The following is a 277,023-nucleotide window of genomic DNA, read 5'->3' on the forward strand; positions in this document are numbered from 1 at the left end:
ATGCAGCCTCCTCAGGGTGGTGCTCGCTCATGCCTGCGCCCCCAATGACAGAATCCCCCAATGTAACCCTTGGTGGCCTGGAATTTGCTATGTAGACGGCTGGCATATGTAGATCTACCAATCTCTGGCTACACAGAGAAACCTGTCTCAAAAAACCAAAGCAAACAAAACAAAAACTCGGGTATCACATGCCAAGCCTTCATCTTTTGTTGTTGTTTTTTGTTGTTGTTGTTGTTGTTGTTGTTGTTTTCAAGACAGGGTCTCTCTCTGTGTAGCCCTTGGCTATCCTGGACTCACTTTGTAGACCAGGCTGGCCTCAAACTCACAGTGATCCACCTGCCTCTGCCTCCCGAGTGCTGGGAGTAAAAGCGTGCGCCACTGCGCCCGGCTGCCGAGCCTTTATCTTAACCTAACCCTGACCCTGAGTCTCCCGCAGTCTCTCTCAGCCGCTCTCTCGCTAACTCCTCCCCTCCCCCCTCCTGGATCGTCCCCTGAGCCCCTTCCTACGTGTGCTCTATCTTCTCTCTCTCCCGGGGTCTGCGTGTTTCCTGTATGTATGTATGTATGTATGTATGTATGTATGTATGTATGTCACCATTTGGGTGCCTGGTGCTCATAGAGGCCAGAAGAGGATGTTACATGTGGGTGCTGGGAATCGAACCCACGGCTTCCAGAAGAGCAGCAAGACCTCCTGACCACTGAGCCATCTCTTTAGCCCCCTTCTATTTTTTAATAACCTGTGACCTTGTGACCTCTATTTTGTGTTGCCCAGTGATGCCTGGGTGTGTGCTCATCCACAGACACACAGTCACACCCATAGAGAGAACTGGCTCTCCCCACCCCACCCCCCATCCAATGTCCTGGCTCTCCCCACCCCACCCCCCATCCAATGTCCAGGCAGCTTGTCATTTAGGGGCTTGGTTTATAAATCCTACTCCATTCTAGATTATTTTAGCAACTTTTTGGTTGTTTCTCTGAGTGGCCTTGGCTGTCCTGGACTCTTGTAGACCTGCCTGCCTCTGCCTCCCTGAGTGCTGGGATTACAGGTGTGCGCCACCATGCCTGGTAAATAACTGTTTCTTGTTTTGCAAACAGTAGCCTTCCAGGAGGGCCCAGGGTCTAAACAAGTGCCACTCATGTGGACATGCCACATGTTTCTTCCTCCTCTTTGAAAACCTCCAGTGACAAGTGTGAGCTCTCTGAGAAGGATGCTGGCTGCCAAACATGGTGCTGCTGCACTTCCCTTCCAAGTGAGACCAGCTGCCAGGGTGTCTTCTGGGAGCAGAAAGTGGGAAGGGGATGAACTGTCCATAGGAGTGAGTGAATGTGTCCAGGTGCATGGCCCTGAGCACCCACAGACACCTGCTCAGCCAGCTTCGTGGCCATGAGCACCCACAGACACCTGCTAAGCCAGCCACATGGTCCTGAGCACCCACAGACACCTGCTCAGCCAGCCTCGTGGCCATGAGCACCCACAGACACCTGCTCAGCCACACACTGCTGCTCGAGTCACAACAGCCCAGGTGAATACATAAAGAAAATGGAAACCAGGTATGGCGGCACACGCCTGTAATCCCAGCACTCATGGAGGCAGAAGCAGGCAGATCTCTGTGAGTTCGAGGTCAGCCTGGTCTACAAAGTGAGTCCAGGACAGCCAAGGCTACACAGAGAAACCCTGTCTAGAAAATAAGAAAAAAAGCAAAAGAAAAAAAAATCGAGCATACCAGGACAGGTGGGCTACAACAGAGGAAATCCTGTCTCAAAAAAACCATATATATATTAGTTTTTCTCATAAGCAGAATCTAGACTGCACACACACACACAACGTGAAAGCAGGAAAGGATGGGGAAGTATGTGTGAAATACATGTGTAATATACATATACGAAATCTCATAAAACCCACTGTTTTGTGCAATGAATATATGCTAATAATTTTTTTTCTCTCTTTCATTTTCAAGGCAGGGTTTCTTGCCAGGCATGGGAGCACACCAGAGTAATCCCAGCACTCGGGAGGCAGAGGCAGGTGGATCGCTGTGAGTTTGAGGCCAGCCTGGTCTACAAAGTGAGTCCAGGACAGCCAAGGCTACACAGAGAAACCCTGTCTCGAAAAACCAAAAAAAAAAAGAAAGAAAGAAAAAGAAGACAGGGTTTCTCTGTGCAGCCCTGGCTGTTGTGAATTTGCTCTGAGGACCAGGCTGGCCTCAAACTCGCAGAGCTCCGCCTGCCTCTGCCTCCTGAGTGTTGGGACTACAGGCTTGCGCCGCCACGCCTGGCCCTGTGTTTCGTTTTTAAACTGCAGTTAAAACTCGGCTAACAGGATTTCAAACCGCAAAGCAGGACGTGGAGCAGCGCACCTGGGAGCCCAGCACTGGGGAGGTGTGAGCAGGAAGCTCAGCAAGGCCACAGGAAACCCGAGGGAAAGTCAACCGTCAACACACCTAGCAGGGAGGGTGTTTTTGGTTTTGGTTTGGTGTTTTTGGCAGAGACAACTTACTGTGACTAAAGCTGCCCCATGTGAATCCTAAGGCAGCTGCATGAAGGCACGTCCTGGCCTCATTAAGTTGTCGTGAGCCCTGCTTTGACATGTAGGGCCCTTTCAAAATGCTTTTCATGATTAGGAAAGTCTGAGTCATTCGCCATCTTCCTCTGTTGGACTTGTGCATCGCTTCCTCTTCTATGGAGGAGAAATACCCATGACGGGTGTGGTAGAACATGCTTGCAGGCCTAGCTACTGAGAAGCTGGAGGCCGGGGAGTGACTCGAACCCAAGAACTTGAGGTCGGCCCGGGCAGCACAGTGAGAGCTGGGAACAGGGAAGTAGAGCTCGGAGACGCGGGGTTTGCCTGGCTTGACTCCCAATACCACAGAGGGGAGAGCTGTGGATGCGGCTCTCGGCTGCTGCAGTGTTTAACCTGCGCACAGAAAGCCCTAGAGCCAGCCTCCTGCGCGTGCGCACTAGAGGCGGCAGTGCACAGCCGTGGTCTCAGCACTCAGTTGGGCCAGCTGAGCCCAGACGCTTGGCTACATAGAGTTCTAGGCCACCTTGAACTGTGGAGACTCCCCTTCAGTCAAAACAAAATGAGGGAAGGAAAGGAATATTCAAAAGTACAGGTTTCTAGCCGGGCGTGGTGGCGCACGCCTTTAATCCCAGCACTCGGGAGGCAGAGGCAGGCAGATCGCTGTGAGTTCGAGGCCAGCCTGGTCTACAAAGTGAGTCCAGGACAGCCAAGGCTACACAGAGAAACCCTGTCTCGGAAAAAAAAAAAAAAAGTACAGGTTTCTGAGAATTTAGGAAATAGGGAGGCGTTGAGTTCTGTATCGTTGTAAACAAGGTTGAGAAACCAAGCCTCCTCCTACCTGCATGGCCTCTGTCACGTAGTTTTCCTAAACACACATCTTCTCTAGGGCAGCTGACTTTTAAAAAGATGTTTATTGTTTTATGTGTTTATGGTTTTGGGGGGTTTTGGTTGGTTGTTTTTTGTTTTGTTTTTTTCCCAGACAGAGTCTCTGTGTAGCCTTGGCTGTCCTGGACTCTCTTTGTAGACCAGGCTGGCCTCGAACTCACAGAGATCCGTCTGCCTCTGTCTCCCGGGTGCTGGAATTAAAGGTGTGTGCCACCACTGCCCGCGCAGGAAGAGCTCTTAACCACGGAGGTCTCACTCCATTTCCTGACTGACTGACTTGTTTTTTGAGACAAGGTCTTGCCATACAGTCCTGGCCTTGAAACAGGCTTCCTGCCTTGGCCTCGGGGTGCTGGAGTCAAAGGTATCCGCCATTGTACCCCAACTCTGACTGAGCTGACTCAAGGCAAGGGTATACCCCGATTCAATTGCTTTGGGTGGGAACTGACTCCAGGGGTTCCTCACGTGACCTCGAGCTGTACCCAGGGTCCAGGGTGGACTCTTTTTGTTCGAAGCAAAATACAGGGGCTGGAGAGGTGGCTCAGCAGTTAAGAGCTGGCTGCTCTCCCAGAGGACGTGGGTTCACTGCCCAGCACCCACGCGATGTAACTCTACTTCTGTGGAATCTGACACCCTTACACAGTCATTCCATGGAGGCAAAATACCAATGCTCATAAAATTAAAAATTAAAAAAAAGAAGAAGCAAACTACACACTACTCAACATATTGAGGCAGGAGGATGGAAAGCTCGAGGTCAGCCTGGGCCTGAGGCCCTATCTCAAAAAAAGAAAGAAAAAGAAAAAAACAGGGAAAAAAGAAACCCCATAGACCAGCCCTTTTACTTAGCTCAGCTGGCCAGGTGTGGTGGCGCACGCCTTTAATCCCAGCACTCGGGAGGCAGAGGTGAGTTTGAGGCCAGCCTGGTCTACAAAGCGAGTCCAGGACAGCCAAGGCTACATAGAGAAACCCTGTCTGGAAAAAAACAAACAAACAAACAAAAAAACAAACTTAGCTCAGCTGGGGTTTGCTTGGGGTTTTTTGAGCAACTGAAAGAGGGCCGCCCTATGCCTTTCAAGATGTTTACTAACGTCACTAGCCAAGCCTGACGGCTCACACCTGTAACCCCAGTACCAGAAGAGGCAGGAGGATTGCTGAGCTTGAGGCTAGCCTGGACTACGTACTCCCAAGCCAGTCAGGGCTACGGGACAATAGCCCATCTAGGGAAAAGCATGCTATCAAGCATTGCCAAATGCCCCCTGGAGTTTCCTGGTGAGAACTGACTTGTGGAGGGACGGCCTGGCTTCCCTTCCCACTTCCTCAGGGGCTACCACTCACCTTGTGGGACCCTCCCGGGAAATGCTGCAGGAAATGGACTGCTCTGCTCTGATGGGGGTGGGGACCGTGGGGAGAGGAAGGTGGCTGCGAGGGATGGGGGTTAATCACACCCAGCACCCACCCACAGGCAGCTTGTGTGCCTCAGTCCCAGGGACCGGATGCCCCTTTCTGGCCACTGAACCAGGCATTCCCAGATAAACACGCTTACACAGGGAGGGGGACAAGGGGAGTCTCTCCTCTTTCTCCCCTCGGTGGGTGGCCTCGAAAGTGGCAGCTGGGGTGAAAATGGGAAGCCACAGCCTCTGCCCTTCCTCTTGCTCACGAAGGGGATCCCCCACCTGGATAAAAGTTTACATAATTGGTAAAAATAACACAAAACATTTGCAAAACTTATTTTACCTGTGAGTGGTATAAATCAAGGTCGGGATCTTGCGCCCCTTTGTGGCTGGGGTAGGAAGGTCAGAGGTCAGCTGACAGTGCTAGCCTAAGTCTGGAACCAGAGGCTGATCCCAGCTGGAAGGCCCTGGGTTTGATCCTCACAAGCAGCAAATTAAAAACAAAGCCTTTTCTGCCAGGCGGTGGTGATACACTCCTTTGATCCCAACACTTAGAAGGCAGAGGCAGGGGGATCTCTGTGAGTTCCAGGCCAGCCTGGTCTACAGAGCAACTTCTAGGACAGCCAAGTATACACAGAGAAACCCTGTCTCAACAAAAACAAACAAAAATCTCTTTTTTACCATGAGAGGGAGTAAGGATAGACCAAGGAAACTACCTTTGATTGGGAGGTTTTATGGAGAGATATATTTGTTTTTTCTTTTCTTTAGCCAGGTACGGTGGCGTACACCTTTAATCCCAGCACTCAGGAAGCAGAAGCAGGCAGATCGCTGTGAGTTCGAGGCCAGCCTGGTCTACAAAGTGAGTCCAGGACAGCCAAGGCTACACAGAGAAAACCTGTCTCAAAACCCCAAAAATATAAAGAAAGAAAAAGAAAGATGGGTTACTATGCCCAGCAAGATTTTTGCTGTTGAGCTACTATGAGATAGTTTTTCACTGTGTTGCCTTGCCTAGCCTAGGGCATCAAGCTCACAAATATCTGTCTGCCCCTGTATTAGGGTTAAAGGTGTGCACCACAGTGCAGGGCTCCTGCAAGGTATGTTCTTTTTGGTTTTTGGGTTCTTGTTTGTTTGTTTTTCCAGACTGTTTCTCTGATATACAGAGCCCTGGCTGTCCTGGACTCTCTCTGTAGACTCCTGCCTCTGCCTCCCCACTGCTGGGATTAAAGGTGTGAGAGGTGTGAGCCAGCACTGCTGGGCTCTGCAAGCTGTGTTAATAAAGGTCTAAACTTGAGGGTTAAGAGAGGAAGAGAGAAGAAAGTGAGGCACACAAGAGCAGACGTTTTCTCGTGCACGGGTCTCCATGACTCAGTGTGACACTTACTTTCCTAGCTGGCACTTACTGGGGTCCTTGGGCACCCTTAAGCAATTCAAGCCGTTCAGTCATAGAGAGACAGGAAGCAGATGATGGTTGCTATAGAGACGTGTCTAAGTACACACTGGAACTCGGACCTGGCTGAACAACATGTTTTGCTTTTTGCTTCGACTTATTTTCCCTCTCTTAATTTCTATTTTCCTGTCTCTTCTTCTCTCATATTTTTAATCTTTGCACTCTTGCTTCCCTGTGGTGGTTCCCAGCTCACTAGCACGTCTCTAAACTACCTTGTTTCCCTTGGGAGATCACAGTGTACACTGAATTACTGGGGGTTTATTTAGGTCAGGGAGATGAATAATAGCAAGGTATAATGGCGTAAGTATGAAGATAACAAACAGCCGGGCGTGGTGGCGCACGCCTTTAATCCCAGCACTCGGGAGGCAGAGGCAGGTGGATCGCTGTGAGTTCAAGGCCAGCCTGGTCTACATAGTGAGTCCAGGACATCCAAGGCTACACAGAGAAACCCTGTCTCAAAAAACAAAACAAAAAAACAAAAACAAACAAACAAACAAACAAAAGATAACAAACTCAGGGATCCGCCCTCCTCTGCCTCCCGAGTTCTGGGATTAAAGGCCTGCGCCACCACGCCAGGCTTAAAACAGTTTTTCTTGTATTTTCTTTCCTTGGCAGGGTGGTGGTGAGGATGTGTGCCATTGTTTAACAGGGTTCTATACAGGCTGAGCTGGCCGCAAACTGCATGGCCTCCAGGCTCTGGGCTTTGTGCCTCCATCCCTCCAGACCTGTGCATCCGTCCGCACCTCCTCTCTGGAGCGCGACAGGGCAAACCCCAGGCTCCCAGGATGCTAGGCACCGCTCTACCGTATGAACCCAGCCCAACCCTTCCATTTCATAATCTCAGGGGACGTGTAACCCCACCCCAAAAGCAGGTGAGGTTCTCTCTCTTCTTCAGCTTGATGACGAGTCTATGGCTTGGCTTGTAAAGTGTGAACAAAGCACGTGAACGCCAGAGGACAGACCAGGGAAAGGACGGAAGGCTCTCGATGTGGGGCCATGTCCTACATGTAAGCTGTTTACCTGGGGCCGGTGCGTGCCGTGGCTCAGCAGGTAAAAGCGTTTGTTGCCAAACACAACAACCTGACTTTCAGCTCTGGGACCCACATGGTAGAAATCGGGAACCAACACCCATATGTTGTTGTCTGTGCACAGCCATACATACATACATACATACATGCATGTGTGTAACAAGCTTTTTAAAATCAAACTGGCTGTCTCAGCTGTGGTACCAAGACAGGCAGATATGGATTCCAATGGGAGACACGGGAGACACAAACAGCAATTAAGTGTTGCTTGTTTGTTTGTGTCCCCGCCTCCCCCCACAACAGGGTTCCCCTGTGTAGCCCTGGCTGTCCTGGAACTCACTCTATAGAGCAGCTCGCCTTGAACTCAGGGAGGTGTATTTCTTGGCCCCTTTGGAGGTCAGAGAACAACTTGAGGACTCAGTTCTCTCCTTGTCCTGTGGGTCACTGGGCTCCAACTCAGGCCATCACGCCCGTTAGCAGACAAGCACTGAGCCAGCTTCCAGTGTGCCGAGATGTATTTTGTCCACGTCCACCACTGATTCTTTACAGGTCCCTGCCGTTTCCCTCTCTCTCTCTCTCTCTGATTTTGTTCTGTTTTTTACTTGTCTGGTTACTTTGTTGCTTGAGTCAGGATCTCATGTGGCCCAGGCTGGCCTCGGATTCATTATGTAACAGTTACAGAGGCTGACCTTGGACAGGCACAAGGAGCCACTCCCAGCGCCAGCGTTTGGTTTGGTTTTGTTTTTGTTTCTGAGAGATAGAGACGCTCTCTGTAGCTTAAGCTGGCTTTGGCTTTAGGATCTCATCTTCAGAATGCTGGGCTTGCAGGTGTGTAGGGCACCGCCTTCCAGAACGCTCCAGAGCGCTGCGCTGCAGGAGCCTCCTCATTTTCGTCTCCTGTCACTCTGTGGACTCATCCTCCCCCGACCAGCAGAGTAAGGAAGCCGAACTGGAGCATGCGTCTTGGTACTCAGTGTCACGTTTCCCAACCGCCTGCAAGAGTCCAAATCAATAGTAGGCCTGTCGGGCAGCCCTGGAGACAGCAGCAGGAGAATTAATTAGCTCAAGGCTGTTCATTAGCTTGGCTACACAGCATGTTCAAGGCCAGCCTGGGCTACATGTCACTCTGTCTCAAAAATCATTAATAGGGGGCTGGCAAGATGGCTCAGCAGTTAGGCTAGCACACTTCTTTTCCAGAGGACCCAAGTTCAGTCTCTAGCACGAAGTTCAGAGGTTCACAAACGTCTGGCTTCTGAATGCACCTTGTTTTCAAAGTTCAGGCTGAGTATGCCAGCTCGTATCATGACTATGCTCCCAGAATGCTGCGGGCTGAGCAGGAAGACTTAACACTTGTGTGTAGAGGTCAGAGACAACTTTCAGGAATTGGTTTCCTCCCCCAACATGTAGGTTCTGGGGATTGGATACAGCTCCTCGGTTCGGCAGCGGGTGTCCTTATTCACTGGCCCATCCTTTCCCCAGTCCATGTTACTTTTGTGCCTCCCAAGTTCTGGAATTAAAGGTGTACAGATGTTGCAGAGATGGCTTGGAGGTTCAGAGCACTGGCTGCTCTACCCAAGGTCCTGAGTTCAACTCCCAGCAACCACATGGTGGCTCACAACCATGTATAATGTGTTGCCCTCTTCTGGTGTGCAGGTGCACATGTGAACACACATTGTAAACACAATAAAGGTGTGCAGACACTTTACAGAGTTTTATATTAGGTGAGCACTCTACTAATTAAGCCATGTTCCCAGCCTGTGGTTTGTATTTATTTATTCACTAATTTTGTTTGTCTAAGCTCACCATATGAGCCATCTAACTGTGGACAGGCCAGGAACCTGGAGGCAGGAGCTGATACAGAAGCCATGGAGGAGGTGTGTTTACATGCTTACAGGCTTGTTGCATGTGATTTGTTTAACCTGCTTATAGAACCCAGGACCACCAGCCCAGGGATGGCCACACCCACCAGGGGCTGAGCCCTCTCTCCTCAGTCACTAATTAAGAAAATGCCTTACAGCTGGACATTATGGAGGCATTTTCTCAACTGAGGTTCTCTCAGATAACTGTAGCTTGTGTCAAGCTGACGGAAGACTAGCCAGCACACCAGGCTGGCCTCAGCGATCTCTAGCTTTTTTATGTGGTGCTGGGGGTCAACCCAGGAAGGGGAAAGCAAGCTCTCTACCAACTCTTAACCATTTATCATGTAGCCAAGGATCTTTCTTATGTACATAGTGCTCTGCCTGCATGTACCCCTGCAGGCCAGAAGAGGGTCAGATCACATTACAATGGCTGTGAGCCACCATGTGGTTGCTGGGAATTGAACTCGGGACCTCTGGAAGAGCGGCCAGTTCTCTTAACCTCTGAGCCATCTCTCCAGCCCCTCCAAGGATGATCTTTAACACCTGAGTCTCCTGCTTCTGCCTCCCCAGGGCTGGGCAAGCACTCTACTGAGCTAAAGGCCCAGCCACCATAAATGATTCCTTTTTAGACTTTATTGTTCGTGTGTGGGGCTGCGGGCTGGGCTCTTGTGGAAGCTCTGTGAAGTTAGCTTGCGCCTTCTGTCCTTAGTTGGGTTCCGGGCATCGAACTCAGGTCTTCAGGCTTGGCTTTCAGCGGCAGGAGTCTTTCACTAGCTGAACGTTTTCACAGGCTCCACACAAATAACTCCTTAATAGTGGCCCATGACGCGTCCTCATTTTGAAACCCAGGGGCTCATAATGACCCTGAGCCGGGTGGGGTGTCACATGCCATTTAATCCCAGCACTGGGGAGATAGAGGCAGGTGGATCTCTGAGTTTAAGGTCAGCCTGGTCTACATAGTAAGTTCCAGGTTACAAGGAGAAACCCTGTCTTGAAGGGGGGAGGAGCGGGCGGGGTGGCACATGCCATTTAATCCCAGCACTGGGCAGGCAGAAGCAGGAGGAGCTGACTTTGAGGCTAGCCTGGTCTACTAAGTGGGCAACTAAGACAGCCAGGGCTACACAGAGAGACCCTGCCTTCAACAAAGAACACAAAAAATTAAACTATAGGTTTCCCACAGTGTGCTCCTGTTTACACTCTCTCCCCCCAAACTCTAAGTGAATCCGTGGTTGAGTTAAGTAGGGTGCAAGGGTCTTCCAGGTGCCCGGGGTTCAACTCCCAGGATACAACCACAAAAGGAGTTTAGAAACTGGCACGGTAAAACAAACAACGCGGGAGGGGGGGAGGTTCAGCGCAAGCCTGCGGCGCCAGCACGGCTGCCTAAATGCTCGGGCCAGCCTGGGCTACCCAGGGCGTTCCAGAACCGCCTGGAATGCGCGAGCCCAGCCGCCCGCCCTCGCCCAGTCGTTGGGAGCCCCGCGAGAGCGCCTAAACCGGAAGAGCCGCCGGCGGGAGCCCCGCCCAGCCCGCCGGAAACTCCCGCCCCCTCTCCCCTTATACGGGGAAGTCCTCGCCGGAAACTCCCGCCCCGGCTCCCTTTTTTTTACGGGAAGTCCCCGCCCGCGTCAGAGCGGCCCTTAGGCGGCGTCCGGGGAGTCGTCTTCCCCACTCCCGACCGTCGCCGGCCCCGAGCTCTCTGCGTCCCTCCCTCCCGCCCGCCCGCGGCGTCCCCACCATGTTTGGCCTGCGGAGGAACGCGGTGATCGGCCTGAACCTGTACTGCGGCGGCGCCAGCCTCGGCGCGGGCGGCGGCTCTCCGGCGGGGGCGCGCCTGGCGGCCGAGGAGGCCAAGGCTCGGCGCGAGGGGGGAGGGGAGGCCGCCCGGGTGGTCGCGCGGCCGCCGCCCGTGGGCGCCGAGGACCCCGACGTCACGGCCGCGGCGGCGCCGGAGCGGCGGCTGCTCAGGTCGCCGGGCCTGCTGGGCGTGCAGCCCGAGGAGATGGCCGCCGCCGCCATCATGTCTCCCGAGGAGGAGCTGGACGGCTGCGAGCCCGAGGTGCACAGCAAGCGCCCGGCCGCGCTGCCGCTGCTGGAGCGCTCGGGCGCCGACGGCTCGCTGCCCTCCACGCCGCCGCCCGCCGAGGAGGAGGAGGAGGAGGAGGACGAGCTGTACCGCCAGTCGCTGGAGATCATCTCGCGCTACCTGCGGGAGCAGGCGACCGGCTCCAAGGACGCGAAGCCGCTGAGCGAGGCGGCGGGGCGGCGGGCGCTGGAGACCCTGCGGCGCGTGGGCGACGGCGTGCAGCGCAACCACGAGACGGCCTTCCAGGGTAAGCGGCTCGCCCACCCCCGGCCCCCACCCACCCGGGACGGAGGAGGAGGAGGAGGAGGGCAGAGCCGCAGCCCCGGTGGCTCCGCGACCGGAATGTTCTGGCCGTGAGTCATTGTTTCCGCCCATCCGGCGGTTGGGTTCAATGGCCGGAAAGGGTGGGATGTCCAGTGTCGGCGTGGGGGGTCCGCCTGAGTGCTCTCTGCTCCAGGACGGGGACCCCGGAGGCCCCTCGCCGTGGGTGGGCAAACGGGGTGGGCAGAGTGGTCGTGGGTGCCCCCCACTCGCCCTCCCCCGCTGTAGACAAAGGAGGCCATGAGGTTGCGTGCTCTTTCCCCTCCTCAGGCATGCTTCGGAAGCTGGACATTAAAAACGAAGACGACGTTAAGTCTTTCTCCCGGGTGATGGTCCATGTTTTCAAAGATGGCGTGACAAACTGGGGCAGGATTGTGACTCTTATTTCTTTCGGTGCCTTTGTGGCCAAACACTTGAAGAGCGTAAACCGAGAAAGCTTTATCGAGCCCTTAGCAGAAAGTATCACGGATGTTCTTGTAAGGACGAAACGGGACTGGCTTGTCAAACAAAGAGGCTGGGTAAGTTTGCTTAACGGTTTAAAGGGGCCGGGGAGAGGAAATGGGGTGCGGGATTCTGTGAAGGTGGAGGCACCTACACGTTTCATTTCATTTTATTTTTTACAAAGTCCTCCCCAGCTTCAAGTCCAATATACGTATCTCTGGTTGCTTGGTGTTGATCGTTGTAAGTAGTAGATTCAGAGGAAAGGTGATTGTGACGGTCTTGAACTGTACCAAGAGGTGTTGCGTTCTGTGGGCGTTCTCCTAATTCAGTTGGATCATCGTCAGAGCAGTGGATTCAAACCGTGAAGAAGACAGTCACCTGTGATGACTAAGTTGCAGTGCCATCGGCCCCTCTTTTTAATCAAACGGATGCGGGGCAGAGCCTGCATTTTAGAAGTCGCACCCAAAGAGCTCTGGTGTAAGGTGTACTCCACCCCCTTAGCACACGCTGACCCGCGGGAGAAATACTAGAAGAAGGGGTCTGAAGACTGGTTAGGTTAGAATTTCTGTCTTTGTCTGAAAGACGGGGCGCTCAAAGTTCTTTTGTTCAGAATGTGCTAAAGTAGTTGAGGTGCAGTGTAGCTGTTGTAAGCTAACTGTCGAGTGGTTGCTCGCTGGAAAGAACTCCTGGGGATCTCTTCCATTCCCAGCGTAGATGATAATGGCTCGCCATTGTTTGGGGATGTTTTAATTCACCCCTTCTCTGTACTTAGCATTACAACAGCAGAAACCCATACTTGAAAAATGTGCTTTTCTTTTTTTGTTTTCTAGGATGGGTTTGTGGAGTTCTTCCACGTACAGGACCTAGAAGGCGGCATCAGAAATGTGCTGCTGGCTTTTGCGGGTGTTGCTGGAGTAGGGGCTGGTCTGGCGTATCTAATAAGATAGCCTTGTGAGTGCAGTAGGTGCCTCTTACCTCCAGCCACCAAACCACATGCTTCTGTGAAAACAAATGTATTTATGAAGTTGGACTTGAAGCTGCCACGGCTTTAACAATCCAAGAATTCCACTCTAGCAACGTAGCCAGAAAGAAACCAAGTGGCTACAGGATTGTGGCTAACAAGAATAAATACATGGGAAAGTGCTCCCTTTTGAAGAGTTACTGTCTGAAAGAAGCAAAGCTCACTCTCCGCAAACTTTGGGAGGCCATGGAGGAGGACTTGTAGACTGAATGAAGGTGGGGGTGGAAAGAAAGGTTTGTTTTCCTTGTTTAGAGCTAGAAGAGGGGCCAGTGGCTGGCTAGTCACCAGTTCAGTCATCGGAATCCGCAGAGCCCCTTGCTCTCCTGTGGTGGTGAAGAGAGGGGCACTAACAGTGCTGGTGGCCTGTGCAGAGAGGAGTTTTAAGCCACCAGTAACTGAACCGTGATGCAGTGCTGTGCACGGATGGGAAGGGAGGGCTCCAGCGTTCCCAGGTGTGCTGCCTGACAAAGCCCGAGTGCTGGGACTCAGACCTGCCTGCTTTGGCTTGGTTTGGATGATTCTTAAGTTTATTAGCCTAGTAATGGCCAAGAGTACTTGATGTAAGGTTCACTAATTAGTTACAAAACTGAAGAGCCTCAATTTTTAAGAAAACCAGCTTATAAAATATTTGTCTGTAAAAATTGTATATATTTTTACAGAAAGTCTATTTCTTTGAACATAAAAAGAGGGAAGTCTCGGATTTAGTTTTTTCCGTGCCCTTTTGAAAATTTCAACTTACCTAGTTAGAAATCTATTTCTTACAACTTTTTAAAATTTTGTCATGATGAGTTTCAGAGTATATACAGAACCAGTTGTGTGTGCGGACTGGTTGTAGTAGAATAAATTGGATTCATAACTATGCAGGCTGAATTTTCCAATCTGATTTTGTACTTAAGGATCACAAGTAGATGCCCTGTTGAGCCCCTGTTGACTCACGAAGTTGTAAAGTTTGGGAGAGCAGGCTAGACTCATAACCATGGTGCTATTCACAGGATCTACTTGTTTCACACAAGTTGAAGCCTGGTGGTGTCAATAAAGCAAATATGTATTTCTTTTCTACTAACGATTGCCAACCTTTGTTTTGAATTTCTGTGTTGGTCTCTAGACGTCTCACCTGTGGTGTTGCGTTAACTTCACTTCCTCCTCCCTTGACATCACTGGCTTGTTTGTTGTGCTCCCGCTGTCCCCTACAGATGGAATAATCCAAGTCTGCCTTTCCTCCCCGACTCTTCCTGGCCATTTTAGTTGTCTGCATGAGAACCCTCATCCGCACCCCCAACACTGGGAACCTAAACCATTTCCCTCCTGTCCTGTCAGTTGGTAGAACTTTCTCTTGTGTGAGGGGTAGTACTTCCTCTCTGAGCCCTGTGACCAACAGTAACAGGTAGGGGCATTCCTGGACTGGCATCTTTTCCATTGTTCTTTGGCAAGAAAATCCATCAAAGTTTCCCTAGGGGATTTCAGAAGTTGGAGTGAGCTGCGTAGCTGGATCTGCAGTTGCTCCCAGTGCAAATGTACTCTCTTAAGTTAGAGAACAGTAGGTTTTGTTAGAACCTTGGATGTGTGAAAGCCACTGGTAAACGGAAGGTGTTGGAGCTAGGGTGATTTGAAAACTTAGTCTGAAAATGTGACCTTTAGTCAGGACTGCAGATAAAAATAAGCATGACTCCAATGACTAAGAATGTAAGGGAAGAGGCGCCCTGCCTGCCGACTCAGCCAGAGCGTCATCTTGCCGGAGCTGTTGGCACCCATGTATTTATCCTCCTTGATCCATAAGTTGCTAATTTATGTTTATCTCTTTTGGACTTGAAAGCACTTTATGTAGTTTAGAGTCCTGTAGGTTAAAGTGACTAAAGGTTAGCCTCCCATGTCCAGTCACGGAAGGTTTGTTTGCCAGGAGCCTGACTTCCCAGCTCACTAGGTGTGAGTGCTGAAGTACTGATGGGGTCTTAGCAGGTCTCTTAGGTGCGGGGCTGTGAAGACTTGAGAGCTCAAAGGTTGGGAGACGGGGTTAATTGAGGGAGAAGAGGCACGTGGTCTGGAGTGCTGACTGGCTGGGTAGTGAAGGGAAGGGCTGCTTGGAAAGATGGCTCTCAGCAAATCTGTCTTTCACTTCTCTCAGGGAAAAGTCTTCAAGCGTCATCCATGTGCGTCGTACATGGGTGAACACCTTCATTTTTTGGTTGAGCCACTAGCATTTTTAACAGCTGTTCCTGAAAGGATTAGGACCAAGTGAGTTGTAAAAATGTTTTCCCTAACTTCTGTTTCTTCTCCTGAGGAAAAAAAAAATAAACCTTTCACTCCAAAGTAAGGTGTGGCATGGGTCTTTTCTTATCGCCTTCCTCTTACACAAGTCTTTTAGGGAAGTCAGCTGAACAAATAGATGTAAGTGAATCAAGTGCAAGATGATTTCTCCTGTAACAAAGGAATATAGTTCTGTAATTAAAGTTTGAAGTCTTGTGTTTAATAGCTGTGTGCTTTCTGCGTGATAGAGAATGCTTTTGGTTGGTTTCCTTTGAGGCAAAGACAGGTTGCTCTCTTCTCAGAAAGCTGCTTTCTTGTGTCTTAAATTCACTAGCCAAGGCTGACCTTGAACTAACTTCATGCTCCTGCCGGGTTTTGGGTGTGACCCCAGCTTGTTCCTGCAGGGAGTGTGCTTGGACAAAAGAGCTCTTCTGTGCCCCACCCCAAGTGTCTGTACATGAAAACAATTTCATCACCTGAGTTCAACTTGGAAGTCAAGGTTCTTAACACTGGGACATGGAGATCAAAGCAGGCTTGGCAAGAGCCCTACCCACTCAGCCCTCTCACCAGCCCCACCTGTTGGCTTTGTTTTGTTTTAATGCAAAAAGGTTGACAAGCAACAACTCACCAAACACCCCTTTTGAGATGAACAAGATTAATCATCTCAGTTGGGGTGGTGGTGATGCACGCCTTTAATCCCAGCACTTGGGAGGCAGAGGCAGGTGGATCACTGTGAGTTCGAGGCCAGCCTGGTCTACAAAGCAAGTCCAGCACAGCCAGGGCTACACAGAGAAACCGTTTCTGTCTCAAAAAACCAAAAAACAAAAACTAATCATCTGAGGTTTTTAGTGCTTGATATGGTCAGTGCCCCTTCCAAGGAGGAGATGAGAATAAGCCAGCTTGGAGAACTGCCAGACCTTTATTATCAAATACCTTGAAAGGGAACTGTATCACCATGGAAATGTGCAAATTTGAGGTTTGCATAACAGGTTTTCGGCCACAAGCACACCAAACCGTAATCATGCAAACAGGATCCTGTGTCTGCTCGGTCTGCCCCGTCTTCGCATGGGTTTCATCACCAGATGACAGTAACTGATTATTGTACAGCTGCTTTGTGCTGAAACACAAGTGCCTTTTGGAGTTCAGGGCCAACATGGGGAAAGGAGCTGCGGAGACGGCCTGCAGTTTAGGAGTGCTAACTAACTGCTCTTCCAAAGGGCCTCCATCAGCTCCCAGCATCCATGGAAGGCAGTCCAATCACCTGAAAAGCTCCGGGTCGGACACTCCTCACCTGTTCCCACGCATCCTCACAGGCACGGAGAAAGGGAAGTGATCCGTTGCAAATGTGGTTCAGTGGTTGTGTGCACACGTAAGGTCCTGAGTTTGATTCCAGGACTAAAAAGGCTGAGCCATAGACACGTGTATTTTCCCTTCGTGGCACCCAAGGGAGGATAAGGCTTAATATGCTAAATCACTTGGCAGACACCTGTGGCCCCAGCAGGAACATGTCAGGCAAGTCCCTCAAATCCTGACCTGGTTAGGTTCTGTTCAGTGCTGCTCCTGTTGATAATTTGGTGGGTTTGTTATTTTTGATACAGGGCCAAGCTCACGTTGAACTTTGGATACTCCTACCTCACAGTTACATGCCACCATGATGGTCCCATTGACACTTTATGAGGTGAAGCTGGTTCTATATACTGTCCCTTACTTTACCTTAAGAACTTGAATCCGCCAAGCATAGTGTACATCTTTGATCCCCATACTTGGGAGGCAGAAGCAGGTGGATCTCTGTGAGTTCAAGGCCAGCCTGGTCTACAGACAGTTAAGGACAGCCAGGGCTACACAGAGAAAGGCTGTCTCAAGGAAAAGAACAAAACCAAAACACTTGGATCAAGTCAGTTTATGTGGTGTACACTTGTGATCCCGGCCCAGGGGAGGCTGAGGGTGTTGTGGGTTGGAGGCCAGTCACCTGGGAACCCTAGTGACTACAGATGGAGGCCCGAGGGTCTGGTGCTTTGCTTTTTTGTTGTTGTTTCTTCGTTTGGGAGTTTTTGATTTTTGTTTTTTTCGAGACAGGGTTTCTCTGTGTAGCCTTGGCTGTCCTGGACTCGCTTTGTAGACCAGGCTGGCCTCGAACTCACAGCGATCCACCTGCCTCTGCCTCCCCAGTGCTGGGATTAAAGGCGTGCGCCACCATGCCCGGCTGGAGGGTCTGGTGTTAAAGGGCAGCTGTTGCCACTTGGGGATCTGAAGCCAGTTCAGGCTGCCTGGAAACTTGTTTGGGGCAAACAGTACAAAGTGGGTGTGGTGGTGCATATCTTAATTTCACCACCACTTGGGAGGAGTTTAAAGCCAACCAGAACTCTTACTCAAAGAGTAACCTGAATTACTAGAGGACTGTAGTGACAAAACCACCCATGTGCAGGTGCACACGCGCGCGCCCAGTGTTTGACACAATGCTCTGGTAGAGCCCAGAGCCTTTGAACGCTAGGCAAGCCCTCCTATAGCATCTAGCCCTTTGATTTGGTGATTTTACAGCTTTCTGAGTTGTAGTTGTGTTGGTGAGGGAATGCTGTAGTTTAAAACCACAGCCTGGTGTATTGTTACTCTGCTGAGCTGCACCTGGGAGTCATGTGCAGGAACTCAGCCAGGTCATGCTGTTGTGGGAGAGGTCTTTCCAAGGCAGAGGTGTCACTCCTTTGTTAGCATGTATTTTAACCTTTGCAAGGTCCTGAGTTCAGTCTCCTGCACGCCTCCTGCAACCTTGCCCCTCCCCCCTCTTTGAGGTGCAGTGACATAATAGCCCAGGCTGGGATCAAACTTGCCTCAGCCTGTCAAGTCCTGATCTGAGGTGGCCACGAAGCCAGCCTAAAAACTCCTTCTCTAAAAACAAGTTTTGTTCTGTTTTTGTTTTTGTGTTTTTTAGAGACAGGGTTTCTCTGTGTAGCCTTGGCTGTCCTGGACTCACTTTGTAGACCAGGCTGGCCTCGAACTCACAGCGATCCTCCTGCCTCTGCCTCCTGAATGCTGGGATTACAGGCGTGCGCCACTACACCCAGCAAAAACAAGTTTTGTTAACTAGAAGATTTTACAAAAATGAGCATGAGAAAAGTACCATTACAGTATGGCTACAGCCAGTTAACCAAAGCGCAGGCCATTCCTGGAATGGAAGACTCGGCTTGTCCAGTGATTTCAGAACCCTGCCTTCATGAGCCTCCCCCACCCCCTCTGCAAAGGCTTCTCCGGAGATTTGAAGACTTGGCTCTGCCTCGGTTCACAGTGGTTACAGGTTGGTTTAGCTTATCTCAGTCACGTGAAGCATCTGGAAGGGGGAAGGGCACCCGCCAGCTGGATGTCAGAGCCTGAGAGCCACTGTGCTGCCCAGGGGAAACCTGGACCTCAGTGACTTTCCTACCTGAGACCAGGGGAGAAGGGACTGGCTTGGGCAGAAATTCTTTACTAATGACTAGAGACAGGGTCTCATTTACCCTGGCTAGCCTTGAACTCCTGACCTTGCCTTCAGCTCTCAGGTGCTGTTGTTACAGGCCTCTGCTGCTGCACCAGGCTGTACCTAATAGTTGTGAGGAGATAGAAGAGGAGGGCTGTGTGCAGTGGTTCTGTTGTTCTGGCTTTGTCTGAAGTCCTAACTGTAGCCTCCCTGACTGGCTGGCGAGTCTGTGTGTAGCCCAGGCTGGCCCGGACCCTGCAGCCTTCTCGCCTTCCTCAGCCCCCAGCTGTGGTAGGTCTGTACTCAGTCCCCGACAGCCGGGAGTGTTTTGGACCAGCTTTACAGTGGTTTGAAAAAGCCACTTTTTCTTTTTCTTTTTGGCTTTTTTCTAGACAGGTTTTCTCTGTGTAGCCTTGGCTGTCCTGGACTCACTTTGTAGACCAAGCTGGCCTCGAACTCACAGCGATCCACCTGCCTCTGCCTCCTGAGTGCTGGGATTAAAGGCGTGCACCACCACGCCCAGCTCACTTTTTCTTTTAAGGGTCTATCTTATTTATTTATTTTACTTTTTGAGGCTGGGATCCTCCTGCCCCTCCTCCCAAGTGCTAGGATTTGTGGCCTGTCACCACATCCTGCTGTGTTTTTTAAATTTTTTTTTTCGAGACAGGGTTTCTCTGTGTAGGCCTGGCTGTCCTGAACTTTGTAGACAAGACTGGCCTCGAACTCACAGTGCTTGGATTTGCTGGGATTAAAGGTGTGCGCCACCACACCCAGCCTACTATCTTTTTTTTTTTTTTTTTTTTTTGAGACAGGCCTCAAGGTGTAGCTTTAGCTTGGAGCTTGTTGTATAGAACAGCAGATCATGCACATACCTTTAATCCCAGCTCTCGGGAGGCAGAGGCAGGTGGATCGCTGTGAGTTCCAGGACAGCCAAGGCTACACAGAGAAACCCTGTCTCAAAACAACAACAGAGCAGTAGATCATGATAGCCTCGAACTCCCGAGATCTGAATCCCAAGTGCTCAGATTATTTTATATGGGCTTGTGAGTGGGTCGGGTCCCTTGGAGCTGGGATTACAGGCATCTGCCAACTGCCTGATACACATGCTGGGAACCAAACTGTGGTTTTTACAAGAACACCATATGCTCTTAAAGGCTGAGTCCTCATCCCTCTCACCTAAAAAAGAGTCACGAGTGTGTGTGTGTGTGTAACCATATGTCCTGGCAACTGGGGACATCAGCCTCTGTCCAGCTCCCAGTCAGCTCTGCACTGCAGAGGGGAGAACAACTGATCTGGCCCCCACAGTCTACCGCAATGCACTGTGGGAGGTCGTGACGTTACAGTGAGTAGCTGTGTTAAGTACTTGAGACATTCTTGTTCCCTGGGCTCAGCCTTCCAAATGCTGGGACTCAGGTGCTGTCCGCACCTGAGTTTCCGCATGGATAACATATTACAGAAGAGCTCGAAGCTCACAGCAGCCAGGGAAAGCAAACATGTTTTTGAGCATAGGACTGAGAGCTACACTCTGCAAAACACAATTTTAGTTGGAGCCACCCCTGAAATTTACTGAGTGCGCGGTGGCTTCTCCTCTTCATCCTGTTCCCGTGGGAGACTCCGTCCCTGCGCGTACATCCCGTCCCGACCAGTTTGCTCTGCCTCAGACTCCCCGCAGGCCGCATTCTTCTGGCCCATGAGCTCATTGTTTTAGCTTCCTTGCTGGTGTGAGTCCACCCTGACTGGCTCGGGCTGCATTCCATTCAGAGTGTCACCACCCCCACGTGGTGTGATCACATGTGTGTGTGTGTTTATTCAAGTTAGCCTGGGACAAGGTGTGCTGGGAAAGAGACCAAGAAAATAGTCAAGGAAGCAGCTTAGCTGTTAGGCATTATCCTGGGTTGAAGAAGCTTGCAGCACCCCCACCCCCACCACGGGGTTTCTCTGTGTAGCCCTGAACAGGGTTTGTAGGCCAGGTTGACCTCGAACTCACTGAGATCCACCTGCCTCTGCCTCCCAGAGTGCTGGGATTACAGGCCTGCGCCACCACCGCCCCAGCACTTGCAGCATTTTAAAAAGGAGGTGGTGGGCAGTGTGTACTAGGTGGGCCTCACACTTGCAGCAGTGTCCTGCCTTAGCCACCACCGTGTGCTAGAATTGTAAGCCTGAACCACCATGCCTGGTGTCCCTGTACCTAGATCTGTCTGTCAAGCGCGCTCTGCTCTGCTCCGCTGTACCTCCACTCCTCGGTGTGCCTGCAGCAGCCTCGCCTTGGAGCTGGGCGGCAGCAGAGAAACAGCTGTTAGGTTGTTCAGGCTTCCTGAGGATGATGGTTTTGTTTATTTCCTTCTGACCCTGAGAACCCAGGTCTGAGGATCAGTGCAGCCACAGGTGAAGGCTGTACAGAGGGGCTTTCTCTGGTGTGGAACATTCTGGATTAGTAGTACAATCTTGAGAGATGTACTTCTGCCTTCTCTCTGCCCTCTCTTCATTAAAAAAAAAAAAATCAATTATGCCAATAATCTCAACATGTGAGAGGCAGGCACAAGAGGACCTGAGTTCAAGGGCAGCCTGGGCTACAAAAAGACTCTATTCTATATAAGATAAGACACAACAAAAAAATTTAAACCTACAGACAGGCTGTGGGAAGTGACGTTTTCTCAGTTCTCAGAAATCCCTCATGAGGCAGTGAAACAGAAACAGGGAAACAACTGTGTTGAAATGAGGGTGTGTGTGTGTGTGTAGATAATGTGGCTTATTTTGCGTTTTGCATCTGTTTGGTACTGGGGATCCAGTGGGGGCCCTTGAGCACACTAAACACAAACTCCCACCCAGGTGCACCCCAGCCCTGATCGGCAGCCTCTCTGTGGAGCACCATGGTAATGCTGGGTTCAGGGAGCCCTTGTTGCCTGCCGTCACCTCACCCCACTGTGGTGGTTGAAGTCTGTGTCTGTTCTGTGTTGTGGTCTATACAGAGTATAGACTTGGAGGCTAGCCTGGTCTACAAAATGAATCCAGGACAGCCAAGGCTACACAGAGAAAAACCCTGCCTCAAGAAACCAAAACCAACCAACCAAAAAACCTGCTTCTATCTCCCAAGCCCTGGGACTACAGGCATGTACCACCAACACCTGTTTTTTTGAGACAGAGTTTCTCTGTCTTAATCCTGGCTGCCCTGGAACTCAGTCTGTTGACCATGCTGATCTAAAAGTTAAGAAATCTGCCTGCCTCTGCTTTCCGACCCCCAGCTTCATTTAAAAATTTTATTACATTAAAAAACTATTACATAGGCCAGGTGTGGTGGCGCACGCCTTTAATCCCAGCACTCGGGAGGCAGAGGCAGGCGGGTCGCTGTGAGTTCGAGGCCAGCCTGGTCTACAAAGCGAGTCCAGGACAGCCAGGGCTACGCAGAGAAAGAAACCCTAAGTTCTGATGGGAACGCAGCTTTGCTCATGTCATGGCCCGCCCCTCTTGTGCTGCAGCGTGCAGAAGAGCACAGTTGCCGCAGGGAAGGCGCAGCCCGCTGACTCTGAAGTACTTGATCGTCTGGTGGATAGAGAAAAGGTTGTTCACCCTGCCTGCACTAAAAGCAAGCGTGGCTGTGAGAACAGGTGAAGCGTGTGGCCCGTGTCTGTAGCCTAGCGCTTGGGAGGTGGAGGCAGGGGGACCTGGAAAGTGCTGCTGCAGCTACAAGACACCCTGTCTCAAAAAACAACAGGGGCTGGAGAGACGGCTCGGGGTGAAGGGTGCTGGCTGCTCTTCCAGAGTCCCGTGCTCAGCACTCACATGGCAGCTCACAACTGTCTGTAACTCCCGGGGATACGACAGACATATCTGCAGACAAAACACCAGTGCACACAAAATAAAAACAAATAATTTTAAAACGACAGGGGAACGGCAGCCAGTGCTCCGACCGACGGAGGCCAGGGAAGCTGTGATGTGTGAGAAAGGCTAAGCTAATCCAGAGGCAGGCAGACTCGGCACCTCCTATGTTAGGTAACCCGTACTGCACCCTCCCCTTAGTGTAGGGACCCAGGCATACAGTATGCTACTCTCCTGTAGCAACGCCTAGAAGGATCTGACGTGGAAGCAGCAAGAGGGCTCCGCTCAGCAGGTAAAGGCACTTGCTGCCGAGTATGATGACCTAGTTCCAGTCCCAGGCCCCACGGGATAGCAAGAGAGCACACGCTAGAGTTGTCCCCTGACCTCAGCACCTGTGCAGCAGCGGCAACTGCACACACGGCTTCCACACACAGAATCGATGGGGGAGGGGAGGCCTGGGTGGCTCCTCTACACCTGAACCAGCAGGTTTTTTGGTTCTCACACAGGAAATGAATGCCCTGGTCTGCTTTACTTCTGTGGGGGTGCGAGTAGAGCAAAGTGGACGGTTTCGTTCTGAAGTCCAGGTTGGCTGGGAACTCTGGGTAATCTGTCCTCATCTTCCAGTGTTGGGGCAAAAGCTTGCAGCACACCCAGCTGATGTTCCAGTCAGCTGATTGATTAATTGCTGCAGCCGCCTACCTTCCTACCTCAGCCCCGAGACTCCCTCCTTTGACGTTTTCCCCCATGTCCCAGATTGGTGCCTGGTGCTGGTTACGCTAGGTTAACCCCCACTGTTTCTCTCTCCCCCTGTCCTTGTCAGACCTAGGTACTTTCCTGAGACTTCCTGTACAGAGAAGGTGTTTCCTCACCTCTTCACCCGCCTGCAACAAGTAAATCCTCTCCTAAAGACACCCTCGCTCAGCTCAGGGACGGTGGGTTTGAGGGGTGCTGGGGTGGAGCAGGAGACCACTCCCTGCACCCAGGCCACTGTAGCAACAGAAGGGCCCCTGGCTCAGGAGAAGAGAAAGCAAGTCCGTGAACCTTGGGTTTGGTGTGGTGGGGCGTGCGTGCCCCCCCAGGAGAGCACCACCAGCTCCCGGCAAGCCTGAGCAGCAGAGAGGGCGGGCAAGAAAAGAAAGAGGGCAGCTGAGAGAGTCCTCCATCCCTCGCCCGGGAGGTCTTGGGCACTCCGCGCCCTGCATCACTCCTGCTGACCAGAACGTGGAGTCCTGATGTGGAGGAGGAGGAAGTGTCGAGCCTCCATCACACCCACCTTTGCAGCTGTGTGCACCTGCTCACGGTGTGGCCTGGAGGGGTGAGGAAGTCTGGTTGCTAAATTTAGTAGAAAGGCTGCAGCTTAAACTGGGTATTTACCCCAGGAAGTCAGAGTAAGAGGGAGGGGACCCTACCCCCTGGAGCTGCAACTATCTAAAGCGTGGCCCGAGGCTGCACGCATGCACAGTGGGCTCCTCGGCCATGCCTCTGCGCGCTTGGTTCTGTGCAGGCATTTGCTGCTGTCGCCCCCACTTCAAGTCTCAAAGGTCCAGTTCCTCCAAGTCCTTCCCTAAATTCCCCGCCGCGCACCAAAACCAGGGGCTTCACCACAGCTGTCTGCCCTTTGGGTTTCAACTTCCTCACTCAGACCCTACAGGGATTCAGAAGCCAACAGCGCAGTGTCTGGCCACACGGCCGGGGCGCGGGGGGGGGGGGGGGAGCAGGGAAAGGCTTACGTCAGCCTTCCCTTCCCAGAAAGGTGTGCCCTGACCCCAGCCGCGCGCGGGGACCCCGCACAGTCCTCGGGGACGGCAAGGACGCCTCCTCACAGTGGGGGAGACGGGGGCAGGACCTCCCCGGCCCCAGAGTAAGGAGACCGGACGCTCTGGGGCTACCCGGAAAAAAAGGAGGTGGTCACGACGTTGGGGAGCCCTGGAGGGCGATGCCCGCGTTCTCCACCTGTGATTGGCTCTCAGGCCCAGACTCCACGCCAAGCCTGCCCAGCAACAGCCCTAAGAGGCCTGAAAAGGGAGGGGAAGTCAGCTGAGCGGCGCCTCCGCCCCTGCCCGGCTTCCAGGAACTGGCGGGAGGGGCCGGCACGGCAGCCACCCCTCCCGCGCGCTGGGGCTTTGCCGTTACCGCCTGTGCCTGTAAGCTAGTTCCTGTACCCCAATTCTGCAGACCCCACATCTTTGACTCCCAGGCTTACCAGAGAAGAAATACATCTGACACTTCTTCAGAGGCAGAGAATTCCTGTAGCCTTGCTTCCTGTTCCTGTTCCGGGCTGTAGTCAGTTGGGTTTTGTTTGGTTGGTTTTTTTATTGTCTTTTGAGACAGGGTCTCACAGTATAGCCCAGGCTGGCCTTGTAATCCCCCTGCCTCAGCTAGGATCACCCCATGGCTGCTGCTGCTGCTGTTTTGTTGTTGTTGGTTGTTGGTTTGCTTTGTCTTTTTGAGACATGGTTTCTCTGTGTTGCCTTGTCTGATCTAAACTCGCTTTGTAGTCCAGGCTGGCCTCGAACTCACAGCAGTCCGCCTGCCTCTGCCTCCCCAGTGCTGGGATTAACGGCGTAGGGCACCACGCCCGGCCTCATGGCTTCGTTTTTTAATGAAAAATAAAAAGGAAAGGGAATGACTCCTCCTTGTATGGTGAAGTCGAAAACGTAAGAGATAAAAGGGAGAGAGCACAGCCAGAGGCCGACTCAACTGGAAGAGTACGAGTGGCCTTGACCCTGAGCCATTTGGAGAGGGGGCAGGGAAAGGAGAGAGGAACCGAACCAGGCGCAGCAGCCAAGAGGCCAAGGTATAAAAGGGTTGGGTCCCCCAAGCGGTTAATTATATAGGGAAGAGCTGCCCTGCCCCTGGCCTAAGAGAGTAGGGGGTGGGGTATGTTAGCCATACAATGCAACAGGTAGGGACTGAGGGATGCTGGGAGAACCTGGCAGCCAGGTCAACTTTGATATGGAGTAGGCACCTCAGCCGTTTGTCCCAGGTTTGAAAAATAACCTTTTCCCGTCCCACCCACTTTCCTCTGACTGTCTTCTTCCTGCTCTGCCACATCCAACCCAGGGACAGACTGAGTCCCAGATCAACGAGCTAAAGGATTTGCTACAGTAGAAAAACCCTCTCTACAGCACCTTGGTATACAAAGAGTCTAGATATGTTCGGAAAACAGCAGTCACCGAGACGTTTTGCTAATAGCCAAACAGCTTGTTTGGAGAGGCAAGGATGGGACGGGCCTGTCTCCAACAAATGGCGGGGGGGGGGCCGCGGGGGGGCACCTGAAGCAAGAACCTCAGCCCTCAGAACCGAGGGGCCAGGGCAGGGTTTGCCCCGTGGACACTGCTGCTCCCTTCACCTTTAGCAAGTTATTTACTTTGAAAGAAACACTGGGAGAGGAAGGGGGAGAAGGGAAGAGGCGGGGTGAGACATCTCTGAGGAATGTGTCTCTGGCAGGACATCCGGTACGGTACTGCCTTGGCCCCTCCTCCCTCCTCCTCAGTCCCAGAGAGGCCGAGCTCCTGAGATTCCGCTGAGCAAGGGGAGAGGGCAAAGTCCGCACCACGTGCACTCGGGGGAAGCAGTAAGCCAAGCATTTAAGAGGGAAGTGGGTAAAAGAGGACATGACCATGACAAGGCAGAGCAAGAGGACCTGAAAAGGGACACATACACACAGAGAGAGAGAGACAGAGAGAGAGAGAGAGAGAGAGAGAGAGAGAGAGAGAGAGAGAGAGAGAGAGAGAGAGAGCGAGCGAGAGCGAGCTTGGCCCCAGATCGAAAAGTCCTGGGGATTCCTAGAGCGTACAGAAGCCACTTTCTGATGGGATCCAAGCACCTGTTGCTGTTCCTAAACGGGAAGAGGTAGCGGCCTCTAGTGGCCAGTGGTCCCTCTGCAGGCCTGGGGCGGACGGGATCGCAGAGGCAGGCTGCCCTGGTCCACAGCCCTTGAGGGCCACACCGTACTCTGGCCTCACACTGCCCGGATGTCCAGGTCCCCGCGTGAGGGTCATGAAAAGCCTGCCTCATTAATCTGTCACAATCAACTTTAATAAAAAATAAATTAGTTTAGGGGTGGGCACCGTTTTGGTTTGGTGGTTGGCGGGGCTGGGGCTAAGATGTCCCGTGCTGGCATTTGTCTATTTTAGCCCCTGCACAGCTGGTCCCTGCTCCAGAGGGGTGGACGCTGTCCTTCCTGGGTAAGGTAGGGTAGCCGTGGCTGACTGCACCCCTGGCTCGTCAGGGAGGTCGGGGTGCAGAGGCTACACAGGGAGGGGTAAGACCAGCAAGGTAGCTGGGAAGAAGTGAGGATTGGGGCACAAAACGGGAACTTCTGGGGAGCACTCTCTAGGTAGCTCAGATTGGCATGGAGATGTTACGTCAGCTTTCTTCCCAGCCCAGAGGAGAGCCGGGCACACAGCCATTGTCCACTTCCCGTTCCTTCTCAGTCTGCTTTTGAGGAAGTGACATATGCAGGGGGAAACACCCAGGTAGGCCAGGTGCACGCATCCTGGAGCATCACACTGTAGTGCAAACCCAACAGCGGGTCATGGGTCACTTTGCTCTCTCACTCACCCCGGAAGACACCTCAATGGTGGGACTGAGACCACGTGGAAGTCCAGGGCTACGGAGTGGGCTCGGCAACAGGTGACCAGTGGCGGCACAAGAAGACCCTGAAGCGAGGCCCCTTGGACCCAGTTCACGCGGGCTCCGGCTGGGCCCGCTCCAGGACGTGGGCACAGGAGCGGCAGCAGGTAGCGGTGTAGTAGGGGTAGACGCAGAGCCGGGCCTGAACCACCAGGGGGCAGTGTGGCGAGCCGTCCTTGCATTGGTCATCTGAGGACAGGGGTCGGGGACGCAGGGCGGGACTGACGTCATCCCTCAGTTTCCCCCGAAGTCCCCTCTACCGAGGGCGGCTCGGGGAAGTTCCTTACCGGGGCGCTGGTTGCAGGGCTGGCTGTTACACGGCCTCTTCCTGGAGGGCCGCAGGTGAGGGGGACACCGGGCGCCGAGCGTCTGGTTGGAACTCAGGCACTGGACTTCCCTCGTCTGTGTGCCTCCCTGGCAGGAGCGAGAGCACTGGGGAGGGCGTCACCCTCAGATCAGATCTCTCAAGTCCCCACGACTGCTCCCCAGGCCACCCACTTCCTCCCCCGAAGGACAGTGGTGGAACCTTATCCAGGGACATTATTATAAAACCCTGCACTTGGGAGGCAGAGGCAGGTGGATCACTGTGAGTTCGAGGCCAGCGTGGTCTAAAAGTCGAGTCCAGGCTAGCTAAGGCTACACAGAGAAACCCTGTCTCAAAGAGAAGAAGAAAAAAAATCCCAAATGGAGAGGGCCCACTAGTCTTCCAAGTCCACAGGAACATGGGACACCATGAAAGCACGGCCGGGTTGCCCAGGGCTGAGTGCAAGGCTTTGCCAGGGGCCCAGGTGGAGCAGGGCAGGCGAGCCAGGCACTCACCGGGCTCCACACAGTAGAAAACCATCGGTCCTCACAGGCCTGGCCCTGACACGGCTGCAGGCCAGGGGGCCTGGGGAGGTGGGAACAGTTGCTGGGGGAAGTCACGTTGAACTCAGCCCCCAGTTTGGACACGCAGATAATGTCCCTGTGTTGCGTCCCAGAGCCGCACTCCGAGGAACACTGTAAGGGAGGGGAAGAGATCACTCTCCAGTTACCAGTGTGGACGAGTCTCCTGTCCCCCATCCCCGGGCCCTCGGCTGACCTCACTCCAGGGCCCCGTGTACCAGCGCCACGTCCTCTCGCAGGGCCCGAAGCTGCAGGCGCGCATGTCAGGAGGGCGGCTTCTGAGCGGGCAGCCCTGCGCGGCCTCCTGCTCTCCCTGGAGGGTCTCCCCGCTCCTGAGGCAGACCACTGAGCGCCGCTGGATTCCTGTCCCACACTCCGCTGAGCACTGTTGGGGGAAAGTGGGAAGGGAGGCTGCTGAGATGCGGAATGGCCCTGGGGTACCAGCCTGGGAGAGGAGACCCGCAGCTGGGTAGCCAGGCTGGCCTCGAACTGGGTATAAAGCTGAGATAACCTTAAATTTCTGATCCTCTTGCCTCTACCTCTTAGGAGCGGGGATGACAGGTGTGTGCCACTACACCTAGTTGTGTAGTGGTGTGATTCTAAGTAGGGTCTCATGCATGCTAGGCAAGCACACAACACCTTACCTTTTTTTTTTTTCTCGAGGCAGGGTCTGACTGTGTAGCCTTGGCTGTCCTGGACTCACTTTGTAGACCAGGCTGGCCTCGAACTCACAGCAGTCCTCCTGCCTCTGCCTCCCAGGTGCTGGGATTACAGGCGTGCGCGACCACGCCCGGCTCTCCCTGCTCTGTTTTACTTTGTCGTTTCATGTGTATGTGTATGCCACGCACACCCACAGAGCCCAGCAGAAGGAACCGGATCTCCTGGGATTACCAGCGCTTGGAAACCACTTCATGTGGCTGCTGAAAACTGAACCTGGGTCCTCTGGGAGAGCAGGGAGCTCTCTATCCAGCCTGTTTTTTTCTTCTTTTCTTTTTCTTTTTTGTTTGGATTTCATTTGTTTGTTTGTTGTTCGTGGTTTTCGAGATGTCTCATTTTGTAGCCCTGGCTAGCCTAGAACTCAGGATGCAGACCAGGCTGGGGATTAAAGGTGTGCAGTACCATGCCCAGCCTGCTTTTGTTTTTGTGTTTTTTAAAAGATAGGTTTGCCAGATGGTGGTGGTGCACGCCTTCAATCCCAGCACTGGGGAAGGAGGCAGGTGGATCTCTGAGAGTTCCAGGCCAGCTTGGTCTACAGAGTTAGTTCTAGGACAGCCAAGGCCACACAAAGAAATCCTGTCTCAAAAATAAAAAATAAAAAAAGACAAGGGGCTGGAGAGATGGCTCAGAGGTTAAGAGCACTGACTGTTCTTGCAGAGGTCCTGAGTTCAATTCCCAGCACCACATGGTGGCTCACAACCATCTATAATGTGACTTCCAGTCCTACCCCATCCACCCACAAATGCATAAATAAAATTAATAAAAAATAAAAGAAAGGGGGGGGAAAAAAGGACAGGTTCTACTGTAGAGGCTTTGTAGTCCAGGCTGGCCTTGTACCTGAGCCAGTCTCTCACACCAGCCTCCCGAGCGTGATGTGTGTGAATGTATTTCCCAGTTAACCCTGAGGTCCTAGGTCACGAACAATAAACACTTATCAAGGCTGTGTTGGACAGGCTGCGACAGGGTGGCCTGGGGTTCAGTCACCAAGGAAGCCAGACTCACCCCCAAAGAAGAAGGGGACCCACCTTGGAACTCCAGTCGCTGTAGAACCAGGCTGTGGTACAGGGGCCCATGTCACAGGCCTCTCTGCTGGGGGGCGGCGGGGGCCCCAAAGCACACTCCTGCTTGCTCACTTCATCGCCATTGTTTCCAACACACCGAACCTGCCGGCTCCTCTGACCACGACCACAGCGCACAGAGCACTAAAGGACAAGAGACCCAAGGCTGGGCATCAGCCGGCCCCCAGGCCTCCTGCAGGCTCAAGTCTCTTAGCAAATATATTTCGTTATGAACTTATTAACTGAGAGTACCTCACTTATAACCTGACTAACCTAAACAATAGGAAAAGGAGATTAAAGAATACAATAATGAAACTGTAAGGATATCAGTTTCAAGGAATGATTCTCCTGGTGTAATCAGCAGGATTTCTTCTGCTGGAGCCTCAGCGGTAGCCCGGAGCCCCAAGCCTTCCCTTGAGCAGTTCTCTCTAGGAGCATCCGGAAGCGGAGCGATGAACAGCCAAAACTGTCCCAAGTCTCCAAAGGCCCCTTTAGTTTTCCTGCTCTTCTGTTCCTGTAGGTTTTTGTTTTTGCTTTTGTTTTTGTTTTTACTGCCCCTCTGGCTTCCCATTTCTCTCTGCCCCCTTCCACACGCTGGTGCTCCGACCACCTGGCCCGTGGAGCAGGGCAGGGCAGCCATTGTGGGACACACTTGCTCTCAGGTACCAGGTTTTCCTTCTTTATCAACAACGGTGCCATCTGTTTTCTATTTGCTTCAACCTCTACCTTAAAATTCTCTAGTTGTGCTGCCAACTCTGCCGGCTTTCCCAGAAGCATAGAATTTACTGACCCTCCCGGTTTTTGCATCTTGTCAGTCTTTCTTCCAATCTTTTAAAATATGTTATACAATAAAAAGACCAAGAAAAAAAAAAGATTCCGTATGGGCATAAGGCAGGGAAGGACTTTATAACAGCGGCTGTGATTTTGCCGACACCCTGAGATAACGCTGCTATCTCTTGAAAACCATTATCTTCCTCCACAACATTAGAAGTTACGTTACCCATGATGCCCAGAGCATCAAGAAAGAAAAGCTCCAGCCTCAGATTGTCTGAAGCCAGGAGAGAAAACGGAAGAGGAAAGTTCTGGAACAGAAGAGGACACTGAAAACCTGACTGTGGGAAACAAGGACGAGAGTGAACTGTGAATAGGAAGCAGGACAAGGCTAAAACCACCCAATAGCGACCACGCCATGACACCATCGCTAGGGAGGATGGGAGAAAGGGCACACGGTGCCAGGACGGGCGCAGAGAGAGCGGTAGCTGAGTAAAAGTTTTAGGAGGGGAGAACAGGGCACCAGCCAACGAAACAGGGCACCGGCATAAAGTGGGGCCACGCCTTCCGCCTCCTGAAGGCAAAGGAGCCCGAACCGGGGCTGCGGTGCACAGTTACGGTTACGTCAGCGTTTAAATGTGGCGGCAAAACAAGGGCGTTTTCAGACCTTCACAGCCTCTGACAATTCACCAACAGAAAGCTGTTTTTTGAAAGATGTACTCCCAGGAAATGGAAGAGGAAGAAGAAATGCGCGAGGCGCAACGCTGGAAGAGCAGCAGGTGATAGTCTGAGCTTCCTGTTCATCAAAGTGGTAAAAGCCGCCAGTCCAGGAGGGAAGACTTTACCAAAAAGAAACATTGCAACAGAAGGGTAAGGAAACTCTCAAAAAGCAAGGGACCTCGAGGGCAGTGGAGGAAGAAGACACCCCAGAACAGAGGAAGGAGCCTCAGAGATGAGGAGGCAGGGGAGAGCTCAGGGGGGAAGGAAGCGGCCTCCGCACCACATGAAAGGCAAGGCTCAACGTTTCAGGGCCTCACTGTGGTCGAAAAGCATGGAGTAGCGAGGACATGGGCTTAATTAGTTTGGTAGTAGATTCTGAATCAGAGGAAGAAGTAAACGAAAAAGAAGGCCTTCCATGAACTTAAAGAACTTGCCTTTAGTGACTTGGTTTGGGACTCTAAGGAAAAAAAGCTGATGACGTCCACCCTCCTCCGCAACCCTGAGTTTCACAGACGGAGGGAGCTGAGCACAGGGCTCCCGGCTGCCAGTTCTGGTGCACTGGGGTTCCATATACGTCTTTTATGAAAAGTTTCTTTCTTCCCTCTGCCCCAAGACAGGGTTTCTATGTAAAACGGCCCTGAGTGTCCTGGAACTCACTCTGAAGACACGGCTGGCCTCGAACTCAGAGATCCTCCTGCCTCTATTCCTGAGTGCTGGGACTGAAGGCATGTGCCGCCACCACCTGGCCTGTAAAGTGTCTGATGACGAAGAAAATGGTGGGAACACCACTGCCCTAGCTCTTTGGAGCCAGCTTCTCAGGGATCTTCCTCGGCCCACTCACCTGGCTCCAGGGGGAGCTAACCTCCCAGTGGCCACAGAGGTGCAGCTGGCAAGGCTGGGTGATGTTCGGTCTGGGGAGGTGTCCACAACGCTCTGGAGGTACTGAGGAGCCACCGCCTCCAAATTCCTGTCTGCAGAGCAGCTGCCGGTGCTGGGTGCCGGGGCCACAGGATCGGCTACAGGATGTCCACTCGCCAGCCTCCCAGCTGTGGACCGGGCATCGGGAAAGAGGGTGTATGGTGTGTGTGTGCGCGCGTGCGTGTGCGTGTGCGCGTGCGTGTGTGTGCGCGCGCGCGCGTGCGTGTGTGCGCGCGCGCGCGTGTGTGTGCGCGCGTGCGCGTGCGTGTGCGTGCGTGTGTGTGCGCGCGCGCGCATGTGTGTGTGTGCGCGCGTGTGTGTGTGCGTGTGTGTGCCTGTGTGTGCGCGTGCGTGTGCGTGTGTGCGCGCGCGCGCGTGTGTGCGTGTGTGTGTGCGCGTGTGCGTGTGTGTGTGTAGACGCAGGGATGCCAGGCTGAGACCCTCAGAGGAGACGAGGCACATTTCACACTTGGAGTGTGCATTTCTAGCTGGGAAGGAAGCTGTCTGGTTTCCTCAGCCTATGGGGTGTCAACCTTTCTTACCTAATGTCCTGCAGCCAGGAGCTGGGAAAGCGCTACCTAGTTGGGGTAAGGCCCTGAGGGCAGGGAGCAAGGCAGGGTCACTGAGTTTTAAGCATCCTAAGCCTCCCTGTGGTCCGTACTCACTGTGGGGGGCATGGGGGCCCATGGCAGGGCTCAGGGGAAGTTGGGGGTCTGGCACCCATGGCACAGCTCTGTTCATCCAACTCCTCTCCTGACTCACGGGAAACGCAGAGGAAAATGGGGCGCCAAAAACCTGAAGGGAGAGAGGCAGAGGCGGGCAGATCTCTGTGAATTCGAGGCCAGCCTGGTCTACAAAGCAAGTCCAGGACAGCCAAGGCTACACAGAGAAACCCTGTCTCGAAAAACCAAACAAACAAACCAAAACAACAACAACAACAAAACCCTGAAAGGTGTAAGAGGGCAGGCAGGGGCGGCAGGAGGGCTCAGGGCCCTGTCCAGTGAGACTCAGGACACAGAGTCCAACACCGACCCATGGTCCAGGGTACAGAGCCTTCGCAGACACATGCAGAGCAGGGGTTTGGGCTGAAGTGCCAGCAGGACAGGCTCGCTCGAAGTCTCACCTCTGCCGCAGGATGCCGAACACTCAGAGTGCCCCGCCTGCTTCCAGTACCCGGCCGCAGACCCCGCAACAGTCCTCACGTGAGTCGGAGCACGCACTTGGGGAATCCGCACCTGACGCTGCAGGGTGCCGGGTGCCCGAACAGGACGCGGGGCTGATGCAAGTAGGGGCTCCCCAGTCAGCACCTCTGCAGGGAAGGCGGGGGGGGGGGGGCTGGTGATCCGATGCCTCCCTACGACCCTGGAGCCCCATCGCAGCCTCACCCTCCACTTGTGGGGACCCTGGTTTTACCAGGCTGAAGCTGAGGGTTTGTGGAAGGACTCTGAAGGACCTCGCGTGGGGAAGAGGCGACATAGTGATAAAAAACACCTGGGTTGTCCTCCTGAAAGATCATCTGAGGAGAGGACAGATGTTTGGGGTAACAAGAGGGGCATACGCCAGACCGCTCCCGTCTTTGATCCCCGCTGCTCTACCCCTAAGGGGCCTCCCTCTCCGACAGCCTGGGCCCCACTTCCCGCCTCAGGCTCACATAGACATCCACAGGCTGGGTGGTAGGGCCGTCAGCGGACAGACTCTCCCCCTTGCCGTCCTCCCGAGGAGGACGCTGATAATGGAAGACAGTCCCGACGGCCGGATAGGACCCTGGAGGATCCACAGCCCAGTTGCCGTTGATAATGGAGCGGCCCCCAGGCCCTCGGAGTGCTGAAAGACAGAGACCGGGCTGAGTGACAGCGGGACTGTCTTCTGAAGCCTTTGTGCGTCCAAGGACCTCGCCACCCACCCACCTTCCGCACCCTCTGCACCAGGCTTGGGAGAAGGCCAGCAAGCTCTTCCTGTTTGGCCTTCTGCTGGGCTGCGGAGGGTGTGGAAGGCAAAGCACCGGGACTCAGGGCGGGGCCGAGGCCCAGTTTCTCACCCAGGTAATTGGAACTGGGTCGGAGCTGGGAGATCCGGAGCTGGGTGGCTCCCGCAGGGATCCACAGGATCTTCTGGTAACCCAAGGGGCCCCCTCGATCAGTGAGGTTTCCCGAGACAAGACGACAGGTGGAACCATCACCTCCACAGACTCCACAGCCATCTGGACGCCTGCCAGAGCCAAGGATCCCGTCACAGCCGGGGCTCTGGGGAGAGTGAGGTGAGGCAGGGGCCACACAAACGCCAGGCGCCCCTCACACCTGACCCTACTCCACTCAGGGTCCCCAGCTCTCACAGGCGCACGCATGCACACACACACACACACACACACACACACACACACACACACGGCCCTGCTCAAGTGTGTTCTGTGAGCTCCTCCACCCCCAAGCAGGTTTGGAGAAGCCTAGCCAAGGCTGGTAGGACCCTGCCTGACAACCCACACCTGGCTGGGCAGCGAGGACTTTCCTTTTGGCCACTTCAGTCTGGTGCTTTCACTGTTGTAATAATGAATTAAAGTGTGTGTGTGTGTGTGTGTGTGTGTGTGTGTGTGTGTACAAGTGAAGATGCATGTGTAGAAACCTGCCCTCCCTCACCAACCCCCTGCCCTCCCCCCCACCAGCACCCTGCCCTCCCTCCCCCTCCCTCCCCAGCACCCTGCCCTCCCTCCCCAGCCCTGCCCTCCCTCCCCCTCCCTCCCCAGCACTCTGCCCTCCCTCCCCCTCCCTCCCCAGCCCTGCCCTCCCTCCCCCTCCCTCCCCAGCACCCTGCCCTCCCTCCCCCTCCCTCCCCAGCCCTGCCCTCCCTCCCCCTCCCTCCCCAGCATCCTGCCCTCCCTCCCCCTCCCTCACCAGCACCCTGCCCTCCCTCCCCCTCCCTCACCAGCACCCTGCCCTCCCTCTCCCTCCCTCACCAGCACCCTGCCCTCCCTCACCAGGCAGCGTCCGGCCACACAGATGTCTAAGGCACCAGGCTGACATAGGGTCCCATCCTGCACCTTTTCCGTGTGGCGGACATAGAACCGGAAGCCGCGGGGGCGGCAGTTCAGTTCACAGCGCTGGGAGCCCTGAACTAAAAGAGGAGACATTGGACGTCTGGAGACCAAACCCAGGGCATCAGGCTTGAGGCAAGCTTTTCTGCCCACTGAGCCATCCTACCATTGCTCAAAGGGGTTTCTGACACCTATGATTATGAGGTAAGAGGTCATGAAGGTTTATCTTGGTGTCAAGTTGGCACAGGCACAAGTCCACGTGGACGGTAACTTGGGAGCAACAGAGGAGGGTAGCATCCTGCTCTAACCAGTGAACTGGTCATGTTGTTCACGCCCCCTCCTGGATCACAGCCAAAAGGCATCTTTCTGGACAGCTCCCTCCCTCCCAGCTGGCCTGCGGTCCTGACCAGTCACCCATCACTTTCTTAAAAGCCCCCTCCCTTCCCTGGGTCTGGGCTGAGTGTCTGGTGTGAAGGAGGAAGAGAGGCCACCCAAACCTGAGTTGGCCCCACCCAGGGGGGGCGGCCTAGAAACTGCACCTTCAGTGAAGGGTTCCCACTGGTACAGCTGGCCCATGAATTCCTGGGAGTCAAAGGCAGCACACTGCAGGGCCCTGGGGTCTGGCTGCCCAGGGGGGCAAGGCTGAAGAGGCAGATTAGATACACAGGAGTCAGAGCTGGAGAGGAAACCTGGGGTGTGGGCCAGGGCTGGGCTAGGGGTAGGGGACTGGCGGGTCAGCTGGGTGGCTCCACCACAGAACAGCAAGGCCCCTGCCCTGAGGACAGACCCACCGCCTTCAGGGCTAAGCTGAGGAATCAGGCCAGGGGACGCCAGTGGCCGCCTGGGCCGCAGAACAGGGAGGGGCTCACCTCTTGGCTGCAGGCTCTCATCTGCTCGCTTTCGCCCGAACATTTTGCAGCAGGGCTACCGGGAGCATAGAGGCTCCAGAGGGGGCTGGGCTCTCTCATCAGAGGCAGCCAGCCGTCCGGGGACCTGTGAAGACTCTCTGGATGTCTCCAGTGGCCACTGCTCAGATGGCCCTGACTCCGAGGGACAGGAGGGAAAGGATGAGGGTGTCGCTCTGCTCCCTGGGGACTGCGCCAGCTTCCCCGGGAAGTTGGCATTCGTGGCCCAGGGGACCTCCTGTCTCCAGAGGAGGAGGAGGAGGTGGGTGGAGGGGTCCCCCGGTTGGAGGGAGCAGAGCTGGTTCTGTGGGGCACCTCTGCTCCAGGCCTTGGAGTTTCAGCGGGGTGGAAGTGGAGTTGGGTGTGCAGTTCAGGAGCCTGCATTTGAGGACTGTGGTTTTCAGAGGCCAGTTCTGTGCCGGGAGGCTGGGATGGAAGAGCCTCTTGCCCTGTGGAAGAGTTCTTGGCTTGCCCAGGTCTGCGGGGATGCCTGCGGCTCCGGTGCAGAGGCAAGGCAAAAGGCACTCTCCCATAACCGAACATCCCTGGCTTGATGGGGTCTCGAACCCGGGACCTGAGAAAAGACGGTACACTTAAGAGTTATCTCAGCCTGTCCGGCCAGCCCACTTCCTGAGAGATCAGCCTGCAGAGCTGAAGCCCCTTACCCCTCTGTTACCCCACTCCGTTCTGCTGTGCACCCCAGAGCCTCACCTCTGGGCCCCTTGAGTCTCCTGTCTCCCCAGCTGAGCAGCAGGAACTGGAATAGGGCTACCCCTTCCCCGAGGCCGAGGCCGTGGCTTATACAGGGACTGCGGATCCCGGGGAGTCTGGGGTCCGGAGCCCTGGCCCTGGGGCCAGAGGACTTCTGGATGTCTTGGGGGTCGGGGAGGGAGGGACAGGTTGGGGTGCAGTTCACACGGTCGGCTCCTGCGCTGCACCCCTACCCCACAGGGCTGGGAGCAGGAGGCCCACGGGCCCCAAGGTCCCCAGAGGCCCTCAGGGGCCTGGCCCTCCTCTGATGGTGTCTGAAGAGAAGGTCCAAACAGCTACATGGGGGGGGGGAAGGCCAGAATTAGTGTCAAGGTTCAAGGGTTGTTAATTGTCCAAGGTCACGTTTACAGGTAGGGCCGGACTCCGGCCTTTGCTTGTGTCATTTGACTAAAAGAGAGGGACTGGGCAGGGAGAACCCGGTGGACCAAAGCTTCTGGTGGGAACGTGAGCCTTCCCCAGAGGGGAGGCTGGGCACGTGGAGGGTCCCTGGGTGGGGCGTCTGGCTCATGGGGTCAGGGCTCACCTCCTGATCCTGGCAGAGCTGAGGGAGAGGCAGAAGCAGCATTACACCTAGCCAGAGCCTGCACACCAAGGGGGTGGGGGACGTCAGAGGGAGCCAGGGGTGTTACGACACTGCCTGCCCCCACCCAGGCTCCCCACATCCTGGTTGCCAACTTCTCAGGAAGCAGAAGTTCCTTGTCAGTGGCCCCTCCAACAATCCGTCCCTTTTCCTTTCTCCCCACCCCTTGTTGTTCTGTTTTGGTTTTTTAGTTTTTTGTTTGATTTTTTTTCTTCGAGACAGGGTTTCTCTGTGTAGCCCTGGCTGTCCTCCAACTCTGTAGACCAGGTTGGCCTCGAACTCACAGAGATCCGCCTGCCTCTGCCTCCCGAGTGCTGGGATGAAAGGCGTGCGCCACCACTGCCCCTTGCCTGACTTCCATCGACACTGCGACCCTTTGCTCTTACCTGCCCAGCCAGGTCTCCATTGCTCTTCCCCTGACTGGCCCCGGGCTGGGGAGCAGGGCGCAGGGTGGCTACTCTGGCATCTGGGCCCGGAGGATGCTCTGAGGAGGAGGAGGCGGCATGGCGGTTACCCCTTCAGATATCCAGGGGACTGAAACTGAAAGTCTGTCTTAGCCCAGCACCAACAGAGTGGAGGGTGGGGGAGAATGGTCCACCCCTTTAGGACCCACGGGTGTGAGCAATCTGCTGAGGCGGGGGTGAGAGTCTGATCTCAGCCTCCCAGTCCAGTTTAGTCTCCTCCCTGTGGCCCAAGATGGGCTTAGCTCCTCTGGAGGCCTGAGGAGGGGCTGCGCGTGGGCAGCTTGGCCTCAAGAGGTTCTTTCTCCCAGAGCTCCAGGACCTGGAGGAGGCAGGCCATGCCAGGCGCCCTTGTGCGGGACCAGCCAGAGGCCTCTTAGCATCAGGTGTGGGGGCCTAAGCCTTAGGGACCACACTTGGGGGGCGGATCAGGAGGAGCAGCAGTTCAAAGCCAGGCTGGATGACTCGAGACCCTTATCTCAAAAAAAGAGAAAGAAAGAAAAAGAAAGAAGGAAAAACAACCCCCCAAAGAGCATTTGTTTCCTCCCTGCCTCCCAGCCTTTTCTTCCCTTTAGCTAAGCTCCTTACTGGAGGAACAGCCTTGTATGGGCTGCCACAGGCTTTTTTTTTTTTTTTTTTTTTTTGTGGTCCAAGGGATAAACTAAGTGTGCTAATGGCTTCATCTCTGGAGAAAAGGCGGTGACTTAACCTTACTACGGGTGCCAGCATCCACGAGGCACTGGCTCAAGGAGACTTAGTTCGCGCACAACAGCTAGCTTTCTTCTCTTTGCTTTTTTCTTCCAACATTCAGCCAAAATGGCTGAGGCACCTAAGAAGGAGAGATGCAGCCACAGCGGCCCATGCTTCCTGGTCTGTCCCTTCGGGTGTACCAGGGAAGTCCACCCTGAAGTCCAGCCTTGAACACTGGGGGGGGGGGTGCTTCCATACCCTGTCCTCAAAGTTTGCCTCTCCCCACCCCCACCGCCAGCCCGCCCTTCTCTTCAGGGCCTTCCTGCCCACACCCCGCATCCCATCTTTGTTCTGCTTTCCAGGAAAAACACTGTTTCTGCTGGATCTGAATTGGACCACGAGAGGAGTCCAAGGATTGCGGGCCAAGGTAGGCCAGCTCAGGGCAGGCAGAGGACAGAAAGGGGGCAAAGCTGCCCCGCACCCCGGACCCCAAGACTTGGGAATTTGAGGAGGGGATCAAAGTGGCTGAGCTGAGTTCTTGGGGCTGGGGAGGAGGTGAGAGGCACCCCCTCCTTCCCCTGGCTGGGCCAGGACTGAGGTCCACAACTGCCCTGATGGAAGAGACGCCATGTTCGACCCCCCCCCCCCCATCCCTTCTACCTGCCCTGTGAGACTGGAAGGAGACACAACCTGTCCCTTCTTCGACGCTGGTCCCCTCTGCTTCTCTCTGCCTCCCCAGGGTCTGTCCCCTGCTGCCTCTCCGAGGTCTACCCAGTACACATAATCCTGTCCTGAGCTGGTTTTGGCAGCTCTCTAGAGAAGTGAAGGGTTGGAGGCGGGAGGGGGGGTGACGAGCGCTCCTGGGGCCAGGGCCAGGCCTGGCTCCCTCTCTGGAAAAGTCCACCCCACCCTCCCCGCATAGGGGGGCTGGAGCCGACACCCCCTCCCTGCACATGTGTTGTCCCTTCTCCTACCCAGGGTGAGGAAGGCAGAGGTTGGAGGTGGGTACCCTTTAGTCACGGCGGGCCCTGCATGAGTACAAATGCTCCTGGTCACACACCCCCGCACTGGGCCAGTGACATCAAGGAAGGTGGCTCGTACAGAGCTAAGCCCTTCCCCCTCGGGCTCACCTTGGACAAACTGAACCATTGCTAGGGGAGAGGACCACTGATAAGGACTAGGCTGTCAGAAGAGGGGTGCTGTCCTCTCACAGTGCCTGGGTTTTTTACAGGATCCCCAAAAGCCATCCCAACAGGTGTCTTTCTTTTCCCTCAACCTGTCCCAACAGATTGAGCTGGGCAAAGGTCACTCACCCGCATCCCTCCCGGACACCCTTATCCCTGCGTGCGGTGCCGCTGCGCATCCTCCTGAAGCCTCCCGCAGCCCCTCGGGGAGGAGCGGGCGGCGCCGGCGAGCAGGGAGGTCCCGGGTATCTTTTCCAACTTCGCTATGTGACTTAATAGGAATCTTGGCTCAAGCCCCCGCGCGGGTGATGGGACCCGGAGTCCCAGAGACCAGAACCCCCTCCCCACCTCCTCCCCAGGAATTCGCCCCAGGGTCCGCTGTTCTGAGACCGTCAGAACCCAGGCGGGAGGTCGGGGAGGCTCTACCTTCTCTGCGCCCGCTCTCTCCTGCTGCCCTCCGCGGCGGCCACCGCCGGGCGCGGAGCCCCGGGACAGCGCCGCCCGCGGCAAGCTCCGCCCCACGCCACGCGCGCCCCGCCCGCCACGCGCCCTGGGTGTCCCCCCACCCCACCCCGGCAGCCAGAGGCCGTGCAGCCGCGCTGCGGGCACCGTTCCCGCGCCCACCTATGGGCCCGGGACCCCACCGACCCCAGCAGGGCGGCCCTCGGGTGGACCCTGCACTCCGGGCAAGCCGCGGACCCGGAACAGGGGGATTTGCAAACTGGAGCCATGTGGCCCCGCACAAGCTCGGGTCCGCCCGAGCCGAGGCCCTCTCCTCCTCCGCGCAGCCTATGCCATCACCTCCAGCGTTTTCCCATGCTGGGCAGCGAACCATGCAGGCTCTGATGGCCGAGGACGTCTGTAAGCCTCGGTTTCTTCACCCATAAAATTTTACACCCTGAGAGCTTAGCGGAAGGAATGCACGCTGAGTTATGAGTCAGACGGATTTGGATCTGAGCTTCAGCGTTGAGCATTTGCCAGCTCTGTGGTCTTTCGTGAGCACTTCCGACATCAGCGCCCCGTGTCGCCTGCAGCACGGGAGAACCTGGTGTGTAAAGTCAGGCTGGGGAGTGTGTATCCATCTCCCTGTGGGAGGACAGCCTTCCAGGGTGGAGAAGGGATGAAAGGGGACTTTGCTTTGTATGCTTTTTAATTCGCATATTCTACGTTTATATCTTTCTGTAGATTGCTTGTTTGTCTTTGAGGCAGGGTCTCACTCTGCAGCCCCGGCTGGCCTGGGCCTCACTGTGTACACTGTGTAGACCAGGCTAGCCTCCAACTCACAGAGCTCCACCTGTTGGGATTAAGGGATCTACCAACCTTGTAATTTTTTTTTTTAACAGAAAAACATACAGGGCATTCTGAGGCCAGCCTCGTCTACAGAGTGAGTTCCAGCCAACGAAGGCTACACAGAGAAACTCTGACTCGAAAAACAAACAAAAAGGACGTAGGACTTGGTAGTGCATGTTTATAATCTTAGCACTCAGAAGGCCGAGGCAGGAGGGCCACTGCAGGTTCAAGAGCAGCAGCCGGGGAAGCCCAGCAAGTGCTAGGGCAGGCTGGCCTGAGGAGAGAGACTCTCTGTCTTAACAAGAGTAAAAACACCCGAACAAGGTTAGGGAGATGGCTCAGCCATTAAGGCCTAGGCTACCTACCAGAAACATCAAAACACAAACACATGGAAAGTTCTAGCAGCGTCTTCTTGTACCCCTTACGGAACAGCAGAGGCCCTGGTGCCACAGCCTGGTTCTCGGGTATCTCTTGTACTTCCTGCTGAGGGCATGGAAGTTAGTTTCTACCCGCAGATGGCCACTTAGGGGTTAACCTGGGGCTCTGTGGAAGCAGGGTCTATCTCAAAGGTGACTGGGGTGTATATAAAACAGTCCTAGGGCTGGGGGTGGCGGGGAGTAACTCCGTGAGGAAGCCAGAACGTTGCTTGCCGGAAGCCCCGGGTTCTTAACAGCCCAGAACACCGCAGAAGGGCACTGTCTCCTGCAGCTATAGGACAGGCTCAGGGAAACTCGGCTATGTAGCCCAGGCTGATCCCAAACTTGAACTTCTCTTGCCTCAGCCACCCGAGTCTGGGATTACAGAACTGGGATAAGCCGGAATTTTAACTTTATTTGAAATGTAACACGCATATTTTAGCTGGGTCTGGTGGCACACTCCTTTAATCCCAGCACTCGGGAGGCAGAGGCAGGTGGATCGATGTGAGTTCGAGGCCAGCCTGGTCTACAAGGTGAGTCCAGGACAGCCAAGGCTAACCCAGAGAAACCCTGTCTCAAAATACCAAAAAGACAAAACAAAACAGAAGGTATTTTGTTTTCCTCAGCAAATCTCTACCTTCTCCCAGGGCGGGCACTACTTACACACCTCAGTTTTTGATGCTCTGTATTCGTGGGTTGCAGAGCTACAAGAAAAATGTGAATTGGTCCTAAGTGTGGTCCTGCAGGAGGGGTGTGCGTTCAAGGCTGGAGAGGTGGCTGAGGGGTTTAAAGAACCTGCAAGGACCCCGGGTTCTGTTTCCAGCACCCACATGTCAGCGCACAACTGCCAAAACTCCAGGTCCAGGGGACCCGACGTCCTTCTGGCCTTCCTTGGGCACCAGGCACGCACGTGGTACATGTACATACATGCAGGCAAAACACTCAAACACATAAAATGAGGGAAAAAAAATTTTAAGAGATGGAGTTTTTTTTTTTTTTTTTTAAGGGAAGGAATATGGCTGGACAGTTGGCTCAGAGGTAAGAGCACTGACTGCTCTTCCAGAGGTCCTGAGTTCAAGTCCCAGCAACCACATGGTGGCTCACAACCATCAATAGTGTGATCTGGTGCCCTCTTCTGACCTGTAGGTGTACATGCAGGCAGAGCACTGTGTACATAACAATAAATAAGTTGGGGGGTTTTTTTGTTTTTGTTTTTTTGTTTATTTGTTTGTTTCTAGAGACAGGGTTTCTCTGTGTAGCCTTGGCTGTCCTAGATTCACTTTGTAGACCAGGCTGACCTCGAACTCACAGTGATCTACCTGCCTCTGCCTCTCGAGTGCTGGGATTAAAGGTGTGTGCATCACCATGCCTGGCTCTCAAGCTAATTTTTGAAAAAAATATTTATTTATTATAAATACAGTGCTCTGCCTGCAGGTACATCTACAGGCCAGAGGAGGGCATCAGATCACATTATAGATGGTTGTGAGCCACCATGTGGTTGCTGGGAATTGAACTCAGGACCTCTGGAAGAACAGCCAGTGCTCTTAATCATTGAGCCATCTCTCCAGCCTCTCTCAAGCTAATTTTAAAGATTTACTATTTTAGATTTGTAGTTTATGTGTATGTGTGTGAGTGCAAATCTATGAAGACCAGATGAGGGTGTCAGATCTCTTAGAGCTAAAATTACAGGTAGTTGTGAGTTGTTGCATTTGGGAGCTGGGAACTGAACTTAGCTATCTCTCCAGTCATGCCCCTACCCTAACTCTTTTAATTTATAAAATAATCTAATTTAGAATTTTTGACAAGTCACTAAAAATACCCCAAACAAACTTTAAAATCACAAAGTAGCTGGGCAGTGGTGGTGCACGCCTTTAATCCCAGCACTAAGGAGACAGAAGCAGGTGGATCGCTGTGAGTTCGAGGCCAGCCTGGTCTACAAAGTGAGTCCAGGACAGCCAGGGCTATACAGAGAAACCCTGTCTTGAAAAAACAAAAAACCCACAAAGTATAGCACAAAACGTGACAGAGGCTGCCACTGGAGTCTTGCCTGAATCCTCCTCAGTTCCAGAAGAGCGTGGGAAAGCAACGAGTTAAGGTCCCTCTCAGGAGGTGTGGCTTCTCTAAGGACTGCAGTGGACACACTGTTCTAACCTAGAGGTGTATTTATAGAGCTGTTTTCCCAGGGAAAGCCCCTTTGCCCAGGCCGGAGTGCAAGGGCAGAGGATCAAAGGCAGACCGCCACGGAGGGGCGGGGAAGAGCTTTTTAGGCCAGGCAGCTTTCTGGGGTTGTCTGTAGCCCCTTACCTATGACATCGCCACCTGCAGGACAGGCAGGCCGGTGTGTGTGTGTGTGCGCGCGCACGCGATTTGCCTTTGACATTTATAACTACTGAGAGCTGAAGGTCACAAACAGCCCTATCCATTAAGAAATGGCTGTGCACCAAGAGCTCCACAGCTGTCAGCTCCCTGGACTTGGTGGTCTAGGGAGCGCTGTGAAGCCTCAGCAGCTTGTGAAGAGTAAGATTAAATCTGTGGATCCTGCCTCGAACATAAAAAGGATTTTAAAAAATAGAAACATTATATAAGAGCTGGGCCTAGCGGTCCATGCCTGCTATCCCAGTATTTGGGAGACTGAGGAACGCGGATTTTGCTCCAAGGCCAGCCTAGGCTATACAGAGTGAGTTCCGGGCCAGCCTGGGTTACAGTCAGATCCTGTCTTTAAAGAACAGGCTAAGAAGATTAACAAGATGTAGATGTCTACTCGGAAGCATCTCTAGGGAAGGCGCGAACAGAAGGCAGAGAGCGAGTGCCGACCCGCCTGGGTGTGGTGCTGCTTGTTTGTAATCCCCGCACTTGGAAATTGGAGGCGGGAAGATCCAAATATACAACGCAGCCAGGCCGGCCGGGCTATCTTATTCCACACAGCCCAAATGGACAACAAAGGCACACTGATTAGAGCTGGCCGGCTTTCAGAAGCTGACATGCAGGCAGCCTGGGCAGACAGCATCAGTGGTCCTACCCAGTGCAGGTCCCTGAGGCCACAATACCAACATCCCAGGCGAGCTCTGCCTACAGGTGCAGAAGCAGGTGAGAAGCTGGAGCTGCAGTCCTGGTGGAAAAGCCCGTGGCCAGGAGGCTGATCGCCCTGGGGTGGAGCCTGCTCTTGCTTGCTTGTTTATTTATTTATTTATTTATTTATTTTTAAAGATTTTTATTTTATTGTGTATACAGTGTTCTGCCTGCACACCAGAAGGGGGCACTAGATCTCATTGTAGATGGTTGTGAGCTACCTACCATGTGGTTGCTGGGAATTGAACTCAGAACCTCTGGAAAAGTAGACAGTGCTCTTAACCGCTGAGCCATCTCTCCAGCCCAAGCCTGCTCTTGTTATTTTGCCAAGTGGTCATGCTGTCAGAGTGACCTCTGGAGTTCTATGTTGCTGCCCACAGCAGTGGGTTGATCCCAGCTTGGTCAGAGAACCTTGCTTCTGTAGTGGGCAGCTGTCAGGGCAGGCGTAATAACTGGTCAAAGCGGTGAGAATTAGAGACCGCGTGAGGCCGGGTGGTGGTGGCGGCGGCGCACGCCTGTAATCCCAGCACTCGGGAGGCGGATCTGTGTGATTTCGAGGCCAGCCTGGTCTACAAAGTGAGTCCAGGACAGCCAAGGCTACACAGAAAAACCCTGTCTCTCGAAATACTGAAAAAACAAAAACCAACATACCTCAGGGCTTAGCTCAGTGCCTGAGCTGAGTGATGGTTTTAGCCCACAACCATCCAAGCCCTGGGTCTGACCCCAGCACCAACTCAATAGTACTTAGTACCAGCCATGTAGCATTCACTCTGCCTGGGGCTGTTAAGAGGTTTTGCACACACGTGTCACTCTGTCCTCCCGTAGCTCTGTACTGTGGGGGCTGTTACTCTATTTATAGACATGCAAACAGGAGGAGGAGGAGTCCTGACGCCAAATGTGCCAGCCCGCCTGTGCCTGAGGCTCCCGGGCCCTCGCTCACTTGAGCTTGGGATTGAGAACACCCTGAAAAACTTGGGAAGGGAGCCAGTTTGTCGCCCTTGGCCTTCTCCTTGGTTTTATTTTATTATATTATTTATTTATTTTTGGTTTTTCGAGACAGGGTTTCTCTGTGTAGCCTTGGCTGCCCTGGACTCACTTTGTAGACCAGGCTGTCCTCGAACTCAGCGATCCACCTGCCTCTGCCTCCTGAGTGCTGGGATTAAAGGCGTGCGACACCGCGCCTGGCTTGCTTATTTATTTATTTGTTTGTTTGTTTATTTATTTATTTATTTATTTATGTGCATGGGTGTCTTGTCTGGAGAGACGGCTCAGAGGCTAAGAGCACTAGCTGTTCTTCCAGAGCTCCTGAGTTCAATTCCCAGCAACCACTTGGTTCATTACCATCTATAGTGAGATCTGGCGCCCTCTTCTGGCCTGCAAGCATACATGCAGGTAGAATACTGTACAATAATAAATCTTGCTGGGCGGTGGTGGCGCATGCCTTTAAACCCATCACTCGGGAGGCAGAGGCAGGCGGATCGCTGTGAGTTCGAGGCCAGCCTGTTCTACAAAGCGAGTCCAGGACAGCCAGAGCTACGCAGAGAAACCCTATCTTGGAAAAATAAAAACAAAGACAAAAAGAGAAAAGCAGCCAGTGCTTTTAACCGCGGTGCCATTTCCTCATCACGCTCCTGGGTTTTCTAGTCAGACACTGTTATCTGTGTCTATATGTTGGTCCTAGGCCTCAGATTTGCTATGCAGACAAGAATGACCCTACGCCCCTGCTGCCCTTGCCTCTGCCTCCCCAGGGCTGGGACTGCAGGGCTGGGCCATCTGTCAGCACTGTTATGTTTACATCTTGTGTACAGGCAAACTTGTTGAGAAATTCTGAGTTTACTCAATAACTTTTTACTTACACAGAGTATCTGTGATCCTAGCATTGACTGAGGCAGAGGATTGAAAGTTCAACCCAGGGGCTGGAGAGATGGCTCAGTGGTTAAGAGCACTGCTTGCTCTTCCAAAGGACCTGGGTTCAATTCCCTGCACCCACGTGGCAGCTCACAACTGTCTGTAACTCCAAGATCTGACACTCCTACACCAATGCACATAAATTGAAATTAAATAAAATATTAAAAAAAAGAAAGTTCAACCCTGCTGGAGCTATATAGTTGGGTTTCAAATTAAACAACATATTAAACTGAGTTATCCTGCCAGGTGGAGGTGGTTGCACACCTTTAATCCAAGCACCCCGGGGTGGCTCTCTATCAGTTTGAGGTCAGCCTGGTCTACAGAGCAAGTTCCAAGACAGCCAGGGCTCCACAGAGAAACTCTGTCTTGAAAAACCACACACACAGCCGGGCATGGTGGCGCACGCCTTTAATCCCAGCACTTGGGAGGCAGAGGCAGGTGGATCTCTGTGAGTTCGAGGCCAGCCTGGTCTACAAAGTGAGTCCAGAACAGCCAAGGCTACACAGAGAAACCTTGTCTTAAAAAACAAAAAACTACAGACACACACCAGCCAGGCGTGGTGGCTCACACTTTTAATCCCAGCACTCAGGAGGCAGAGGCAGATAGATCTCTGTGAGTTCGAAGACAGCCTAGTCTACTGAGTCCAGGACAGCCAAGGCTACACAGAGAAACCCTGTCTTGAAAAAGAAAGAAAAAAAAGAAAAAAAGAAAGAAAGAAAGAAAAAGGAAAAAGAAAGAAAGAAAACACAAATACAAGCAAACAAAAAACACCCCCAAACCGGAGTTCTCCCGTGAAACGTTACCCTTTCTCAAGGAAGTGCTGTGTACTTTGATGTAGCGTGTACAGGTAGAATCCAGGAAGGAATCTGAAAGGGTCCGTCTCAGGTGTGCGGCCACAGCAACCATTTCCTGAAAGTCCGGCCTTTGTTTTCCGCCCCCTCCGAGTCATGGTTTGTTCATTTTGGTTCTTCCATGACCGTGTTTCATTCACAGCTGTTACACACCTGGCTGGTCCTGTCACTTCCTCCCATTCTATCCTCGCTAGTTGATGATGACCTTCTGACCTTTAAGCTCGGGGGGGGGGGGGGGGGCAGCTCACTTCCAGGCCTTTTCTAGAGGGGCTGCCGGCTCCTCTTCTCTTCCCAGGTGCCTGGGAGGTGGACCCTCTACCACGAGCATTCAGTGTGTGCCCACCTTACGTGGCACACAGTAGGTATTGATGTGCTCGTAAGCAGGAAGTGGTTGCTTCCTAAACATCTCTGGCCACGCTCCAGCACTTTCTGGCTGGTGTCTCATGCCACCGTGGCTGAGCTGGTTCTTGGGTATTGAGACAATGAAGAAGCAGGACATGACCTATTGGGTAAGGTGAGGGCTGGGGTGTGGACGGGCACCCTGGACTCCCCGACAACTGCTCTGTGAACTCCAAACTTAGAATCCCCAAAGCCGGAGTCCTTCCTGATTTTATCTGTATTCTCATCTACTGGTGTCTCCCAGCCAGGCCCAGGGGTCCCCGCGCTGAGTCCTGCTTGCTGGTCAGGGAGTTCAGAACAGGAAGTACATACTGACGGGATTGGATGCGCTGACCACACTTGACCCTGGCAAGCATTAGAGTTACACAATCAGCAGTGCAGTGACAATTACGTTAAGTGTGTTTGAATGCCAATCAATCAAGGCCACTAACCAGAGCTTCCAGATGGATTAGGCTTCTAGAATGTTCTCTGCCAGTTGGGAAGGCTTCGCAGAGGGCAGTCTTGGTGCTGTCTTGGCCTAACTATTTTACAGAATTCTGAGAATGTTTGTTTGTTTGTTAGTTTTTTCGAGACAGGGTTTCTCTGTGTAGCCTTGGCTGTCCTGGACTCGCTTTGTAGACCAGGCTGGCCTCGAACTCACAGCGATCCACCTGCCTCTGCCTCCTGAGTGCTGGGAGAATTCTGAGAATGTATTTTACTTATTGTATGAGTGTTTTTGCCAGCATGTGGGTGTGGACCTGGTGGCCATGGAGTTCAGAAGAGGAGTCCCCTGGAACTGGCGTTGGGAACCGAACCCAGGCCCTCTGCAAGCGGACCAAGTGTTCTCAACTGCTGGGCCATCTCTCCCACCCCTGTTTCACACATCTGATCAAATGGTAGGGGAAGACGCCCTCCCTCTGTCACAAACCATCACGGAGCCCTATCCCTAGCGTCTTAAGGAACAAAGCAGCCACACATGTGGTTGTCTGGCTGGGAAGCTCGCGGTAGCACCCAAGACCGCGGCTGTTGCTGGGTGCGCACTGGGCCTGGAGACACAGGGAAAAGTGCAGGAGAGGGAGCCTCGCCTTCGCTGAGGCCTGCGACCTTGAGTGCTTTATCCTTCAGCTTTCGCTTCTGTGAAGTCTGGACTAAGCCCAGAACCCAGCTTATCTCTTCATAGGTTGTCATAAAGACTAAAAAGAGAAAGCATGTGTGTGAAAGCTGTAGCCACGTACAAAAATAGCGCCATGTTATTGTTAATGATGTTATAAGAAAGACATTTTTAGCTGATGTGCCATTTAAAGTTGGCTGTCTCCATGCCTGTGGGTCTTGGCTGATGGTGCCGCAGGCCCAGGAGGACACAGCGTCTGCTGACAGTGTATGCATATGATTTCAGGCTGGGTGACCATGAGGTCAGTGCTACCCGAGCCGCTGTACAAGGGACTCTAGGAAATTGTGTGTGGCTATCTGGATGAAACCTGTCTTCTGCTTTTGTTGTTTTCTGAGACAGGGCGGCATTATAGAGCCCAGCCTGTCCTGCCTCTTCCTCCTGAGGGCCAGGACAGGAGGCATCCAGCTAGGACCGCAGCAGCCAACATGGTGCCAGCACTGAGCTCTGCTTTCTTCCCAGCTTAGCCGGTTTCCTGGGCTGGGATCTGAGGTGGCCCCTGGACTGAGGCCTTTCAATGGCTACTGAGGGGTGGGCAAGACCACAGAAGGAAGGGTGGGCACTGCCTAGAGGTGGGGGGCTGGGGGCGGTCAGGCCGAGGCCCCAAAGCCTGTTGAGAATACAGAGGAACCTATTGTCTCATCTTTCGGTCTGGAACCGCTGCTAACTACTGACCCCAGCTGAACTGTGACCAATTCTCAGATCAATGGCAGATGCTGGAGTAAGGGCGGGAAATAATTCGTTTTGTCTGGGTAAAGTACGGTTATATAAACCCACCTTCCTCCTCCACAAGCGTGTCCTAGAACAGCTGGGTGTGGTAGCCGGGCCCGACATTGGACCTGTCAGGTCATCTGATAAATTAAACCAAGAATGTTTCTCACAGAGTCAGGTCAGCTCTGGAGGTGACTGGGGCACTGTCAGTCATTGCGGGAAGCGGGGGGTGGGGGTGGGGGGGCTCTTTAAGAATTGGGGAGAAGAGCAAGGAGACCAGGGTAGGGCCAAGCAGAACAAATTATTTCCATGCCTGGAGCCTCTAACAAAGCGTCTTTTCTTCCCCGGGCTGCGGTGGGTCGAGCCTCTGGCCACAGGGCAGCCTTATCTCGGGACTCTTTCCCACGTGAGTCTTGTTCTGACGCCTAGACATTTTCTTATGTTTCCAGAGGGACCCTGTCCAGTGTCCGGTTAATCTTGACAAACTGCACCGAAGGCTTCCGAGGAGCCAACACAAGGGGTAGGAAGGAGGGCACAAAACTCCACTGTGGCCAGAGGTGGGCCGGGCAGCCGCAGGAGAGGCAAGGGTTTCATACATACCAAGGCCCTGAAGTCAGAAGCAGCATAGTCCCAGCCTGCTGGGAGGGGAGCAGGCCCAGGCACGAGGTAACTTGCTTGGCCTCTGACCACAGGCCCCAGCCCATCCCAGTGGACAAAGAGGGGACAAGAACTGGACTGTGGTCTGCTCCAGGGCTGGGCCCATCTTCTTTGCTTACAGACTCTCTCATCCCCACAGCTGTCCGCTCTTGTCCTGGCTCTCCTGCTCCGCAGCTCTTCACAAAGCTTTGCCCGTCTGGGTTCTGCCTTTCCAGTTTTAGGCAGAGCTCTCTGTGGGGACGTAGCTCAGTCACCAGAGAAGACTGTCTCCTCCCTGGGACCAACAACCACTCTGCCCAATCCCAGTGGCTACTTGCCCACCCCGGGCATCTCTCAGTGTGTGACTGACAAGTCCCCTTGGGGAATGCCTTATGCACGTCCAGGAGAGAGGCCACCCTGCCTCTGGCTTCCTGAGGGGAAGTTTGCAGGGAACCAAACACTGCGTTGCACCCACAGGCACACAGGGCTTGGGAACAGGTCCACTTTGACTGTTTCCCCACAACAGTGGAATTTCCAGTCCAGGAGCTCATTGCCCCACTGTCCTGGGTAGGTTTGGTTTGTTTGGTTGGTTTGTTGTCAATTTGACGCAACTTGGAATCATCAGGGAAAAGGAATGTAAACTGAGGACAGGCAAGCAGCGCCCCTCCATGGCCTCTGCGTCAGCTCCCGCCTCCAGGGTCCTGCCTCGGCTTCCCCCAATGGGCTGCGACCTCATTGCTTGCGGTCACGGTGTTTACCACAACAGAAAACAAACTAAGACAGAAATTGGTACCAGGTTGGTGGGAAATTGCTGTGACAGACCTGCCCACGTTTTGAGGAGGATTGAGGAAGGACTTTCTCACTTTGGGCTAGAAAAGCGACGGGGCGTTCAGAACCTAGCGGGTTGTTGCGGGAGCGAAGAAGCAGTGCGGGTGGCAGCCTCTGAAGTAACAGCCCTGCCATATGGGCTGTCATGTGCAATTTTGTATTAGACTCAGCGGTTCTGGTCATCTGGGGCTGAAGAGGCAAATGTAATTAATAAGAGACCAGACCCCCTGAGTGAAGCCTTTGCTTTGCTGGGGCAATGGACACTATCAGCCAAAGCTGTGATTAGGACGAGACCAGCATTGCTGAGGTAAAATCTGGGAATATTTCCGCAGGGTCAGTGCACACAAACTGGGCACTGTGCACTGGGGGTGGGGTGGGGGGTGGAGGTGGGGTGCGGGAGTGGGGGGTGAGGGGCGCACAGCTGCATCTCATGCCGACAGCTGAACTTGGTAATGTGTAAGAGTCGTTCAGGGGGCGAAGGTTTTGAAGAGGTCATGGAGAGCAGCTGAGGCTTGGCACGGTGAGGCAGGGCTGGAGCCACTGAAGACAGGCCACCGTGAGCGGCCTTTGGTGTATGCTCACCTGCAGTGCAGAGCCTAGCAAGCTGGAGATGCCAAGGGCCGGTGCAGCGTAGAGTGGGCTGCTCTGAGCCTGGGAGATAGCTGTGCGCGCTGCAGAGGACACAGTCAGAGGCGTGGAGCCCGCCAAGCCCTCCGGAGCCCAGAAGACCTTGAGTGAGTCCACATATTGGACATCAAGTTATTTACACTATTGGGAGTCTAGCTTTTGTCTTGATTTGATTATTACCGAGGTCCTGGTTTTTCTGTCTGGAGTGAGGATATTTATAACTTATTTTCCATTTGTTAATCCCGGGATTCACAAGAGAAAAATCAGTTACACATTTTTGAGCCAAATTTGAAGCAAGCTTTAATTAAATACTGACCAGGCTGGGTTTGGTCAGGACCACTCCCTGGAATCCCCATCTGAGTGGCCCTGAGCCATGTGTTGCAGAGGCCTTTAAGGACAAATGCGTATCATATGGCTACTATATTTTCCCATGTGGCGTTGTGATTTTCCAAGAACTACAAGTACCAGCATCCCAGGAAGTTACATGGTCCTTTGGCAGGTGGAGCTTACAGGTTAACATTTCCCAGGAGCCCACAGTTAGACTGGATTTCTAGGGAGATATGGACAGACAGACAGACACACCCACCCACCCACACACTTGTTTTTTCTTCTTTTTTCTTTTTCTTTTTTTTTTTTTTAGTTACTTATTTTATTTGCATTGGTGTTTGCCTGCATGTATGTCTGTGAGAGGGTGTCGTATCCTCTGGAACTGGAGTTACAGACAGCTGTGAGCTGCCACGTGGCTGCTGGGGATTGAGCTCAGGACCTCTGAAGAGCAGCGAGTGCTCTTAACCACTGAGTCATCTCTCCAGCCCTGTCTTTTTCTTTCTTTCTTTCCTTTTTTTTTTTTTTTCCGAGACAGGGTTTCTCTGTGTAGCCTTAGCTGTCCTGGACTCTCTTTATAGACAAGGCTGGCCTCGAACTTGCAGAGATCCACCTGCCTCTGCCTCCCGGGTGCTGGGATTAAAGGCGTGCACCACCATGTTTTGCTTAGAACTGTTTTTTTTGTTTGCTTGCTTGCTTTTTTGTTCAATAGACCATCATTAAACATTTTCATTTGTTTTGTTGAGACAGCGTGTGGGGCCAGGAGGCTGTGCTCTGCTTTGCCCCTTGCTGGGACCTGTCATCGGTGACTGACTAATCCCTGTCCTGGCCTCAGGTTTCTGGAGATCTGAATACCAAGCGAGGCTGGTGGCTGCTGAGAACAGGTGGTCCTCAGGACTGGCCAGAGTCAAGCAGTCCAAGCCAAGATTCTCCAGGGAGCAGCTCCCTTCCTCGCCTCCACCTGCAGGGAGCTGGGTGTGGACTTAGGCAGAACCTTCATTGCAAGCAACGGGGGCTGCCAAGCTGGGCACGGGCCCTTCACAAGGCTGCTGATGCGCCTAATTTAGCAAAGTGTTCACGAGGTTGACAGCACGATGGGCCAGTCAGCTCTGGCTTCTCACCAAAAAGGTGAGGGCCCAGTGGAGCCCAGGGTGTGGGCGCAGGAGGACAGTGGCTTTGGTGACCTGAGCAAAGGGCATCATTATGTATGGAGTCTCGAAGAGCTACACAACAGGGTTAGGGAGGTTAGCCAAGGCCTGGTGAGGCACAGGCCTCTCCAGCAAGTTCCTTGATGCCCAAGTGAAACAGCAAAGGTCAGGGGAGCTGGGAGCTCGGAGCCACCCAGGGATCTAGATAGGAAAGCAACATTACGGATGCCGAGAAGGTGGCTTCTTCTTCCTCCTCCTCCTCCTCCTCCTCTTCTTCTTCTTCTTCTTTTTCTTCTCCATTTTTGCTTGTTTCTCTTTTCTAATGCCGAGGTTCTAAACCAGACCCGTATTTGTGCTAGGCAGTGTTTAACGAACTGTGTTCCCCAGTTGTGATGTTGCTTTCAGGATTAGTTTTGGTTTAAGACAACGTTTCCCAGGCTGACCTTGAACTCCCATGGGCTTGAGGGGGGGGGGCCCTCTGGCCCATCTTTCTCAGCAGTCGGGACTTTCGAGTTCTGTGCTACTAGCATTTCTTCATGTTCTTTGCTGAACATGTCAAAGCCAGCCCCACTCAGGCCTGTGTTTAAGCTAAATTCTCCAGCAGTTAGACTGCTGACTTCTGGCCGATTAGGGGTCAGTGAAAACCTTGGGAGAGAGCCGCAGTCATCCCTGCTAGCGTTGGGTACCAGCTCGTCTCAGCACTCCCTCTTACCTCATTATCTCGTTTTCTTCTTAAAGATTTATCATCTATTGATGTCCAGTATGGTGGCCCACCTCTTTAAAATCCCAGCACTTGGGGGAGATGGAAGCAGGGTTACCTCGAGGCCAGCCTGCTCTGTGTGGGCGGTTTACCTGCTGCGCTGCCTATGCACCATGCACACGCGTTGCCCCAAGAGGCCAGAAGAGGGCGTCAGATCCCCTTCACTGGAGCTACAGACTTCGTGCTGCCCTGTGGGTGTTGGGAATCAAACCCTGGTCTTCTGCAAGAACGATGTTAGTTCCCAGCCCTCAAGCACCCAAAATGGCAGCACTCTGACAGGGTAAAACAAAAGTTTGCCTGCTGATAAACAAAAGCTTATATTCAGCATTCTTTGGAAACCTGTGAAATGGGTTTCTGTCCTACTAGCATATACCCGTAACACACATCAAAGCCCCTGGGCTCTTCTGGCCCACAGTCTCCCCTGCGGAACTTTGGGGCTGTCCTGGCTTCTATACCTTCCTTCTGGGGGCTACCACCTCTCTCTCTTATTTATTTATTTATTTTGGTTTTTCGAGACAGGGTCTGTCTGTGTAGCCTTGGCTGTCTTGGACTCACTCTGTAGACCAGGCTGGCCTCGAACTCACAGAGATCCGCTTACCTCTGCCTCCTCCCAAGTGCTTGAAAGGCGTGAACCACCACCACCCGCTGACAAGGTTTTATTGCATCCCTGGCTGTCCTGGAAGGCAGCCATGTAGAATAGGCTGGTCCTCCTGCTTCTGCAGTGCTAGGATTGAGGGCAGATCACCTTGGTTTTTAAAAGTCATTTACAGTTCAGCTCCATTATCAGGAGCCTTGCCCTTGCCTGCCTGGCACATTTCTCAAACCTTCGAACAGGCTTGGCTCACACTACACGCAGCAACTGCCTGGTGAACCCGGGCAAGACCAGCTTGGGGCAGCTCCCACAGGGCCTGGCCAGCTCCAGGACACTGGCTCCCTGGCTCAGTCTGCAGGGGTGCGGCCTTTCCTTCTCTAAGCCTGGCCTCCTTTTCCCACTTTGCTCAACTACCCCTCCACAGTTGGCATTTAACAAAAACTCTTTTGTGATTTTTATGCCTGGGGGACTCAACTGAGTCCAGGGCTGAAGCGAATCGAATCCCGCAGAACTGAGTCCAAAGGTCTGCTCAGCTTTTCCTTCTCGGAGTCCAGGGCCCCGCCCCTTGGCCCCGCCCCACGCCGCCCGTCTGGACCACGCCCCCCGATGCCCCGCCCCGCCCCACACGGTCCTGCTCTGGAGCTGGGCAGCTGCTGCTGGCCCTGCACGTTGGAGAAAGAGCAGACCTAGGACAGGGAGCCGTGATCTGGGGGTGCGCAAGGCGGGATGGTGAAACCAGGAGACGGCTGCTGCCGGCCCTGGGAGATGGCACGTAGCCTCCTGAACTGCCCCTGATACAGTGCCTCCCCTGTAAAGCAGGATTCCTACAAGGTTGCATACAGGTGACCTTGCTCGGCCCTGTGGGCATCCCAGAAAGGCTACTCTGTCTTGGCCGATAACCAGATAACCACGTCCTTACTGCCAAGCCCCTCACCGCGCCCTCATAGCCGGTCTCAGCCAGTTCCCCCTGCCCCTGCAGATCCCTCAGTTTCCTGCGGGAGAGAGGCTGCCTCTTGCTGAGTGCACTAATAAACAGTGTGTCCAGGCTGCTGAAGGTCAGGCTCCTGTCTTTTCTGCCTCCTGTCCCTTCAGCTGCCTCGGAAATCTTAGCAGCCCCAAGAGATGGCCTCTTGGCCTTCCTCAACTCTGACTTCTTTGTAGACCTGACAGGTTCCCCTGGCTGCAGGTTGTTGAACACAGTTGTAATATATATATATTTTTTTAACTTTAAATTTTTTATTTATCTGTTTGTTTGTTTGTTTTTCGAGACAAGGTTCCTATGTCTGTGTAGCCCTGGTTGCCATGGACTCGCTTTGTAGATCAGGCTGGCCTCGAACTCACAGCGATCCACCTGCCTCTGCCTTGCAAGTGCTGGGATTACTTGTGTTCCATGACGCCCAGCTTACCGTTTTTTGTGCATTTGCACTCGCACATTCACTTAAAAAATATTTTATTTATTATTTAAACAGTGTTCTGCCTGCATGTGAGCTAGCAGGCCAGAAGGGGGCACAGATCACATTATAGCTGGTTGTGAGCCACCATGTGGTTGCTGGGAATTGAACTCTTCCTTTGGAAGAGCAGTCAGTGCTCTTAACCTCTGAGCCATGTCTCCAGGACACCCGTCCCCCCTCCCCCATACACACACACACACACACACACACACACACACACATTCACTTTGTTGTTGTTTATTGGCATATGGTAATTATCTGTCACAATAGGCTTTATTACACTATTTTCTTTCTTTCTTTTCTTTTTGGTTTTTTGAGACAGGGTTTCTCTGTGTTGCCTTGACTGTCCTAGACTCACTTTGTAGACCAGGCTAGCCTCGAACTCACAGTGATCCACCTGCCTCTGCCTCCATGAGTGCTGGGATTAAAGGCGTGCACCACCACCGCCCGGCTATGCTATTTTCTTTTCTTTTTTAAGATTTAAGATTTATTTATTATTACATATACAGGGCTCTGCCTGCATGTACCCCTGCAGGCCAGAAGAGGGCATCAGATCACATTATAGATGGTTGTGAGCCACCATGTGGTTGCTGGCAATTGAACTCAGGACCTCTGGAAGAGCAGTCAGTGCCTTAACCTCTGAGCCACCTCTCCAGCCCTATTATGGTATTTTCAAACACAAATACACATTTGATCATATTCTCCCCAATAACTGCTTATCCTAGTTTACTTTCTGTTGCTGTGATAAAGACTGACCAAAGCAGCTTGGAGAGGAAAGGGTTTTTTACCCCTTACAGCGTGCAGCCCGTCACTGCGCAGGAAGCCGCAGGTGAAGCAGAGGCCACGGAGGAACGCTTGCTATGCAGCTTAAGCCGGCCGGCCTTCAGCTCCTGCTCCTCCCACCTGCATCTCCTAAGTCTCCAGATTACAGATGCCACTGTGGGGACAGGACACCAGCCCTGACCCCATGGCTCTGTGCTGTGCCTGCCCAAACGAGCAAAGTGCTCTTGCCCCAGTCACCAGAGTGCGCTGAGCTGAGTAATAACATGCAGGGGTCCCCTGAGATGCCTAAAGGAACTTACACAGACACCTGAAGGCTGCTTTGACTTGCCCTAACCCCCTAACTTGGCAGGACAGCACAGTTTTTGCTTGCATAGATATTGAAGATCTTCCTGTGATTTTCTACAGAGGCTGGAGAGATGGCTCAGCAGTTAAGAACACTGGCTGCAGCAGTGGTGGTGGCGCACACCTTTAATCCCAGCACTCTGGAGGCAGAGGCAGGCAGAACACTGCGAGTTCAAAGCCAGCCTGGTCTACAATGCAAGTCTAGGATAACCAAGGCTACACAGAGAGACCCTGTCTCAGAAAAAAAAAAAAAGCCTTCCTCATACCCTCCTAGAAAGTAATCTCAAATTTGACTCTCAGATTGTTCTTCCTGCTAGCAGCTAATCAATAAATCTTTAATTTATAATTAGATCGAGTCTGTGGTCTTTTCCCAGGGGTCGGAAACTCCATAACAAACAGTGTAAAAATATCTGAATGGTCACTGTGAAAAGACGGCACACCCGTTTCTCAAGTGTTTCATGACTCTCTCCTCCCTGTTGCTTGTTTTTCTAACCAGGTCTCATGTAGCTGAGGCTAGCCTCGAGCTTCTGATCCTCCAGGCCTCTACCCCTACCTCAAAGGGCTAGAGTTACAGACAAAACTCATGATGCCTGATTAGCTCCCAGTTTCATAATCTAGAGAGGGACAAATGGAGGGAGGGGGCTTGGAGGGAAGGAAGGAAGAGGCTGCCGTGATGACACACACCTAAAACCCCACGCTCAGGCGAGAAAATCTAAGTCTGAAGCCACCCTGGGCTCCATGAGGTAACAGTGTAAATTACTAGTTGGGTCTGGAGAGGTGGCTCAAAGGTTAAGGGCACTGACTGCTCTTCCAGAGGTCCTGAGTTCAATTCCCAGCAACCACATGGTGGCTCACAACCATCCACAATGAGTTCTGGTGCCCTCTTCTGGCCTGCATGGGTACATGCAGATACACAAAATTAGTAAATAACTAGTTAATTAAAATAAATAAAAAAAATCAGGCATGATGGCTTTAATTCCAGCCCTGGGGAAAGCAGGCTGATCTCTGTGAGTTCAAGGCCAGCATGGTCTACACAGTGAGTTCCAGGACAGCCAAGGGGACATGGAGAAACCTTGTCTGCAGAATGACCATCAGTCCTAGACCATGTCCGCAGAATGACCATCAGTCATGGACCATGTCCGCAGAATGACCACCAGTCATAGACCATATCCGCAGAATGGCCATCAGTCATGGACCATGTCCGCAGAATGACCATCAGTCATGGATCATGTCCGCAGAGTGACCGTCAGTCATGGATCATGTCCGCAGAGTGACCATCAGTCATAGACCATGTCCGCAGAGTGACCATCAGTCATAGACCATGTCCGCAGAGTGACCATCAGTCATAGACCATGTCCGCAGAGTGACCATCAGTCATAGACCATGTCCGCAGAGTGACCATCAGTCATGGACCATGTCCGCAGAGTGACCATCAGTCATGGACCATGTCCGCAGAGTGACCGTCAGTCATGGACCATGTCCGCAGAGTGACCGTCAGTCATGGACCATGTCCGCAGAGTGACCGTCAGTCATGGACCATGTCCGCAGAGTGACCGTCAGTCCTGGAAGGGATGTACTCATCCTCTCAGGCTTCGGGGGACCACGGGGAAGAGGAAGCAGAAAGGTTGTGAGAGCTGGAGGGGATGGATGACTAGGAAACAACAGGACTGACACACACATGAGCTCACAGACGCGGCGGCGTGCACAGAGAGGCCTGCACCGGTGGAAGTGGAAGAGGACCCCAGTGCTGGGAGCGAGGAGAGGACAAGACGGTGTCCACTTGCAAAGGAAACACAAGTTTTCTCGGGTCTCACTAAGGGCAGGCCCCGTGGACACACTCAAAACAAACTCAATGTATTTTTGGCTTTTTTGTTTTGTTTTGTTTTTTGGACTTACTGCTTGTTTGCTTGTGTATTTTGTTTTCTAGTTTTGTTTTTCTGTTTTTGTTGTTTTTTTCCCCTCTGTGTGTGTGTCTCTTGTTTCTTATACTTTTTTGGGGGGGGTGTTTTGTTTTGGGGGGGTGTTCTGAGTCGGGTGCAGTGGTGCAGGCCTGTAATCCCAGCACTCAGAGAGACAGAGGCAGGCGGATCTCTGTGAGTTCGAAGCCAGCCTGGTCTACAGAGTAATTCCAGGACAGCCCAGGCTACACAGAGAAACCCTGTCTCAAAAAACCAACCAACCATGCTGGAGAGATGGCTCAGTGGTTAAGAGGACTAGCTGTTCTTCCAGAGGTCCTGAGTTCAATTCCCAGCAACCATCTGTAGTGTGCTCTGGTGCCCTCTTCTGGCCTGCAGGGGTACATTTCAATAGGGCACTCATATACATGAAAGAAAGGAAGAAGGAAAACAAAAAAAAATTTTTTTTAAATTCTGATTTCTTTGGCCATTTTTTTGTTTTGTTTTGTTTGCCTGTTGATTGGGGGGGGGGGGAAAGGATCTGGGAGAAGGGGGAAACTGTGATCAGAACATATTGTATGAAAAGGATTATTAAGGGGGCTGGAGAGATGGCTCAGAGGTTAAGAGGACTGTCTGTTCTTCCAGAGGTCCTGAGTTCAATTCCCAGCAACCACATGGTGGCTCACAACCATCTATAATGTGATCTGATGCCCTCTTCTGCAGATAAAGCACTCATATACAATAAATAAGATAAAAAAAATTTTTTTAAAGTTCAGGCCGGGCAGTGGCGGCGCACACTTTTAAATTCCAGCGCTCGGGAGGCAGAGGCAAGTGGATCACTGTGAGTTCGAGGCCAGCCTGGTCTACAAAGCGAATCCAGGACAGCAAGGACGGTTATACAGAGAAACCCTGTCTCGAAAAACAAAACAAAACTATAAGTAAATGAGTAAGAGGCCTATGTGGGTGGGAGGGAAGAGGTCTTTGAGACAGCACATTGTGGTTGGAACTAGGAAACCTGATTTCAGGGTCCTGAGGGCTTTGTGTCCCCAGAGTGGGGTTTCCGTAGAAAAGGGAAGGGCGGGAGATCTTGTCATGGAATGTCATAAGGAAGGGGACAGGGCTTAGTCACTTCCTCTCTCAGTGGCTCGGTTTGCAGCCTGTAGGCTGCGGTGAGGGACAAGTCTCTGAGAAGATGCTTTGTAAGCTGAGAAGATTCCAGAAGACAGAAGGCCATGGGAACCTGGCCGGAAAGGGCCTGACTCCTTAAAAAGAAATATAGCCCTAGGCTGTGACAATAACAAAGCCGATGTCTGGTGATGTGAGTCACCCACCAAAGCCCTCAGAGAAAGCCTACACCAATCAGGAAGTCATCGCTGGGATCACGCTCTTTCGTTTTGTTTTATGGAGACAGCAACCTCCGTATGTAGCCCTGGCTGGCCTTGAACATACAGCAATTCCTCTGCCTCGGCCTCCCAAGTGTCAGGCTTACAACCATGTGCCACCAGGGCCTGGTTTATCATATTTCATTTTAAAGATGGAGTCAGAGTAATAAGTTTGTCCAGGCCACACCATAAACCCCGAGCCTAGAGAATAGTTGGGTGTTGTGATTTACAGAAAATGACCCGTCTTTATCCGGATTCAAGTCCGCCTGGTCACTGCTCGGTGACCTAGCATGAGCAATGTCTTGGTTTGGGAATCTTATAAATGAACTAAATCTAAAAATCCTTAACTGGTCACAGTACCAGGACTGTAGTCCCAGCTTTAGGAAGGGAGACCTCCTGGAGGCCAGCCTGGGCTACCTGAGACCCTGGGTCAAAACAAAACAGGGCTGGGAAGCCAGGTGGTGTTACATGCCCAGCACTTGGCAGGCAGAGGAAGGCAGGGCGTATCTCTGTGAGTTCGAGGCCAGCCTAGTCTACAAAGCAAGTTGTAGGACAGCTACAGCTATACAAAGACACCCTGTCTCGAAAAACCAAACTAGTCAAATACCCCCCAAAAAGCAAACCAGGCTGTCTAGGATAGGCAGGATGCACAGCGAGCCCCTGTCTCAAAAACAACAAACAAAATCAGGGTGAGTGGTGGTGGCTCAAGTTTTTTTTAAAAAATTATTTATTTATATTTATTTATTATGTATACAAAGTTCTGCCTGCATGTGCACCCACACGCCAGAAGAGGGCACCAGATCACATTACAGATGATTGTGAGCCACCATGAGGTTGCTGGGAATTGAACTCAGGACCTTTGGAAGGGCAGCCAGCCCCAGCTCAGGTTTTCAATCCAGCACTTGGGAGGCAGAAGCAGGTGGATTTCTGTGAGTTTGAAGCCAGCCTGGTCTACAGAGCCTAAACAGCCAGGGCTACACAGAAAAGGCCTGGCTTGAAAAAACAAAAAACGAAACCAGAACACCAAACCATCTAACCAAACAAACAAACAGGCTGGAGGTGGCTCAGCAGTTAACTGAAGTTTGATTCTCAACACCCACAAGATAACTCCATGACCAGGGTGTGGGACTCTGCTCTAAGTAAGCTCCAAGTCTCCAGATAGCTTGGTGCCCTTGGTCTGTGAGGTGGACTCCTTTCTCTCACCACGGTTCTCACTCCACATGATGTGGGAACCCCAGATCTTGTTGTTTGTTTGTTTGTTTTGATTGTTTTTTTTTGTTTTTTTGTTTTTTGTTTTTCGAGACACGGTCTCTCTGTGTAGCCTTGGCTGTCCTAGACTCACTTTGTAGACCAGGCTGGCCTCGAACTCACAGGGATCCACCTGCCTCTGCCTCCCGAGTGCTGGGATTAAAGGCGTGAGCCACCACGCCCGGCTTGTTTGTTTGTTTTGAGACAGGGTTTCCCTGTGTAGTCTTGGGTCTCTGATCACTTATAGCAGTTTGCCAATATATTTGTTTTGAGGTCTTTCTTGAATTTTTTTTTTTATTCTATCAAAACTGTTCTGCCCTTGATTACATCCAGAACAGTGTTGTTTTTAACAGCAGGCACTAAATCCTTTAATTGCTCTGTGGATGAATTTCTCCTGTGCTAAGAGGGAATTACTGATTTGAATTGAATTGGATGTGGGAGGCCCCCTTGAGCATTTCCTGAAAGCAGAGGGTTCCCTTGCCTGTCTCTTGTTGATCTGCACTTGTCAGCCCATTGCCTGCCCTTGCCACACCTGCTGCGTACTCCAGAAGGCGGGGCCCTTCTTTTTGGATTATCTGTTGGAAAACCATTGTTTCCAGGAAAGCCTTGCCTACAGTCCTTTTTCTTTTCTTTTTTTCTTTTTTTTTTTTAAGATTTATTTATTGGGGCTGGAGAGATGGCTCAGAGGTTAAGAACACTGTCTGCTCTTCCAGAGGTCCTGAGTTCAATTCCCAGCAACCACATGGTGGCTCCCAACCATCTATAATGTGATCTGATACCCTCTTCTGCAGATAAAGCACTCATATGCAATAAACAAAATAAATAAAATCTAAAATAAAATAAATTAATTAAAAAAATAAAAATAAAAGATTTATTTATTATGTACGTATACAGTGTTCTGCCTACATGTACACCTACAGCCAGAAGAGGGCACCAGATCTCATTATAGATGGCTGTGAGCCACCATGTGGTTGCTGGGAATTGAACTCAGGACCTCTGGAAGAGCAGCCAGGGCTCTTAACCGATGAGCCATCTCTCCAGCCCCTACAGTCCTTTTTCAAATGGCCTTGATTACCACAATTACAACATCCTCCACTTTGATTTTTCCTCAAGTCGTCTATAAATCACTTCTATCAGATTAGCATCCTAAGTGTGAGATCCAATATCAGCCATATGCCTAAACCATTCCCCTGCTGGTGCTGATGTTGCCTTTAAAGGTCTAATTACATGATTGCGTTCTGCATTAGCATTTTAAAAAGCCAAAGCTTCAATCAGTACTTTTTTTGTTTTTTGTTTTTTTGAGACAGGGTTTCTCTGTGTAGCCCTGGCTGTCCTAGACTCACTTTAGAGACCAGGCTGGCCTCGAACTCACAGCGATCCGCCTGCCTCTGCCTCCCGAGTGCTGGGATTAAAGTCGTGCGCCACCACGCCCGGCTTAATCAGTACTTTTTTTGACTACTGAACCTGACACTATTCTATTCACGGCGAAGTTGGTCTTTGCAATAGTTCGGTAAAGGCTTCTTTTGGGCCTTGCATAATTTTAGTGAATGACTCAGACCTCTTTCCTGATTCTTCAGCCTTATCCCAAGCACTTAAGGCTGCTTGATGTTAGTGCCAAGGTGTGATCACCAAATTCCAACTGCTTTTGTAAAGCAGTGTATTGTCCTTCCCCTGACAACTGATCCTGGGAAACATCAACACCTCTGGCCTGAGTTTGTTGTCCTGTGTGGCCTTTGCTTCATCTTTCCACCACAATCAGCCATTGTAACTGACGACCAGGTTCTGATATTGCTGTTGTCAACTCTTTCCAGCCTTGGGGAATAATCCTGTTCTGTGTTGACCATGAATCTAACATCAGCTTAACATAGGACTGGGCCTAGGTTAGCAGAAGGAGACAGTTAGCCTCCCAGATAACAACTGAGCTGGGAGAATAAAGTTACTTTTAGAGCTACACAATGTATAATCTAGCTACAGTAAGGCTGCTTCACTGTGACTGGAGATAAACAGGGCATTAAGCAGGGCTACTTTAGAAAGAAAATCTATACCAGGGCTGAAGTTTAGGGTTGCTGAGAACGTTTCTGCTGATGTTTATTCACCAAGACTGACTCCATTAGTCTTCACGCCTATGACAAGATAACTCTTGTCCTTCACCAGCAGGCAGTGGTCAGGATGTCGGGCAGGCAGGTCCAGGTGCTGCTCTGCTTCCAGGTGGATAGAAACAGTCTGGACAGGAACTTCAAGATCAAAGGTCCCGATTCTTGCTCAGGGCATCTTAAAGAGCCCAGGGCAAGGCCTGTGTGCTAAGGCATGTTCCCAGTCTCTCCAAGGGAGGTGGAAATGATTTTTCCACTGGGTGTTACAATTAGCTCTATTAACGCTGATTAGCTCTGATTGCTGTTATCAGACAGCCATGGAGACTAGAAGGTTCCACGAGCCTGTGATGATACTGAAAGTGTTACAGCCGTTTGTAAGGTGGCAGTGCTGAGGGCGCTTCACTGGTGGGCAGCACCGATCTTACGGCCGTGGAGGAGGCTTCGGTGGCTGCCAAGGCAGCTCCCCCATCGCTGTCAAGCCCCAGGCATACAGCGGCGACTCTTCCCCAGAATAAAGGATGAGCTCGGATGGTGGAGGAGTAGAGTGAGAGAGCGAGCCAGCCCACCTTTATTCCTGAATCAGGGATTTATTTTTTTGTTTGTTTGGGTTTTTGTTTGTTTGTTTGTTTTGTTTTCGAGACAGGGTCTCTCTGTGTTAGCCTGGGCTGTCCTGGACTCACTTTGTAGACCAGGCCGGCCTCGAACTCACAGCGATCCGCCCGCCTCTGCCTCCCGAGTGCTGGGATTAAAGGCGTGCGCCACCACGCCCGGCTGAATCAGGGATTTATAAATCTTGGGCAGTGAGGAGGGGCTTGAGGCTGAAGGTGTTTGGTTCTCTGGGGCTAGAGGTGCCAGGGTTACTTAATCTACAGGTAACAAAACAGCCCCATCATAAGAAGGAAAAGCAGTGCTTAGTTATCCTATGGGTGGGAGATTCTCCCAGTCATTGGTCGAGAGCCAAGATGCAAAGACACCAGGACATCTTATTAGCATAGTGTGGGTACCTCCAGGAATCCCTAGGTGCTTGTTTAACATGTTTCTTTTTTCTTAAAAAAAAAAATTGATTTTATATGCCTTGGTATGAAGGTGTCAGATCCCCTGGAACTGGAGTTACAGACAGTTGTGAGCTGCCATGTGGGTGCTGGGAATTGAACTCAGGTCCTTTGGAAGAGCAGACAACGTTCTTAACCACTGAGCCATTTCTCTAGCTCCCTGAACATGTTTCTTATCAGGAAATTGGCTGGTGGTAATCTTCCCTAAGAGCTATGTGAGTCTCCTTAAGGGACATAGAGCCCCTCAGGTCAGGCTAAGAGGGGACCCCCCTAAGAAAGGGTGTCCCCCCATCATCCTTCTACCAAGCTCAGAGGCTGCCCAGACTTCGGCCTTCCAGCAGGGACTTACAACTGGCCATTCACCCCACCTTCATATCAAAGAACAGGCCTCTGTGGGACAAGGGGAACACTGCAGGGTCACAACCTGCCGCCATTAAGTCCCCTCTGCTCTTATCAGGAAAGCATAGTTGTGACAGGTGAGCAAGACGGACTTGGGTGACAACTATTCAAAGAGAACAACACTGGGGCCGGCATGTTGGCGCTCACTTTTAATCCCAGCACTCGGGAGGCAGAGGCGGGCGGATCGCTGTGAGTTCGAGACCAGCCTGGTCTACATAGTGAGTTTCCGGACAGGCAAGTCAGTTGAGGTTAAATCTGAGAGACACAGCCAGAGGCTGTCAGAGAAAAAATAAAAATAAAATCAAAAGCTCTCCTTAATGGGAGACAGCATTGCCTTGAGCCTCACAGAACTTTTTCCTTTTCCTTTCTCCACTCTTTGTCTGTCTCTGTCTGTCTCTGCCCCCTCTGTCTGTCTCTGCCCACTCTGTCTGTCTGTCTGTCTGTCTGTCTCTGTCTGTCTCTCTGTCTCTGTGTCTGTCTGTCTGTCTGTCTCTCGCAGAGTCTCCTGTATTCTAGTCTAGGCTCAAACCATCTATGCAGCTGAAGATGAAGATAATCTTAAATTTTGGTTGTTCTTGCTCTCAATTTCACGTTCTGGGATTATAGGCACATACCACTGTGCCCAATCTAGTGAATTTCTGCAAATTTTCAAAAGTAAGATTTTATCGTTATGTTATGTTTGTTTGCTTGACATTTTTGTGGCAGTTGTTTTGTTTTGTTTCTCTGTGTAGCCCAGGCTATCCTAGAACTTGTGCTGTAGTCCAGGCTGGCCTCTAACTCACAGAGATCCGCCTGCCTCTGCCTGCTGAGTGCTGGGATTAAAGACGTGCGCTACCATCGCCACCACCAGGCTGTTTGCTCATTTTTTTGTAGACAGGGTCTTACTCTTTGGCTCTGCCTGCCCTGGAACTCGCTATGTAGAGTGGGCTGGTCTCCAGCTCATGGACATCCACCTGCCTCTACCCCAGAATGCTGAGATCAAAGCCACTCTTCACTAGCACTCCTCGCCAAAACCAAACTTTCAACAGATATTATTGAGATACCAAAAGAACTAAAACTGGATTTCAGGGTTAATTACCGGGGCAAAGGTTAAGAAACAGGCCAGGCATGGTGGTGCACACCTTTAAGCCCAGCACTCGGGAGGCAGAGGCAGGTGGATCGTTGTGAGTTCAAGTGCAGCCTGGTTTACAAAGTGAGTCCAGGACAGCCAAGGCTACTGGGGAGGGGGAGAAAGAAAGAAAGAAAGAAAAAAAAAAAAAACCAAACAAACAAAGAAACAGGGCCTACAGGAAATAATCTGGCCAGCTGCAAAGAGCAGCCCTACTAGAGATGGCATTGCCTAGAGACTGACCCGAAGGGTCCCACCAGAGATAGAGTTGATAAGAGACCCAGTTTTATGGCCATGTTCCTTCCTGCCCTCCGGAGATAGGGTTAATAAGAAAGCAGACACTTCCCTGGTCAAGGTAGTGGACAAAGAGGACAAAGAAAGCTAAGCCATGGGCGGTCTTGGCACCTTTTTCTGCAGCCTGTCACCTTAGACATTAGACCTCAGTATGTTACTCAGGCAATAGGTGCTTGCCAGGCTGGAACTCCCTGCTTCCGGGTGCTGGGAGGAATAAGAACCTATAAATTTACCCTCATTCCAGAGATCAGGGCTCCTTCTGGATACCACTGTGTTGGTGACCATCAGAGCCCGACTGGAGTTTATGAAAGGTCCTCATGTGTATTGCATTGGTATCGAGTCCTTTTTTGGGGTCTCGAGATCTGGGTACAGCATTATTTAAAAACCTGGACCTGAGAGCTGGGCATGGTGGCGCACGTCTTTAATCCCAACACTCAGGAGGCAGAGGCAGGTGGATCTCTGTGAGTTCGAGGCCAGCCTGGTCTACAGAGTGAGTCCAGGACAGCCAAGGCTACACAGAGAAACCCTGTCTGGAAAACTAAAGAAAAAAATTGAATGTGGTGCACACCTGGGATTCCAGCACCAAGACCTAGAGCATCAGGAATTCAAAGTCCCTCTTGGCTTTACAGCAATATAGCAAGACGCTAGCCAACACTACATGGAACCCTGGCCGGAAAACATGAAGGGGCTGGGGGAGTCCTGTGGTGCAACAACTGGTTCCTCTGGACCTTCCCATCTTATGAAAAAAAGCCTCAAAGAAAAATGGCTGGCAAAGCCGGGCGTGGTCGCGCACGCCTTTAATCCCAGCACTCGGGAAGCAGAGGCAGGCGGATCGCTGTGAGTTCGAGGCCAGCCTGGTCTACAAAGCGAGTCCAGGACATCCAAGGCTACACAGAGAAACCCTGTCTCAAAAAAACAAAAACAAAAGCAAAAACAAAAAAAAAAGAGAGAAAAAGAAAGAAAAGAAAAATGGCTGGCAGGCTGGAGAGATGGCTGCAGAGGTCCTGAGTTCAATTCCCAGCAACAACATGGTGGCTCACAACCATCTATATGATCTGGTGCCCTCTTCTGGCCTGCAGGTGTACATGGAGGCAGAGCATTGTATACATAATAAAGAAATAAATCTTTAAAAAAATGAGTGTGAGTGTGTTGCCTACATATATTACCTGTGTACCGTGTGTGTGTGCAGTACCTGCAGTGGTCTGAAGAGGGCGTAACTAGAGTTATAGACCATTGTAACTAGCCACAGGAGTTTCCAGAAAAACTCCATGGGGCATTTAGGGGGTCAACAACATTAATTAGTGGTAAACCGTGATCTTCCTGCACACCCGGCTCTGTCAGCTGCAGCTTTTTTATTTCAGTTTAGCGATGTACACAGAGGACACAAGACTCAAAGAAGCCATGGATCTTTTCTGATCCTTGTTGAGGGAGAGGTCCTCAGCATTTCCAGAACAAGCAGGAAAGTGTAGGTAGCTTCATGGAACTTAGAACCTAGCAGATATACAATTATAAATGAGAAACTCTGTCTCAAAAAACAAACAAAATACATATGTATGTATGTATGTATGTATGTATATGTATATATATGTATTGTATAAAAAATTTTTGAAACTGATTTTATGTAGCTCAAGCTGACTTCAAAGTCAATATATAGACCATACTGACTTTAAATTTGTGATTCTCCTGCACAGCCTCCTGAGTGCTGGAAGTACAGCACTTTTTTCTTGATTTTTTTTTTTTTTTTTGAGACAGGGTTTCTCTGTGTAGTCTTGTCTGTCCTGGACTCGCTTTGTAGACCAGGCTGGCCTTGAACTCACAGCGATCTGCCTGCCTCTGCCTCCCGAGTGCTGGGAATAAAGGTGTGCATCCCTAAACCTAGCTATAAGTTTTTTAAAAACCAATAATTATATTAAAAACTATGAAATATAGCCTCTGTCTGTCTGTTGCCTGCCCCCTTCCCTTTTCTGCATGTGTGTCTCCTGAGAATCAAACCAAAGGTGACTGTGTGAGCCAAATGCTCTAACATGAGTCCCTGCCCCACACCAGCTGAGTCAGCTAGTTTTCTGTCATCTGTTTGCTTGTTTGGTTTTCTGTCTGTTTACTTGTTTGGTTAGTTAGTTTGGTTTTCATTTTCAACTGGACACATCCAGGGTCATCTGGGAAGAGGAAATCTCAACTGAGAGAAAAAAAAAACCGCCTCCATCAGATTGGCCTCTGGGCAAGTGGGGGAGGGGCACATTTTCATTAGTGACTGCTGAGAGCCGTCTCCCGTGGGCAGTGCCAGGTGTGGGCATGGCTGTGAGAGGCAAGCGGTCAGCTGTGCTCCTCTCAGCTCCCACACACACGTCCCACACTTCCCTTCCCCGCGGACCTCGAGTTTTAAGCGGAACAAGGCCTTCCCTCCTGGAGTTGCTTTGGCGTGGTGTCTGTCCCAGCGACGGGGTCCACGGAGGGCGTCAGTTCACTTTGGTTTTTGAGACAGGGTCCAACTGAGTTCCTTAGCATGGCCTGGAACTTCCTCTGGGGTCCGGGCAGGTTTTTAATTTGTGACCCTTCTGCCTCAACCTTCTGGTTAGCTGAGAGCGAAGTCAACCTCTGCCCAGCCCTCTGAACTGCTTTTATAGACAGTGGTCTTGACCTTGCCCTGCGGCCTGGGCCTCAAGTGCGGATCACAGGTAAGCTCCGTTAGGTTTGGCTGGAGACCTCACTGTTGCTTTGTTTTGTTTTGTTTGTTTTCGAGACAGGGTCTCTCTGTGTAGCCCTGGCTGTCCTGGACTCGCGTTGTAGACCAGGCTAGCCTCGAACTCACAGCGATCCTCCTGCCTCTGTCTCCCAAGTGCTGGGATTAAAGGCCCCCAAGTATTCTGTCTTTCATGGCCCATGCCAGGCCCACCCAGTCTCGGTCTCTCTCTGCCTGCTGCCTGTGAGTCGGGTGTAAAGCCCTCAGCCTCTGCTCCCCACCCTGGGGAGCATGGACTCATCTTCTGAAACTGTAAATTTCCAGTTAAGTGTTTCCTTTTATACAAGTTGCCTTGGCCACTGTGTCTCTTCACAGCAATGGAACCGTGACTAAGTCATTAGCAACAAGGCTGGGCTCTGTTACACGGAGAAACCCTGTCTCGAAGAACCAAAACAAAACAAAAGACGTTAACAATGTGATTGTCTCCTGCTGGAGGGACCTTCCTGAAAAATGACATAATTTCATTCTTCGTTATGGTTGAAAAAAAAACCCAAAACACCATGTGAAGGCTGGGAAATAGTTCAGTTGCTTATGTACCCATTGCTTAAGACCAGAGACCTCCAGGTTCAGCGAGAGACCTTTCTCAGAAAGTTCAGTGAGCCGGGCGTGGTGGCGCACGCCTTTAATCCCAGCACTCAGGAGGCAGAGGCAGGAGGATCGCTGTGAGTTCGAGGCCATCCTGGTCTACAGAGTGAGTCCAGGACAGCCAGGGCTACACCGAGGAGCCCTGTCCCTGTGCTTTTGGACACGTGGTGCTGTCCCATCGCTGAGCTGTTGTACCGTAACAAACACTGATGTGTAGCTCCCCTACGCGCAGGTTGCAGTGCTGAGAAGCCGCAATCTGACGGCCACCGTGGCTGGATGCTTTCCTCTCCGCCAGCCGTGGAGAAGGCTCCTTGCCGTCCTCTGCACCCTTGTCAGCACTTGCAGTTGCTGTTTGTTTTTATAATGACTTCCGTTCTGACGAGGGTGAGGTGGAATGTCCTTGTGGTGGTTCTGACTGGGGTTCTCTGATGGCCAGGGGGATTAATCATTTTCCATGTTTTTGGGCACTTGGGTTTCATCTTTTGAGAACGGTCTGTTCATTTCATAAGCCCATTGAATGGGCCAACTGCTTGTTTAGTTTCTTGTGGTTTTTTTGTTTTATTTTGTTTTGTTGTTGGTTCAAAACAGAGCCTCTCTGTGTAGCCCTGGCTGTCCTGGACTCGCTTTGTAGACCAGGCTGGCCTTGAACTCACAGTGATCTGCCTGCCTCTGCCTCCCGAGTTCTGGGATTAAAGGCGTGCGCCACCATGCCCAGCTTTTATTTATTTTTAAAGATTTATTATTTATTATTATGTATACAGTGCTCTGTCTACACACCAGAAGAGGGCACCAGATCTCATTACAGATGGTTGTGAGCCACCATGTGGTTGCTGGGAATTGAACTCAGGACCTTTGGAAGAGCAGGCAGTGCTCTTAACCTCTGAGCCATCTCTCCAGTCCCCAGGTCTGGCTTTTGTTTTGTTTTGGTTTTTGTTTGTTTGTTTGTTTGTTTGTTTGTTTGAGACAGGGTCTCCCTGTGTAGCCTTGGCTGTCCTGGACTCTCTCTGTAGACCAGGTTGGCCTCGAACTCACAGCAATCCACCTGCCTCTGCCTCCCGAGTGCTGGGGTTAACGTGCCGGCCAGTTTCTTGTGTTTTTGTGTGCTGCAGACACTAACCCACTGCCAGATGTAGAACGAGAAAGTGCCTTCCCCCCTCATTTTGTAGGCTGTCTATTCACTTAACTGTTTCCTTTGCTCCCCAAAAGTCTTAATTTCATGAGGTTCCCTTACTCAACAATTGGGTGTCTTATTTCCTGAGTAACCAAAGTTGGTTGGGTTTTGTTTTGTTTTGTTTATTTATTTGCTTTTATTTTGCAAAACAGGATTGCTCTGTGTAGCCTTGGCTGTCCTGGAACTTGATCTGTAGACCAGGCTGGCCTCGAACTCACAGCGATCCTCCTGCCTCTGCCTCCCCCAGTGCTGGGATTACAGGCGTGCGCCACCACTGCCCAGCCGTGCCAACGCTTTTTATTCTTTTAAACATTTATTTATTTTTTGTATGAATGTCATATGTGCAAGTAAATGTGCACGCCAGCAGAAGGCGTCCCAGTATGGATGGTTATGAGCTGGGAATTGAACCCGAGTCCTCTAGAAGAGCAACCAGTGCTCTTAACTGCTGAGCCATCTCTCCAGCCCCCAACTGTTTTTAAAATCTGTAGTAAACAAAACAAATAGTGGTGCAAGCCTGTCATTCCAGCATTCAAGAGGCTCTAACAGGAATATCTGAAGTTCAATTCAGCCGTGACTACCAAGTTTTTTTAAAAATTAAAAATAAATAAATAAACCTATCTCAATAGGTATGAAAATTAGCTGCGGTGGCCAGCCTTGAATTTGTGATTTTCCTGTCACTGGGTTTTTGGCGTGTGCCACCCTGTCCCGCTCATTTCCTGCCTTTTTAACCTGAATATGCATCATTCTGCTGTGTCTAGCACCCTGTGGAAGCTTTGCTTCCCTTATCTTTGTGTCTTGCTGGAAACTGAGCCCAGGGGCCTTGCGTGCACACAGGCAAGCACCACTGCAGTGCCACGTCACTAGCCTTCAAGTTTGGTTTTTCGTTTCGCTCCCTGAGATTTGCCAGGATTCATCTCTGTGTGAGTGTATGCGTCGTGGGCAAGCGGTTCTACCACAGCTGCATCTGTAGCCCCGGGAATTCACGTGTTTGTTTTGGCGGGGAAGCCGGGAATGTGGCTCAGTGGATAGAGTGGCTAGTGAGCCCCACCATGGCGGCCTCACCTACAGTCCCGGAGCATCAGAATTTCAAGGTCACCTTTGGCTACTTGAGAGCCTGTCTCAAGTAAAGCTGGTGTGTCACTTTTCTCCCTTGAAAGTTTTTAAAATCCTATACTGGTGTTTTGCCTGTGTTTATATATGTACACATATGTGTCCAGTGGTGGCGCACGTCTTTAGTCCCAGCACTCAGGAGGCAGAGGCAGGTGGATTGCTGTGAGTTCGAGGCCAGCCTGGTCTACAAAGTGAGTCCAGGACAGCCAGTGCTACACAGAGAAAATTCGTTTGGAAAAATAGAACAAACAAATAAAAGCAGCACTGTGGAACATGATTCTTAAAAAAGGTGGAAGGGGCAGGTGTGGTGTGGCGCTTGCCTTTAAGTTGAGGCTGAGACAGGTAGATCTTTCTGAGTTGGAAGCCAAGCCAATTATAAAGTGAGAAAACCTGTATAATCAGTCAATATGGTTTTCTTTTAAAGATTTATTTATTTTCCAGGCCAGCCTGGTCTACAAAGCAAGTCCAGGATAGTCAAGGCTACACAGAGAAACCCTGTCTCGAAAACCAAAATAAATAAATAAATAAAAGATTTATTTATTATGTACACAGTGGTTTGCCTGCATGTACACCTACAGCCAGAAGAGGGCATCAGATCTCATTATAGATGGCTGTGAGCCACCAGGTGGTTGCTGGGAATTGAACTCAGGACCTTTGGAAAAACAGCCAGTGTTCTTAACCTCTGAGCCAACTCTCCAGCCTGAGATGCCTATCTTAAACTTTAAACGGCACCTACAAAGCACCAGTAACAATGGAAGGATGGAGAATGTTCAATAGGGTTTCCTTTGAGATCAGTGCTTTATTACTATGTAGCTAATTAGCTCAACCCTAAGGAAATGGAAAAGAGAAAATATTTTTGCAGACTCTGCTTAGGAATTTCGGAAGCGGCTTAACTGGATCAGGCTCAGGCCTGGACTACAATGTCTCCTTGTAGGGAGGTAGGGCGGTGGCCAGGTCTCTGTGCAGTGTGTGGCACTCCAGCTGTACACAGCAAGCCAACACAGATGCAGTTAACACCACTGAGCCGCACCACCAATTCTTGGGCCTCTTTTCTTTCCTTTTTTTTTTTTTCAGTCTCTTCTCTGCTCTCTCTTTCTCCATTTTTGTTTTGTTTTGAAGCAGTGTTTCCTTGTGTGGCCTGTCTTGCCTGGAACTTACTTTGTAGACCAGGCTGCCTCACCACATGCACTAAGACCCATTTCCATCTGCCTCCCAAACGCTGGGACTAAAGGTGTGCATCACTACTCCTGCCTCTCTTCCGCTCTTCTCCTTCTTCTTCTTCTTCTTCTTCTTCTTCTTCTTCTTCTTCTTCTTCTTCTTCTTCATAATCATCATTATTATATGGCCGTTTATTGTTAGTTGCTTTCTTGCTTCTCAGGGATACTTTTTGTTTGTTTGTTTCCGAGACAAAGTTTCTCTGTGTAGCCCTGGCTGTTCTGGAACCGACTCTGTAGACCAGGCTGGCCTCGAACTCAAGAGATCTGCCTCCCTCTGCTGGCATTAAAGGTGTGCTCCACCGCACCCTGCAATCCCTTTTTTTTTTTTTTTTTGAGACAGGGTTTCTCTGTGTAGCCTTGGCTGTCCTAGACTCAATTTGTAGACCAGGCTGGCCTCGAACTCACAGCGATCCACCAGCCTCTGCCTCCCGAGTGCTGGGATTAAAGTTGTGCACCACCACGCCCGGCCAATACCTATTTTTTTAACTGGACTCAGGGAGGCACACAGAGAGACCCTGTCTAGAAAAACAAACAAAACAAAACAACAAACACACACACACACACACACACACTGGGACATCCATCTAACCTAATCTAACCCCCCCGACGGAGTCAGAGTCTACGTGTGCTATTGTTCAGGATTGGGTCTAGCTGAGCACACGTCCTGGTGGGCGATCCTGTAATCCCAGCACTGTGGCGTTTAGAAGGCTGAGACAGGAGCATAGTGAGTTCCAGGCCAGCCTTGTTTAGTTTTGTTTGGTTTGGTTTGAGTGTGTGTGTGTGTGTGTGTGTGTGTGTGTGTGTGTGTGTGTGTATGTATACTGTTTACATAGCTCTGCCTGTCCTAGAACTCACTGAGATCAGACTAGCCTCAGACTCCGAGAGCTTTGCCTGCCCTGTGGGATTAAAGGCATTAGTCACCACTAAGCCTTACAGGCCAGCCTTGAACTGCTGTTACAGGTGTTTCCTGTCTCACCTGATTTCTTGTGATGCTTTTTCTTCCAGTCAGGTTCAGATACTTACTTATTCATTCATCTGTTTTCTTTGTGTTTTTTTGAGGAGAGGTGGCTTTTGATTATTTATTTATTTATTTATTTATTTTGAGAGAGAATTTCCCTGTGCAGCTCTCACTGTCCAATGGTCTCTGGCTCCTAGAATTAAAAGTATATGCCACCACCACACCTGTCTCTCTCCCCCATTTGTTTATTTATGTTTGTTTGTTTATTTGCTTTCTTGGTTTCTTTTTAATTTAATTTATTCAGATTACACCCCGATTGTTATCCTCTCACTTGTATCTTCCCATTCCCCCCTCCCTCCTGCTTTCACTCTGCTCCCCTCCCCTGTGTCTGTGACAGAAGGGGACCTCCTCCTAGCAGGCCTCTTCTTGTAGCCTGCTTATCCTTCCTCTGAGTGCACCAGGCCTCCCCACCATGGGGAAGTGGTCACATATGGGGCGCCAGAGTTCATGTCAGAGTCAGTCCCCACTCTCCACACAACTGCGGAGAATGTCCTGCCCATTGGCTAGATCAGAGTAGGGGTTTGATGTTTACTATTGTATTGTCCTTGGTTGGTGCAGTAGTTTGAGCAGAGCCCCCGGGCCCAGATCCACCTGTCATGATGCTCTTCTTGTAGGTCGCTCTTCTATTTTCCCATTTCCTATTTTTCTTACCTAGAGTCTCAGTAGGATGTCCTCACATCTATCTCAATCTCCTGGTAAGTGAAGACTTTCATGGGACATGCCTCTTGAGCTAGTGTCCAATTATAAGTGAGTATACACCATGTGAGTCTTTCTGCTTCAGGGTTAACTCACTCAGGATGATCATTTCTAGTTCCATCCATTTGTCACCAGATTTTGGGATTTCCTTGTTTTTAATAGCTGAGTGGTATTCCATAGTGTAAATGTACCACAGTTGACTTTTTTTTTTTTTTTTTTTTTTTTTTTGGTTTACTGCGGTAGGTATGAGAGAGGTGGGGCCCAGGGTCTTTGTGCATCCCATAGCACCCACAGGCTGTCAGGGCCGTGGTGTCTTACACTACAATCTCTCTCTCACTCTTTTTTTTTTTTTTTTTTTTTGGTTTTTCGAGACAGAGTCTCTCTGTGTAGCCCTGGCTGTCCTGGACTCACTTTGTAGACCAGGCTGGCCTCGAACTCACATCGATCCGCCCGCCTCTGCCTCCCGAGTGCTGGGATTAAAGGCGTGCGCCACCACGCCTGGTTTGTTTTTTTTTTTTTTTTAAGATTTATTTATTTATTATTATGTACACAGCACTCTGCCTGCATGTACACCTGCACACCAGAAGAGGGCACCAGATCTCATTTTAGATGGTTGTGAGCCACCATGTGGTTGCTGGAAATTGAACTCAGGACCTCTGGATGAGCAGTCAGTGCTCTTAACCGCTGAGCCATCTCTCCAGCCCATGTCTCTGGTTTTATGTTGAGGTTTTTAATCCACTTGGACTTGAGTTTTGTGCATGGTGATAAATATGGGTCTAATTGCATTTTCTACATGTAGACATCCAGTTAGACCAGCACCATTTGTTAAAGATGCTATCCTTTTTCCTCTGAATAGATTTGGCTTCTTTGTCAAAAATCAAGTGACCATGTGTGTGTGGATTCATTTTGCTTGCTTGTGTTTTTTTTTTTTCCTTCCTTATTTATTTATTTGGTTTTTCCATATAGAGTTTCTCTGCATAATAACCCTGGCTGTCCTAGACTCACTTTGTAGACTAAAGGGTTTCTCTGTGTGGTCTTGGCTGTGTGGAATTACTTTGTAGACCAGGCTGCCTCTGCCTCCCGCTGCCTGGCAAGGTTGATTAATTTTATGTGTTTTGTCTGCATGCGTGTAGTGTTAGCAGAGGCTGGGGGGAGGGGTTCAGATCCCCTAGGGTTGTAAGCCGCCATGGGTGCTGGGAAACCAAATGCAGATCGCCACTCAGCGCTGTTAGCCACTGAGCCGTCTCTCCAGCCCTTTAAGGTTTTTAAAAAAATGTGCATTGGAGGCCAGGCAGTGGTCCCAGCACTTGGGAGGCAGAGGCAGGTGGATCTCTGTGAGTTCGAGGCCAGCCTGGTCTACAAAGCGAGTCCAGGACAGCCAAGGCTACATAGAGAAACCCTGTCTCAGACAAAACAAAAAATGTGCATTGGTGTTTTGCTTACATGTGTGTATGTCTGTGTGAGGGTATCAGATCTCCTGAACTGGAATTACAGACAGTTGTGAGCTGCAGTATGGGTGCCGGGAATGACGCCAGAGCCTCTGGAAGAGCAGCCCATGTTCTTAACCTCTGAGCCACCTCCCTCCCTCCCTCCCTCCCTCCCTCCCTCTCTCTCTCTCTCTCTCTCTGTTTTTCAAGACAGGGTCTCTCTGTGTAGCCTTGGCTGTCCTGGACTCACTTTGTAGACCAGGCTGGCCTCGAACTCACAGCCACCTGCCTGCCTCTGCCTCCCGAGTGCTGGGATTAAAGGTGTGTGCCACCTCTTAGGGGCCCCCACACCCCCTCCCTCCAAGCTTTGAGTGCTCTGTGGGATTCAGCCCACCCTCTCCGCTAGAACTGGGACTCGGAAGTCTGTGTCTCTGGAAAGATGTATTGCCAGGAGGGTCACAGACAGCCCACTCCCAGGAGTACTCTTGCATGCCCCAGCCTTGAGGCTCAGGTTCAGGGGCAGCTTCTGAAGGGCCAGGGCGCCCGTCACTGCCGTCTCTCTCTGTCTGGAGTTCAGTGCTCCCTTCCTCTGCCTGGCTGGCTCGCTGCTGACGGATCATTTGGGAGATCTGATTCCTGTGTCTCCTATAAACTTAAATCTATCTTAATTGTTTATTTTCACATTGAATTTCTCTATGTTTTAACACTTCCTCCTTTCCTTGGTAACAACAATCTATGCTCTTCAAACTCACCTCCTAGTTACTAAAGCTCACACACGGAGCGTCCATCTTGGCCCTCGGTACCGTTTTCTTCGTTGCAGCTGCTTGCTGTTCCTTCCCGTTCCCTTCCTTCCTCCTCACACACTGTGAACCCCCAGCGGTCCAGACTGTGCACCTCGGCCCTGCACTGCCGCTGGGTACAGACAGAAGTGTCTACAGGCGTGACTCAGTTTCCCCAGCTGTCTCCCTCTGGTCAGCTCTAGCACAGGCGTACTAGAGCTCTTGCACTCCGGGCTGGGGTTGAGGTGGGGCGATCGGCTGTGGTCACCTGCTTATTGGCCCCTGTGCTGACGGACAGGAAGGATCTGCTAAGAAGTTGCTTAGGAACATCCACTAACCAAAAAATAAATAGAAGGCTGTGACCGGGCAGGAAGCGGCTGGTGTGGGTTGGGTCCTAGCCAGGGTGCATGACCGGCCTTGGTCCTCCCTCTCTGCCAGGACTGGGACTCGGATTCTGTGCTTCCTAGAAAGATGTATTGGCGGGAGGGTCACAGAGAACCCTCTCCCTCAGGAGGATTCTTGCATGCCCCACCCATCCTTGAGGCTCAGGTTTAGGGGCAGCTTCCAAGGCCTGAGGGCGCCCGTCGCTACCCCTCTCTGGTTCATCTCAGGACTAGAGTTCAGCCATCTTGCCTGGGAATCTGGCACTTCTGTCTGTCTGTCTGCTGACTAGACGTTTACCGAGGCAAACTGGAGCACATCCTCTCCTGGAAACCCCTAATGGCCTTTTATAGGCCCAGCTAGCTCAGAAGGGTAAGGCTTACGTGCCTGTGCCTGAGGCCTTCACCGTGCCCGGTCCTGCGCGAGTCCCCGGGCCCTTCCACTTCCCTGCTATGGAAGCTTTGGGGCAGGGACCGGGCTGAGATGTGATCGAGAGTGTGCTGCCTCCAGCCCAACCCGCCCCACTCAGGTCCTGTCCTGCTCAGAACACACTGGCAGCCTGTCCACCCTATATGTTCGTCACACCTGCAAACAGGTTCTTGGACTGTGAATAGCCAGGGCAGAGGCTGCATGTTTTTAAAATGTGTGTTTCCCAAGTCTAACATGATCGCTCAGCAAGTTGATGAGCCAAGCAGGAGCTCTTCCGGGTCAGAAGTGACTAAAAGCATCAGGCTGGGAGCAAAAACAACAACAAAACCTTGTAGCTGGACACACAGGGAGGCAGAGGCAGGCGGATATCCGTGAGTTCAAGGCCAGCCTGGTCTACAAAGCGAGTCCAGGACAGCTGGGGGTACAGAGAAACCCTGTCTGGAAAAACTAACGAAACGAAAGTTGGGGCTGGGGAGATAGTAAGGGCCTGCCATCATGTCAGGGTCTCCAGCACCTGAGGGAAGGCCAGAGGTTCTGGCTGGTGGATCCCTGAGGATCCCACTGGACAACTGGGCAGCCACTGGAATTGGCGAATTCCAGCTTTAGTCAGAGGTGGAGAGCGTAAAGTCCAAACCACATGTGTGCATATCTACATGCGCATATGCACACTCACAAATACACCAAGAGACCACAGCCTGGCTGGGGGTGTAGCTCAGTGTCAGAGTGATTAGTTGTGAAGATGCTGGGGTTATTTTTGTTGGTTTTTTGTTTTGTTTTGTTTTTCTAGACAGGGTCTCTCTGTGTAGCCTTTGCTGTCCTGGACTCGCTTTGTAGACCAGGCTGGCCTCGAACTCACAGCGATCCACCTGCCTCAGCCTCCTGAGTGCTAGGATTAAAGGTGAAGATGTTGGTTTGAGCTCAGGCCCAGCAACATTAAAAAGTCAGGGTGCACTCGGGAGGCAGAGGCAGGTGGATCGCTGTGAGTTCGAGGCCAGCTTGGTCTACAAAGCGAGTCCAGGACAGCCAAGGTTACACCGAGAGACCCTGTCTAGAAAAACAAAAAACAAACAGAAAAGTCAGGGTGGGCTGCCGCTCAGCAAGAACACAGACTACATTTTTTCCACCCTGAACCCCAACAGCTAGCTACCAGGGAAGTGTTCTTATAAGATTTTTGATCAAGGTCACGATGACAGGTGACGCCAAGCCACTTGTGTGTGGTCCCACCACCTAAGGAGCATCTTCTGGTCAGTCAGTGGGAGCAAGGCACTGGGCCAGGTCTCCAGGAGCTTATGAGGGTGTGTTTGCGCACTAAAGACAATGAGGATGCCAGATCCAAGAGGCATTTATTGGAATGAGCGCTCGAGGAGGGTGGAGCAGGGTGGAGCCCCCATCTCATCCTCCAGGCGCTCGCTGACTCACTCTTCCTTGGGTCTGTGGGTGGAGCTGACATTTGTTTCCCCAGTTGGGCCCTGCTCCTTCTGGACAGCGGCATCCCCAGTGTCTCCAGGCACCAAAGCCACGGTCCTTAGGTAGTTGGTATTGAAACAGTTGGTTTGTTCATCCCCAGGAGACAGGCTGCAGCACAAAGCAGGATCTTTCCAGGAGTTCCTCCTGGGACCGCAGAGGTCTTCAATGAAGGCTTGTTTCTGAAACAGGGACGTGAAACAGGGGTGGTCAGGGGTGGGGAGGTCAGAGGTTAGGCAGGGCGCGTGCCCTGAGCCCTCTGGTGGTCAGCTTCCACCGCTGGCCCGCTGGACTCCCTCGCGAGGCCCAGAGACTGCGCAAGCTTCCCTAGCACAGTGGGATTCCTCGTGACCGACAGATGTGCACATCTGGAAATGACAGAAGCTTGAGGCCCAGGGCAGGGAGAAGAGGTCAAGTGAGGAAGGAAGACTTCTGGGATGAGCAGGCTTGAGGTGCTGAGAAGAAGGGGCGTCCTCCACCTCTGCCTTCTCCCCGCACTCAGCACTCACCTCCTCCTCGCCACAGCAGGCCTGCTCCGGAAATGGCAGCTCGCAGCAGCGGACAGTCATATTGTGGATCAGTCCAGGAATCTGTTTACTGTGGTAGGTATGAGAGAGGTGGGGCCCAGGGTCTTTGTGCATCCCATAGCACCCACAGGCTGTCAGGGGCAGGGGTGTCTTACACCTACAATCTCTCTCTTTTTTTTTTTCTTTTTGTTTTTTGAGACAGGGTTTCTCTGTGTAGCCCTGGCTGTCCTCGAACTCACAGAGATCCACCTTGCCTCTGCCTCCCGAGTGCTGGGATTAAAGGCGTGCGCCACCACGCCCGGCTAAGATTTTATTTATTTTATGTATATGAGTGCTCTATCTGCATGTACACCTGCACACCAGAAGAGGGCGTTAGAAGATGTAGGTGGTTGTGAGCCATCATGTGGTTGCTGGGAATTGAACTCAGGACCTCTGGAAGAGCAGACAGTGCTCTTAACTTCTGAGCCACCTCTCCAGTTTACAATCTCATTACTTGGAGTACTGAGGGGGAGAGGATTGGTCCGGTTCAAAGCCAGCCTTGATCGCAGAGTGAAACTCTCTGAAAATAAATAACCCCTCTCCCTGCAAACTACCCTAATGCAACTGGGAGATCATGATTTTTGTCCTCGCCGAGGGGACCCCAGGAGGGAGGAGGTTTTTGGACAGGCAGGAGTGTGTCGGTAAGGTCTCTCTGGGCAAGACTCACTGCTTGGTGAGGGCTCTTCCATTTCCACAGAGATGGCCCATGAGGTTGGGGGTGACTCGGCTGAGGTCAAGGGTCAAGATATCCCGGTCATAGTTGGGATAGGGAGCTTGGCGGGCAAAGCAGTCGTCACGGGCAGGGCTAGGAGGGTAGTGACAGCACGAGTGCGGATGGGTCTTTATGGCCAGCTCCCGGTCACAGTATCCATCCAGGGTGTCCTCCCACTGTGGACCAGAGAGAGTCACGTCAGAGGCTGCTTGGCCCCTTCCCCTTCCCCCACCTTATCACTTTCAGCTAGGAGATGAGGCCCTAGGGGCCGAAAGGGGGCAGGGTGAAGGACTCGAGGGCCAGGAGGCAGCTTTGGCTGTGTGGGCTTGGCAAGGCACAAGGGAGCAACACAGATGACAGAATCTCCTAGTTGGCCGCCGGAGATGAGCTGGCACAGTAGGTACACAGAGGGTCAGGCGAGCCGGGGCTGGGCTGGACGGATGGCAGGTGCGCACGCGGGGTCACGGGTGGCTGAGCCCAGGATGGAAGCAGGAAGGCTCAAGGTGAACAGACTCATGACAGACACACGGATGGAGGGACGGACGGATGGACAATCACAAGCAGACGAATGTGGACATATGGCTGTAGCAGCAGCAGTTGGAGCCGGGCGGGCAGGCGGGCGGGCTCCGGAGGCAGCTGGGGCGCCCACTTACAGCCTTCCACGCACAGGTGTGGTTGTGGCCCTGGCGGCAACAGCGCTGGAACTCTGTCTCCAGCCGGGTCAGAGCCTGCAGCTGCCTCTGGATGGTGTCAGTAGCTGGGAGGTTGCGTGGCACGGAGCGGAAGCGTCTCAGGAGACAGATGTTTTTGACATTGTCCGGTGTGGGCAAGCCCGGGGGGAAAGGCAGCTGGGGCCCGGAGGACATGGCCGTCTGGTGGATGGGGCAGGGCTGGAGCCGGTAGTGCGGCCGAGGAGCTCCCTTCTGGAAGCAAGAAAACCGCTCCTCCCCACGCTGTTTGCAGCACACGTGGGGTCGGGTCTTGACAGAGAACTCGGCCTCACAGAACTGGGTCATTGCGTTCTCCCACTAGAGTGAGAGGGGTGGGTCAGCCAGTGTCCACATGCCTGCCTGCCTCCCAGACTCCAGGGAAACAGCATGGCTGTCCTGGACTCTCAGGGCACACTGGGGAGGCCTTTGCGGTAGAGCCAGTGAAAGGGACCTGGGTCTCCTCCGTACCCAGGGTGAGGTGTCTAGCCCTTACACACACACACACACACACACACACACACACACATATTCTCTCTCTCTCTCTCTGGGTTAGGAGACACATACCAGTACCAGCAGCCAAACCTTACCACTAGCTTTGCACAGTCCAGGCTGGTTGTGGGGGTGCGGCAGCGGCAGCAGCGGGAATAGCCAGTCTCCAGCAAGTTGAGGGTCTCTCCCTGGCGACTGAGGTGGGAGTAGCCAGTCTGTGGCAGGTTCCAGGGGCCATATACCACGTGCTGACGCTCAGGGAGGCAGATCTGAGCCAGATTGTCTGGAGAGGGCCGTCCAGGCGGGAAGCCGTCCAGCCGGTGGCCCCAGACACCTCTCCGGCTCTGCTGGCAGTGCTGGGCCCCAAAGGTGGCTGGCTTCTCTAGAGCAGGGGAAACAACGGGGAGTAACAAGGCTAAGGTAGGAGCAGCTAGGAGGGGTTGGGAGACAAGGAGCAATCTGGTCTGCTTCCCTTCAGAGTCACTGAAAAGGAAAAGGAAAACGGACACACAGATCTGCACGCCAGGCTGGCATCAGCTCCTTCCTGAGGCTCAGGGGCCTGCTCCAGGGTTCTAGGCCTGAGGAGTAACGAGTAGGGACAGACAGACAGACAGACAGACAGACCAGTGTTGTCACTTACCCTGTTTCTCTCTGGACTGGATGATCTCTTCTGGATATTGGGTAGGTGGGCCTACTGGGGTAGAAGGAGGCATGTAAGCAAAAGGCTTGTTGGGATGGGGGCATCTATAAAATAGCTGCCTGCTAGTTCCCAGCATGAAGGAACTCAGAGGAGAGGCAAGCGGAAACAAATGCTATTTTATATCATTTAATCATGTAGCTATTTCATAGGCATTATTTCCTCCCTCCCTCCTTCCTTCTTCCCTCTTCCTTCCTCCCTCCCTTCCTTTCTCCCTCCCTCCCTCTCCTTCTCTTCCTTTTTTAAAAAATTATTTATTTATTTAGTGTATGAGTGCTTTATCTGCATGTACACCTGCAGGCCAGAAGAGGGCATTGGATCACATTACAGATGGTTGTGAGCCACCCTGTGGTTGCTGGGAATTGAGCTCAGGACCTCTGGAGGAGCAGACAGTGCTCTTAACCTCTGAGCCATCTCTCCAGCCTTTCTCTTCCTTTTTTTTAAAGACAGGGGCCTCAATTACCCTAGGCTGGTCTTGAAGCTGAGGACAGCCATTTTTTGGGGGAGGGGAGTAGACATTGAGACAGGGTTTCTCTGTGTAGCCCTGGCTGTCCCAGAACTTGGTCTGTAGACCAGGCTGGCCTCCGACTCAAAGCGATCCATCCTTCTCAGGCTCCCATGTGCCAGCGCTGCCCAGCCTGAGGATACCCTCCTCCCAAGTGCTGGGACCGTAGGTGCGTGCCACCACCACCAGTTGATATGGTGCTGGGGGTCAAACCCAGGGCTGTACCGGTGCCAGGCAAGCACTCTGCCAGCCAGCGGCACAGGTATAGAGAGCAAGGCGCAGGCGGGTAAGCAGCTCACCCGGAGCTACACAGGCAGCAAGCGGCTGGGGCCCCCAAAGCCCATGCTGTGGGTGAAGAGGGCCACTTACTTTCCTTCTGCTCAATAGGGACTTGGGGGTCAGGCTGCTCTTTCTGCAGGGGCTTGGCTTCTTGAAGAGGAAAGTCTGCTGTAAGAGGAAGTAGAGGTGAGGCTGGCGGCAGTGAGATCACAGTGGGGTACCTACCGCAGGGGGATAGGGAAGTGCTCACCTTTGTCGCCCGGGTGTTGGAAAGTGGCCCACTCTTCCTCGTAGACTGGGATGTCTTCTGGAGTCAGAGGGGGCTGCACTACAAAATGAGCGGTGTGAGCAGTCGATCCCTTCTAGCCAGACAGTGGGGCAGGGGGTAGGGAGGTCCCTTCCTCCCCACCTGATGAACAGGAAGTATGCCAAATTAGAGGTCCCCAGGGAACCTGAGGGGGACTCGTGATGGCCTTACCTTCTCTCTGCTCCTCAAAAAGAGGAGGGTCATGCAGAGACATTTCAGAGTGGCCCATGCGGAGTCTCTGGGTTTGAGGCGGAGGCGGGGCAGGGGGTGCTGCGTAGCCTACTAGAGGCAAGAGAGAGGGAAGACCCTGAGAGCTACAGCTAGACTCCCCACCTCCCCATGCCACAGCGTACCACCCTGAACGTTTTGTCCTCCTCTGAGCTGGAAAGCTGAGGAGGGTGGCCTGGCTGGTTCTTGGGTAGGAACCTTACCTTCATGAAGGTGCAGGAAGAGGCCTTCTGGCTTCACCTCTCTCTGCCCCAAAGCCTTGAAGGCTGGACAGAAGGAAGAACAAACAAGTCAGGGGCAGTTTTGAGGGAGCACTTTTCTGGTGGAGGCCAAGAGTGTAGAAAGACCGCCATGAGGGAGGGAACCCCTTGTGTGGTCCCACCTTCCCTCCAGTCTCTGACACAGACCTCGATGTGAGCAGCTGGGTTCTGAGAAAACCTGACGTTGGGTCTAGAGGGAATGTCGCTGTGAAGGGAGATTCCAACCCACCTGTCCACAAACCTCCCCCTCTGTCTTTCTCCAGGCCTCTGGGTAGGAAGCCCAGTCAGTTGTTTAAGTACAACCCCTCCCCCGACACCCCTATCACCCATTAATCACCAATCTCAGCTTCTAGCTTTGGGCTTCTTTACAATGCCTGTTGTTTGTGTATGTGTGGAGGGGGCTGGTGTGTCAGGGCGAGTGAGCATAGGTCAGAGGACTTGTGGAAATCCGGTCTCTCCTTCCACGTGGGTCACTGGGATTGAATTCAGGTCACCAGTCTTACTGGCCAGCACCTCTACACACTGAGCCTCCTCACGGGTCCGACTTTAGGTATCTGACTTAGAGCTTGGGGCACCTGGAGCTGAACTGAAGGACGAGGTGGAGCTTCAGCAGACGCAGGCTGTATCCACTGGACAATCCCAGAGTCTTCCCAGAGTTCCCTTTTGTTCAGACGTCAAAGCAGTGCTGCTGTGCACAGCAGAGGGTGACCACAGGTGGACACCCCCACCTGTCTTCTAACCAGTGAGGTCAGTGGACTGACTCTGAGCAGCCCGAGGGCTTTTTCCTCCTCACACATCTCCAGACAAGGGGGCTCTTAGCCTGTCAACTCACCTGTCCTTGTCTGCATGACTCCCGATTTTTGTGTTTCTTAACAACTCTTTGTCTGTCCCTCTCTCGTGTTCCAGCCTCCCTGGCTGAAGGGTAAGGTGTCCCAGCCCTGCTGTGTGCATGCCCAGGGAAAGGAAGCCAATCACCCAACTGGGCATGAGCTGTTTGGGGCCAGGCTCCTAAGCAACTGCTGACCCCACCCCGACTCACCTCCCTCAGAGGCAGCAGAAGCAAGAGCCAAGCAGGCCAAGATGAAGGCTGCTCTGGACATGGTGCCCATGCTGGGGCGAGAGCTGGTCGCTGGCCACCCAGAAGCTGGTTGTCCCAGGCAGGTCTGGACTTGAGGGCTGGACCTTGCTGCAAGCCTGCTTCTCTAGCTGCTGTGAACTTCAAGGCCCTGCTGCCTCCCTTTATATCTGCCTCCGGCCCGCCCGCCCGCCCTCCGCTTCCTGCCTGCCATGACTCAGTCCCAGCTGCCCCTCCTCTCCCAGCCACTCCTCCCAAACGCCTCCTGGAGCCTCCTTACAGGACTGGGGATGATGGAGGGGACACTCAGGCTCCCCAAAGCGGACAGAGAATCACGGAGCAAGCTGACATCTGAGCCCTTAATCTGTGCCTCAGTTTCCCATCTGTATACTTCCTTTATAAGAAGGAATCTGACAGTCTCAATGGGAGTGAGAGGAGGGCCCTGGGTGATGGTGATGGCTGAGGCAGCTCTGTGCTGCTCAGAGGCCTCAGTATCCCCTAAGGCCTCGGCTCTAGGGCAAGAGATCAGAACAGAGCCCCTTACCATTTGGAGTCAGATGAAGACACAACCCCAGCTTCAAGTTTATTTATTTGATTTTTTTCGAGAAAGGGTCTCTGTGTAGCCTTGGCTGTCCTGGATTCACTTTGTAGACCAGGCTGGCCTCGAACTCAGAGATCTGCCTGCCTCCCGAGTGCTGGGATTGAAGGCGTGCGCCACGCCTGGCCTTGAGTTTATTTTTTATTCTCCTTCTATCCAAGCAGTATACAGCATTAGTTCCTGGGGAGCCTACAAAGCAAGCCTATTTTCAGGAGAGCTGTTCTGAGGACTTGGGGACATGCTGGGCTGCTGGACAGGGTGGGATGGACAGGTCAGGAGTCCTCACCACACCAGTGAGCAAAGACTCAGAACACCTCTTCTGCATTGGGGACCCTGGCGTCCTGTAACTCCAGCAGTCTCTGCACAGACCCGGCCAGGTCCCACTCCCCCAGCTGCCGGCTGTCTCGAGTGCGCACATTCACGGTTCTTTGGCTCTGCTCTCTCGGGCCAACCACTGCAGGAAGAGAAAAGATTTGCAAGCCTAGGAAAAATTCACCATATGGGCTGTTTCCTTTTGTTTTACAAAAACTTCAAAGTCTGAGTCTTTAGGAAGGGTGGGAGCAGTGCCAAGCATGGCTACAGAAGGAGAGATGTGGTATTTAGCTGCTGTCGTCCATTCTAAGGAGATAAGGAGATGGCCCCAGCCCCACTCGCCCTATCACTGTAGGTCAGGAGCCAGCGCTGGGTCAAAGACAAACAGATGGAGAGCTACACAGAAAGAAAACTGTGTGTGACCTGGGGGAGGGTACAACGCAGGAAGGGGAAATAGCAGGGTGCGGGGGGTGGGGGGGGGTGGGGGGTGGGGGCGGGGCTGAGGCACAGCTTGTCTTAGTGCTGGCAAGGCCCAGTCAGGCGGTCTGGCTGGGCACTTCCTGTTGCTTGCTTGCAGTGGCCCAATAGCTAGGAGCAACTTCCTTCCTTAAGGCTTTCTTGTCCCCCAGAGCCACCTGCACCCACATAACAAACAAGGCTAATTAGCTAATGCCAGTGGTTGGTTTTCGTGTTGGGATCAAAGTATGCCAGGCCAGCGCTCCACCAGCGCTGCAGCCCAGCTTGGTTTACTGATAACCTGGCTGCACATGGCCCAAAGTGGCTTCAAAGAGCTGACTCCCGGCCCAGTCCTGGGACTGCGGGTGTGCCCACCATGCCCGGCTTCACCTGGTGCCTTTGTAACCTCTCCTGCCTGCCGCCACCTCTCTGATGCTGACCTGGTTAATCAACAGAAGCAGCCTAGGGGAGGGTTAGTGAGAAGAAAACTGTTCTGAGGGCCGGGAAGGAGCAGTGGAGGCAGATTAGTCAGGCTCCTACTCAGCCCACTTAATTCAATGTACACAGAGCCGAACAAAAGACTTCCTACAGAGAATGCAGAGCCTGGGGCACTGCGGCCCGGCTAACCCCTCTTACCAAACTGAAAATTGTAATGGGCGAGCTGGGCCCTGCGGACTCTCCGGCTGAGGGTCAGGCTAGAATCTGCATCGAGGTCACTAACTAGTCCTGCAGCCTGTAGGCACTGCTGCACCTGGGACAGAGATTTAGAGATGAGTACATTTTAATGGAAGCTTGGCCATTAGCTGGGTGTGGCGCACGCCTTTAAGCCCAGCACTCAGGGAGGCAGAGCCAGCGGGCCTGTGGGTTCAAGGCCAGCCTGCTCTACAAAAATGAGTCTAGGGCAACCGGGCCCGCACAGAGAAACCCTGTCTTTAAAAACAAAACAATCCAGCCTGCTCTACAAACATGAGCTTTTTGAATCTCCTGTTTCCACCTCCCAAGTGCTAGGACTGCACTGTGCTGGCTCGTGTGGTGCTGGAGCCCAAGGCCTTGTGCACACTGGGTAAACACACGACGAGTGACCTGCACATCAAGGCTCACCCCTGTTAGGCCCAGGCTGGATTCAAACTTGTGACCTTCTGCTTCAGTTTTCCAAGTACTAGTGGCCTATGTGCTGCTGCACCTGGCCATCAATTCTCTTCAGAGAGGAAAAATAAGCCAAACGTGTTCAACGTGCTGTCGGCAGTGTCAAGCACCCACTGACCTGTCTGTACATCTCTACGAGGTAGGAACTGGTTTCGCTTTTTAGAGAATTTTCCAGCACAGGCAGCTGCCTCTCATGCCCTTCCCAGTCCTGTAAAGCCTCTTCCTGACCACATGGTGTCAGATGCTGCCATACTCACCTGCCTGGCATATTCCTCTTGCTCTGTCCCCACAGGGATGACCACCACCTGGACCGGAGATAGCCACAGGGGCCTGGTGGGAGGAAATGGGGCAGGGAGTTATTCATTTTGGCTCCAGCCATCAGGGTTAGGCGTAGCTTCAGGGAGATCCGAGAAGGAAAGATACAGGACAGGAAGGTCAGAAGGCGTGAGGTGTCCATGGCTGGGGAGGAGGAGAGGGGCAGGACAGGAAGGTCAGAAGGCGTGAGGTGTCCATGGCTGGGGAGGAGGAGAGGGGCAGACAGGAAGGTCAGAAGGCGTGAGGTGTCCACGGCTGAGCGGCCTGGCTGGGGAGGACAGCGTGCTGTGTCTGGTGACTCACCACTTCCCCCCACAGCTCTCCGCCAGCACTCCCAACATCCTCTCCACGGAGCCGAGCACTGCTCGGTGAATAAGGACTGGACGCTCTGGGGTCCCCGCTTGCCTTGGGAGGAAAAGGGGAACGAGTGGGATGGTGGCGGTGCCATGAACTGAGCACCCCAAACCACCTTCCTGATGGGCTGGGCTGGGGCGTTTCAGAGGTGGAGAGGAGGGCTGAGGTGGGTTTTGTACCCCTTGTACTGTAGGTCAAATCTTTGTGGCAGCTGGAAGTCAAGCTGGATGGTTCCACACTGATGGGGCCGACCAAGAGCATCTCGGAGGTGCACGTCAATCTAGAGAAGAGAGATGGAAGGCGGTGACAGAAAGCAGCCCCAAGAGCTTTCCTTATCTTACCAGCCAACTCTTCTCTTCCCGTGTCCCAGGCTGTGGGGGAGCTGAGCCACCCTCAAGGCCCACACTCCTGCCCTCTGCTCCACTTAACGAGGGGCTACCCATGCCCCAGCCTGTCCTTCCCGGCTTCTTCCTCTCAGAGAGACCAATACCCACGCTCCACCACACCCTGTCATCTCCCTCAGAGACTCACTCGCAGCCTGGTGACTTTCCTGCAGCTCAGCTGACAATCTGATGCCTGACTCTGCAGCTCCATTTTCCTAGCCCCCGGCCCCCACCCTACTCAACTGTAACATCGTCAAGCTCCCTTCGTTTCCAATTGTTTTGCTGTCAGATCACTTTGGCAAAAGTCCACCCTGCTTGTCTTCCCGTCTCCTTCGTCCTTAGCCCTGCAGTAGACCTGCCTAGTGCCACTGAACATGTCATGTGTGCCACAGCAGAGGTTGATGCCGCTGTGGAAATCAGTTTCAAGACCCAAGTGGCCCACTGTGACCCTTTTGCCTTGTTCTCCTTGGGGACTTTCAAACTCTTTCAGCCATGCAGCCATAAGTGTTATTTAATTTTGGTTTTCTTTTCTTGGGGAGACAGTCCTGTTATGTAGTTGCAGCTGACCTGGAACTCCACCTGCCTCTGGCAACCACATGAAACCTCCCCCGCAACCCCAAGACAGGGTTTCTCTGTGTATCCCTGTCTGGCCTCGAACTCAGAGAGATCCGCCTGCCTCTGCCTTCCTGAGACTTAAATGTCGTGGGTGTGTGTGCCTACACATACACATGTGCACGAGGCTCCAGATGTATCTATCCTGTGTCTTCTACCGTTCTCTGGCCTTACTCTCTTGAGGCAGTGTAATGGTTAGTGTGGACAGGCTGCCCTTGGAGAGAGGCCTCTGAGCGTGCTTGTCAGTTACCCTGAGCAGGTCAACTAGCTGTGTGGGACCATGTCCTGTCGGCCTCCTCCATTGTATAAAACGAACCTGAGTTAAGTCCTGGAGCCACCCGCTGCTCTTTGTCCCTGATGGTGGGCACTGCGGGACTGTAACCACCTGTGAGCCAGAACTGACCAGTTCTCTCTTAAGTTGCTTTTATCAAGAGCATCTGATGACAGCAGCAGGGTCTCTCCCTGAACCTGGAGCTTTTCTCCCCACTAAGTCGGCACCACAACACTGGGCTACCGGCACTCATGAGACCACAGCGAGCTTGCTAAGTGGGTGCTGGGTTCCAAACTCAGGTCCTCATGGTTGTAACCCTCTTTAATCAGAACCATCTCTCTGGACCCCTTTTCACAAAACAGTATCTTGCCGGGCAGTGGTGGCGCTCAGCTTTAATGCCAGCACGCAGGGAGGCAGAGGCAGGCAGATTGCTTGATTTATAGACCAGGCTGGCTTCGAGCTCACTAAGATCTGCTTGCATCTCAAAAAAAGACGAAAATAAATCTCTTTTTTTTTTGTTTTTGTTTTTTTTGAGACAGGCTTTCTCTGTGTAGCTTTGGCTGTCCTGGGCTCACTTTGTAGACCAGGCTGGCCTCAAACTCACAGAAATCCACCTGCCTCCCGAATGATGGGTCTAAAGGCATGCACCATTACACCTTGTTAAATTAGTAAATCTTTAAAACAATACAAACAAAACCCTAAAAACAAGCCAGGCGTGGTGGCACACACTTTTAATCCTAGTACTCAGGAGGCAGAGGCAGGCGGATTGCTGATTTCAAGGCCAGCCTGGTCTACAAAGGGAGCCCAGGACAGCTAAGATAACATAGAGAAACCCTATCTCGGCAAACCAAACCAAAAGCCGGGTGTGGTGGCGCACGCCTTTAATCCCAGCACTCGGGAGGCAGAGGCAGGCGGATCGCTGTGAGTTCGAGGCCAGCCTGGTCTACAAAGCGAGTCCAGGACAGCCAAAGCTACACAGAGAGACCCTGTCTCGAAAAACCAAAAAACAAACAAACAACCCCCCCCCAAAAAAAACAAACAAACCAAACCACAACCCTAGAAATGAAACAAAACTGAACAAACTCAAAAGCTAAGTTAGGAGTGAGGCACACCTGTAACCCTGGCACCCGAAAGCAGAGGCAGGAGGGAAGTCTGGCTACACAGAAAGCTCCAAACCAGTGTGTGTCTCATAAAGAGAGACCCCGAGAACACAAGGCAGATGCCCCATATGTAAGCTCACAAGGCAGCTAACGTCTTGTCTTCCTGTCTCCTGTGCTGCTGAGATCAAACCCAGAGGCTGTGCAACTTGGCAGGTTACTCACCACTGGACCTGCTCCTACTGCCCGGCCTCGGAGATGAGGCCTGGTTGTGCTTGTGCTACCCTGGTTGACCTCAAGTTCAAAGGCTCAAGTGATCTTCCCTGAACCTCCCAGGCAGCTACAACGCAGGCTGGTGCCCACAGCAGGCTCCTATAGCGTGGCTGCTGAATCCAGCAGACATGAGCCAAGTCCTTTCTACCTTCTCATTCCTTCTAACCTGCTATGTGAGTTCTCACCCCACCTGCCAAGCTCTGCCTACAGTACTCCCACCCAGACAGGGCTCTTCATGTGCTGACTGGAAAATGATCCCTGCAGGAGGCCTTTCCCACCTGTAAGTAATGCTGTGCCCACTGCACTCTCACGGGAGGCACAGCACAGGCCACTGAGCTGACAGGGCCTATTTATCTACCATAGCCTTCCTGAGGCACCAAGCTTAGTGGGGCAGAGAGATGCTGTTCTCTTTTATATCCAACACAGGTTGTTGTTACTTTGTATTTTCAAGACTGGCTGTCCTGGACTCTCTGTGCAGACCAGGCTGACCCTGAACTCGCAGAGGTCCCCTGCCCCTGCCTCCTGAGTGCTGGGATTAAAGGTGTGTGCCACCACTGCCTAGCTCCTAGTTTAAAACAATTCTCTGTAGATACAACTTAATAACAAGGTAACTAAATACAACTCTCAAGTGTGGTTCCCGCTTGCCTTAGGCCCATAGAAAGCACCATCTCCAGGGTTAAGGTCCCAGGGTTCTCCGAACTCCTCCAAGGCTTGCTGTAGGACCTTTGAGGGAACAGATGAGAGGATTATGTCAGGAGACCACTGAGCACGGTGACCACCTGGTGGTCTCTGAAAATGAACACCCACAGTTAATGCTGTTATCTGAGGGCCTCGGCTACCGTGCCCCTGTGTTGGTCTGATGTATTTTGATGCTAATTAATAAAAAGCCATCACACCTGGGCAGGGCAAATGAGATAGACGTGGCTAAAGTTCCTGGCCTTGAAAAGACAGAGAGAATCTTGGGAAGAAGAGAGACTGCAGAAAAAGAGAGAAGGAGGTCGCGCCATCATGGGGTCGGTGGGAGAAGCACATGGCCGGCGTGGATGGGGACTTGGCCCAGATAAGAACATTTGCAGTTCATGGGGTTATGGAGGGGAGGGAGCGCAATACAAGTTATTAGAAGCAGATGGCATGGGAGGTAGTTTAGGGGATTAATGTCTGCCTGGCCCCAGGTCAACTCAGGCTATTTTGAAATGTAACAGGTGGCTGTGTCTTGATTGACTGCTAGCGGGTTACACTGACGTAATAATAATTATAGGCCAGATACTAAGCAATTACTAGGTCTTACTGGTAAATCAACAACAGCACTGCCTCTCCACTGGAGACTTGGTCATCTGCCTGGCTTCCCTTTCTCATACCCACCTGCTCGGCCTGGTCCCATAGGTGAGGCTCCCCCAGGAAGTCAGATGGTCGAGTAGACAAAGCCAGGCGGAAGGAAAAGCCAAGAACAGCATAGACAGATCGGAGAAAGTCCAGGCAGCCCCGGATCTCTGCGTCCAGCTAGAGACAGGAGGTCAGGACGTTAGCTGCCAACTAGAAGGCTGAGGTGATGGCTGGTTTGGGGGAAACCAGAGGGGTAAGCAGTCATGCAAAATACAAAGAAGGTGACTGGGGCTGTGGCTACAGCGTGGTTGGTGTTAACGCCTGGCTAGCGTGCATGCAGCCCTGGGTTTGATTTCTAACACGGTGTAAACCAGGCATTGGTAGCACACAGCAGAAATCTCACGGATCACGAGGTGAGGCAGGAGTTCCCTTACACTGTACGCTTGAGGTGACCAGGAGACCCCGTCTTTAAGGCAAAAGCAGTTGACACTTTTAAAGAACATGGAAAGCCACCTGATTGGGCGCACAGAAGATGTGAGCATCGTCCTGCTGGAAGCGCCAGAGCCGTGTTAATCCTCCCAGACTGCCAGAGGCCTCTGCCCGGTGCAGGACTCCGAAATCAGCCAGTCGTACCGGCAGCTCCCGCCAGGATCTGGGCCGGTGGGCAAACATCAGGCTGAAGTTGGGATGCGAAGAGATTAGGGCTACAGGGAAAATGAGCCCTGGCTGACCTAGAACTTGCTATGTAGCCTAGGCTGGCTTCAAACTCATAATCTTCCTGCGTCTGCCTCTCCAGGTCTGAGATCACAGCTGTGTGCCACCATGCCCAGCACCGACTACCACTTTCTCTGCAAAACTAGCTATCACTCCCTCCCCCTTAACATGCTCTCCCACTGTGTCCTGCTAGATTCATCATTAGTGTGTGTGGTCGAGAGTCATTTGAGCATGGCATGGTGATACATGCCTTTAATACCACCAGGCAGAGACAAGTGGATCTCTGTGAGTTTGAGGCCAGCCTGGTCTGTGTAGTGAGTCTGGCACCAGCCAGGACTGCACAGTGAGATCCTGTCTAGGGAAAAAAAAGGTAAACTTTCAACCACACACTAGTAGACATCATTTAGTACGTCTATACTCCGTGATGGGCACAGAGCCTTGACATCGCCTAAGGACACAAAGGCCCAAGAAATGGAATAATTTCCCAAATTTCACTTGGATAAGCTTGAATTCACCAGAGGTAGATTCAAAGCCCAAGTTAGATGTTTCAATATTCTTTCCAAGATACTTCTTTTTGTTTTTTGTTTGTTTGTTTTTCAAGTCAGGGTTTCCCTGTGTAGCCTGAGCTACCTGAAACTGGTTCTGTTGACCCGGCTGGCCTCCAACTCACAGAGATCCGCCCACCTCTGCCTGCCGAGTGCTGGGATTAAAGGCGTGTGTCTGGTCCTCAACTCACCAATGTGCAGGGCAGTTCATAGGCTTGAGAGCAAGTATGTCTCTGGGACACCTGGCGGGGTGGCTATCGACACCGTCATTGCCTGGGGGCTTCAGGGAAAACATGTCTGCCCTATAATGTTCCCAGTGTCCTGACTGTTCCCAGAGTTTTGTAGAAAACAGCGTGGGAGTTTTCACCTCTGAGAAACCACGGCGCGCATACTCAGCCTGCGAGGGTGGATACAGACATCAAAAGTCAGTGAGACTGGAAGGAGGGGGGACAAGAGCTTCGTGGTTCTCTCAGGGGCTCAGACCATGCTGACCAAAGCTGCAAGCAACTGAATGCCACGTCTCTAAGCTGCTTTACCACAGACAGCAATGCCATGTGAAAAGTCACCAGGGCTCCACAGGCTCATGTCTCAATCCCCACTCCCCTTTCCCTGAGACAGGATCTTGTGATGTGGCCCAGGCTGTCCTTCAGCTCATGGACTTCTGCCTTAGTGTCTGTGCTGGCGCTATAAGCCAAATGCAAGCACCCTGGCCTCCGTCCCTCCCTGAGCTCGCTCCTCACCCTGATAAAAGCCACCAGAGCGTTGTAGACTCTTGTCCCTCGTGGAAGGAAAAAGCAGCTCCCGGGGCTCAGGTCATGGAAGAAGAAGAGCTCTTGTTCCTGGGGAAAGAATGTCCCCTGTCACTCAAGGAGGGAAGGGATTTGGAACTAAAGAAGCGCGTGATAGCAAGGTGAGGTGGCGCACACCTTTGATCCCAGCACTCAGGGAGGCAGAGGCAGGTGGATCGCTGTGAGCTAGAGGCCAAGTTTACAAAGTCCAGGACAGCCAAGGGCTACACAGAGAAACCCATCTTGAAAAACAAAAAAGGAAACAAAACAAAACAAAAAAACCAAGTGATAGAACTGACTGAATCTTCCAGCAAATTCACAATCGCTTTCTTTGGCCAGGCATACTGTTTGGACCTGTACTCCCAGTACCTGGGAGGTAGAGCCAGCCGGGCACCATGAGGCCTGTCTATAAAAAATTCAAAACTGAAACATATCAAGACAAAAACAAAACAAAACAAAAAACCCAACCAAAAGACGACATCACATTCCTCCCCCTTCATCACCGCCCTCCCCGCTCCTCTGGCCCCGTACCTTCCCGATGCGTCTGTGGTCTCTTAACTCTGCTTCCTCCCTCTGTGCTTCCCAATTCCTCAGTAATTCTGCCTTGGGGAAAGAAATTCCCGATACTCTCTGCAGTGTCTCTGGCGCCCCTGAGGACCTCCACAAGGCTGAGGAGTTCTGTGAGACGGCAGAGGGAGTCAAAGTGAAGGTGAAGAGGGCCGGAGGCATCGGCCTTCCTGTCAAATCTATGATCCTCTCAGTTCAGACGTCACCGCGTGAAGATCAGCGCCTCTCATGATTTCCCTACTGTCGGTGGCAGCAGGATGGCACCTTCCTGCCTGGTCCCTGGTTCTGTGTTCTGCGCATCCTGGTCAGGTGCAGTGTCACACAGCTTCTGCTCCGCGTTCCCACCAGCTCCCCTGGACCCTTGTGTATAGTTCCACCTTCTAATTAATTACTGCTTACAAGAAAAACTAGACTGTGATCAAATGGCAACATTCCATACAGCAAGTCCAGGACAGTCATTGCTACACAGAGAAACCCTGTCTCGAAAAACAAACAAACAAAAACCAAAAGAACCGCAGTCCATACAACAGCTAGACAAGCCAGCCTCCTGCATGACACCTACTCCTAGCCACACGAGATGCAAATGTCCCCGCTTGCTCTTTAACAGTATTAATAAGAGCCGGACATGATGGCGCACACTTTTCACCTCAGAACGTGGGAGGCAGAGGCAGGTGTATCTCTGTGAGTTCGAGGCCAGCCTGGTCTACAAAGCAAGTCCAGAACAGCCAAGGCTACACAGAGAAACCCTGTCTCAAAAAAGAAAGCAAACCCCACTGGACAAAAAAAAGAAAACCACCCCTCCCCCCATTTTTATTTGTTTTTCAAGACAGGGTCTCTCTGTGTAGCCCTGGCTGTCCTAGACTCGCTTTGTAGACCAGGCTGGCCTCGAACTCACAGCGATCCACTTGCCTATGCCTCCCAAGTACCTTCCCCCAATATTAATAAGAAAGAACCTTTGCTGTTTTTAAGACAGGGTCTCAAGCAGGCAAAGCTGACCTCAGACCTGATGGATAACCTTGACGCCCTCATCTTCCTGCCTCCATTTCCCAGGTGCTGGGGATCACAGGCATGTACTAACATGCTTGCCTTGAAAGAACTGACAATTCATAGTCTTCGCCTTAAGCACTTTCTTCTTGCTCCCTGGCTTTAGTTCTATGGTGTGGCTTTACCAGTGGCACAGGAATATTCACTCTCCTTTGACAGACAGAAGCAACAGACGGAGATTTGGCCCAAGCGGCACACCTGGCAGAAGGAGACTGTGCAGATGGCTAAGTTTTCAGGAGGTTTTTTCTACACACCTGCCTGTCTCTTGCTGCCTCCACCCCATCCCTCACAGCACTTTCACAGCAGGCACGCCCATCCTTGGACGCTCTCTCCAGTATCTGTCACAGCATCACCCATCCTCCTGGACAAGTTCCTTTTCCATATGACCCTGTCTAGCCAGCTATGATCTCTTGGTTTATTTCCCTTAATGCAGATCCAGAGAGGGGTCTCAATTGCATTCTGTACCCTGGCAGGCCCAGTATCTGCCATGAAACTTTGAGATTCCAGAACGGAGAAAACCCTTTTTCCTAGATTCCCTCATGAGCCCTGAGAGCAGAGAAGCGCTGTGGAGGAGCACACTTTCCACTCTCCAGCTCTCCTGGGAAAACAGGAGCAGCGCTCTAACTAAACCGCACAGCATAACTCACCGTCAGGAGCTTCAGTGCGCCGATCTGTCCAGTGTGCCGAAGAAGGGGGCCCTGGCAGAGGCTGACCGACATGCCGCACCTGAGACAGAGAGCTGCTGGTTAAACAGAAGAAGGGGGCCCTCCCTGGCGGAGGTCGACTGACACGCCGCACCTGAGGTGTTGAGGAAGGAGAGCAGAGACAGACACAGATCAGTGCTCTTCCCATCTCTCTCTCTGGAGCACTACAGATTACCCACCATCACCGTTTCTTTACTGAAGCTCTGGCCTCCTCGGAGCCTCCCTGTTTTCTTGACTCACCCGTACACCGCTGCTGTTGGTCCTGTCACTTCCTTCTCCATCAGATGCAGCTTAAAGTGGTTGTCCTAGAAGAAGGCAGAAAAAGAGGTGAAGCTACAAGGCCCTCCTGGGTGTTACCCTCTCCCTCACGCTGCCATTTCACCTTGAAGAGCTGGCGCAGCTGCTCCCGGGAGGCCTCCAGCCTTCGGAAAGGCTGTGCAGCAGCTATGATCTCCTGGCAAATCCGCTCTAAAATGGGCAACTCTGAGCTGCGCACTGTCCTGGAAAAGGGAGTTTGCTGGCTTGCCTCTTCCGAGACAGCCCTGCGTTGGCACCCCTGAGGACACGCTAGCTAGGGAGTCAACTCCTGCCTTTCAACACACCTGTTATTACTGGCAAAGACAAACTCAGAGAAAACATAACTTAGTATAGATTTGTGTGTGTGGTACCGGGGATTGAACCCTGGCCTTGCTCATCCTCAGCAAGCATTCTATAGGCAAGGCAGGAAGATCATGAACTCAAGACCAGCCTCGGCTACAAAAGGAGAGAGGGAGAGAGACAAGATGGGAGAGGACGGGAAGAGGGGTGAAGGAACACCAGAATTCATGAGGAGTAGAAAAGGCTCAAAAGGGAGGCCAACTGGAAAGGGTGCGCGTTTCTGCTTGGTACCTAAACACCTCTTCAGCTCCTACAAACTGAGCTCGCCCCAAGACCCAGAATCAACCTGCTTCCTTGGACTGCTCACCGCTCGTTTCCCAGGAAGAAATCGTGGTAAAAGCCAGACTCTGTACTTGGACCTCGGCAGAGAGCAGCCCCCAGCTGTTGTTCAGCAGCTGCACCCAGCACCTGGGCACTGGAGTGCCAGAACACCTGTGTGCACAAGAACACGCGCATCAGCCGCCTGCGTCGCAGCTCCGATGCTCTCCTCAGGGAGGCTGCTGGGAAGGCTGGCTGCTACCAAACAGATAACCTGGATGTATGAGGCGACTTCTTTGCATAGTGAAAAGCTGTCCATAGCAGGGGCTGGAAAGATGGACTAATGGCTAAGAACAGCTGTTCTTGCACAGGACGCGGTATCAGCTGGCTCACAGCCATCTGTAACTCTGATTTCAGGGGTCTGACACCCTCTTCTAGACTCTATAGGCACTAGGCACACATGCAGACATGTACAAACAGGAAGGCACGCACATGTACACACACACACAAATTTTTTTTTCACAAAAATATTTTTTAAAAATTTATCTATTTTACTTCCCCCCCCCCCCCCCCAGAGCTGAGGACTGACCCAGGGCCTCGTACTTGCTAGGCAAGCATGCTACCACGGAGCTAAATCCCCAAGCCTTATTTTACTTTTGTATGTGTGTGCGTGTGTGTATGTGTGCGTGTATGTGTGCGTACATGTGTGTGTGCGCGTGTGTGTATGTGTGTGTGTGTGTATTCTGCCTTCCTGTGCAGGGTTGTGCACACATGCATGCCGGGTGCCACGGACCCCTGGAACTGGAGTTTCAGACAGGCGTGAGCTGCCATGTGAGTGCTGGGGATTGAACCCTGGTCCTCTAGAAGAGGAGCCAGTGCTCTCAAGTGCTGAGCCATCATCTCTCCAGCCCCAAATAAAAACAACTTAAGGAAAGCAGAGGGCTAGTATTGTTTCTTCTGCTGCTGAGGGAAGTGTGGGTCCGCCCTACACGTCCTCAGTGTTTTCTGGACCAGGGGCACAGAGGCAGGTGGCCACTGGGCTCTGCTGCTCCTGTGAGCTTTAGGGCTTAGTGTGTACTACTTATAAAGAACACGGTTCCTAGCTGGATGTGCTGGCTGCTGGGAGAAACACCATCTTAAAGCACACAAACACACAAAACCCCCAAATGGCAGCTCCCTGGAGTTCTGCTGTGCTGCTGCTGTTGTTTGTGTGGGTGCTGCTATAAACCAGGAAGGAGCTGCACACCAGCTATCCCAGCCTTTTGTTCTGCCTCTTATTGCCATTTTTTTTCTGTTCCAGGAATCTAGTGAGATGGAACTATTCTTGGATTTGTTCACTATTCAAATTTAGATGACAAAAGAAATGCATTTTCCCATGTTCTAATAAACAAAAGTCTGTGATATCTGAGCTGACATGAAATGAACAAAGCGGAAGGCCCCCAGGTTTTGTGTTCGGTTCTGGAACCTATGAGAACTGAGTACATATCACGGATGACTTCCACTGCATGCGCTCAGTAGCTGCGGAGGTTGAACAGCCACACCACCCTTCCTTTCTCAGCTTATTCGCTCGCTCTCTTTCACTCGCATACGCGGTGTTTGCTTAGTAGAGCAAAGCTAAGTAAAAGTCTTTATCAAGGGCTGGAGAGACGGCTCAGTGGTTAAGAGCGCTGCCTGCTCTTCCAGAGGTCCTGAGTTCCATTCCCAGCACCCACATGGTGGCTCACAGCCAGCTATAATGAGATCTGATGCCCTCTTCTGGCCTGCAGGTGTACATGCAGGCAGAGCACTGTATACGTAATAATGAATAAATAAATCTTAAAAAAACAAAACAAAACAAAACTCTTTATCAAGGCTTCCAGCTTCATAAGGAATAACCAAATGGTCAACAGACTCTGTGATAAGTCTTCCTTCCAGTTCTGAATTGAGAAACTGAGATAAAAGAAAAATTACAATTTCCTGCTTAAAGCTCATTCAGCTAATATAGGCACTGTATTCGTCATACAGAGGAAACTTACTGCTTTGCCCTCTGGGGAATCAAACGTCAGAAATCTGAGGTGACAATCTGTTTCTAAGGGCCGGTCCAGATCACGGAGTTCTCCGTTTACTTCTGCGGCCACTGCAGTATCAGCCAGTGTTAGACTATAGCAGGAGGAGGGCAGGGATGAAGAGAGTGTTACAGTCCACAGAACAAGAGGTAGATGTCTTAGTTTCCACAGCAACAAAACCTACCGTACTTTTTGGACTATAAGACACACCTGACCATAAGACGCATCTAGTTTTCAGAGAAGAAAAACAGTAAAAACTGCATTTGGACCATAAACCACACCCGGAATTCCCCTCCACTTTTGGAGGTAGACCATAAGTGCTTCTTACGGTCCAAAAAATACAGTACTATTTCTCTTCCCAATGGATGGCAGAAAGGCAGAAACTCTGAAACAGCAAAGACAAATCCTCAAGAAAGAAGCCCCAGCTGGGCGTGGGGGCCCACACCTGTAATCCCAGCACTCTGGGAGGCAGAGGCCAGTGGATTTCTGTGAGTTCAAGGCCAGCTTGGTCACAAAGTGAGTCCAGGACAGCCAACAGTACACAGAGAGAGACCCTGTCTTGGGGGTGGGACACCCTGTTTCCTCCATTTTGCTTTGCTACATGGTTGAGGTTGTCCTTGAATTCTGAGTCTTTTGTCTCCACTTTCTGCTAAGATTACAGGCCTGCACCACTGTACTTGGCAAGAAAGGCTATCTAAACTTAGAGGCTTACACCTGAATCTCAGCACTTGGGGGGCTTAAGCAGGAAGGTTTCCCCAAGTTCAAAGCCAGCCTGGGTTAGAGTGAGACTGTGTCAATAAAGGGATCCTGGAGTGCAGTCCTTTTGAGTCCCCGTGAGGTCTGGCTGGGTCTCAGCACTCCTCTCAGAGTCACAAAGGCACACATTTGCTTGGCCTCTTCACCTTTGATGACGTCCATGACAGCTTGAATAGCCCAGCCTTGCCCACTTCTCGTCTTGTTCTCTTCCGGGCAGCTGCCCAGATGTGTGGCCTGCCCGCCCTGGAGGTTCTTCTTTTAAATTCAAACGGGCAGGGGTAGGGGAGGGACTCACTCAGCAGGGTTCTTGCCCAACTCGGAAGGCCTGGGTTTGACTCCCAGCGTTATATAAACTAGAGTGGTTGTGCGCACCCATGATCTCAGAGCCAGGAAGTAGAGGCAGAAGGATCAAGACAGCTCAACACTGATGTTTATGAGCTGTATGGGCGCTTGCTGCCAAGCGTGATGAGCCGAGTTCAGCCTCAGGAAAAACTTACTCCCAAAGGTTGTTCTTTGACCTCCACATGTGCACTGTGGCATGCATTTGTGTGGACAGGTACAGGCACACATGTGAACATCAGACAAGGATGTGCGCACGCGTGCACACACACACACATTAAATAAAAAAAAAGTTTTTTTTGAGATAAGGTCTTTTTACATGGTATCTACTAGGCTGGCTTCTTATTCAGAGATCCACCTGCTTCTGCCTTGTAAATTCTAAATTAAAGGCACGCACCACCACACCCACCTGAAATTAATAATAATAATAATAGTTATTATTTATTTCACCAAAGGGTTTGTTTTAGCTCTGGCTGTCCTGGAACTCCAGAGGGAGTTCCAAAGTCCCCTCAGACTCAGAGGTCTGACTATCTCCACCTCTAGAGTGCTAGGATGAAAGGTGTGTGGTAACACTGCCCAGTTGGGGAGGGGGGAGGAAATCCTTTTTTTCTCCCTTTAAAAAAAAAAAAAGAGAACCAGGTGTGTATTCTTCCTCAGGAGCCATGAGCTGTGGTTTTAGAAACAGGGTCTCTCATTGGAAAGGAGGTGGGTCCCGCAGCATGCTAGGCAAGCTGGCCAGATAGTGCAGGGACCTGCCTGTCTCTGCAGTGCTGGGATCACAACATGCCACCACATCTTTTATTTTCAATCTTAAACTATTATTGTATTTATTTGTGGGTGGGGCATACATTCTACAGTCCATGCGGAGGCCAGGGCACAACTTGTAGGGGTCATCCTCCTTCCACTGCAAGGAGCGAATTCTGGTCTCAGGTCCTTATACCCGCGTGGCAATCACTGCCCCCTCTTCTGCCCAAAGACTAACTTTCTGACAGGAAAATAAAGAAAAATATAAACGAAGAAAAAGATGCTTTCTTTCCCTGATCAGGCACAGAGAAAATAAAAGGACAAACAGACAAATGTTGTAGGTACCTGATCTGCCGGGCCACTTGGTAAGGGGTTGTGTTCCACGCAACAGCATCTACCCTCTGGCCTTCAGGGAGTGATACCGTAATCGCCTGAGGTTTCTTCTGTCTTACGCTTGCTAACCTTTTCACCTGAGCGGTCCACAGCTCCTCAAAGAGGCCAGATCGCTCTGCCAACCAATGTGGAGGAGTTGGCACAGAGGCCTGAAGAGAAAGGCACGTTAGGAGGTGTCGCGGGGCCCACGACTCCGGGATGGGGACGTTTAAGTCGCGCTAAGGAGGGGACTGGGAGAAACTAGGTCTCGGGTTAGGGATTTAGGGGGAACGCACATTTCGGAGTAGGGCGGCAGTCCGGAGGAGGCTGGGACAGCCTGCTCCTTGGACTCTGCTGGGCTGGACGGCTGGGGACTTTGAGTACCTCACGCACTGTGTGGAGCTCGCAGCGGCGGAATCCCGGGAGTGGGAACCCGGGACGGCGCCGCATCAGACAGAGACCCATGTTGCTTCAAGTCGGTACTTCCATGCTCAGATCGCCGCTTCTTCCTCACCAGGCTCCTCATTGGCTTCTGAGCCAATAACGTCCCTTCCTATTGGATAAAGTTGCTGCCACTCAGGTCGGGCACCACCCCCAGGAACTCCGCCTAGGCTCGTCCCGCGTATCAGCAGTCTCTCTGGGAAAGGTTCCGGTTGACCGGAAAGTGGAAGCTGTTGCACACACCTGCAGCCCCGAAGCCCAGAGTGGCAGGCAGGAAGTAGTCCAATAGAGCGGACAGGGGCCCGACCTCCTGAGGGCAAGAGTGAGAGAAAGGCAGGAAGTGAAAGTTAGTAAATCATAACATTTCTTTTTTTTGTTAAAGGTTTTTTTTTTGAGACAGGGTTTCTCTGTGTAGCCCTGGCTGTCCTGGACTCACTTTGTAGACCAGGCTGGCCTCGAACTCACAGCGATGCGCCTGCCTCTGCCTACCGAGTGCTGGGATTAAAGGCGTGCATCACCACACCTGGCTAATCATAAAATGTCTTTATAAAGACGGGCGTGGTGGCACACGCCTTTAATCCCAGCATTTGGAAGACAGGTAGGAGGATCTCTGCGTTAGAGGCCAGCCTGGTCTACAAAATCCAGGACAGCTAAGGCTACATACACAGAGAAGCCCAGTCTTGGGGACAAAAGAAAACCACCTGGCAGGGACAAGAGCACAGACACTGGAACTGAACATCTAGTGTAATTTGGTAAATTTCTGTAATCTCAATTTTCTCATCTATAAAACAGGAATAAAAATATCTGTTTTAGCTGGGAGTGGTGGCGAATGCCTTTAATCCCAGCACTCAGGAGGGAAGGCGGAGGCAGGCAGATCGCTGTGAGTTCAAGGCCAGCCTGGTCTACAGAGTTCCAGGACAGCCAAGACTACACAGACCCTGTCTCGAAAAAACAACCAGCCAACCAACCAACCAACCAACCAAAACAAAAACATGCCGGGCAGTGGTGGCGCACGCCTTTAATCCTAGCACTTGGGAGGCAGAGGCAGGTGGATCACTGTGTGAGTTTGAGGCCAGCCTGGTCTACAGAGAGTTCCAGGACAGCTAGAGCTGTTAAACAGAGTAACTCTGTCTTGCAAAATGAAAAAAAAAATTCTATACAGCGGTAATAGCGCATGCTTTTAATTCCAGCACTGGGGGTGGGGGTGGCAGAGGCGGGCAGATCTCTCTGAATTCTAGTTCAGCTGGGTCTACAGAGCGAATACCAGGACAGCTAGAGAACACAAGAGAACCCTGTCTTGGGGGGAAAATGTTCCAAGTGTTGAGGTACATTTTATGTAAACTGCTAAACTCCGTGCTTGTTATATACAACCAGCAGCCAGACACTGTTACTACTATTGGATATAAAACTCTGAGACAGGATCTGAGACCTTTCCTTTATCCTCTGTAGTCATGGCAGACAGACCTTAGAGAAATCCTATAGGTCCGGGCTTCATTTTCTAGTATTATGCATCCGTATGAACTATCTTTATGGGTGTGAGTGGCACAGTTGTGGTAGTCAGGGCCAGTTCTGTCTGTTTACCTTACATGTATCCTAGGGATGAAGTCATGCTGCCAGGCTGAGCCATCTTATTGGTCCCAGAAGTGGAATTTAAAAATCACATAAGTCAGCCAGGCATGGTGGAGGACGCCTTTAACCCCAGCACTCAGGAGGCAGAGGCAGGCAGATCTCTGTGAGCAAGTTCCAGGTCAGCTGAAGCGACACACAGAGAAACCCTATTTAGAAAAACCATCAACCAATCAATTACAGAAGATAGTTTAAGGTCAAAACATGAGTGCTGATGAAGCCAAACCTCGCCCTCTTCCAGCTTATCATGTTCTTTTTACAGTTTACTCCCAACAGACTCCATGGTCCTCTCATAGGCATCCAACTTGGGGCAGTTCTCTGCTCCTCGCATAGGCCTCCACCTCTCATCAACACCCCAGCCTCCAGCCTCCTTTCCTCTTTCCTTTATCCCTATTAAATCCAGGATACAGGGCTAGCTTTCCACAGCAAAACCAGAAGAGGGCAGGTGTGTGGAAAAACAAAGGGAAATGACCTTTTAGCATCTGTTGAGGCCCAACGAGTCCCTCCCTGGGGTGGGGACACTTTGTCCATTCCCAGATTGCAGTGGTGATAGGATCAAGGGGTCTCGTGGAAGAGCTGTCAGAAACCTAGGCTTCCAGAGAGGCCCAGCGTTCTGTCTGGGGAGGGCAGCTGGCCACTCTGGGGTTCCATCTTCTGGTATGTTACACATCCTGAAATACAAAGAAAGAATCAAGGCTGTGGGGAGGAAGGGGTGCTCGGGCGAGCGTGTGTGTGTGTGTGTGTGTGTGTGTGTGTGTGTGTGTGTGTGTGTGTGCGCGTGCACGCGCACACACACACACACACACACATTCTTGTGGTCAGGGTGCAGTTGTTCTAAGCAGCACTGACCAAGATTTTCTTCTGTCACTAAAGCAGAGGATGTGTAGTATCATACCACAAGCAACAACATAACCCAATAAATAGAAATATGTGCTGGTCACGTACTGACTGGAAACTTCAAAAGATAGGGATTTTGGATTCCATTAAAACGTTACTCCACACTGTGTTGTTCTGCTGAGACCACAGAGGAATGCCAGCCTGGAACGCCAGCTCCTTGCTACACTCACCCTTCACTGCGCTGGGCTGATGCGGACTGATCAGCCACCACATCCTCATGGATGTGACTTGTGTTGCAGTGGAGGAAGGGTGTAGTGTTATCCCCTCACCCACTGCGGCAAGCCAGGCAGCCAAGGCCAACACATATTATTGACTCTCCTAGTGCATGCCTTGGCCCCAGGGGATACTGCACTTTTGGTCTAACTGGGAAACATCTCTGTAACGTTCCTGGTCCAGCCCACTCCTGCCTGCAAGCATCCTGAGGTGCAGTGCTAGTTCACAATTCCATTTCATTCCTGGAACAACTCGGTTAGTAGTGTTCTTCAGCTCCCTTTACACCATGGAAAATGCTCTCAAGGCCAAATCCTAGTCTGTCCAAACCACAGCCTGGGTTGCTCACACTGCCACAATGCCTCTGTGAGGCCAGATTACTCACGGAGCATACTTGCCTACATACCCTTGCTTCCAGAGGCACATGACTCAGAGACCTGTGGCCAAAGAGGACTTTTAGACTGAAGTACTTTCAAGAAAAAGTCAAGAAATGTGATGTCCTCCCAACAGACTGGTTACAGAGAGCGAATAAATGAGAGGTGCACAGTATATGGGAAATCGGCAATGAAAAGCACTCTAGATCCTTGAGCCAAATTTTAGGAAGTTCTCACGTTTCTTCTACCCTGAGACCAGACATCCTCAGTTGACCCAAGTTGTGCTGAAGGTATTGGCTTTTATAGGCTTTCGACTACTTCAACTAACCCCAATGAGTACTTTTCATTTACTGGGATCAGTACATAGCCTCCAAATCCATCTTAGCTCTTAGAAGCAAATTTTACCTACTGGCACCCAGAACGTGAAACGTCTTTGCCATGTTTCCCAGGGGACACTGGGGCTCAGAACTCCAAAAATGAGTACTCTGCCACTTTCCCAGCTCCAGCTGGGAAGTCCAGCTTACAGAAAGGTTGGTTAGTAACATCCATGGGAGGCCTAGCATGCAGCCAGCGTGATACTTTTCTACCCTCCGCTGCCCTTAACCAGGACCTTAGCACATGAAAGGGGAAACGAGTGGATGCTGTTGATGCTCTTCCCATCCTCAGACACTCGAAGAAAAACACAGTAAACACTAGGTCCTTTCTTCTCCACAGATAAGGTGACTTGAGCCTCATCTTACAAATTAAGGAGGATACAATGACATAGGAGAGAAAAAGTTCAGTAACATTTAGTTTGCCATGAACCTAAACAAGTTCAGGGTATACTGGCTTAGCCAGCATCCTTTTGAGTCAGTGAACAGATGTGGCTGTTGCTTCTGGGTTGTCTCCTTAGTGCCTCCACCCACATAGAGAGAATTCTCCTCAGTGAGAACAAAGACTGGAAGGGCTGTGTGTATGAGGTCCTCAATTTAATCCCAGGCACAGAAACACAACCCCCAACCAGTCCCTTTGCCCCCTCCCCCAAGGTAACTGTAATTAATTATATGTCTAAGAAAGTTCCAGCCTTGTTTCCTAGTGCTGAGGGATCAAATCCAGGGCTTTTTCTGTGCCAAGGGCTCTACTACAAATTAGCCTGCCCTGCCCCACGCCCATCCCCAACTTTGTGGCTGAGGAAAAATTTGCCTCTTTTCACAAGTAATTCTGATGTCTAGTTTTCTATCACACTTAAGTCAAATTCTCCCCTTCTACTCAGAACAGGATGTTTACTTTAGACAGTGACCTTCTAGAAGCCTTGTCTTCAGAGCCTCAGTGAGTTATTCCTCAGCAATTGTGAACAGCAACTGATCAGACTTGTCCGTAGTTACTCATAAGCAAGTATGAGAGACACCCTAATACCCCAAAACCCATTCTGATGGCGTTACTAAGTCCACACAGAGGAGTTAACTCATTCCTGCAGTGTAGGACTGGCCTGAATAAAACAAGCTGGGCTGGAGGGCTCCATGTAGTTTTCAGTAACATGCCAATGAGGAAGTCTGAAGACTGTTGCTCCTTCAGGTAGCCATTTGAGCTCTGCAGTGATGACGAGGAAGACAGCCAGATTCCACAGTCAGTACAGGGGTACACCCCAGCAGCTGGGTGTGTCCCTGAGACTGCTGCCATTGCTGAAGTCTTGTGACACACGGAGCTTCATGGAATCAGGACCTGCTACTCAGAGCCTTCTACCCTGCCAGTGACCCAGGCCTGGGCCTCATGTACTATGTCCTGTGATCCTTTTAAGCCAGCATTCCATTTATTAAGCCTCATTGGGTTATGAAAAAGGATGAAGTGAGAGAGAAGAGTTTCTGCATGACAGATCAATTACCAATATGTGACCAAGGACAGACAGGGATAGTTGACCAGAGGACCCATTTCCACACACTCCCTCCAATTATACGCTTGATTTAAAAATGTCCCTCCAGATGCTTGGGCTGTCCTTCGCCGGCAGGAGCTCAGCGCTGCAAGCACAATCACCAAACCCACCTTTTTTTCTTGCACAATTGTACAATAGTTGGAAAACACACAATTATCTATACAGTACACCCCACGCCATCAGCGGTCACTCCCTGACCCCGCTCATCTCATCCCACCCATCCCAATACAGACAACCCAACAAAAACCCCACGAGGCCATGAAGATCTAAGAGGCTCAGCTAGACTTCAGTGACATGGGTACACAAGAGGACAGCTGGAAAGGGTCAGTGCAAGAGGGGAAAAGTTAACCACACAACAAAGAAAACAGTGTTTTATTAAGCTGGAAAACAAAATATTGTAGACAACTCCCCCATCCCCGACAAAGCTAAGAGAGGTAAGAACACGTGGCTATGAAGAACACGGCTGAGGGGCTGGCACCTGCGCCTCAGGTTATGTGTGGGTACACACACCGCCTCGTCCTTCCCCGCACACCCTTGGGTGAAAGGCCAGTCTAGCAGCATCTTCAGGGCTACCCCGGCTTTTCTTTCTGTGTCCTGTAGCCTGTCTCACCTTTGGCCCTGGACAGTCCTGCTGTATCGTCCACGCAGAAAGTTTATCACCTCTAACCACAGGACTGTGCTACAAAGCTGCAGTTTTGGCTCCTGGAGAAGAGAAGCGGCCTCTGCTTGCACTCACCAGAGAGGCCGGGGCCCTTGGTCAAAGCCCCAGTCTCAAAGAAAAATGTCAAACCTTTAGAACTAGTTATTTTATTAAATGATATTAATACACATTCCAAAGGGTTTCATTGTTGTTGCCTCTAAAGCATGTACTTGTTTTCCACACTGAACACGTGAGAATATCAATCCAACAGACGACTCTTTTTAAATATATATAGATATATATATATATATCTTAACAGGTAACCCCTCCAATTAAAAATATGGAGGCGGGGGAGGGAGCAGTAATGTACAAGCCGCTTCAAAACCTAACAGCTGAGGCTTAACTGCGTCAACAGGTAACATTAGGACTGAGTGGATACTCTGCAGTAAGAAAGCTGAGCCTACTCACACTGTCTAGACAGGCTTGCCGAACCACACACATCACAAACACTGATTCAGTATCAGAAAGGATTAAAGTCCTACTCTGCTCACAACGCCCTCCCAGGAGTCACACCGAGCTCTGCTGACCGTGAGCACCAAGGATCTTAGTGATAACTAGTCACTCTGCTTTGCGTGACTCATGTCCTTGCTAAGACAAACTATGTTGTTAATTCTTTAAAAAATATCTTGTTTATTTTTTTTAAACTCAGGGTGAAATACAAAAGTCAGAGCATGGTTAAGAAGTTTAAGTCAGACACGGAAAGAGTAAAATCCCTTGTTTGTCTTTATGAACACCAGAAATGTCTCGTTTCACTATGTCACATATATACAGTTGTCTTCATTTTCTGTTGTAGACAGATTTCCTTAAAATATCTGACAGCTTCATACAATCCTCACTTTCACCCTGAAACAAACACACTGAAGATCTTGTGGCAAAAACAAAACAGAAAACACCCCACAGAAGCCCAGCCCTGGAAAGCCCACCCTTGAACTCTATCAAGTGTTCTTTTCACATATTGGCTATTACGCTTTGAGGACAACTGTCCTGCCTCAACATTCCAGAAGCTACTTTCCTGATACTCCCAAGTTTTCTTAGAAAAGCAAATGGTCAGAGAGCCTTTTCAAGTAAACAGCATGTTTAGCTTAAACAAGAGCAGCAGAAAGGATTCACATTCTTTTATTCTAGACTGAGAAACACGCCCCCCCCCCCACTTAATTTCTGGGAAAAAGAATCAATTCTGACAGCCACAATCCCTCTGCTTCCACTCCCTCCCACGCCTCCGCTGGCGTCACCAGGCTCCCCCAGCTCTGCCATGCTCTATTCCCAAGCCCCACACGAGGGCATGGTGCCCTGCACTTTGTGAGGAGAACTACAGGGCACAGAGGCTTCAGAGAGGAAAGAGGAGCTGGCTCAGACTGGGATGTAAAATGCGGAGGATGTCTTGCAGCGTTCGCACACAGAACACCGTTCCCAGGCTGTGTTGAGCAGCCTTTCTTCTGAGAAGCAGCTTGTTCTGAGAGGGTGGTTGTCACCGTCACATGCTGCACACTCCTCCGTCTTTGTCGCCTCATTGAGAAACTCAACACACCCTCTACGCCCTTACAGTTCTCTAGTGACCTGGCTGGAGATGATCAGTGTGTACCTTGGTACAACAACACACTAACAGGAATGCTATTAAGCAGCATTTGCTTCCCAGATACAAAGACAGAAGCGCTGCGAGCACAGCTGTTGTCTTTCCCCAAGCATTAGGTGCAGATACAGAGCAGCCCTTCAATACAGGAAAGCAAGCTCTCTCCTCCACAACACAGGCAAGGCAGCTGACTGGGGATGGGGGTGGGGGCGGGTGGGTACTGAGAGCATCAAGTTGTCATCTGCTCAGGGCCAATACAGATTCACCAGGACCCCGATTACCTGTAGTAAAGACTCCGCCAGCAACACCCACCTGCCTCTAGGACAGGGAAGGACACCATTTAATCTCTTCTGAAATAGCAACAGCAGGGGTAAATACAGAACAGAGAAGGGGTCAGGTTGTGATAATTATAGACAAACTATTTTCTTTTCTCTAATAGTTAATGTTTGCTGGAAACCACCAGTGAGGCACCACAGGAAAGGGAGTGTCAAGAACTTGAGCATTTAAGGTAGGGATAATAAAATTTAGCTCGAATTAATAACTGAGGGAGAAAGAGGGAAAGCAGGGGACAAGGGCGTCAAACAGGTCAGAGCCATCAACTTGCTTCCTTTTGTTTACAAATGGCAGTTGGTCACATAGCACCACGAAACGACCTTTCCCTAGCTTTCCACACTGTCATCAATCCCCATTTTAACCTTGAAACTATATCCAGCTCTTTCTTTTAATGAAGAGACTTTTCCCTTCCTTTCTGAGACAAAGTTCCACTAAACAGCCCGTGCTGGCCTCACACTTGCCATCCTCTCCTTCCTGCTGCCTCCTGGCACTGGGGCTGTGGGTGTGTGCTGCCACACCCAGCAAGAGAAGACTTTGCACTGCACAGACTGAAGCTGCATATGGCCTCAGGGTCACTGCCTTGTAACAGCTCAGAGGAAGATGCTGAAAAAAAAAAAAAGAAAAGAAAAAAAAGAAAAAGAACTTCTTTCCAACCTTCCTTTAGAATAAAGCATTTGCACCTGACAGGCTCAAAGTTGCCCACGTTCTGCCGTCTGCAAACACCTGTTGGCGTTCAGCAGGGCAGAGGACACACAGAGAGAGCCAAGCTGGTCACAGAAGTTGTGTAGCTGCAGAGGGAAGGGGACAGGGGTCCTTCCACTGACTGTTAGCAAGGCCAAACCCCAAATAACACCTCAACATCGCACATGTTATCACCTGTACTGACCGAAGTTTTATTTCAAATTAGGTAATCTCCAATAGATGAGATAAAATATTGTTTTCTTCCCCACTCCCCAAACCCCAGCCAAATAAAGTGGCTTTGGTTATGTTTACTTTTTTTTTTTTTCCAAAAGAAAAATACAAACAACTTGGGAAAGGTCCTAAGTGCAGAAAGAGGAGATAATAGTAAACTGTCACCATGTATGCTTTCTGAATTTGGACGGGAGGCCAATACAAAAGAAATGAAACAAAAGAAACCGAGAAAGGAAAAACAAATAAAAACAAGAAACCAAACTGCTACTTCCAAACGCTCTCTAGACTGCAAGAATAACCTTTCCCTGGTTTCCATCAGTACCTGGGAGGGAAGAAGGGGCGTTTTGGTGCAAAGAACGGCGGGCCTCTAACAAAGGGCGGCCTGGGCCTCTTCAGACTGTGGAATGGGTCTCTGCCAAGGAAAGCTTCCCTAGGCCGAAAGTCTGGCCGGGGACTCCGTAAGATCATACCACTCCGGCCGATGGAGTCTCTGTGTGCGGGACCCAAGGGAAGGCCGCCGCTGCTGGTGTTGCCTCCCCCACCTCCTCCAAGGGCAGGGCCCAGGTGCTCCAGAGGGTGGGAAGGCAGGCTCAGGCTCTCTCGTGCACGACTAAGACCAGGGCCATTGAGGTCCCTGGGTCCTGTGAGCACCCCAAAATGCTCAGCCAGGGTCCCTTGAAGGAGGGAACTATGGTCCTTGGGAAAAACTGCCACAGCCCCAGTCACTCCGTGCTCTGGCAGTGGGGGAGCTGGGAAAGGTACCACCCCAGAGTGGTCAACAGGGGGCGGAGGAGGGGGTGGAGTAGCAAAGGGGACACCACTCCCCCCACTGCTAAGTTCCCCAGGGGGTGGTGGAGGGGGCGGTGGAGGAAAAGGAACTCCGCTGTGCTCTCCAGGAGGAGGTGGTGGGGCAGCATGGGCCAGAGAGGCCTCCTTTGCAAAGGGGTTCGAAAGATCCACAGAGGGCAGATGAGTGGGCGCCTCTCGAGAGAAGATACCACCATGATCCTTAGGAGGGGCAGGAGGGGCAGGTGATGGCCCCACTGGCTCTCTCTGGAAGGGTGCCCCATGATCCAAAGGGGCTGGGGGGAGATGATGCTCAAATGTTGAGTTGAAACTGTTGGAACGGAAGCTGGCGACACTCTCCTGAAACTGGGGTGCCCGTTCCTTGTACGGTGTTGTCTTAAAGCCAGCGAGGCCTCCACTGCCCCCACCCCCAAGGGATGCCAACTCAGAGGCACTTGAGGGACCATTGTCAAAAGAGCTGCCCGGTGCGCTCAGCTCAAACCAACCCGCTCTTGAGCCCTCGCGCCCGTGTCCTCTATTTCCCTTCCCAGGGACTCGTATGGACTCTACAGTCTGTATCGGCTCCCCTGACACCCTCCTGTTAGCTGCATTATGATAACCCAGGGTTTCTATGGGGGCCCCCTTCTCTTCTGTGCTATCAGGCAAGTCTAAGCAGGAAGAGGAAACCCGGGTTTCTATGCGGTAGTGCTCTTCTGGGTGCTGGTCAGGGGTGGGCAAGCTGGGCTGTGTGAGGTTTGACAGACTGACACCATCACTTGAAGGGCCCTTGCTGGGGGTCTGGCCAAAATGCTTATCATCTGAGGGCTTGCGTGAGGCATTCTTAAGCATATTCTTAAACTCAATGGCCGATGTGGTGGAAATCGTAGAGAGGAGGACTTTCTCCACGCCTGAGGTGGGTGGGTGGCCTGTAGGGGCGGAGAGGGTGTTCTGCGAAGAGAAAAGGGGACGATGTGGGGCTGTGTGAGCAGAGTCTGGGAACTGCTTCTGCGGCACAGTGAGGTGCCCAGTGGAAGACTGAGACAAGCCAGCGTGGTTGGAGTCAGGGGTGAAAAACGAATCATTCTTCCTCGGCGATGGTGACCGGTCAGACCCAGGTTCATTCCCTCTAATGTTGAAGGCACCAAAAAGCCCAGGGGGAGACGAGAGGCGGTCACAGTTCTCACTGGAGTCCAGGAGAGCCCTGACAGATGGAGGGAAGGCAGATTTTACCGCAAACTCTTGGGCCCTGTGGTTATAGCTGGACAGGATTGGCTGGTACTCAGTGGTATCAGAAAGCTTGCTGGACTTGAGGATGGATTTGGCTGGTTTCTTCTCCAGGTTCATCATGGCAGAGGGTGGAGGCCCTGAATACTCAAAATCTCGGTAATCCTCATCTTCCTGGAAAGAAGTATCTGGGAAGAACTTTTCCTGTGAAGAGTCCAGCATAGAAGATGGTCTCTCGACTCCATCAGAAGGCTGCTTGAAGGGAGAGTCGCTGCCCAGGCCAAACGGGCGATAAGTGGATGCGGAATTGGGGAGCTCTTGGGGGTAGCTCTCGTCTCTCCCAGGGGGGGGTGACCGCGTGCTGCTGGGTGTGGAGGAGCCTGGGCTGATGATCTTGGAGAGCAGGGACACAGTGTCCACACTGCTGGACGTGGGCTTGTCCATCATCTCATCCTGCGTGGGCGTCCCACTGCGCTCATCCCGAACAGGAGTTCCGTCAATGCTGTCCACTGAAGTGCTGGTGGGGCCACGCTGGAAGTCTGAGGAATGGCTTTCTGACGGGGCACTGGACCCCAGGCTGCTCAGGATTGGGATGTTCAAGTTTAAGCCACTGAAACCGGGATTACCTTTTAAGAAGTTGTGGATCTTCATTTCAAGGCTCGGGGAGGTGGACTCTGATTCCAGCTTTGGCTTGGGGACCTCTGAGGGCTGCGGCACAGCAACTTCAGTAGGTGGGACAGCAGGGCTAGTACTGTGGGTACCTGTAAACCCTAAAGAACTGGATGGCAGTTTAAAGGTCGTGCTTGGGAGCACTGGGCTCTGCCCAACTGGTGCCTTGTTTGCTGAAGTCGAAGAGACTTCAGAAGTTGAAGAACTAGGAGAGTAGGTGAAGCTTTTGGAAATCAAAGACGGGGTGCTGGAGAGCACATTTCTCCCCTTGGTGGCAGAGCCTGTGGTGCTGGCGGGGGAGGCGGTGCTGCTCTGGGAAGCAGCTTCACTGGCTGGCACTGGGTTCCCAGCCACACTCTGAAGTAAAGATGACAGGCCTGCAGAAACACAGATTAGAGGGGTTAAGAACAACTACCGCAGTATAATGAAAACAAGGCAGGCCATCTGACACCATCATCCACTCTGGTGGGAACCAGATAAATTTTTAAAATAGGAAGTTAAAAGGAATCCAGACTACACAGGCTGTGTCTAGATGAGACAGAAAATATCAGGCCTATTTACCAATCTAAGACAGCAAAGCACTCAAATATCCTCAGAACAATCCAGAGACAAGCCCAGTAATAAAGGGACACAGGAGAGGGATTTTTAATGTCAGAATCATTCAGTGCTTAAACAAAGGAGAGGAAAGGAAGGAGACTCTAATCCCGCACTGTGCCTGCGCTGTGGAACCTCTAAAGGCCAGTCAACGCTCCCGTCTCCCCAGCCCTCTGCTTTACTTCAGTAAGTCAGCACGCGCTGTCGTTCTCAAGAGGGAAAGAACAGGTGCAAAACTCAGAAGATGCTTCAACAGGGAGCACTCTTCTCAAGAAGTCTATCCCTTGCTAGATCAATGTTACTTTTAAGATTATGATGTATGGCTCAATGGTTAAGAGCACTGCCTGCTCTTCCAAAGGACCCGGGTTCAATTCCCAGCACCCACATGGCAGCTCACAATTGTCTTTAACTCCAAGATCTGACACCAACACACATAAATTAAAAAAAAAATAAAAAATATTTAAAAAAAGATTATTATGTATGTGTGGGTGTTTTCCGCTCATGCAGGTATGTACATCTGTGTACTACATGCATGCCTGGTGCAAAAAGGCCAGAACAGGCCACTGTGAGCTGCTATGCTGGTGTTTTGGAAGAGTAGCCAGTCCCTGGTGTTGCTTTCTAAGGCAGGGCCTCACTATGTATTCCCACATTCCTACCTAGACCTCTACACCACCCCCCCCCCACCCACGGTGTGAATCACCACACCCAGTGACCGCTATTATTTTTAGGGAACATTTCTTTGTTCTTTTCAGTTTTTTGAGACATTGTTTCCTTCGGTACCTCGAACTCAAGAGATCCACCTGCTTCTGAATGCTGGGATTAAAGGTGTGTGCCACCGCCACCACCACCACATGGCTTGGCAACATTTTTTTTTTCTTACAGTTTTATCTTTTTCTGTGTGTTAGTGCTGAAGCACATGCGGGGTGATCAGAAGACAATTCTGTGGATTAATTCTTTCCTTTCCCCTTTATATGGGCTCCAATATTGCACTTTGATCATCAGGCTTGGGTGACAAGTGTGTGTTTACCCACTGAGACATTTTGCCCACTTTATTTATTTTTATTTTTTTGGTTTTTTTGAGATAAGGTTTCTCCCTGCAGCCTTGGCTGTCCTGGACCAAGCAGGCCTCAACCTACAGAGATCTACCTGCCTCTGCCTCCCGGAGATCAACGGGGCTGGAGAGGTGGCTCAGACGTTAAGAGCACTGGCTGCTCTTCCAAAGGTCCTGAGTTCCCAGCAACCGCATGGTGGCTCACAACCATCTATTATGAGACCTGGTGCCCTCTTCTGATGTGCGGGTCAAACACTGTATATAGAATAAATAAATACATCTCTAGAAAAAAATTATGTGTATTTTGTCTGCATATATGGATGATGCGCACCATGCACACGCCTGGTACCCATGGGGTCCAGAGAAGGGCATCAGGTCTTTTGAACTATGGTTGGTTATAAGCTGCCGCGCTGGGAACTGCTGGTGCCCCAGCCCTGTTTTCTTTCCCTTTTTGGGGGGCAGGGTGTGTTCCTCATGTAACACAGACTGGGCTCTCTAATCGCTTTGATTCCACCTCCTACATGCTGGGGCTTTAAGTGTGCATCATCACACTCAGCTCTTCTTCTTTTTTTCCTTTAAAACATTTATTTACTCACTTACTGATTTTTGAGGTGGGGTCTCAACTACACAGCTCTGGCTGGCCTGAAGGTTGCTGTGTAGGCCAGACTGACCTTGAATGCATGGAGATCTGCCTGTTTCTGCTTTTGGAGTCCTGCAATTAAAGGCACATGCTACCATAATCTGGATCTTTTTTTTTCCCTAAATTATTTTTATTTATGTGTGTGTAGATGTATGCCGTATGTGTTCAGGAGCCTGGGATGGACAGAAGGCATCAGATCTTCTGGACCTGGAGTCACAGGTGGTTGTTAAGCTACCAGATACGGACGCTGGACAGAGCCTGGGCCGTCTGCAAGTCAGGGACGCTCGGAACTGCTGAGTGCTGCTCCAGCTCCTCTTCTAGTTTTCTCCTAGGTGGTTTTTTGCTTTTTGTTTTAGGTAGAATATTGCTATGTAGGCTTGCCTGCCTCAAAAATTCAGTCTTCCTTTCTCTTAATAATTAAAAAAAAAAAAAGGAGGGATGACAGATGTGCATTAAGAAAAAAATTGCTTTCTGTGACAAGACTAACTCTGCTTGTAAAAGGAGACAATGATAAATAGAAAAACACATTTATAAAGACTTAAAAACCCAGACCAATAGAAGTACGGATCTTTTCATACATAAATGCACAATTCCTGTTATATAGCTAGAGAAACCCAATCGACAATGAGGAGACCAACCCTCTATATACACTGACTGACGAGCCTCAGAGCTACAGAGGAGGAATTTTTTGGTGCAGGCTGAAGTTGATGAAACCAGAGTGTTCCTGAAAATAAAACACCATGATCTCGCCACATAGCCAGGCTGGACTGAATTCCTTCTCTGTCTGCCTGTGAGGATTATAACTGTGTACTATCATGTCCAGGCAGAAAATAGTCTACAGACAAAAAAACTGACAAAGTGGTAACGTAAGAGTCTACTAATTCAATCATACTTACCTTCTGGTCATAAATGAAATAAATGTTCAGTTCTTTTTCTTTTTTTTTGGTTTTTTGAGACAGGGTTTCTCTGTGTAGCCCTGACTGTCTTGGACTCACTTTGTAGACCAGGCTGGCCTCAAACTCACAGAGATTCACCTGCCTCTGCCTCTTGAGTGCTGGGATTAAAAGGCGTGTGCCACTGCGTCCAGCCAAAAGTATCTTACTTGTAACAAAACAAAAACAAAAAAAACCCTCAAAAAACAAAACAAACAAAAAACCCAAAAAACAAAACCCCTGATATTTCAGTAAGTATAAAATACCAATTTAAGTTCATATTTATTAAGAGACTTAAAGTTTGAATTTACAAAAACTTTCTTGACTTCAAAAATGTAAAATTAATCCCGTATGCAATGCGTATGTAGCAGCTACATGTGGAAGCCAGAGGTTAGCTCATGTGCCGCCCTCAGGTGCCATCCACCTTGTTTCCTGAGGCAGGGTCTCCCACTCACTGACCAGGCCTCGTGCCCCATGCTGGGCTGTGTTCTGTGGGTGCTGGGGACTGCGCTGAGGTCCTCGTGCTCACACAAGAAACACCCCACTACTGCAACAGAGCGTCGCTCACACTCCCTCCCACACCACATGCCAACACCCTGCCTCCTCCTCCTCCTCCTCAGTGCTCACCTTCCTGTCCCCCCTACGACCCCTTTTGCTGGTCACTGTCTTTGCGATAATAACCCTGTCTGCTTGCGTGTCATACATACTTCGCCCCAACCAAGGTCTGTCTTCACCGCTCTACTATAACAGTCACATAGATTCAGTTTGCTTTATAAAGCTGAACTAGATTCAAAGGTGCACATGCGCGCATTTTCTGTCTGTGGCTGGGTTCCTAGGCTGGGTCCATCTCTTGACTACTGAAAGCGAGGCAACAAAGCCTCTGCAATGTGTTGAGTTCTTCAAATACAGACCCAGGAGCAACAGCATCTGAGCCCACGATAGCTCCAGTATCAGTGATTTTAGAAAGAGCTCATCTTGACTTCCAAGCACTGGACATACACTTTACTCTTACTGCTGTTTTTGCTTCACATGTGCGAGGCGTGTGCTCTATACTGAGCCACGGTCCTGGTCCAGCCTGTCCTTTCCAGGCGGTCTTGCCATACAGCCCAGGCTGCCCTCCCACTTGTTCTTTAGGTGACACGGGCATAAGCTGTGATCTTTCTGCCACTGCCTCCCAGGTGAAGGCCACACAGATCATGCCTGTCCTTTGTTTATTTGTTCTTTTGTTTGTTTTGTTTTCGGGGCTATATAATCCTGGCTGGCCTAGAACTCACTACATAGACCAGGCTGGCTTCAGACTCAGAGATCCATCCACCTGCTTCTGCCTCCTAAGTGCTGGGATGATTAAAGATTATTTTGTTTTCTCAAACAGGCATTTGCTAGATAGCCGAGGCTAGCCTCAAAATCATAGCAATCCTGCCTGAATGCTGGGCTTGCAGATGTGAGTATGAATTAAGGAGCCCACAGCCCACCTTCTCCAGCAGGCCACTGTGTCTCCACAGTCACTGTCAGGCCAGTGAGACAGCTCCAGGGGGAAGGCACCTGATGACAGGAATCTGATTCTCAGCCCAGACAATTTCCACAAGCTGTCCTTTGACCCCTGTAACCACTGAGGCACACGTAACCCCCACCCCATAAATAAACTTTTTCTTTTCTTTCAGGATCTCTCTGTGCAGCCCTGGCTGCCCTGGAACTTGCTCTGTAGACTAACCTGCCTCTGACTCCTGAGTCCTGGGATTAGACTGTGCCACCATGTGCAGCTGAAAGCTCCACATTCTTATTTGTCATTCTGTCAGAACACACTTCTTCAAACCCCACCTGACCAGAAGGATCACACAGCGCTGTGTAGCATCTGCAGAGCAGACGGGACTCTTTGTAAGATGCGTGCTGCATCTATGGGAGAAACTAACACGAGCAACTCAGACTTTCTGTACGTACAGAATGGGAACAGAGGGAGAAATCAAAAGCACCAGAATCCCTTGAGTTGTACACATTGAGTTGTTGTACATTATCATCAGCTGTTTTTTTTTTTTTTTTTGGTGCTCTTAAAAGAAAGAGGGGCTGGAGAGCTGGCTCAGGGCTTAAGAGCACTGTCTGCTGTTCCAAGGGTCCTCAGTTCAATTCCCAGGCAACCACAACCATCTATAATGAGATCTGGTGCCTTCTTCTGGAGTGCAGGTGTACATGCGGGCAGAGCATTATGTAAGTAATAAATAATACATAAATAACTCTAAAAAAAAAAGAAAGAAAAAGAAAGAAAGAAAAGAAAGAAGGAGTTGGGTATAGTGGCACACATCTGTAATCTCAGCAGTCAGGACGGCAGAGGCAGGAAGTTCAAGGCCAGCTTGGTCTACCAAGTGAGTCCAGGACAGCCAGGGTTACACAGAACAACCCTGTTTCAAAACAAACAAACAACAACCCAAAACCAAACACTGTTCTGGTATTTTAAGTAACTGCATAACTACTCTGAGGTGCTTAAGAAGGGTTGTATAGGAATCTGGGAAATAAGAATTGAAAGAGGGGGGCTGGAGAGAGGCTCAGAGGCTAAAGGCACTGGCTGCTCTTTCCAAAGGTCCTGAGTTCAAGTCTCAGCAACCACATGGTGGCTCCCGACCATCTATTATAAGATAAGCTGCCTCTGCAGGCATACATTCAGGCAGAACACTATTTTTTTTTTCCCAGAACACTATTTAAAAAAAAAAAAAAAGCCAGCTGTGCGCCTTTAATCCCAGCATTTGGGAGAGAGAGGCAGGTGGATCTCTGTGAGTTTGAGGCCGCTACATAGAGAAACCCTGTCTCGAAAAACCAAAAAACCAAACCAAACCAAACCAACAAACAAACAAAAAGAACTGAAAGATCAGATATGATTCATGAAAACCTGACGCAGTTTTATGTACAAGACACAAATGAGAAAGCTGACAAGAAGTTTAAATGAGGCTGAGATGACAGATAGAAGGGGTGAGGGAAGTTGTATAGTAGGTCAACATTAAAACAGCACACAGTAGTGCCATGGTGCTGGCCAGAGTGGTTTTTAGTTTCAGTCCATCACACATCAGACAGACTCATGACCTTAGCCAACCACATGACCTCACTGGGCCTAGTTTCCTTACTTGAATGGGGAGGGTGCTATTAGAGTGTTTTAGTGATGACGCTTTCAAATTCTGTAATTGCCACCTCATACACGATAAGTATAAAGACAGCAATGAATTAACTGTATTGTACATTTCATAATTGGACATCCATGGCTCTGAATTCCTTAGAACTACAATTCACGATTACACTGCAGACAGACACTCACCACTCAATCCCTCTGGCACATGGAATTTACCTTGGAGTGCAGGGGCTGACTGTGTCTGGGTTTTAGAAAGAGCAGAGAGGATGCTCTCTGGGGTGATCTCCACCTTTGAGAGGATATTTGCCAGGGGGTTGTGAGATGGTGTTGTGGCAGGTGCAGGTGTTTTCAGGCCACTGCTGAGGCTGCTGGGACTGGTAGGAGTTCCTGGAGACGGTCTTGATGCAGAACTGACCCCTGGTGGCAGAGAGATGAACTCAAGAAAATGCAGTACTCAGTTCATGAGACATTCCACTCAACCAGTGTGTTTAATAGTGATTCTTGTGACTGATCTACAACGAGTGCCCATTTTAACACATACAAAGAAAAACATCAGAAGATACGAGCTCTTGTTTCCTTCTGGAATATTCTTAAGACATACAAGCACTATGTTCTTTTCATGCACGTCCCTTGCTTTGCAGAGAGGGAGGCAGCCTGCTTCTGCTCCCACAGTGCTCACCAAAGCTGCAGGGTGATGGGGTCAAAGGCACTACACTGTGCAATGCTGTCACCACATGTCTGTGAAAGTGGCAAGGGTTTTTCCTCTAAAAACAGCCTTATGCAACATTATACAAACAAGCTCCTTTACACTTTTACACTTCAAAACATTGGGTCAGTTATTAACACAGTAGAAAGGTAATGTTGACATGAGGACACATTTGATTTCTTAAACCATCGTGGAGCAGGTGCTTTACAAATATAAATAAGCAAATAAAAAAATCTTTAATTAAAATATAGATATTCTTTTCAAGACTAACCCTGACAACGGAACGGGCTAGGAACAATTCAATTTCCAAACACTAGACCTGTAAGACAGTATGGTCTTAGACAACAACTTAAAATCCACATGCTGCTTTTTGTTTTTGTGTTCGTGAAATACTCTCACAATATGACCTAGGCTGGCCTCAGATTCTTAATCCTTCTGCTTGGCTTCCTCAGGGTTAGGGTGACACACAGCAGCGGCACCTCTAGTTCAGAGTGGGCAGGGCACAGATGCACGAGGCTTTCTGCAGGTTGTGCATGAGAGCACTCTAATGTCTAATGACAAGAATTACCACACACTACAGCAGCTATTCGAGTTGATTTAGATGAAGTTTCCTGTCTTATGTGTTGTAGGTGCAAAGGTATACACCCCCACGTGTGCACGTGAGGACCAAGTGGCAGTGGGGGTCTTCCTCTGCTGTTATCTAATTTTTCGTGATGGTGTCGATCACTAAATCTGGAAGTTTCTGCTAGTTTCTGGTTGCCACTCTGCAGGATTTACCTGTCTCCACTGAGGCCAAAGAGTGGGGTTATAGACACACAGAGCTAAGCCTGGGTTTATGTGGGTGCTGCTCAACACAGGCGCTCAAGCTTATGGATCAAGCGTGCCACTCACTGAAAAACCTCACTACCCCCTTCCATTATTTTTTCCTGAAAGGGTCTCATGTAGCGCAGGCTATCCCTGAACTCCTGATGGTCCTGGCTCTTCTTCCAAGTGCTGAGATTACAGGTGTGCATCATCACAACCAGCTGATTAGATGAATATTTAATAACATAAAATATGTGATATATACTTAAAGTTTTGTTTTTTGTTTGTTTGGTTTTTGGTTTTCTGAGACAGGTTTCTCTGTCTTGGATCCGCCTGCCTCTGCCTCCTGAGTGCTGGGATTTACAGGCGTGCACTACCAGGCCCGACGCTATACTTAGCCCTCAAGTCCACATGGGTGGCTTGGTTTGGTGTTATAAGATCATTTTCTGGCATTCCTATGATATCTATTCATATTATTTCATTTTTAATACAAAAATTTACAAAAGGTTTACCACCACCACCATCATCAAAACCCCTTGATGGTTCAGTTAAAAACAGATGGAAATCAGCGTTTTACCATCTTCACTGGGTTCACTTACCCGTGTTTTTCATGACTGATGTTAAGCTGCTAAGGATGGAACTGATCTTTGCCAGATCCACATTTGCCAGGTTTGGCAAAACCAAAGTTGGGGAAGGGGACAGAAGAGAAGTGTTCACAGGCTTTGGGAGAGGTGGAGTGGCTGCTGCGGGCACCGACGCCTGAGCACAGGGCGAGGCTTTCGAGACACTTTCTGTTGACTTTGTGGGTACACAAGTGGAGACAGCCGATTTCTCCACAGGCTTTTCTTTCCTGTCCTCCACTGTTTGAACAAAGAAAGAAGACAATTTTAAGATCTATTTTCTAGATTTTACTTCCAAAATGAAACAATGCTATGTCCTAATTGAGGGCAAAAGCCCTACACTCACTTCATGCTTTAAAATCAAGTAAATACAAACCAGTTCCTAGCAGCAGTATTGGATGCCCTCTTCTGCCTGTCCCCTGTGAATACACACAGATGTAACTGATACACTAAAGAAATGTAATATTTAAACAAAACAAAGAAAAAAAACCCCAGTCTTCATAGTTTACGATCATTCTCACCATCTCACTTTTTCCTTTTTGTTTTTTTGAGATAGGGTGTCTCTGTGTAGCCTTGGCCATTCTGGACTCATTCTGTAGACCAGGCTGGCCCCTAAAGTCAAAGCAATCCCCCTGCCACTGCCTTGCGAGTACTGGGATTAAAGGCATGTGCCACCATGCCCAGCCTCTGTATCTTACTTTTTAATGATTTGCTTGTAATTTCTGAATGATGCATTTTTAAACACGCATATTTCTGGAACATTGCTTTTTGTTATTTATTTGTGTTGTTTTATGGAGATGGTATTTGCCACAGGTATCCTGTCTTTTTTTCATTGAGAACTTTTTTTTTTTTTTTTTTTTTTTTTTTTTGGTTTTTCGAGACAGGGTTTCTCTGTGTAGCCTTGACTGTCCTGGACTCACTTTGTAGTCCAGGCTGGCCTTGAACTCACAGCAATCCACCTGCCTCTGCCTCCCGAGTGCTGGGATTAAAGGCGTGCGCCACCACGCCCAGCGAGAACTTTCTTGGTAACAAAAATTCCAAATGCACATTATTGTTTTGGTTTCTAGAATTATCCAACAGTGAGTATGACCAACACTAATTCTTTTTCAAAATTATTTTATGTGTATGAACTTGGTTTCTTTGTTTGTTTGTTTGTTTGGTCTGTCTGTATGCCTGTGTACCAAGTGTATGCAGTGGCCCAAGAGGTCAGAGAGGATATCAGATTCCCTAGAACGGACTTACAGACAGCTGCAACTGCCACTGAGTGCTGGGAATTTGGGAGAGTAGCCAATGCTCTTACTTGCCCCCAGGTATTGATTTGAAACTGCAATATTTTAAGTTTTTTTTTTCTTTCTTTCTTCTCAAAGAAAGAGTTTCTCTGTGTAGTCTTGGTTGTCTTACTTTGTAGACCACGCTGGCCTCGAATTCAAGAGATCCACCTGCCTCTGCCTCCCCAAGTGCTAAGATTATAGGCATGTGCCACCATGCCTACCACAATGCTTTAAGTCTTAGTTGAGTTACTATTTTTTAAAAAGAATTATTTATTTATCTTATGTATGAGTGCTCTATCTGCATTTGTACCTGCATGCTAAAAGAGGCCATCAGATCACGTTATAGATGGTCGTGAGCCACACCATGTGGCTGCTGGAAATTGATCTCAGGACCTCTCAAAGAGCAGCCAGTGCTCTTAACCACTGAGCCATCTCTCCAGACCTGTTTTAAGTCTTAAAAATTGTGGTTGGGGGGCTGGAGAGATGGCTCAGAGGTTAAGGGCACTGCCTGCTCCTCCAGAGGTTCTGAGTTCAACTCTCAGCAACCGCGTGGTGGCTCACAGCCATCTATAACGAGATCTGGTGCCCTCTTCTGGCCTGCAGTGGTACATGCAGGCAGAACACTGTATACATTATAATATGTGAATAAATCTTAAAAAACAAAAAACAAAAAACAAAACTGTGGTTGAACTTGGTTTCTCTTTCTTCTTCTTTTTTTCTTTTTTTGTTGGGGAATCCAGAATATTTTTATTTCAGTAAAGTATAATGAGCAACAGGCATACAGCTCCAAGCTAAGTGCCTGCGCAAAGCCCTGGGCCTGCTCTCCAGTGCTGTGGAGAGTCAGCGAGAGCCTCTCTGCACAGCTGACTGAGTGGTGGGAACAACACAGGAAGCTACTTACTAACCACATCAGGACTTACCAATGATTTTTGACCCATCATCTTCCACATCTGAGAGTTCCATGTCTTCCACATCACGGTTATCTGTCACTGGCTCAGGTGTGGCAGACTTGTCACTCTCCACGGTGGGTGACTGGGACTCTTCACCTCCCATTCCTTGAAATGGAGACTCAGAACCAGTTGGGGAAGGAGCATCCATGCTGGGAGAAGGGACTGGTGACTCCTCAGGGTCAGGAAGGGTTGACTTCAGTTGATCCAACTTCTTCTTTAAGTTGTTCACTCGGTTAGCAAAGGTTTTATAAGCCTAAAATTGGGGAGGAGGGGGGAGAGAAAGAGTTTATTTCTCTGAGAAAAGGAACGGGCACCATTTTGACAAAACAAGAACATTACCATCTCTTGGGCACAGAGTAGTTCAGGCATCTACTGTGCTCAGTGGATATCACTACCCACAGCTCTGTGTCAGACATCTTTAAAGACTGCATCATTGTTGTGAATGTGTGTATGGCGGTGTGGGAGCACAGGCCATTGTGTGTACATGGAGGTCACAGAAAAACCCAAGTAACTTCTCTCCTTCCATCTTTATGCGGGTTCCAAGGGACCAGACTCAGGGCTCAACAGGCTTGCGTGTCAAGTGCCTCATGCTCTGTGACATCGCTCCATATACTAGAAACGCCACACCAGCCATATTCATGAGCCAATACTGGTAACTGCTAAGTTTTTTACTAAATAATTTATTTTATTTTGTGTGCATTGGTGTTTTGTCTGCACATGCTGTATGTCCGTGGATGCCCTGGAACTGGAGTTACAGACAGCTGTGAGCTGCCACATGAGCACTGGGAATCCAACCCAAGCAGTCAGTACTCTTAACCACTGAGTCATCTCTCCAGCCCCTTACTAAAGTTTTTACTTTGTCCAACCCCCTTTTCTAAGTCAGTATTGCATTCAAGATCCCACAGAAGTTATATTTGTCCAGGCTGCTCTTGTTTGTTGGAATTACTCTCCCTCTGAATACCTAAACAACACTTGCTGGGCAAAAAATAAAAAACAAGCCGGGCGTGGTGGCGCACGCCTATAATCCCAGCACTCGGGAGGCAGAGGCAGGTGGATCGCTGTTGAGTTCGAGGCCAGCCTGGTCTACAAAGCGGGTCCAAGACAGCCAAGGCTACACAGAGAAACCCTGTCTCGAAAAACAAAAAACAAAAAAACAAAACAAAACAAAACAAAACAAACAAACCACCACCACAACACCGAAACCAAAACAAAAGAAACAAAACAGCTCTTGTGCTTTTGCTGGAAAGGGCAACTGCTGTCGATTGCTACTTGTGTAGTGATTTTGCCTCCATTAGACAAACGTCATGAGGTTTTAGGAGACCACAGAGCTGTCACCTCAACACGCTCCTCAAGGTTGTTGCTAATGCCTATTTGTTTTTTCTTTTCTTTTTTGGGTGTTTTGAGACAGGGTTTCTCTGTGTAGCCCTGGCTGTCCTAGACTTGCTTTGTAGACCAGCTGGCCTCTGCCTCCCCAGTGCTGGGATTAAAGGCATGCGCCACCATGCCTGGCTTACTGGGTGCTTTTAAAACATCCTATTATTTATTTTTATTTTATGTACATTGGTGTTCTGTCTGCATGTATGTCTGCGTAAGGGTGTCAGATCCCCTGGAACTGGAGTTATAGACAGTTGTGAGCTGCCATGTGGTGCTGAGAAATGAACCTAGGCTCAACAGTTTAAGAGCACAGACTGCTCTTCCAGAGGACACAGGTTCAATTCCCAGCATCTACATGGCAGCTTATAACCATCTTGAACTCCAGTTCCAGTGGACCTGACACTCTCTTCCACGCTCCAAGGACACTACATGAATGTAGTACACAGATACGTATGCAGAGGCCTATATTCACGTGCATAAAAGTAAAAATAAATAAAATATCAATAAACAGAAAGCTTACAAAAAAGGGGGTGGGGCAAGAGATAGGTCAGTGGTTAAGAGCACCTGCTGTTCTTCCAGGGGGCCTGAGTTCCCAGCACACACAGCTCACAACTGTCTGTAACTATGGTCCCATATGTTCCAATGTCCTTTTCTGGTGCGCAGACATACATGCAGACACACACTCATATACAAAAATAAATAAATCTGAGGTGGGTTGGCATGGTGGCACATGCCTTTAATCCCAAGACCCAGGAGGCAGAGGCAGGCCTCTGAGTTGGAGGTCAGCCTGGTCTACAGGGTGAATCCCAGGAGTACACTGAGAAACTTTCTATTAAAAAAAAAACAACAACAAAACACGCCTTTAGTCCCAGCACTCGGGAGGCAGAGGCAGGTGGATCTCTGTGAGTTTGAGGCCAGCCTGGGCTACAGAGAGAAAACTTGTCTGGGGGGGCGGGGAGAATCAAAGAAAAGCCATCCAAATAAACCCAAAAGAAATATCTATTAAAATAGACAGACAGGGGAGTTGAAGAGGTGGCTCAGAGGTTAAGAACACTGTCTGCTCTTGCAGAGTCCTGAGCTCAATTCCCAGCCCCCACATGGCAGTTTACAAGTGTCTATAACTCCAATTCCAGAGGATCCAAAACACTCTCACAGACACACATGCAAGCAAAACACCAACGCAAATAAAATAAACAATTTTTTAAAAATTAAAATAAACAGACAGAGGAATGGAACCCAGAAGTTGGGGAGGTGTCTGCTGTGTAAGCCTGAGGGCCTAGGTTCAGACACTCACTTATAAGCTTAGCGTGGTGCCTGCAGGGGGGAGGGCAGGCCAGGCCAGGACTCCTTGGCTAGCCAGAGGCACACTAATGAGCAGAGCTTCTAGCATTCTTTTCAGCATAGGGAAAGAAAACAAGGTACCCAAAGGCTAAGACTCTGACAAGAGCAAAGACAGAACTGACTCCACAGGTTTTGTTTGACTGTTTTGTTTTTTCCTACATGACATTTTCTGAGGGCCCAGGAAGCACAGCAGATAAAGATATTTGCTGACAAGCCTGACAACTGAATTTTGGTTCCTGGAATCCACAGGTAAAAGAGAATTGACTCCCAAAGGTCATGCTCTGATGTCTACACATGCCACAGCATATGAGCCCGGCCATACTCTCTTACATACATACCACCCATAACAAAGAAAATAATTCCGCCCCCCCCCCCCAGATGAAGTTTCTCTGTGTAGCCTTGGCTGTCCTAGACTCACTTTGTAGACCAGGCTGGCCTCAGACTCATAGACATCCACCTGCCTCTGCCTCCCGAGTGCTGGGATTAAGGTGTGCCCCACCACTTAGCTTTTCACACATCCCTCCTCCCTCCCTGCTCCCTTCCTCTCTCTCTCTAATTTATATTATAATATATTGTATATATTAGATTATATATAGGATAATAGTAAACACATATGTCAGTAAATAATGTATAAATTACACACTTATTTTGGGGGTGGGCACATGAGTGAGTATGGTGGAAAGGCTGGTCTTCTCTTCCCATATGAGTCCCAGGACTGAAGGCAGGCTCCCAAAACTATTATGTTCTATGTAACATTGAAGATTAAATATAAGTATGTATATATAACTTCTAGTCTTAGTTTTCTTTTAATACTTTGAACTTCTAAGAGAGAATAAAAGAAACAAAGAGGAAAAAGAAACACCAAGACATGATAATCAAAAAATTCTAAAGCAAAGGAACCAGTGACAATATGAGTTGTTATGGTAACCCAGGGACATCTAAAGGTTGGAAAATCACTTTTTAGCTGAAGTTCAATCCTTTGATTAAGACATTTTAGGAAGCTAGGCAGTAGGGGCACTCCTTTAATCCCAGTACTTGGGGGCGTTTGAGGATAGCAAGGCTACACAACAACAGCAAACCACAAATCTAGAAAATGGCTGCAGGCTTTCCTTAAGGTTTGTCCTGCATAGGGGTAAAGTCCCCCAACTATGTCTATGCCTTCTGTGTGCACACATATATATGACCTGGGGATCAGGGATCACTGCACCTTCAAGAACCCTACTAATTTCCTCCAACATCCTGAACTATCAAATGTTTGACCACTCCCATGTTAAAAATTACTAGGGTAAATTGGGCAGTTGTGGTGCACGCTTTTAATCCCAGCACTGGGGAGGCAGAAGCAGGCGGGTCTGAGTTTGAAGTCTACAGAGTGAGTCTGAGGGCAGCCACTGCTACACAGAGAACTCACAGAGCCTGCCTCTGCCTCCCGAGTGCTGGGATTAAAGGCGTGCGCCACCAGGCTGGCTGGGAAACATGTCTTCATCCACTCTGCACCACGTCCTATCAGCTATAGCGTCCTGTGTAAAGATACTAAGTCCTGAAGAGTAGTTTCTTCACCTGTGAAGTGGACATTCTAATGCTTATCCACGTGAGCAGTGTCTGACAGATGGTCAAGTACTCCATATAAAACAGCTATAATTACTTACATTGGCCACCACTTTCACTTCCTTGTACTGTGCTTCATAGAAAATCCCAGCGTTTTCTAGTGCTTCAGTTAGTGAGGGCCCGTTTTTCACTTGTTTATCTAATCCATTCACAAATTCCTCTAGCTTTGAACTTGCTTCTTCAAACTCTTTGGAGAACTTCTTTCCCCCGGTTTTATCTAAAAGAATGGAGAAAGTACTTGATATCAAGATTAGAAAAGTAAAAACACTAATCCTTTGAGTAAAATTCCTTTCCATGCAATAACTCTTACTGTTCTGTGACACTCTTCTTGCTGCCTTAGTGTGCACTTATTTTTGTTTTAAGAGTGTGACTTTGTAAACTAGACGCTGGCCTCAAACTCATGTTCCCCTGCCTCAGCACTGAGGACACGAGCATGTGCAGCACACCTGTCTTTCACTAGTATTTCTAGTCTCAACTGTTCCTGAGACAGCATTTCAGCAGGTTGTCTAGGTGGCCCTTCACCTTCTCCTGAGTGGCTGATTACACAGACTTGTGCCACCAGGCTCTAATCAGTTTTACCTTTAAGAAGCTAATCGCCCTTTAAGAAGCTAATGGCACGCAGGGACGCAGATTAGCAAAGCAGATCCATGTGAACTCGCTAGAGTGACTCCAGAATGAAGATGCCTGTAATTCAGATAAAGCTCACCTGAACAGATCCTGGTTTTACAATTTTAAGTGCATGAGCAAGTGAAGAACTGAGCTACAGCCCACGGTGCTGGGACTGACCGGAGGTCCTCTCAGGGGCCACGGGGCCAGCCCTGCCTCCCTGTCCACTGCAGTTGACTACTTCTTTTTGCAAACTTAGTCATACCCCTCCAAAGGATTCCCATCATAAAGCTCCATTCTCTTCACTTAAATCTGCTTTCTGTCATGCAGGAGGTTCTAAAATATTTATCTTAACATGAGAAACTGGGGTTCAGAGACACTATCTCTGTGGGTATGAGACAAAAATTCTTCACTCTTCTCATTTACATCAATGGACTCACGCTTAGGAACATTACAGAACAAAAGCCCAAGCGTCTTCATCTGTGGGAACTAAATGCAAATTAGCAAACCTGTGCCACTGCTGTAACGCATGAGCAGAGGCTGGAGCCATCATGTGTGTCACTGTTTAAGGACAGTCCATGCTAAGGCCTGCTGGTGGCCACATCACCATCTTTTATAGGCCCTCGCCGCAGTGGTTCAACACAGCCACCCAGTTCTTTAGAGTATGTTCTCTAGCCAAGTCTAACTGTAGGTGACTGTCCGAAGCAAAGTGGGAACATTAAACACACATCACAGCCCTCATTAATAGCATTATGACTTTGCTAAGATATGCATCAAATGTGTATCGCATGAATTTGTTCAAGCATTAGCATATAGCAATAGTCATGTAAAAGAGAACTCTGATTGTAAGAGGCTTAGAGTCTACTAAATTATGAGTATGATTATATACTATTTATAATATAAAAAGGAGGAGGAATCAACTAGACTTTACAAGACATATCCTAACCAATTAACCACAAAGGGGAAGCACAACTGTTTGTTTATAATTCAATTAAGCAAGAAAACGATAATAATAAGAACTTATATACACAGCCAGGTGTAGTGGTGCAGAGGGGGTACAGGCAGGGAGTTCACTGTCAGTTCAAGACTAACTGGTCTACAGAGTGAAACCCCTGCCCAGGCCAGAAACAAAAACCAAACCCAGGGGCTCAGGGGTTACAAAGATTTGCTGTTCTTGCGAGGGACCTGACCCTGTTCTTAGCACTCTTCTGGCGGCTCCCAGCCGTCCTCAGCTCCAGGCCAGGGGACGCAGTGCTCTGCTCTAGCCTCTGAGGGCTTTTGCAGATTCGGCACATATACATACATTCTGGTAAAACACTGATACATATAAAATAAATAAATCTTTAAAATTGCACAAAAACAAGCAATCCTACCCCCTCTGGGAAATTTTTTTAATTTATGAGGTATATACAAATCAAACTGCTACCTAGATATCAATGGAACCACAACTGCTTCTGAAAGTTGTTTCACCTGGGGAAAAAAAAAATCTTCCCTACCTATCTTTAAATTCTCTACTGGTGTGTGAACCCAGAACCAAGTGTAAAAGTCATTTCGTGGGACAAACCAGTCTGCTTACTGAAAAAGAGGGATTGAGAAAGAAAACCCTGAGCTCCTTTATTTGAAGAGACGTCCCTTACCTTTTAAGCACTTGAGAGTCTCTGAGCTGCAGACGTCCACTCTCAGGGTCGACAGCTGCTTCTCTTTCAGCTCTATCTCATCTTCTGAGCGTTTGTACATCAACAATTCCTCAATGAGGGCTTGAGACTGAACATAGACCACAGGCAAATGTTATTCATAGGATCAAATATCTGTCTTTTAGAAATGTAAGACTAATGACTAGCAAAGCTCTAAAAGAAAAAAGAAGTTTGCTTTTTCTCAGAGCAACTGAAACCAATCTTCAGTTCTCATGTCAAACCATATGCTTAGCTACACACTTGTTTAAAACAAGTTCTGGAAGACTGGCCTCAAACTTATCTCTGCCTCTTGCGTGCTAGGATTAGCCTTCACCATCACAATCAGAAAATTACACACTTTAAAAAAAAAAAAAAGACAACATCGTCTTTAAATTTACAATGTTTTTAATCTCTACTTATTTCACCCTCCTTAATATACAGTCCTGTCTACTCTAAGAAAATTTTAATTTAGTAGTGCTGAATTAAGAAAGGAAGCTCGGGCTGGGGAGATGGCTCAGAGGTTAAGAGCACTGGCTGCTCCTCCAAAGATCCTGAGTTCAATTCCCAGCAACCACATGGTGGCTCACAGGCACCTATAATGAGATCTGGTGCCCTCCTCTGGCCTGCAGGTGTACATGCAGGCAAAACACTGTGTACATAAAGTAAATAAATCTTTAAAATAAAAAAGGAAAGAAAGGCGGCTTCCTGATATCAAAAGGAATGTGTAGCGCTTAGCTGGCCGCAGGCGTTTCTCCACTAGGGGAACATCAACTCTAGGGCGTCTAATCCTACTCTGGATCCCCGTGTACAAGCGAGCAGAGATAAATATGACGGGACTGTGGCTCCTAAGGCGAATAAATCATCTCCGGTATACTTAACGCATTCTGTAACTTACTCGAAACTCAGCAACTATCTTAGACTTGAGAGCAGCTTTTGGATTGGTGGATGCTGTTGAATGAAATAAAAAATCATTAAGAACACAGCACAAAAACTACCAAATGCAGGAAAAGCCTGAGATGTCGATCAAGGGTACACTGTGCAAACATACAGCAGCCATGCACACATAAATCATGATACACTCCTGCAGTAAATAACTGACCATGAAATTTAAACACTTGTAAGTAAATATGGCCAATAGAACAATAAACTTATTTAGACAGTCTAACCCACTTACCTCCGACAGACTTGCTATGTCCCAGAATTAACGATTTGGAGACACTGAGGCAGGTACATGAAGCACCTTCTCCTAGCCTCATCAAGTGTAAGAAAACCTCAGCATCCCAGTGTAAGTGTCCAGGAATAAGACATCCAATTAATCCTGAGCACTGGTGAAGAAAATTACTTACAAATATCAAATCCCATCTGGGTAAGTTTGGATTGTTTTTAGCTCATAGGAACAGAAGCTCTAAAGGCATTCTCACTGTGATGACTTTAGTCAGGCTGATGGCCTGTGTTCCTCAGCATGCAGTGTGTGACCAGAGGCGCTAGAGGACGCCCTCAGCCACGACGAGTGCCGTAAGCTTGACGGAGCAGAACATCCCAACTCTCTCGTTTCACCTCCCAGTTCTCCACTGTCTTTCACCTCGTTCCCTCCAAACTTTCCAGCCTCTCGATTCCTGCTCGCCCACCACAGTCCATCGCATGCAGCATTCCACTCCCTTGACCTCATGCTGAGTAAACAGGCCAAGCACAACAGGAGCTCCAGACAGAGAATGTTTCTGGCCAAAATTGGAGGCCCATGTCTAATCTGGCAGCGTATCCCCAAATCTGAAGGCTTTCATGGCTCCCAGAGAAATGCTTCTTAACGCCTAGTCTCCTCTTCAGCTCTGTGGTGTGAGGCCCGCTGCCTCTAACTTTACACATCATTCAATGTGGGAATTTGCCTGGGGACTAGCAAGTGTTTGTTTTGGTTTTTTTGGTTTTTTTTTCCTCTTTCTTTCTTCTTTCAAACCCCCAACTACTCCTGGGTCTTCGCTCAATTAGACCCCCCCCTTTTTTTATTCCTGTATTTCCTTTGATTAACAGTAGTTTTTAAAGAAGTAACTTCATGCTGGCTTGATTAGTCTAAGAGCCTCCCAGGCCTGGGAAACACAGGCTGCCCGTGGCTCATGCCAGGCGCGATGCCAACAGTCTACATTTTCTTCTGCCCCAAAAGGAGGAGGTGATGCTACGTTAGCTGAGACTTTGTTCTTACTTTGTGATTTCTTCCACTGCTTATTCGGTTGTTTGTTCAGATTTTCTTTCAGCTGCTTCTGAGTTTTGAAAGTGGTACCTGGAAAACATTGCAGCGTTTGCAGCCTGGCACTACGGGAAGCTGCGTCTGTCCACTTCAGTGCCAGGGTTGTAGCATGAAAAAGGCAATCCCAGACTGTGCAGTCTCCTTCATTTCTTTTCTTTCATTTTTATACAAACAAAAACAGAAAACACCTACCAAATCTAAGAAGCTATTAAATAAATATAATTTCTATAATTAATGAAACCTCTGATTTTGAGGGGAAAAAAGGCAGAGGCTAAAAATAAGATACCTTTGAGTAGAGCACAAACTCCTATGAAGGATTTGAGAGCTTCTTAGAAGGTACTCTTTTCAAAGCCAATGTCTAGTGATGGTCTGACAATGGTCACAGCAATAGTTACTATCAGCTTCTATTTGGTGACTTAACTACATAAATCTTAATGTAAAAACTAATTTACTTAAAACACACACACACACATACACGAACACACACAAGAGCAGCTAAGTGACTTACTGCAAATCTAAATCAAATGGAGCTTAAAGACGACACAAGCAAGCTCACCAACAGCTTAACGATGGGAAGGCATGCCCAAACATTCTCCAACAGGAGGAAGACAGAGCAGTATTTATTAGACACAATCAATGAATAGCTTGAAATACTTAATAAAAGCAAAACAGGGAAATAATCAGACGGTCATTGTCATTTAACATGCTTGTCTTTAGTCAGCAAAGACAGCTCCAACTCCCTGGGCCAACCAGCTCATTCTGAGTAAAACATACCAGCTCATTCTGAGTAAAACATATACTTATTCAGTTTTAAACAAATCAGGCCAGATCCCTTCACCCCTTGAGTGTTCTGTGACAGGACCAGATGTACAGATATAGACAGAAGATTGACTTCTTATTTTAGTAAAGAAAATGGACTTACTTAAAGCTTCTCTCAGTGCCATAATCATGTCTTCTGGGTATACGTTTCTGTCTTCCCAGATTTTAAAGATTCGCTCTACAGACTTAGAGACGGACGGATCCCTGGAAGAAAAGGAAAGTAAAATATAAAAATGCAGACTTATGGACTGGGTGTGATGATGCAAGCCTTTATCCCAGCACTTGGGAGGCAGAGGCAGGCATTCAGTCTGGTCTACAAAGCAAATTCCAGGACAGCAGGGCTGTTACACAGAGAAACTCAGTCTCAAAAAAACAAAAACAGAAAGTTGGCTTACCCTCAAACTAGAATTCTTACTTAGTTACGAACAACTTAACTACTACCCAAATTTGTTCTGTGTTACATTTTTGTTTTTATGTTTGTTTGAGACAGGGCTTTTTTTTATAGACTTAGCTGTCCTGGACTTGCTTTCTAGACAAGGCTGCCCTCGGCTGCCAGCTGCTGGGATTACAGATAAGAGCCACCACGCCCAGCTGATAAATTTTTTAATTTTGAAAAAAGACCTACTTATTTTACTTTATGTCTGTTCTGTCTGCAGACATGTGTGCCCGGTGCCAGCCTAGTCTACAAAGTGAGTCCAGAACAGCCAAGGCTACATAGAGAAACCCTGTTTTGACAAACCAAAACAGCTGGGCATGGTGGTGCACGCCTTTAATCCCAGCACTCACAGGCAGACCACTGTGAATTCGAGGCCAGCTTGATCTACAAACTGAGTCCAGGACAACCAAGGCTACACAGAGAAACCCTGTCTCAAAAAACAAAACAAAAAACAAACCAAAACAAAAAAAAAAAAAAACAAAAAAACAAACAAAAAGAAAAAAAAAAAAAAAGAAGAAGAACCCAAACAAACCAAGCCCAGGCTTAGCATGGTGGCACACACCTTTAATCCGAACAAAATGGAGGCAGAAGCAGGTGGATAGTGGTTCAAGTCCAGCCTGTTTTACATAGTGAGTTCTAGGACAGCCAGGGTTCTATAGACAGACAGTACCAGAAAAATAGATGCACACACACAAGAAAAGAGAGAAAGAAGGTAGGGTAGATAAGGGAGAAAAGGAGAGAAGGGAAGGATCAAGCTTGTATGAACATTCAATACCCAATATACCCATCAAAAGACAAAAACAGAACCCTAATTTTTTAAACAAATATACTGGGATCTGATGCCCTCTTCTAGCCTGCAGGCGCATAGCAGGCAGAGCGCTCATACATAATAAAATAATAAAAATAAATTAGACAATTGGTAAAACTAAAAACAAAACAAAACAAAACACCTAATCTAATAGGTTACAGTGGCTTATACCAATATTTAAGCGGCACAGAAAGAAGAACGGCCACAATTGAAGGCTAGCTTGGGCTCCATGGCAACATCTTGCCCTAAAAATATTAAAATAGGGGCTGGGTCTTCCAAAAACCCAGATTCAATTTCGGGTCCCCATGCTGTGGCTCCCAACCATCTATAACTCCAGTTCCAGGGGACCTGACACATGCATGGCTTTAGCCGACGCTGCATGCACACATATATACATGCAGGCAAAACACTCAAAAATGTAAAAATAAGTAAAAACTAAAACAAATAAAGCAAGACAGAAGCAAAACCTTGCCAACCCAAAACCAAGCAAATAACAACCTGACCTGACCCCCTTCCTGCCTCATCCTACAAGTCTGTGGCATCACAGGTTCACAGATGACTTACACCGAACAGTGTCATATGTACAAAACAGAAAATTGTGCTGAACTTTTGTAAAACTCTAACCCTAATGTTTTCTAGAGCTTTACCAACTGGAGTACATTATTCTTCCTTCTCTTTATATTTTTATGCTGATATTCATTCCTTATTTTAAAAAACATTAAGTTGAAGAACACTAAAAATCAAACTATGAATGAGTTCAGAGAGCGATGAAGAGCCCAAGCCTCACTGTGCAGCCCTGGCTGTCCCTGCTGCCCAGGTGCTGAAATTAAAGACAAGCACCATTGCACTTGGCCATGAACAATATCCCCCTCTTGGCTGTCCTGGACTGACTTTATACACCAAGCTGCCCTAGAACTCACAGCGATCTGCCTGCCTCTATTTCCCGAATGCTGGGCTTAAAGGCATGCGCCACCACCGCCCAGCTTATTTGGATCTTAAAATATGTACAATTATTTAAGTTTTGCTAATAAATGAAAAAAAAAACAAACCAAAAAATAGAGTAAAAGTTAATTTTTTAAAAAAAATCTCAAAGCACATTAAGGATTTACTTACTTCACTAGAGCAGCCGCTTCAGGAAGCACATCAGCAAATGATTCACGGAATATGATTGCATTTTTCCTTTTACAATTCTGTATGACATCATTGGCAAGATAAAAGAGATTCAAACGGTGGGGATAGGTAGCTGGAGATAGAAGACAGGAAAAAAAGTCATTTTATACTTAGTACAACTTGTTCTAAATATATAGTTTTCAAACGCTAACTTTTTTTTAAAAATACATTTTATTATTTTATGCTTATGGGCATTTTGCCCATACATTACATACATGCAGTAGCCACAAAGACCAGAAGAGGGCACCAGAGCGGCCAGTGCGCCCAATCCCTGAGCGTCTCTCCAGCCCCAGTTAACTGTTTTTACGTGAACTAATTATAATTACATGCATAGAATAATGAATAAGCACTTAGCTAATGGATTAATTTAGTAAATGTACAAAACATTTAACTATTTTAGGTTAAATTTCTGTTCAAGGTACTCTTCAAGTAGACCGCCTCACTCTTTAAGTATCTGGCACTAAAGGGGGAAAATCCGTTGGTAGGCTGTAGAGATGGATGGCTCAGAGGTTGAGAGCACTGTCTGCTCTTCTAAAAGCAGTTCCTAGCAACCACACGGTAGCTCACAACCATCTATAATGAGATCTGGTACCCTCTTCTGGTGTGCAGGCAGGACACTGTACACATAATAAGTAAATAAACCTTTTTTAAGGAAACAATTCATTAGTTTCAGAGAAGCTAAAACAAAATTGTTTCCCGAAATATTTGTGAAGACCCCCCCAAAAGTTGAATAAACTACCAAGAATAGTAGAAAAGGTGTAACACTGAACTATAATCAGAAAATATCTGCAAATAATGCTTAATAGTAAATTATACACAGATCCTCAGACCAACCAATCCAGACGATACTCACATAATAGGCACATAACAACCTAAACCCCGTCCCCTCTGTTGGGATTAAAGGTTGTGTGCCACCACCACTTGGCCTCCTTAGTTTCATTAGGATACACTTATTTCTATTAATTCCAGAATATTGATAAATTATTTAAATTATTCCTATTACAACCTTCATTTTCTTTTCCTTCTCTACCTAATTTACCTTTCATGCATTCAACAAAATCCTCAATTTAGATTACTCTAAATGAATGCTTTTACTGTACCTTTCTTTTCTGTTCTGGTGTTTTGGTTTTGTTTGTTTGTTTGGTTGGTTGGTTTGTTGTTGTTGTTGTTGTTTTTGAGCCCTGTATAGCCCTGGCTGTCCTGGAATCCCTTTGTACACCAGGCTGGCCTTGAACTCAGAGAGACCTGCTTGCCTACCTTTGCCTTCTGAGTGCTGGGATTAAAGGCGAGCAACACTATACCCAAGCCCAACCATCAAAACAAAAACAAAAAAACCAAACACCTGGCCAGGCACATGCCTACATTCCCAGCCCTGGGGAGTGAACAAAAGCAGGAAAATTAGAATTTCAGGGCCATTCATACCAAGTCTGAGGGCCTGTCTTGAAACAACAAAAACTTCTAAAATGTTAATTACTAGACATGTTCTTTGTAACATTCTTAAAAGTATTTTTGAAATGTGAAATTTAAATGCTTGGATTACAAGAATAGGCTTAAATTTCACATTTCAAGAATAATTTCTCAATGTTCTATATTTAATTTATTTTTCACCCTGTCTTGCCCCATCAAGAACTTTAAGCTCCCAAAACCAGACTAGAGATACAGTTCCTTGGTCAGATATCTACATTAAGAGTAATGAAAGCAGCCGGTGGCAATGCCTTCTTTAATACTAGCACTCAGGAGTTCAAGGCTATGCTGGTCTACATAGCAAGTTCCAGGGCAACCAAGGTTTAGAGAGACCTGTCTCAAAAAATAAAATAAAATAAAAGCAAGAGTACTGAGACTCTGGTTTGACTGGGAGAAGTTTTTTTGTTTTTTTTGTTTTGTTTTTTGCCAGTTTTACTTATTTTTGGATCTACCTTTTGCTAGTCCATCTTACATCTCGGGTCAGGGTCTTGCTAAATTAGCTCAGGCTGTTCTTGAAGCATAGACCTTCAAATGCTAGCACTCAGGCCGCTGTGGTGGGCTGAGTCCTCAGGTGCTCAGGGACTTGGTCCTGCCATACCAGCACTCTACCAGTCACACAGGAGGCCTTCCCAACCGCCCAGGCTGTCCCTTGAACTTGGGATTTCCCTGTCTTGGCCTCCAGAGTGCGTCACCTTATTCCAGTTTCTATTTCTTAAATGAACAAGTGAAGGACAATGAGAAGAAAAATACAGGGGAAAAGAAGGAAAATGAGTAGCTTTTTTGTTGTTTTTGGTTTTTCGATACAGGGTTTCTCTGTGTAGCCTTGGCTGTCCTGGACTCGCTTTTGTAGACCAGGCTGGCCTCGAACTCACAGCGATCCTCCTGCCTCCGCCTCCCTCCCGAGTGCTGGGCTGAGAATGAGTAGTTCGAATGCATCTCAGCCCGTCATCTCCTAAGGCTTCTGGCATGGCTGTAGGCTAGGCAGAGCCTTCACCCTGCCCAAGGTAGGGAGGCTACAGCAGAAATGAACCCAGACACAAAGCCACTGCTGTTACAGCATTAAAGGCGTGGTGGTGCATGCCTTCAATCCCAGCACTCGGGAGGCAGAAGCAGATGGGTTTCTTGGAAAACAAAAACAAAAAAACAACAACAGTAATAAATCACTGTAGACAAGTAGAAGGGTTAGGAAGTAAGGCTGCTCGCTCCTTCTGTTTGTCTGAGGTAGGCTCATGTGGTTCAAGCTGGCCTGAATTGATTGTGTATTAAGGATGACCCTGATCTGAACTCCACACCCCCCTCCCTGTAGGGGAGGTATGAGTGTGCACCACCCTGCTCAGTTTAAGAGGCCTGGGGCATAAACTCAGGCTTTGGGAAGCGCCCTAAGCAAGCACTCTATCAAATAAACTACAGTCCCAACTCCTGAACTGCTGACTTAAATTTAAGCAACACCAAAATAAAACTGTCAATCTGGTGGCAGAAAGGCTGGCTTTCCCCCCTCCCCAGGTTTTCTTTTCTTTTGTTTTTCAAGATTTATTTATTCATTATGTATATAATGTTCTGCCTGCATGTACACCTCCATACCACAAGAGGGCACCAGATCTCATTACAGATGGCTGTGAGCCACCATGTGGTTGCTAGGAATTGAACTCACGACCTTTGGGAGAACAGCCAGTGCTCTTAACCTCTAAACCATCTCTCCAGCTCCCCTTTTTTCTGCTTTTTCAAGACAGGGTTTCTCTGTGTAACAGCTCTGGCTGTCCTAGAACTCACTCTGTAGACCAAACTGGCCCGGAACTCACAGCGATCCACGTGCCTCTGCCTCCCAAGGCTGGGATTAAAAGCGTGTGCCACCAAGGCTGGGTAATTTTTAACAATGATAAACTAATATTTTTTTAATAAACTAACATTTTACGTGTACCTGCCAAAAATGTTTATGGGCAGAACTGAGAGATGGCTTCTAGAAGACTCAGGTTCAGTTTCTAGCACTTATACCACCAAGCTCACAACTGCTGTGACTGTGTGATCTGACCCCCTTGCTGCCTCTGCGAATACTACAGACATATAGTACATACATATTTAGGCATTTACACACAGCAAAGAAATAAATCCTTAAATTAAAAAAAAAAAAAAAAAAAAAAAAAGGTTAACCGGGAGCTGGAGAAATGGTTTCTCAGTTAAGAGCTGTTCCTTGAGAGGACCTGAGTTAGAGTCCCAGAACCCACATAGCCGCTCACAACAGTCCTAGGCCATTCAATGCCCTCTTCTGGCTTCTGTGGACCCAAACATGGTTCACAGACATAAATGCAGGCAAAATACCTATACGCACTACATCCGACACACACACACACACACACACACACCTTCGGCCGGCAGTGCTGGTGTGCACCTTTAATTCTAGCAGACACAGGCGGATCTCTGAGTTCAAGGCCAGCCTGGTCTACTGAGTGAGTTCCAATACAACTAGCAATACAGAGAAACCCTGTCAGGGAAAAACTAGGTAGATAGACAGACAGACAGACAGACATTTAGAAATAAATAAATCTGGGGTTGTAGCGAAATACTAATAAAAGAGATGGAAAAGCAAGTTATTCCCTTTACAAAGACAGGCAGAACGACTAGGATGTGCAGTTCTTCCTCCTAAATCTGTTCCAAGAAGCAAAATATTTAACTGGGGCTGGAGAGATGTCTCAGAGGTCAAGAGCACTGGCTGCTCTTCCAGAGGTCAGAGTTCAATTTCCAGAAATCACACGGTGGCCCACAACCATCTATAATGTGATCTAAAGCCCTCTTCTGGCCTGCAGGTTCACATGTATACAAAATAAATAAATTAATCTTTAAAAAAATTAAGCTGTTTACTGATGAATGAAATACTACCAACTACATGATATATTCTCATATTTCTTAAAAATATTTTTATGAAAAATATTAGCTGGGTGTGTAGGCATAAGGTAATTCAAATGCTGATTTTTGTTGCAATCCTTGTTCTAAAGATTTCCTGTCTCAATGTTGTGTAAACACTGCTCCCCAATTGTCCCCTGATGTTGCCAATAAAGTAGCTGACAGCCAATTGCTGAGCAGAGGAGGAGGAGTCAGAGGACGAAGTAAGGGATTCAGCCAAGGGAGAGGTCCAGGAGACAGACATCAAGAGGAGTTGGAGAAGAAAAGTCATCTCTGGGATGTAAGACGGGAGGAAACCAGATTACCTTACCTTAGGTTAAAAATAGAGTAATAGGGCTGGTGTGGTGGCACACGCCTGTAATCCCAGCAGAGCCAGAGGCAGGCGGGTCTCTGTGAGTTTGAGGCCAGCCTGGTCTACACAGAAGAAACTCTGTCTCAAAAGAAAAAAAAAAAAGTAATAACTACTCAGTTATTGTGTTGTGGACTTTATTATTAAACCAATAAAAAAAGAATCTCAATTATTTATGTGATAACTGGGTTAACAGAAAAACTGAGAAGCAAACACAGCTTTATAAAAATAACACTAATAGACGTGTGCTGGCGCATGCCTTTAATCCTAGCATTCAGGAGACAGAGGCAGGTGGATCTCTGTGAGCTCAAGGCCAGCATGGTTTACACAGTGAGTCCAGGACAGCCAGGGCTACACAGAGCAAGCCTATCTCGAAACACACACACAAACAAAAACTACAGATAGATAAATAGATAGATTGTTGTAATTAGCAAACGGTATCAGATACTTTCAAGTCGAATCTCCTCTTAGTAAACTGATTTTAATATATGTTAAAAAGGAGAGCCAAGTGGATCTCTGAGTTCAGCCTGATCTACAGAGTAGTTCCAGGACAGCAAGGGCTACACAGAGAAACCTTGTCTTGAAAACAAAAAGAGTAGGGAGAACCATATCCAAACTAAAATTCAAAATACTAAAGTATTACAAGATGGTTCACTGGGTAAAGACTCGAGCTGCCAAGCCTGAAAACCTTGCTGGGCCTCACATGGCGAAAAGAGAAAGCCACCAAGTCATTCTCTGACCTACACACACACACACACACACACACACACACACACACACACACACACACACACACATCATCTATAATGAGATCTGGTGTCCTCTTCTGGTGTGCAGGTGTACATGCAGGCAGAGCACTGTATACATAATAAAAAATAAATCTTAAAAAATAAAAAAAAAAGTTAGGCATGCCTGTAACTCACCTTAGTGCTATATAGGGTACAGACAGATGGATCCCAGGAGCTTCAGGAGAAAGACAAGCTCCGGTTCCCCCACTGTATTTACTTCTTGCTGGGTATTATTCCACGTGCTCTAACTCCAGTACCCAGGAGGCAGAGGCAGGCAATCTCTGTGACCTGGAGTCTACATAATGAGGTTTACTGTAGGGGTAACCCCGTCTTGTTTGTTTTGAGACAGGGTTTGTTTGTTTTGGTTTTTCCAGACAGGGTTTCTCTGTGTAGCCCTGGCTGTCCTGGACTTGTTTTGTAGACCAGGCTGGCCTCTGGGATTACAGGCGTGTACCACTTTACCAAAACCTTGTCTTAACTGTCTCAAAAACAGCAGCCAGGTGGTGTGGTGGTACAAACCAACCAACCAACCAGATGCTCCATATCTCAAATAAAAGACCAGACAGCCTCCCCTGTACAGCTGTATGGCCCTTTCAAACACCGCTTGCTCTCCTCATGAACACGGTAGGTTAGTTATAAGAGTTTCCGTTGTCAAGATTATATGAGAAAACCATGGAAAATTCCAATGCGGCAGCTACAAGTGTGAGCTGGCATGTGCTTGAGTACCATATACTCAGGGCTAATTCTCTGCTACGCCCCTCTTGTCAGACACCCTACAGACCTCCAACTCCATCTAGTTCAAACCTGCTCTCTCTGTTCTTCCCAAATTCCCAGCCAAAGATGCAGAGATCTCATCTTCCTCTAATCCCTCCCACAACACTCACCTCACCAAGCTTGTGAAATTCTATGTTTTAAATACTTCTAGAGTATTCCTCTCTGTTTTAATTCAAACTTTTTGGTCAGATTATATAATAGGCTTCTAACATTTCTTTACGTCATTATGTAGTTCAGCCTGGCCTTGAACTCACTATTATTTTTAGTAACTAATATCAGTTCCAGATACTGCAGTTTTCAGTGCCTTTTTTTTTTTTTTTTTTGGTTTTTCGAGACAGGGGTTCTCTATGTAGCCCTGCCTGTCCTGGAACTTGCTCTGTAGACCAGGCTGGTCTCCAATCCAGAGACCTGTCTGCCTCTGCCTCCCAAGTGCCCGGCTTGTGAGGCCCTATTTAAAACCAAACAAAAACAAGAAAGTAATGAGGCTTGGTGTGCATGCCTGTAATCCCAGCACCAAAGGAGCCGAAGCAAGATTCCAGCCAGCCAAGATACAGACCAAGATACAGGGCAGCCGGAGCTAGACGTGAGTTAGTAGGAAGGATACAAAGCTGTTCCTGTTTTATATCATCAACATTATTGTGTTTTATGAAGCCAGTTGTACCCCAGACTGTGTAGCCCAGCACTGGGGATGGAGGCAGGAGGTTCCAGGGCTGAAGGCTGGCCTTGTGGATTCTATAGTTTAAGACCAGCCTGGGCTACATAGACCCTGTCTCAAATAAAAGGAGGAAAACATACTGTGGTCCTTTATTAAAAAGAGCACTGAAAAGCCAGGTGTGGTGGCCCACGCCTTTAATCCCAGCACTTGGGAGGTAGAGGCAGGCAGATCACTGTGAGTTCAAGGCCAGCCTCGGCTACAAAGTTAATCTAGGACAGCCAAGGCTACACAGAGAAACCCTGTTTTAAAAAAAAAGGGGGGGGCCCTCACCTACTAGCCCAAGCTGGCCTCAAACTCAGCAATCTACTTGCCTCTGCCACCACACCAAGTTTCTTTCCTGATTACTCTAATGTGAACTATCCCCAATGCCACTTCCACCACAAATCCTGTCCTCTTTGCCACCCAGCTCAGGAAACCCCTGTCACTCACTTTTCTCCATTGTGTGACCCTTCTGACTTACAAGTCACGATGCACGTGGCAGAGCCTTTGCCCCAGGCTTCCTCCCTCACACCTCACAGACTGTGGACCTGAGGAGAAGGGAGTGTCTCATGACTAAGGCAATCTTTCCAAAGTCAGACAAGAGAAAATTACAAGTTCACCCTTCTCTTTTTTCCTTTTTTATTTTTTTCTATTTTTTTTTTTTGAGACATGTAGCGTAAGTTGGCTCCACACTTATTATGAAGCCAGAAATGACCCTGAACTTCTCTGCCTCAACTTAAAAATATAGAAATTCTGAAATGCTTACCAAACAAATGGTTCTGAAAGGGCAACTTCCTCAAAAGAGTAAATGAAGCATAAGACCTTGAAATCCACTGCAGCCATAGGGAACGCAGGGGAGCTTCAGGCAAAAAGACCAATGCGAGGAGCAAGGCCTGCAGCTACTAACAGTTGGCTTAAAATGGAATCTTTTTAAAAGTTATTCTTATGAGTATGGGTGTTTTGCCTGTGTGTATGTCTATGTTACATGTACGTGTGTGCACGGTGCCAAGGCCAGGAGAGTCCTTGAACTAGAGTTACAGGGAGTTCTGGGGCCATGTGGATACTGGGTCCTTTGGAGAGCAGCAGGAGCTCCTCACTGCTGAGCCGCCACTCCACCCCCAGCAGTGGATTTCATGTTATGATAATCTATGTTTGCTCTTATGTTTTTATAAACTCAAGTTTTTATTATATCCTAGATATGATTTCATTAGTCTATATTAAATATTTGGGCCTTGCTCGATTGATTTCAGCTTTATGAATTCTAAAGGTTTTGAGTAAATCCACTTAGAGTTTCAGGGATTTGGTAGTGTACACCTGTAATCTCAGCACTGAGATTACACTGAGGCAGAAACAGGAGGATCACTATGAGTTCAAGACCACTAGCCTCGACCTACATAGTTCTAGGCCGGTTAGGGCTGCTCTGTAAACCCCTGCGCCCCAGAACAAAAACAAAACAGAGAACTTCAGGACAGCCCCTGACGGACGGACAGACAGACAGACACCCCCTCTCACTCTGACTTGGAGGTGGGTGTTTGTACCCTGTGGCTCCCTCCCGTGTCTTGTGACATGCCTTCTTTCACCTGCTTCCCTTCCCTCAAGTCTTTCACACAGACAGTTACTTTCTGCTCTGCCACTGAGGGTTTCTAGAAATGTTTATCTAACCAATTTCCTGACAAGTGCTATGAAACAATAATCGCATGAGCTAACTAAAACAAAGAAAGGGACTCACCAGGCAGGTGGTACATGCCTAGAATCCACCTGGGAGTGGACAGGAGCATCAGGAGCTCAGCCTAGTCCTACCTACACAATGAGGTGCCCATGGTCAGACATCACACTCTCTAATTCTCGACAAGTTTAAGAAACATTTACTAACGGTAATTAAGGTTCCACAGCATGAAAACAAGTTTAATTGTAATTTGGTAGCATCTCTCTTTAAAAATGGTATTCTTAGGGCCAGGTGTGGTGGTGCACGCCTTTAATCCCGGCACTTGGGAGGCAGAAGCAGGCAGATTGCTGTTAGTTCAAGGCCAGCCTGGTCTACAAAGTGAGTCCAGGACAGCCAAGGCTACACAGTGAAACACTGTCTTGGGGAAAAACAAAACAAAACAAAAAGAAAAAAAGCTACACATAAGAACTAACAACTAACACATTTTTTAAATGCAGTCTTTTATCATGTATCAAGTTTTCTAAATCTCAACTACTTTGCAAAGCATTTTATGTGCATTATTTAATCATTTAATCAAGAAGTGAATTTTGCTTTAATCCCATTTAAAAGCATTAAAAAATTAACTACTGGGGACTGGACAGATGGTTCCAGAGGATCCAGGTTCAATTCCCCTGTGAGAGTTCACAACCATCTCTAACTCCAGTTCCAAGGAATTCTTTTTTATTGGAGACGGGGTGGGGATGGGGTTTCGAGACAGGGTTTTTCTGTGTAGCCTTGGCTGTCCTCTGCAGACCAGGGTGGCCTTGAATTCACCGAGATCCACCTGCCTCTAAGTGCTGAAACTAAAAGTTTGTGCCAGACACCTGGGCAGCGCAACCTTTACCACAGGGCAGCATGAATCTCTGCTAGTAAGTACCAAAGACCTAGAAGCGAGCTCTAGTGCAGAGTAAGAGAGAGGAGAGGATGAGGAGTAGCAGGAAACAGACCACAATCACACCCATGCTTACCATGTGCTCTGTTTCACTAAAAAGCATCTATCTAACTCTGTCACTAGCTACTGAGGCATCACTCAGGAGGCAGAGGCAGGAGATCTTCTGAGTTCCAAGCTAGCACAGACAGACCCTGTCTCAAACAAAACAAAAGCCTCTATTCTCACCCAGTGAGGTGTACAACTACAACTCTAGTATTTAGAAGGTTGAGGAGGCAGGAGACTCCAAGTTTAAGGCTACCCTGGGCTACACAGAGATGGACTGTTTAAAAACAACGACAACAACAAAATCGAGACAGAGAAGAAAAATTAGCCTTTTGTGGGGGAGGTCAAAGTGGGGGTGGTGCTGTTTTGAGACAGGGTCTCTCTCGGTACACCAGGCTGGCCTCAGCAGAGTCACAGAGGTCTGCCTGCTTCTCCTGCAGAGTGCTGGTGCACTGCCATGCCTGGTCTAAGAATGAGGCATTTTGGGCTAGAAAGCTGGCTCATCATGGCTAAGAGCACTGGCTTGCTCTTCCAAAGGACCCGGGTTTCAGGGACACAGAGACAGACACACATGCAGACAAAACACCAACAGACATAAAAAAGAAAAATAAGGGTGAGAGTTAGCTCAGTGGTACACAGACCACACGCTGGCAGCTCAATAGTGGAGGCTCAGTCCCAAACACTCTTACCTCACAAAATATGTGTAATAGACTGAACTCCCTCCTGCACTCCAAACATTATATAACCCAAACTTCCTTTTATTATTTATTTATTTATTTATTTATTTATTTATTGGTTTTTTTGAGACAAGGTTTCTCTGCGTAGCCCTGGCTGTCCTGGACTTGCTTTGTAGACCAGGCTGGCCTCGAACTCACAGCGATCCGCCTGCCTCTGGGATTAAAGGCGTGCGCCACCACGCCCGGCTTCTCCTTTTATTATTTAATGTAAGTAAACTTCACATTCAGCGGGGATTTTTACACAGCTTAAGGACATTCAACTTGTTTTTCCTTTTTTATTAGATTAAAAACAAACATGATTTTCAGAACATCAAATAATTATTTTTACCACAGTGGAGAAAGAATAAAACAAACAAAAAAATCAAAACTGCGAGGCTAGAAAGAGGGTTTAGTGTTTAGAGCAATCGCTGCTCACACTGAGGACCGGGGAGAGTCACTGCACAGCTCAAAGACAACAGATGGGACTCCTGGCTAGTTTGGGCCATATAGTCAAAATAACAAAAAGCAGCAACGAAATGGGAGCAGCACCCCATGGCAGCTCACAGCCACCTATATGAAATTCTAGGGGCTCCAACACTCCTCTGGCTCTGCAGGCAACAGGCCTTCGGGTGGTGCACACACAGGGAAACACTCATATACATAAAATAAAAATTAAAGCTTCAACATTCTCCACAAAGAAATGTGTTTGAGGAGATAATATTCACCTTGGTTTGAACATTATATACAATATAAACATGCAAGTATATAGTCTATATAGTCAGACTGTAAGTATGTACAATCTTACGTCAACTTAAAAACACACACACACATGCTTAGGTCTCCAGGTGTGGTGGCGCAGGCCAAAGCCTTTAACCCAGCACTCAGGAGGCCGAGGCAGGATCATCTCTAAGTAAGTTTAGCCTCCTGGTTGTGTTAAGTTCCACCACAACCAACATCACACAGTTCAGCCCTGGGTTTTGCTGCTGTTTTAAGCCAGGCAAGCAGGACGCTGCTATGGCGACACACGGGAAGCAGGAGGGTAAGGCCAGCCTGCAGCCCTGTGCCCAGACAAGACAAGATGGCTCTCTCCCGCTGACCGGATGACCCCACCCTGTTCTCCAGGCCAGGCTTTGCTCAGGGTCTCCACAGTACATAATTTATGTTTCTGAGGTTAACTTGCATTAGTTCCTTAAACGCAGGCCACAAATTCTGAGAGTGCCATGCTCCCTGCAGATAAGAGATAAAGTCCATGGTTTAAGTAATTGGCACCCTGCATCCCTCAGGGTGGAGCGATGGAGCTAAGATCTAACCTATCTCTACTCTTTTTTCTTTTCTTTTCTGGTTTGTCTGTCTGTCTGTCTTTCTTTAAGATTTATTTACTTTATTTATTGCATGTGAGTGCTTTACACAAGAGGGCAGCAGCAGATCTCATTATAGCCACCATGTGGTTGCTGGGAATTGAACTCAGGACCTCTGGAAGAGTAGGTGGTGCTCTTAACCTCTGAGCCATCTCTCCAGCCCCTCTTTTCTGGTTTGTTGAGACAGAGTTTCTCTGTGTTAGCCTTGGTCATCATGGACTCACTTTGTAGACCAGGCTGGCCTCGAACTCACAGTGAACCGCCTGCCTCTGCCTCCTGAGTGCTGGGATTAAAGGCGTGCGCCACAATGTCTGGCCCAGGTTATCATTTCATTTGTAGTTTGAAAAACAAGAGTCAGTAAAGGAAGGTAGAAACCCAGACATAGCTGGGCAGTGTCACACATGCCTTTAATGTAATGAGTTTAAGGTAATGAGTTCGAGGCCAGCCTGGTCTACAAAGCAAGTCCAGGACAGCCAAGGCTACACAGAGAAATCCTGTCTCGAAAAACAAAACAAAACAAACGAACAAGATAACCTGGTTAAATGACATATCAAGTCCAAGTAAGAGTCATATCCTGAGCCAGCAGGCAAGCCATCCCTACAGTTTCACTAAATTTTAAGTATCTTCATAAAAAGGAATTTAAAGAAATTGTTCAAGTTTCTTTGGGGGCGTGGGGGTTTAAAACAGTATAGCTCAAGCTGGCTTCTAATTTATAATCCTTCTGCCTCAGAATTCCAAGTGCCAGGACTGCAGGCATGTACCACCAAGCCAGGAACACGTATTTTTATTAGCCTTTTGGCAAACATTTACTGATCTTATCAAGTGCTTGGGGATAAAGAGACAAACAAGACACCGCCCTGACATTTGAGAAAAATAGGCAATAAAAAATAACAAGTAAAGCCAGGCGTGGTGGCGCACGCCTTTAATCCCAGCACTCGGGAGGCAGAGGCAGGCAGATTGCTGTGAGTTCGAGGCCAGCCTGGTCTACAGAGCAAGTCCAGGACAGCCAGGGCTACACAGAGAAACCCTGTCTCAAAAAAACAAAACAAAATAAAAACAAGTAAATACACTAATTTAGCATGCTGAAAATAAGAAGAACTGCCTGACAAATGTGCTGAGCGCCTTTAATGCCAGCATTTAGGAGGCAGAGGCAGGCGGAGCTCTGTGAACTGGAGGTCAGCCTGGTAGACAGAGCTAGCCCAGGCCAGCCAGGGCAACACAATGAGACTTTGTCTCCGAAAAAGAAAAGATGTAACTGCAATTGCAGGTAATGACAAAAGGTCTTCCTGAGGAGGGTAATGTTGGAGATGAAGACAGCAGCATCTGAAGCAGGCGGAGACACAGGCACCACAGGTGATGCAGGACCTCAGGGACCACAGTGCGAACACGTCTAACTTATCCTACTGCAACAGTCTATCAGCGGAGCCACGAGATGGGCATGGTAGCCAGCACCTTGTCTCCAGCGCAAGTCAAGGCCAGCCTTGTCTCCAGAGCAAGTTCCACGGAAGCCAGTAAACCCGTCACTCCAACAACAACAAAGCAGAGGCATGGTACCTGTTCATACCATAAAAAGATCACTCAGAAAATGATGGCCGCCAAGTATGGTGGTGAATAGCTACAAAGCCAGCAACAGGGAGGCTGAGAGAGGAAGATGCTGGAGACCAATGTGGGCTACCCACTTAACAGCAAACCAGCCAGCCAGGGTAACCCAGACTGACAGAAGGTGAGTGTTACGGACATGCCTATATGAAATCAGTGAAACCTGCCTAAGAAACACATCTTCAAAAAGCATGCTTGCTCATTAATTTTTTCCTTTACAATGAATAAAAAGTCTGTTATTATTATACATCATCAGATTAAGGATACAATCAGTATCCTTAATGAATTAGATACATCACAAAATGACAGAAATAAAACATCTCTTGAGCCAGGCCTGATAGCGCATGCCTTTTTTAATCCCAGCACTTGGCAGGCAGAGGCAGGTGGATTGATGTGAGTTCGAGGCCAGCCTGGTCTACAAAGTAAGTCTAAGACAGCCAGAGCTACACAGAGAAACTCTGTCTCAAAAAACCAAAACCAAGCCAAAACAAAAAACGTCTCTTGATATACCTAGCAGTCACTTAAATTTAACTGAAGTCTAAATGAGTAAATAGTGGATGTCATAAGAAAAGGGAGAAGCAGCTGAATGCTATGGCGCAGGCCTTTAATCCCAGCACTCGGGAGGCGGAGGCAGGTGGATCCCGGTGAGTTCGAGGCCAGCCTGGTCTACAAAGTAAGTCCAGGACAGCCAAGGCTACACAGAGAGACCATGTCTCAAAAAACAAACAACAAAAAAACCCACATGCAGGCAGAACACTGTATGTGTAATAAATAAATCTTTAAGAAAGAGAGAGAGAAAAGAAAAAGAGGGAGAAGCAGAGGTGGCTCCTGGAGAATGGGCCGAGGCAGGCGCGCCTGGGATCCATCTACCTCACAGTTTTGCCTAAACAAACTTAACAACCAAACTCCAACTGTGAAATCTACAAAATTATGTGAAAATCCAGGCCTACTACATCAACTATTTGTATCCTAGCCTTCATCACTCAGGCTTTACCTATGAGACAAATATTTATCATCTGCAAATACTAATGTCCACAAATTATTCTTAGCCATTTTAGAAAGCTAAATTCCAATTCATTGTGAAATTGATAGGTTTAAAAAAGTCAAACACAGCCGGGCATGCCTTTAATCACAGCACTCGGGAGGCAGAGGCGGGCGGATCGCTGTGCGTTCCAGGCCAGCCTGGTCTACAAAGTGAGTCCAGGACAGCCAAGGCTACAGAGAGACCCTGTCTCAAAAAAGGAAAAAAAAAAAAAAAAAGAAGAAGGCAAACACTTCAATAATTATTACATAAATCAAGCTTATTTCCTGGGGGCGGGGGAAAGTCAGCACTCAGGAAGCAGAGGCAGAGGCAGGTGGATCTCTGATGAGAGTTTTAGGCCAGCCTGGTCTACAGAGCAAGTCCAGGGCAGGTAGGGCTACACACAGAGAAACTGTCTCAAAAAAACCAAAAATAAAAAAATAAGGAAAAGAAGAAAAAGTCAAATGCATTTAACCTAATTTAAATTATGCAGAATGCACTTTTCAGATAAAATATCAGATAAAAATTACCAACAAAGGAAATAAGCTCAGACACAAAACAAGAGCATAGGCAGGAAAATTTTCCTAGCATTTCTCATTATTGCTGACTAGAAAAAAAAGTATGATACCTGTCACTTGTGATCCCAAAAGGCTGAGAGAGGGACCAACCCGCCCGTGAAAATAATATAAGGTCTGGTTGGGGAGACCAGTGAGAGGGGACATAAAATGCTTCATAACTTGGTAAAATGATTTAAAACAGGGTGGAAGATGTTCTCCTCCTCACACTAGCACTGTTTACTACGCTGATGTCCCTGACTACACTTTACTGAGTAACTTTTAGCAACCTGACATCTCTGAGCCTCGTTTCCTCATTTGTAATTCAGTAGCCTCTATGGTATATTATATATATGTTATATATTATATATGTCATATAATATATATATTATAAGGGATAAGGACATGGCTGACTTTAATCCCAGCACTCGGGAGGCAGAGGCAGGTGGATCGCTGTGAGTTCAAGGCCAGCCTGGTCTACAAAGTGAGTCCAGTACAACCAGGCACACACAGAGAAACTCTGTCTTAAAAAACCAAAAAAAAAAAAAAAAAAAAAAAAAAAAAAAAAAAGGACATGGCTGACATGTGGCAGATACATATATGAGTCTTTGAAGATGACAGCATATTTGATATTGCAGATACTAAGTTTACCTTTTGGCAAGAAATAAACAAAAGATCTGGTAATAGTAAATAAAGATTAGCCGATCCTGCCTCTTTTTCTCTAATATCCTCCTCAGCACTACATTTCAAAGAACCAAAACAACTGTCCCATCAGTAACTTTAAATGCAAAAGATTTCAAATTGGGGCCTTTAATCTTTAAGTTTTATCCATTTCTTCACCAACAAGTAAACTCAAAAATGTTATAGAAGCAAAGACAGTCGTGAAATAAAAAACAAAAAAAAACTTAAAGGGGTACCACTGGCAAAAGGCTATATAGATAGAAAGCAAACTAAAACTCAAATAAGTATGTATGGAATTCCGGGTTAAGGCTGGTTGGACTATGCAGCACAAGCCGGCCTCAAACTTGTGGCAATCCTGCCTCAGCCTCCAGAGCTGCATGAGCCACCACGCCCAGTTTAAGAATCCGTATTTCTTTTTAAAAGACCTCATTTGTATATTAAAGTAGCGGTGTGGTGAGAACCCCAAAGGCTGAAGGCAAAAAAAAATATAACGGGGGCCCGGGGGGGGGGGGTGTTCATATGCTAAAATCAATAAAATCCACATTTCCCATTTTGATTGCCTATGCAAACAGACTCAGTTCTGTAAAATGTGCCTCGGGTGGTTTAAAGCGTCGGGACACATTCTGTGCTTCGGTACCGCCGAGGGTACTGACTACAGCCCCGCGGTTGTGTCTCGGCAGTATCCTGAAGTCTGTATTTTACTGTTGCAAACACAGGTAATAGGAAAACAGGTGGTCGCCTCGCGCAGCTCTGTTCGGCGCAGGGAAGTCCTTCCTTACACCACACGCCAAGCTCTGCGCACCGTCATCTGGAGAAGGCCCCCTTTCACACATATCGCCAAGTTTCACGTCGGCGGAAAACACTGGACCGGGCCAGCACACTCCAGGAAAGCGCAAGGCTTACAACCTAGCCTGCCCGCCACCAGGGAAGCCCAGGGATCGGTAACACGTCAAAGGCCTTTAAGGAACAAACGGACGCGACAATTTCCGTGAGGGCTCAGGGAAAAAATTAAAAAAAAAAAATTTAAAAACCCAACACCACACCTCACAGGGCTCCGGAGGGAAAACAAGTCAATCTCTCCGGGTCCAGCCAGGCCCAACGGCCAAGGTCACGCCAAAAGGAAGGCTGAAAGATTCCAAGCAACGAGCCTCCCTGCCCCCCAAAACCCCAACTCCTGCAGATCGGGGCAACCGTGCCTGAGGACGGAGCCTGGGCTTGGGGAACACTCGCGTCCGAGCTTTAACGTGAACCGCCCCCCCCCCCCCGCGCGCGACTGCATGCAGCAGAGGATCCGTGGGAGGGGGGGGGAACCACCAAAGCCCCGGAGTGTTTGGGGTGCGCGCCCCTGCACTCGCCCCCCGCCCAGCACTCACATCTCCGGAGCCACTTCATCCAATGGTAGACGATGGTGCCGTGGTGCCTCTTGTTCTCTATACACCACGACGACAGGCCTTGGATGGATTCCATGGTGTTGGTCACCGACTGGAATTTTCGATCCAGCGAAGACTCCAGGGCCCCAGCGGACGAGGCGGACGACGACGAGGACGAGGAGGCCTTACTGCTGCCTCCGCCGCCGCCGGCCGCCATCTTCCCGGTCTGCGCTAGCGCCGCAGGTCCTGTGGCGGCGGCGGCGGCGGCGGCGGCGGCGGCGGCGGCGCGGGGGGAGGCGGAGAGCGGGCAAAACAATCACTGCGAGTGCGTGGAGGCGGCCGCCGCGGGGAGGCGGCCAGGGGGTGGGGACGCTGCGCGCGCCGAGGCTCCCTGACGAGGGCGGCCCGGCCTGGCTGTGTGTGGGGACGGCTGAGGGGTCGCGGTTCAGCCGGCAGCCGTGGGGGGGGGGGAGGCCGGCGCGGGGCTCGCGACGCCCGCGCCCGGAAACTAACGAGCTTTATTTTTATTTAACCCTCTACGGCCCTCAACTCTCTAGGCTCCTCTTTCCCTCATCCCGCCCGCCCCGTGAGCCAGGGAGGCCGTGGTATCGGGAAGCGTTAGTACTACCCGACCGTCCCTCCGGCTGCAGAAAGCTTTTCCTTCAGAGTCTCTACCACGGGGGGTGGGGAAAAAAAAAAAGCCCCAAAGCTACCTTAGCCGGAATATTTTTTTTTCCTCTCTCTCTTTTCCTTTCCCCCCCCACCCCCTTGCAACGCAATAGCGGCAAGGAGGACCAGCGGAAGCAGTGCGCACGCGCGCGCGGGCAGGCCCCGCCCCCTCCGCTTCCGCCTCAAACCTTGAGGGGGGGAGGGGCGGGCGTGATGGGCGGGGCAAGCTGGCCAATCAAGGGAGAGGGTCGGGCAAGCGCGCGCGCGAGACCGCGTGTCCTCGGGGGTGGGGCGGGGTGGGGCGGGGCCTGACCGCTGCGTTAATTTTGTGCGCCTGCGCGTGAGGTGTGCGCGAAGCGGGCTGGGAGGAAGACCTGGCATGGCCGACCCGGGAGGCCTGGGGGCGTGCAGGGTTCGCGGCCCTGCTTTTCGCTTCCTAGGCGGGGTCGCTCCCTTGGGAGCCTTACTCAGCTCGCACAAGGCTGGGAGAGCGTCATGGCTCTGCGGCCGCTGCTCCGTGGCAGCTGCTGCTGTCCTCCGTGACCGCCCCACGTCAGGGACCTACGCGCGACAAGATGGCTGGCACCCATCTTGGCGGCGTGGTAGAGGCGCGCATGCGTCAGGTCCAGTTGAGCCGTTTCTCCTCCACGCAGCCTCCTAGACTAAACGGGTGGTACCGTTCTCAGCCCGTTGGCCGGCGGCATTCTAGAAAGGGGGGGGATTAAAAATATTAAAACAACAAAATCCTCCGAGAAGTTCTCGAAGCGAGGGGAGAGTAACTGACAAGATGTAGCTTCTCTGGTCGGTTATGATAACCTCACGGTGGTGTAGTGCGTTATAGGTACAGCCTCAGATTAACCATTACATTAGCATCTGCCTGTGTGAGCCTTTTGGGAAGATTTGCGAGGTCCGTGCTTTCCTGCTGAACACAGCGACTTCATTTTAATTATGCCTCAATAGACAAGAGGTTTCTGAGGCAAGGAGGCTGTTTGATACTTTAGTATGGCCGGGTGTGGTGGCGCACGCCTTTAATTCCAGCACTCGGGAGGCAGAGGCAGGCAGAGAGCTCTTATGAGTTCGAGGCCAGCCTGGTCTACAAAGCGAGTCCAGGACAGCCAAGGCTACACAGAGAAACCCTGTCTCGAAAAAAAAAACAAAAACAAAAAGAGAGAGTGAGAAAAGAAATAACTCAAAAGAGATATGATTGTTTTCAAGTTATTTTCCTTCCAAAGCAGAACTTATAATGCCAGCTGTACCTGACCTGGTTGGAATTTGACTATTAACTCTTTCCTGATTTCTTGGGAGAGCAAAATAATCAAATTTTCACTTGATCACATGGGGCAATAACATGAGGCTCCATTTTGATTTCGTTGACCAATAGTGGTCTCTAGGTTCTAACAGTCTTTACCTGAAGGAGTAAGCAAGCCCCTTTACCCAGGGAAGAGTGCTGGGGTGTGCCTGTGTCTGTTCACTCTTGGAGGCGAGAAGAGGACCAGGGGGCCTGCTCTGTCTGTCTCAGTTTCACTCCGTTTTGCTTTGCTCCAGCAGTAGTCCTGTCTGCCCAAGCTGGGCTTCTGGGTTTACAGACCCTAGCTGCTGCTGCACTGGTTTGCCTTTTTGTTTTCTTTGTTTTTTGAGAAATAGTCTCATTGTGTAGTCCTGCCTGGCTTGGAAACGTGTAAACCTGGCTGGCTTCAAAGAGCTACACCAGCCTCTGCCTCCTGAGTGATGGCATTTACGGAGTGCTTCTCTACAGCCTTTTATGGTCCTAACTCTCCATTTTTCTGTTGGATAGTGTAAAGGTTTCAGAGCAAGACTGTAGAGTGCAAGAGTAGTGTGACATAGCACTTCCCGTGTGAGCTCTAAAAGCGTGAGGAGATGTTTACAGTGACAGGAACCCAAGGACAGGCCATTTTTGGTCATGTGAAAAGAGCCAAGAATATTCTTCCCAGGCCTCGGCCTTTCTCACAGAGATAAAGTGGACACACCAGGGCATTCCCTCCATGTCCTTGCTTTCAAGTGAATTATCAAGAGTTTATGCAATTCTTTCTAGAAGGCCACCTTGTGGGACGAACATTCTGCACATTGCTCCATCGATGGTTCACAGTAAACTCACAGCTTTCTTAAGCAGATTATCACACAAGATAGCTAAAAATCAGACATGGCCAGGTGTGGTGGCCCACGCCTTTAATCCCAGTATTCAGGAGGCAGATCTTTGTGAATTTGAGGCCAGTTTGGTCTACAGAGCGAGTTCCAGGACAGTCATGACTGTTAACAGAGAAACCTTGTCTCAAAACACGGGGGGGGGGGGTGGGGGGGGGGGAGGGGGCGGGGGGAGGGGGCGGGGGGGGGGAGGGGGCAGGGGGGGGAGGAGCCTGGCACTGTTGCACATGCCTGTTAATTCCAGCACTCTGGGAGGCAGAGGCAGGTGGGTCTGTGAGTTCAAGGACAGCCATGACTACACAGAGAAACCCTGTCTTGAAAAACAAAACAAAAACAGGAAAAAATAAAAAATGAAAATCAGACCACTAAAATTCAGGCATTTTCACTGGCAGCTGCAATTTCAGGTATCTTTTCAAAACCTCTCCAATTTGCCATAATTACTAGATGAGTTGGTGCATGCAGAGTGCTTTGAGAAGCACATATCATGGGTGAAGGCTTGTCTCAGGAAGTATAGCAAGTATTCTTTTTTTTTTTTTTTCCAAGACGAGGTTTCTTCATGTATCCCTGGCTGTCCTGGAACTTGATTTGTAGACCAGGCTGGCCTCAACTCAAAGAGATCTGCCTGCTTCTGCCTCCAAGAGCTGGGATTAAAGGTGTGTGCCACCACGCCCAGCTTTCATCAATTGCTCTTAATGGTTGAGCTATCCCTTCCTGCCACCACCTTTTTTGTTTTTTTCCTTCTATTCCTAGGTTATACCCAAAGCCCATTTATTTACCTATTTTTAAAAATGATTTATGTGCATTGGTGTTTTGCCTGCATGTATATCTGTGAGTGTGTCGGAACCTCTGGAACTGGAGTTAAGACAGTTGTGAGCCACCATATGTGTTAGGAATTGAACTCAGGACCTTTGGAAGAACAGATAATGCTCTTAAGCTCTGAGCCATTTCTCCAGCCCTCGATTTTATTTTGAAGCAGTGTCTCGCTTTGTAGCCCTGACTGTCCTGGAACTATGAAGATCCGGCTGGTCTCAAACTGTTAGAAATGCACCTCCCTTTGCCTCTTGACTGATGGAGTTAAAATTTTGTGTCATTGAAAAAAAAATTCAGCTGGGCATGGTGGTGCACGCCTTTAATCCCAGCACTTGGGATGCAGAGGCAGATGGATCACTGAGTTCCAGGACAGCCTGGCCTACAAGGGAAACCCTGTCTCAAAAAACAAAACAACAACAAAAACCCAAACAAAGAAAAAGCACGCTTACAACCCTGTCTCAAAAAACAAAAAAGAAAAGGCCAGGAGCCTGGCGTGGTGGTGCACACCTTTAATCCCAGCATTTGGGAGGCAGAGGCAGGCTTATCTCCCTGAGTTTGAGGCCAGCCTGCTCTACAGAGAGAGTTCCAGGACAGCCAAGGCTAACACAGAGAAACCCTGTCTCGAAAAACCAAAAAATAAAATAAATAAATACAAACAAGAGAACACTGTCTGAGGCCAGGCATGGTGGTGTACGCCTTTAATCCCAGCACTCGGGAAACAGAGGCAGGCAGATCGCTGTGAGTTCGAGGCCAGCCTGGTCTACAAAGTGAGTCCAGGATGGCCAAGGCTACACACAGAAACCCTGTCTCGAAAAACAAACAAACAAATAAAAAAAGCACTGTCTGTTCTTCCAAAGGTCCTAAATGCAGTTCCTAGCAACCATATGATGGCTCACTATAGCGAGATCTGGTACTGTCTTCTGGCATGCAGGCACACATGTGGGCAGAATACTGTATAAATAATATTTTTAAAACAAAAAACAGCTGGGCATGGTGGCACACACTTTTAATCCCAGCACTTGGGAGGCGGAGGCAGGTGGTAGATGTAAGTTCGAAGCCAGCCTGGTCTACAAGAGCGAGTCCAGGACAGCCAAGGCTACCCAGAGAAACCCTGTCTCGAAAAACCAAAAAGCAAACAAAAACAAAAAAAACATGTGGTTCCTTGTAGCCCAGGTTGGACTCAAACTCATGGTCTTCTTGCCTCAGCCTTCTAGGGGCAAGACTACAGACTTGTGCTGCCTTGCACAGCTAGGGTTCACTCCTGAACATTCTACATTTGGACAAATCTATTGTAACATGCAGCCTCTTAGCTTTTCATAATTTTCTTTGCAATTTTAATCTGCATTTATTTTTAGATTATTTCACATGCACAAGTGTGTGCCTACGTGTATGTGCACTGCTGGCATGTAATGCCCAGAAGTCAGAAGAGAGCACTGGGTCACCTAGAACTGCAGTTAAATATGGTTGTGATCCATCATGAGTGCTGGGAATTGAACCCAGGTCCTCTGCAAGGGCAACCAGTGTTCTCAGGCACTGAGCCAACTGATCTTTACCATTTTAGAAATGTACAAAGCAATGGCTTTCATTTAAGTGCATACAGCCCATGATGGCACATGGCTGTATTCCCAGCGCTCAGGAGGCAGATGCCAGATCTAGAGATCTAGGCCAGCTATTTCAGAAAACAGAAACTTGAGAGATTGTACTAGTTTCCCCCTAAAATTTTGTTTTTCCATGTTTACTTGCTCCAGTAGTACTTTACAGGGCCCTCCCATGTACTAGTGTTGTGGGTGCTCTGCTGGGTTTTGGTTAGAGCCTTTTTTTTGGTAGACCAGGCTGGCCTCGAACTCAGTGAATGATCCGCCTGCCTCTGCCTCCTGAGTGCTGGGATTAAAGGCATGTGCCACCCACACATGGCTTTTTGTTGTGTTTTTGAGGGAGAGCTCTGGTTCAAATGGGAAACACCTCTGTGGGCTCATGGACTTGGGACACTTGACCCCTGATTTAATGGTGGTACTGTTGAGGGGCTTGGAGCTTTGCTGGAGGAAGAATGTCACTGAGGGCCAGCCTTGAGGGTCTCAGCTTTGCCCTTCTACCTCCTGATGTTCCTGCTTCTGCTGTGCAGCTAAAGTAAGTCAGCCAGCTCCTGTTCTGTCCATCTGTTGCCAGGCCTTCAACAGACTCCTCCTTTGAAACCATACCAAAATAAATTTTTATCATAGTGTTCTATCAGAAGAAAAAAGTAATACATAAGGTGTTTGAGGGCTGGGAGGATGGCTCAGCCATTAAAGGCCAGGCTCACAACCAAAAATACACGGGTGTTTGAGAAAAGATGTCACTCTGTAGCCCAGGATGTCCTGGAATCATGCAGACCAGGCTTGGCCTTAGCTGTATAGGGATCTGCTTGATGTAGCCTCCTTAGTGCTGCGATTACGGACCTAAATAAAACACCATGCCTGATTTTTTTGCCCCCAAAAGACAAAATGTTTTAGGGACTAAGATGAACTCAGCAGGTACAGTGCTGGCCTAGCATGCACAAAATCCTGAGATCAATATCCTTAACACACACAAAGGCTGTAATCCCAGTATATGGGAGCTGCAGTGAGGGCAAAACACCCCAAGTAACCTTCAACACTGCAAGTTGATTTTTTTTTTAATAGTTTTATGTGCATTGGTTATATAGGTGTCAGATCTCTTGGAACAGGAGTTACAGTTGTGAGCCACCAGGTGGGTGCTGGGAACTGAACTCAGGTCCTTTGGAAGAACAGACAGAGCTCTTAACCACTGAGCCATCTCTCCTGCCCTTAAACATTGCAAGTTTTGAGTGTAATCCAAGTTACATGAGATCCTACCTTAAACCCCCCCACCCCAAGACACGGTCTCTCTGTGTAGTCCTGGCTGTCCTGGACCTCCCTTTGTAGACCAGGCTGGCCTCAAACTCATAGCAATCCACCTGCCTCTGCCTCCCAAGTGCTGGGATTAATTTTTTTCTTAAAAGTCTATTTGGCATATTGCCAAGAGGAGTCACATTACATCATTAACAGATCCACCAGGAAAATTGGGCTAAATTACAGAATCCCAGCTTCACATACAGTTTATATACTGGTGGCCTTGAACAGTATATGCCTTTTTCTTCCTTTTCTTTTTTTCTTTTTTAAAGATTTATTGGGGGCTAGAGAGATGGCTCAGAGGTTAAGAGCACTGCCTGCTCTTCCAGAGGTCCTGAGTTCAATTCCCAGAGACCACATGGTGCCTCACAACCATCTATAATGAGATCTGGTGCCCTCTTCTGGCTGCAGGTAGAACACTTGTATATGTAATAAGACAAATTTATTATTTGTACAGTATTCTACCCACACATGCACACCCAGAAGAGGGCACCAGCTCTCATTATAGATGGTTGTGAGCCACCATGTGGTCGCTGGGAATTGAACTCAGGACCTTTGGTAGAACAGCCAATGCTCTTAACCACTGAGCCATCTCTCCAGCCCAATGTGTGTCTGTTTCAACCAAAACATGCATACCCATTTGAAGAACTAATTTCCTAGGATCTGACCTGAAGAAACCAACATATTACCCTGTTACCACAGCTATGGAAGTTAAGAAATACACATTGTGTTTGATCACGCACCACATCACCATTGAATACCACCTGCTGACTCACCTGCTCCAGCAAACTGTACTTATCACTTGTGCTTAGAGGTCAGACATTTATAGACTTCAACTGTGGGGCCCCTAGATCAATGGGAAAATCACCCACAGAACACCTATGACAATATGAAAAATATCATACTAAGTTTAAAAATAACTCTTTAATCATATGCACATACAGGATGAAGGCAGCACCAGGCTGTGACTCGGTGTCACTGTGACCCATCACAGCCTGGCACAGTTCTGAGATCACACGCACGGTGGAGAGTGAGAAGACGGAGACACAGGGCTGCAGTGGCCTCAGTCAGTGGACTCCAGCACAGACTCACTCAGCGCAAGGTCCCAGTAGTGCTCAGCCCCATGCTTCTTGAAATGCTCACGAGCCATGTTCTCTGTAGGGCACTGTTTAAATTTCATCTCTCCAAAGCTCCGGTCTTTGGCTGTACCCTAGGTAAAAAGCAAGCATTGTATTTATTTACTTATTTGAAAAGAATAGCTTGATATTTAGCCCACACTGCCCTTGAATTGAAAATCCTACCTAAGCGCCCTAATGCACCTCCCCTTCCCAGTGTTGGGAACTGAACTTAAGGGCCTTAGTCATGTTAGGTAAGCACTCTACCACTTCAACTTATTTAGAGAGGACATAGTATTCTTTTTATTAATTAATTAATTAATTGCATGTCTGACACAAGAGGGCTGGAAACTGAACTCAGGACCTCTAGAAGAACAGACAGTGCTCTTAGCCCCTGAGCCATCTCTCCAGCCCTACATAGTATTCTTTTAAAAGACCTAGTAACATTTGTGTAGCAATATGCCTAACTGAAGTGTGATTCTATATGAAATAATTATAACCCATGTCTTAGATATTTGCATCATTATATGTAAGCGTTTCTGTCTTTTTCTGTTACTATTTATTTATTTTTATCCGAGACAGGGTTTCTCTGTGTAGCCTTGCCTGTCCTAGACTCACTTTGTAGACCAGGCTGGCCTCGAACTCACAGCGATCCACCTGCCCCTGGTTCCCCAGTACTGGGATTAAAGGCGTGCGCCACCACACCCGACACTTTTATTTTTAAGAGTTATTTTATTTATTGTATATGAGTGCTTTATCTGCAGTAGGGGGCATCAGATCACATTATAGATGGCTGTGAGCCACCATGTGGTTGCTGGGATTTGAACCCAGGACCTCTAGAAGAACAGGCGGTGGTCTTAACCACTAAGGTATCTATCTAGCCCTCTATTACTGTTTTTAAAGAGAACCAGAGACTTAAAACAACTTTTTTCCTTCAGTACTGGGGACTGGACCTATCGTTTCAGGCATGTAAGGAAAGCAAGCACTCTACAGTAGCAACAGCACCAGACTTAAGAACTGTTTTTTAAAGATTAAAAAAAAAATTATGAGAGATGGCTTAGGGGTTAAGATAACTACTGCTCTCTCAGAGGACTTGGGGGTTGGCTCTAAACACCCACATAGCGGCTTGTAAGTATCTGTAACTCCAGTCCCAGGGGACCGGACGGCCTGTTTTCTGGCTTCTATGAGCATTAAGGTGCGCAAGTGATGTAAATACAGATATACCTACAGGGAAAGCACTCACACACACAAACCTTTCTAAAAAGTAAGAAATGTGTTTGTGTGTTCTTGGGAGTGCAGGTACTTGTCAAAGGCCTGTGGTCCGAGCCTGAGCTGGAGTCACAGGAGGCTATAAAGGCCTCCAAAGGGAGCTGGGTTGAGTCTGGCCTGCTCTGATTTATTCCCAACAATACCAGCAAGTCAGGAACATCAAATGACACCCGTATTTCATGACAAAAAATGACACTGCCTGACACACTGCCAGCATCCAATCTGTTTTTCTGCAGAGCTAAGGATCAAACTCTAATGCAAGCTAGATAGCACCTTGCCACTGGGCGGCACTGCCAGGCCCCACCCACCATCAGAGTCTGAGATCTAGTCCAGGCTTCACTACACCCAGTGGTGGACAACACTCACTCCCCTCTCACATTCAAGCCTGGAAATATGTAATTCCAGTTGGCATATACTGAAGACCAGTTACTAGAAATTGCTCTAACATTCCGACTTTCTACTTCAGCATTTCACAAAGATCACCAACCTCCCACACCAGTGCACATTTGTTAGTTTTCTTCACAGCTTCTTCATCAGACTCCTCATCATCTGGAAAAGACAAAAGAGCTCGATCTTTGTTCTGTTTTTTGAGGCAGGATCTCATATGTAGGTCAGGCTGGCCTCCAATTTAGAGAGCTGCTATGTCCACCCCCCAGCTGCTGGGTTAGAGGCCCGTGATGCACAAATGCATGATCGAACGAACTGACCAACTCCTCCGCCTGACTTTGAGACAGGGTTTTACACTGTAGCTCAGGCTGGCTCCACTTTGAGAGCCTCCCCCTGACTCAGCCTCCTGGGATTACAAGCTTCAGCAATCACGCGGCATTGTTATCTTTTCTTTCTTTCCCTGTGCCCCCACCAGCCCCAACCCCAATGTCTAGGGCTTTGAATGTGTAGACAATGCTTAACCAATAAACTCTAAGTCTAGTTTCCTGTGCCTGAGCATGGTGGCCTATGCCTTTAGTCCTAGCACCTGGGAGGCGGAGGAAGGGAGACCTGTGCTGTGGCAGTCAGGCTCTCCGTAAGCAGTCCTTATCTCCTCTAAGTTGGCATGTGTCCTCAGTAGTTTTCAAATGCAACATCTTCCTACCTCCATATTCTGAGTGCTGGAGTTATGGGTTGAAACTACTAGGTCTAGAGTGATTAAAAAACAATTACCAACTTTTTGTAGCCTAGGCTACTTTAAAATTGCTCCATAAACCGGGCGTGGTGGCGTACACCTTTAATCTCAGCACTCGGGAGGCAGGTGGATCAATGTGAGTTTGAGCAAAGCGAGTCCAGGACAGCCACGGCTACACAGAGAAACCCTGTCTCGAAAAACCAATAAATAAATAAATAAATAAATATTTGCTCCATAGCTCAGGATGGCCTCAAACTCCTAGGAGATTAAGTGGCCTCTTTACGTTCAAGGCCAGCCTGGTCTACAAAGCAAGTTTAGGACAGCCAAGGTACACAGAGAAACCCTGTCTCAAAAAGGGAGGAAAAAAAAAAAAAAGAAAAAAAAAAAAGAAACAAACAAAGCGAATAGACACCGTACACATGAGTGCCTAGTGTTCTGACTTTACATATCTCTTGCAGTCAGGATTGATAACCAAGACAGAGAAGGCAGCCAGCCAGCTGGGAGGAAATCTTTAAAGGATACATAGAATAATAATTTCATGCAAATATGAATAATACTGCAGTAAATACTTCATAAGTATCTATCAGTACTCCCTAAGTAAGTCAGCCTCGCTGGGCATGGTGGCACACACCTTTAATCCCAGCACTCAGAAAACAGGCAGGCAGATCTCATGAGTTCAAGGCCAGCCACAACTATGCAACTTGTCTCTTTCTCACACACACAAAATTAAACAAACCTGTCTAAAATTCTCCAGGACTAGCTATTTCTGGGCAGATGCGAGAAGAACAGCAGGGCGTCCACGCTCTCCTCCCCAAGCCCTCCCACTCAACCCTTCTACCCAATTCACCATCTCCCTTCGTGCTGGACGTCTGCTCGTCCCACTTTATCCGATGCAGCATCAGACGCTTAAACTTCTTCTGGGCCTTGGGGCCTGGAAAAAGAATTTTCAGAGAGTTGCAAAGGTGACGTAGTACAAAGAATCCAGATGGACCTGGTTAAGTGAACTAACCCCAGGAGGCAGAGCTCAGCCTCCTCCTCCAGCGCACAGGGAACCGAGGCAGAGCTCCAGTTTTACAGACATCTCTCTCCCTTCTCCCCAGTGCCAGTCACGCTAGGCTGGGGCTGTCTAGAGATAGTTTCTCCCAACTCTTTGCACACTCACCCCCTTCCACCACCACCACGTTGACATCCTTGTGCAGCACCACCACCCCTGTCAGGTACAGCTGCCCAGCATTGGCCTCAATCTTGAACTTCTTGGCTGGGTTGCTCAAGTTTCGAACTCTAGAGGAGGGAAAGTTTAGTTACGTCTTCAGTTTTGCCACCAGAAGCTGCCGGGATGCAATGGCAGATGCAGAAGGATGTAAATGTTGACCTTTCTATAGTCAGGACCCTGGGGCAGTGGGTTCTCTGCCTATGCTCTTGTAGATACACGTCTAGTTCACATCCAAAGACAGGGTCTCATTATGTGTGTAGCCTGGCTGGCCTGCAACTCACTGTGTAGACCAAGCTGGTCTTGCACTCAAGAGATTTTCCTGCCTCTGTCTCCCAAGTGCTGCTCTTACATTTCTTCATTGTAAGTAGTTACAATTTTTTTCTATGAACGAAAGAGAGGTGCATACTACCTACCATCCAAAAATGTTTATAAGCTCCTTGTTCCAAAAGGTAGAAAGAGCTCTAAATTGTCCCCTCTAGATACCTGTAATGTAGATACCATATATTCACCAAACTTTCTAAACAGAAACATCAAAAACTATAAATAGTAATTAACTATAGCTAGTGGTCCTAAGAGATCGGAGAATAGAAAGGGGACCCTTCAGTAAGTGTTCCTCTGTGTTATTAGAATTTGTCTGGTTTTCCAGCTTGGGCTAGCTGAGAACTTGCTATGTGGCCCAGGTGAGCCTCAAACTCAAAACTGTCCTGCTTTTCCTAAATGCTGGATTTACGGGCATGTATGGTCCCATATGGTACAGAAAGTTTAATCTGAATAAACACTAGTTTTATAATGATATGCCACTTCCGATAAAAAACTAGTTAATAGAGATAAGCATATCTAAAACATAGAAGGCATACATGAACTTAAGCTATAAAAATAAAATAAAATATTACACCAATACAAAAGTAAAACTGTATTTCCAGGGCACAGATATATTCAGGAGGGTGAAAGGCTTATTACAGTGCATCAGGATAAAGACAGGACAGTGCTTTCTAGAGAAATGAGGTGTTTTATATTTCACAAAGGATGAATAACGCGGTAGGTATGTTTTAAAGCCACAATGATTCTGCCCTAAGCACTGGGAAAATACTGATAATTTAAGTGCAAGAAGGTCATGATGCCAGGACTGGGGAGGCAGAGGCAAGTGGGTCTCTAGGTTCAAGGCCAGCTTGATCTACAGAGTGAGTTCCAGGATAGCTGGGATTATGTAGAGACCCATCTCAGAAAAAAAAACAAACGTAGAGACAGCTGCCTGTGTGGACACCTACCTACACACAGCCATGTGCCTGTGTGGACACCTACCTACACACAGCCATGTGCCTGTGTGGACACCTACCTACACACAGCCATGTGCCTGTGTGGACACCTACCTACACACAGCCATGTGCCTGTGTGGACACCTACCTACACACAGCCATGTGCCTGTGTGGACACCTACCTACACACAGCCATGTGCCTGTGTGGACACCTACCTACACACAGCCATGTGCCTGTGTGGACACCTACCTATACACAGATATGTGCACCCCCTGTGAAATGTCTTCTTTAAGCTTTTTAATTTTCTTGACCTTTCTCTGTTCTGCTGTAAGTTTTCGGGCAGCGTTGGCCTCTTCGTGCGCTCTGTCGTGACAGGAAGGACATCCACAAGTGAGAAAGGCATTGCAGATCAGAGGCAGGGCTAAGGGAAAGAGAGAGCAACAGAGGACTCTCCCCTCCCTCCAGTACAGACCCCAGGAGGGTCTGGAAGGCAGCATCCTGGCTCCACCCACCACACCGCACCCCACTTACTTCTGTCTCTTTGCCATCTGAGCTCTGACGTGGGCTTCTACCTTCGTGGGGTCCTGGACGGCTTCTGTTCCCAACACTCGCATCAAGTTTGAGATTCTCACTGCGACGGGAGAGGGCAGCGATCAATCTCCTGATGGGAGCTACTTCTCTAGCTAGGACAACATGGCTTCCATTGTTGTTTGGCTGTTTTTTGCTTTCAAACATTGCTTATTTCAAATCTCTGCTCAAAATTCACTTTCTACAATAATTCCTACCTTGGAAATCTCACCTGGTTATCTCACATTTTGTCCAAGTTCAAACTATCTAAGAAATTCAGCATATTTATATCATGAGAAAGCATGAACTTAATCTTTTGTTTTTGTTTTTTGAGACAGGGTTTCTCTGTGTATCCCTGACTGTCCTGAATCCACTTTGTAGACCAGGCTGGCCTTGAACTCAGAGAGATCTGCCTGCCTCTGCCTCCCGAGTGCTGGGATTAAAGGTGTGCATCACCACGCCTGGTGAACTTAATTTTTTATTTCTCATTCATCAACTTTAAAAAACCCTCATGTATTTAATTAGTACTCAGTTCATTTACATATTACTAAAAGGGGAATAAAAGGTTATTTCTCCTCTTTCCTTTAAAAACATTTCTCAGTTGGGCGCAGTGGTGCATGCCTGTGATCCTGGCATTGGGAGGTAGAGGCAGGGGGATCACTTAAATTTGAAGGGAGCACAGTCTACAGAGTAAGTTAAGAACAGCCAGGGCTACAAAGAAAAAAGACATTATTTTTATTTTATGTGTGATGAGCACTCTGCCTGTGCGTTTCTAAGAGCAGCATGTGTATGTAATGCTAACGTGGTCTAGAAGGCATCAGATACTCTGGAACTGAGTTACATACAGATGGTTCTAAGTTGCCATCTATACACTGGGAACTGATGCAGGTCTGTCCTGAGAGTAAGCAGTGTTCTTACCTGCTCAGTCAGTTCTCCAGTCTCTGTTTTTGTTTTCATGACACAGAGTCTCCCTATAGAGCTTTTAGCTGGCACCACACTTAACCATCCTAGACCCAGACTGAGTGCTGGGAATACAGGTGAGGATCAGCTCTGTATTTGTTTGTTTCTTAAAAGCCATCTTTTTTTTGGGGGGGGGCAGGGTCTTTTTCTATATAGCCAGGGTTGTCCCATAACTTGATATATAAACTAGGCCAGACTCTATTTCCTTTTTTTAAAGATTTCTTATGTATACAGTGCTCTGCCTGCATACACCTGCAGGCCAGAAGAGGGCATCAGACCACATCATAGATGGCTGTGAGCCATCATGTGGTGCTGGTATTTGAACTCAGGACCTCTGGAAGAGCCAGCCAGTGCTTGTCAGCTCTGAGCCATCTCTCCAGCCTCTACTTCTTGATCCTGGGATTAAAAGTGTTTACTGCCACGTCTGATTAATTTTAAAAAAAAAAAAATTTTTTTTTTTGAGACAGAGTCTCTCTGTGTAACCTTGGCTGTCCTGGACTCGCTTTGTAGACCAGGCTGTCCTCGAACTCACAGCAATCCACCTGCCTCTGCCTCCCCGAGTGCTTCTTTTATATATTCTTGAGATAGGGTCTCACTCTGCAGCTCAGACAGGCCTGGAACTTCCTGTGTAACATGGGTTAGCCTGGAGAGCCTCCTGCCTCATCTCCAAATTCCTAGAATTACTAAGCCAGGGCCACCATACCTGTCTGTATGCTGACAATTATGTTAAAACTCCACAAGTAATACAACTATTGTCTTCAGAATATTTTTGTTTGTGTTTTTCAGTTTTTTATTTATTTTTTGGGGTTTTGGTTTTTCAAGACAGGGTCTGTGTTAGCCTTGGCTGTCCTGGACTCACTTTGTAGACCAGGCTGGGCTTGGATTCACAGGGATCTGCCTGCCTCTGCCTCTCGAGTGCTGGGATTAAAGGTGGGCGCCATCACGTCCAGAGTTGTTTGATTTTTTTCAAGACACGGTTTCTCTGTCTAATAGCCCTGGCTGTCTTGGAACTCACTCTGTACATCAGGCAGGCCTCAAATACAAATACAAGTGCTAGATTACAGGCGTGCACCACTATCACCTAGATGTCTTCATCATTTTTTTTATCCTTCCAGTAAATTTAACAGTCAATATAGCAAGCCAGGTATGGTGGGGCACACCTTTAATCCCAGCACTCGGGAGGTAGAGGCAGGCGGATCGCTGTGAGTTTGAGGCCAGCCTGGTCTACAAAGTGAGTCCAGGACAGCCAAGGCTACACAGAGAAACCCTGTTGGGGCTGGTACAACAAATAATAAGTATAAACCCTAAATGATTTCTGTAATGAAATGTTTCCTTCTGTCACAAGGAAACACAGCACAGGTAAAAAGAGAACCTGTAAATGATTCAGAGAAAAAGGGGTTAAAGTGTCTGTCTCTCTAGAAGACAGACAGACACACACACACAAAGACACACACAGACACACACACACAAGCGCGCGCGCGCGCACACACACACACACACACACACACACACACACACACACACGCACATACCTTTGGGCTCTGGAGGCGGCATCAGCCCGAGCCTGACTTTCTCTTGCAGTTCTTTCTGTGCTTCCCTCCTTGTTTGCCTCCGAAGTTTCTTCTGCTCCTTCTTCGTAAGATATACACCAAGGGTAACTGGTGTGTCATTGTCGACTGTCAGAAAAAGGTGAGTTACCAAAGCATAAATCGGAGGGATTCAGGTGACTACCCATCATTTGCCTTGAACTCAGTCCTACTGCTTCCACCTCAAACTGCTGGGTTTACAGACATTCATTAACTGTGCCTGACCTATTGAGTGTGGTGTGTGTGTGTGTGTGTGTGTGTGTGTGTGTGTGTGTGTGTGTTTTCTGAGACAGGGTTTCTGTGCAGCCTTGGCTGTCCTGGACTAGCCTTGTAGACCAGGCTGGCCTCAAACTCATAAGATCCCCTGCCTCTGCCTCCCCAGTGCTGGGATTAAAGGTGTGCGCCACCACAACTCAGCTCTATTGTTGCTTGTTAAGTGGTGAGAGGGTTAATATGGTTGTTTTACTAAATCAAAGTATTATCTCTCATAAATAATATTTTAAGTTGTTTTCTTTTACCAAATGCAACGTGCTAAGAGTAGCAGCACAAGGAATGGATTTGAAGATCTAGAATCATCTAAAATGTTATTCAGGTACTACTACTTTCTAAACTTTGTTTCCATGGAATTCAATTTGAAAACCATTAATAATAAATTTTGTGTTGGCAATGCAACTATGCTAACCACTATTCAACCAATGTCTCAATTTCAGCACTAGAAAATGAGGGAAAATCCTCTGGAAGGGACTGGATGGAGAGACGGTTGAGTGGTTAAGTGTACCTACTGCTCTTCCAGAGGTCCTGAGTTCAATTCCCAGCAACCACATGGTGGCTCACAGCCATCTGTAATGGGATCTAATGCCCTCTTCTGGCCTGCAGGTGTACACGCAGGCAGAGCAGTGTATACATAACAATAAATAAATAAATCTTTAAAAAAAGAAAAAAAATATTTACTACTCTTCCAGGAGACCTGAGTTCAATTTCCAGCACCCATATCAGGCAGTTCACAAAAGCCTGTGAATTCCAGTCGTGCAGATCTGACTCCCAAAAGCACCTGTATATACATCAATGCGCCTGCATGCGTGCAGTGCACAGCAGGGAGCTACATGCTAACAGATTCTGGTACTGTCATTACTACTGAAGAATCTTCTGTCTCAGTGTTGCTGGCACTAAGAAAATGACTTAGGTACAGAACTTTGCTCACCAAGACAGGGTAGGTAAGGGAATACTTTCTCCAGGGCTGCAAAATACAAATGGACCGGACATTGTGAATGTAATTCTTACCTGACAGTTTTTCTGTTTTGTTTTGTTTTGTTTTTTGAGACAGGGTTTCTCTGTGTAGCCTTGGCTCTCTTGGACTCACTTTGTAGACCAGGCTGGCCTCGAACTCACAGCGATCCACCTCCAGAATGCTGGGATTAGAGGCATGCGCCATCACGCCTGGCGAAAAGCTACTTCTTGTACTAAAAGGGGACCTTCATCCACGTTGTATTAAGGTGCGTCTCTGTATATTCCACTGTCAACTGAACTGGCATTTGCTAACTGATTCTGGCACTGTCATTTCTATGAAGAATCTCCTGTCTCAATGCTATGTAAAACTTGCTGTCCATCATCTCTGATTGGTCAATAAAGCGCTGAACAGCCTACAGTGGGCAGGAGAGTTAAGGTGGGACTTGCAATCCTGGTTTTGGGTGGGAGTGAGGGAACAGGTGAAGCAGAGAGAGAAAAGAAGAAGATGGTCACTGGGCCATAAGGAGGAGGTTGCCATGGGGAGTTACCATGGGGACAGGGTGGAGCAGGAGTGGCCAAGGCAAGACTAGAGGACAGCTAGCAGGCATATGGCTGGGAAAGTCTAGAGCAGAGTAGAAGGCTTAGAACAGATGAGCACCTGCCCAGCTATAGTGCCTAACGCTTACTAACAAATCTAACAGGCCTCTGTCTCATTATTTGGGAGCTGGGGGGGACGGGCACTTTAATTCAACATGAATTAGCACACATGTCTCAGGCTAGAGACCTTTGGGTTTCCAACAGACTCATCACCACCCCACACCCCTTACCCCACCAGGCACAGGAACAAACAAAGAGGCTGACATTTAATAGCAAACAGCACAGTAATGAAATGCACCTCTGGGGGCATGGGGGGGGGGGATCTGGAGAGTTAGTCAGGATTTATTGCTTTGATGCTGACAATGCTAACGGAAGCCAGGATGTGAAGACACCAAAATAGACAGCAAGGAAAGCGTGTGGGGCCTGGTGGCACCCTCCTTTGAGCCCAGCACTCAGGAGGCAGAGGCAGGAGGATTGCAACAAGTTCCAGGCCAGCATTCTCTACATAGTGAACTTTAGGCCAGTAAAAGCTACATAGTGAGACCCTTACTCAAAACAAACTAATAAAACACCAAAATAAATAAATAAATAAATATTAAAAGCAATAACGAAATGGTAACAACAGCCATCAGTGAGGCCTAACAGATGACTCAGTGTTGCTCAGGAGCCTCTGGCTGGCTGGAACATTTAACTTAACTCAAATTTAAACTAAAATTTAAGAGCACTTTTATACATAAATCAATAAATCTTAAAAATCTTAAAAAAAACAATTAAACGCAAAGCTCTCAGCTTCACTGATGCAATTCAGTTTTTAAATATGTAACAGTCACAGGCAGAGGGCGCACCATGCTGAATCAAGCTCTACTGGCTAATGCTGCTCTAGAACCTTGGTTGGATAATCTATACATTACCTGGAGGGTTAAGCTGGGCTGGATGCTCAACAAGGTTTGTGATTCCAAAATAATCTTCTCTCTTGGGATTTTCCTCTGTACTAAAATTGGAGGAAAAAGAGAAAACAAGATAATTGGGCAGAGATGACATCAAATGTAGCCTAGAAACACAGCGAAGGGGCTCCCACTCTCTCTGTGACTCCAGTGGACTGGTTATGTACTGCCTGCACTATGTACTTAGGTTACACATCATTTTTTGTAATTTTAGTTTTTACTACAAATGACATTTTGTTCAATCATGTACACATATTTTTCAAACTGAGAAAACAAGGTTTCATAAAAGTTGGGCATGGTGGTGCACACATTTAATCCCAGCACTTGGGAGGCAGAGGCAGGCGGATCACTGTGAGTTCACGGCTAGCCTGGTCTACAAAGAGAGTTCCAGGCCAGCCAGAGCTCTGTTACACAGAGAAATCCTGTTTCAAAAAACCAGAAGAAGGAAAAAAAAGTTGGACATGTTTTCTTTCTTAAAAAAAAAAAAAAAGATTTATTATGTATACAATGTTTTGTCTGCATGTACACCTGCCTGCCAGAAGAGGGCACCAGATTTCATTATAGATGGTCCTGAGCCACCATGTGGTTGCTGGGAATTGAACTCAGGACCTCTGGGAGAGCAGACAGTGTTCTTAACTTTTGAGCCATCTCTCCAGCCCTGGACATGGTTTTTTATACTAGTCACGCCCAAACATAATATCAACCTCAATATCACCGAGAGGCAGCATATTTTTTTAAATTTATTTTTATTTTATGTGCATTGATGTTTGCCTGCATGTATGTCTGTATAGAGGTGCCAGACAGCTCATACAGATCTCCGGAGTGGAGTTACAAACAATTGCTAGCTGCCATGCGGGTGCTGGGAAGTGAACCTGTGTCATCTGGAAGAACAGTCAGTGCTCTTAACCACTGAACCATCTCTACAGCCCAAAATGTGTTTCTCACAGTAACAATGAGTCACCATTGAATCAGGCTGACAAATGGTTTAAAAAAAAAAAAGTTATGACAGAGGCTCCTAAAGTCATGTATCATTCAGAATAATGGAAAAGATACAAAGTTCTCCAACAAAGCTCCTGCCTGTGTTCATGTGTATGTCGTGCACCTGTGCACACACAAGCGGAAGCCAGGTGGACACTGTCAACCTTCTGTCTTTGGAGGCAAGTCCATCCTCACTGAGCCTTGCTGATTTGGTTAGACTGGCTGGCAGTGAGCTCCAGGGGTCCTCCTGTCCCTGTCTTGACTAAGCTAGGATCACAGGCACATCCCCCAGAGGTTTTCACATTTTTATTTGCTTTGCATGCATTTATGCATGTGTACCATGTGTGTGCCTGGTATCTGCAGAGGTTGGAGGAGGGAGTCAGACACCCTGGCACTGGAATTACACAGGTGGTTCTAAGCCACGTGTGGATGTTGGGAACTGAGCCTAGATCCTTGGGAAGAGCAGAAGTGCTTTTAACTTCTGAGCCCCATACTTGGCTTTTTAACTGCTGACCTCACTTTCTAGCCTGAACAGCAAGTAGCAGTTTAGCAGCCGAGCAGCTCTGCAGTTTATGCTAATAAAGCTGTATTATGGTTATTTTCACCAACAACACAAACCCTTCCCCACATACTTCAACACTGTACCTTCTTGGAGGTAGAATGCACCTTTGTGACGGAGCACTTACTTAAACTAGATAAGGCTCTAGGTTCAATTACCAATACTTGAAAAAGATACCAGGAGTGATGGTGCACACCTCTAATCCTAGAACCCAGAGACACAGGCAGGTGTCCTTGAATTTAAGGCCAGCCTGCTCTACATAACAAGCTCCAGGCCAGCCATGGCTATAATGTGACATCCTATCTAAAATTCCTCCCTGGAAAACAACAAAATAAAACAAACAAAACTGGAAAAGAAATCAGTTTAATTGAAGAAGACTAGAGAGATCGCTAACGGTTAAGAACACTTCTGCAGGCTGGGTGTGGTGGTGCACACCTGTAATCCCACACTCAGAAGCCAGAGAGGTGGATCTGCATGAGTTCCAGGACAGCTAGGGCTACACAGAGAACTACTGTCTTAAAAAACCCAAAACAAGCTGGGTGTGGTGGCACATGTCTTTAATCCCAGGAGGCAGAGGCAGGAGAATTGCTGTGAGTTCGAGGCCAGCCTGGTCCACAAAGTGAGTTCAGGACAGCCAAGGCTACACAGAGTGACCCTGTCTCGAAAAACAAACACACAAAACAACAAAAAGCCAACAATAAAACAAACAAACAGAAACACCCCACCAACCCTGCCCCCCCCCACCAAAAAAAAACCACTCTGCTTTCCAGGGGAGCCAGGCTCAGTCCCTCGCGCCCACATGTAAGCAGCTTTAACTCCAGGTCTACAGCATCCAAAATCTCTCTGTCCTCCTCAGGCACTAGGCAAGCATGTGGTGCACACAGATACACATGTAGGCCGACTGTGGTGTCACACACTTGAAATCCCAGCACTCCGACAAGACGGGGACAGGAGGGAAGAGCGGGCAGAGCCCTGTGTGTAACACACTGGAGGTGACAAAAGAGGCCCGGCCTCGACAACATGGAAGAGAAAGCTGACTCCAAAAGTTGACCTCTGACCTCTACACATGTAGTAGCATGTGTACACACACAAACTAAATAAATTTAAAGGGAAAAAAAGCAATGATGCACCTTTTTCCTGTCTTTTCTCTCCCCTCCTGGTTCTGGGGCTCAAACCCAAGTGCTGTCCAGACACTAGACAAGTGTCCAGCCACTACCCTAGGCCGCTGCCCTAGAAATGGATCTGTACAAACATCTAAAATACAGAGTACAGAGTAAGGAAAAAACCAACTCTAAAATACGCCCAAAGAAAACAGGTCCTGGGTTCATCTCCAAGAAATACAAAAATGTAGACCCACTTTTTTTTTTTTTTTTTTTTTGGGTAAAGATTCATTTATTTATTTACCTGCATGTATGCCTGCATGCCAGAAGAGGGCACCAGATCTAATTATATAGATGGCTGTGAGCCACCATGTGGTTGCTGGGAACTGAACTCAGGACCTCTTGGAGGAGCAGAGCAGCCAGTGCGCTTGACTGCTGAGCCATCTGTCCAGCCCTCCTGCAGACTCACTTTTGTATTACTTGTCTCTACTTCTGGTATACTAACCCCCAAAGCTAAAATTAACTCCTGATAGCTTGAAAACGTTTGCACAGATGCCTACTCCCTTCGGCTTTACAGTGGTACTGGATGCACGCTGCCCTCCCGCGCAGGAGGCACGCACTCACAGGTCGAAGCCGCTGGGTATGATGTAGGAGTCCCACCACTCCACCTCAGGGACGTCGCCTTCCTTCAGCTCCTTCTTAGGGGCGATGAGGGCGAGCCTGGTTGAAGTGTGGATGCCTGTTTTTCTAGCAGCCTGTGAAATCTCTGCTTGCAGCTTCTCCAGCTGAGCCTAAAGGCAGATGAAACGAGACAAGACGGTCAGCCGCAGAGTCACCAACATGACACCACCCCTGACCAAAACCCTTACACCTAATGCAATGTATTCACCACTTCTGAGAGGTGAGAGAGGAATTCTGCCTTATTTTATTTCTTACTCAGCTTACTTACAAGCCTCACTCTCTCTCTTCACTGTGAAGTGTATGAAGTAGGTACGCATTAGTGGAATTCTATGAAAACCCCACTCTGAGAAGACAAAAAGGTCAATTTAACTGACTGTACAGTCAGTCCAACTCTCCCAGGTACGTGGGTTTTTTGTAGTAAATTTAACATCAGGCTATCTTTCACCAAAAGAAGTCAAGACAGTGGTTTTGAACTGTTTCCTCAACTATCAGTCAATGGGAAAAAAAATCCTATACAAGCAACAAAATAGTCAGGAAGAGAAATCTAGTAAACATCAAATATTCAAAAATTACAGCACTTAAACCAATTGTTCATTGTTTTAAATTATGTATCTAATTCCCCAAAACATAGACCTGACACTGTCTTCTGTTAGCTTAGCTTCTAAATCACCTTTGTCCGTAATCGTTGAGCGATTTTCTCAAATTTGCCCTTGTCGTGGAATTTAAAAGTACGTCTTTGGCGCTGGGAAGGGGCGACTGAGACTCGGGGGTCAAAAAAGGTGTTAGATTCCATGTCTTCTGATGGCTTCTCTTTTAACTGCTGCTTGAACTGCTCCCTCTTCACGGCTCGAATGTTGGCCTTTAGGGTGGGCATGCGGTGCGTCAGCTCAATCTCCTTGCCTGTGGCGTCCACAGTGCGGCCTTGCTCATCTAGGATCAGGGGTGTGGGTTTACTTTGATCTTTTAACTCTACTTTCCTGAAAAAACAGCCCACAAAGAAATCAATCTACATACAGCATTAAAGCAAGTAAAACCCAACAGAAGACTAAGGAAACCAAGCCCAACAAAGACAACTATTAAAGGGCTTTAGGGAAGGCAGCCTCATTGGGGTTTAACAGAGTCTGGATTTAAAGCACCACAGCAGGGCACTGAGGAGACCTCAGTTAAGAGCACTTGCTGCAGGGCTGGAGAGCCGGCTCAGGGGTTAAGAGCACTGACTGCTCCTCCAGAGGTCCTGAGCTCAATTCCCAGCAACCACATGGTGGCTCACAGCCATCTATAATGCGATCTGATGCCCTCTTTTGGTCTGCAGGGGTACACGCAGGCAGAGCACTGTATACACATTAAATAAACAAACAAACGAGCACTTGCTGCTGTCGTGGAGGACCTGCGTTTGATTCCCAGCACCCACTTGGGGCTCAGAACTGTCTGTAACTGGTGTTGCAGAGACTCCTAAGGCCTCTTCTAACCTCTGAGAACACTAGTTACCCGTGTGCTATACAAATATACAAATATACACAATATACACACAGGCTAAATACGTATACACATCAAATAAGTAAATCTCAAAAAACAGCAGCAAAAAGCAAACAACAAAACAAGCAAACCAAAACCAAAACCCAACAATGTAAATTAGTTCTGTTTTTAGCTAGGAGTGAATAACAGCCATCATGGGGAGGGGCGGGGCTATATCTCAGTATTGGAGCATCTGCACAGCACATTCGAGTTCCTGGACAAATGAACTTAATTCTAAAATCATGTTGAGAAAAATTGTCATCTAATTTTTTGGAAGCAGTCTCTCTGTGTAGCCGTGACTGCTGTCTAACGCTCTTTAGACCAACCGGGCATCCAGTCCAGAGACGCCCTACCTCTGCCTTTTAGGTGTGGAGGCTGAAAACAATCTTTTTTTTGGGTGGGGCGGGGGGAGGGGGCTTTCTTTTTTGTGTAGTCTTGGCTGTCTTGGATTCCAGTTATAGACCAGGCTAGCCTTGCACTCACAGAGATCCTCCTGCCTCTGCCTCCCTGAGTGCTGGGATTAAAGGCGTGCGCCACCATCCCCAGCTTATTCTCGATTTCTCTACCTTTCCAGCCCCCAGCCCATGTTGTTACTTCATGTGCGTTGGTGTGTTTTGCCTACATGTATGTCTGTATGAGGGGTTGGATCCCCCAGCACTGGAGATACAGACAACTGTGAGCCAAGCTGTAGATACTAGGAATTGAACCTGGGTCCTTTGGAAGAGCAGCCAGCGCTTTTAATCCCTGAGCCGCATGATTTGTGGTGGTGGTGCTGTGGATTGAGAGCCCATGACCTCCTGCATGCTGGCCAACGCTCTACTACTGGATACATGGAATACACCTCTATCACCAGCCCCTAATTTTTTTTTAAAATTTTATTATTATGTATACAGTGCTCTGCCTGCATGTACACCCACAGGCCAGAAGAGGGCATCAGATGACATTATAGATGGCTGTGAGCCACCATGTGGTTGCTGGGAGTTGAACTCAGGACCTCTGGAAGAGCAGTCAGTGCCCTTAACTTCTGAGCCATCTCTCCAGCCCCCAATTTATTTTATTTGTTATCTTTTTTAAAAGAAAGAGTTTCTCTGTGTAGCCTTGGCTGTCCTGGACTCACTTTGTAGACCAGGCTGGCCTTGAACTCAAGAGATCCACCTGCCTCTGCCTCCCGAGTGCTGGAGTTACAGGCGTGTGCCACTGCGCCCGGCTACTGCTCCTAAATTCTTGAATCGGTCTTAGGATAGCAGATCAATCACAAACCAGACAGGGTCTTGCTGGCCTAGAACCTGTTATGTAGACCTGGCCAGACTCATTCGCCTCTCTATTCCTGCCTCTCCCTCCTAAGGTAAGGAGTTGCAGACGTGCCACCGTGCCACACTCCAGTCCAACACCTGGTCTCAGCCATGGCTAAAGCTTGAGTGGTACGCGCAGACTCTGTTCTTACCTCCTCTTGAGACACTGTTCTAGCTCTACCAATTCCACACTCTACAACAAAGCCAGAGCTAAGTATAACTGGTGTTTACATCAACTATTAAAACTACGGAACTATATAGCTGGGCGATGACAGCGCGTGCCGTCCATCCCAGCACTCAGGAGGCAGAGGCAGGAGGATCGCTGAGTTTGAGGTCAGCCTGGTTGACAGTGCGAGTTCCAGGGCAGCCAGGGCTACACAGAGAAACCCTGTCTTACAAAATAAACAAATAAATAAATAAAGGGGGGGGGACTGTAGGAAATTATTTAATATTCTTTGAAGATAAAACATAACATTCCAGTAAGTTGCCTTTACTTCTAGAGATCTTAGAGGTGCTAAGACTGGTGAAAGATACTCACGGGGGAGCTATGCCCATGGCATGGAGATTAGCCAGGCCCACCATGTTGGCACTGCCAATAAGGCCTGGCTTGAGAGCCAGCTGGGCCTGGATCCGGGCTTGTAGTTCTGCTGCTTTCCTGGCCTTCTCAATGGCGTCATTCATGAAAGTAGCAGCCTGGGACGGCTGGATAGTGTTGCCAATGGGAAGCCGCTCTGGCTGGGAAGAAGCAGGCGTCTTTGGCTACAAGACAGAGACGAAGAGAAACGCAGGGTTTGTGACAGGCAGGCACACAGATCCACGCACACCATGACGCATGCGGTAGCTAACTGGGGCCCTTTCTGGACTCTCCTGTGAATGAATGACAACAAATTTTGTGCTAAGAAAAAAAAAATTTGTGCTAAGTACTCCCTCTTAGAGTAGTGTGGGCACAGTACCTGGGGTGTGGGGGGGCTGATGAAGCTCAGCTGTTTCTTCCTCTCCTCAATTTGTCGTGTTGCTGCTTCCATCATCTGTTTGATCTGTTCCAGGGGAGAAGCCGCAAAGATTAGTTTTCCCCATAAATGTTTTAAATGAAACAGCGCTCACTTCTACAGACCTGTAAGCTTATGGCTGTTCCCACAACACACAGATTACCCACACCACCAACTAGAAAACCTGTAAGGACAAGCCTGTACGCCTAAGCGCCTGGAACTGGTTGGTCAGTCTTTTCCCCGCAGGATAGGACTGGTCGGTATATCAAGTAACACTGTGATTGATGCCTGAGACTCAGACAGTGGAGCCTAGCCCCAGGCCATGTTCTGCCTCATTTCTTTGGATAAGGTGTAAATATTTTAACCTCTCGAGAACCTAGAAAGAGGAGCAGCAGTGCATGCACACTTCCTAACAAAGCCCGACACTGAAGAGGAGGCTGGAGAGACGGTCTGGAGCTAAAGCACCAGTCACTCTCGCAGAGGGCCTGAGTGCGGCTCCCAGCACCCGCATGGTGGCTCACAGAGCCTAGGGAACCTGACACTCTATGAGGCTCCCGCATGCACATGTACATATGCATAAAATACATATTATGTTTAAAAGTCATGTTTATCAGCCAGGCATGATGGCACACACCTTTAATCTTAGCACTTAGGAGGCAGAAGCAGGCAGATCTCTCTGAGTCTGCGGCCAGCCTAGTGTACACACAGTGAGTCATAGGCCAGACTAAATAGTGAGACCTTGTCTCAAAAAACAGTACTAATCATGCCATCAGCCGCTAACTTCCTACTGTAGGCAACCACGGGCAGTGGTACAGGCTGCTTTAGAGGTGTTCCTGTGAGCCACTGTTGTGTCCTAATGAAGTTCAGAAAGACAGCTAAGTGCTGTCACGCCATTTAGTTTTCCCAATGATGATGAGGTAGAAAACTGGGCAAACAATAATGTAGGTGCTCAGAAAATACAATTTCAATAATCCTCAGCGGGACTAGTTCTCATCAAACCAAGGACTGCTAAAACATACAGCAGAAAATAAACCTTGCCCAAATGGTTAACACTAATTCCAATCAAGATCACGGGGAACCTGGACCCGTGTATTTGCTGCTTTGACGAACCTGGAGCTTTGTTAGCATGCCAGGGCTTTCTGACGGAGGCCCAGGGATCACCTCTGGCTCCTCTTCAACTTCCTCAAAACGGGGTATCCGCCGCTTCTTTACTCCTGACGATTCCTTGGAGATCTCAGAGTCATCACCAAACACCTCCTGAAGGAGCCCAAGAGGGAGAAGAGCTGTAGCCCTGCCTACGGGGCAAGGGGAGAAGCATCCCCACCTCTACCAGCATCCCGTGGTTTCCCAGGGGACTAGGACAAGCTCCCAAATAACTACTGGCAAGAAGCAGGGTCTTCTAGACTCTCCAGCAGTGACCACGTCACCCAACGCCATCAATCTCCTGCCCCTTCCAAGCAAACTGCACCCCATGTTCTCTAACGTTCCCATGCTAAGGGCGCAGCCAATGCTGCTGTCTACATTAGCAACGCCCTCCTCCTTTCCCACGGAGCCTGTCTAAAACTCACCTCCTCCATGAAGCTTTCCTCATTATCTCATCCCACTCTGATCAAACTGTTCTTTCACCATCTCTTAGCACTTAGGGCTTGGTTCGTATTAGATTACATTACATTGCTGACACTGTTTGCCAAGGGTTAGGTAGTACTTTCTCCCAATTAAAACCTAAGTTCTTCCAGAAAAGAGGTTTGTTCTTTTTTAGTATTCCCCAATAACATTTTCTTTTTATCATACAATGGGAACTCAAATATGTTGAATAATTTGCAAAATGAATTTAACAGGACCAAGAGTGGCCAACTGGAAGGGACAATGGGAAAAAGCAAATGTACACACCGGTGGTAGGCTTTGGGTGACATCCCCTCTTCACTAGGAGGGCTCGTGTTTTGCAAGGACATATCCTCAGCCAGGGGCGAGCGCTTCCTGGAACTCCTACAGTTCAAGAAAAAGGACTCTCCCATAATATATTGTGTGGAGTGGGGACTTGAATGGACCAAAAATGGGACCCATATCCCATGCTATCTAGATAGCTCCCTCAAGACACCATGTCTGCTCCCCCCCAATATAGTCAACTCATTCCTCACAGGAGCTTGGCGCTCACAGCGGCATGTACTGTCCTAACACAACCTTCACTGTGTTGCTCTGTGAAGCACGTGGACTGATCATCTTAAGTTTAACGCAAGTCTGAAGTTCTAGAGTCAGTTCTAATTTTATATAAAACTGTACTCAGACTGTATAACCTGCGGCTGATTTATTACAACTCCTAAATTGTAGACTGACTTAAGGCAATCACCTTATAATGCTCTAAAACCAAAATGGATAGGAGTTTTTCCTTGTCGTGGTCCTTGCAGCATGGCCACAGACACCAGCAGACACTGATTATCCTTTCTGTGTCTCAGGAAAAACACAGACACCCAAGTATCAGAAGCACCGCAGAGCGGGCCTGACAGACACGCTGCGTCTCAGCGCTCAGGAGGCGGGGCCAGGAGCACCTCCGAGTTTGAGGACAGCCCTGGCTTGGTAGCAAGATCCTGTCTCAAAACTCAAAAGAGTGACTGGAGAGATGACTCAGAGGTTAAGAGTGAGCACTGCTCTTCCAGAGACTAGAGTTTGGTTCCCAACACCTATGTAGTTGCTCACAACCACCTGTAACTCCAACCCCAAGGGACCTGACGCCCTCTTCTGACCTTTGTGGGCACCTGTGTGTACACACACACATAAATCAAAGTGAATCTTAAGAAAGATCCACAAACAAATGAGACTTACTGAAGACAGAGACAAGCGAACTGTGGTGGTCCACACCTGCAACCCTGGCACTGGGCGCATCCCAGTTCCAAGACAGCCTAAGCTAGCTATACAGCAAGACCCTATAACCAACCAAAAATCCAAAATCTAAGAGAGCCAAAGGGAAGTGAGACAGAGAAACGAACCACATTAGGCAACTGAGGTTAAGAGAGATCAGCTACTGACACTAATCATATACAAGATGGCCATGACTACACAGCAACCACAGAATGAGCACCCGGTAGAAAAGGGAGTATTTCTAACTCTTTCACACATCACTCATGGAGCCAGTGACCCTCAACAGGGCACACAACAATGTAGACTGTATGGTAGTTGGTTTTAGGCATTTATCTGCAAGTACATTAAATAGAAATCTATTAATAAGCAAGTATGAGGTCTACAGTCAGGAAGCAACTTACTAGGCTCAAGTGGTCCAACATTTTAGAGCAATCAACTTATAGGTAAAAAGGAAATGGTGAAAATAAAACCATGTGTGAAAAAAGGGACAAAGCTATCTATTACTTCTTTGGACTATTTCAAATAAACTTTGCTCATAACCAAAAGAAAGTGATGCTACAAATCCTAGCCTCTAATGTCTCAAGATCTCTCCTGAACATTGGGCATTCTACTTTGCTGTTCCTGGTTTTAGCTCTTTATTTATTTGTTGCACTACTAGGATCGAGCCCAGGCCTCATGCATGCCAGGCAAGCACTCGTACCCCTGACCTAACCCAGCCCCACCACTAGGAGTTCTAATAGCTGGTGTCAAGTGTGAGCCAGGTGAGCTCAGCACACTTGTTATCACTGCAGACACTCCTGAGCTGAGATAGTGAACCGTAACCTACCTTTAGCTCTCGTTTTCTGCTTCTGTCACTGCTGGACTTGGAATGTCTGGAGCTTCGGCCTTCCTCCACAGCCTCAAACAGCTTGTCCACAAACCGCAGAGTAGAGTCATCAAGAAAAGGTTTCAGGTGATCTGACAGGGAAAAAAAGAGGGCACAGACTGAAAAGGAAAACAATACAGTCCAAGACCAGACACGTTAACACACAACAGACTAGACTAGGAGGAGAGATGGTTTTACTTTTTATTTCTTATTTCTTTATTTCTTTTCAGACGGGGTTTCTCGTGTAGTCCTAGACTTGCTTTGTAGACCAGGCTGGCCTCGAACTCAAGAGATCCGCCTGCCTCTGCCCGCCAACTGCTGGGATTAAAGGTGTGCGCCACCACGCCTGGCTCTCTGAGCCACCTCTTAATATCTCCCATCTTCCTCCCTGACCTAACCTCATTTATCTTAATATTATTTTTCATTGCTTATTTGTTTGTTTGTTTATGTTTTTCAAGACAAGGTCTCTCTGTATAGCTTTGACTGTCCTGGAACTTGTTCTATAGACCAAGCTGACATGGAACTCACAGAGATCCACCTGCCTCTGCCTCCCCAGTGCTGGGATTAAAGGTGTGCACAACCACTGCCCAGTAGAAATAAAATGTTGGGTTTTTTTGTTTTTTAGAGACAGAGTTTCTCTGTGTAACAGCTCTGGCTGTCCTGGACTCTCTTTGTAGACCAGACTAGCCTCCAACTCAAGAGATCTACCTGCCTCTGCCTCCCGTGTGCTAGAGAAAAAAGTGTTTTAAGAACTTCTTTGCAGGGACTAGAGAGATGCTAAGAGCCCGTACTGCTCTTGCAGTGGACCTAAGTTTGATACCCAGAACCCACAATGAGCAGCTTACAACTGCCTATGACTCCAGCTCCAGACACATCTGATCCCTCTGCGGGCACTTTCACTCATGTGCACACACACCCAGACACATAGTTTAAAACAAAAACTGAGGGGCTAAGAGATGGCCTAGCAGTTAAGAGCATGGGCTGCTTTTCCAAAAAGACCTAGGTTCAATTCCTAGTGCCCACATGGAGGCTCACACCAGTCTGCTGTAACTCCAGTTTCAAGGGACGACACCTTCTAGCTATCGACACACTTGTGGGGCATATATATAAATGTAAACAAAACACACTCACACGCACACACAAAAATAGCCAGGCATGATAACACATGCCTTTAATCCCAGTACTCAGGAGACAGAGACCAATTGGGGATAAATAGTGAAACCTGTCTCCATAGTAACTAAATAGCTGTCTTTGGAGAATTCCCAGTTCATGATACACTTAATGACCCTGCTGCATGAGGCTTAAAGGTTCTTTCTTTTCCGAGCAGAAAGTAGTATAAGCAGAGGAATCCGCTTAAACTGAGCATCAACGTTCAAGATGAGGGCGTGGGATGCAGCTCGCTCTGTGGAAGAGTCCTTTGCTTGGCAGGCACAAGGGCCTGGGTACAATCCTCAGAACCCTAAAAACAGCCTAAGATAAAATATCATCTTAACATTTACTATACAACAAATGATGGAAGACTATCAATAATAAGAGCTACCTCCCTGCACCTTTTTCTTTTTCTTTTTTTTTAAAGTTTTTTCGAGACAAGGTCTCTCTGTGTAGCCCTGGCTATCCTGGACTCGCTTTGTAGACCAGGCTGGCCTTGAACTCACAGCGATCCACCTGCCTCTGCCTCCCTAGTGCTGGGAATAAAGGCGTGCACCACCATGCCCAGCGCACCTTTTTCATGTATCTTATATTTTTATATTTTGAGACGTCAGCCTGAATCAGGCCATTCGGCTGCAGTAATTTCCTATGTAAATTTGACTTACGTGCCAAAGACTGTAATGAATAATGTACTACAAATGGGGGGGGGGGGCATGGCTCAGTTGGTAGAGGCTTGTCCAGGCCCTGCTTTCCTCAGTCTCCATTACTGTGAAATCAGAGGTGGTGCACACATGCAACCCCAGGACTCAGGATGTGGGCCAGCGGTTCTCACCCATCCTGAGGCTCCAGCCCTTTCCTAAGGTTCCTCAGCTGTGGTCACCGGCAACCATAGAATTACTTTGTGTCTACTCACTAAGTGTAACTTTGTTACTGTTGGGAATTGTGGGGTAAATACCTGCTATTCAACCCCTGTGGAATCATCCACGGGCTGAGAACCGCTGAAGGAGAGGACGTAGGATCCTAAGTCTTGGGCCAGCCTCGGCTACACAGTGAGTAGGAAGCCAGACTAAGGAGACAGAGGCAGATGGGTCTCTATGAGCTCAAGGCCAGCCTGGGTCACAGAGCGAGCTCCAGGACAGGTAAGGCTACACAGGAGGTCTTGTCTCAAAAAAACAAAACAAAACGGGGAGGGGCCAGCCTTACCTTTCTCTTGACGCCACTAATAGATACACGGGAAGTTTAAGTCAGTGATGGGAACCGATATACACGTTAGGTCAGAGGACTCGGAAAGGTACGTACCAGCGGCCTTCTTCTTGTCCATGCCCTTCCCCACACAGTTCAGCGCCGCGGTGACCACTGTGGGCTCTGAGAAGCCCAACACTCTCTTCACCGTCTTCTCTATCCATGGCTTCAGCTCATCCAGCTCACGTTTAGACAGCGCCATTTTGGGGGAAAGGAGAATGCCAGCTCAAACAGGACGAAATGCTACACCTAAAAGAAATCAAGCAAGACTCAGAGAACAGGAACACAAAGCAAAAACATCAAGGTAATAGTAAGCACGAGCGCGTTCCCGGCCCTGCTGTCAGCCCCAGGCATGTGCCTCCACTTCATACAAAGGGAAGCACGCGCCACGAAGGCCAAGCTTCAAAGCAGAAGGAAGCGCCTATTGGATTTTTGGGGTTTTGTTTTGTTTTTCGAGGATCTCTCTGTGTATCCTTGGCTGTCCTGGACTCACTTTGTAGACCAGGCTGGCCTTGAACTCACAGCGATCCGCCTGCCTCTGCCTCCCGAGTGCTGGGATTAAAGGCGTGCGCCACCGTGCCCGGCCTCTCATTTGATGTTTTACTTCTAACTCAGTACCAGTCATCAATGCATCTAAAGAATAAACAAACTACGAACAACCTAGTGGAGAAATGAGTTTTGACTTCTGATCCTGTCATACAAAAAACACGCACAGTCAACCCAGACGTCAGCTTCGCTGTTCCTTCTACTTCTGGAAGCCATTCTCTGGCCCAGCTTTGACCCGAGACTTTCCTAAGGGATGCAAATAAGAGAGTCTATCCAAGTCAGTCTTCCCATGTTAACTCTCGTGTTTAAGAATGCTGTCACACTTCTCTGTAGTTTGTCCATGGTGGTGAGCATTCCACATGCCAGTAATTCATATCACAGGCTATAGGATTTCTGTCAGCTGACTTAACGAGAACAAAGCCTAAGCTCGGAAAAAGACTATTCCCATTTTCAATTCTCTCCCTTCTTACCTTTTAGTTTTAATGCAAGCTAGAATAAAATTTCAACACTATTCATGCTTACGTTTGTGTAAAATGTAAATGTTAAATCTCAAACATCCTCACAAGCATAGAGAGAACTTCATGTCTGTTTTCTTCCTAATGGCTGTATGGCTTCAGTGAACTACACGGCCTCTTCCTCCCAGCTGACCCACTCTAGCTCTGCCATGCATCATACTATAACCTGGGAATGACTTGATAAAGATATCTAAAGACATCTAAAAAGACAAAACCTTAGCATGCTCATACACGCCTGTAGTCCCAGCACAAGGGAGGTAAAGACAGGAGAAACAGGAGTTCAAGTCCAGCCTTGGTCACCGAGTTCAAAGTCACCCGTGGCCACATGAGACCTTGACATAAAACAAAAACCTGTAATCAAGGTAATCTGTAACCCTACATTCGTGACAGACTTACCTCTCATAAGATCTGTCACCGTGCAGTATTAAGTCTGGCATATCTGAATGAAGCGGGAAGGCTACGCCTTGGCGACAGTTTTACAAATAAGCCTGTGATAGCTCTTTTAGGCCGTCATGAGCTAGCAGAGTAGTCAACCAAAGAGAAAGCAAACTCGGGCACTAACAAGAGTGAAGGAAAAAAGCTCACTGAACAGACAGCAGAGCAAACACCACCATTTATAAGCCCTTAGCAAGCAAGCTAATCCCCAGAGCTTTAGTTTACTCATTTTAGAAAAATGGGAACACCTGACATAGCACTCCATTCAACAAATACTTAAGAAACCATCACTTGCAAGCAGAATGCTCACTGCATGTAGGGACACATACAGCAGCAAACAAAACCAGTCAAGAACCCGCTTGGTAACGGGACTCAACAACCCACCACAACTGAGGAACAGGCTAGAAAGTCTGCGCAATATCAAAACCCAAAGTTAACAGGCGAGGCTTATTAGCAGATTGGATGTGAGCCCAAGCTCGATCCTATCAAATGGGTGTCTTTAAACTCGACCCGACTCTCCATCAACGTGCAAACGAACAGTCAAGGCAAAAGAAAAGTTTCAATCACTAGAGTTGCCACTAACCAAATGTCCAACCATCTGGGGGGGGGAGAGGGTCAGGAGGGGGCGTGAGCGTGGGGAGGGGAGGGGGCGGGAGGGAAAGGAGAAGGCGGAGCGTTCCCTTCTGAATGAGCAGGTTGCAGAATGCCATCTTCCCAGGGATTCCTGACTCTTCTCAGCTGTAAGCCCCTGGAGCCCCCATGCCCCCACCTTGACAGTCTTTCCCGCCGGCCCCCACCCCACCGAGTGCGACCTAACTCCTCACCTCAGAGCGGGTCTGCCCGCCCTCCTGCCCGCCCCCGCCCTTCTCCTCCAGCAAGCCCATGCGGACTCCGTCCCCCAACACGAGCCGGCGCTGCTCTCAGCCGGCTTCCCGCCGAGCGCTCCCGCCCTGTCCAGCCGCTGCGACCGAAGGCTAAAGCGCCTCTCGGGGCGCCGGGGCCACTACTCACCTCACAAACTTCAGCCCCTGAGACGGAGCCCGAACGTTACACCGGAACCGGAAACCTTCCGGTCGCCCTACGGCCCGCCGTCGCCACCGCCACTGCCGCCGCCACGCTGCGGCCCCTGCGGCACGTGACCAGAGGGGGCGGGGCCCAGCCGCGCAGCCGCAGGAGCGCGGTGTCGGCGGCGATGCGCATGCGCGGCGGGATCCTAAAAAACGCTTGACGTGCGGGAGGAGAGGTGTTTAGTCCAGTGTTTATTACCCGGAGCAGAAATCGGCTGCCTGTTCTCGGATTATTGCTAGAACTAAAAGCGGGGACTTAAACGTTCGTGCTCAAAATGCAGTAAAAAAAAAAAGTTATGATCACTAGCATCAGCTCTCCTTAGCTTTTTCTCCCTAATAGCGGCACTAGAGACCACGTTACAAAAATGAACACGTTCGGAGCTTTCCTCCGGCTTTCCACTCGCCATCGAAACACCAAGACCTGCCTCGCTTCCTCACCCGGGCACCAACACTTGTCTGATTGCTTACTCCGCCTCAGAATCAGGACCACTTCCTGGCTTGTCGCTTTTCGCCTTGTGTAAGAAATCTACTAGATTTGCACTCTACTCTCCTTCGTATTTGTGTGTGATACTTGATTCTTTTTTTTTTTTCTTTAGTTTTTTGAGACAAGGTTTCTCTGTGTAGCCTTGTCTGTCCTGGACTCACTCTGTAGACCAGGCAGGCCTCGAACTCACAGCGATCCTCCTGCCTCTGCCTCCCGAGTGCTGGGATTAAAGGCGTGCGCCACCATGCCCGGCTCCTAACTCCATTTCTTAAATACGAGGATTACAGGCCTGAACCATCCAACCTAGTTCCTGCAATGTTTGTTGACCAGGCTGTCCTTTCCCCTTTGAGTAGTTTTGGCAGCCTTGTCAAAACTCGGGTGAGAGCCTGCCCTGGAAGCAGGGGTGTCTGACAATGGCCCAAGTTTACTTCTGAGATGCCGTAAAAGCGGCAGGAGAAAACAGACTCCTGAGAGTTGTGTTCAGGCCTCCATACGCACACGTGCACATATCTTAAACTATTTGAAGTCAGCAAACCAGAACTTGGGATGCAGTTTAGTAGCCTAGCACTTGCCTAGCATGCTCCAGACCCTGAGTCTGATGCCAGCACTACAATAATATCAACAATCTGATATATATAACAACATTATATAATATATTGGGGCTGGAAAGATGGCTCAGAGGTTAAGAGCACTGTCTGCTCTTCCAGAAGTCCTGAGCTCAATTCCCAGCAACCACATGGTGATTCACAACCATCTGTAATGAGATCTGGTGCCCTCTTCTGGTTGCAGGCAGAACACTGTATATGTAATAAATAAAAACTCTTTTTAAAATCTAATATATTAATATAACATAATATCAACATAACAATCTGATATATAACATATTAATATAAAATATCAACAACCTGATATATAACATACTAATATAACAATCTGATACACACACACCCAGTCTACACTCCGCTCTACTCATCCACATCTGCCCCTTAGGCCAGTCAGTCCCCTTTCTGGTATGTCTTGATGTTACAGTTAATCCTCCTGCTGCCCCTTTGAAGAAGCGGTTCCTCTGCCCTCTCCCGGTGGAGAGGGTCTGTTTTCTCTAGCTGGCCTTTGACCTGCTGGCTCAGGGGATCCTCATTGCTCAGCGTGAGTGACGAGGACACTGTGTGCCTGACTCCTTTTGTCATTTTCTAACAGAGGAAACAATTCAGAAAAAACATGGAGGAATTAAAGCCAGTAACTGGGACCTACCTTAAACTCACCTGGTTAAATATGGAAAATAAAATCCGTTCCTCTAAAGACATTTCCCATAGAAAACTGAACCCAGATCCTTTTCATTTTTTTTTAATTACTTACTATTTATACAGTATTCTGCCTGCATGCCAGAAAAGGGCACCAGATCTCATTGTAGATGGTTGTGAGCCACCATATGGTTGCTGGGAAGATCAGTGTCCTTAACCTCTGAGCCATCTCTCAGCCCATGAACATAGATTCTTTTTTTTTTTTTTTTTTAGTTTATTTGCATTGGTGTTTGCCTGCATGTATGTCTGTGAGAGGGTGTCGTATCCTCTGGAACTGGAGTTACAGATAGTTGTGAGCTGCCATGTGGCTGCTGGGAATTGAACTCAGGACCTCTGAAGAGCAGCGAGTGCTCTTAACCACTGAGCCATCTCTCCAGCCCCGAACACAGATCCTTAAGAAGCACTGAAAGACGGCCAGGCATGTTGGCAGACTTTTAACCCCTGCACATGAGAGGCAGAGGCAGGCGGGTCTCCTATTTCTAGGCCAGGATGTTCTACATTGGTCCCAGGACAGCCAGGGCTATACCGTGAATCCCTGTGTTGTTTTGTTTTGTTTTTGTCTGAGAATCCGGAGGTGGATGCAGGAAGATGAAGTGTTCAAGACGAGTTTCAACTATGACTTTGCGGTCAGTCTGTGCTGCAAGAGACCCTGAAACCCAGAACACCCACTGATGCAGTTCAACTCTCATTACTTTGAATGATTCAAAGACCTAAAAAAATTTAAACTATAATAAAATTAAGGGCAAAAAAATTTACAAAACTCTTAGAAGAGCCGGATGATGGCACACATCTTTAATCTCAGCACTTGGGAGTCAGAGGCTGGCGGATCTCTGAGTCCGAGGCCAGCCTGGTCTACAAAGTGAGTTCCAGGACAGCCAGGACTACACAGAGAAACCCTGTCTTGAAAACAAAAAACAAAACAAAAAAACGAAAACAACTCTTAGTGGAAAACAGGGCTGGTCTTCCTGACACTGGACTTGGCTGTGACACCAAAAACAAAGGCAACAGAGCAAAGTGAACTTCATGGATATGTAAAACCTCTGTCACTGGATGGGCACAGTGGCAGGTGACAGTCCTCTCAGCCCTTGAGAAGCCGAGACAGGAGGATGGCAAGTTCCAAGCCAGCCGAGGCCCTGTCACAACAAACATGGAAGGAAACTAGTAATAAAAAGGCACCCCACAGGGTGGGAGGCAACATCTGCATCTGCGTCTAGTCAAAGATGAAAGAAAGCGACTCAGCAGCCATGACAGATTTCAGAGGTGGCCTCAGTACTTGAATGCTTCTTCAAAGGAGGAATCGTAAACAAACTCACAAAAATGCCCAATAGCATTAGCCACTAAAGGATGGGCGAGCCGGGGATAAGGCAGGCCGACTGCAAGTCTGAGGCCAGCCTGGGCTACTTAAGACCCTAACTCAAAAGTGAGTAAAAGCGAAGGCTACAAATCTGAAGTCAATGCAGCGATTCCACCACCAGGGGGCGGTGTTTACACACTAACCCTAGAGCTGGGAGGTGGGTGGCTAGCCTTCCTGCCAACCTTCTTCAGACTTGTCAGTTCTGGCAATGGTGGAAGTGCAGCTGCCTGGAGAAAGAGAAAGGAGGAAGCAGATAGCAGCAGAGAAAGACCAGCACGTTTCTTTCTTTTTTGGGGGGAGTGGTTTCTGTGTAAAGCCTTGGCTGTCCTGGACTCGCTGTGTAGACCAGGCTGGCCTCTGCCTCCCGAGCGCTGGGATCACAGGCATGCGGCACACCACTCAGCTTACAGCAGTTTCTTTGCTGGTACGAGAACACTTGCTTTTGAGACAACAGGGTGGGAATCTCAGCTAGAAGAGACACAGGACCACGCCCTAGCTGGAAACACAGCTCTCCACAGCCCCATCAACGGTTGGCTGGACGGAGGCAGGCGCCGGCCACAGGTAGGTCCAGTGTGGACACTCCTCCTCGCCCTCCTTCCGTCTTTCTTACTGTTCATTCACTGCGTTGCAATCCATCTAGGATATTTTGCCTCTGACATCCTTCTCTTAGCCCCTTCAGGAAAACTCAGGGACAGGACAGGATTAGCCTGGTTAGCTTTCTTCTTGGGATTCTTTTGGGCAAGGATCACAGCGCTCTAGTAGTTCAGTATTTTAGGAGAATTTAGTAAGCATACATACAGTTCTTCTCTACTGAAGGGTAGAGAACAGTAGCTCAGGAGCATAACATCTGCATTTCCAGTGAGATTTGCTTTGGGGCTCGTAAAAATCGAAGGAAATGCAGTATATTTTTTTACAGTTGAAAAATTTCCTTGCCTCTCTTAGACTCTGGAAAGGGGCTTTAAAATTCTAAAAACAGCCAGGCGGTGATGGCGCACACCTTTAATCCCAGCACTTGGGAGGCAGAGGCAGGTGGATCGCTGTGAGTTCGAGGCCAGCCTGGTCTACAAAGCGAGTCCAGGACAGCCAAGGCTACACAGAGAAACCCTGTCTTGAAAAACAAACAAACAAAATCTAAAAATGGCAACTTAGCTGGGCATGGTGGTGCACACCTGTAACCCCAGCACTCAGGGAGGCAGAGGCAGGGGAATCTCTGTGAGTTTGAGGCCAGCCTGGTCTACAAAGTGAGATTTTTGTCTCAAAAACAAAAAACACAACAAAAAACTCACCCCCAAAAAACAAAGAAACGAAACACAGCAGTTTAAGCAAGTGTCCCGCTTAGTGTATTCAGTACACTGAAGGAACTGGATGAGTGTTTGGCTTGCATGTTTGTGCACATGTATCTGGTGCCTGTGGCCCAGAAGGTTCCCTAGGGATGAGAGACATGGACAGCTGTGAGCCGCCAGGTGGGTGCTGAGCACTGAACCCAGGGCCTCTCCAAAAGAGCAGTCAGTGCTCTTAAAAAGCTGAGACGTATCTCTAGCCCCACATTCACTAAAATCTTATTTACATGTAGCATGTATCAGTGTTTTGCAAGGATGTGTACTACATGCATGAAGTGCCCACAGAGGCCAGACGGTGGCAATAGGTCACCCAGAACTGGAGTAACAGACCTTGTGAGCCACCTCGTGGGTGGTGGAACCCAACCAAGGTCCGCTACAAAAGAACAGCAAGCGCTCCTAACTGCTGAGTCATCTCTCCATGGTTTCTAGAACTTTTCCAAGTCTTTATAAACACAGACTGCACCTGTGACATGTGCCTTCTAATTGCCCCTCCTAGGCTGGTAAGCAATGACACTGAGCCTGTTCCATGGTTTGATTCATCCTCTTCCTTTTAATAGAAGAAAGTGTCCACTGTGGACTAGCAAGATAGAAAAGAGCGGGATGCAGGATCAGCGTGGGCCGTCTACCCCTGGGACGCAGGGTTAGCGTGGGCCGTCTGCTCCTGGGACACAGGATCAGCGTGGGCCGTCTGCTCCTGGGACACAGGATCAGCGTGGGCCGTCTACCCCAGGCCCTAGCAGCCAAGCCATGGGTCTGCACGGTTCTTCCGCATCAAGAAGTTGATCTTCCGGGCCATTTCCATGTTGTAGATCCTTCGGCACGTTTCGTAGCTCTCCCGCTGGCGGCGGCGACAAGGCTTCTCGTAATAGCGCCGTCGCTTGATGACTTCAGTCAGCCCGTCGGTGGTGAGGATTCTGGAGAAAGGCAGGGGGTGGCGTTAGCTACTGTGGCTCATCGCTGCTCTTTGCCAGCTTAGCAGGTCTTTACAGCCCAGGAGAGGTCAAGGGACAAAAACAACTTGTGTTTGAAAAATGACAGTGTGAAGTAGTAACGTAGCACTGAGCCTTTCCTAGGCCCCAGTAAGAAGCCAGGAGGCAAAGTTAGAAGTTAGAAGCTCTTACTCCTGCGAGCTGATAAGAGTCGGACTCTCAAACTTTGGAATACCACAACACACCTGAGGGATATGACAGCTTCTGGCCTGCAGGTGTACATGTAGGCAGAACACTGTATACATAATAAGTAAGACATTTTTATTTTTAAAGATTTATTTATTATTATATATACACAGTGTTCTGCCTGCATGTACACCTGCAGGCCAGAAGAGGGCACCAGATCTCATTATAGATTGTTGTGAGCCACCATGTGGTTGCTGGGAATTGAACTCAGGACCTTTGGATGAGCAGCCAGGGCTCTTAACCTCTGAGCCATCTCTCCAGCCTGGCCCAGTGCTTTACAACCATGGGAGGGAAACTATATATGGAGCTGGGTGTAGGGTGGCACACACCTTTGCTCCCAGAAATTGGAAAGCAGAGGCAGGTGGATCTCTTGTGAACTGAAGGCCAACCAGAGCTACATAGAGAGGCCTTGTCTCAAAAAACCAAAAACCAACCCAAGACAAACCCCAAATGGGGCAAACCGTCCATAATTGAAAAAGAGCTCAGTGGGGTGACTGCTACTTGGCCCTCAGTGAAGAAGGCAGCTCCTTCCTCTTTGTATTTGAGGGCTAATGTGGTGGTCCATCAGCCCAGGATGTGGGAGGCTGATGTGGTGGTCCATCAGCCCAGGATGAGGGAGGCTGATGTGATGGTCCATCAGCCCAGGATGTGGGAGGCTAATGTGGTGGTCCATCAGCCCAGGATGTGGGAGGCTGATGTGGTGGTCCATCAGCCCAGGATGAGGGAGGCTGATGTGATGGTCCATCAGCCCAGGATGTGGGAGGCTGATGTGATGGTCCATCAGCCCAGGATGTAGGAGGCCTATGTGGTGGTCCATCAGCCCAGGATGTAGGAGGCCTATGTGGTGGTCCATCAGCCCAGGATGTGGGAGGCTAATGTGATGATCCATCAGCCCAGGATGGGGGAGGCTGATGCAAGCTTCAGATCAGCCTTGGCAATTTACATCCTGTTTGCTGTTTGTTTAAAAAAAAAAAAAAAAAAACTAAATAAAAGGGGCATAGTTCAGTGGTTGAGCACTTGCCTCATAAGTATGGGCCCAGGTTTAGAGAAAAAAATTGATAAAATTAAAGTCTGAACAATGCAGGGTGGTGGTGGTGCACACCTTTAATACCAGCACTCTGGAGGCAGGGGCAGGCGGATCTCTGTGAGTTCGATGCCAGCCTGGTCTACAGAGCTAGCTCCAGAACAGCCCAGACTACACAGAGAAACTCTGTCTTGAAAAACCAAAAAATAGGGGGCTGGAGAGATGGCTCAGAGGTTAAGAGCCCTGGCTATTCTTCTAAAGGTCCTGAGTTCAATTCCCAGCAACCACATGGTGGCTCACAACCATCTATAGTGAGATCTGGTGCCCTCTTCTGGCCTGCAGGTGTACATGCAGGCAGAACACTATATATATAGTAAATAAATAAATAAATCTGTAAAAAAAAGAAAGAAAAAAAGAGAAACCAAAAAATAGTGCCAGGCATGGTGGCGCACACCTGTAATCCCAGCACCTGGGAGGCAGAGGCAGGCGCAGCTCTGAGTGCGAGACCAGCCTGATTGGCATAGTGAGTTCCAGGTTAGCCAGGGCTGTACAGTGAGACCCTGTCTCTAACAACCAAACAAAAAAGAAAAATTAAATCAAAAGCACAGATTAGGCTAGGAAAGAGTGAAGCTGACACAGGGTCTGAGCTCCTAGAAGCCGTGTAACAAGGCTGGGTGTGCGGGCAGCATGAGTCATCCCAGCGCTGGGGAGGGAGACACAGCCCGGCAGCACAGCCTACTAAGACAGACCTTGTTTTAAACAAGCAACAAAAAAGGGGTGGTGGTGCCTGAGGAAGGCCAGCTGATGTGTCTTCTGGCTCCAAACACGAGTGTGTGAGCACTCACATGAGCAACGCACACGCACCCCACAAGACACATGCTCATTCTACCTCATCCCTCACAGGCAAGGATGCAGGTCAAGCTTTGTACAGAACTCAAGTATGGGCTGGGTGTGGCTCGGCTGGTGGAGGAGTCCCCAGTGTGGCGCTGCACACCCGCAGTGCCAGGGAGAGGTAGACGCAGGAGTTAAAAGGTCATACATGGCCAGCTTAGGATACATGAGACCCTGTCTTAAAAAAAAAAAAGCCCTAAAACCAACCAAATAAACAAACCCAAAATGACTCGAGAACTACACCTCAGCTAAACGACTGAGGGTGTAGCTTAGTGGAAGAGTGTTTGCCTGAATTACAAGCAAGGGCCCTGGGTCTAGTTCCTAGACCCGGGGGTGAGGCTGGGGGTGGGGAGGCCAGTTGAAGCTGAGGGTGTAGCTCAGGGGTAGCACTCCGGGGAAGGTGTTACTAGTGTCATGTCTGTTTGCAAAGGTAGTTCAAGGACTAGCAGACAATGAGCTTAGTGTAAACAGAGCAGCGTGGAGTTCTGGTGCCTGGCAACCTTACGTGAAGGAGAAACCAGCTGCCAGTTTTAGTAAAATTCAACTGATTATGTAAAAGGAGCCAGGCTGCTCCCAAGGGGAACCTGGGGGCGGCAGACTCACATGTCAGGGTAGCCAGCCTATGTCAGCCGCTGTGTACGAGGACTCGGTGAGCCCAGGACGGCCCTTCAGGAGTGAAAGGGGTCAGCCGGCATGTTTCCAGTGTGCTTGTCTTTCCTGGATTGGGGGCCAGCCAATCACACAAGGCTTCCTAGCAACCCCCACTCTCCATATCCTCATTTCAGGGCTCAAGGGGGGCGGGGGGGGGGCTGGTTACATAACAGGCACTCAGCGGCAGTCTCCCGGGGCAGACACACAGGCTTTTTCCTTTGTAAGGCTCCTTCTGTGCTCTGAGCACTGTAAAGGTTCAACCTTCTCTCTACTTGCACTGCTACAGTAATCAGATCACAGAACAAGCAACTTAGTTTTAAACCACGACCATCTGAAAGCGGAGAGAGACAAGAGAAGGCAGGATGAGAAAGGTGTGCAGAAGTGACGCAAGGGGAAGGTGGTAGGGACCAGCCTAGGGAAGGAGACGCCAAGTCAGGGCAGACTGCGTGCAGCCAGTGCTGTACTCTGCGCGAGCTCACAAGCTCTCACCTAGAAAAGTACCACGGGCAAAGGATTTGTTCACTCCCTAGGCCAGTACCTTAGGCGAAGACACAATTTATAAATCATTTCCATACTAATCCAAGATTTTTCTTTAAAAAATGAACAGAAATGCAGCGTTTTTTTTCTTCCTTGCAAATTATCTTTTTATACTAAAAAATATGTAGCCTTTATTTTTGAGAATCTGCTATTTTTAAAATGCAGCTTTCTGAAGTGTGACTTTAAACACATTCCCTACACTGGTTCCCAAGCCACAGTTTTGAGTTCACAAGGAAGATTAAACCTCAGGTTCTGAGCGCAGGGGCCTGACCTTCCTCACTCACTCTCTAAACATCTCTTCTGCTTAAACAAGTCTTCTTAGGTGAGCCTGTTGGCCACTTTCTCCACCTTCTCCAACCCAGTCCCTTCCAACTCCCAACACTGGGTAGGAGAGAAAGGAGGTTAGAGGTGGGAGGGAGCATAGAGCTCTGTAGGCCACTTCCTGCTGATGGGGTGTCAGGTGCCTTGGGGCCAGTTTGACCTTCGCTACCAAAACATTCCATTTCCCTGTCCTTCACACAGGACTAGTTGACAAATTCCAACTAGCCAACAGCAACAACAGCCCTAACTGCCACAGCCTCTCTTCAGAGCTCGCTGGCCTCTCTCCGGGCTCTGACATTTATCACTTCTGAAAAGTCCTCAGAATCCCAAATGTCACACACCTCGGAAACTATCTGCAGCAAGCACAGCCACACTCCTGCATGAGAGCGCGAGGCAAGTGGACAGTCTGAAGCAGCTCCATATTCCACGCCTGGATTAAAACAAAAACATGAGCCAGGCGTGGTGGCGCAAACGTTTAATCCCAGCACTCAGGAGGCAGGTGGATCGCTGTGATCGCGAGGCCCAGCCTGGTCTACAAAGTGAGTCCAGGACAGCCAAGGCTACACAGAGAGACCCTGTCTCAAAAAACCAAAACAACAACAACCAGAGCAACACAATAGACACAAGAGCCGCACAGAGCGACAGCTCGCTAGCTAACGGTGCACTTCTCTTCCAGCACCCAGTCAGTGCCCCACAGCTTCCTGAACTCCAGCTCCAGGGGGCCCAGGGCTTCTGGCCTCCAGTACCTGCACTCATGTGCACACACCCCACATGCATAAACATAAAAATAAAAAGAAATGTTAAATGAGACATGCCAGCTTAGGGAAGCCTAAAGAACTAGAATGGGTCAGCTTCACCAGGGCTGCTCTCTCTCCCACGGGCTGGCATTCAACTGCCGATCCACGGGGCCCTCCTCTCCCGCTGTCGTGTTTTTAAGTGTATGCCTGTTTGTTTGGGTCACATGTGGGCACTGCAGATGGCAGGTGGGAGAGAGCGGCAGATCCCTGACAGCAGCGGTTGGTGCTAGGAACTGAACTTGGGCCGCCTGAGAGAGCAGCAAGCGCTTTTTACCACCGGACCACGTGTCCAGCCCCTCGCCGTGTACTGCTGCATGCGCTAACGCTCCTTGGAATCTGTGGTGCCCTCTCCGTTTGACTTGTTCCAACCAGAGCCCAGTTAGACTTCATCTCCTCTAGTCAGGAGCGTCAGTGGTGGTAGACATATACTCTCACCATCTGGGAGATGGAGGCAGGAGGATGATCAGGAGTCAAGGCTATCCTTGGCTACACTGCCTAGGCCAGCCTGAGCTACATGAGATGGACAAAACCACAAAGGAGTTAATCGTCTCCAGTCGCTTTATTCTGCAGAAACAGTCTCGGCTGATTTTCATGCGCTAAGCCTCCGCTTCTGGCTCTTCGTTTCCCTTTCAGCTTTTTTTTTTTGGGTGGGGGGGGGTGGTGGTTTCGAGGCAGGGTTTCTCTGTGTAGCCTTGGCTGTCCTGGACTCGCTTTGTAGACCAGGCTGGCCTCAAACTCACAGCGATCTGCTTGCCTCTGCCTCCCGAGTGCTGGCATTAAAGGCGTGCGCCACCACGCCCGGCCTTTTTTTCTTCTTTGATGTGGGAGGGGCCAACTGAGAGAGTCCAGTCAGCACTGTGCTCTCAGGGTCTCCCTGCCTCCACCTCCCAGGCGCCAAGATTACAGACGTGCACAAGCAGGTCTTAACGGGTTCTTCTCAAGACCCTGGCTAGAACTCGGGTTCCTCATTAAGAATAACGTCTGCTTGCTGGATGAAGTGAATAACTGAGGGGCTGAGAAGTGTCCAGAGCCTACACAACGAACGGCTGACACCAGTGTGCCAACAGTTTCTGAGGTGGGAGGCTGGGTGGGGTAACCTTACAGTGTGCACAGCTGGTCTAGGTGAGGCTCTGGTTCTTTTTACCTGTTCAGGGTCCTGTATGCACCTTCCACGTTCCCCTCCTGAACCATCACTGTCCTGGCAATGAACTTCAGGTGTTTAGCCATGGCCTTGTACTCAAATCTTCATTCTTCAAGACCTATAGACCGGACAAGGAGTGTGAAAACCAGAGAATCAATATAAGAAAACAAAGTCAAGGGCTGGAGGGATGGTTCAGAGGTTAAGAGCACCGGCTGCTCTTCCAAAGGTCATGAGTTCAATTCCCAGCAACCACGTGGTGGCTCACAACCATCTATAATGAGATCTATAGGCCCTCTCCTATCATGCAGGTGTACATGCAAGCTGAACACTGTATACATAATAAATAAAGTCTTTTAAAAAAAAAGAAGAAGAAAGAAAACAAAGTTGAACAGAGTCATACATTGCCATAGGTAGTTTTAGTCAATCTAGAAATTGAAGCTTCTCAGGAGCCACGGCACCTGGCAGGGGAAATTCTTCATATTTTAGAAAGTACATGTAGCTTTGGAGAGATGGCTCAGCAGTTAAGAGGATCCAGGGTTTATTCCCAGCAACCATCGGGTGGCTCACAGCCGTCTGTAACTGCAGTCCCGGGCCCTCTTCCGGCCTCTGTGATGCAGACATACATGCAAGCAAAGCACTCATACACATAAAATATTAAATAACTTTTTTTAAAGTTTGATTTCTGGCCTGGAGAGATGGCTCAGTGGTTAAGAGCACAGACTGCTCTCCCAGAGGTCCTGAGTTCAATTCCCAGCAACCACATGGTGGCTCACGGCCCTCTGTAATGTGATCTGATGCCCTCTTCTGGCCTGCAGGTGTACATTCAATTCAAGCAGAGCCCTGTATACGTAATTAATAAATAAATCTTTTTTTAAAAATTAAGTTTGATTTCTTTTCTTTTCTTTTTTTTTTGTTGTTGTTGTTGTTGTTTTTCGAGACAGGGTTTCTCTGTGTAGCCTTGGCTGTCCTGGACTCACTTTGTAGACCAGGCTGGCCTCGAACTCACAGCAGACCGCTTGCCTCTGCCTCCCGAGTGCTGGGATTAAAGGCGTGCACCACCACGCCCGGCTTAAGTTTGATTTCTTTACTTATTTATTTATTATGTATTGTGAATACAACATACTGCTTGCATGTGTGCCTCCCCGCCAGGCTGGCCTCGAACTCACCGAGATCAACCTGCCTCCTCCGCCTCCCGAGTGCAGAAGGGGAAACAGTACAAGCGAATTGTTATCAGCGTTTCTCTCACCGCGCAGCAAATAAAAGCACTTGCCGCCGCCACGCCTGCCGACCTAGGGTCGAGCCGGACTCCTGCAAGCTGTGCTGGGGCTGTCATCCCCCTAATCCCCTGCCGCATCAAAAAATAAATAGATAAACAGCCAGGCGATGGCGGCGCCCGCCTTTAACCCCAGCACTGGGAGACTGAGAGGCAGATGGATCTCTGTGAGTTCGAGGCCAGCCTGCTCTACAGCGTGACTCCCAGGACAGCCAGGGACAGGGAAACCCTGACTAGAAAAACTAAACGAAAAAGAAAAATAAGTAAAGCAGGTTTTCTCTGCGAGTTGGCAAGGACTGTTCGTCCGCCGCGAGACGCGGACTCCTGCCCTCTCGCCCCACGCGCGTCGCGGTTCACAGCCCGACAAGCTGCGTCCTCCTTACCTGGGGTCTCAGCACTCGGACTCCCCGACGCTCCGGACCGGAAGCGGAAGCTACGGAATCCCGCGGGAGGGAGCCGGAAGTCGGGCGCAGACGTCTGCGGAGCGGTTCCTCCAGCCTTGTCTTTGGAAAAAGTTCGCTTCTGGGCGCCGGCGCCGGACTCCACGGCGTCCTCGCCTCCCTGTGCAGTCGCGGCCCGAGGGCCTGCGAGAAGGTCAGCCCGATCCGTGGCTATAATCCTTCTAAACCTTGACCAGGTCTGAGCGATTTCGTTGTGGACGGGAATGGGAAAGGTCCTGAGAAGATTTTCTAACTAAAAAGGACCTTCAATCTTCCTAAAAGTTAAGAAACAAAAACCCGTTGCATCATCTGCCTAAGCCATTTCACTAAATAAAGTAGAATCATTAAACACAGATATGGAAAACACTTGCAGGATTTAAAAATCATTGTTTTGGTTTTCCTTTAAATGCCAACGTTGCCATTTGTTGCCTAGTAAGATCTGGTAGAACTCACTCACTCAATCTCTCTCTCTCTCAATTTCTTCTTCACTGTCTTGACAACCTTCTGTGTATGCTACACCCACATATCCATGTGTGGTTATTTATATGGGTTTAGAAATAACGAATAGCCTGTCGATGGTGGCGCACGCCTTTAATCCCAGCACTCGGGAGGCAGAGGCAGGCGGATCTCTGTGAGTTCGAGGCCAGCCTGGTCTACAAAGCGAGTCTAGGACAGCCAAGGCTACACAGAGAAACCCTGTCTCAAAAAAAAAAAAAAATTAGAAATAACGAATACTGAAAAACTTACACACAATACACAGAAGTGCATCCTCACCTGTTCTTTCTTTAAAAGATTTGTTTTTATTTTGTGTGTCTTCGCGCCCGCAGCCATGTGAAGGCTAGGCACCGAACCCGCGCCCTCTGCAAGAAGAATGAGCGTTCTTTACCACTGAGCCACCTACCCAGCACGTCATCAGTTAGTAAGTGCTCCCACAGAGCTTAAGCCTGCCTCGTCGTAAGCCAAATCCAAAATGTGCTGCCTGTCCGTCTGCCAGACACTACTGACACTGTTGCAGTGTCTCTTGCACTACTGAAAGACAGTATGTAGACACAAGCTTAGACTGGCTAGCACATAATAAGTGCGAAATTAATTATATGGACAGCAGCAAAACACGGGAGAAAGGAATTCTATGTTCCCTTCAGATTCTCACAGTCATCAGGTGTGTGACTCTGAACGAGTTACTCAATCTAGGAGTCTGCACTTTGTGTATAAATGAAAATATTGGGATCCTCCCGTGTTTGTTGATTGTGTATAGCTATTGTGGGTTATAATGGCAGACTTCAGTGGAAGAAATGGGGATCTATGGCCTACACGTATTTATGATCTGGATCTTGTCTGGCATGGACTCTCAAATCTCAAGGTTCCTCTGTTCCCCTATGGAAGCAAACAGAGCCTGGACTAGCCCAGAACCCAGGGGTGTGTGTGTGTGTGGGTGTGTGTGTGTTCCTGTGCATGTGATTCCAAAAGAAGAGAGCATCAGATCCCTCAGAGCCAATAGGTGTTTGTGGGTGCCCTGCCTGGCTTATTGGTGGTTTCTTGGACCCTAACTCTCATCCTTGTGATTGGACGGCAACTGTTCTTTTTTTTTTTTTTAAGATACTTATTTATGCCGGGCGTGGTGGCGCACGCCTTTAATCCCAGCACTCGGGAGGCAGAGGCAGGCGGATAGCTGTGAGTTGGAGGCCAGCCTGGTCTACAAAGTGAGTCCAGGATAGCCAAGGCTACACAGAGAGACCCTGTTTCGAAAAACCTAAAAAAAAAAAAAAAGATATTTGTTATGTATATGAGTATGCTGTCTTCATGTACACAAGAAGAGGGCATCTGATCATAGTACAGATGGTTGTGAGCGACCATGTGGGTGCTGGGAATTGAACTCAGGACCTCAGGAAGAGCAGGCAGTGCTCTTAACCTCAGAGCCATCTCTTCAGCCCATGGCAACTGTTCTTAACTACCTAGATGCCTCTCCAGTGTAACGAACATGCTTTTTAAAATAGTAGGGTCTGGATGAAGATCAACTTCTGATCCTCCTGCCTCAGCTCCGGAGTGCAAAGGTTACAGGCACCTGTACCCATGGCTTTGTGCACAGGTAGCCAGCACTGTGTGGAACTACTTCCCCGGCCTTACATACTGATGTTTTAATAAACTTTTAATTAATTAAAAATACTTAGGCTTATTTTATGTGTAGGAGTGCTTTGCCTGCATGCATGGTGTCAAGAAGATCAGTAAAGGGTGCCAAATACCCTGAAGCTCTAATTACAAAGGGTTGTGAGCCACCGTGTGGAGGCTGGAAACTGAACCTTGATCCTCTGGAGGAGTAATTAGTAATTAATTGCTAAGCCACCTCTCTAGCAAAATGTGTGTGTGTGTGTGTGTGTGTGTGTGTGTGTGCACCTGCATACTATAACTTTAGTGTTATAGTCCTCTAGTTAAGCTGTTGTATTAACAACAGAGGTGCAGACAAAAGCCAAAAGCAACGAAAAAGCAGGTCCAATGAAACTCAGTCAGCGCCAGCAGGAGGCAGGGCCAGCGAGCACAAAGCGTGCCTCCATGTGCAGAGGTCAGAAGGACAACTTGTGGGAATTGGGTCTCCCTTCCACCATATGGAATCCGGGTGTGCAGCTCGGTGAGGCTGGCCTGCAAGAGCCCTCATCTGCTGAGCCGTGTTGCCAGCTCCTTCAGGGGTTTTTGTATACGCAGCATATAACTAAAACTCCCCATCAGAAATGCATACATCCAGTGTGCCTTCTTAGGGCAGATGTTACAATAGGAAGTGAAGACTTAGCATTTATCCAATTTGAGGAAATAATAAAAGGCAATAAAAAATGCAAAACTGGAGCTGGAGATATGGCTCAGAGGTTAAGAGAATTGGCTGCTTTTCCCAAGGTCCTGAGTTCAATTCCCAGCAACCATATGGTGGCTCACAACCATCTGTAATGAGATCTAGTGCCCTTTTTTTTTTTTTTTTTGGTTTTTCGAGACAGTTTCTCTGTGTAGCCTTGGCTGTCCTGGACTCGCTTTGTAGACCAGGCTGGCCTCGAACTGACAGCGATCCACCTGCCTCTGCCTCCCGAGTGCTGGGATTAAAGGCGTGTGCCACCACACCCGGCTTAGTGCCCTCTTCTGGCACAACACTGTATGCATAAAAAAAAATCTTTGGAAAAAAAATTGGATGCCGGGCGTGGTGGCTCATACCTTTAATCCCAGCACTCAGGAGGCAGAGGCAGGTGGATCACTGTGAATTCAAGGCCAGCCTGGACTACAAAGCGCGTCTAGGACAGCCAAGGCTGCACAGAGAAACCCTGTCTCAAAAAACAAAAAAACTTAGCCGAGCAGTGGTGGCGCCCGCCTTTAATCCCAGCACTGGGAGGCAGAGGCAGGTGGATCGCTGTGAGTTTGAGGCCAGCCTGGTCTACAAAGGAAGTCCAGCACAGTCAAGGCCAAACAGAGAAACCCTGTCTCATAAAACAAAAATATAAAATAAAATAAAATAAAAACAAAAATAAATAAAAACAAAAAACAAAATCTGGAGCTGTAGAGATGGCTCAGAGCTTAAGCGCACTGGCTGCCCTTCCTAAGCTCCTGAGTTCAATTCCCAGCAACTGCACGATGGCTCACAGCCATCTGGAGTGAAATCTGGCGCCCTCTTCTGGGCTGTAGGTGTTATATGCAGGCAGAACAATGTATACGTAATAAATGAATAAATCTTTTTAACATAGTTGAATCTATGTAGAGAGAAGGCAAAACTAGCACCTCGGAGAACACCCACGCTTTTGGGTAGGTGGAACCCGGGGCCATTAAGAAACCTAGGAGGTGCTGCCAGGTGGGTCAGAGGAGAGTTGGAACCGTGTGAAGTCACAAGATCTAAGGTAGGCAGGTTTCAGAGCGCAGCACTGAGTGTTGAGCAATAGGGCACGCAGCCTCGGGAAGCTGGGAGGCGAACGGGGACGCGCATTAGTGCTGTTCTTGCGGGCTTATTAGTTACTTTGGAAGGTGCAGCAAAAACGAGAAAGGGGTAAGCCGGGCTGCAGACAGTTACGCACGCTGGTAACAAGGTTCTAGAAAAAGCCTTCGGAGGAATTGTGGAGCATACACTTGCCCAGCACGCGCGGGGACCAAAGCTCCGTCCCTAGTCCTGAGTGGGAGGGGGACGGAGGAGAACTAGAGAGCGGCCCATGCTGCATTTACAGTAAGCCGATAACTGATGACGCAGGGGGAGTAATTATTATGTGTAGCAAATACAAGTTACAAACGTTTCATAAATAAAAGTCAATCCAAAGGGCGGGAGAGGCACCTGCTGTTCCTGCAGAGGACCTGAGTTTCGTCCCCAGCACCTACACGGTGGCCCCACAGACATCTGTAACTCCAGTTCCAGGGGGTCCAGTGCTCTCCTCCGGCCTCCGTGGGTGTCAGGCACCCACGTGGTGCACATATATATATATATGCAGGCAAGTGGTTGTACATATAAAATAAAATCTTAAAAAATAAAATGAGAAGCCAGGCGCACTGTGCACGCCTTTAATCCCAACACTCAGGAGGCAGAGGCTGGGGGATGTCTGTGAGTTCAAGGCCAACCTGGTCAACGAAGCAAGTCCAGGTCAGCCAGGGCTACACAGAGAAACCCTGTCTCAGAAATACAAAAACAAACAAAAAAATTAATTATGTATATAATGTATATACATATATCCATCAAAATCGGGATTGGAGCTAAGAATGGTGTTTCACACATATAATTCCTGGGGTGCCCAGGATCACCTTGATTTCCAGGTCAGTCTGACCTACACAAATAATGGCTTGCCTCAGAGAGGAGGACCTACCTTCTGAAATAAAGGGAGGTGACTTATTTACCAGCGCATGGGCTTTAGGAATGGGAGAAGGCTGTGTGAGCAGTGAGCAGGCCGCTGAGCAGATAGGCAGCAGTGCGGACGATGACGGGGTTATCTGATGCCCTGGGAAGGCTGAGGATGGGAGAGAGGAAACAGTCTTGGTAGAAACTGGGACAAATGAGAGAGAAATCCACAGAAGGGTGGAGATTTCAGCCGGCAACACCTGAGCTGCTTTCCTTGGCTGAGCAGGGGTACAGCCCAGAGCCTGGGTACCACCCCCACACCATGCTGACCTAGGCAACTCTGGGGCAGCGCACTTCCTCTTCAGATCTGGCACCCCAGTGGCTATTTTGGTTTTCCCTCTTATAGAGGCGCAGGAGGTCACATAGGCATTTACCCCTAAGCACCAACAGCTCCATCAAAGCTGCTGTGCCAAAGCAGAAGAACCTGCTTGTCTGGCCAGCTGGAAGATTCCACAAGGAGACAGGCACAGGGAGAGGTACCAAAGCCACTTCAGATCTGAACCTGTCAATGCCTCGAGGACGTTCCCTGGGAAGGCAGAGCCAGTGCCCCTCCACAGGCTTGTGTGCTCCCATCCAGAGGAGACTGTGTTCACAGACAGGGATGTCCTAGCTTGCTCAGTGGGTAAGATTTATGGTGTGCTTGAGACTCAAAGTTTTCAATTTACAACAGTCAGAAAAGTGTTTAGGTTAAAAAAAAAAAAGCCTTTAATCAGAAAGGATTTATTGTTCCTCAACACAAATACATTAAAAGTTAAAAAAAAAAATACACATAAACATATATTTATACAAATTGGGACTCAAGGGACAGTCGCAAAGCCTGGGCTAAGAGCTAAGGATCAGGCGCAACCGGAGAGTGACTGATCATCTGGGGCTCCGTGTGTCCTCTAGTCTTCTCTCTGCCTGTGACAGGTACAACACAGGGACAGAGGGACCGACTCCAGTCAGATGATAGCATTACAGGCAAACTGTGGCACCGAGGCGCCTCTCCGGACACTTTCTTCAGATCACCAGGGATGACAGGAGGCAGTGTAGTTGTTGGTGGGACCGGAGTGCCTGGGGCAGAGTGGGTGAAGGGCTGTCCTCCTTTCTGGAGGACAAGGATGACACCGATGCTGGCTCCTGTGGGGCTGTGGCTGGCGGCGGTGGCGGTGGAGCCTGCGGAACTGAGGGGAGGGTTGCTGACTGGAGTGCTATGAATCCAGGTGAGGCTCACGTCTGGCCATTCTGTGAGATGCCAAGATGCCTTCGGTTTCAAAACTAAATGTTCCAGCTGGGTCTGGCCCATCTTCTCCACGAGAGGACAGGAAGCAGGCGAGTCGCTGCGGGAGCTTGGGATGTGCTAGAGAAGTCGGTAAAGAGGAAGAACAAGAGTTAGCAAAGCTTACAGACGAGCCCCACTTAGCTCAGGCCTTTGCTTTCCTTGAGAACTCACTGTCCAGCGCAAACACACGCTGTTTTGTGCAACAGGTGTGTTCTTGCCAGGTGATGATTAAATAAAAATTTCAGCAATCAAGTCATGCTTCCATGTATTCAACACGCAGTGGGAGGTGACTCCGTGTGACAGACCGTATCAGGCCACCAACAACAGATACGGGAAAACAGTCCTGCAGCTCTCACTACTTATACAATGATTCCTGTTCAACTTTTTAAAGTATTTTTTGTGGTATTAAGAGAATCAAACCCAGGGCCTGCTTTGTGGCAGGAACACACTCTCATAAACCACACCCCAACCAGAGAAGTTTAAGTGAAATTTAATTTCTGTGTTGAAAGTTCTCATTTTCCATGTTCGGTTCTTTTATGAGGCATAATCCTTATTACCTAATTTTTCAATCAATTATTTTTCACATTAAAAACTACAGCTGTGCTGGGCGTGATGGCGCACGCCTTTAATCCCAGCACTTGGGAGGCAGAGGCTGGTGGATTGCTGTGAGTTCGAGGCCAGCCTGGTCTACGTAGTGAGTCCAGGACAGCCAAGGCTACGCAGAGAGACCTAGTCTCGAAAACCAAAAAAAAAACAAAAAAAACTACAGCTGATTTAGCTGGGCAGTAGTGGTGCACACTTTCAATCTGAGCACTTGGGAGGCAGGGGCAGATGGAGCTGAGTTCAAGGCTAGCCTGGTCTACAGAGTGAGCTTCAGGATAACCACCACACAGGGAAACCCTATTTCAAAAACAAAGGGGGAGAAGGAGAGAGAGAGAGAGAGACAGACAGAGACCCACTATAGACACATAAGGCTTGGTTAAAGATATTCTGACAGGAGTCAAAAGACTGAGAGGGGGCCAGGCAGTGGTGGCACACACCTTTAATCCCAGCACTTGGGAGGCAGAGGCAGGTGGATCTCTGTAAGTTCAAGGCCAGCCTGGTCTACAAAGTGAGTCCAAGGACAGCCAAGGCCACACAAAGAAACCCTGTCTCAAAAAACCAAAAAAAAAAAAAAAAAAATGGAGAGAGAAAGGTTGAGGGGCACAAGGAAGACAGGATCTGTAGAGGAAAAAAAACCTGCGGCATCTTCCTTTGTGAGTCACTTGGCCTGATCTGTGCAGAAAGCAGGTAGGCTTCAACAGGAGGGGCACGGTTAAATTTCGTGGGACCGCCCCTGCCCCCCAACAAAATGAAGCAACATCTAGGGTAAGTCTAAAAACCACAGGATTGCACAGTTAGGCATTCGCTTCCCTGAAGGGAAAAACAAAACAAACAAACAAACAACTTCAGGTCAATGGAGGGGAACATGCCTCCTGCAAAGTCCACGCCCTGACTGTTCATTCTCCCGTCGCTGCTCCCTCGGTTTTTAGGCCCTTACCTTGTGTAGCTGATGGCCGCCACTTCCTAAGGATGTCTTCTGCGCGGCTATATGAGGGAACCAAGTCTTTAACATCCCTTCCACTTGCAGCAAGGTCCCTAGATAACGCTCCCTTGGGGGGGGGGGGGCAAAAAAGGATATTTTAGAAATCATTACGTATGAAAAAAGAACCCAAGGGGAGTTGCCCAGGCCTCCTCCTTCAGTAAGATACTGAGGAGAGCGGAAAGGAGCCGAGGAGATTTACCCCATCCGAGGCTTCCGTAGAACACCTACTATGCGCTGGATCCGGTCCATGGCCACGCTCTGCTGGAAGCTACTTAACCCTGGGGTGAAAGAGAGGGACTGATGAGAGGGTCAGCAGCAGAGAGCTTGTCTGGGGGCACGCAAGGCCCGAGAGAAAAAGCAGAGGTGGGGACTGAGGCAAACGTAAAGGGCAGAGCTAGACGGGGTTCACATGAGGAAGTGCAAAAAGGGAACGGCCCTCGTCCCAAGGAGATATTTATATCCCCCCAGAAATGTAATCAATCAGGTTATTACCTCTGTCAAAGCGACCCATTTTTAGTCCATTCAGCAGGTCTGTGAGGGGCCGTATGAACCCTTGGAGTTCTTCACACTGGAGAAAAACAGCGCAAAGACTGTGGGACCCAGCAGTGGTTCTCCCCCCCCCCCCCTGCTTTGATGTTCTGGCAGCCAATAGCATCCTTTTAGGCCCCTTATCAGCCAGGTAGGTATTTGGCACCGCACTGCAATCTCCTCTGCTTTCTCTTACCTTTTGAGCAAAGAGCAGGTCGCCCTCTGTGGTACAAGCCCGGTTGTCTGGACTGGGCTCCACTTCGCCGTCTCTTGCTCTCCTGACTCCAGACCCTCGCTGTTCCGGATGGAACGCCGTGTGTTGGTTACTAGAAACCCTGGGTCGATGTCTGCAGCGGATAGGGCCTGGACTGGGCCGGGAATCTCCCCTCCGCTGGACAGCGTCCGACTTGAGCCCGTGGGCGTCCCTGCCCTCCCTCTCCTTATCAGAGGGAAAGCTAAAATCACTGTTCACAGGGGACGTGGAGAATGACGGGGAGAGAGAGGAAGAGGAGTAAGAAGAAACGCTAGATGGAGAATCCATAGGTCTGGGCGCAGGGGCTGAAGAGCAGACCGGAACCTGCAACTGCAGAGCAAAGCGAGGGAGTTTGAAATCAGAGTTGAAGGATTAGGAAAGCGACCGGGGCGTCCTCAACAGGGCAACGCGTTCCCACCCCCACCCCCCATTCTCAATAGAAACAAGGAGGGGGAAGAAAAACAACAACAACCTTGCTTTTCCACCCTCATTCAAAATCCAGATCGCCAGCCCACGCAGAGCTCTTGACCCAACACAGCCTTTCTTCCTCTTGGGTTCGGAGTGAATGCCCGACTTGACACCTTCCCCTCCGCCCGCCGTTCTAGGCTGTTCCCTGACAGACCTCCCAGTGAGCTTATCGACCTAAAAAACAAACAAACAAACAAAAAAAGACCACCGCCCGCAAGAAGCTGACCTGCGCATCAGAACCCACCTAAGGTCCCCGCGGGTACCACCCCCATAGACAACCGTCTCCCCAGCCTCCGCATCCCTCCCCATCCATCAGTGCGCACTGCGCCGGGTCAGTCTGTGGTCGCAGGTGATGCAATAACCTCCCAGCCCCGGGATCCGCAGTCTCACACGCCCAGGCTCCCGTCTGCTTACCTGGGTCCCTCGGCTCAGCCCCGGATCCGTATCCCAGCTCCCTTCCCCGGCCGGTGCGGGGTCTTAGCCGACCCACCTCCGCCTCACTCCGTGGGTCCCGCCCCTTCCCACCTCCTCCTCCTCCCGGACACGTGCGGCTCTGCACGTGCCTCCCCCTTCCCACCCCTGCGTACACACACCTCGTGCTCCCATTGGGCATCTTGCCGGCAACACGTGACGCCAGACCCGGACGCTCGCAGCCCATTCGCTAAGCGCGCAAGTGGGGGGGGGCTCGGCCAATAGGGAGGCAGCCGAGTGGTGATTGGCTGGAAGGGGAGCAGTCGATGCTCCGCCCGTACATGCGGCTCCTCCAGTGATTTAAAAAAAAAAGTGAAAATGATGGAAGGGGCGGAAAAGGGTGGAGCTCGTAGCCTTAAATATAGGACGGGCGCTGCGCGGCTGGTGTGTGCAGGGAGCGAGGGCCGTGCCACGGGGGCGGTGCCTCGGGACGTGGGGTGGGGGGGAGGGAGGGTCCCCCCCTCTTCCACGCGCCTCCGCGCACGGGCGCAGCACGTGGGAGCCGCCAGCAGCTCGTGTCCGCAACGTGTGTGACCGCGGACGTGTGACGCCGCCGGGCACCCGTCCCCTCCGTCGGCGGCTCGCCCTCGTGACTCCCCACGCTCCCGTCCTCCCCACCTCACCCCACCCCACCCCACCCCCAAGCCGGGTGCCTCCTGCCCTGCTGGGCGAGCGAGGAGGGTGGGGACGGCGGCCGGAACACCGCGTCCTCTCCTCTCCCCTCCACTCCCGGGGCTCCCGCCGCGCGCCCTCTCCTGCCGGTTCTTACGTAACGTGCGCTGCACGTTCCCGGGTCGGATGCCGGCGCCGTCCAGGCTTCAGAGGTCAGGACCGAACTCGTCCCTGACTTTTCTGCTCCCCTCTCCTCCCTTACTCTCCCCGCAGTCCCTTCGGATCCTTCACGCAGAATTCTCTGGTTGTCAACACAGGGAACGGAGTAGATCCCCACCCCCGACCCTCAAGGTTATGGCTTTCTCTCCGGCTTCAGTGTGTTTGTTCCTTTAGGAAGGAAAAGAGTTGAGTCGAGAGTTTTTTTTAAGAGTCGCCAGCAGACGTTTACACCCGCTGCAACTTGTCATAGTTGAAGGAAACAATGCAGAGGACCTTGTAGACTGAAGGTAACAGAGGGATCGCGAGGGGGCGCTCTAGTTCCGATTGGGGTCGGATTCCACCCCGGCTCCCCCCCTCCACCCGCATAATGTTACTGAAAGAAAAGTTAGACAGGGATATATAAGTCATGGTTTGGAGAATGCGTGATTATTTTAAATAAATTCTAATACTTTTTACTTGTAATAGCAATGTGGTTATTTAAATTTAAAAAAAGAAAGAAAGAAAAAGGATTTCTAAATTAAGTCTCAGCACTCTTTTTCCCCAAACACACACAATTCCTTCTAGTTGATTGATAACTAATTCAACAGTTAAGTTTCTCTGTGTAGCCCTGGCTGCCCTGGAACTCACTTTACAGACCAGGCTGGCCTCGAACTCGGAGCAGCCCCTACACACCACCTCCACCCCGAGTGCTCGGATTAAAGCTGTGGGCCACCTACCCTGGCTTCTAATTCTCTTTCTGATCTGCCATTCATGCCCCCAAGTCTTGGTTTGGGTGTCAGTGTTGCCTTTAGAAAAGACTCTCGTTAAGAAGTAGACAAAAGTAATGCTTTATTTTTCATCCAAATTCTTGCCAGACTCTAGTCCGAGGAATCACAGCAGCCTTCTCTCACCTGGGGATGGGGGGGGGGGGGGAGAATAAAAAACAGGATCAGGGTGGCTGGCTCAGTGTCAGAGGACACACTGCTTTTACGTAAGAGCTAAGTTCAGTTCCCAGCACTGATGCCAGGTGGGTCGCAAACTCCCAGGGCCTCTGGCCTCCGAAGCACCCAGACTCCTGTGAAAATACACCTCCCCTGCACATACGCATAATTAAAGACAGTAAATACAACAAGAGCAGGAAGCCGAGGCGTCGCCTTGCTCCCAGCTATCTCTAGGTGAACTCCACAGACGTCATGTTCTAAGGAGGATTTCTCTGTTCTATTTGTTGAGGAAGATGTGCCCCTTTATGCCTCCTTCCTCCTCCTCTGAACTTTGCCTCTCGCCTCCACAGGGTTGTAGGACACACCCACAGGGTTGTAGGACACACCCACAGGGTTGTAGGACACACCCATTTTGACCTCTGGCACCTGCTATAACTTCAGACCTGGCCAGAATGTAACCGGCTCTGATTTTTCCAGGCTTGTGAGGAGTCTGGAAAAGCCTTCTCCATCCAGCCTGCCTCTCTCCTAGGAGGTCTTGAAAGTCCCCCCCAGATACCACCCCCCCAAAAAATGACATTACAAAAGCCTTTGTTTCAACATCTTCCACATTTCTTCAAGATCAGATACTTAGATAGTTCTAAATTTGATCCTGCTTCCTTAAGCTTATGAGAACTGCCCAGGTAAGAGTTATTTTCTGGAGCTAGAGAGATGGCTCAGCAGTTAAGAGAGCTGGCTGTTCTTCCAGAGGATGAGGTTTAATTCCCAGCACCCACATGGCAGCTCTCAGAACTGTCTGTAATTCCTCTTCTGGATCCAACGTCCTCACAGACATACATGCAGGCAGGACACCAATGTACATAAAATAAAAACTAATTAAAAATCCTTTAAAAAAATAATTACTTCCCAGCACCCCCACCAAGGCCAGTGGCTGGCGGCTGCCCTCTTACCTTCTATATAAAATGCATTCCACCTTGAAGGAGGGTCCCTAGCAGAAGACAGGACAGAGAACTCTGCAGACTGGACATGGCATCATTCTGTTCCGGACTCTGCTAAAACACCCAACACACACACACACACAGAGTAAGCCATTGACACCCTTCCCAGCAGTCCCTGCTCCCCCTCCAGAAAGACCTCTTTACACTAACCCCTTTCTTCCTTACCTCTGGTCTCAAAGGAGATTGGCCCCTCCCCCCATCACAGTAAGACCTCTTCCTATTTGGGAGGCCACAATTCTGATGACATTGAGTGTTTTACCTTTTGTGTGCATGACATTGCGCTAGTCATCACTGTGCTGGGTGCTTTGAGGGGTTATAAACCGGACTTTGTTCCTGGGCGTAAGAGCGGCTTGCCTTCTATGCTCCAAATTTTAAAATGTGGAGTAGCTGGATGTGGTTGAACACAAATGGGAGGATTGGCAAGCAGAAGTCTGACAGGGTCTCTCTGTGTAGACCTGGCTGTGCTGGACTCGCTGTGTAGACCAGGCTGGCCTCAAACTCACAGCGATCCGCCTGCCTCTGCCTCCCGAGCGCTGGGATTAAAGGCGTGTGCCACCACAAGGGCTTCCTCATTCTTGACATAGGTTTACTTACACCCCAGGCAGGCCTCTGCCTTTGCAGTCTTGAATACCACACCCAGCCTTGCACACTGTACTCACTCTTCCTCACTAACTTTCTCTTAATGACTCACACTGCACCCTTGGGGGCACCCATGGCTCCTTCTCTGTAGGCTTTCGCTGGCTTTTGCTTGACTATATCAAGCTTTCTCTTCCAGTCCCTGTAACTCAAACTTGGCTCTCCGCCTGCATCCTCCATTTCCTTGGCTGACTTCTCTTCCTCCACTGACTTAGTCACTGGCCCTTTCTACTTTCCCAGCTGTACCTTTGCCCTTAGGTCTCTACTCCCGATCTACTGACCCACACAGGACTGTGCACTGTGTCATTTCCCTCCTAAGCCGCTCTGGCTGCCAGTCTAGTCACAACCATTTTCCCAAACATGTTCATTAGATTTTATTCAGTTTCTCTTGTGTAGCCCTGGCTGGCCTCGAGCTCACAGCGAGCCGCCTGCCTCTGCCTCCCGAGCGCGTGCTGGCAGACGTCTTCGCCATCTCACTGGTCCCCTCCAGCCGTGATTAAAGTCTGTGAGTTACTCTAACTCTCCTGGTTTATAAGACTGTCCCGGAAGGGAGGCATTTTATTCTAACGTTACTTTTTCTCTCTCTCAGTATATACCGCTACTTTCTTAGCGCAGCCCTTTAGCAGGTCTTCTGAGCTGGGACAATTTCCCACTACTGCGTCTTAGATATACAGTCAGATGAAGAGTTTCCTAAATTTTGATTCCATAGTCCAGCCAGAAATCTCAGACTCTGATGTATACAATGTCGCTAAGCAAAGATTGGCCTTGTCCAATTTTATTTTACATTTATTTATTTAGGTGGAAGGGCATGGGGTGTTACATGTGTGGAGGTCAAAGGCTAACTCTTGGAATCTCTTCTGTTCTTTTACCAAGCAGGTCTCAGGGACCAAACCTGGGTGAGGTCCTCAAACTTGCCAGCGAGTGCCTCTGTTTGAGAAGCCATCTCACTGCTCAAAAGTTTTCTAAGACAAAGTCTGTTGTAGCCTTGGCTGTCCTGGAACTTGATGTATATACCAGGCTGGCCTTGAACTCACAGAGGTCCGCCTGCCGGTGCCTCTAGGCTGCTGGGATTTAAGGCATGTGCTACCATGCCCAGCCAATTTCTTTTCTTTCTTTCTTTCTTTCTTTTTTTTTTTTTTTTTTTTGGTTTTTTGAGACAAGGTCTCTCAGTGTTAGCCTTGGATGTCCTGGAGTCACTTTGTAGACCAGGATGGCCATGAACTCACAGCGATCTGCCTGCCTCCCCCCCCCACCCAGTGCTGGGATTACAGGCATGCACCACCATGCCCGGCTCTTTTCTTTTTTTTTTACATAGAGTCTTATGATGTCACTCAGGCTGGTCTCAGTTCCATCCAGGATCCTCATGGATGGCCTGTTCAGAGTTTTTCTCCTCATAACCCTCTCCTGCAAGAAAGCCTCCTGTCCCCCACCAACCCCACATGGCGAAAACTTAATTCTTGAATTTCCTGTGCGGCCCAACCCCTGTACATTTTTTTTTCAGATTCATATACTGTTCCCCTCTGCAGACTTCCCTTTTGTCATACCACAGTCACCAAAAATAGCTGTTTGTTCCTGCTTCTTTTCTACCAACGACTTTTTGTTTTGTTTTGTTTTTCGAGACAGGGTTTCTTTGTGTAGCCCTGGCTGTCCTGGACTCGCGTTGTAGACCAGGCTGGCCTCGAACTCACAGCGATCCGCCTGCCTCTGCCTCCCGAGTGCCGGGATTCAAGGCGTGCGCTCCCAAGTTGGTTTTATCAATGTTTTATTACAGCAAAAGAAAAGCAAACTAGAATACCTTCGTGGAAGCATCAGTTAAACACTTGGCTTCTCCTCTCCACCCAGACCTGCCCTCTGTTCGCTTTAGGCCACCAGTGCTGGGATCTGTCTGGGTAAGAGATGTCACAGCACTGCCCTCCTCCTTGGTCCGCATTCGACTCACCGGCTCCGTTGTCCCTCGTTCCGTCGTCACTGGTTTTGTTGTCGTCATTGGTTCTGTTGTTGTCACTGGTTGTGTGGTTGCAGGGTTCTGATGGTCCACGGGTTCTGTGTGGGGACTGAGGGTGGTCTCTGCTGCTCCCGTCGTCACCTCCTTACTCAGCTTGCTCTGCCCTCGGTCGAGTTGAGGAACAGCTTATCACTTCTTCCACCCAACGTCCCCACGGATGCTCTGGTTAGAGTCGCCATCTTTCCCTACACACTCCAACCCCACGGGGACTAAAACCCAAGCCGAGGGGTTGTCCGTGCCTGGTGCTAGCATGGATGGTGTCCACGTTCCGCTTGACGAGTCCCTTGACTGCGCTTCCTTTGAGTGTTAGGAAGCCGACTGGGCTCTGAGCTCCTCTCCCAGCTGTAGTTTTTTTTTGTTTTGTTTTCAAAACAGGGTCTCTCTGTTACAGCCTTGGCTGTCCTAGAACTCACTCTGTAGACCAGGCTGGCCTTGAACTCACAGAGATCTGCCTGCCTCTGCCTCCCTGAGTGCTGGGATTAAAGGCAAGCGCCGCCGCCACCTGGCTCTATCAGATTTCTTTTTTGTTTTTTTTCCCTTGAGATGGTCATATTATATAGTCCTGGTTGGACTGGAACTTGCTATATAAGACCAGGCTGACCTTCAACCCATGGTAATCCTCCTGCCTCCGCCACCTCCCAAATGCTGGGATTATAGGACTGGACTACCACACTTAGCCCCATTTTTAGCACCTCCCAGTTTCTGTTTGCCTGACCCTCTTAGGTAGAAAAGGCACTCACCAATCTATCCTCTGACTCAAACACAGAGTAGTCAACAGTGAAGTTTACATTAAAGTCATCTGGAGAGGAGAAAAAAGAAAGAAACAGGAGGGGGCTGGAGAGATGGCTCAGTGGTTAAGAGCACTGGCTGCTCTTCCAGAGGTCCTGAGTTCAATTCCCAGCAACCACATGGTGGCTCACAGCCATCTATAATGGGGTTTGGTGCCCTCTTCTGTCATACATGCAAATAGAACACTCACATGAATAAGTAAATAAATAAATATATTTAAAAAAAAAAAAAGAAAGAAAGAAAGAAACAGGAATGAGGGGAAGAGGCCTCGTGCTGAGAATACCTCAGCCAACCTCGCTGCAACATGCATTGGTACAAATCTACTTCTAGTTAGCGCTAGTGTTAAAATGCTTGTGAATTAGAGCTGGCGAGCTGGCTTAGCAGTTAAGAACACGGAGTGCTCGTTCAGAGGACCTGAGTTGAGTTTCCACACCTAGCGGCTCTCAGCCCCTCCTAACTCCAGCACCAGCGGCATCGGACACCTGCACTCTCATACAAGACACACCTCTCTGCACACGCATAATTGAAAACAATAATGAAAACAATCTTTTTTTTTTTAAACATCTGCGAATGTGTATGGATTTATACTGTTTTTGTTTTGTTTTGTTTTTTCGAGACAGGGTTTCTCTGTGTAGCTTTGGCCATCCTGGACTCACTTTGTAGACCAGGCAGGCCTCGAACTCACAGCGATCCTCCTGCCTCTGCCTCCCGAGTGCTAGGATTAAAGGTGTGCGCCACCACGCCCGGCAGATTTATACTGTTAATCTAGTATATAAAATAATTTACAAATTGGAAAAATTTCAAATTGTCCCAACTATTTTCCCCAAGAATAAAAACATAGTGAGCTTAGGGTCTGGAGAGATGGCTCAGTGGTTAAGAGAACCGGCTGCTCCTTCAGAAGACCCAGGCTCAGTTCCCAGTAACCACCCGTTAGCTCAAGACCATCTGCAGCTCCAGTGCCTGAGGATCCAGTGCTCTAGTCTGACCTCTGCGGACACCAGGCACACCCATGATGCACAGACATACTCACTAAATACTATTACACATAAAGTTCTTACTTTTTCCTCTCCGACCCCCCAAAAAAATCATGAGCTTGAGAAATAATACCAAGAGTCTTGATAGGTTTTGTTCATAAGCAACATTTGGTCGATCCTGCTCTTGTGTCGCCAAGTGAAGGGGTGATCTTGGAACTAAGCGGTCCCCAAATCTCTCTCTACCCCACGTCACATACGCACCATAGTTGTGGGTCACTGTGTAATAATAATATGCCACTTGGTAATAATCACTCTCGTCCAGCTCTTCGTCAGCCTGGTCGTATTCCTGCCCTGCGGGGACAAGAGTTACAGGTCAAAAGCATCTGGAGCTCCTTAGCAACCACACACATGGAGCTGAGCATCTGGAGCTCCTTAGCAACCGCACACATGGAGTTGATTTCAGATCTCCCTGCTCTCCTTCCTGCCTCCTGTGGAGAGGTCTCCTTGCCTCGGAACCTCTAAGCCTGCCCAAGTCTCCTGGCTCCCCGCTTCAGTGAGGCCAGTACTCTGCTTTCAGTGCACAACTCCCAGGACAGAAGCTCCAAGGGAAATGTAAACTCTTTAAAAGTGGAAGGCAAGGGGCTGGAGAGATGGCTCAGAGGTTAAGAGCACTGGCTGCTCTTCCAGAGGTTCAATTCCCAGCAATGACATGGTGGCTCACAACCATCTATAATAAGATCTGGTGCCCTCTTCTGGTATGTAGGCATACATGCAAACAGAACACTATATAATAAATAAATCTTTGGGGGGAAAAGTGGGAGCCAGGTGTGGTGGCGCCTTTACTCCCAGCACTCGGGAGGCAGAGGCAGGTGAATCACTGTGAGTTCGAGGCCAGCCTGGTCTACAAAGTGAGTCCAGGACAGCCAGGGCTACACAGAGAAACCCTGTCTCAAAACAAAACAAAACAAAACAAAACAAAACAAAAAAAACCCCAAAACCTCGGTTATGTGGGCTGGAGAGGTGGCTCAGAGGTTAAGAGCACTGTCTGCTCCTCCAGAGGTCCTGAGTTCAATTCCCAGCAACCACATGGTAGCTCACAGCCATCTATAATAAGATCTGGTGCCCTCTTCTAGTGTTCAAGTATATATGCAGGCAAAACCCTGTATATATAATAAATAAATCGTGTTTTTAAAAAAATCAACGCCTGGGCTGGAGAGATGGCTCCTCCAGAGGTCCCGAGTTCAATTCCTGGCAACCATGGCTCACAACCACTATAATAAGGTCTGGTGTGCAGGCACACATGTATATGTAATAAATAAATAAATCTTAAAAAAGAAAAAAAATCAAAGCCTATAAGCCTCCTTCTATCACCTTCCTCAAAATGAGCCAGCTGGACTGTCACCCTCTTTTTCTTCCCTCCCCAAACCAGCAATGTGTGACTTAACTGAACCCAGAGCGCGACACACCCCTCCAGCCCCACAGTAAGGACACAGGACTTAAAGCCGAAGGGACAGCAAGATATACCTGTTGGGCTAGAGGACAAAGGGGAAGGAGCCGAGCTACCCGTGGGCGATACCGTCCCTGAAGGCAGTCTGTTTCCCCATGCCAATTTATAGTTGTCTTTTTTTTTTTTTTAAGACATAGTTTGCTATGTATCCCTAGCCAGCCAAGAACTGATTTTGTAAAGTAGCCTAGAAGTCACAGGGGTCTTCCTGTTTCTGCCTCTTGGAGAGTGCTGGGATTAAAGGAGTGAGCCACCCTACCAAGCTTGGTTGTTGGGTTTTTTGTTTTTGGTTCAGGGGGTATTTATTTATTTACTTGTTTTTGAGGCAGGGCTTCTCTATGGAGCCCTGGCTGCCCTGGAATTTGCTTTGTAGACCACGCTGGCCTCAAACTCACAGATCTGCCTGCCTGCTCCAGAGTGCTGGGACTAAAGCCGGGGGCCACCGTGCCCCGGGTGAGGGGTTATTATTTCTTTGGGGGCTAGACAGGAACTCACTATGTAGTCAAGGATAGCCTTTAATTTTTGGCCCTTTCCTCTCCATGTCCCAAGAGCTGGGCGAGCATGTGCCATCAGGCTTGCCTCTCACACCTATGTCTTCCCTAACAGAAGGTTTTATTTATTTATTTTTTTTTCCCTTCTCCTTTGTGGGAAGGAGGTACTCCGGCTCCTCTCCCTCCCTGGACTTCCAAGAGCCCCACCTCCCTCCTTCACCGAGCCTTACTCTTCTGTTCAGCCTTGTGGTGACAGAAACAGAAATCTGAGTTCAGGATCGATCGCTGGATCGCTGAAGGAATTCTCTCTAGGGCTCCATCCCCCATCTGCCTTCTCTTGGACAAGACTTCTCCTCAGCTTTGCTCTGCCTTTGACTTCCTGGCTCCACCTTCCAGATCTCTGCTCTGCTTCCAACCTTGGACTCCAGCAGCTGAGAAAGCACTGCCCCTCCCCGCTGAAATGCCCACTTAACCTTCTCTTTATATCTTTATTTCTGATTCCATTTATGACAAAAGGCCTGGTACAAAAGCTCGGGGTCAGAAGTAGACTTACCCAGGATGAGTGGCACAGCAAGCAAGGCTATAAAGAGGACATCCATTCTGGGGTTTGCACTATCGTTGTGAGAGTCAAAAGGAAATTGCACTGTTTCCCACCACACACTCACCCCGCCTCCCCCCCCCCACAACCCCTCCCTGCAGTGAAGCTGGGAAGGAGCTGGATGATTCTTCTCCCAGGGGGCAGAACTCTCCGCCTACTCAGCCAGTAGATCTGTACCACAGCTGTTGGACTGACCGGCAAACCTGTGTGATGGATGCTAAACTCATTACTCCTGGGGAGCCCAGAGCCTTGGATTGGGTCCACTCGGGACTTCCACTGCTGGGATCAGAGTTTACTCTCAACCTTCCCCAAAATTCACCTTCCCTTTCGCAGTCCTTAACTCACGGTTGGCATGCAGGATTGCTTTTTCTTCCTCCGAGGGAAATGTGAGCTCCTCTATCACTGTGGGAAAGACAGAGGAGCGGGTGAGGGCTTCTTTCAGACTGTAAATAAACTGTGCCTCTTCTCCGCCTGTCTTGGCTGGGGGATGAGAGGAATGTTTATGGACCATTGTTGGACTCCCAAATTTCCTCCTGCGTTGCTGCTGATAAAACTCTGACCGGCCTTGGGGGAGAAAACACAGCAAAGCAAAGCAAAACAAAACAAAACAAAACAAAACACCTCACCACTGTCAGATCCAAAGGAAACTCTAATTCCCCAACCTTCAAAAGGCAGTCCATACATCCAGAAATGAGCTCAGCCTGAACTACATAAGTATTTCTGGGAGTTAGATTAAAAACCAGCGTTCCAAAAACAAACAAACAAATAAACAAACCAGCATTCCTTTGGACCTTGCGAGGCTGGCTCCCCTTGGCCACATGGCGTCATTTCCTTCACCTCTGGCACAATGGTTACCTGGGGCGCCCATGAGTATATCAAAGCTCAGCCGGCACGCAGGCTTCCTCAAGTATCTTTGTTTGTTTTGTTGTTGTTTTTCCGAGACAGGGTTTCTCTGTGTAGCCTTGGCTGTCCTGGACTCGCTTTGTAGACCAGGCTGGCCTCGAACTCACAGCGATCCTCCTGCCTCTGCCTCCCGAGTGCTGGGATTACAGGTGCGCCCCATACTCACCCTTCTTATAGCCCAGCTATTCTCTCTGTTGTTGGCTTTTGCAAGTCTGACTATGTGCACTCAGTCCTCATCCGCAGCTACTCTCCTGCAGAGGGCCGTGGGCACAGCTAGTCTCTCTCTCTCTCTCTCTCTCTCTCTCTCTCTCTCTCTCTCTCTCTCTCTCTCTTCTCTGCTCTGAACTCTTCCAGATACACCTGGCTGTCCTCTCTCTTAACAACACCTTAGCCAAACCATGGAGTGGTCATGTCGCCAGTTTCTTTACTGCACGCCCTCGCACAGCCAAGGCCGGTCCTCTTCTCTCCACTGTGTTGATCCTGATCACCCCTCCCCCCACCTTCTTGGAAACAGGATGGAAGAAGAGAGGAAGCAGATGCTGTGCTCTGCTGGGCGCCATGCCCATCTTCCACTTTCAGACACATGGCACGTTCCTTATCACATTCTGTCTGCTTCTGCGTCCTGTTTTCATTCAGTTCAATTTAGAGGCAGCAGCATATTTATTGGGCACAACGAGCTAAGGCTAGTCTGTTAGGCAATTGAGACCTCACAGACAAGAAAATTAAAAACCAATACACCGTCACCGCCCTTAATCCCAGCACTTGCCATGAAGAGGCAGGTCGACCTGTGAGAGTTTGAGACGAGTTTGCTCTACATAGTTAGTTACAAGACAGCCAGGGCTACGAAGAGAGACTATATCTCAAAAATAAATAAATAAATCAAAAACAAAAACACAAAACCAGGAGCTGGAGGGACGGCTCAGTGGTTAAGAGCACTGGCTGCTCTTCTGGTAGACCAGGGTTCCACTCCCAGCACCCACATGGTGGATCACAGTCATCTGTAACTCTTGCTCTGGGCATCTGATGCCCTCTTTTGGCCTCCCAGGGCAACAAGCACATATATGTTGCACAGACATGCATGACACAAACACCCACACACATAAAATAAATATCAAAACAAAAACAAAAAGAAACCAAAACCCCACATGCTTACTAAATACTTGCTCAGCATCTAAAGAGTCCCTTGGACACGGCTAGCGTGTGCGGAACTACCACTCCCAGGACAGGTTGCAGACAGGACAACTGCTAACAACCCACAGAGAAAGGAAAGTCGGCTTAAATCACCAGCCTGTTGAACTCAGAAGCAGGACTCACACAGAATCTTGAACATTGGCCACCTAACTTTGAGGAAAAGATGTACCTGGTGACTTTTTTCAAAAACCTGTTTCCCCATCACCCCCCTCCCCAGCTTACCTCCCCAATAATTTACAGGGAGGAAAAAGTGTAACACAGGCCAGGTGGGCGTGGGTGGTGGCGCACACCTTTCATCCCAGCACTCTGGAGGCAGAGGCAGGCAGATCTCTGTGCGTTTGAGGCCAGCCTGGTCTACAAAGAAAGTCCAAGACAGCCAAGGTTATACAAAGAAACCCTGTTTTGAAAATAAAACAAGCCGGGCGTGGTGGCCCACGCCTTTAGTCCCAGCACTTGGGAAGCAGAGGCAGGCAGATCACTGTGAGTTCCCCGGGGCCAGCCTGGTCTACAGAGTGAGTCTGGGACAGCCAAGGCTATACAGAGACACCCTGTCTCAACCTCCCCCCCCACCCCGCAAAACAAAACAAAACAAAAATAAAATCAAAGTGTTTAAAATAAAATATAACAACAAAAAATGTACAACAGCCCTGTGAGTGGCACACATGCATTAAATCATAAATCATAACCAGGAAGCCTGGTTAGCTTAAAAAAAAATGTCTGTAGCTTGTTGTTGCTTAGAATATACTCCCAGAACCAATTGTCCAGGTCGGATCCCATAATAGGATTCTTTTGCTTGGGTAGCAATCTGTTCTCGTAAAAATGTGGCTCATTCTAATGTGAAATCCCTCTCCCCAGCTTGAGGAAAAAGACATCACTCAAGTTTACTTTTCAGACTATAAACAGAGGATGTATGACATCAAAGGAACTAAGCGGCTTGGTGTGGGGGCTGTCATTTCCCCTCGGTCCCCATTCCTTTTAAACATTTTGCTAACTTTTCTCTCCCGGCTCCTCTTACTTCTCTCATTCTGCCACTGCAGAACACAGGCGAACGGTTTCGTTTGAGACAAGCTGTACTACATAAAAATTCCTATACCAGGCTGCTCACAACGAGCTCCCGCCTTTAAGCCCAATTTTGATTCCTTAGGGTATGGCTCTGGGTCATTTCCTCTTATTCAAGTAAGAACAATGTCCGTCCCTATCTTCCTACAAGCCCATCCTGTGCTCTTTTGTTGTTATTATTATTATTTTTTGAATTTGTCTCTAGACTCAAACAGGATCTTTCCCCGCCAGGCTCTTCTAGAAATAGGTAGCTTGATTATCACCCTTCATGGGTAAAGAAAGAAAATCACAGCCAAGGCGCTAGCGAACCGAGGAATCCTTGTCCTGATTGGGCTCGGTCCGGGCGCCACTCCTCTGGAGCCACGCCCAGCACCAAGAGGGGAGACTACAACTCCCAGAAGGACTTGTTGCCACGACCCCGCCTCTGCAGTTCCGCCCCTCCAAGGATTCAATTGGCCTTCCGGGGGTGGGGATTAGATGGGAGTTGGCCATGGGGCAGCGACCGGGGGTTGTTCCCTCTTCGGCTTCCGTAGACGAGGTCGGGAGGACCTTCGTCCCGGGTTTCGGTTCCCCCCCCTTCCCCTTCCCCTTCCCCGGGGTCCGGGGGTGACATTGCACCGCGCCCCTCGTGGGGTTGCGTTGCCGCCCCACACGGATCTTCCCCCGGCGGGGCGCTGCTCCCATCCGCCTCCCTTGGCTGGGGCTCCCTCCCTCCCCCAGCTGCCCAGTCATGGGGGCTGCCGTGTTTTTCGGGTGCACATTCGTCGCGTTCGGCCCGGCCTTCGCCCTTTTCCTGATCACTGTGGCTGGAGACCCGCTTCGGGTTATCATCCTGGTCGCGGGGTGAGTGGGCGAGGGGTGGAGAAGATCAGGCCAAACGTAAAGAAGGAGATGCAGAAAAGGGGTGGAGGAAGTGGGGCGAGCTCGGGAGCCTGAGCTGGGGCGCGCGGGGGCGAGGACAGAAGTAGGGAAAGGTTGGGACAGGGTCAGATCTATGGTCTGGGCGAATTCCACCCCCCGTTGGCTTCCGCCTTCCAGGGGTTTCAGATTCCTCCTGTAGTCCTCCGGGCAGCGTCAGAGAAGGGCCCAAGGCCGAGACGGGGCTGTGCTGACCTCGGCCAGCCGAGGATCCAGGAATGGATCCCTTGCCGTCCGTCCGTGCCCACACACTTTGACTCTCATCTCACCGAAGACTGATTTCTACCGCTTCTGCCGCTATCGGACTCCCACAGTCGAGTCTGTTGGAGACTTATCCTAATCTGGTCCCTGTCTCCCTGACCATCCGGAAGTCCCAACTTCCACTTTTTTTAGACTGCAGCCTTGGCTGGCTCCCCTCCTCGGCGTTTCTGGCTGCCCCTGCCTTTGCCTGTCTCATTGCCCTTGTATTTCCTCAGAGCCTTTTTCTGGCTGGTATCCCTGCTCTTGGCCTCTGTGGTCTGGTTCATCCTGGTCCATGTGACAGACCGATCAGATGCCCGGCTCCAGTATGGCCTCCTGATTTTTGGTGCTGCTGTTTCTGTCCTTCTACAGGAAGTGTTCCGTTTTGCCTACTACAAGCTCCTTAAGTAAGGACGAGGGGTGGGTGGTCTGGACGGGAGAGGGGACAGTGGTGTGCACTAGGCTAGCCCTTGGTTGCATGGTGGGCCAGCCCTTCCTTATGTTCTCCTCTCGCCTACCCCAGGAAGGCAGATGAGGGCTTAGCGTCATTGAGCGAGGACGGAAGATCTCCCATCTCCATCCGACAGATGGCCTATGGTGAGAGCCAAGGGAGAGGGGCCAGAGGGGGGACTTGGACACCCCCTCCCTTTCTGGGTAACCAAAACACTCGTATGTACTAAGTGTCCTTCTTCATACTTGACTTCCAAGGAGAGGCAGTCCGGAGGGAGAGTAGCTATGGGAGCATTTTCACCGGGCGTGGGGAGTAAGGTACTGATGATGGGGGCTGTGGTGACCTTGGATGTTCATGAGAGCCTCCCTCCCTCCCCCCCTCCCCTCAGTTTCTGGTCTGTCCTTCGGTGTCATCAGTGGTGTCTTCTCTGTTATCAATATTTTGGCTGACGCACTCGGGCCAGGTGTGGTTGGGATCCATGGCGACTCGCCCTATTACTTCCTGACTTCAGGTAAGGCGGCCTTGCCTTTCTGCCCTGCACTTCCCTGGCCCAGCATCTCAGGAGGCTGGGAGCAGGTCAGGCATGCACCTCCTCCTCTCCCCTGTCTCTCCCCCTGCAGCCTTCCTGACAGCGGCCCTTATCCTACTCCATACCTTTTGGGGAGTTGTGTTCTTTGATGCCTGTGAGAGGAGACGGTACTGGGCTCTGGGCCTGGTAGTTGGGAGTCACCTTCTGACATCAGGACTGGTGAGTGGGAGACGGGGCCTGAGTCAGGGAGAACACGTTTGACAGCGACAAGCGGGACAGGATATGTGTTCTCACCTCTTGTTCTTACCTTACCTTGGGTGGCGGCAGAAAGGTGAGCTCTGTCACCTTAGCAGTGGTTAGGCCACCTGCTGTGGGGAGGAGTGGGCTGACCGCAGAAAGCCTGGGGTGCATAGGAGGAGCCGAAATGTTGAGGGGATCTGAAATCACAAGTCCCCTTAGCTGTAAGATGTCGGTGCTTTGAAGAGAGGCCTGGGAGTCCGAGTATGGTGTCTGCGGAGGTCGGGTCAGAGGGACAGAGTGACAGAGGGGTTGGGTGAGGGGAGGACCTAACTGCTCTTCTGTCCTCGTCCTCAGACATTCCTGAACCCGTGGTATGAGGCCAGCCTGCTGCCCATCTATGCAGTCACTGTCTCCATGGGGCTCTGGGCATTCGTCACAGCCGGGGGCTCCCTCCGGAGTATCCAGCTCAGCCTTTCGTGTAAGGACTGACTACCTGGACTGCTCGCCCGCCCGACAGATCCCATCTGCCTGTCCACTGCCCATGACTGAACCCAGCCCCAGCCCGGGTCCATTGTCCACATTCTCCTCCGTCTCCTCGCCGATGTATCCCGCTTCCTTCCGGGTCTGGCGTTGTCCATTTGTGACCTGTAGTCTCTAAGCTTTGTCAGGAGCGGCCTGGGTGCAGCCCGTCAGGGACTGGTGGGTTTGAACCTGCATTTCTCCCCACCACCTGGGGACCCCCCCCTGTTGTCCAGGTCTCCCCATGTGTCAGTGCTCTGCCCTCACCCTGCCCACGACTCACCCCGCTTCCCCTCTGCAGGCCGACGGCAGGAGGACAGTCGGGTGATGGTGTACTCTGCCCTGCGCATCCCACCCGAGGACTGAGGGAACATGGGGGGGACCCCAGGGCCTGGGGTGCCCTCCCGATCTCCTCGTCCTGTGTTTCTCCATCTCCAGTTCTGGACAGTGCAGGTGGCCAAGAAAAGGGACCTAGTTTAGCCCTGGAGATGAAGTTAGTGGAGGCTCAGGGGCAGACGAGTCCAGTTGCCCAGTGTCTCCTGCCCAGACTGGACAGCTTGGTCTTTTTCTCAGGTCTGAAAGGAACCATTTTTTGGTATGATAAAAGACCCCAAAATGCCTTTTTAAAAAAGTGTGTGTGGGGGATATGTTGGGACCCCCTAGCCTCCTCTGTAGGCTGTATTTGTTTTGGTTTTTTTAAGTGTGTGTGGGGTATGTTGGGACCTCCCAGCCTCTGTAGGCTGTATTTTTGCTCCTGAAACTGCTGATCATGGCTCATTTCCATCTCATTTTCCCCTTGGTCCCAGGCCCTGGGGAAAAGGAAGGAAGTGCATGTTTGCGAACTGGTACCACTGGAAAGAGTGTTGTGACGTCCATGACCTCAGCATCCCTCCTTTCCCCAAGGTGAAGTGGAGGGTGCTGCGGAGGTTGGCCCCTCCGTGGCAGTGCCCCTGGAGGAGTCAGACAACCATGGCGGCGCAGGCCGAGGGCAGACATTTTTCTAGTTTTTAATTGGGGTGGGGTGGGGTAGGGGTTTTCTATCACTGTATCATTTTTCTGCCAAGGATGGGATGTCCCATCCTTCTAATCAAGGTGACTGTGATTTGACTAATAAAAAGGACTTTATAATTGTGGGGGAACTTGGCTCTTAAGAGAGGGGATAATGGATTGGGATTTCTAGCTCCTGGTGGCTCTGGCAGCTGATGTTCCCCGTTGGGAGCTTTGGTGTGATGACAGAAGCATCGGCTGGTGGTTTAACTTGTGAAACTGAGTTAACTTTTCCCAGAAGCAGGGGGAATAGGAAACAAGCAGTTAATCCCGCAGTTTTCTTTTTCCTCTATGCCTGTCTCCCAAAGGACAGAGGAAGCCTTTACAAAAGACAGATCAGGATTAAGGTCAAAAACTTTAATTTTCAAATATATATTGAGCAAAAAATAATTAAAATCGCAGCAGCAGCCCTTTTTCCTAGAGGAAAATTACGAAGTGTGTGTGTATGGGAGGGAGCATGACCATCCAGGGGAGGAATGTCAGAACATCTCCTGAGCGTCAAACTAAAGACAAAACAGACCTACAGCGCAGAGAGGACAAAGGCCCCGCTCTTCCTTAAAGAACTGAGGCCTTGCTTCTCTGGCCTGTGGGGTGGGGGAGGTGGTATTTAGGAGGACATGGTAGCCCAGTCCCTGCATCCCTTAGAATGCTTCCCCGACCAGTATGAAGGGAAGGCACCTGTGACATCTCTAGACAGCTTATGCCTCTGTGGCAGCCCGTGCCGAGGTGAAGACAACACTTTTCCGGTTCCCCAGCCTCTTCTTCCTAGAAGGGAGCAACAGTTCATTGGAGTGACCACGTCCTAAGTGAGGTCAGAAGTAGAATAGGAAATACTTTTCTAAAAAAACTCAGTAAGTATCTGATCATGACCAGTTTCTCCTCCAGCTCCTGAGTGTTGGCATTACAAGTGTGTGCCAGCGTGCCAGGCCTAATGTGGTGCTAGGGATCAAACCAGGGTTTTGTGTGTAGGAGGTAACTAAGCTACAGCCCTGGAGAATTTTTTGGGGGGCGTGGGGGAGCATTTGTCTCACTGTGTAGACCAGTCTGGCCTTGAATGCACCAAGGTCCTCCTCTTGCCTTCCAAGTGTTGGGATTAAAGTCGTACACCACCATGCCTGGCTGAGAATGCTCCCCCCCTCCCTCCTTTTTTTCTTTTTCTTTCTTTTTTTTGAGACAGGGTCTCTCTGTATAGCCTTGGCTGTCCTGGACTCACTCTGTAGACCAGGCTGGCCTCGAACTTGGAGCTCCCCCTGCCTCTGCCTCCCTAGTGCTGGGATTAAAGGTGTGCGCCACCACACCCAGCCTCTGAGAATGTTTTCTAATAGGAGTAGAGAGCAGGAGCTCACCTAATTTTTCGAGCGATGAAATAAACGGCCAGGAGGAGGCAGAGACATCCAGCCAAGATTCCCACGCCTAGACCCAGCATCTCCCCTGGGGTAGATAAAAGAAGTCAGCCCAGCCTGCCAGGTCCCAAGCCTGTCCTCCTAGGCTGGGATCCGCACCCCCTCACATAGCTGCATAGGGCCGCCGTACCTACCTGTGGTATACAGTGATCCCACTGCAGAGGAGGAGAACGTTGGTTAGAGGGCTTTCAACACAGCCTCCCATCTCGGGGCTCTGCTTCCACACCTGGAAGACGGCCTGGGCATCTACTGCTACAGCTGGCTCCCAGTCCAAGGATACTGGGAACCCCGTTCCCCCTGGCCGCCGCCTCCCCCCCAGGGGCTCACTGTTCCATGCCTTTCAGCTCAGGCTCCCACCTCTTCTGAACCTTGTAAGTCACCTTGACTGAAAGAAGCAAAGATGGCCCTCTGGTTGAGAGGCTGGGGCGCTCTGTAGTTCTGTACCAGGGCTTCAGGTGGCCCCTCTTCTGTGGAGAACAAGGTCCCCTGGAGCTTTTCTAACTGAGGAGCAGAAGTGGAGAAGTCACCCTGGGCTGTGGGCAGGCGTCTGCAGTTAGGGCACTTCCTCAGCACTCACCTGTCCCATGGAAATCTGGGCCCTTCTGTTGAAGACTGTCCAGAGCACACTCTGGTAGCAGGGGGGCGTCGTGAGTGAGCCGTTGTAGCGGAAGAACTGCTCCAGCTGTTGCGGGAACAGCTCCCTCACACTGAAGGGAGGCACTGAGGTCTTCTGATCTGGGGGAAGAGACCAAGAGTCTGCCTTCCTGGACTCCTCTAAGCAGAATCTACTGCCAACTCGCTGCCTCCCGGCAAAACCTCCCAGGTTAGGTTTTGAAAGCACCCTGCAGTTGAATCTTTTTGGTTTTTGTTTTGTTTTTTGAAATGGGCTTTCTCTCTGTAGACCAGGCTGGCCTCGAACTCACAGTGATCTGCCTGCCTCTGCCTCCCGAGTGCTGGGATTTAAAGGCGTGCGCCACGCCCCGGCTCGGGCTTTTAGAGCTCACCTTTATGTCTTATTTCATGCAGATGACTCAGGATGTGATCGTAAGCTGGGTTTTCCGTCTCACCCACCTGTAACGGGAGTGTTGTGGCAGACGCATGTGTTTGGAGTAAGAAGAGCTCGTGGGTAAATTTTAGAGAGGCCAGGAACAAAACAGGCCTAAGGGATGCAAATTAAGGGGTGAAGCTCGTCCTGAGACACGCCAGGGGTTACTGACCTCAATCAAGATGCCTAGGACAGCCAGGCCCTGTGGCTTCTGAGCAGCCTCTGTCAAGCTGCCGTAGGTCTCTGAGTCATAATGGACCACGTGGAGCTGAAGGGAGAGAGGAGAGAGCGATGTTCCTTCATTCCCTCCAAGGCTTTGGCTTCAGCCCCCACCTCAGCTGCCTGGGTCAAGTCTCTGCCCGCAAAGCTATATTCCTTCCGCAGGATCTCCATCCTCTGTCTAAGCTCAACCTGACCGCGTCACCCGGTCCTAGCTCCCTGGTACCTCCGCAGCTGTGGCTTCACTGTCGATCTGGTGCTCAGACCCCTCCTGGGACCCTTTCTGACCCCAGTGCAGGTGGAGCTGGGCCGCTGTGTACTTGCGGGGCAGTCCACCCAGATGCAGGGTTGGGGGCAGGGAGAGCTGCACTGTGAGGAAAGAGCAAGGGTAGGATTGGTGGGGGGAGGTGGGCAGTTTCCACCCCAGTTTGCCCCCACACGGGCCACTTGGCTCTCCTCTCCCTTCTCCCTCCCAGAGGCGGTGAGCGCCTGTCCCAGGCTGTAGCTTTCTAGCCAGTGCCATGACTGACACGCTAAACCTGATCAGACACACATCCAACCTTAGCTGCAGGAGCCCCAACCTCATTCTTTCTTGTTTTTTAAATTTCTTCTAGGCAGGGTTTCTCTGGGTAGCCCTGGCTATGTAGAACTTGCACTTGTAGACCAGGCTGGCCTTGAACTCGCAGTGATCTGCCTCTCTCTGCTTCCCTGAGCTCTGGGATTAAAGAACTGTGCCACCATTGCTTGATTCTGAACTTCGTTCCTTTTTTTTTTTTTTTAATATTTATTTATTTATATGAGTGTTCTATTTGCATGTATTACAGAAGAGGGCACCAAACTCCACTATAGATGGTTGTGAGCCACCCTGTGGTTGCTGGGAATTGAACTCAGGACCTCTGGAAGAGCAGACAGTGCTCATAACAGCTGAGCCATCTCTCCAGCCCCTGAACTTAATTATTTTTTGTTTGTTTGTTTGTTTTGTTTTTTCAAGACAGGGTCTCTCTGTGTGTAGCCTTGGCTGTCCTGGACTTGCTTTGTAGACCAGGCTGGCCTCGAACTCACAGCGATCCACCTGCCTCTGCCTCCCGAGTGCTCGGATTACAGGCGTGCACTACTGGGCCAGGCTTCTCTGTGTAGCCTCCTGGAACTCACTGTAGGTCAGGCTGGCCTTGAACTCAGGTATATCCAAGTGCTTCTGCCTCCTGAATGCAGGGATTGAAGGTGTGCACCACCACTACCCATCTTCCCCTGGCTCTTTAAGATTTGAACCGGAGCTGGGTCTTTTACCTGTATGGCCATTATTGTGTAGATCCAAAGGCTCAGTACCAGGCTGGTCATATCCATGGGGCTGCACAGCAGGCAGATCGGGATCGAATATCACACCGTCTGTCTGGATATCGATGGGGGACTGGGCGTCGCCTCCACATGCAGGGTAAGAGCTTGGCCAGTGGTCCTGACCGTGTGGGCCTGGTGGAGGGGCAGGTTACCATGGAAACTTGCCCAGCCCCACAGCACCCGCCCCATGTTATAGTGGAAGAGGAAACCTACCTCTCTCTCTCCACCCAGTTGGGTAGGGCTGGGAGAGGTGGGCGTCCCCACTGCACTCCCCAGAAGCTGGGGTGCCTCTGCAGCTGTTCTAGTTAGTGGGAGAGTGGTAGCTTTCTCTTTCTTTCTTTCTTTCTTTTTTTTGAGACAGGGTTTCTCTATGTAGCCTTGGCTGTCCTGGACTCACTTTGTAGACCAGGCTGGCCTCGAACTCACAGCAATCCGACTGCCTCTGCCTCCTGAACGCTGGCATTAAAGGGGCGCACCACCACGCCAGGCTAACAGATGGATTCTTTTTGGGCCCCCTATCAAGTAGTTTTGGGGTTCAGATATCCTTTCTACCACTCATTTCTTTCTTTCTTTTTCTTTTTTTTTCCGAGACAGGGTCTCTCTCTGTGTAGCCTTGACCGTCCTGGACTCACTTTGTAGACCAGGCTGGCCTCGAACTCGCAGCGATCCGCCCACCTCTGCCTCCCGAGTGCTGGGATTAAAGGCGTGCGCCACCACGCCTGGCTCTACCACTCATTTCTTACTCTCACACTGGACCTTGCTTTGGCTCCAGAAAGATCATTAATCAGAGGTTCAGAGGGATTGAGTTCCGCTGTCCCTAGAGTCACAGTATTCTGCCAGCTTTTCCTCCTGACCTCAGGCCCTGACTAGTTTCAGAGGCAGGACCAGTTAGGGTAAAGAGGCAGAAGACCCGCAGCGGAGCTCGGCCTCTCCCTACCCAGTTCGCTTCAGGGGCTTATTTGCACCCGGACTTATGGGGGACTCATTGTCTTTTCTGCAGAATCAGGAGACGTGGGATTTAATGATTAGAGCAGGGTCTAGCAGCCACACGTGTTTGTGTGTCTGTGCGGGAAAGGAGCTGGTGGGCGGGACTCAAGAAAAGCTCCTCTTCTCCCCCTGGGACATGTGCCTGGTGAGAGGGTCGGGGTAAAGTGGGTGCCGGTTGACCTTGGGTTCTGCTCTCACCTTCATATGTCCAGTGGTGACCTGTAAGAGAGGGTGATTGAGCCTGGAGCAGTGGCTCTGCTGTCTTCTCCCCCCCCCCCCCCCGCGCCCCCGCCCCCCCCTTCTGCTCTCTCTCCGCCCTCGCTTCCCAAGCACTGAAACTGGACACCGCGGTGGAAAGGCCGGGGGTCCTGTTTAAAATAACTGGCCAGGCCGTGTTCGTGGTTAATGAGAAAAGAGGGAGGAGCAATGAAAAGAGATAAAGCCGGGAGACTAAAATTAACCTGGATCCAGATGTGCAGGCGGGTCCAACCCTTCACTGCCCCGACCCCTGCAGCTGGAGCCAAGTCGGCTCGGGTTGGGAGGGTGAGGGTGTGGGCAGAGGGCTTGGAAGGATAAAGAGCAAAAGAGGATGGAAACAAGTTGAGTGTGTGGCAGCGCTACTGAAGGCAGGAAGGGCCGTTAGTCCTTCGCCTAGTCGCACCGAGCGCACCGCGGGTGAAAGCACAGCGCTGGTGGTTCCCCCTCAGCTCCAGGGGGAAGCTGCCCTTGCGCTCTCAGATGGCTCAAGAAAGGCAGGAGTCAGGGTAGGGCCTGTTCTAGGTTGAGGGTGGTGGGTGGGCACAGGCAGCCAGGCTGGCAAGGACAGGATGAAAGTGAAGCATTGTGTGGAGAGCAGACAGCTGCCAGCCGGATCACATGCCAGGCTCCCGTGCAGTTCTTCTGTCTCTGGCCAAAAACGCTGGGATTTAGCCCCCCCCTCCATGGCTAACCTGCTTCTAGGAGAAAATTCTTGTAGACTGCCTTGTATTGCTTAAATCTAGAAAGTGGGAGAAACCTTAAGTTCCGTTCCCTCTTTGTTAATCCTTTATTTATTTCATTTGTTTGAGACTTGGTTTTGCTATGTAGTCCCTACTGGCCCTGTACTCACTCCTGGTTCAGGCTGATCTCCACCCTGTGGCAATCCTGCCTCAGCCCCCTGAGTGCTGGGATCCCAAGCATGCGCTGCCTAACACCTGTCTGCTCGCACTTGTGAGATGCTTTGGGTCTCATCGGTGGTCTGCCCCCAGGGGCCCATTCCTCAGCTCAGGAAGCGTTGCTAAACAGCCCCAGTCATCCACTATCTCTCTGGGATGCACCAACAACAAAAGTCCCCTGGCTTCAAGAAGGTGCCCTGCCCTTCCTGCAAAATGTTCTGAGCTGTTTCGAATACTTTCTTCCCCCTTTTTCCAAACTGCTTCTTCTCAGAAAAGATTTTATAGCTCTTCATTTCATCTCGTCCCCTTGGCCCCGTCTTCTTCTGGCTTTCTAGATAACCCTCCCCTCCCTCCAACAAACCCCAGTCCCTCACCTACTAAGTGCCAAGCAAGGCGTGTACAGCTGGGAGCCAGGGGCAAGAGGGTCCAGTCTAGCCTCGGCTATGTAGTGATTTGAGACAAGTCTGGCCACATAAAACCTTGCCTCAACAACCACAACAATAAAAAATAAAAGAAAATTAAAACAAAACAAGTAACAACAACAAAAAAGAGCTGTATGAATCCTTAAGGCATTCCTGGCCCCCAGGAACGCCATGGTTTGATTTTCCCAACTGTCTCCATCCCTCTTTCCGACTCCCCCAAATCCTTATGACACCATAAAGAGCTGAGCAAACTTCTGACCAATTGGTTAGCGTCTCCGAGCAGTGAAGAGGGCACCTTGGCAGGTCGTGAGGCTAGCCCCGATCAGCTGGGAGCCAGGGTAAGTTGGGCGGTCTTGTAGCGGGCGTCCCTCCCCACCCTGGTCTCCCTAGCCAGCCAGCACAGTGCACAAACAAAGAAGGCCAGGAGCGCTCCCTGGGACTAGGGCAGTGGGGAAAGAGCAGCTGTGGCTGGCCAACTTTCCTACACTTGAGAGTATTCACATGCTGGCCTCGGGCTAGCTCTCCCCTGCCTCAGCAACAGCAGTAGTAGCGAGGCTACAGAGGAAAAGGGAGGGAACTCCACCATACCTCTCTCCCACCCGGTGCCTTTCCTCCCCCCAGCCCCCCCCCCAGCCCCCAGGCGTCTCTTTACTAACCCTCTCCTCCCCCACTTAAGTACACATGGCTATGTGTGGACATTAGCACAAACCCAGATGTACCTACCCCCTTCTGCAGCCAGGATCCAAGTCACCTTTAACAAGAGAGCGAAGAGCAACATATTATCCACACAGTGGGGCACAGGGGGCAACAAGAGAGGGGTGGGGAGCGAGAGAGGAGTTCCTGGCGGTCTCTCTTTTCTTCTTGTCTCAGTCTCTGCCGCTCCCAGGGATTTGATTTTCCACAGGTTAGCACGAACTTCTGGATACCAGTATAAATCAATCTCAATCTCTCTCTCTCTCTCTCTCTCTCTCTCTCTCTCTCTCTCTCTCTCTCTCTCTCTCTCTCTCTCTCTCTCTCTCTCTCTCCTTCCTCTCCGTGTGTCCCTCCGTACTCTCTACACCACTTGCTGGCCAGCAGCTTCACAGTTGCCTCCCGCTTTTAAGGTGGCTCTGAACCGGTGTACGTGAGGAGGGGGTGGTGCCTGGGCTGCAGGCGAGCAGCTCCTTAAATAGCGGATTAGGTATGCAGGATGGCCCAGCCGAGCCCTGCGTCCTGGCCTTGGCTCAGGAGCGCAGCTGGAGCACGCTCTTCCTTTGCCATTTACAAGGCCACTCAGATGGGTGTCCCCTGGAACTCTCGGGCAGGCAAGGGGGGGGGGTTCGCACCTCTCACTCTTAGGACACTGCGTTCTCGTTCGCCTCCCTGAAGAGCACATCCCTGTGGGACAGCTGGCGGGGAACCTGTTTCCGAAACCAAGAGACGTTGAGCTGTTTGGGGCCTGGAAGGATTCGGACTTGGGAGATTAAGGGAACAGAAGTTGGGGGCTCAGGGCGCAGGTGGGGACTGGGAAGTCAAAGTTTAAAACCTGGATTGTGGATAGCGAGAAGCGGGACGGAAAGAATTGTGTCTTCCGCGCTGCCTTTCGGTGGTGCCAGTCACCACCCCCTTCCCCTGGATGAGGCTTAGGTCCACGTGCCTGCGTAGCCTGGGGTGGGGGGTGCGGTTTTGTTTGCCTTATAAAGCCCATTTGTGTGCACAGCGGGGGAGGGGTTGTCACAGCACCAGGGAGAGACAGCATTCTAACTACCAGACCCAGCCACCTCCCTCCCCGGGGAGCCCAGATCTAGGGCGCCTTTTGTCACTGAAGAGGACACTGACCCCTTGCAGAGAGGCCGGGGGCAGGAGGAGCGGTGGGTGAACTGTGGAAACAATTAACTGTCACCATGAGAAAAAAGGCGGACTCCAGAGAAAGGGAGGGGAGGGGCCAGAGAGAGAGAGAGGCCATGTGACCAGGTGGGTGAGGGGTCCAGGGGCTTCCCGCCCACCCAACAAAGGGTCCAGGCTGGTCCAATGGGACCAAGTGAGACCTGCCACGGCGGAGTTGGTTAGTGGCGCATGGAGGCTGCGTGGCGTCTTAGGAATGTGAGCTGGTGTGCGCGCTCCCCCCACGGGACTAGAAATCCCGGTCGGAATGTACATCCTAAGTACCTGATTAGCGAGTATGAAAAAAACGCAGATAATTTCAAGCTGGACGGGGAAACCTCTCTCCTCCGTACCCTTTCACTAGCCCAGGGCGTGCACCTATGTGAGGTCTTTCTGCCCTCCTTGCCACGAACAAATAGCCAAAAACAAAGGGAGCAGAAGCCAATCAAGGACGCGGGATAAAAGCCAAATGAACCGAATAATGCATGCGCTGGGTCATCACTCTTGCGGAGACAGGAGCTCCGAGCGCTGTTCTGTCCCGTGACTGAGCTTCAGAGCAAGGAATTTTTATTTTTTTAAATGTTACTTTAAAAAAAAATGTTTTCATCGCCTTGCGAATTCTTCGTTCCCTAAAGAAAAGTTTCCCGTCTTGAAGTTCTTCCAAAACCCGATTCATCCCATCTAGGAAGAATGAAAGATGTAAAATGTAAGTTAAGACTTCTTTGCAATCAGGGAAGTTAATAGGGGGTGAGGCGGCGTGGGGTGGAGGAGAACAGGCCGGAAAGAGGTTGGGATAGAAGGACCCCCCCCCCCCCCATCAGAACAGAGCTCCCCTGGAGCCTCAGCGAGCGCGATTCTGCCTCTCGGGCAGGAAGTACGCATCGCTTGGCGCCACCTCCTGGCTTCTCTATGAATTTAAAAAATTTAAAACGGGATTCCTTCTGGACATCAGTCGGTGCTGGGGCTTTGCGGACTTTGCCTACACGGTTGACCATTGCTTCACAAAAGAAATCTTAGACCGGCGGTGGAGGTGGGCTGGAGAGATGGCTCCGTGGTCGAAAGCGCCGGCTGCCTTTCCAGAAGACTGGGTTCAATTCCCAGCAACCACATGGTAGCTCACAACTGACTGTGTGACTCCAGTTCCAGGGGGACCTGACACCCTCACACAGGCGTACATGCAGCCAAAACAGCAATGCAGATACAAGAAACCAAAATCATTAAAATATTATTTCCCCAGAGACAGGGTCTCTCTGTGTAGCCTAGGCTGGCCTCGAACTCACAGCGATCTGCCTGAAATGAGAAGAACCAACAACAACCAGAAGGTGACTGAGTCCTGCGACTTTCTCCAGGCAGTTTCCTCTCAGTCTTTGTTTCAGGGTTGCCTTTCTCGCTCCCATACCCGCTTCTCGCCCAGCACCTGGCCCAAAGTCCAACAAACCGGGGACGTTCCACTGCGGAATGGCGCCACCTCCTGTCCTTGCAAAGCAGTGAGTCGTGAATGTCAGATCACCCGGGAGGTGACTTTCTGTTTGTCTTTTCTCACAGGATCTTAACTTAGGTATTTACACTCTCTACTTGAAAACTGTCCTGTAGCAAACCCACTCAGTGCCCCGAGTTTGGTGGTGGGGTACAAGAGGGTTGGTAAAAGAGGGAGTCAGAAGGAGACCACCATCAGCAAAGAGACAGATTAGATAAGTAGATTTTCTAGAAGAGGCAATGACAGAACCGAGAGACAGACATCTAGCAAACAGAAAGAGAAGCCGAGAGCGTGTGTGAACTGAAATGATACCATGGAGGAACATTCTAGTTCGATAGGTAACCGCGTTTAGTATTACACCCTTCACTTCTGAGGCCTCGGTCGGGAAACCCCTCGGCAAACACAAAAGTGCTTCCAGTCTCTGCGGACTGGGATGAGCGGGAGACTGGACCCTCTGAGTCTTTCTCCTCCCAGCTTCCCAGGCTGAGGGGTGCTGGGTGAGAATCCTGTGGACAGAGGGCAGGTAAACGCGTTGTCAGAAATGTTGCTGGGTTTGTTTTTGTTTTTTGTTTCTTGTTTCTAATTAAAAAGTGATTCTATGCCGGTCTTGGTGGCACATGCCTTTAATCCCAGCACTCGGGAGGCAGAGGCAGGTGGATCGCTGTGAGTTCGAGGCCAGCCTGGTCTACAAAGCGAGTCCAGGACAGCCAGGGCTACACACAGAGAAACCTGTCTCAGAAAACCAAAATAGAGGCTGGAGAAATGCTCAGAGGTTAAGAGCACTGACTGCTCTTCCAGAGGTCCTGATTTCAATTCCCAGCAACCACATGGTGGCTCACAACCATCCATAGTGTGATCTGGCGCCCTCTTCTGGGCTGCAGGTGTACATGCAGGCAGAGCACTGTGTACGTAATAATAAATAAATAAGAAGAAAGAAAGAAAGGAAACTTTCGTTGAGGATTGGTTCCATGCCCAGAGCACTGCTGGGCTTACGGATACCTGTGGATCGAGTGAGTGAATCTCCCCGTGGAGCAGACATTCATATCCTCTGATCTTCTGCAGTCCCACAGCCTTTTAGAGCAGCGGGCCCTTAGGCGTCCATCCAAACTGCCTGTCATGCCCTGTGGAGAATGGATTTTGAGGGATTTAGGGATTCAGCTGTGGTTGATGAGAAAGCTATTGGGCTGAACCAGAAATGCAGCCCAAGCCCCCGTGAGCGTTTCTCTGCACCGCTGGCTCTCAAGCCTTGGTGAGCATTAGAGTCACCTTGTACACGTGGTACAGGGCTCCAGCCTGCACCGTCACATCTCAGGTTTTTGTCGTCTCTTGTTTTTTGTTTGTTTTTGAGACAAGATCTCTCTACATGGCCCAGCCTGTCCTGGAACTCACTCTGTAGACCAGGCTGGTCTCGAACTCACAGAGATCTGCTTGCCTCTGCCTCCCCATTGCTGGGATTGAAGTCGTGTCCCACCACGCCTGTGCGTCTAGAGGTTTCCTTCCTTCCTTTCCATTTACTTGCTTTTGTGTGCATGTGTTTGGGCACAAGTGTGGAAGTCAGAGGACAAATTGTGGGAACTGGTTCTTTCCAACATGTGAGCTGCGGGGTGGCGAAGTGGCGGGGGAGGTGGGTGTTGAACATAGGTTTTTTTTGTTTTGTTTTTCAAGACAGGGTCTGTCTGTGTAGCCTTGACTGTCCTGGACTCGCTTTGTAGACCAGGCTGGCCTCAAACTCACAGCGATCCGCCTGCCTCTGCCTCCTGAGTGCTGGGATTAAAGGCGTGCGCCACCGCGCCTTGAACATAGGTCTTTTTGTTTAACATCAAGCATCTTTCCCATTGAGGCATTCTGCTGGTCCCCAGAGGCCTGCAGTTCTAGCAGGTACCTGGGTGAGGTACAGTTAGCCTGCAGGACATTGTCACCTGAGAGCATCTGCCCCATACCTGGAAGCACAAGTGGTGAATTTGCCATTCTTTGTAGAGTTTAAAGTCATCTATCCACCCCGTGGTCACCATATTCTCTGAGGTTAGCAACAATTCCCTCCCTGACATATTTTAAGCACTTCTAGGTCCTGGGTGCTAGTCATGGCTTAGAAATTAAAAGTGCCCTAAAACTCTTTTTTTTTAAAAAAGATTTATTTCTTTATTATGCATTCAGTATTCTGCCTGCATGTACACCTGAACTCCGAAAGAGGGCACCAGATCACATTATAGATAGTTGTGAGCCACCATGTGGTTGCTGGGAATTGAACTCATGACCTCCGGAAGAGCAGACAGTACTCTTAACCACTGAGCCATCTCTCCAGCCCCCTAAAACTCTTCTGAAGGAGATAAACATGTTTTTTGTTTAGCTCACAAGTGGGGGATATGGGCTGGGCTGTGGTGGCACACACCTTTAATCCTAGCACTCGGGAGGCAGTAGCAGGTGGATCCCTGTGAGTTCGAGGCCAGCCTGGTCTACAGAGTGAGTCCAGGACAGCCAAGGCTACACAGAGAAACTCTGTCTCGAAAAACAAAAACAAAACAAAACCTCCCCCAAACAATAAACAAACAAACAAATAACAAGTGGGGGATGAGAAAAAGACTTATGAAAGAGCAGGTGATGTTTATCCCTTTAGAAGTCAACCACCATGTCAGGGAGATTGGTTGTTAAGCAGCTGAAAAACATCCTTGAACAAATGCTGAGAGGAGGTACAAATGTGAGCCAAAAACAAGAGGTGGGGCCTTTGGAGACTTGGGATAGTTTTGGCTGTTCATTGCTCCGCTTCGAGGCGCTCCCAGAGAGAACCGCTCCAGGAAAGGCTTCAGGGCTCCAGCTCCGGCTGAGGTTCCGGGTTCCGGTTGCTCCAGGTTCCAGCAGAAGAAATCCTGCTGACTACGCCAGGAGAATCGTTCCTCGGAATTGATATACTTAGGGCTTCATTACTGTATTCTTTAATCTCCTTTTCCTATTGTTTAGGTTAGTCGGGTTATAAGTGAGGTACTCTGGGTTAATAAGTTCGTAATAAAATATAATTGTTAAGAAAATTGAGCCTAAAAAAAAAAAAAGAAAGAAAATTGAGCCTACACACTTCCGAGTCTCTCGGGGATGCAGATTTTATCCAGCGCCTAGAATAGACAGTGGGACTATCTCTGTGCTGATGGCTGGGTGTGAGGGGAGCCTCGGTGCTCCGGGGCGGGGGGTGGGGTGGGGGCTGGAGTGGGGGTGGGGAGGATGGGGCCGTGACAACCATTAGTACTCACACTTGGTATCAGCACTGTGACCACTGTGATTCAGCCGGGCGATAATCCCATAACGTCGGCCCCTTCTAGGTGGGCAGTGCCTGCACCACCCTCACACCAACGAACAGGCTGTCACAGGAGGCCCCCTGATGAGTGTAGCAAACTATTTCCTGTGGGAGGAGGGAGGGGCCCTGGGGTGTAATGACTGCTTCCCTTTGTCCTGGTGGCTGCCTCACTCTGCCTCATTCCTCCCTACCCCCTTCTCTGCCTTCATGTAACTCAGGCTAGACACAAACTCCCTGTGTAGCCAAGGCTAACCTTCAATTCTTGGCCCTCCAACTTGAGTTCCCAAACACCAAGATCACAGGTGTGTAATCTGCCTGGTTGAAACTTTTTAGTTTTTATTTTAAGTTATTATCATTTTAAAGATTAATTAAGGAGGCTGGAGAAATGGCTCAGAGGTTAAGAGCAGTGGCTGCTCCTCCAGAGGTCCAGAGTTCAATTCCCAGCAACCACATGGTGGCTCACAACCATCCATACTGTGATCTGGTGCCCTCTTCTGGGCTGCAGGTGTACATGCAGGCAGAGCACTGTGTACATAATAATAAATCTTTTTTTTTTTTTAAGATGAATTTATTTTATTTGTACTAGTATTTTCTCTGTAGGTATGTAAGTGCTCCGTGTGAGTAAAGGAGTGGGTTTCGGGTCCGTTGAAACTAGAGTTAGAGGTGGCTGTAAGCCACCATGTAAATCCTAAAAACCGAACCCTGGTCCTCTGCAGGGGCAGCCAGTGCTCTCACCCCCTGAGCATCTCTCCGGCCTTTCATCTACGTCATCCTTGTCATCATCATTTTGAGATAGGGTCTTACTCAGCAGTCCAGGTGGTCCTGGAACTTGAAGTAATCTTCTTGTCTCAAGCCTAGTGCTGTGCTCGCAAGTGTAAGAGGGCAGCTGACAGAGTTCAGAGTGAGTGTGTGCTGTTGGCATGAGCACAGCCCGGCACCTCCGACCGTGGGTGTGGCAGAGCCTCCCGTGACTCGGGGATGGCAGGGCTTCAGTGAGTGCAGAAAGCATCAACCAGCTCCTCTCTAGGTGGCAGCACTGAGACTGCTCCCTTGGGAGGTTAGAGACCCTCTGTCTCATTTGTGGTAAGTGTGACAAAAGTCCCGAGACTCAGCCTCTCCATCACTATAGCACAAGAGACCCAAGACCTCCACTGGCCTATAACTTCCTCCTCCTCCTCCTCCTCCTCCTCCTCCTCCTCCTCCTCCTCCTCTTCCTCTTCCTCCTCCTCCTCCTCCTCTTCTTCCTCCTCCTCCTCCTCCTCCTCCTCCTTTTCTTCTTCTTCTTCAGTTTTCTAAGACAGTGTTTCACTGTGTATCCTTGGCTGTCCTGGACTCACTTTGTAGACCAGGCTGGCCTCGAACTCACAGCAATCCTCCTGCCTCTACCTCCCGAGTGCTAGGATTAAAGGCGTGCACCACCATATCCAGCTTTTTTGGTTGTTTTGAGACAGTTTCTCTGTGTAGCCCTGGCTGTCCTGGAATTTACTGTGTAGACAAAGATGGCCTTGAACTCACAGAGATCCACCTGCCTCTGCCTCTCAGTGCTGGGATTAGAGGCTTACACCATCAGCTTTCTTTTTTTTCCAAGAAAAAAATTGTTCTCGGGAGGCAGAGGCAGGTGGATCGCTGTGAGTTCGAGGCCAGCCTGGTCTACAAAGCGAGTCCAGGACAGCCAAGGCTACACAGAGAGACTCTGTCTCGAAAAACAAAAACAAACAAACAAACAAACAAAATTGTTTAAAAGACTTATTTATTTAAAAAAGATTTATTTATTTTATATGCATGAATGTTTTGTCTGCATGTATGTATGTATTTGCAGTGTGTGTGCCTGGAGCATCCAGAAGAAGCGAGCACAGAGCCCGTCATGGTGGTACATACCTATAATTTCAGCACTCAGGGAGGCAGAGGCAGGTGGGTCCCTGAGTTTGAGGCCAGCTTCTTCATCTGCAGAGTAAGAGAGAGGGAAACTCTATCTTTAAAAACAAAAAACAAAAAACAACAAAACAGGGGCGGGGCTGGAGAAATGGCTCAGTGGTTAAGAGAACTGGCTGCTCTTCCAGAGGACCCGGGTTCAATTCCCAGCACCCACATGGCAGCTCACAACTGTCTCTGACTTCAAGACTTGAAACCTTCATACAGCAGCTGGGCGAGGGGGCTCACGCCTTTAATCCCAGCACTCGGGAGGCAGAGGCAGGTGGATTGCTGTGAGTTCGAGGCCAGCCTGGTCTACAAAGTGAGTCCAGGACAGCCAAGGCTACACAGAGAAACCCTGTCTCGAAAAAAACAAAAAACAAAAAACAAAAAAAAAACGAAACCTTCATACAGACATACACTCAGGCAAAACACAAATAGATGCAATTAAATAAAAATAAATTATTAAACAACAACCACATGATAGCTCACAACTATCTATAATGAGATCTGGTGCCCTCTCATGGTGTGCTGGCACACATGCAGGCAGAAGACTGAGTACATACTAATTTTTTTTGGGGGGGGGGTTTGAGACAGGGTTTCTCTGTGTAGCCTTGGCTGTCCCAGACTCACTTTGTAGACCAGATTGTCCTCTCAAACTCACAGCGATCCACCTGCCTCTGCCTCCTGAGTGCTGGGATTCAAGGCGTGGGCCACCATGCCCGGCCATAATAAATACTCTTAAGACAGAACAAAACAAAACAAAAACATTTAAGAAAATCATAAGGTAACATCCGTGGGGCACATGGACAGTGCCCCTGGGAAACTGGTATGGAGCTAGAGTGAGTTTCAGACATGTCCAAACCCCCAAAATCTCAGTCTGGAGACCAGCGGGAGTAAGGATAGCTCCCTCCGCGTTCTGTGCCTGCAAGCCTCAGTGCACATAGTCTTAGACCCCTGCTGGCATCTAAGTGGCCCGCCTCTGGGTTGCTTAGTAACCTATGACGTCATCGCCTGCCGGAGCCAGGTGCGTGCCAGACCGTGAAGGCGCCAACCTGCCACCTTGTCCCTCTTTCTTCTCACTCTCACTTTCCCTCTTGCCTCTCTTGCCCTGTCTCTAAAGGGCCACTTCCCTTCCCTCAAATAAATCTCTCCGTATCAGACCTGTTGCGTGTCACTCTACTTTTTTTTTTTTTTAAATCTCGACACCTCTCACTCTCATAATTCTCTAGGCATCCGGTAGCCTAACATCTGGAATTCTCTTCCGTGCAAACAAAGCACCCACCACATCACGGTCCCAGCCAATTAAAAAACCCTCCCCGCTCCCTAAGGTTCATACAGCCCTTGTTCACCCCAACAAAGTGCGTAAGCTGTTTCACCAAACACCGTGTGAAAGAGCTGTTCCACTGAGTGCCCTCTAAGAGCTGTTAACACTAAAATCCTCAGAGAAGATTTTCTTCTCGCCCCGACCCCCACCCCCACCCGGGAGCCGGTCTGGGATCCTGCAGACCGGCTCATTCCGGCTCCGCTTCACCCTTCTCAGCCCAGGTGTGTAGACACCCCAAGGGAAGAAGAGGAGCTCTGCAAAAATGAGATGTGGTTACCCATATGCTCGCAGGGCCCCTAAGATCTAGTTATGTCTTTCTTTCTTTCTTTTTTTATTTTTTAATTAATTAATTAACTAATTTATTTATTTTGGTTTTTCGAGACAGGGTTTCTCTGTGTAGCCTTGGCTGTCCTGGACTCCCTTTGTAGACCAGGCTGGCCTCGAACTCACAGCGATCCGCCTGCCTCTGCCTCCCGAGTGCTGGGATTAAAGGCTTGCGCCACCACAGCCAGCCTGTAGCTTCCTCTTTCATTGAATGCTGAAAGTGAGCACCTTGGGAAGACTGACTTTCCACTCCTTTATTTCTCTGCTCCTCTGCCCGGCCCCTCTCAGGGCTGGGAACACGCTGGGGAAGTACCCCAACACTGGGCGCACACTATATATCAACCCCATCTCTCCCTTTTTTGCTATTGTTTTTAATTTGTCCCCCCTTTCTCAGATGAGGAGGGTGTCACTCTTGTAGCTCAGACCTGCCTTGAACGCCAGCTTCTTCTGTCAATGCTGAGTGCTGGGGTTATAGCTGTGCATCAGCACGCCTGGTTTTTGAGACAGGGTTTCTAGCCCTGGTTGTCCTGGAACTCTCTCTCTCTGTAAGCCAGGCTGGTCTCAAACTCACAGAGATCCACCTGCCTCTGCCTCCCAAGTGCTGGGACTAAAGGTGTGCGCCAATCCGCCCAGCTTCATTTTTATTTTTTATTTCTTGCAACTGGGGATTGAACCCAGGGCCTTGTGTGTGATCGCCAATGGGGCTTAAGCACTGAGTGTTAGCCCCAGCCTTCCTGTCACATTTTATTTGGAAATAGAGTCTCACGAAATTGCTCAGGCTAGCCTTGAACTTGTGTTCCTCCTCTCAGCCTTTCCAGTGACTGGAATAAAGGCTTTATAAAAATAGAAAAGGAGGCCGGGTGGTGGTGCACGCCTTTAATCCCAGCACTTGGGAGGCAGAGGCAGGTGGATCCCCATGAGTTCGAAGCCAGCCTGGTCTGCAATGGGAGTCCAGGACAGCTAAGGCTACACAGAGAAACCCTGTCTCGAAAAACCAAAAGACAAACAAACAAAAAACCAAAAGGAATGCTGGGCAGTGGTGGCACACGACACTCGGGAGGCAGGTGGATCTCTGTGAGTTCGAGGCCAGCCTGGTCTACAAAAAAAGAAGGAGAAGAAGAAGTAAGAAAAGAAGGGAAAAAAGAAGAAGAAGAAGAAGAAGAAGAAGAAGAAGAAGAAGAAGAAGAAGAAGAAGAAGAAGAAGAAATACTCAGTGGTAAAACACCTGAGAGAGGAGAGCCTAGGTTCTAGCTCCCAGGCAGACTATTAGGCATTGCTGCTCTTAAACTTTCTACTTATAAAAGGTTAAGCCTTGAATCTGGAAATGAGCAATGCAGGGCGCTGCATGACAAATTTGTGTCTTCTCCGTTTACCTGTATCAGGAAAGAGAGTTGTTGGCCCCCTGCCCCTTAAATAATTCTGTTCACCCCTTTGATCCCAGCACTCGGGAGGCAGAGGCAGGTGGATCTCTGTGAGTTCGAGGTCAGCCTGGTCTATAAAGCATGAGCAGTCTTTCCCCGTCAGCCTAGCAAGTGTCTTCATCACCGCCCAATGATGACCAAGATGCGGCCCGACTATATATAGACGGAAGCTTCCTACCCGATTCCCTAGTGTCCAGATTCCTGTTGGCCCAAAAGGTCATCCGTAGGTTAACAACTTCATACAGCCGCCCTTCAGCTCTTATCTGGGATCTCAATTGCAGCCCCAGGTGTGACTCACAGGGTACTTTGAAAGCGGGAGGAGGGGCCGTGCCAACTGTGGGTTCACTTTGTCTTAGCAATTAAAGGGAGATCCTGATTACAAAAATAAGCTATGTTGGGCAAGGCACGGTTGTACAGCCTGTAAGGTGATCCACGTCTTTTCAGCACTTTGGGCACTGGCTTGGATCATTCCTCCCTTAGCCGGTTTGGGCAGGAGGGAAAGGGCGGGGTTGTGGGGGCTGGGGCTGGGGAGTGGGGGGTCTCTACTGCCCTGTGCTCCCATCCCCTCCCTCTGTACATAGGGTGTCTGGTCTGTTTGACACGACTGATGTCCCTCTGTCAGTGAGCTCCTGAGGGCTGCAGTGGCTGTCACGGCACTTCCGTCCACGGCCTGGCCCCACGGTGACCCTTCTCATGGGATCCCCAGACACATCGGGTTATCACGACAGCGCAGAATTTTTCTTTGTTCAGCAGGCCTACTCTAATAAAATTGTAAAAGATAGCCAGCCCTCCCCACACCACCTCCCCGCGACCCCCACCCCCCACCCCGCGACCCCCACCCCGCGACCCCCACCCCCCACCCCGCAACCGCCACCCCCTACCCCGCGACCCCCACCCCCAACCCCGCGGCCCCCACCCCCCACCCCGCGACCCCCACCCCCTACCCCGCGACCCCCACCCCCCACCCCGCGACCCCCACCCCCCACCCCGCGACCCCCACCCCCCACCCCGCGACCCCCACCCCCCACCCCGCGACCCCACCCCCCACCCCGCGACCCCCACCCCCCACCCCGCGACCCCCACCCCCCACCCCGCGACCCCCACCCCCCACCCCGCGACCCCCACCCCCTACCCCGCGACCCCCACCCCCTACCCCGCGACCCCCACCCCCCATCCCGCGACCCCCACCCCCCTCCACCTCCACTGCCAAAAATGTGTAGCGTGTCCAGTTTATTCTTCACTGGACTAGCCTTTATTGGTAGCATAGATTTTACATAAAGTTCCACTACTGTGGGCTGCACTGGGGTTGGCCGGTGATGAATTCTTTTCATATATATTCTGTGCCATGTTCTTAAAATGAACTATGCTGCTGTGACACGGATTCTACAAGGATTTATTTTTCTTTATGAGTTTGTTTGTTTGTTTTTTAGAGACAGGGTCTCTCTATGTAGCTTTGGCTGTCCTGGAATCACTCTGTAGACCAGGCTGGCCTCGAACCTCTGCCTCCCGAGTGCTGGGATTACAGGTGTGCGCCACCACGCCCGGCGCAGAACATGCTGTTAGCCACTAACCCATCTCTATGGCTTTTCTTCCTTTTTATATTTATTTATTTATTTTTTTTGGTTTTTTGAGACAGGGTTTCTCTGTGTGGCCTTGGCTGTCCTGGACTCACTTTGTAGACCAGGCTGGCCTCGAACTCAGAGATCTGCCCGCCTCTGCCTCCCGAGTGCTGGGATTAAAGGCGTGCGCCACCACACCCAGCCTGCTTTTCTTCCTTTTTTATTTTATTTATTTATTTTTATTTTTTCAAGACAGGGTTTCTCTGTGTAGCCCTGGCTGTCCTGGACTCACTCTGTAGATCAGACTGGCCTCAAACTCACAGAGATCCGCCTGCCTCTGCCTCCCGAGTGCTGGGATTGAAGGTGTGTGCCACCATACATATCTGCTCCTATTGTTTGAACATTGCAGCCACTTCACAAATATCTAAAAAGCAAATTTTGTTGCTAAGTAGTCTGTTTCCTCCTCTGCACTTTGTTGTCTCTGGGATGCAGAATAACTCAGCTGATTTAGCACACATTTCAAACGTCTCGCTGCTGCGTCTGTGTACGAATACATGTCTGTGCAGGTAGAGGCCTAAGCTGGGGTCGGACTCCCTGAAGTGTGTGTGTGGGGGGGCTACAGGTGGTTGTGGGGAGCTCAGCATGGGTGCTGAGACTGGTCTGCTCCTCTGAAAGAGCAGCAAGTGCTCTTAACTCCCGAACCATCTCCCCAGCCCCCGACAATATGCATTTTCAAACTGCCATAATTAGCTGGGTGTGGGGGTGATGCCTTTAATCATGGCACTTGGATGTCTGTGAAATCCAGGCCAGCCTGATCTACAGTGAGCTCCACAGGTATGCGGTGGGACCTCAACTTAAAAGAAACAAAAGCGAAAACTATTAGATATCTTGTTTAGAGACAGATGAGATAAATTTGATTTCAACCATGTTTTAAAAATATTCTATAACATTAATGATGATTATTAAACAATAAAAATATTTTTCCTTTTTGGGGCTGGAGAGATGGCTCAGAGGTTAAGAGCACTGTCTGCTCTTCCAGAGGTCCTGAGTTCAATTCCCAGCAACCACATGGTGGCTCACAACCATCTGTACTGTGATCTGATACCCTCTTCTGGCCTGCAAGTGTACATGGAGGCAGAGCACTGTATATATAATAATAAAATAAATAAATCTTTAAAAAAAATTTTTCCTTTTTAAAACTTAAATAACAAAGGAAGGATGAACTCTTCGTTGAGCCCTGATGTTCCACACTGTGCTGGTGCCAACTCCAAGTAACTAACTTTTCTTCTTTCTTTTTTCAAGACAGGGTTTCTCTGTGTAGCCTTGGCTGTCCTGGACTCCCTTTGTAGACCAGGCTGGCCTTGAACTCACAGCGATCCACCTGCCTCTGCATTCCAAGTGCTGGGATTAAAGGTGTGTGCCATCACTCCCGGCTTTTTTTTTTCTTTTTACTTAGTTATTGTGTGGGGGTGTTTCTGTGTTGAGAGATGGTGTGTGGGGGTGTATCCAAAGTTTGTTTATTTTTTATTTTGGTTTTTTGAGACATAGTTTCTCTGTGTAATTGCCCTGGCTTTCCTGGAATTCTCTTTGTAGACCATGCTGGCCTCAAACTCACAGGAATGCTGGCGTTAAAGGCTTGCGCCACCCTGTCGGGCAGTGGTGTCCATTTCTACAGCAGAAGATGCCCGCTGCTCAGTCATATTCGCTACTGCAGGAGCTGACGCTGGCTGTCCCATGGAAGCAGCCACTACACACTAAGTTAGTTAGTTATCCCTGCGGCTGCACTGACAGGCTGTCTTTGAGTCCTTCCCACTTTAGTGGGACAGAGTGGACCCGATACTTTTAATAAGTAAAAGTAAAAATTTCAAGAAAGGGGCTGGAGAGTTGACTCAGTGGCTAAAGACTTTTTTTTGGTTTTCCAGGGGGATGGGAGCACCCCTGTCAGGATGCTCGCCAGCTGCCTTAGCTTCAGCTCCAGGGGCTCTGATGTCTTCTGGTCTCTGCAGACATGTATACACACACACACACACACACACACACACACACACACGGAAATTCTTTAAAACAAACAAACAAACAAACAAGCTGGGCGGTGGTGGCGCCCGCCTTTAATCCCAGCACTTGGAAGGCAGAGGCAGGAGGATCGCTGTGAGTTCACGGCCAGCCTGGTCTACAAAGTGAGTCCAGGACAGCCAAGGCTACACAGAGAAACCTTGTCTCAGAAAAAGAAAAAAAGAAAAAGAAAAGAAAATTAAAGACTATAACGATGAAAAGTCAGACATTGTGGCACAGGTCTGATTTCCCTGGACTTGGGAGGTTGGAGCAGGAGGACCCTGAGGTTGAGGCCAGCCTGGGCTACCTAGCAAGACTATTAAAAAAAAAAAGACAAATAAAAAATAAAGGTAACATCTTTTAAAATTCAAATTCTCCTGTTAGAAATAACCAGTGTTCGCCGGGCGTGGTGGCCCACGCCTTTAATCCCAGCACTCGGGAGGCAGAGGCAGGCGGATCGCTGTGAGTTCGAGGCCAGCCTGGTCTACAAAGTGAGTCCAGGATGGCCAAGGCTACACAGAGAAACCCTGTCTTGAAAAACAAAACAAAACAAAACAAAACAAAAAAAGAAATAACCAGTGTTCACATTCTGCTATTTACTTGGTTTATGTTGTTGCTTGTTTTTTTTGTTGTTTTGTTTTGTTTTTTGAGACAGGGTTTCTCTGTGTAGCCCTGAGTGTCCTGGAACTCTCTCTGCAGACCAGGCTGGCCTGGAACTCAGAGATCTGTCTGCCTCTGCCTCCTGAGTGCTGGGATTAAGGCTGTGGGATCTGCTGCCCAGCTCTGTTATTTGTTAACACAATGTAGCCCAGGTTGGATTGTAACCCTGGATCTTCCTCCACCTCCCAGGTACTGGGACAGATGACTATGTCACCGTTTAATTCCATCTGATTACACCTATAATCCCAGTACTCAGGGAGGTAGATGCAGGTGGACCTCTAGGAGATTGAGGCTAGCCTGGTCTACAACCTTTAATTTAGGATCTTCCTGCCCAGTTCATGGGCTGGTGGTGATGGAGGTGGTGAACAGGCCAAATCCAGGGCTTTTGGCGACTACACAGTCCTCTACCAATTTTGATATGTCCACAGCACATCACTGTCATAGGATCCGTTTTCTGTGATGCTACATACAAATGCATATGTCTCGCAGGCATATGCAATTTTAGGTTTCATACAACCAAGACCACATCACATGCATAATTTGAGAGTTATTCTTTGTCTTTTTTTTTTTTTTTTGGTGTTTCGAGACAGGGTCTCTCTGTGTAGCCTTGGCCATCCTGGACTCACTTTGTAGACCAGGCTGGCCTCGAACTCACAGCGATCCACCTGCCTCTGCCTCCCGAGTGCTGGGATTAAAGGTGTGCACCACCACGCCCGCTTATTCTTTGTCAATAAATATTCAGTCCTTGCCAACAGTTTAATGACTTCATAGTATTGAAACAGCAGAATTTGGCCAGGCCTGGTGTGCCAGGCTTGGACTCAGCTGCCCTGGCTGGGTGAGGTGAAAGGATGTCTTCCTGGGCAACAGTGCTGGACAGCTTCACCAACTTGACTGGCACAAGCTAAAGTCATCTGAGAGGAGGGACCTCAGTTGAGAAGATCAGGCTGTGATTGATGTGGGCGGAACCAGCCTGTTGTTGTGATGCCCTCCCTGGGCTGGTGGTCCTGGCTTCTGTAAGAAAGCAGGCTGAGCAAGCCCCTGAGCAGCGCCCTCCGTGGCCTCTGCATCAGCTCCTGCCTCCAGGTCCCTGCCCTGCTTGAGTTCCTGTCCTGACTTCCTTCAAAGATGGACTTCAATGCAGAAGTGTAAGCCAAATAAACCCTCCCTCGACCACTTGCTTTTTGGTCATGGTCTTTTGTCCCAGCAATAGAAACCCTAACTAAGATAGCAACTTAGGGCTGGAGAGATGGCTCAGAGGCTGAGAGCACTGGCTGCTCTTCCAGAGGTCCTGAGTTCGATTCCCAGTAACCACATGGTGGCTCAGAACCATCTATAATGAGATCTGATGCCCTCTTCTGGTGTATATGCAGGCAGAGCACTGAATACATAATAGTAAATAAATAAACCTTAAAAAAAAAAAAAGACAGCAACTTAGTGAGACTTTGCTTCAAAATGTAGGTTTGAAGCCGGGTGTGGTGGCGCACGCCTGTAATCCCAGCACTCGGGAGGCAGAGGCAGGTGGATTGCTGTGAGTTCGAGGCCAGCCTGGTCTACAAAGCGAGTCCAGGACAGCCAAGGCTACACAGAGAAACCTTGTCTTGGAAAACATAACGTAGGTTTGAAGATAGAGTTCAGTGGTAAAGTGCTTGCCTGGCATGTAAGAGCCTGTGGAAGAAAAAAGTAATTCTATCCTTCATTCCTTCATGTTTTGTGGTGTGGCTTGAATACCAGGTTTTCGTATGCTCTTCCACTGAACTACACTCCCAGCCCCAGTCTGATGTATTTCTCTAATCCTGTGCATCTGGAGTAGGTCATTTTCAGTTTTTACCTATGACTAACTGTGGAGAGCCACAGATAGCAGCGCCCCCTGCTGCTTCCCCGGCGCAATGCGCCCCTTATGCGCATGCGCAATGCGCCTTTGAGCGAGCCCCTTATGCGCATGCCTGAAGGCATAGCGTGAGGTGGCGTGATCGGAACGCACCAACCAAGAGCGACAACGTGGCAGTCTCTGATAGGACCAGGCACACCATAAAGGTTCTGTGGGAGCTTTTCCTGGGGTCACTCCGGTAGTCCAGGATCCTGAATAAACTGCGGCAAGAAGAGTTCCCGGTGTTGGTGTCTTTCCTGCTGGTCGGGGGAGGCATCGACAACTAACAACAGTTAGCATACTCTCACCATATGCCTATCTACACACTTGTCTACTTGTTGCTTAGAAGTGCCTCTCAAATGGGCAGTGTAGTTCCCCCCCTTTTAACATTATACAGTGAAAAAAAATTAAGTTAGGCTTAAGGAGGCATAGTTTATATGCAGTAAAACCACCCTTTTTCAGTGCGCACTTCCATGGGTTTTGACAAATCCACTGGGTAACTACCCCATAATCAAGATACGGACCGGTTTTGTCACCACCCCCGCAATAAGTCCCTTGGCTCTTTGGAGTTAACGTCTCTTCCCACAGTCACTCTCTGGTAACTACTGTTTGTGACCCTATAATTTTGCCTTTCTCAGTGTGTCTTATGTATCAAATTATGCATCCTTTTAGATGTGGCTTCTTACCCTCAGCATTCATGTGTGTTGCTGGGTATCGGGAGCCCGCCCCACTGTATCACTGAGTTTCTGTGTGTGTGGCCCAGTCGCTCCGTCATTGGCTGGAGAGCATGTGGGTTGTATCTAGGTTTGCATAATAGGATGGCTTTCAATATTGACATAAGAGTCTTCGAGTGAACACATAATTTATTATTATTATTATTATTATTATTATTATTATTATTATTATATTTTTGTTTTTTGGTTTTTTGAGACAGGGTCTCTCTGTGTCAGCCTTGGCTGTCCTGGACTTGCTTTATAGACCAGGCTGGCCTCGAATTCACAGCGATCCACCTGCCTCTGCCTCCCGAGTGCTGATTAAAGGCGTGTGCCACCATGCCTGGCCTATTATTATTATTATGATGATGATGATGTTTTTCAAGACAAGGTCTCTCTGTGTAGCCTTGGCTGTTCTGGACTCACTTTGTAGACCAGGCTGGCCTTGAACTCACAGAGATCTGCCAGCCTCTGCCTCCCGAGTGCTGGGATTAAAGAACTGTTCCGGGGGCTGGAGAGGTGGAGAGAGGGCACTGACTGTTCTTCCAGAGGTCCTGAGTTCAATTCCCAGCAACCACATGGTGACTCACAATCATCTATAATATGATCTGATCATACTGTATACATAATAAATAGATCTTTAAAAAAAAAAACTCTTCCACCATTGCCTGAGTCTGAATTTCATTATTTTTTAAAAGATTTATTTATTATTATGTAGGCCAGAAGAGGGCTGGAAGAGAGGAAGATAAGAGGCATGAACATCCTGATCACACTCTCATTTTTGATTTCCTCCGGGAAGACTCACTGTGGTCCATGTAGGACCATGCCTCCCGAGTGCTGGGATTACAGGTGTGCGCCACCACAGCTGGCTCAGTTCCATTGGCAGATTAAAGAAGGCTTCTAAAGTTGGGCATATGGTGCACAATTTGAATCCCAGCACTTGGGAGGCAGAGGCAGGTGGATCATTGTGAGTTCGAGGCCAGTCTGGTCTACAAAGTGAGTCCAGGACAACAGCCAAGGCTACACAGAGAAACCCTGTCTGGAAAAATGAAAAAAAAAAAATAAAGAAGAAGAAGCCTTCTGAATTATTGCTTCTTTGTTATTTTCTTTCTTTCTCTCACTTTCTTTCTTTCTTTCTTTTTTTGTAGCCCTGAAGCTCCATATGTAGACCAGGCTGGCCTCGAACTCACAGCGATCCGCCTGCCTCTGCGTCCGTTCCTATCGTTTGCTGAGCTCCCATACATCCCCTCGCCTTCTCTTTCCATTCCTCCCTTTCTTCAGCACACAGCACTTTAGTGGACAGCGCCTTCCCCTCTCTCTCTCTCCTCAATTGTGTTTTTGTTACCACACATGTCCTTTTGGGGTACCCTCCCTCATGGTCAGCTGTCACCGGGTGGGGACCCTCCCTCATGGTCAGCTGTCACCGGGTGGGGACCCTCCCTCATGGTCAGCTGTCAGGTGAGGACCCTCCCTCATGGTCAGCTGTCACCGGGTGGGGACCCTCCCTCATGGTCAGCTGTCACCGGGTGGGGACCCTCCCTCATGGTCAGCTGTCATCAGATGAGGACCCTCCCTCATGGTCAGCTGTCAGGTGAGGACCCTCCCTCATGGTCAGCTGTCATCGAGTGGGGACCCTCCCTCATGGTCAGCTGTCAGGTGAGGACCCTCCCTCATGGTCAGCTGTCATCAGGTGAGGACCCTCCCTCATGGTCAGCTGTCAGGTGAGGGCAGAATTCAATACATATTCCGAGATGGTCCTAAAATATGTTTTTCTTTTTCTTTCTTTTTTAAAATTTATTTATTTATTTAGAGATTTACTTACTGCCAGCTGGGCGTGGTGGCACAGTCCTTTAATCCCAGCACTTGGGAAGCAGAGGCAGGTGGATCACTGTGAGTTCAAGGCCTGCCTGGCCTACAAAAGCGAGTCTGGGACCGCCGAGGCTACACAGAGAAACCTTGGCCAGGGGGAAAAAGATTTACTTACTGCCATGCGGAGCGGCACACTTTAATCTTTAATCCCTGCACATGTTGATCGCCGTGACCTTGAGGCCAGCCTGGTCTACAAAATGAGTCTAGGATAGCCAAGCAGCCAAGGCTACACAGAGACACTCAGTCTCAAAACAAACAAGCAAAAAAAAATTTATTACTTATTTTATGTGCATCAGTGTTTTGCCTGTGTGTCTGTGTGAGGGTGTTGGATCCCCTGGAGCTGGAATTAAAGCTGTGAGCTGCCATGTGGGTGCTGGGAATCGAACCTGGATCCTCTGGAAGAGCGACCAGTGCTCTCAACTGCTGAGCCGTCTCTCCAGCCCCTTGTTTTTTCTTTTATCCACTCCCAACTGTTGCCTGACATTTTTGTTTCATTTTTGAGATAAGGTCTTTCTTCGTCTTTTTGTTTGTTTGTTTGTTTTTGTTTTTTGAGACTTTAAAAAAACAAACAAACAAAAACCAGCCTTGGCTGTCCTGGAACTAGCTCTTTAGACCAGTCTGGCTGACCCCAAACTGAGAGATCCTCCTGCCTCTGCCTCTTGAGTGCTGGGATTAAAGGTGTGTGCCACCAATGCCTGGTGAGTCAGGGTCTTAGTGTGCGGTCTTGGCTGGCCTGGAACTTGTAGCAATCCTCCTGGCTCTGCCTCCTGAGTGCTGGGCTCAAAGGAGGGTGCCACCAGGCCCCACACTCTTCCCTTGCTGTCTGTTTTGGTGTCTTCACATCCTGGCTTCAGTTAGTATTGTCAGCATCAAAGCAACAAAACCTAACTCTCCAGATGCACAACCCCCGCCCCCCAGGCGCATTTCATTACTGTGCTGTTTGCTATTAAATGTCAGCCTCTTTGTTTTTTTTTTTTTTTTGGTTTTTCGAGACAGGGTTTCTCTGTGTAGTCTTGGTTGTCCTAGACTCGCTTTGTAGTCCAGGCTGGCCTCGAACTCACAGCAATCCGCCTATCTCTGCCTCCCGAGTGCTGGGATTAAAGGCGTGCGCCACCACGCCCGGCCTCAGCCTCTTTGTTTGTTCCTGTGTCTGGGTGGGGTAAGGGGTGTGGGGTGGTGACAAGTCTGTTGGAAACTGAAAGGTCTCTAGCCGGAGACACTGAAAAATGAGAGATGTGTGTAATTCTCTCATTCTCCCAACTCATCTGGAACATCTTTGGATAATTGTCCTAGCAATAGCATACGGAAATAAGGCATAATATAACCTAACTAAGAAAAGTTAAGAGCTTTAAGATTAAAAAATATAGGGAGCGGGGTGTGGTGATGTACTTCTTTGATCCCAGCACTCGAGAGACAGAAGCCTGTGCATCTCTGTGAGTTCAAGGCTAGCCTGGTCTACGGTGAGTTCCAGGACAGCCAGGGCTACACGGAGAAATCCTATCTTGAACTGTGCCCCCACCTCTATCCCTCCCACCCTCAACTCCCCCCCCCCAGCCAAAGGATAAAAATAGTATTTTAAAGGGATAAAGGGCTTTAGTTCACACTTCTAGGCAGAGTCCATCACAGGAATTGGAGGGAGCTGGCCACATGTCAATCAGGAAGCTGAGAAAAAGTAACCTGAAAGAAATAATTTTTTTTTGGTTTTTCCCAGACAGGGTTTCTCTGTGTAACAGCTCTATCCTAGAACTCCTTTTGTAGACCAGGCTGGCTTCGAACTCATGGAGTTCCACCTGCTTATGCCTCCCTCTTTCTTTTTTTGAGAGAGGGTTTCTCTGGGTAGGCTTGGACTCGCTTTGCAGACCAGCCTGGCCTCCAATTTACATCCATCAGCCTGCCTGTCTACTGAGTGCTGGGATTAAAGCCGCGTGCCACCACGCCTGGCTCCCAGTCGTATCTTGCACAGGTAACCTGAGCTCACTAAGTAGCCGAGGCTGCCCTGCCTGTCTTCCTTCTGAGGGCTGCGATTAAAGGCATGTACCATTATTCTGGGTCTTACAGGGACATTAACAAACAAAAAAGTTTGTTGTTTTGTTTTGTTTATTTAGAATTACTCATTTTGGCTGGGTGGTGGTGGCCCACGCCTTTAATCCCAGCACTCGGGAGGCAGAGGCAGGAGGATTGCTGTGAGTTTGAGGCCAGCCTGGACTACAAAGCGAGTCTAGGACAGCCAGGGCTACACAGAGAAACCCTGTCTCGAAAAGCCAAAAACAAAACAAAACAACACAACAACAACAAAAAAAAACCAAACAGAATTACTTATTTTGTTTTTATGTATCTGAGTATTTTGCCTGCAAGTATGTACATGCACCACATCTGCGCCTGGAGCCCGGGGAGGCTACTGAATTCCCTGGAGCATGAGCAAACAAGTAGGCTCTGGTCCTCTGCAAGAGGCCACCGGCTCTCCAGCCCCTCACTTACACCTTTTTCCCCTCTGGACTTGATTTGTAGACCAGGCTGGCCTCGAACCCACAGAGATCCTCCTGCCTCCGCCTCCCGAGCGCCCTCACACACACTTTTAAGAACATTTAGGAAACTTTTAAGAACATGCAGCAAGGTTACCAAAAGAAAATGGGAAAGGCGAGGCCTTGCCGGGTGGTGTCTGGGAAGTGTGCTTTCTTTGGGCCCGTGTTGCTCTCTCTCTAGTGTCACAACTTTTCCCTCCAGGCGACAGCGCTTCTTCCTCTGTGCAGTTCTGGCTCTTCTGGAACTCCTCTGCGGACCAGGCTGAGCCCGACCCTCCGCCTCCTCCGCCGCCACCACCCGGCCGGTCCATTCTCACTTTTTTTTTTTTTTTTTTGGTTTTTCGAGACAGGGTTTCTCTGTGTAGCCTTGGCTGTCCTGGACTCACTCTGTAGACCAGGCTGGCCTCGAACTCACAGCGATCCGCCTGCCTCTGCCTCCCGAGTGCTGGGATTAAAGGCTGCGCCACCACGCCGGGCTTCCATTCTCACTTTTACAAGCAGTGACAAATGACCTCAGGTATCAGCTCCTCCAGGGCAGTTTTATTTAAGGTTTCTGACTCAACGTGCTAAGCTCAACGGCGGCTTTCAAAGTCGGTCCGCCTTTTCACGGTGGAAGTTAAAATGCCTCCTTCCATCATCGCGCGCTGGCTGTGCAGCAGGTAAGGGGGCTCGAGGCGGGAGGGGTGCGCCCGACTTAGCGCAGCCAGGCGGGCGGCTTCTGCTTCCAGACCCCCGACTTATAACCTGGGGGCGCGGGAGGCCGCCACGACGCCTTTCCCCTTCCTTTTAACCCTGCAGCCAATAAAAACTCCAAACAAACAAAAACAAACCCAACAGACGCCCCCCCAAAACCGTCCGGCGGCCGAGGGAAAGCGCGCCAACCACACAAAGAAAAGGAGGGGGGCGACTGGGATTCAAAAATCATTTCTCCGGGGACGTCCATTCCTCTCGGACCTATCGGAATTAACTGCGCGCTTGGTCGGAGCCAACGGGCACTGAGTATCTGCTCCAGGTCCCGCCTAAAGACGGACGGACAGTCCTCTGGGCCAATGGGGTCGTGCGACGCTCAAGAGCCGACCAATCCCGTCGGGAGGTGGGCGGAGTGTAGGCCAGGGGGGTTGGCGGTGCCGTGTCATGGAGGCTCAGTCTCGCAGCAGCCATTGAAGGGGAAGGACCTGCGGGCAGGCGCGCGCGCGCGTGTCTCTGTGTGTGTGTGTGTGCGCGCGCGCGTGTGTAAGTGTGTGCGTGCCCCGGTGTGCGCGCGCGGGTGTGCGGACTTAGGAGGAGGGTGGGGGGCAGCCGAGTTAGTCCCAAGTCGTCGGACTCCATTTGCTATTTTCTTTTCTTTCCTGTCCCCCCCGCCCCGCGCTCCACCCCGCTAACACCCGGGTGGCAGTGGGCGTCCGTCCTCGCGTCTCTTTTCATTCATCCCCCCCAGACCTTTAGAGGTTTGTTTTCATTTTATTTTTAGGGTCGGGGGTAGCGGGGAGGGCAGGCGAGGGGAAAGGAGGAGGACATGGAGATGAAGAAGAAGATTAACCTGGAGTTGAAGAACAGAGCCCCGGAGGAGGTGAGATGACTCAGCCCCCACCCGCGCTCGCGCCCCGCGTGCCGTGGGTGGGTTTCGGGGAGGTCCGGGTGGGTCCCCCCCGGAAACGCGCCCCCACTTCAGGGTGGGGGCGGGGTGTTTATTTTAAGTTTTAAATCACCAGGCTCTCGTGCTTTAAAATGGCGAAGGGCTTAAGTTTCTAGGGGGCATGTTTTTTTTTTCTTCTTCTTTCCGTGAGCGCGCGGGGGGCTCCGGGCCCCGTGGCGTCCGGCCTCGCGGGGGAGGGCGGCGTGGGCGCGAACACCCCCACCCCACCCTCCCTCCCCACCCCCGGGGCCCTCGCCACCTGCGAAGTTGGTGTAACTTTCCCGCGGTGCCGCTGCTCCGCCGGCCGCTGCTCCCCCACCCGACCCCGGGGCGTGGGTCTGGGGCGTGGATCTGCGGCGCGCGCCCCGCGGGGTGTGGATGTGGGTGGGGGAGCCGCTGGGGACGCCGCGGGGTCCCGGGACCCGACGGCGCGGGCCGCGATCATCCGCGTGGCGCGTGGGGAATCTCCGCGCGAGCCGCGCTGCGCTCCGTGCGGCCGTCGGCTGGGAGGAGTCCTCCCCCCTCCCCTCACCACGCCCCTCCGAGCCATCCCCCTGCCGTCGGGATTCCCTTGCGGGCTCTCGCGCGTTCGCGGCGGCGTGAAGTCGAGGGACAAGGGGGGGTTCTGCGCCGCGGTGGCCCTCTCCTGCCCGGCTTTCAGGACGATGGTTGCAGGCTGGTGTCTGCGCCCTGTTCTTCCCTGTGGCGCGTGTGCGGGGGATTCTTTGAGGTTCCCGGAGCCTAAGGGTGGTGGAAACATTGTTGCCGTGAGGGTAGTCTCTGGGTGTGTGTGTGTGGGGGGGGGGGGGGACGGGACGGGACGGGACGGGGCTAGAAGTTTCCTAGAGACTGTTAGAAGATTCTAGAAAAACTAAAAAAAAAAAAAAAGTTGGATGCTGCCCGAGACTGTCAGCAGGACGTGGTGACTGATAATCTGTAATTTCTGTATGAGGCCTGTAATCTCAACGTCAGTAATTTTAAGCCCCTGAGAGGCCGAGGTAGGACTGTGTCAAGGAAGGCAAAACAAATCAAAGCAAACAGCTTCTCAGCAGAGGGGCTCAAAAGTGCCCCCCCCACCCATTCTTTGACCTCCAATGTGGAGGGTTGCTCCATGGCGCCTCTTTGCAGTCTCCTCTTCTTTTGGTGTGGTGTGGAAGCAGTCAACTTTATATAGACCGTTGATAATTCACCCTGGATTTGTTTGTTTGTTTTGTTTTTTAACTTTATCCTTGGGAAAAGTCGTAAGCTGGGTTCTATTGTTCTAGAATCCAAATTAACAAACGGAAGTCTCAAGGCGGTGAAGTGGTTTTATTCTAGTGGAATAACTGGGTTTCTGACTAAATCTGTAAAGCTCTCTTTCAGCGTTCTTAGTCCCTGGCAAAGACTAGAATTCAAAGGTTTAAGAGTTGCCTAGTGTGAGGCCACAGCTGATCGCTGTGAGTTTGAGGCCAGCTTGGTCTACAAAGTAAGTCCAGGACAGAGAAACCATGTATCAAAAAACCAAAGGGAAAAAAAAAAGTTGACTAGTGTGTAACAGGCCAGGCCATAGAGTCCTGGACCTTTAAGCCCAGATCCCTGAGAGGCAGCCCTACCTTGCACTAATGGTGTGACCTAATACAAGTCACTTTTTTCTTTAAGTTGGCTCCTGGTCTCTAAAAGGGATATCAAGGTGCTATTTCTCCTCATTCAAGTGATGATGCTGAGGTACTCTTAAATACAGGAGATGACAGTGGTTCCCAAATTTTAGCCTTCGATTAAACATCTTTGCACTGGGGCCAGAGGGCCAGGCTCCTTTGTGCTTACGTTTTGTTCAGGTATAACCCGTAAGTTTTGTCGCTACATCTCAGGTCTGTGGCTTAGTGGCTGAGAGCATTTGTTCTTGCCAGCGCTCACAAGGTGGCTCATGCTGCCAGGGGCTCCGATTCCCTCTCATGGCCTCCGAAGGCATCTGTAAGGTACACATATGTGCAGGAAAAAAACCCACACACAGAGAACAGAAAGTAAACTTACCGCTCAGAGAAATCCACGACTGGCCTGGAGAGGTGGCTGCTCTTCCAGGGACCAGTGTCCTCTCAGAGCCCACCAGGGTAGCTGGCTACTGTCCGTAACTCCAGTCCCAGGGACCCTAATCCCATCTTCTGGCTCCCATGAGTACTGCAAGCACAGGGTGCCCAGAGGTACATGCAGGCAAAACAGAGGCTGTCCGGTGTGTGGCAAAGTCCACAGAACCCCCTGAGCATCAAAAGGAGAAACAACATTTTGTCAAGATTATTGTTCTGTGTGATGGGCTAGTTTACAAGGCTTCTGATGTTACTTTCTGAAGGGTAACTAAGTTAGAATTCTCCTGGTATTTGTCAGAGGAAGATAGAGGCTTAGACTGAACTGTGATGAGCAATGACTCTCCCCTCCCCCCCTGCAGGAGCCCAGGTGTCTGCTCCCTGAGAAGTGTCCTCAGGATAGTGAGGCTCCCTCCTGCTCGCTCCCAACCTGTTTCAGTTAGGCCCCTGTTACTTGGGTTTTCTGCCTCAGTGAGGGGAAGCAGGCATGGGCTTGCTAGTCCATGTTCAGGTGTAATGGATTGCTTACAGTGATATTCAGGGGTGTGTGTGTGTGTGTGTGTGTGTGTGTTTTGTTTTTTCTCTCCAGACAGGGTTTCACTGTGTAGCCTTGGCTGTCCTGGATTAAGTTTATAGACCAGGCTGACCTCAAACTCCAAGTTCTGGGATTAAAGGCACGCACCACCACACCAGGCTCTGGTTTTGTTTTGTTTTTAAAGATTTATTTATCCAGAAGAAGGCATCAGATCACACTGTAGATGGCTGTGAACCACCACATGGGTGCTGGGAACGGAACTCAGAACGTCTGGAAGGGCAGTCAGTGCTCCCAACCTCTGAGCCATCTCTCCAGCCAGTTTTTTGGTTTTTTGTTTTGTTTTTTTTGTTTTTAGCGTACTTTCTTTTTAATTTTGTTATTGGTGTTAGCCTGCATGTCTGTCTGTGCGAGGGTGTCAGAAGCCCTGGAACAGAATTACAGACAAGGGTGAGCTACAGTGTGGGGGATGGGAATGGAGCTTGTGTCCTGGAAAAGCAGCCAGTGCTCTTAACCAGGGTCACCGCTCCAGCCCTGCCCCAAGTTTTATGCTAATTACATATAGTGCTTTTCATCTGTGTATGGCATCTGCATATAGTGATCACATTCACTCCTGATCCCCCCTGTTCCCCCACCTGCTGATCCCCTTCCCAGCTAATCCCCAGAGTAATGCCTTCAAGTCAGTCTCGCCACCCCCTCCCTCCCTCCTTCCCTCCCTCCCTCCCTCCCTCCCCTCCTCTCTCTGGAACAGCACTAGGGTTGCACAGGAGCGTGGGTGGGTGAGGAGGACTGAGAAGGATCCGTGGAAGGGGTTTGTTTTCCGTTGTTTTGAGGTTACAGACCTCATGGCTCAAGTGACCCTCTTCCCCCACCATTCCCAGTAGCTGTGCTTACAGCTCGTGCCACGGCCCTCAGTGTATGGCTGACGTTTGGTTTTGGCTTTTGGAGGCAGGGTCTCTCTGTTTTGTGGCTCTGGCTGTCCTAGAACTCATTAGACTCTAGGTTGTCTTGGAGCTCAGAGAGGTGTGTCTGCCTGACTCTGCCTTTTGAGTGCTGGGGTTGTTTCTCCCCCACCCCCACCCCACAGGGTTTCTCTGTGTAGACCAGGCTGGCTTTGAACTCACAGAGATCACCTGCCTCTGCCTCCCAAGTGCTGAGGTTACAGGCGTGCCCCACCACGCCCAGCATGGGGTTGCTGTTTTTAATGTTCCCGAGTTTTAGAGTGTTGCTGGGCAAACTAATTATTAAAGTTTCTCCTGGCAGGTGACGGAGTTAGTCCTTGATAACTGCTTGTGCGTCAATGGTGAGATCGAAGGCCTGAACGACACCTTTAAGGAGCTGGAGTTCCTCAGTATGGCCAATGTGGAGCTAAGTTCCCTGGCCCGGCTTCCCAGTCTGAACAAACTGCGGAAGGTGAGTTGGGATTAGTGCCAGGACACCAAGGTTCTCACGCCTGGGCTTATGGAGTCCTGGGGTAAGGGAGACCATTTCACCTGCTAGTTAGAAGTCTTCAAGCCAGGCCGTGGTGGCGCACGCCTTTAATCCCAGCACTCGGGAGGCAGAGGCAGGCGGATCGCTGGGAGTTCGAGGCCAGCCTGGTCTACAAAGTGAGTCCAGCACAGCCAAGACTAAAACTGAAAAACTGTCTCGAAAGACCAAAAAAAATTAAATAAATAAATAAAACCTTCAGGTTTCTAGAGATAAGAAAAGGAGGAAGGAAGGTGGCTGGAGGGACGGCTGCTCTTCCAGAAGACCTGGGTTCAATTCCTAGTCCCAGCTCTCTGTGACTCCAGCTCCACGGCACCCACAAAGACACACACGCAGGCAAAACACCAAAACACCTAAAATAAAAATAAATAGCCGGGGGTGGTGGCACACGCCTGTAATCCCAGCACTTGGGAGGCAGAGGCAGGCGGATCTGTGTTGAGTTCGAGGCCAGCCTGGTCTACAAAGTGAGTCCAGGACAGCCAAGGCTACACAGAGAAAGCCCGTCTCAAAAAAAAAAAAAACCAAAAGAAAAAAGGAATTGAAATTAGAATTGTTTAATGGCACAAAATTGGATTTAATATCTACCACTGTCCTCATCAGAAAATCCAAATGAACACAGGTGGGCACTGGGGAGCCAGCTAGGATGGCGCAGTCTCTTCAGACTGACGTGCTTCATGGACTTTTGTTTTTTCTCCATGTTGAATATGCAGTTGGAGCTTAGTGACAATATAATTTCTGGAGGTCTGGAAGTCCTGGCAGAGAAGTGTCCGAATCTTACCTACCTCAATCTGAGTGGAAACAAAATTAAAGATCTCAGCACAGTCGAAGCACTGGTAAGTGGAGGCATTTCTCTCTGGACTTGAGTTTTGGGGGTTAATTCATCTGACGTTTGTTTGCATCCTCTCTCATTAATTTCTGTTTAAGTCTGGAATTTTCTGAAATCCCTCTTGTGATCCAGATGCTATCTCCCCCCCCCCCCCCATGCAGGGTCTCTCCATGTAGCCCTGGCTGTCCGGGACTTGCTTTGTAGACCAGGCTGACCTCAAATTCACATCTATCCGCCTGCTTCTGCCTCCCGAGTGCTGGGATTAAAGAAAGGTGCGTGTGTCACCACCGCCTGGCCAGATGCTATCTTAAACTAAAATGTCCTTGTCACGTAGCCTGTAATCCCAGCACTTAAGGAGGCAGAGGCAGGCGTGTCTCTTGAGTTGAAGGTCAACCTGGTCTACATAATGAGTTCAGGGACAGCCAGGGCTGTGTAGAGAGACCCCGTCTCAAACAACCAAAGGCCTCAGCACTCTCATTTCAACAGGCCCTTAGCACCAAGCGTGAAGGCTGCAGTCGGTCCCTGGAACCCTCTCCTGAAAGTAGTTCTACGCCACACGCGTGTGCTTCCGGCATATGTGTGCACACCTCCTCCAAGATAGCGCAAATGTAAAAGAAGAAACACCTGTTTTGTTTTGTTTTTTTCCCCTTCATTTTGATGTTACTGTGTGTCTCCTTATTTTCTGATGATAGGAAGGAAAAGATAAATAGTATAAAACTGAAAACAGATGTTTTACTGCATCTGTGCATTTGTGTTTCAGAGGACAGTTTGTGGGGAGTTGGTTTTCTGCAGTCACGTGGGGCCCACGGATTGAACTAAGGTTGTCAGGTGTGGCCAGCCCTGTCCTCAAGCTCTTAAGTGATTGGATTTGGGAGGTTAAAGCGACTGGGAAGTCAAGGCCAGCTTGGGCTGTGCAATGAGACTCTAAGGTGTCTTTAAAGAAGAAGAAAAAGATGAGAGCTTAAAGCATAAGAAGTGAGATGAGGTACAGGGTTAACGTGAGAGCTTAAGACGGGTGCTGAGGCTGAAGCGGTGACAAACCAGAGCTCCCCACCAGTGCTCCACACAGGAGCCTCCCCACCAGTGCTCCACACAGGAGCCTCCCCACCAGTGCTCCACACAGGAGCCTCCCCACCAGTGCTCCACACAGGAGCCTCCCCACCAGTGCTCCACACAGGAGCCTCCCCACCAATGCTCCACACAGGCCTCCCCACCAGTGCTCCACACAGGAGCCTCCCCACCAGTGCTCCACACAGGAGCCTCCCCACCAGTGCTCCACACAGGAGCTTCCCCACCAGTGCTCCATACAGGAGCCTCCCCACCAGTGCTCCACACGGGCCTCCCCACCAGTGCTCCACACGGGCCTCCCCACCAGTGCTCCACACAGGAGCTTCCCCACCAGTGCTCCACACAGGAGCCTCCCCACCAGTGCTCCACACAGGAGCCTCCCCACCAATGCTCCACACAGGCCTCCCCACCAGTGCTCCACACAGGAGCCTCCCCACCAGTGCTCCACACAGGCCTCCCCACCAGTGCTCCACACAGGAGCCTCCCCACCAGTGCTCCACACAGGGGCCTCCCCACCAGTGCTCCACACAGGAGCCTCCCCACCAGTGCTCCACACAGGAGCCTCCCCACCAGTGCTCCACACAGGAGCCTCCCCACCAGTGCTCCACACAGGAGCCTCCCCACCAGTGCTCCACACAGGAGCCTCCCCACCAGTGCTCCACACAGGGGCCTCCCCACCAGTGCTCCACACAGGAGCCTCCCCACCAATGCTCCACACAGGGGCCTCCCCACCAGTGCTCCACACAGGAGCCTCCCCACCAGTGCTCCACACAGTGGCCTCCCCACCAGTGCTCCACACAGGGGCCTCCCCACCAGTGCTCCACACAGGGGCCTCCCCACCAGTGCTCCACACAGGAGCCTCCCCACCAGTGCTCCACACAGGGGCCCTTACAGAACAGGAAGTGCATGAAGTCTTCAGTTTCAAGTATACGTTTTTCAGATCTTTCATTAAAACTGAGAACACCGTGTTTAAAATCTTGATTGTAGACCTTAACTTTACTTTTTCAGCAAAATCTGAAAAATTTGAAAAGCCTTGACTTGTTTAACTGCGAGATCACGAACCTGGAAGATTACAGAGAGAGCATTTTCGAGCTGCTGCAGCAGATCACGTACTTAGACGGCTTTGACCAGGAGGACAACGAGGCACCCGACTCAGAGGAGGAGGAGGAGGAGGGTAACGCCTTTACTTTATGTTTTACTTGTTTTCAGGCAGGGCGTCTCTACATAACTCTGGCTGTTCTGGAACTCACTGTGTTGGCCGGGCTGACCTCAAACTCAGAGATGCAACTGGATCTGCCTCCTGGGTGCTGGGATTAAAGGTGTGCGCCACCATGCCTGGCAACAAGCAGATTTTGAAGTGGCCACAAAGTAAAACCAACTCCAGTGTGTATGATGTTTGAAAATCTACTTCTGAAAGGTGCTGGGGATGGAGTTGGCCTTGCACGTGCTAGGTGCGCGCTAGACCACATCCCCAGTTCAGGAAAAGCTGCTTCTTGGTGATAGTGACAGTGCTGAGATAGAAGGGTTTGCTTTTCTGTTTGTTTTGTTTCATCGAGACAGAGTTTCTCTGTGTGGCTCTAGCTGGCCTTGAACTCACAGAGATCCACTGCCTCTGCTCCTCCCCAGTGCTGGGATTAAAGATGCGTGCCACCGCTGCCTGGCTTGAATTGGTTTCTTTAAGCAGAGTGTAGGGGCGTTTTGAGATCCTCTGCACCGTGGGCTTACGCTGTTGAGGAGATCGGGCAAGAGTGAGGAGGGCCCACACTTGCCCGGCCATGTGGTCATCTTTTTTTATTTTTATTTTTAAAGATGGGGAGGAAGATGAGGAAGATGAGGAAGAAGATGAAGCTGGTCCACCTGAAGGATATGAAGAGGAGGAAGAGGAGGAGGAGGAGGATGAAGCCGGTTCAGAAGTAGGAGAGGGAGAGGAGGAGGTGGGACTCTCATACTTAATGAAAGAAGAAATTCAGGTGAGTGACACGTGACATTACGCTGCAGATGGTTGGCCCAAGGCTCAGTACTGTGAAGAGTGAGATGTGAGCTCTTTGCTAACGTGTGGATGGGCACCTGTCTTCCTCCACCCTCCCACTGGATGCTCTGCTGTGCAACTAGGCAACCACGAACACTTGCTGGTTTGATGTTTAGCTCAAGGACAGTTTTATTTTAAAACTCTCAGAGTAGATCAGCTATAAGTCTCAGCAGCTGCTGGACATGGTGGCAGGTGGGAGGCAGAGGCAGGTGGATCGCTGTGAGTTCGAGGCCAGCCTATTCAGCAAAGCAACTCCAGGGCAGCCAAGGCTACACAGAGAAACCCTGTCTTGAAAAACAAAAAGTCGTGGGCTGGAGAGATGGCTCAGAGGTTAAGAGCACTGGCTGCTCTCCCAGAGGGCCTGAGTTCAATTCCCAGCAGCCACATGGTGGCTCACAACCATCTATGATGTGATCTGGTGCCCTCTTCTGGCCTCCAGGTGTACATGCAGGCAGAACACTGTGTACATAACAATAAGTAAATATTTCTTTAAAAAAAAGAAAAACCAAAAATCTCTGCTGGGAAGAGAGTGGAGGTGAGAAGGAAAAAACCCAACCTGATATTAAAGCTGCCATTGAGGCCAGACACGCGTCAGACAGGGCAGGGAGGGGGCTTCAGGGAAGGGGGATGGAAGCCCAAATTATCAGAAAAAGCACATTTTGGTTTGGGCCAGCATCCCAAAGAATGAGAGAAAGGGAGCGTTACTTCTGTCTGCTGGGCCTCAGAAAGGAGCAGACCCAACCAAAGCTCACAACTCAAGGACGCCCACTGCTGGTGGCTTCTATCTCCCAAATATGTCCCTTGAACATGCTCTGCCTTCACTGGTGGAAACATGCTGAGTGTCTGAGCCTCTCTCTCTGCAGTTATTAAAAGCAAGCTCCTGGAGTTGCTCTGAGGACTTAACAAGATATATTTACGGAGCACCTAGTTCCTGGTTGGCACATTGCAGACGCCTCAGAGACTGGAAACTTCTTCCTTCCAGTTAGCTCTTGCTTTATACTTCTGCAGCAGCTTTTCTTCTTTTTTTAACTAAAAAGTTTATTGTGTGTGTGTGTGTCTGAGTGTATGGCACGTGGGTGCAGTTGCCTATGGGAGCCAGAAGAGGGCTCCCTGGAGCTGCACTCACAGGTGGGCACCACAGTTGCTGAAACTGTCCTCTGAAGTGTGGTAAATGATCTTAACCCCTGAGCCACTGTGCCAGCCACTTGTATTAGCTTTCTAAGTGATCTATGCCCGTGGCTTCTCTGCATAGGGGTATTGTATTCTCTACCTGTGTGGTATACAGGTAGGGTCGTTACTCTGCATACTGTTTCTGTTTCCCCTGTGCCAAGAGTGTAGGCGGCCAACACCGTGGCACGTTTCTATGTGGGTGCTTGGGAATCTGAGCAACTCCCATAACAGAAAGCATTTGACTGGGGCTGGCTTACAGTTCAGTGTTGGCTCTGTTTCTTAACAATTAAAGTTTATTATACAACCCAACTAGCTTACACAAGAATGAAAAAAGGTTAAAGGGACAAAAGAGTGAACCTTCTGGTATCCGTTCCACAGGACGGGTCCTTAGGTGTCTCTCTGGCCCGGGTGCTGGTCCAGCCTGTTCGCTGCTCCCCATGCGCTGAACCTGTTGTTCTCTCTTCCCCACCTGCCTCAGTCACGTGGGAAGGGCGGTCTCCTTCTCCCGTTGAGGGTCCATTAGGAAAACAGTAGCCCAGGTGGGGTTCCCTGGTCTGCTTCCTGAATTCCAGGCCCAGGATGGTTCCACTCAGTCTGTCACAAGGTATTCATGGGGTGCCCAAGGGTAAAGCCCCCAAGATGGCTTCCACCTGTGACAAAGCTTAATCTTTCCCACAGTTCAGAGGTTTAGTCCCTTGTCATCATGGCGGGAAGCGCGGCGGCTGCAGGCAGACACGGTGCAGGAGAGGGAGCCACCGAGAGGTCTGCATCTTGATCCACGGGCGGCAGGGACTGTGTGACACACTGTGTGGGGCTTGAACATAGGGGACCTCAAAGCCCACCCCACGGTGACACACTTCCTCCTAGAACAACACTCCCGACAGGGCCACTCCTACGGGCCACACATTCAAATCACCGCATAGTGCAAGCCTGGCGCCCCAAGTTCAATCCCTCGAACCCATGGAAAGGTGAAAGGGGGAGAACTGACTCCACACAGTTGCTGCCTTCTGACCCCCACATGTGCCGTGGCATCTCCCACACAGCAGCATGCACACAGTCATGACAAAGAAGTGAGAAAGCCATCTTATATACGCTAGTAGGCTTTGAGGAAAAGCCAGAACGTCGTCGTAGGTGATCAAGGGGCTGGATCGCTCCTGGTAAAGCTCTCCTCTTACAAGGCCTTAGTTTGATTCTAAGAATCCAGTTTTTCAAAAGGTGGGTGGTGGCGGCACATGTCTTGCGTGAATCACAGCCAGCTCCACATAGAGAAACCATGTCTTCAAAAACACAACAAAGGGTGTGCATGGTGGCGTGTGATTGTAGCCTCAGCCTTGGGGAAGTGAAGGCACTTGAAGTCCTGGGGGAGGGTGGGAATCCAGTGTCCTTAATATACTTATATTTAGAAGGTGCAGGCGAGGTCACGTGGCATTCTCTACTTCTAGTGGTGGGTGGATACTCAAAACATTTTCAAGAGTTTTGGAACATTTTGGATTTCGCCCATTGCTTTTATTGCTTGGAAAACTGAGGTCTAAAGAAATAACATTTATTAGCCGGGCATGGTGGTACACACCTTTAATCCCAGCACTTGGGAGGCAGAGGCAAGTGGATTGCTGTGAGCTCGAGGCCAGCCTGTCTAGGACAGCCAAGAAGCCCTGTCTTGAAAAAGAAAGAAAGAAATAACATTTATCTACTCAGTGTGTAACCGTATTTAGTGTATAGACTGTGCCTCAGTCTGTAAAGTAGAGTAGCTTTTTTTTTTTTTTTTAGCATAGTCAAGCCTGCTGCTTTTATGGTAAGTACTGGGCAGATGCGGGCATTTAACAGTATGGTGGACAAAGTGGTACATGCCTGTAATTTTCACACACAGAACCAGAACAGTCATGAATTAGAGGTTAGGCTGCGCTGCATCGTGAGACCCTTTCTGAGTGTTCAGCAGCGGTCTGGTACTACAGAGCGGCTGCTTTGTTGGAGAACATGCTCTTGAACTGTGGCGGTCTGAGACAGCCCGTGTTTATAAAGTCCAGACCCTTAGTTAGCTTCAAAAGCAAAGCAGCTGCGTGTGGTGGTGCACCCTTTTAATCCCAGCACTCAGGAGGCAGAGGCAGGCGGATCTCAGAGTTCAAGGCCAGCCTGGTCTACAGAGCAAGTCGAGGTCAGTCAGAGCTACACAGAGAAAGTCTGTCTTGAAAAATGGGGCTGGAGAGACGGCTCAGAGGTTAAGAGCACTGGCTGCTCTTCCAGAGGTCCTGAGTTCAATTCCCAGCACCACATGGTGGCTCACAACCATCTATAATGAGATCTGGTGCCCTCTTCTGGCCTGCAAGGGTACAAGCAGGTAGAGCACTGTGTACATAATAAATAAATAAATAAATAAATAAATCTTAAAAAGAAAAACGAAAAATAAAAAACCCAAAAGCAAAGCAGCAGAAAGTGTCCTTTGCAGACACAGCTGAAGTGTAATTCCTTCGCTCTCGTTGGGGTTGGTTAAACAGTAAACTTCATATCATGGTTCACTTGTTCTCACATTGAATATTTGAATTTGAAGGATGAAGAAGATGATGATGATTACGTTGATGAAGGGGAGGAAGAGGAAGAAGAGGGTGAGTTGCATCAGCCATAAGCACGTTCTAAACATAAAAACCTATCTGGATGGGTTGTTGAGGACTGGGTGTCGTTATGGGCCTGGAAGAGGTAGGTAAGTGTTTCCAGAGAGTAATTTAACGACACCAAAACAAACAGTTTGCAACCTGTACTTAAAAACACAATGAGGGGCTGGAGACAATGGCTCAGCAGCTAAGAGCCCTGGCTGCTCATCCAGAGGACACAGGTTCAATTCCCAGCACTGACAGGGAAGAACAAATGAAAGCCAGGGATGGCGATAACACCTTTTGTCCCAGCACTCGGGAGGCAGAGGCAGGTCCGTCTCTGCGATGGATGCCAAGTCCATAAGCATGCCTCCTTTGTAGAGTCTGAAAACTCTGAAATTGCAAAGATTTTAGAGTGGAAACAACCCATACTATCTGTTGCCTTTCATCTATTTATTTATTTATTTTAGAGCTAAGATTAAAAGCTTTGTAACATAAAAAAACAAAAACTCCTTTGTTAAATTTAAGTATCTTAGCCAGGCATGGTGGCAGGCATCCGGGGGCAGCCTGGTCTACAGAGCGAGTTCAGATAGCCAAGGCTACACAGAGAAGCCCTGTCTTGAAAAAGTTACGGATCTCACACACTTGCGTTTTAGAAGAAGAGGGTCTGCGGGGAGAGAAAAGGAAGCGAGATGCTGAAGATGACGCGGAGGAGGAGGACGACTAGATCCCAGGAGGGCGACGCCCGGCCGGCGCCCACGCGCCTGCGCGGGCAGGGGAGCCGTCGTCACGCGCTCTTTGTTTCTTTATGTATGATAGCTGCCCCTCTAGGAGATGATATGTAACTTTTTATAGGAAAAGTGTGGTTTTACTATTTTGGCCTTACCATTCCGTTTAAGATTTGCTAGTCTGTTGATCATAACGTTCGCAGAAAGAATTTTCATTCATCCTTCCATTGTGAGATTCTCTAGCATTGTATTTTAGAGTCTGGATTTTTATAATTCATGCTTAATGTACTAGACATTTTTAGCGCATAATTAAAACATGGTTGCTTTTACAGAAGTGTAGTTTTGGTGCATTTCATTCATAATGTTTTAAAGTTATTTATAAATTAACAAGTTACACTCAGCTGTAATTGAAATGGCAGAAGCCTCTGGGATGATAAGACTGGTGTTTTTAGAGGGGATCCCGGTATCGTTAGTTTGAAGGCAGCGCTCTGGGGTGGTGAGGGCCCTGGCGGGCGTTCGGGTCACAGTTTGGAAAGCGGCAGCAGCAGAGAGAAGGTTCTCGGCGGCGCAGGCCACGGAGCTCTGTCCGCGGTGCAGCTCAGGGCTTCACGGAGCCTGACAGTAACGTGAGTCCAGGCTTGCAGTCCGCGCTTTCGTCTTCGGCTGTCGTGGACGCTGTAGACCAGCCCGGCCTCTGCCTCCCTGGGTGCTGGGGTTGCAGGCGTGTACCTCCGCGCCCGGCCAGCCAGGCCCTTTCTGGGGGTGACTGCCGGCAGGTAGCTGAGTTTCAGGGGTGCGGCCTCTCCCAGGTGGTTCTCCTTCCCCTCCTCCCCTGCGCCTCTCCTCCCTGTACCTCAGCCTCCGTGTCTAAACAAGTGAGGTGGAGGAGACGGCGCGTTTGCTGAGCTACAGGGAGGGTTGGGCCAGGGATTGATTTGCTCACTGTTGTTGACAACATGAGGCTGTCTCAGGACAAGAGGCTGCATGCTCCTTCCTCGGGCCAGAGTGATTGCCTGCCAATAGCTAATAACGTGTTCAAGTCTAACTTCTAAGTTGTTTTCCTAGGTGATTTGGATACCAACGCTGTGAAATAATTTATTATGTTTCTGAGTGGAACCTTTAACTTTTTTCTTCCTATAGTTTTGAAAGTGTGATCATACGGAGCATTTGATGGGTATACAGTGGCAGTGGGAGAACTGTTTGAAAAATCGATCTTGAACCTGGTATTTATTTCAGGTGGATGTCTGAAAAATAGAAAACCATTTGGGGTTAGGACATGTGCTTCCCCAGATAGCTACTACCATGCGTAGACTGGCCCCTCTCCTTTTTGTCCCGGAGAATCCATGTTCTCCGCATTCGTTTTTTAAATCTTGTTCGTTAGTTTTTGCTTTTGTTTTGTAGATCTAGGTTTTTGTGGGATTCTTGGTTGTTTGGTTTTTAGTATCAGATTTTTCTGCCTCTCTACTGGGACATACAGAAATCACTCACAATAGTAGAGAGCTTGTTGCTTTTCCAACTTAAGATGTTTGACCTGGAGTTTCAAAATAACAAATATGAAATTACTCCCAGAGAAGCTAACAGAGTTGCATACCTGACTGAAATAAATGTGTGATAAATTCAGTGCGAGTACTGCAGTCTCCACGGGCTAACCTTTGTCTCCTTATTTCAGTAATTGCAACATGTGCTTTTTGTCCGATGAGTTGTTTTTGCACACCATGCCAGGTTCAAAATAAATGCTTATTTTTAAAAAGGAAAATCTATATATTGACTTTTTTATCAATCATCTATTATGCAATCAGAATTAGAGTTCTTGGGTTTAAAAACAACACATAGGGCCTCCAGATAATTATTAAGACTTATTTAGCTTTGTGGGAGGTGTTTTCATGCAAATAAGCAAGGGTGGGTTTTCTATTCTGTAGAGGTTCTGGCTCTAACGCTCTGTGCTGCGTGTGTATACAGTATGTTAAGCCCTTAGAGACTTTGAAGTTACTACTTTTTTGTGCAACTGTATTTTGAATAAAGCCACCACAGTGTTAAACACGAGGACGGGCAGTACTGATCATGTGTTTTTTGTTTCCTGACTGCTGTAACTTAAGTTTTTGAAACTGAATTGCTTTGAATAAATTGAAGCGTTGTTAATAACGATCAGCGTCAGTGTGTGATGTTCACTCTTCATTAATACCCCTCACTGTTTCCAAGGGAACTTGGGACAAAAAACACTAGAAACCTCATCTCTCAGACCTAGCTGTGGCGGTGCGGGCCTTTAATCCCAGCACTAAGGAGGCAGGGGCAGGCGGGTCTCTGAGAGCTCCAGGCCAGCCTGGTCTACAGAGTTCCACGACAGCCAAGGCTACACAGAGAAACCACGTCAGGAAAAATAAAACAAAAATGCATTTTCCTCATTAATTTTTCGAGAAGCCAAAAAACCTCTGGATTGGCTTAAACTTCTCTTCTAATTAACAGGTTGAGCCAGGAGTTTACTGCCTATAGTTCAGCCAGTATTTATAAATTGCTCACAGGATAATGTGTTTTTTCTAGAATGAGCCCAAGCATTTTTTCCCCTTTTCTTTGAGACCAGGTTTCTCTGTGTAGCTTTGGCTGTCCTGGAGTTGCTTTGTAGACCAGGCTGGCCTCGAACTCACAGCAACCTGCCTGCCTCTGTCTCCTGGGCCCTGGGATTTTTGTTTTTAATATCCCTAGTTTTGGGTCTCCCCTGAGTAATCTTGAACATATCTCAGCTGTGTAGGATTCTGAGATATATTTTGTTAAGTTAGACATAAGCATAGTGGTAATACATGTTTTCATGACCACAGTATGTATCGAGATTTTAATTACTAAATTCTTCTTGAGAGAAAGGATGGAAGTGTTTTAACTACTGGTATTATTCACTGGGATTTGGCTTTGTCTTTTTCTGAGAGGGGACACTGTCACTATTCCAGCCTGTGCAGGAACTCACTCTAGACCAGTGGCCTTGAACTCAGTTTTGTCTGTTTCTGCCTCCCAAATTCTCAGTTTTTTGTTTTTTTTTGTTTTTTTGTTTTTTTGTTTTTTTTGTTTTTTGTTTTTTTTTTGGTTTTTCAAGACAGGGTCTCTCTGTGTAGCCTTGGCTGTCCTGGATTCACTTTGTAGACCAGGCTGGCCTCGAACTCACAGTGATCCACCTGCCTCTGCCTCCCGAGTGCTGGGACTAAAGGCGTGCGCCACCACGCCAGGCTCAAATTCTCAGTTATTAAAGGCACCAGCAGGGGCAGGCCTGTTGGCTTTGTCTTATGCCTTTAACTCCATAACAGCTTGGTGTGCTATCTTACATATGATCTCAGCATGTAGGAAACAGGCTGGGGAATTGCCACAGTTGAAGGGCAGCCTGGGTTACAGAGAGACTGAAGACAAACATTGCTGCAAGTATTTTTCTTCATAAAAGTTATTAAATAATTTGTCAATTTAGTAAGGGGTTGTAATTCAGAACTTTTATTTTTTTTATCTTTATGTGGATTGTGAACGTGTCAGATCCCTTGGAACTGAAGTTACAGACAGGTGTGAGCTGCCATATGGATGCTGGGTATTGAACCTGGGTCCTTTGGAAGAAGGGCAGGCCACTCTTAACCACTGTGCCATCTCTCCAGCCCCCAGAACATTGTTAAGGAGGGCTTGAATTACGTGTGTGTCGTGTCCCCCCCACCCCCCCACCCTCCGCCTCAGTTGCTGGAGATTTGTGTTTCCAGTGCTGGAATCAGATGTCAGTGATAGTCTGCAGCTGTCCTTTAAGACGCCCTCTCATTACCAACCAGGCCTATTCACATTCTAACCAGCCTGAGGCCTGAGTGTGTTCTGGGGCTGTGCAGCTTTGCAAGTTCCTGTTGGATATGAAGGGAAACATCACAAGATGGGCTTTCATCTCAGGAGAATCTCTTAAAGAAAACTATGATGCGCCAGGCAGTGCACTTGGGAGGCGGATCTCTGTGAGTTTGAGGCCATCCTGGTCTACAAAGCGAGTCCAGGACAGGCAAGGCTACACAGAGAAACTCGGTCTCAAAAAACAAAAGACTGTGCTGCTGATAAAACACATTTATGTATTTAGAGACAGATTCTTATATATTCCTGGCTTGGCCTGCAGCTTTTCTGCCACCTTGTCCTCCATGCCCGGCCCTGGTAAAACACTTCAAGGTTTTTTGTTTGTGGAGGCATCATTTGGGTTTGACTACTTAGAAAAACAATCAGCCACATCTCTTCCAGCGTTAAGATGTTGCCTGTTTTCTCTGTTAAGTATTAAGAGTGGCCCTCCTCAGCCGGGCGTGAGGGCGCACGCCTTTAATCCCAGCACTCGGGAGGCAGAGGCAGACGGATCGCTGTGAGTTCGAGGCCAGCCTGGTCTACAAAGTGAGTCTAGGACAAGTTAAGGCTACACAGAGAGACCCTGTCTTGAAAACCAAAAAAAAAAAGAGTGGCCCTCCTCCTCCTCGCTGCCTGTGACTTTCCCTGGGTTAAGCTTACAACACAGGGCCCGGTGGGTTCTCCACCCAGAGAAAAGAGCGTACAATGACTGGTGTTGGTTTTTACAAGCTTCACACTTGAGAACATGAAATCGAGGTTGTTTTGTTTTGCTCTAAGCAAAAACAACCTTCAACGGCTTAAACACATTTGGGGTTTTATATTAGGCCATATGGCCTTTGGCAGCTGGGCCCCATGCAGAGAGCTAGCTGTCAGGACTATTAAAAGGAATAAGGGCGCCGGGCGTGGTGGTGCACGCCTTTAATCCCAGCACTTGGGAGGCAGAGGCAGGTGGATAGCTGTGAGTTCGAGGCCAGCCTGGTCTACAAAGCAACTCCAGGACAGCCAAGGCTACACAGAGAAACCTTGTCTCAAAAAACCCAAAACACACACACACACACACACACACACACACACACACAAAAAGAATAAGGGCTTGGAGATGAAGCTGCTTTAAAAGTTTATTTTCGTGAGGCTGGATCTAGTTTAACCTAGGCTGGCTCCAAATAGCTGCCCTTCACCAGAGTGCTGGTATGACGTGGATGAGGAAGGGTACTGAAGAGCCAGCGAACAGCGCCCCACCTGCCGGCAAGCTGCTAGCAGAGGCTGCTCCGCCCTGCCCGCGGCCCGCCCGCCTTCCCTTTCTGAGAACACTGAGCTAAACATTTGCAACGCTGAGAACTATTTGTAGATTAGTGAAGTCTTTCTGGATAGGATTAACAACTAGATTTTTTAAAAATTCGAGTTTGGTGATTTTACAGATTTTATTTTTATTTTTTCCGAGACAGGGTTTCTGTGTATATCCTTGGCTGCCCTGGACTCGCTTTGCAGACCAGGCTGGCCTCGAACTCACAGCCACCCGCCCGCCGCTGCCTCCCTGGGGTGCGGGACTCCTGGAAGGTCGAGCTTCCCCGTGATCCCCGGCGCGAACCGACGGGGCGCGCGACCTTTATCTAATGCTCTCGGGAGTCACCCCGAGCCCCCGAGATTTGTTTTCCATTGTCTAAGCGCTGCTTCTGCAGCAGGGAGAGCAGGATTTGCGAGGAACCGCCATCCGAACGCGAGGCGCCAAACCAGCGATGGCGGCCGTGACGTCACAGCGCGCCCTAGCCGGACGCACCCGCCGGGCCCAGGCTCCTGCGAGGCCGACGCGGCTGTCCCCGGGGCTGAGGACACCGGAGGGACAGAAGGACAGACCCGCCCGCCGGAATCCCACCGCGAGGACGGCTTTCTAAACTCCATTCGGCCAGAGACGCCGCGGCGCCGGTGACGTGACGCGCCCTTCCCCTCTCCGGCCGAGAGCCCGCGCATGCGCGCTCGCGCCGGAAGCTCGGCGCCTGAGCTCTGACGTCACGGATCCCGGAGTCCCTGGAGGCGGCGGCTCTTCCTCAGCCTTCGGGTCTTGTAACGTGTGGCTTCAAATGCCGTCTCGTTCTAAAATCTAACGTTGGAAAACGTCTCCCTGGTTAGCCAGCAAACAGAGACGGCAGCGCTACTTGGTTTTTTGTTTTGTTTTTTGAGACAGGGTTTCTCTGTGTAGCCTTGGCTGTCCTGGACTCACTTTGTAGACCAGGCTGGCCTCGAACTCACGGAGATCCGCCTGCCTCTGCCTCCCGAGCGCTGGGATTAAAGGCGTGCACCACCACGCCCGGCTTTGTTTTTTGTTTTTGTTTTTAGAAACCAGAGATAGTTTTTTTTTTTAATATATAAAAATTTTATTTTATATATGTATATGAATGTTAGGCGTGTGCCTGGTGCCCATGGAGGTCAGAATCGAGTGTCGGATCCCGTGGAACAGACGTTTGGGAGCCGCTGTGGGAGCTGGGAATTGACCCATGAGGAGGGGCCAGTGCTTTTAGCCGCAGAGCCATTGCTAAAACTCTCTTGTTTTTAAATGAAAACGCTTGTTACATTGTATGTATTTGTGTGTGTTGTTACATTGTATGTATTTCTTTGCGTATGTGTGTGTTGTTACATTGTATGTATTTCTTTGCATTTGTGTGTGTTGTTACATTGTATTTCTTTGCGTTTGTGTGTGTTGTTACATTGTATGTATTTCTTTGTGTTTGTGTGTGTGTTGTTACATTGTATGTATTTCTTTGCGTTTGCGTGTATTGTTACATTGTATGTATTTCTTTGTGTTTGTGTGTGTGTGTATCGCAGGAGTGGTCAGGACCGGGGGTCATGTCCAGCGAGCGCAGTCTGCGCAGCACGGCACAGTACCTGCTGGGCCGTCTCAACTGGCCTCCAGTTTAGTTTACATTCTGCGTTTGGAACTGAGGCCGCTTTTGATTTTCCATCTTGTTTGACACTTTTCTCACCGACCTTGCCTGTTGTCCTCAGGAACTAGCCGTCCTGTTCCCACTCTGAAAGCTAGAACTGCCAAGTTGGTCAAACTTAAAATTAGATCATGCAGGTTGAACAGTTACTGGAGGAAGCACCGCAGAACCC

The 277,023-nt window shown here is 49.7% G+C and overlaps 12 protein-coding genes and 2 long non-coding RNA genes across 39 annotated transcripts; 5 read left to right on the forward strand and 9 right to left on the reverse strand.

Moving 5' to 3' along the window:
* The first annotated feature begins 9,516 nt into the window (after positions 1–9,516).
* MCL1 (MCL1 apoptosis regulator, BCL2 family member) lies at positions 9,517–15,295 on the forward strand. 2 transcript variants are annotated; one of them, XM_084769611.1, is made up of 3 exons: positions 10,711–11,452; positions 11,797–12,044; positions 12,798–15,295. In XM_084769611.1, exons 1-3 carry the CDS (start codon positions 10,858–10,860, stop codon positions 12,912–12,914), a joined length of 960 nt encoding a protein of 319 aa, XP_084625737.1. In that variant the 5' UTR covers positions 10,711–10,857; the 3' UTR covers positions 12,915–15,295. The 2 variants fall into 2 exon arrangements, with proteins under 2 accessions (XP_084625738.1, XP_084625737.1); XM_084769612.1 differs by lacking the exon at positions 11,797–12,044 and having other exon boundaries at positions 9,517–11,452.
* An 11,220-nt stretch (positions 15,296–26,515) lies between these two features.
* ADAMTSL4 (ADAMTS like 4) lies at positions 26,516–40,774 on the reverse strand. 8 transcript variants are annotated; one of them, XM_084769578.1, is made up of 19 exons: positions 40,249–40,339; positions 38,663–38,777; positions 37,874–38,027; positions 37,431–37,488; positions 36,848–37,182; positions 36,101–36,710; positions 35,771–35,873; positions 35,175–35,311; positions 34,242–34,446; positions 33,855–34,027; positions 33,617–33,719; positions 33,327–33,512; positions 32,869–32,998; positions 32,127–32,331; positions 29,762–29,938; positions 28,216–28,404; positions 27,954–28,133; positions 27,422–27,566; positions 26,516–27,323 (listed from the first exon to the last, which is right to left on the reverse strand). In XM_084769578.1, exons 3-19 carry the CDS (start codon positions 37,891–37,893, stop codon positions 27,187–27,189), a joined length of 3,093 nt encoding a protein of 1,030 aa, XP_084625704.1. In that variant the 5' UTR covers positions 37,894–38,027; positions 38,663–38,777; positions 40,249–40,339; the 3' UTR covers positions 26,516–27,186. The 8 variants fall into 8 exon arrangements, with proteins under 8 accessions (XP_084625704.1, XP_084625707.1, XP_084625706.1 ...); XM_084769581.1 differs by lacking the exons at positions 38,663–38,777; positions 40,249–40,339 and adding an exon at positions 40,624–40,642 and having other exon boundaries at positions 37,874–37,971; XM_084769580.1 differs by lacking the exon at positions 38,663–38,777 and having other exon boundaries at positions 37,874–37,971; positions 40,249–40,340.
* On the forward strand, positions 35,312–40,152 carry LOC311590532. Its single transcript, XR_014776903.1, has 2 exons — positions 35,312–35,435; positions 39,001–40,152. It is a non-coding gene; the product is annotated as an uncharacterized lncRNA (long non-coding RNA).
* Positions 40,775–79,452: 38,678 nt separating the features above from the next.
* On the reverse strand, positions 79,453–85,596 carry ECM1 (extracellular matrix protein 1). Of its 5 annotated transcripts, none has more exons than XM_084769599.1 (11): positions 85,385–85,595; positions 84,289–84,351; positions 84,029–84,136; positions 83,801–83,878; positions 83,641–83,718; positions 82,710–82,763; positions 82,168–82,451; positions 81,524–81,898; positions 80,826–81,046; positions 80,102–80,189; positions 79,453–79,774 (listed from the first exon to the last, which is right to left on the reverse strand). In XM_084769599.1, the coding sequence occupies exons 1-11, from the start codon at positions 85,452–85,454 to the stop codon at positions 79,544–79,546; spliced, it is 1,650 nt and encodes a 549-aa protein (XP_084625725.1). In that variant the 5' UTR covers positions 85,455–85,595; the 3' UTR covers positions 79,453–79,543. The 5 variants fall into 5 exon arrangements, with proteins under 5 accessions (XP_084625725.1, XP_084625724.1, XP_084625723.1 ...); XM_084769598.1 differs by having other exon boundaries at positions 83,641–83,715; positions 84,029–84,139; positions 85,385–85,594; XM_084769597.1 differs by having other exon boundaries at positions 84,029–84,139; positions 85,385–85,594.
* A 405-nt stretch (positions 85,597–86,001) lies between these two features.
* On the reverse strand, positions 86,002–102,822 carry TARS2 (threonyl-tRNA synthetase 2, mitochondrial). Of its 3 annotated transcripts, XM_084769589.1 has the most exons (19): positions 102,778–102,818; positions 102,478–102,646; positions 102,067–102,263; positions 99,853–99,976; positions 97,887–98,011; positions 97,305–97,422; positions 97,163–97,227; positions 96,866–96,944; positions 95,139–95,285; positions 94,560–94,658; positions 94,011–94,216; positions 93,074–93,236; positions 92,600–92,737; positions 91,883–91,960; positions 88,781–88,881; positions 88,551–88,652; positions 88,190–88,262; positions 87,423–87,537; positions 86,002–86,472 (listed from the first exon to the last, which is right to left on the reverse strand). In XM_084769589.1, exons 2-19 carry the CDS (start codon positions 102,556–102,558, stop codon positions 86,324–86,326), a joined length of 2,160 nt encoding a protein of 719 aa, XP_084625715.1. In that variant the 5' UTR covers positions 102,559–102,646; positions 102,778–102,818; the 3' UTR covers positions 86,002–86,323. The 3 variants fall into 3 exon arrangements, with proteins under 3 accessions (XP_084625715.1, XP_084625716.1, XP_084625717.1); XM_084769590.1 differs by lacking the exon at positions 92,600–92,737 and having other exon boundaries at positions 102,778–102,822; XM_084769591.1 differs by lacking the exons at positions 97,305–97,422; positions 99,853–99,976; positions 102,067–102,263; positions 102,478–102,646; positions 102,778–102,818.
* A 5,519-nt stretch (positions 102,823–108,341) lies between these two features.
* RPRD2 (regulation of nuclear pre-mRNA domain containing 2) lies at positions 108,342–154,212 on the reverse strand. 2 transcript variants are annotated; one of them, XM_084769572.1, is made up of 11 exons: positions 153,404–154,211; positions 136,439–136,568; positions 134,185–134,285; positions 133,218–133,295; positions 131,919–131,971; positions 130,988–131,114; positions 128,786–128,961; positions 124,395–124,677; positions 122,183–122,443; positions 120,290–120,490; positions 108,342–114,121 (listed from the first exon to the last, which is right to left on the reverse strand). In XM_084769572.1, exons 1-11 carry the CDS (start codon positions 153,615–153,617, stop codon positions 111,381–111,383), a joined length of 4,365 nt encoding a protein of 1,454 aa, XP_084625698.1. In that variant the 5' UTR covers positions 153,618–154,211; the 3' UTR covers positions 108,342–111,380. The 2 variants fall into 2 exon arrangements, with proteins under 2 accessions (XP_084625698.1, XP_084625699.1); XM_084769573.1 differs by lacking the exon at positions 133,218–133,295 and having other exon boundaries at positions 153,404–154,212.
* Positions 124,684–127,506, forward strand: LOC311590533. The gene is made up of 2 exons (XR_014776904.1): positions 124,684–125,534; positions 125,778–127,506. It is a non-coding gene; the product is annotated as an uncharacterized lncRNA (long non-coding RNA).
* Positions 154,213–160,836: 6,624 nt separating the features above from the next.
* Positions 160,837–187,668, reverse strand: PRPF3 (pre-mRNA processing factor 3). 2 transcript variants are annotated; one of them, XM_084769592.1, is made up of 16 exons: positions 187,516–187,667; positions 185,066–185,257; positions 182,579–182,709; positions 180,007–180,153; positions 178,861–178,944; positions 178,446–178,666; positions 175,771–176,077; positions 175,044–175,210; positions 171,750–171,829; positions 168,961–169,104; positions 166,433–166,532; positions 166,151–166,264; positions 164,594–164,712; positions 164,279–164,362; positions 162,799–162,860; positions 160,837–161,137 (listed from the first exon to the last, which is right to left on the reverse strand). In XM_084769592.1, exons 2-16 carry the CDS (start codon positions 185,208–185,210, stop codon positions 160,991–160,993), a joined length of 2,052 nt encoding a protein of 683 aa, XP_084625718.1. In that variant the 5' UTR covers positions 185,211–185,257; positions 187,516–187,667; the 3' UTR covers positions 160,837–160,990. The 2 variants fall into 2 exon arrangements, with proteins under 2 accessions (XP_084625718.1, XP_084625719.1); XM_084769593.1 differs by lacking the exons at positions 160,837–161,137; positions 162,799–162,860; positions 164,279–164,362 and having other exon boundaries at positions 166,151–166,322; positions 187,516–187,668.
* Positions 187,669–192,580: 4,912 nt separating this feature from the next.
* MRPS21 (mitochondrial ribosomal protein S21) lies at positions 192,581–200,537 on the reverse strand. The gene is made up of 3 exons (XM_084769624.1): positions 200,244–200,537; positions 198,591–198,705; positions 192,581–192,964 (listed from the first exon to the last, which is right to left on the reverse strand). Exons 2-3 carry the CDS (start codon positions 198,671–198,673, stop codon positions 192,784–192,786), a joined length of 264 nt encoding a protein of 87 aa, XP_084625750.1. The 5' UTR covers positions 198,674–198,705; positions 200,244–200,537; the 3' UTR covers positions 192,581–192,783.
* Positions 200,538–205,850: 5,313 nt separating this feature from the next.
* CIART (circadian associated repressor of transcription) lies at positions 205,851–210,657 on the reverse strand. Of its 4 annotated transcripts, XM_084769607.1 has the most exons (8): positions 210,482–210,657; positions 209,835–210,002; positions 209,246–209,415; positions 208,717–208,984; positions 208,485–208,560; positions 208,192–208,270; positions 207,948–208,059; positions 205,851–206,485 (listed from the first exon to the last, which is right to left on the reverse strand). In XM_084769607.1, exons 5-8 carry the CDS (start codon positions 208,501–208,503, stop codon positions 205,976–205,978), a joined length of 720 nt encoding a protein of 239 aa, XP_084625733.1. In that variant the 5' UTR covers positions 208,504–208,560; positions 208,717–208,984; positions 209,246–209,415; positions 209,835–210,002; positions 210,482–210,657; the 3' UTR covers positions 205,851–205,975. The 4 variants fall into 4 exon arrangements, with proteins under 4 accessions (XP_084625733.1, XP_084625731.1, XP_084625732.1 ...); XM_084769605.1 differs by lacking the exons at positions 209,835–210,002; positions 210,482–210,657 and adding an exon at positions 209,656–209,790 and having other exon boundaries at positions 208,717–209,103; XM_084769608.1 differs by lacking the exons at positions 209,835–210,002; positions 210,482–210,657 and adding an exon at positions 209,656–209,790 and having other exon boundaries at positions 206,197–206,485; positions 208,221–208,270; positions 208,717–209,103.
* A 697-nt stretch (positions 210,658–211,354) lies between these two features.
* On the reverse strand, positions 211,355–220,154 carry LOC311590529 (uncharacterized protein C1orf54 homolog). 5 transcript variants are annotated; one of them, XM_084769621.1, is made up of 7 exons: positions 220,082–220,154; positions 219,801–219,857; positions 217,124–217,213; positions 215,840–215,898; positions 215,034–215,198; positions 212,411–212,512; positions 211,355–211,433 (listed from the first exon to the last, which is right to left on the reverse strand). In XM_084769621.1, the coding sequence occupies exons 1-6, from the start codon at positions 220,137–220,139 to the stop codon at positions 212,414–212,416; spliced, it is 528 nt and encodes a 175-aa protein (XP_084625747.1). In that variant the 5' UTR covers positions 220,140–220,154; the 3' UTR covers positions 211,355–211,433; positions 212,411–212,413. The 5 variants fall into 5 exon arrangements, with proteins under 5 accessions (XP_084625747.1, XP_084625746.1, XP_084625745.1 ...); XM_084769620.1 differs by having other exon boundaries at positions 212,411–212,509; positions 219,801–220,121; XM_084769619.1 differs by having other exon boundaries at positions 219,801–220,119.
* A 2,937-nt stretch (positions 220,155–223,091) lies between these two features.
* APH1A (aph-1 homolog A, gamma-secretase subunit) lies at positions 223,092–226,637 on the forward strand. Its single transcript, XM_084769613.1, has 7 exons — positions 223,092–223,451; positions 224,003–224,173; positions 224,290–224,363; positions 224,606–224,728; positions 224,838–224,965; positions 225,341–225,464; positions 225,807–226,637. The coding sequence occupies exons 1-7, from the start codon at positions 223,339–223,341 to the stop codon at positions 225,869–225,871; spliced, it is 798 nt and encodes a 265-aa protein (XP_084625739.1). The 5' UTR covers positions 223,092–223,338; the 3' UTR covers positions 225,872–226,637.
* A 257-nt stretch (positions 226,638–226,894) lies between these two features.
* CA14 (carbonic anhydrase 14) lies at positions 226,895–234,154 on the reverse strand. 2 transcript variants are annotated; one of them, XM_084769610.1, is made up of 11 exons: positions 233,841–234,154; positions 231,740–231,760; positions 230,507–230,686; positions 229,446–229,588; positions 229,173–229,268; positions 228,960–229,026; positions 228,533–228,690; positions 228,336–228,456; positions 228,090–228,110; positions 227,899–227,983; positions 226,895–227,317 (listed from the first exon to the last, which is right to left on the reverse strand). In XM_084769610.1, exons 1-11 carry the CDS (start codon positions 233,893–233,895, stop codon positions 227,251–227,253), a joined length of 1,014 nt encoding a protein of 337 aa, XP_084625736.1. In that variant the 5' UTR covers positions 233,896–234,154; the 3' UTR covers positions 226,895–227,250. The 2 variants fall into 2 exon arrangements, with proteins under 2 accessions (XP_084625736.1, XP_084625735.1); XM_084769609.1 differs by lacking the exon at positions 231,740–231,760 and having other exon boundaries at positions 233,841–234,043.
* Positions 234,155–257,092: 22,938 nt separating this feature from the next.
* Positions 257,093–272,227, forward strand: ANP32E (acidic nuclear phosphoprotein 32 family member E). 2 transcript variants are annotated; one of them, XM_084769614.1, is made up of 8 exons: positions 257,104–257,198; positions 257,437–257,535; positions 261,454–261,603; positions 262,389–262,511; positions 264,581–264,746; positions 265,382–265,542; positions 269,317–269,371; positions 270,013–272,227. In XM_084769614.1, the coding sequence occupies exons 2-8, from the start codon at positions 257,482–257,484 to the stop codon at positions 270,081–270,083; spliced, it is 780 nt and encodes a 259-aa protein (XP_084625740.1). In that variant the 5' UTR covers positions 257,104–257,198; positions 257,437–257,481; the 3' UTR covers positions 270,084–272,227. The 2 variants fall into 2 exon arrangements, with proteins under 2 accessions (XP_084625741.1, XP_084625740.1); XM_084769615.1 differs by having other exon boundaries at positions 257,093–257,535; positions 270,016–272,227.
* The last annotated feature ends 4,796 nt before the right edge of the window (positions 272,228–277,023 follow it).

The sequence above is a fragment of the Acomys minous genome (assembly GCF_964271855.1).
Source record: "Acomys minous genome assembly, chromosome: 19".
NCBI classification, from domain to species: domain Eukaryota; kingdom Metazoa; phylum Chordata; class Mammalia; order Rodentia; family Muridae; genus Acomys; species Acomys minous.

Bases quoted from the DNA above. Each gene is read 5' to 3' on its own strand.
- CIART (XM_084769605.1), bottom strand. From the start codon at position 209,061: ATGGATTCTCCATCTAGCGTTTCTTCTTACTCCTCTTCCTCTCTCTCC. The intron at 208,060-208,191 runs GTAAATCTCCTC...CCCCCCCCCAAG, and splicing joins CTACGGAAGCCTCGGATGGG to GGAGCGTTATCTAGGGACCT. The intron at 206,486-207,947 runs GTAAGGGCCTAA...CGACTTCTCTAG, and splicing joins GCGGCCATCAGCTACACAAG to CACATCCCAAGCTCCCGCAG.
- TARS2 (XM_084769589.1), bottom strand. From the start codon at position 102,558: ATGGGTCTCTGTCTGATGCGGCGCCGTCCCGGGTTCCCACTCCCGGGA. The intron at 87,538-88,189 runs GTGAGTATGGCA...TCTCTGTCCCAG, and splicing joins AAGAGGAATATGCCAGGCAG to GTGCAGCAGTGCCTACAGGC. The intron at 86,473-87,422 runs GTAAGAGGGGTT...CTCTTCCTGCAG, and splicing joins CCATTACAATTTTCAGTTTG to TGGTTGGCCCGAGAGAGCAG.
- MCL1 (XM_084769611.1), top strand. From the start codon at position 10,858: ATGTTTGGCCTGCGGAGGAACGCGGTGATCGGCCTGAACCTGTACTGC. The intron at 11,453-11,796 runs GTAAGCGGCTCG...TCCCCTCCTCAG, and splicing joins CCACGAGACGGCCTTCCAGG to GCATGCTTCGGAAGCTGGAC. The intron at 12,045-12,797 runs GTAAGTTTGCTT...TTTGTTTTCTAG, and splicing joins TTGTCAAACAAAGAGGCTGG to GATGGGTTTGTGGAGTTCTT.
- RPRD2 (XM_084769572.1), bottom strand. From the start codon at position 153,617: ATGGCGGCCGGCGGCGGCGGAGGCAGCAGTAAGGCCTCCTCGTCCTCG. The intron at 134,286-136,438 runs GTAAGTAAATCC...CTTTTCTTCCAG, and splicing joins GAAGCGGCTGCTCTAGTGAA to GGATCCGTCCGTCTCTAAGT. The intron at 131,972-133,217 runs GTAAGAACAAAG...TTCATTCAACAG, and splicing joins GCAGTGGAAGAAATCACAAA to CATCCACCAATCCAAAAGCT.
- MRPS21 (XM_084769624.1), bottom strand. From the start codon at position 198,673: ATGGCTAAACACCTGAAGTTCATTGCCAGGACAGTGATGGTTCAGGAG. The intron at 192,965-198,590 runs GTAAAAAGAACC...GCCTTTCTCCAG, and splicing joins GCATACAGGACCCTGAACAG to AATCCTCACCACCGACGGGC.
- APH1A (XM_084769613.1), top strand. From the start codon at position 223,339: ATGGGGGCTGCCGTGTTTTTCGGGTGCACATTCGTCGCGTTCGGCCCG. The intron at 224,364-224,605 runs GTGAGAGCCAAG...CCCTCCCCTCAG, and splicing joins CATCCGACAGATGGCCTATG to TTTCTGGTCTGTCCTTCGGT. The intron at 224,729-224,837 runs GTAAGGCGGCCT...CTCCCCCTGCAG, and splicing joins CTATTACTTCCTGACTTCAG to CCTTCCTGACAGCGGCCCTT.
- CA14 (XM_084769610.1), bottom strand. From the start codon at position 233,895: ATGTTGCTCTTCGCTCTCTTGTTAAAGGTGACTTGGATCCTGGCTGCA. The intron at 231,761-233,840 runs GTAGGTACATCT...CCTCTCTTACAG, and splicing joins GATCCTGGCTGCAGAAGGGG to GTCACCACTGGACATATGAA. The intron at 229,269-229,445 runs GTACCAGGGAGC...CTCTCCCTTCAG, and splicing joins GTGAAGCCACAGCTGCGGAG to CTCCACGTGGTCCATTATGA.
- ANP32E (XM_084769614.1), top strand. From the start codon at position 257,482: ATGGAGATGAAGAAGAAGATTAACCTGGAGTTGAAGAACAGAGCCCCG. The intron at 262,512-264,580 runs GTAAGTGGAGGC...TTACTTTTTCAG, and splicing joins TCAGCACAGTCGAAGCACTG to CAAAATCTGAAAAATTTGAA. The intron at 265,543-269,316 runs GTGAGTGACACG...TTGAATTTGAAG, and splicing joins TAATGAAAGAAGAAATTCAG to GATGAAGAAGATGATGATGA.
- LOC311590529 (XM_084769619.1), bottom strand. From the start codon at position 219,966: ATGGTCCATAAACATTCCTCTCATCCCCCAGCCAAGACAGGCGGAGAA. The intron at 215,899-217,123 runs GTGCGTATGTGA...TCTCCTCTCCAG, and splicing joins CACAGTGACCCACAACTATG to ATGACTTTAATGTAAACTTC. The intron at 215,199-215,839 runs GTGAGTGCCTTT...GACCGAGGGCAG, and splicing joins TTGAGTCAGAGGATAGATTG to AGCAAGCTGAGTAAGGAGGT.
- ECM1 (XM_084769597.1), bottom strand. From the start codon at position 85,454: ATGGGCACCATGTCCAGAGCAGCCTTCATCTTGGCCTGCTTGGCTCTT. The intron at 84,140-84,288 runs GTAAGGTTCCTA...TCTTGCCTCTAG, and splicing joins CTTCCTGCACCTTCATGAAG to TAGGCTACGCAGCACCCCCT. The intron at 83,719-83,800 runs GTGAGCACTTCC...TTCCTCTTACAG, and splicing joins CCAACACCCGGGCGACAAAG to CAGACTTTCCTCTTCAAGAA.
- ADAMTSL4 (XM_084769574.1), bottom strand. From the start codon at position 40,657: ATGGTTCGCTGCCCAGCATGGGAAAACGCTGGAG. The intron at 32,999-33,326 runs GTGAGACTTCGA...CTCTCCCTTCAG, and splicing joins TTCGGCATCCTGCGGCAGAG to GTTTTTGGCGCCCCATTTTC. The intron at 29,939-32,126 runs GTGAGTGGGCCG...CTTGTCCTTTAG, and splicing joins TTAGCTCCCCCTGGAGCCAG to TGCTCTGTGCGCTGTGGTCG.
- PRPF3 (XM_084769592.1), bottom strand. From the start codon at position 185,210: ATGGCGCTGTCTAAACGTGAGCTGGATGAGCTGAAGCCATGGATAGAG. The intron at 171,830-175,043 runs GTGAGTGCGTGC...CTCCAATTTTAG, and splicing joins ATACCCAGCGGCTTCGACCT to TACAGAGGAAAATCCCAAGA. The intron at 164,363-164,593 runs GTGAGTGTGCAA...TTCTTTTTCCAG, and splicing joins CGTGGTGGTGGTGGAAGGGG to GCCCCAAGGCCCAGAAGAAG.